The 288,358-nt window shown below is 39.8% G+C and overlaps 13 protein-coding genes and 1 long non-coding RNA gene across 23 annotated transcripts in view; 7 read left to right on the top strand and 7 right to left on the bottom strand.

The window, feature by feature from the left end:
- myg1 (myg1 exonuclease) overlaps nt 1-2,346 on the top strand; it is a 31,962-nt gene extending 29,616 nt beyond the window's left edge. The window contains exon 7 of the mRNA XM_058055721.1: nt 889-2,346. Within this exon, the coding sequence (XP_057911704.1) occupies nt 889-1,078 (190 nt within the window). The 3' untranslated portion in view covers nt 1,079-2,346. The remainder of the gene's footprint in view (nt 1-888) is intronic.
- Nucleotides 2,347-6,225: 3,879 nt separating this feature from the next.
- On the top strand, nt 6,226-15,540 carry LOC131106220 (leucine-rich repeat-containing protein 3-like). The gene is made up of 3 exons (XM_058055090.1): nt 6,226-6,335; nt 9,118-9,208; nt 13,841-15,540. The coding sequence occupies exon 3, from the start codon at nt 13,892-13,894 to the stop codon at nt 14,744-14,746; it is 855 nt and encodes a 284-aa protein (XP_057911073.1). The 5' UTR covers nt 6,226-6,335; nt 9,118-9,208; nt 13,841-13,891; the 3' UTR covers nt 14,747-15,540.
- Nucleotides 15,541-18,940: 3,400 nt separating this feature from the next.
- col2a1b (collagen, type II, alpha 1b) lies at nt 18,941-61,633 on the bottom strand. Of its 2 annotated transcripts, XM_058055223.1 has the most exons (55): nt 61,455-61,633; nt 61,238-61,357; nt 56,635-56,844; nt 53,865-53,881; nt 51,914-51,946; nt 51,554-51,586; nt 51,416-51,469; nt 49,438-49,539; nt 49,093-49,170; nt 46,813-46,857; nt 45,522-45,575; nt 44,752-44,805; nt 44,155-44,208; nt 44,005-44,058; nt 43,868-43,921; nt 43,746-43,790; nt 43,616-43,669; nt 43,487-43,531; nt 42,336-42,389; nt 39,508-39,606; nt 39,384-39,428; nt 39,219-39,317; nt 39,039-39,092; nt 37,476-37,583; nt 37,208-37,261; nt 36,148-36,246; nt 35,495-35,548; nt 35,070-35,168; nt 33,599-33,652; nt 33,435-33,488; nt 33,242-33,295; nt 32,992-33,045; nt 32,647-32,691; nt 32,474-32,572; nt 31,219-31,326; nt 31,084-31,137; nt 30,943-30,996; nt 30,808-30,861; nt 30,682-30,735; nt 28,699-28,806; nt 28,479-28,532; nt 28,321-28,374; nt 27,922-28,083; nt 25,636-25,743; nt 23,806-23,913; nt 23,628-23,681; nt 23,405-23,512; nt 23,274-23,327; nt 21,903-22,010; nt 21,769-21,822; nt 21,585-21,692; nt 21,216-21,504; nt 20,962-21,149; nt 19,898-20,140; nt 18,941-19,828 (listed from the first exon to the last, which is right to left on the bottom strand). In XM_058055223.1, the coding sequence occupies exons 2-55, from the start codon at nt 61,329-61,331 to the stop codon at nt 19,682-19,684; spliced, it is 4,476 nt and encodes a 1,491-aa protein (XP_057911206.1). In that variant the 5' UTR covers nt 61,332-61,357; nt 61,455-61,633; the 3' UTR covers nt 18,941-19,681. The 2 variants fall into 2 exon arrangements, with proteins under 2 accessions (XP_057911206.1, XP_057911207.1); XM_058055224.1 differs by lacking the exon at nt 56,635-56,844 and having other exon boundaries at nt 61,238-61,633.
- A 32,278-nt stretch (nt 61,634-93,911) lies between these two features.
- nckap1l (NCK associated protein 1 like) lies at nt 93,912-126,031 on the top strand. 2 transcript variants are annotated; one of them, XM_058055485.1, is made up of 31 exons: nt 93,912-94,119; nt 96,264-96,374; nt 96,491-96,583; nt 97,853-97,909; nt 97,985-98,127; nt 98,199-98,289; nt 98,369-98,506; nt 99,710-99,758; nt 99,868-100,024; nt 107,044-107,100; nt 107,178-107,274; nt 107,464-107,573; nt 107,651-107,783; nt 107,860-107,941; nt 109,670-109,728; nt 109,805-109,950; nt 110,022-110,154; nt 111,226-111,345; nt 111,433-111,572; nt 111,997-112,128; nt 113,281-113,499; nt 114,328-114,458; nt 116,398-116,495; nt 117,316-117,409; nt 117,741-117,823; nt 118,849-118,929; nt 120,856-120,949; nt 121,031-121,147; nt 123,070-123,179; nt 125,063-125,152; nt 125,313-126,031. In XM_058055485.1, the coding sequence occupies exons 1-31, from the start codon at nt 94,030-94,032 to the stop codon at nt 125,427-125,429; spliced, it is 3,372 nt and encodes a 1,123-aa protein (XP_057911468.1). In that variant the 5' UTR covers nt 93,912-94,029; the 3' UTR covers nt 125,430-126,031. The 2 variants fall into 2 exon arrangements, with proteins under 2 accessions (XP_057911468.1, XP_057911469.1); XM_058055486.1 differs by lacking the exons at nt 93,912-94,119; nt 96,264-96,374 and having other exon boundaries at nt 96,497-96,605.
- Nucleotides 126,032-128,332: 2,301 nt separating this feature from the next.
- On the top strand, nt 128,333-152,751 carry LOC131106384 (dual specificity calcium/calmodulin-dependent 3',5'-cyclic nucleotide phosphodiesterase 1B-like). Of its 4 annotated transcripts, none has more exons than XM_058055376.1 (14): nt 128,333-128,418; nt 138,323-138,436; nt 139,425-139,607; nt 139,955-140,021; nt 140,103-140,219; nt 141,538-141,678; nt 141,768-141,868; nt 143,847-143,972; nt 145,181-145,282; nt 145,357-145,477; nt 146,479-146,560; nt 146,631-146,735; nt 147,989-148,125; nt 152,263-152,751. In XM_058055376.1, the coding sequence occupies exons 1-14, from the start codon at nt 128,339-128,341 to the stop codon at nt 152,275-152,277; spliced, it is 1,491 nt and encodes a 496-aa protein (XP_057911359.1). In that variant the 5' UTR covers nt 128,333-128,338; the 3' UTR covers nt 152,278-152,751. The 4 variants fall into 4 exon arrangements, with proteins under 4 accessions (XP_057911359.1, XP_057911355.1, XP_057911356.1 ...); XM_058055372.1 differs by having other exon boundaries at nt 146,631-146,748; nt 152,263-152,747; XM_058055373.1 differs by lacking the exon at nt 128,333-128,418 and adding an exon at nt 134,314-134,608 and having other exon boundaries at nt 146,631-146,748; nt 152,263-152,744.
- Nucleotides 152,752-154,758: 2,007 nt separating this feature from the next.
- On the bottom strand, nt 154,759-181,868 carry LOC131106529 (protein phosphatase 1 regulatory subunit 1A-like). The gene is made up of 7 exons (XM_058055694.1): nt 181,520-181,868; nt 173,198-173,258; nt 164,190-164,227; nt 164,023-164,086; nt 158,676-158,858; nt 157,972-158,100; nt 154,759-157,077 (listed from the first exon to the last, which is right to left on the bottom strand). The coding sequence occupies exons 1-7, from the start codon at nt 181,598-181,600 to the stop codon at nt 156,998-157,000; spliced, it is 636 nt and encodes a 211-aa protein (XP_057911677.1). The 5' UTR covers nt 181,601-181,868; the 3' UTR covers nt 154,759-156,997.
- A 1,342-nt stretch (nt 181,869-183,210) lies between these two features.
- npffl (neuropeptide FF-amide peptide precursor like) lies at nt 183,211-186,433 on the bottom strand. Its single transcript, XM_058055276.1, has 3 exons — nt 186,281-186,433; nt 185,031-185,146; nt 183,211-183,354 (listed from the first exon to the last, which is right to left on the bottom strand). The coding sequence occupies exons 1-3, from the start codon at nt 186,431-186,433 to the stop codon at nt 183,234-183,236; spliced, it is 390 nt and encodes a 129-aa protein (XP_057911259.1). The 3' UTR covers nt 183,211-183,233.
- A 1,576-nt stretch (nt 186,434-188,009) lies between these two features.
- Nucleotides 188,010-223,022, bottom strand: itga7 (integrin, alpha 7). 3 transcript variants are annotated; one of them, XR_009120067.1, is made up of 26 exons: nt 222,655-223,022; nt 205,362-205,489; nt 205,215-205,294; nt 204,881-205,136; nt 203,297-203,428; nt 199,869-200,076; nt 199,105-199,301; nt 198,926-199,014; nt 198,731-198,858; nt 198,563-198,658; nt 198,430-198,491; nt 198,178-198,347; nt 195,994-196,143; nt 195,815-195,930; nt 195,492-195,678; nt 195,353-195,427; nt 194,541-194,620; nt 194,363-194,440; nt 194,183-194,285; nt 193,897-194,112; nt 193,704-193,820; nt 193,527-193,640; nt 193,359-193,457; nt 192,140-192,265; nt 191,784-191,947; nt 190,418-190,546 (listed from the first exon to the last, which is right to left on the bottom strand). XR_009120067.1 is itself a non-coding variant. In XM_058055249.1 (25 exons), the coding sequence occupies exons 1-25, from the start codon at nt 222,885-222,887 to the stop codon at nt 190,391-190,393; spliced, it is 3,372 nt and encodes a 1,123-aa protein (XP_057911232.1). In that variant the 5' UTR covers nt 222,888-223,022; the 3' UTR covers nt 188,010-190,390. The 3 variants fall into 3 exon arrangements, 2 of the variants coding, with proteins under 2 accessions (XP_057911232.1, XP_057911231.1); XM_058055249.1 differs by lacking the exons at nt 191,784-191,947; nt 203,297-203,428 and adding an exon at nt 202,770-202,877 and having other exon boundaries at nt 188,010-190,546; XM_058055248.1 differs by lacking the exon at nt 191,784-191,947 and having other exon boundaries at nt 188,010-190,546.
- A 5,679-nt stretch (nt 223,023-228,701) lies between these two features.
- LOC131106525 (uncharacterized) lies at nt 228,702-230,987 on the top strand. Its single transcript, XR_009120090.1, has 3 exons — nt 228,702-228,867; nt 230,492-230,645; nt 230,764-230,987. It is a non-coding gene; the product is annotated as an uncharacterized LOC131106525 (long non-coding RNA).
- On the bottom strand, nt 229,013-233,292 carry LOC131106524 (protein shisa-4-like). Its single transcript, XM_058055681.1, has 6 exons — nt 233,192-233,292; nt 232,970-233,126; nt 232,310-232,402; nt 230,721-230,881; nt 230,474-230,632; nt 229,013-229,380 (listed from the first exon to the last, which is right to left on the bottom strand). The coding sequence occupies exons 1-6, from the start codon at nt 233,256-233,258 to the stop codon at nt 229,286-229,288; spliced, it is 732 nt and encodes a 243-aa protein (XP_057911664.1). The 5' UTR covers nt 233,259-233,292; the 3' UTR covers nt 229,013-229,285.
- A 1,999-nt stretch (nt 233,293-235,291) lies between these two features.
- LOC131106523 (protein shisa-4-like) lies at nt 235,292-243,050 on the bottom strand. Its single transcript, XM_058055680.1, has 5 exons — nt 242,884-243,050; nt 241,638-241,791; nt 239,508-239,644; nt 237,545-237,805; nt 235,292-236,538 (listed from the first exon to the last, which is right to left on the bottom strand). Exons 1-5 carry the CDS (start codon nt 242,948-242,950, stop codon nt 236,351-236,353), a joined length of 807 nt encoding a protein of 268 aa, XP_057911663.1. The 5' UTR covers nt 242,951-243,050; the 3' UTR covers nt 235,292-236,350.
- A 2,801-nt stretch (nt 243,051-245,851) lies between these two features.
- Nucleotides 245,852-252,283, top strand: alas1 (aminolevulinate, delta-, synthase 1). 2 transcript variants are annotated; one of them, XM_058054852.1, is made up of 11 exons: nt 245,852-246,021; nt 246,746-246,974; nt 247,048-247,230; nt 247,556-247,681; nt 247,776-247,995; nt 249,719-249,903; nt 249,976-250,155; nt 250,232-250,396; nt 250,630-250,898; nt 250,976-251,138; nt 251,980-252,283. In XM_058054852.1, the coding sequence occupies exons 2-11, from the start codon at nt 246,764-246,766 to the stop codon at nt 252,138-252,140; spliced, it is 1,863 nt and encodes a 620-aa protein (XP_057910835.1). In that variant the 5' UTR covers nt 245,852-246,021; nt 246,746-246,763; the 3' UTR covers nt 252,141-252,283. The 2 variants fall into 2 exon arrangements, with proteins under 2 accessions (XP_057910835.1, XP_057910836.1); XM_058054853.1 differs by having other exon boundaries at nt 245,865-246,021; nt 246,749-246,974.
- Nucleotides 252,284-260,398: 8,115 nt separating this feature from the next.
- On the top strand, nt 260,399-286,679 carry poc1a (POC1 centriolar protein A). 2 transcript variants are annotated; one of them, XM_058055392.1, is made up of 11 exons: nt 260,399-260,603; nt 264,414-264,498; nt 264,569-264,740; nt 264,815-264,994; nt 265,066-265,173; nt 265,247-265,362; nt 266,079-266,212; nt 270,171-270,239; nt 270,343-270,480; nt 278,460-278,681; nt 286,007-286,679. In XM_058055392.1, the coding sequence occupies exons 1-11, from the start codon at nt 260,589-260,591 to the stop codon at nt 286,130-286,132; spliced, it is 1,365 nt and encodes a 454-aa protein (XP_057911375.1). In that variant the 5' UTR covers nt 260,399-260,588; the 3' UTR covers nt 286,133-286,679. The 2 variants fall into 2 exon arrangements, with proteins under 2 accessions (XP_057911375.1, XP_057911374.1); XM_058055391.1 differs by lacking the exon at nt 260,399-260,603 and adding an exon at nt 263,702-263,843.
- On the bottom strand, nt 262,568-263,763 carry LOC131106395 (B9 domain-containing protein 2). Its single transcript, XM_058055393.1, has one exon. It carries the CDS (start codon nt 263,484-263,486, stop codon nt 262,959-262,961), a length of 528 nt encoding a protein of 175 aa, XP_057911376.1. The 5' UTR covers nt 263,487-263,763; the 3' UTR covers nt 262,568-262,958.
- Nucleotides 286,680-288,358: the final 1,679 nt, after the last annotated feature.

Consider the following 288,358-nt stretch of genomic DNA (forward strand, 5'->3'; position numbering starts at 1 on the left):
GCGCCAAAGAAAAGGAAAGCCACCACCATGTAAGTGAAAATGAACATAAAGGATTATGATCTTTATGACTGAAGATATTTAATGCTAGAGGGGTCATGGTTTCTGTGTGCTGTTACAAGGAGATATTGGAAGGAGGTCGAAAGACAACCAATGGGGTAGTTTTATTTTGTGTATTTTATCTATTTTTATTACTGTAATTTGTTTGTCCTTCATGTGTTCTGTGTACAGACTTCTGAGTTTGGGTTTATGTTCTGACTTAAAGTCGACTTTCTGTCTGGGATCAGAACTGCTAACCCGAGGACCACTTGTATTCGTACTTTTCATCGAGCGTCTGTGATTTGTTTCAAGAAAATCGGAGCATGAGGTTGGCTTGACATATTTAATTTTGTAGTCGTTTTATGCAGAGAGCTATATCAGAATGAAAAAAAATGGCGGTAGAGTAGGCACATAGAAAGCAACGTTGGAAGACAATTTAGATAAATGACCCTTCACAATGAGAAGGAGAAACGTGTAGCTGTAGACTACATTTATATGAATTTTTCTTCCTGCGTGCGCTCCCTTCAGAGACACGTCGTGTCGGTAAGGTCAACCCTCCCCGAGCACAATCTTCCCCCTGATTGACGGCAGACTTGGGTGGCCTCATGCGACTGCGCCGGTCTGTGATTTTCCACATTACCGGATGAGAAGAATAAAGCTGATTGCTTCTGTTGACGTATTTGCGGCAGCTGATTGAGGCCATGTGATGTTTACTGCAGATCAGGGCGACATGAAGACATGCAGACGCAACACTTTTTGTACATGGCGGGGTGTGTCAACAGGAGGTGAATAGCTCACCCCATGCGGTGTGCATCTGTATGCAAACTCATCCGCCTCGTCTTCCCGTGCCAGGTTGTCCCTGCTAGAGGAGTGGCGCGGCGTCCGCGACCAGGACCTGTCGACGCTTAGCGGCATCAAGGGCTGCATCTTCGTCCATGCTGCAGGTTTCATTGGTGGGAACACGACGCAGGAAGGAGCCTTAGAGATGGCCAGGAGGACGCTGCAGGCTGCTGGACGGTCACCTGCCAACGGTGACTGTTGACAAATCAGGAAGGTCCTTTTGTTCAGTCCTATAGAAGATATGGAAAATGCCTCAATGCTGGTCTACAAAAAGTGGAAACCCAAGCAAAAATAAATATCATATAGAGTCAAAAGGGCCGATTTTTTTGACACTGAGCTATATGACTTAAAATAACTTCATCTAGTGTTAGATTTCCATATTTTGTAGTGTGTAAATTAGGTACACCTCTGTAGTCCAAAACAAGAGTGGGTTAAAATTCAGCCTTTGCAAAGATAGTATGAAAATTACTAAACGATAATAATGCAGATAGATGTGTTTCTAATATCTTGGTTTTTTTTTTACTTAAAGCCAAAATATTAGAAAGTCATCAATATGTGATGAAGTAAAGTTAAAATGACAGCCATGTTAATAAAGCCGGAAAAGTCATAATTTGGATCAACACAATTGTATACTCTTTCCCACATATTCCTGTAGGAACACAAAATCATTTGCAAGAAAAATAAGGATATTGTACACCACCTCTCTGTATGACCATTTTTCTTGTCAATTGCATAATTACATTTTATTATATATATTATTATTATATATATATATATGTTATATATATGTATTATATATTATTATTATTATTATTATACATTCTTTCATTCATTTTCTACCGCTTTTTCCTCACAAGGGTCGCGGGGGTGCTGGAGCCTATCCCAGGCACCCTGGACTGGTCGGCAGCCAATCACAGGGGACATATAGACAAACAACCATTCACACTCACATTCATACCTATGGACAATTTGGAGTCACCAAATTATTATATATAATATATATATTATAATATGTATTATTTATTATATATCTGTTATTATTTGCAAAGAAAATTATGGTAGGGAAAACCCACAAAAGTGAATTTTTTTTTGCACCAATATGACTTGATTACTACTAACGCTGAAGCATTTTACTTGTCATTTGCATAATTGAATTTTAGTAAGATGCATTATTTGCAAGAAAATTACGAATAAAAACCCAACAAAAAATCTTTGATCCCCGTCTTCATCTGTTCTCATCATGTGACATTTTATAAAATAAATGGACTCTTTACACACGTCATTTGTTTTTGTCGATTAATTTTTTTTGCAATGCGTTATATGTGCTTCCTAAAACAGTGTAACAATGTAAGCACCCTAGCAGAGGTAAATGGACGTTATTATCTTTGTAAAGGCAGACTTTGTATTTATATCTCATCCTTTTTCCAGGTGAGTGGTCAGTCTGTGTTGGCATTCATTTACAATAAAACACACTTGTCATTACAGTTTGGTTCGTGCTTTTTTTTTTAAGGTTTGGCAGCAAAACACCCCCCCCTCTACCCCCCTCAAAAAAGTCAGCCCATTTCAAGCTTTTAAGCCGTCAGCCAAGGTACTCCCTCAAAGCCTGAGAATAAACCAGCACAGAGGGGTTGGCTCTTTTCATTTCTGGCACGCTTGCATTAAGCAGCATACTACAAAGAGACGCAAGGGCTATTTTCTGCCAGGCAGCCATCAAAGCGCCTAACTCGGCCCTGATTAATTCAGGGAAATTACATTTACAAAGCCCACAAAGAGGTGCCTCCTTATGGCGGTCCATGTTCTGGTGACGAGCAGTCCAATGAGCTGGACTGTCAATTTCCTTTTGGTAAAGTTGGATAAGGGGAAGGACTCTTGATTTTTTTTTTTTTTTGTTCCTACCTCATAACCCTACCTGTTCCTCCCATCTTATTGCATTTGCTCCCACGGAAAAGTCATGCATTTAGCATTACTTTCATTGTCGTTCACTGGTGCAGACTGATGATTTTTTCAGCCTTTTTGAATTCTTGATCTTGTCATTTTTGTGCTCACACTAGCAATGAATGACGACAAATGAATGCAGCAATGTCTCGCACGATAGTGTCAATACTCGGCCGCATTGTGCTAGACCTGAGCTGAGGTCTCGATAAGATCCACACACAATGTTGCATTCAGTGGTTTGTATTCTAATTGCCATTATGTTTGAGTGAATGGCTGTGTAGTAACTGACCTCTCTGGAGCGCAAAGATATTCACGTTCTCTTGTTTAATAAAAAGGGATTTTATTATATAGAAAGGGCCAATATGTACTGAAACGCTTGTGGCTGTCTCCAGTCTATCCCATTTCTTTAATTTTGTATTGTCGTTCAGCGAGAGCACACGATTTGGACACACGTTCTTTCCAGTGTGACATTGACATACGGTAAGACTTCTTTTTTTATGTTGTTAGCGTCATTAATTTCTTCCCGAAAGTCAGACTCTAACTGAAACGGATGCTAACCGAGAAAATAATATAAATGCACTTAATCAGTTCCAGAAAGCCATAAACGCTAACTCTAAACATGTTTTATAATTTTACCGCTTTTTCCTCACGAGGGTCACGGGGGTGCTGGAGCCTATCCCAGCTGTCTTGGGGCGAGAGGCAGGTTACACCCTGGACTGGTCGCCAGCCAATCACAGAGCACATATAGACAAACAACCATTCACACTCACATTCATACCTATGGACAATTTGGAGTCGCCAATTAACCTAGCATGTTTTTGGAATGTGGGAGGAAACCGGAGTAGTAGCTATAATATAATATAATATTATGCTATAATATGCTACAATTATAAGTAGCTATTATAGTCGCAATACTCTAAAAATTGGAAGAATCTTGCACGTTGCAGATGAATAACATGTTTGAGGTTAGTTGCAGATAGCAACATTTTGATAATGTTCTGGCAAAACAAGTTTAGTGGCTTTGTTTGGGTTGAAATAAGCTATGAAAATAAATGAGTAGCTCCCGGCCATTTTCATTTTGGAAAAGTAGCTTTCAGAGGAAAAAAAAAACAAAAAAGGTTGGAGAACCCTGAACTAGAAAATAACCTGCCAACACACAAACAAGATTACAATATATATAGTCTGCTTTTGCTGTTTGACTCACAATGGGATATCATAATGGAATGCAATAATGGAATATTCTGCCCCAAAGGATTTAAAAAAAATGTATTATCTCTGTGTGTTATGATTCAAATGTGTTATCATGTTGACTCACCATGAATGCTGTAATAGCTGGGGAACTTTTTTACCTAATCGAGGGGTACTCAGCTGGTCTCGTCCTGAGGTCTACATTTTGCCATGGTCATTAAGTGGTGACCCACTTGGGAGAATAACCTTCAAAACTGATGCATCGCATCAGTTTAAACAAAAATATCCTCAATTACATCTTCTAAATGTATTAATGCCAGCTACAAAAAAGTGTATACTATAAATAAGTATTTGTATATACAGTATCAAGAAAAAAAATCTGAAATATTTTTTTAAAATATTTCAAAATAAACATAATAGACTAATAGAGTATTAACCAATTAAATATTTTAATGTAATTTTTCACTGCCATGCACTTTGGGGTCCCGACCCAGCAGTTGAGTAATAATTGGACATGATTCATTTATGCAAATTTCTGGAAATGTGGAAACAGCCAGAAGCCAATCAGATGGTGAACTATGGAATCGCGACTGTGATTTTAATATGGAAATGGCAGTGGGCCAAGCATCATTGGTTTGCATTTTAAACCCTCCAACCTTGGTGTTCCCAGTGTCTCTGACAGCGTTTAACACTTGGGTTTGTAGTAATTCTACATTTCTTCCACTTGTTAGATTATTCAGATCAAAACAAGTAGATCAATTAATCACCATTACCATTAATTAACATCAACATTAATAATGGCAGCACCATGTCTCTCCACTCTAAATTGGTTCTCCTGATGTCCGGTGTGTGTCATGACGACGTAACGTGGCGGCCATACCACCGCTTTATAACACACGTCATACATAGAGGAGATTTGTGTTGCCAATTTACCAATTTTACATTTTACAGTGCATGAAGAGGTAGATAAAGCCGACCTCTTGGATTACTTCAAATGCAGCTACTGCCATCTTTTAGAGTTAAAAACTAGCATCAGAGCTTGTGTTTTTTTTGGCACTGCGTGAACTAGACACCCTTACGGTTATTTGCTTCTGTAGCCAACGCACACAGAAACTTCTTTCTCTTTGGGCTTTTCCCTTCAGGGGTCGCCACAGCAACCAACCATGTCGTCTACATCTGTCTCTCTCACACCAACTACCCTCATGTCCTCCTTCACTACATCCATAAACCTCATCTATGGTCTTCTTCTACGCCTCCTACCTGGCAACATCCTTCTACCAATATATTCACTATCTCTCCTCTGGACATGTCCCAAACATCTCAGTCTGGCCTCTCTGACTCTGTCTCCAAGGCCTCTAACATGTAATGTCCCTCTGATGTACTCCTTCCTGATCCTATCCATCCTGGTCACTCCCAATGAGAAACTCAGCATCCTCATCTCTGCTACCTCCAGTTCTGGTTCCTGTCTTTTTCCTCAGTGGTACTGTCTCTAGACCAAACAACATGGCTGGTATATAGGAGACTTGCTATAGTTCATTAAAAAGCTGTGTTACAACCGCAAATGTAATAACTGCCCACAAACGTAATAAACCACAAACGTAATACAAATCTGCAGCTTTGAATGTAATAATCCCGCAAATGTAATAAATTTCCCACAAACGTAATAAAATTTGCCTACTGCAAACGTAATACTGAATTTACTGCAAATGTAATATGAGACAAAATAATGATCTTTGTGATGTTTTTTCTTTTAATGAGGGAGAAGGTGTAGATGTCATTTTGAGGATTTTAACAAGATAATTCTTTTTTTTGTGGGAAATGTATTACATTTGCGGGATTATTACATTCAAAGCTGCAGTTATTACGTTTGTGGGTGTAACAAACCTGTATTGCATTTATGGTCCTTAATACAATATATGTTGTGTTCTTAATTAATTAATTCATTCATTCATTTTCTACCGCTTTTCCTCATGAGGGTCACACGGGGTGCTGGAGCCTATCCCAGCTGTCTTCCAGTGAGAGGCGTAGTACACCCTGACTGGTCACCAGCCAATCACAGGGCACATATAGACAAACAACCATTATATTTTTATGTTGTTTGTATTCCATCTACTGATGTACAGATTGCACATGTTTTTGTCGTGTGCATTTGTACCCGACTCTAAAGGTTCCACTGTGCTACGTAGAGGCTGAGTGGAGCACCTGCCCCCATCCTGACCTGTTTTTAGTGGATTGAATCCTGTGAGAACGGCAGGCGGCTGACAAGGAACGCTCCGCTGCTTTTCCTTTATGACTCCTCAGCACTCTATCAGGCTCACTCACGTCCACACTGCAGGGTGTGTGTGTTCTTTTGTAAATGTCCTCCTTCTTCTTCTTCGGTACCCACAATCACATCCTTGCTTGTTGCTGATGGATCTTTTTTTTTTTTTCTGCTATCAGCCAATGTTTGCAGCTTAGCTTCATTCCGCTTTGTGTTTTGCTGAAATAGATAATGCCCTCACTTGGCTGAGTCCACTTAGTCAAGGCCATCCCCAAACAGATGCTCGACTCTTGTTATTGCTGCATATCACATGTGCTTCTTTGACTTCTCTTCGTTCTTGAAAAAAAACAAAGCTGCTCGTCCCCGTGCAGCTGTGTGTGTCCTCTGTCAGAGGAGGAGATACAAAAAAATAAATAAATGAAAAAAGTCGCTGAAAAATAAGTGAGAAACATTTCTCTTGCAGCATTTTAGATCACATTTGTCAGGCCTGGAAATGTCAGTTTTGACTAAGTTGATGGGTGAAGGGCATGCTGCATGGGGAAGGAGAGGAGGAAGCCATGAACACCCTGAGGGCCTTTTGGCAGATTGACACTTTTTTTTGCTTACTTACTTGCAAAAAAAAAAAGAGCAGCAGGACTCTCTCTGCAAGAATATACATTTTTTCATTATGTAGGCAATTGTTATAGAGATTTACGACTTTGGTTTAGATATGTAATCCATCAGCTTTAAAAGTACAGCTCTCACATTTTAGTATGCATTTTATTATAGCTTCTTAGGGAGCAATACTACAGAAATTGATATACTTTAGAGACACGTACAGCTATATACGGACTGCTGCTGAAAAAAAGAAAAAAAGAGTCAAGACAAAATAGAGTGGTTAGCATGTTAAGCATACAGTCAGGAGATCAGGGGTTTGAATCCCTGCTTGGGACTCTTTGTATGCAGTTTGCAAGTTCTCTTTGTGCATACAAGGGTTTTCTCCGGGTACTCCGTTTTCCTCCCAACATTCCAAAAACATGCTAGGTTAATTGGTGACTCCAAATTGTCCATAGGTATGAATGTGAGTGTGAATGGTTGTTTGACTACACAGTATGTGCCCATTGCAAAAAATTGCGTTTAAATTTTAAAAAAATAATCTACTGGTTTATTCATGACATGGCATTGGCATGGCAAGATGTTACTTCTTATCTGGACATCCTTCCATCCTTCCTCTCGGCAGACCTCGAGCTTATGTAAATTTCCCGCTTAAGCAATTTAGCGCAACATGTTATGAAACAACAGCTGTTAAGCATCCTCAGGTTAGGTTAAATTTGTATTCAAAGCAGTTGGAGTCAGGGGGCACTAAACCCCCAAAATAATCAAAACATTATTTCTTTTTATCGCTGTGTAAGACTATAAAGTAGTTCATTGGTACAGTTCAACTTGAATCAAATTTATGAATTGAATTCATGAGGGTCATGATGCATGCATGGTAACATTTAAAGAGTGAACAAACTGACACAAGGAGAAAAGGTCAGACTAAGACTATCCATCCATCCAATTCTATACTGTTTATCCTGATGAGGGTCGTGAGGGTGCTGGAGCCTATCCCAGCTGTCTTCGGGCAAGAGGCAGGGTACACCCTGGACTGGTGGCCAACCAATCACAGGGCACATATAGACAAACAACCATTCACACTCACATTCATACCTATGGACAATTTGGAGTCACCAATTAACCTAGCATGTTTTTGGAATGTGGGAGGAAACCAGAGTACCCGGAGAAAACCCACACATGCATGGGGAGAACATGCAAACTCCACACAGAGATGGCCGAGGGGGGAATCGAACACAGGTCTCCTCGCTACCATACATTCATTTTCTACTGCTTATCCTCACAAGGGTCCTAGCTGTCTTTGGGCTAGAGGGGGGTACACCCTGGACTGGTGGCCAGCCAATTACAGGGCACATATAGACAAACAACCATTCACACTCACATTCATACCACAATTTGGAGTCGCCAATTAACTATGCATATTTAAAGTGTAAATCGCAATATAGCTGAATTATATATGATATATTAATATATGCGACCTGTCCAGGGTGTGCCGGCCTCTCGTTCGATGTCAGCTGGGATAGGTTCCATCTTATCCCACAATCCAAGTGAGGCTAAGCAGTAGAGAAAGTGGATGAGTATTAATGTATAATTAATATGTATATATTTATTATTATTCCCCATTAGCCAGGAAACTGTTGGTTTTTTTTTTTTATTTCAATTTTGTTGGGGGTCTCTTTCTCTCTAGTTGAATAATCCAGCTCTTGTTTTGGATCTTATCATAATGTATCAACATTGAAAAGGTTACTGCTAGTCACTTCATTTTTTTTGTATTTGATTTTACTATAGAATGTGATGTACCTAATATTGTGACCACTAAATCACATATAAGCTCATCTCCCCACCCCTTTTTCACAATTCTTGATGCCTTTTTTTTTTTTTTTTGCACCCGTGCCATTTCATATTATCCCCCACCCCAGCTTCCCGTCCTCTTCAAATGTTCATGCCCCCCTTCACATCTTCTCAGTGGAGAGATCTTGTGGATGACACCAATGAGAAATAGGAAAGGAGTAGAACTAGGAGGTCACGTGTAGATAAACAAGGGTGAGGACAAGTAAAATGCACCTTGGTGGGGAGGGAGTGTGTGAGGGAGTGTGTGAGGGAGTGTGTGAGAGAGAGTGTGTGTGTGAGCGAGAAAGCCACGCCCACTCCTCTTTATTCTAAGCCCTCTTTCTCTCTCCTCCAGTCATTGATGAAGCCTCCAGCTGACACACAGCAGAGCAGAAGAAGAAAACACTAATAAAATGTTTGTATGTACGTGACAGAAAGATGACAGATAATCAGCTTTTGGGAAGAAGGTGCTGAAAAGCTGCAACAGGATTTGAACACCTATTACTTGAGAGGAGCCATTCACATGTAAGTAGTTCTATTTTTCCCTTTTTAAGCAAAAGTGGATTCCTGCCTTTTTAAACCTTAAAACATTATGATTTAAAAAATGAGCTACAATGTTCTTGCCTTTTACCTTCAACTGTTTTGTGTAGATTTGAACCTCTACAGGCAGTGACTATGTTACAGTAATTAATACAGGTACTTTGTTAATTTGTTATAAACCTACAAGATAAATCATTTTTTAAAATTGTAGTTATAATTTTCAATTATTTTATCTATCTATTGTTCATGGATTATTCTTTATTATTTTTTATTTTTTATTATTTAAATTTATGTAGATATTTCTGCATTTTTATTTTTGTATACATATGTTGGTTTTGACTATTTTATTTTCTTATTCCTTTAATATTTTATGTATTTTAAATTTTTAATTTTTAATTTTTGTCTAATTTATATACGATGAATGTACTTTTATATTATTTATTTACTTCTTTATAACTTATTTATATGTTTATATGTTCAACAATTTTTCCCCCCTTTTCTTTCACTGCTGGATAAGCCAGGGGTATGCAAAATGTGGCCCCGGGAACCATTTGAGGCCATTTTTTATTGGCCAAGGGCATATACTACAGCGGAAATTCAACACTGTCCAAATCAGAAACTTGGACAGAAAACACAGAAAACATGGAAATGACCCAAATACCTGTAAAATGCCATCTGCAGACCAAAATGGGAGCCCACATACAGTATGCGTACAGTACAGCATCAGCTCTGGTGGGGTTGGTGCATCCTATCATGATTTCCTGTCAGTCACTGGTGGCAGCTATTTGTAACTCTCCTGCTAAGCAGGGTCCCGACCTCCTAAAATATGTAAATTTTTGCTTGCATGATTGGGAAGTTTTCAAGTATGTAAAAGCCCTCAAAAAGATAATTTGTCTACCAGAAAATGAGGGAGAATGAGCTCCACTCATTTATTCAGCAACAGTTAAATAGAGTGATAACTAATGCTGTGTCATTACCAGAAGTTACTACTTATCTGGACATCTGCGGGAGTGGGACTCTTGGCAGACCCTGAGCTTATGTAGCGGGTGGACTTCACACTTATGGAATTTACCAAAAAATTGTTATGACAGAACAACTGTTAAACAATCTCAAGGTCAAGTTGACCTCTTATACAGTGCATTTGGAGCTCAGTGGAAAAATTCCACACTTTAAGGGGTCGCTAAACCCCCAAAACAAACAAATACGTTCAACAATACTATAAATTCCCCACTTTAAGGGGTCCCTTAACCCCCAAAACAAACAAATACGTTCAACAATACTATAAATTCCCCACTTTAAGGGGTCCCTAAACCCCCAAAACAAACAAATATATTCAACAATACTATAAATTCCCCACTTTAAGGGGTCCCTTAACCCTCAAAACAAACAAATACGTTGAACAATACTATAAATTCCCCACTTTAAGGGGTCCCTTAACCCCCAAAACAAACAAATACGTTCAACAATACTATAAATTCCCCACTTTAAGGGGTCCCTTAACCCCCAAAACAAACAAATACGTTCAACAATACTATAAATTCCCCACTTTAAGGGGTCCCTTAACCCCCAAAACAAACAAATACGTTCAACAATACTATAAATTCCCCACTTTAAGGGGTCCCTAAACCCCCAAAACAAACAAATATATTCAACAATACTATGAATTCCCCACTTTTAGGTGTCCCTAAACCCCAAAACAAACAAATATATTCAACATTACTATAAATTCCTCATTTTAAGGGGTCTCTAAACCCCCAAAACAAACAAATATATTCAACAATACTATAAATACCCCACTTTAAGGGGTCTCTAAACCCCCAAAACAAACAAATATATTCAACAATACTATAAATTCACCACTTTAAGGGGTCCCTAAACCCCCAAAACAAACAAATATATTCAACAATACTATAAATTCCCCACTTTGAGGGGTCCCTAAACCCCCAAAACAAACAAATATATTCAACAATACTATAAATTCCCCACTTTAAGGGGTCCCTAAACCCCCAAAACAAACTAATATGTTCAACAATATTATAAATTCCACACTTTAAGGGGTCGCTAAACCCCCAAAACAAACAAATATGTTCAACAATCCTATAAATTCCCCACTTTAAAGGGTCCCTAAACAAACAAATATGTTCAACAATACTATAAATTCCATACTTTAAGGGGTCGCTAAACCCCCAAAACAAACAAATATATTCAACAATACTATATAAATTACACAATATTGATGACATTAGTTACAGTTCAAATTCATTTTGTTTCTTCACTTGACTCGAGTTCATAAATGGACTTCATGGGGATTATGATGCATGAATGGGAACATTTAAAGTACCAGTAAGAAAGGGTAGGACTAAATAAGCATGTTGAATTGTGCAAGTGAAACCATGTGATGTGATCACCATGTGATGATTGTTAATCACATCCAAAACAAATGAACCCACGCCTATACTACCAGTAGGAAGCATACAAGGTGTAAATGGGAATAATAGTTCTCCAATTTTTTTCCGTCTGCTTTTGCACGGTCATGCAGCCATACTAACTATCCGTGTTGCTGTTGGAGTGGATTTTATGTATAGAAACAAAAAAGCACCTCATTAATAAAGCTGTGGAAAACACACACAAAGAGCACCATCTCATATAATAAATATCGAGCTGACATCATTTTTTTGGCCCCACATACTGCGGATCAAAAGTCTCGCAGGCAGACAGGTGAAGTAATGGGGCTCTAAAATAGATTTGCACACGTATAATCTCGGCTCTCCGGCCACAGCCTGCACAGTTTAATGAGATCCAAGTTGCAAAGACGGTGTCTCTGTTGTCTGTTTGAATGATAAAAATGGACAACACCTCATGGCGTCATAGCAATACTCATATCATCCAAATATGCCACCTCGGGGTCCTGCCTTGCATATATAATATCATAATTTTACTTAGTTCTTATACACAATATTAGGCACAGTTATCTCATAATAAATTATTATGATATAAAATCACATTTTGAACTTTTACCAAAGTGCAAAAGGGAGGATCCTCGGAGCCGCCCACTACTGGCCTATTTCTCCCTGCTTTGTCTTTTATTGACGCTACGAGACGCGAGCTGGATTGATGTTCTCAGCGTTAATAACGTGCGGTGGGCCTTACTTACACATCGATCCCTCCCCCTTTTCGTCACTTACAATGCATGCATAACACACACACACACACACGCACAGCCATGAAATATGATGGAGCCAGGGGCTTATACGGCATCATGGGAAGATAAATAGATGGGTAAGTGAGACGTATTGATGAGGGTCAGACTATACTGTACATATGGTATGGATGGTCATGTCTCATCATTTTAATGCAGAAATCTGCTATTTACACATCAGGAAGTCACTCTAGACCAAAAAGATTGTTTTATTTTTTTGATTGAACAGGTAAATAAACAACTCGTTAATTGTGTGGATTACTGTACTTGATATACTTTGTAATGGTAATGGTAATGGTTTTATTTCATTTGAACATGCATCAGATTACAATTGAATGCATCCCATAATCAGTTCACAGTTCCACATGTCCAAAAGGAGTAGGAAGAAGCAAAGCTTATTAAATCCTACCCCTCCATCTGGTACTTTTACAATCAGTAACTGTTACATTTGTTCACTTCCTGCTTTCCATAATACAGTTCAAGTTTTTTTTTGTTTTTTTTTAATAATGTACCTCGTACCGAAGTACAAGGTGATATGACCATCCAATGACATAATGGGTACCATAGTAACTGTCAATATAGTGATATGTATAGCACATCATGACTGGTTCAAGACTCTTCATCCTTGTATTTAGCAAACATCAACTGCTTGTATTGTTTCTTGAATTGGCTCATCGTTGTGCATTGTTTGAGGTCCTTACTCAATCCATTCCACAGTTTGATTCCACGTACTGAAATGCTATGGCTTTTTAACGTAGTCCTAGCATATAAGTGTTTCAAATTTAGTTCTTCCCTGAGATCATAGATCATATTGGATGACATTTTTAGCTAATTGGTTATTTTTAGCTTTATGCATTATTTTAGCTGTTTGAAGATGAACTATATCAGTTTAAAGTTCAAGTATTTGTGATTTTAGAAATAAGGAGTTAGTATGTTCTCTGTAGGCGGCATTATGAATTATCCTTACTGACCTTTTTTGCAGTACATTTAGCGAGTGAAGATTACTTTTATAGTTATTACTCCATATTTCCACACAATGAGTAAGATATGGTGGAACCAGAGAGCAATAAAGAGTGTGGAGTGATTTCTGATTGAGAACAAATTTTGCTTTGTTCAATATTGAAATATTTCTGGCCACCTTATGTTGTATATTTGTAATATGAGGTTTCCAGCTCATATTTTCATTTATTGTGATCCTCAGAAATGTATTTTCGTTCACCCTTTCAATGTCCACACCGTGTATTTGTATTTGCTGGTACGTGTCCTTTCTGCTGCTACCAAATATTATTAATAATAATCTATTATCATCAAAGCATCTTTTTAGTGTGACCATTTCTCTGACCTTTCTAATGATTTCGTGAGAGAAAGTTCCTTGTTGAGTCACATGACTAACTGAACGGTTTTCCTGCCTCTGTCAGATTCTGCTGGTGACATCATCATGTTGTGCGTCGGGGGGCTATGGTGAGGCCATGTACTCGGGCCCGTGTGAGGACAGATGGACCAGCATCACCACGAGAAGAAGATCTAAAGGTGGCGTCCTTCTGCCATGGCTATGCATCCTGTTGTTTTCCACGTCTCTGTGGGGCCAAGCCTCCCCCCAGTGTCCAGCCAGCTGCCACTGTGCCTGGGACACGTCCACTGTGCTCTGCTCGGACGCCGGCCTGCAGGAGATCCCTCAGGGGATCCCGCCGGACACCGTCTCTCTCCATTTGGAGCGCAACAACATCCGCAGCATTCCCGAGAGTGCCTTCAGTGAGCTGGTCCACCTGCGGGACCTCTACTTGTCCCACAACCACATTGACACGCTGTCCTCTGGCGCCCTGCGGCATCTGGGACCGGAGCTCCGCCTCCTCGACCTGTCGCATAACCAGCTGAGACAAGCCAGCAGGGATGAGTTCGGGTCAACGCAAGCAAAGACCCGCCTCTATCACAACCCTTGGCACTGCGACTGCACCCTGCAGGAGCTCATGGAGACGCTCAACTTGGAACCCGAGACGGTCAATGGTATCGTTTGCGAGAGTTCCGTTCGGGGGCTTGGCGAGTCCAGTAGGTGGGAAGAGCTGGGGGGGCTCGGAGAACACGCCGGACAGCCTCTGGTCAGGCTCTTGGACTCTGGGGTGAATTTCTGCAGCCTGCATAGGAAAACCACCGACGTGGCCATGCTGGTCACCATGTTTGTGTGGTTCTTCATGGTGATTGTGTATGTGGTCTACTACGTCAGGCAGAACCAGGCCGAGGCCCGCAGGCATTTGGAGTACCTGAAGAGCTTACCCAGCCCGCGCAAGACCCCCACGGAGACAGACACCCTCAGCACTGGTTTCTGAACCCCTGGTGTCCGATATCCAGAGATATGAAACTGGTTTACCCACTGGTGCTCCTCCACTGGAAAGCAAAGGTAGAAGACAACCAAATAGGAACTGTAGCGCTCTTGAAGCTCTCCTTATAGGACTCCTTGATCACGTGACTCTTGAGAAAGGAGGTTGGTCATCATGTCCACAGAAGTTCAGTTTATGTGATCAAGACAAGGATATTTGTACCCAGATCATCTTTTTATATTTATTCACTGAGCATGTGACTTAGTATTTTATTTCAATGTTTATTTTACTATTGAGCATATGAGTTTAAACAAGGTTTTTTATGTTTTATATTTATTATTTTTGTATTTGCGTTGATTTTACAGGTGATTGGTTTAATTTAGAAAATACTTGAACAAGTGATTTTTTAAAATTCATTACATTATTTATTAATTCTGTTATTTCTGCTTTTATATTTGTATTAGTTTTTATTATTTGTTTATATTTTAATTGACTGATAGCAGTTCATTTGTGTTTTATTTAATCAAATGTTTTTGTTTTAGTTCTATTTTAATGATTTAATTTCGGAATTGTTATTATCACTCTTTTTAATTATTACTATGTTTTATTGATTGAACAAGAAATGTATTGTTTTAGTAAAATGTTTAATTTAGTGACTAAGCAAGTGTTTTTTTTTATTATAATTTTACCGGTAATTAAAAAAATTATTAGCATTTTTATTATTTAAAAAGAAATTTATTGATTAACATTTTAATTAATTTAGCTTTTATAATGTTTAATTTACTGACTGAGCAAGTGTTTTTTTAAATTATAATTTTACCGGTAATTAAAATTTTTTTTTGCATTTTTATTGTTTAAAAAGAAATTTATTGATTAACATTTGAATTAATTTAGCTTTTATATTTTTATATGGATGTTTCATTTTACTCATATTATTATTTTTTTAACAAATTAAAATTATTTCTATCTTTTTCATTATTTATGTATTTCATTTAATTGTTACTGTTACTGATTATTATGATATTTAATATATGTATTTCATTTTTTATATTTAATTTATTTTGTTTTTATTTATTGTGCTTTTCTACTTTGTTTTTATTCAGCTTCATTTTGAGTCTCATGAAAAGCGCTACACAAATAAAATGTACTATTATCATTATTATTATTATTATTATTATTAAGTTACGGCAATTTACAATGTAGCATTTGATCAGTCTTATCAGAACAAGAAAGCTTCTGTCGGCGGGTGGACAGTCATGACATCCAGCCAGTCCCCTTTTTTCCGTTTTTCTTAAGTGCCTGTCTTTTTTTCCAAACAGTTTCTATCAACAGTCTTCAAGATGGTTTTGTAAAACAATCAGGCTTTCTCATATTTGATTTTTTAATGGATTTCACGCTGATGTGAAAAAAAAACAAGCAGTTGTGATTACAAAAAGATGTTTTTTAAATATGAAATCTGTGATGTAAGAAAAGCATGAAACCATGACAGATGAAATGGTTTTAGCATCATAGTTTCATCGTAGCAATCATTCTCAGGCATCAATGTGAGGTTCAAAACCTTTTCAAAGTGTTATTGTTAAATCTCATAAACACATTTCTTCATGTTCTCTTCTTGTTTTGTGTGTCAAGTTCAACTGTGGGGTGTTTTCTTTTATGTCTACTGGTTTTTCCCCCCCCAGTAATGAGACGTCCGTGTAGTATGTAAAGTGTCTTCTGTGCTGTCCTGTCATGTCTTCCAGCGGGGACGAAGACATGATAGTTGATAGTTAGACAAATGTGGCCCACGTTTTTTGGTCTTTGTGTGTGTTTTAATGTTGTTCTTTTTTTACCGCTGGTCTATGGAATAAAAGCTGGAAGTTATTGTCATGTGACCTTCATAATAAACATGAGTGAAGGCAATCTGGTGTTGGTGTCAACTTTAAACCTCGATGTTTTTAAGTGGGCGCTTTTGGGTGGGTGGGGGGGGACTCCACTGCTCATTGAGAAGAGCAATACAGGATGTGTTGTCATGTCGAACAATAACAAAAACAGAGTAGAGTAAAGTAGATAATTATGACTCAAAGTGACTACATGGACATCATTACACCCGGGATCCAATGAAAATTGTGAAACCCACTAGTAGAGAACCACCGTCATCATTCATTCATTCATTCATTTTCTACCGCTTTTCCTCATGATGGTCGCAGGGGTTGCTGGAGCCTATCCCAGTTGTCTTCAAGCGTGAGGCGGGGTACACCCTGGACTGGTCGCCAGCCAATCACAGGGCACATATAGACAAACAACCATTCACACTCACATTCATACCTATGGACAATTTGGAGTCGGCAATTAACCTAGCATGTTTTTGGAATGTGGGAGGAAACCGGAGTACCCGGAGAAAACCCACGCATGCACGGGGAGAACATGCAAACTCCACACAGAGATGGCCGAGGGTGGACTTGAACCCTGGTCTCCTAGCTGTGAGGTCTGCGCGCTAACCACTAGACCGCCGTGCCACCCACTGTCATCATAATAGACAATAACTTTTTTTTTTTCATTTGGGCAAATATATGAAACATTACAGTGCATTTCTTACATCAATCAAAATATAACTTTCCATTATTTACATTTGTATTCAACTATCTGATCACAAGCCCGAAAGGAGTAGGCTGAAGCAAAAGCTTATAAATGCCTACCCCTTTTTGCAAGATATAATCCCCTGTTTTTTCCCCTGTTATTATTATCATTGTAATATTATTATTGTTATTATCATTATCATTATTGTTATAATCTTTATCATTATTACCATCATTATTGTCATTATTATCACCATTATTATAATCATCATTAATATTACAATTTTCATCATTATAGTTGTAACAATTTTTGGATTTTTTAAAATTATTATTTAATTTTACAGACTTCATTGCTTATTGTAGAGTGCTGAATCATTCCATCTGTTGTTTTCTGAAATCCGCAGTATTTATGCGTTTATTGTCAATTTATTAGCCCACTTTTTCCCTCCTAAGTGTAACATTTACATATCATTTTCTGGATTGCATGTGTCTAATCTTGCATTAAAAAACAAGAACTTGAGACTGTGTCTAAACAGGTGACCAACTCACACATCAGTTTCTTCTTTGTTAAGCCCTACCTTGAAGTTTTTAGACGTGCTTTTAGTTTGTGCGTGTCTAGTCTTGTGCATTAAAAAAAACAAGAACTTTCGACTGTGTCTCTTGAATTAAGTGAGGAATTTACAGTAATCCTTCATTTATCGCAGTTAATTACTTCCAGACCTGACTGTGATAAGTGAATTTCCTCAAATTAATTTATAAATGGAATATTTTTGTGGTATAGAAAATCTGTTTACAACCTTCTATATGTGTTTTTTTATATTATTAGAGCCCTCTAGACATGAAATAACACCCCTATAGGCACATTTACATTCTTATTTCCCAATATAGTAGACACGACAAGAGAAAAAAAGCCATTTAAGGCTTATATAAATGCTTGTGTGTGTTGTTGTAAATGTGTTCCGGTTGCAGGGTATCTGAATGAGATGTTGCAGACAGGAAGTGACATGTGTTTAGAGTTGAGTTTTAGCTTGGTGTGGGTTACGGCTTCTATGAATTCTTATTCGGGCTGATTATACCTGTTGTGGGATAATTCAGACCTGCAATAAAGTTTGGTGCTTGTGTGTCTCCCCCAACATTACATTACTGACACTTAGTGAGCAGTGTAGAATACTACATATCATCACAATGTCTTTGAATGCTTCTTCTGAATGCCTTAAATTTGTATTTAATTCCATGTAGCAATTTTTATGCTTGAAAATGTTTAATTTAGGCAAGTATGTGTACAAACACTTGCACGTTTTGACTAATAAACGGTCGCATTCAACCACAAATTAGCATAATGTCTGTGATATTAGAATGGCAAAGTGGCAGGGATGACTGTACTGTTATAAGTTCATTGACGATCATCATCATTATAATCATCTTAGACAAGAATCTGGAAGATTAAAGACGCAATCAGTGATTCCAAAGCGGAATAAAAGAGAAACATAGAAATGCTGGTGACTTTTATTACGTGTACTTTTACTGTACAGTAACATGTACTACTTCACTTACATACAAAATACAACGTCAGCCTGTTCGCTTGGTTTTGTCTTTTATTTTTTCCAATTTACACTTAATTAAAACGTAACAAAAGAACAAGACATGATCATAATATTCATATAATAACGCTATTATCAATAATAACACTATTATTCATCATCATAAAAATATACACAACCTCACGCACGCACGTGAGCCCTCTGTTGGGGGTTGTGGGGGGGTCATCGTATTGTATTAGTTTAAAAAGACTGAAGGGGGGGGTGTAAACAAAGATTTATTGGTCTTATTTTAGTGTGCGCTGTGAGGTAGCTTTAAAAAATAAAAATAACCTTCTGGATTGGGCCATTTCTTTGTTGACGTACGGGGGGGGGGGCGTGGCTAAGACACAGAAGGTTAGCACCTGGTCATAAAAAACCAAAACTTGCTATATTTGTAGCACCATTGATAGCAGTAACGCAGGAACGTCAAGCTGGTGGGTTGCAAAGAGTGGTGAAGCAGGCATAAGAGGAGGAAGACGAGGTGATTTTTTGTTTTCCAACATGTGTAAGTTGGCTTTTTATTGACAGCCCAACCTAAACAATAAATAAATAAACATGCATGAAGCTTGCTCTCGCTCGTCTTGCCTGCTTTCTACTTCATGCCGGGAATGAAAGGTGAGATGGCGGTGCCGTTCAGTGCAGATATCCTACTGAGTTCACTTGGGAAGAAGGGGGAACGGGGGGGGAAGAAAGCACTTTTTATTGAGAAAATAAGTCCTGTTTTAATAATAATAATAATTATTTTTAAAAAGTGTCTTGATTTGTCTCCTCGTTCATGTGAAGCCTCTTTTAATTTGATTTGTCGTCTTCTACAAGAAGCAGACGGCGCCCACTTCCACTCCGAACTCCTGGTCGGCTCCACCGATGTCCATGGGAGCGATGTCCACAATGGGCAGACGGGAGGTCTTCTGCGATCGGTACTCAAGCACCGTCTTGCCCCATTTGCCCGTGTGTTTCTGTGTAGGCAAACAACGCCAATTCAATTCCATTCTCATACATTTGTGATTTTTGATGAATTATCTTACAGTGCAGCCGTCCTCCATCACGCTGTACGTAAAGCGACTGTTGCCCTCGGCCCGGATCTCCACATCATTGGAGCCCTGAAGAAGCACGGCCTTCTTCAGGTTGCCCGCGGCGGCGTCCATGTAGGCCACGCTGTTCTTACAGTGGTAGGTCAGGTTCTGGGAGGCCTCAGTGGACAGCAGTCTCAGGAAGGTCATCTGGATAGCGGCCGTGTTGGGCGCCAGGTTGTCATCGCCGTAGCTGAACTGTAAAACGGAGGAGGTAAGGATATATTGTTATTCAAGAGGGGAGTGGAGACTGTAAAGTATGAGCCTCAAAGATCCTCTATATGACAGGAGTGTTCTATTGTTTTCAAGGACAACAACTACATCAGTCTATTATTTTTTCCTTTAAAAAAATGACAGAGGAGCAGCACGGCGGTCGAGTGGTTAGCGCGCAGACCTCACAGCAAGGAAACCAGGGTTCAATCCCACCCTCGGCTATCTCTGTGTGGAGTTTGCATGTTCTCCCTGTGCATGCGTGGGTTTTCTCCGGGCACTCCGGTTTCCTCCCACATTCCAAAAACATGCTAGGTTAATTAGCGACTCCAAATTGTCCATAGGTATGAATGTGAGTGTGAATGGTTGTTTGTCTATATGTGCCCTGTGATTGGCTGTTGACCAGTCCAGGGTGTAAAACAATAATGTTTTGATTATTTTGGGGGTTTAGTGCCCCCTGAATCCAACTGCTTTGAATACAAATTTAACTTAACTGGGATAGGCTCCAGCACCCCCCTGCGACCCTTGTGAGGAAAAGCGGTAGAAAATGAATGAATGAAAAAAATGGCAGAATAGCTCTGCTGTTTTTATAACGACTAAAGACTAAACTAAAGATCAAAGATCCTCTATATGACAGGAATGCGCTGCTATTTTTAAGAACATGCTGCAAAATAAAAATGCTAATCAAAGATCTTCCAGTCAAAACAACAAAAGTGTGTTACTGTTTTTAGGAAGTGTTTGTCAAAGATCCTCTATATGTTTGAAGGTACCACTCTGCTGTTTTTAAGGAACTAGCAATGTGGTCTTACGTGGAATCCTCCGTTCATGGTCTCTCCGAACCAAACGTGTTTGCGATCCTTGCTCTTGCTGGACCACCAGTTCTTGCGAGGGATGCTGGCAGGTTTGGGATGGACACAGGACTCGCCGGTCTCCATGTTGCAGAAGACCTTGATGGCGTCCACGGTGCAGCCCTGGTTGGGGTCTATCCAGTACTCTCCTGAAGAAGAACATGGTTTAGCCAAGTGGAACAGCTAGTTGCTACCTGTTAGCGGCCGCCACCCACCGCTCTTCCAGTCGGGATGGCAGAGCTTGAGGTCCCTGCAGGTGCGAGCGGGGTTCTTCTTGGATCCCTCTGGGCTGCGGATGTTCTCGATCTGGTTGTTGAGGGACTTGAGCGTGGCATCGACTTCGGCGTCGTGCTGCCGCAGGTTTCCAGAAGCCTGGTCAGCTCTCATGTACCTGAGAGGATCCGGGGACTTCTCTGTCTGGCCCAAGCCGGCGAAGGCAGACATGTCGATGCCAGGGCCAGGGGGTCCAGGAGGACCTGGGGGTCCAGGGTTTCCAGGAGGACCCTGATGTTGGAAAGAGGGTATTCACCTTCTCACCCATGTTCATACTTAGTGTCTTTCAGGTTCTTTGTCATCCTACTCACAGAGGGACCGGTCTCTCCGCTGCGGCCACGTGGCCCAGGGGGTCCGATGGGTCCGGGAAGACCATTTGAACCGTCCTTTCCAGCAGGTCCAATAGGTCCAGGTGGTCCCTGTGATCACAAATTGAGACTTGTTTAACCACAATGTTTTAATAGAATCCCAAATACTATGAGGGCGTGTCCTCACTCTTTGTCCAGAAGGTCCAGAAGGTCCAGTAGCACCCTGGTCTCCAGATTGACCCTACAACACAACAAAGTACTTTTTTACACACAACTCCAATTTGCAGTAGATGAAAATCTAGATAGAGAATGGGTCCTTACTGGAGGTCCGGGCAGACCCTGCAGACCAGTGAAGCCTCTGTGTCCCTTCTGTCCTCTCTCGCCAGACTCTCCACCCTCACCTTTGTCACCACGAGGTCCTTGGGGTCCCTGGGATCATCAATAAATCAGACATTTAATTTTATACTTCATTTTTCAAATCATATAAAAAATAAATATACAAATTAAAAAATACAGTCATCAAAACAGCCATTAATAAAATAAACCACAAACAGTAACAAAATAGACTTGAAAAAAATATTATTAAAATAATAAATAATAATAAATAAAGTAAAATAAAATAAAAATAAAGTAAAAATAAACTGAAATAAAAAAATGATGTGGTCTTTCATAAATAGTAAATGTAAAAAATTTAATACTACAGAATGAAAATAATAAAAAAGGAAAAGGTAAAAATAAATATACTATTGCAGTAATTAATAACATAAAATACAATTACTGCAGTGAAACATACAACTATTTCTTAAAATACAAATAATGAAAAATAAAATATAAGGTAAAAATAAAATAATCATTAACTCATTCGCTCCCAAAGACGGCTTTGTTTTTATTAATACAGCCATTAATAAAATAAACCACAAACAGTAACAAAATAGACTTCAAAGTAAAATAATAAATAACATAAATAATAATAAATAAAGTAAAATAAAATAAGTAAAAATAAACTGAAATTAAAAAATGAAGTGGTCTTTCATAAATAGTAAATATGAAAAATTAAATGTTATAGAATGAAAATTAAAAAAAATAATAAAAAAATGAAAAGGTAAAAATAAATATACTGTTGCAGTAATTAATAACATAAAATACAATTACTGCAGTGAAACATAACACTATTTATTAAAATACAAATAATGAAAAATTAAATATAAGGTAAAAACAAAATAGGCATTAACAAAAAGGTGATGGTACAATTCCACAGTAGAAGAGAGCACAAACACTTACGTGTTTACGTGAAGAAGGTGATGCATTCAAGGGAAATTTGTTCAGTTGTAAAAATTGTAAATAGTTCATGGAGTTAATCAATAATTTTCATGTAAAACAACCATTTTATGTTGTTTATATTGATGTTTAGACATTTTGGCTAAATATATATGGCTAAATTTTTGTCAAAGTGAAAGTTATGCTTGAAATATATCTTTTCAAAATACTTTTTTCCTCCCTTTTTCTTTGTTGAGAACTGATCTTTTGCTGAAACTTACCTATGTTCTACTGCTGATGACTAAAGAACGGAAAAAGAGTTGAATCTTTCTTTTGGTCAGTTTCTTTGTCATTTTTGTTTGCGTGTAAGGTTATCCGTGGTCAAAAATAACAATAAATAAACAACATCATGAAAATGATTTAACAAATACATACAGGCATTCCTCTGGCTCCAGCAGGTCCAGGAGATCCAGCGGGTCCTTGTGCACCCTGAGAAGGAAAGATATAACATGGTTAGTTGATTGTTAGTGTAGAATTAACATTCTTTATAATTATGTTGGACTTACAGCCTCTCCTCTGTCTCCTTGTTTGCCAGTGGGACCAACTGGGCCGACGGCACCAGGAGCACCTGGAGCACCAGGAGCACCAGCGGGACCGGTGTTACCACGGTCACCCTGAGGATGCACACAAGAGTGCAGAAAAGTTCTAACAAGGTCCCTAATAAAACCGATTTTGAATAAAAGTAGCATTTGGATGATGTTATACGTCCATATAAGTCTAAAGTCTCACCTTGATTCCAGGAGAACCATCTCTACCAGGAGGTCCATCAGATCCAGGGTTTCCCTGCCAATGACACAACATTGAGTCATTTACTAACAAACCACCACATGATGTACAGTACATGGGATAAAAATAAAGCCAAGCATTTTGATGGCCGTAGCCTGCTGTGTCCTGCCCTTTCACTGACCTCTCTGCCCGGCTCTCCCGCAGGTCCGGTGAGTCCAGGTGGTCCGACCGGTCCAGGTGGTCCGCGGTCTCCGCCCCCACCAGGAGCTCCTTGCTTTCCAGGCTCACCCTGTGAGGAGGAGGAGGAGGAGTAGGAGAAGGAGGTGACTCATCTGGAGTAACTCTTCTGCCAAGATGACTTTTAGAGTTCTCTCCAGTTCCAGCTAACATTTGTAGTCGTGACTGATTGTAGAAACACGTGATGAAGGTCTATAAATAGCATCATGGCCTGTAGAAGCAAATGAGCTGATGCTATTTTAATAAGGTTCAACATGCAATTTTTAGAATCAATTACAAATGGTTTAAATATAGACTATGAAGACACTTCATAATGGTCAATATACTGTATTCAAAGTTGAGTTTTTTTTATAGAATGATAACTGAAATCGAGTGCACAAGCATATTTTGTGACAATAATAATTTAAAAAATTAAGGTCAAATTGGAATAATTCTGGGACAATAAGTTATTATAGAATTACAATGACAAATAATAATAATGCTAACAATTATTATATTAATTACTATAATTATTACAATAATTAATATATATATATATATATATATATATATATATATATAATTATAAAAATTAATATGAATTAATAATTAATATTACTTACAATTAATGAATTACTAATGACTAATTAATGTAATACTAATCAATAAAAAAACATTATAATTATATACAAATCTATAAAAAATACTAATTAATGAAGCTATATTTCTATATATTTTGAAAAATAAATTCACACTGTTGTTAAATTATGAGTCCACAAGCATAGTTCATTATATTCATAATTATTTTATGCCCTGCAATTGGCTGGTGACCTGTCCAGGGTGTACCCTGCCTCTCACCCGAATTCAGCTGGGATAGACTCCAGCACCCCCCACGACCCTCAAGAGGAAAAAGCGGTAGAAAATGAATGAATGAACAATTAGTATTATTAATAATAATATAATATATATAATAATTATTGTTATTATTGTTATATTAATTACTATAACTATTACAATAATAAATATTTATATATTATTATTATTATTAATATTAATTACTAATTAATGTAATACTAATTAATAAAAAAATATATAATTATATAAAAAATTATAAAAATACTAATTAATGAATCTATATTTCTATATATTTAGCAAAAATAAATTCACACTGTTGTTAAATTATGGGTCCACAAGCATAGTTCATTATATTCATAATTATTTTATGTCCTGCAATTGGCTGGTGACCTGTCCAGGGTGTACCCTGCCTCTCACCCGAATTCAGCTGGGATAGGCTCCAGCATACCCCTAATATACCCTAATGAGTATAAGCGGTATAGAAAATGGATGGATAATAATATAAATATACACATTTTCCAATAGAAATGTATATTTGTACATGAAAACTATTCATGATTCACAAAATAATGATAATGTATATATTTCATTTTTATTACTATAAGATCAGATGTAAAATGCCATGCCCAATGTATGATGACATACGACACAGTTGCCTGCTGATCACCATGGCAACCTAATAATATGCAACCAGAGGAATAGAGGAATCTGATATTGACATATATGTTATGGAAATATACTATAAATAGGTAGATTGACGCATAAGAAGCTTAGCAGTGGAGGAAATACTACATGAGGTGCATGAAGATGCTCCAAGATGTCACAAGCACCACATGTCGTCATTGGATTTCTCAATATATTTATCAATATACAGTAGCTAGTACTCTTGATAAGATCAGTGATTATACCATAGATTGTACGTTAAAGGAAGTGCACTCACAGAGGGTCCAGGCAGGCCCGGGAAGCCTCTTTCACCACGCTGTCCAGGAAGACCCACAATACCACGCTGGCCAGCTAAACCCTGAGGACCAGAAGGACCAAGAGCACCCTGGGAAGACACACAAAGAGTAAGAAATTGTCATTGAATAGGATTCGGACATCCTGCTATCCAGTCTTAGTGGTGTCCCCCATCACATCCAACCAATTGGTAATATTCTGTTTTTATCTCTAACTATTTTGTTCAACAAGCTTTTGGTTTCATGGTGCCACCACAGGGTGGACCAACAGGGTACTAGTGTTGGCAGAGAGGAATAGTGGGATCATAGTTTCTAGGGATGTTCAAGATTGACTTTTTGCTGATATTGTCCATCTCAAATTTCCAATTCCAACATCAACCGATCCAGATACCAATAAATATACAATACCGATAAATAACAATACACTTCAATGAGCACAGTTGCTTTGTTGGCTACTCTACACATCTCCAAGTAGATAATTCAATTATTTTACATAAGAATACATTTGTGTTTTTTGTGCCTTTGGAAAGATTTCATCTATTTTTACTACTACTTTGTTCTCTATGGCTGGGAATTATTACGACTGTGTGGGATCAATACAGTTTTTATCTTACTTTCATTAGGCGCCTTTCTACAAATAAATTTAAGTCAATGCCTCTTGATTATACATTCACACACGCACTAACATACTTAGGAAAATGTTAGGCACCAAAAATAATGTATTTCTGTTGTTGAACTGTACAGTTACATTGTACAATATGTAGTCACATATTTGTTATTCTGCATTATTCATTGGTAGTGTCTTGTTTGTTATCTACATATTATGTTGCTGTGTGATGTTTTTGCACTTTCTTTAAGACACTGTGTGTGACAATGGTAAGTGGAGTATTAACCTGCACACAATTTCAATGGAGCAGTTAAGTTCATTGTGAGCTCTGTCATTACTCTATTTAAAGGGGACCTATTATGCTTTTTCCACTTTTCTGACCTATAAATGTAGTTAGAATGTTGTATTGTCATGTTAAACGATACCAAAGTTTCAGATAATGAGGTTTGCGCATTTGGAAGTGAGCCCTGAAAGAAGTTTGGGATGGCTGAAAAAGCTCAGTTTCAGAAGGCGTGGTAAAACTTCCACTTTGTGATGTCACAGAGGGGTGGACTTCCTTATATGGGCGTGAAACAAGCAAAACAAGCGCAGGCAGAAGTTATTGTATTTCTTGGCAAGAGAAAAATATTTTCAGCCTAATAAATAATAATAAATAAATGAGCATAACAGGTCCCCTTTAACTTAAGTAAAGAGTCATATTTTTCTCAAAGAGCAAAATTGCAATTTTGTGACTTTAATGACACTTGCGGTTCATGCTTTACATCAGCTTTCATTAAAGAGAAGATCCATACGAAGAAGACATCATACGTAATTATGGGGCATCCTTAATAATAACCATAAAACAAGACAAAAAATGTGTATAATTCGACACTTCCTGTTTAGTTTATAAGGACCTTGTGTGACACTTTGACACTGAAGTGTTATATCATATGTTATTTTTCCACTCTTATTATTTTTCATTTTTTGTATTTTAATTGATTTATTAAGTCATCTTTTTAAATGTTTATTTCTATCTTTTAATATTATTTTTACTTTATATTCTTCATTATTATTTGTATTTCTGTATTTTATTCTATTAATGAAATCATCTTTTCAGTTTTTTTGATGTCCATGATGTTCCTGTCTGTTGACTTCATCATCTGCTGTCATTTGTTCCACCTGCTAGCTTACAACTACAGCCTCATCCATCAAAATGGATTTGTCCATCATCTCTGCTCCACTTTCTGCACAGCACCTCGGTCCACTTTATGAGGCCAGAGCGAGTCCTCCCATGAGACACACACACACACACACACACACAGAGCTCACAAAGAGTTGGCTGTGATGATGGCGATTACACGCATGTAATAGATGTGTTCAATCATTATCTTGATGGAACTTGTCAACTGTTGGTGATCACTGTGTGTGTGTGTGTGTGTGTGTGTGTGTAGAGGACAAGGTAAAAGTCTGGGGTCCTGGTCTCAGTTGGTCAGTGTGTTATCTTCCTCTGTTATTACACTCAATGACAGCTGAGGAAAGAGAAAACGTCTATTCCTGATGGAATTGCCGACTTGAAGAGAAAGAAAAATGTTCACCAAATAGCCTCCCACGTTTAAGAGTACTGTTTCAATCACCGCCAGGTTTGGGAAGGTGATAATAATAATCATAACGATGACACACTCACAGGTGGACCATCCTCTCCAGCATCTCCCTTCTCTCCGGGGGCTCCAGCGGGACCACGAAGGCCAGCATCACCCTGTCTGCCAGGGGGGCCGCCGTCTCCCCTTACACCTTTGGGTCCGTCTTTACCAGAGGGTCCGGCAGGACCAGCGGGTCCAGGGTTACCCTGCGAACCATCAAATTCAATTTGTGCAAGCAGCAGGAACGGTCAAAACAAATGTTCTCGTAATGTAAAAACTCAAATTGGGTTTATTTACCTAAACATTAGCATTAAGTCATTATATAAACATCTTTAATTATGATTTGGAGTGCATGAGAAAGCCATATAGTCGGTGGGGCTGTCCAATCAGTTCATGCTCAAAGACTAGGGCTGTCCTATCTAGTCCATCAAACTAAAGCTTACATTAGGGCCGGGGGGTCCGACACGGCCAGCAGCTCCAGGGAAGCCGGTGGCGCCCTGAAAGAGAACGATATGATGAAGTCAGACATGACAGATAAAATCTATCTCAAGATAAAATCAATAAAAGTGACGTCCTAGGCTCTAGTGATGATGTCACTTACGGGAGGTCCTTGAGCACCACGTGCACCTTTAGGTCCAGAAACACCAGTGGGACCCTGATAGAGAATTATAGAGTTAGGGCTCTGCATGTTTCTTGTTTATATTTTATGGTATGGTAGAAAAAATGTATAGCATCACTTTTACATGAAGTAAAAGTACTGCTTAAAAAATGTGGTAATTGGTAATAATTACAATAATCCCTCAATATTTCAAGGTACTCACAGCAGGTCCAGGAGCACCAGACGGTCCTTGAGGTCCAGGGGCGCCGGCGTCACCCTTCTGCCCAGATTCTCCTTGGTCTCCCTTGAGTCCAGGTTGGCCATCAGCACCCTAGTGCAGAAACAGCATGAGTTTGTGGTAGCTACTGTTAGCCTGTGTTAGTATTTAGCACAAACATTAACCTAAGCTGTATTTGTGGCAGGCCGCCTCCAATAAATTAATTCATAAGAAATACTGTTCTATGTTATAATTGATGATGATAACTCCTCTAAAACAGAGCAAACATAGTAATATGTCATATTTTTTTTAGTAGCTTCAGGGAATCTGACATTTGCTGTCATTAGGAGCAAATGACTGAGTGAATTTAAATAACTTTTTAAGGTGTTTATTCTCAAAGACTAGATAGGACAGCTGTCCTATCATAGCTGTCCCGTCATCAGTAAAGTAAAACTAACCTGTCTCATGACATTAGTTTCATTAGTTCTAATCCCAGATAGATAAGACAGCTGCCAATAGACCAGACCTGTCCTATCTAGTCTTTGAGCATGAACTGTTCAGGTTGTTTTAGAAGACGTTTTGCCTCTCAGCAGAGCAGGCGTAATCGGTTCATGTACAAAGACTGTACAGCACAGCTGCCCATAGACTACAGCTGTACTAGATAGGACAGCTGCCCATAGACTAGAGCTGTTTTATCTAGTCCTTCAGCATAAACTGTTTAGGTCATCTTAGAAAATGTTTCACCTCTCACTTGAGCAGGATTCATCAGTTCATGTTCAAAGACTACATAGGACAGCTGCCCATAGACTAGAGCTGTACTAGATAGGACAGCTGCCCATAGACTAGAGCTGTTTTATCTTGTCTTTGAGTATAAACTGTTTAGGTTGTCTTGGAAGACATTTCGCCACTCACTCGAGCTGGATTCATCAGTTCATGCTCAAAGACTAGATAGGACAGCTGCCCATCGCCTAGAGCTGCCCTATCAAGTCTATCTCTGGTGGTACAAATGTATTAATGGAGGGCCACCACAAATAAAACAAGTGAATGAAGACTAGAAAGGACAGCTGCCCTTAGACTAGAGCTGCACTAAATAGGACAGCTGCCCATAGACTACAGCTGTACTAGATAGGACAGCCGCCCATAGCCTAGAGCTGCCCTATCAAGTATATCCTTGGTGGTACAAATGTATTAATGGAGGGCCACCACAAATAAAACAAGTGAATAAAGACTAAATAGGACAGCTGCCCTTAGACTAGAGCTGCACTAGATAGGACAGCTGCCCAGAAACAAAAGCTGTTTTATCTAGTCCTTGAGCAAAAACTGTTTAGGTTGTCTTAGAAAACGTTTCACCTCTCACTCGAGAAGGATTCATCAGTTCATGCTCAAAGACTAGATAGGATAGCCGCCCATCGCCTAGAGCTGCCCTATCAAGTCTATCTCTGGTGGTCCTTGAGCAAAAACTGTTTAGATTGTCTAAGAAAACCTTTCACCTCTCACTCGAGAAGAATTCATCAGTTCATCCTCAAGGACTAGATAGGACAGCTGCGATATTTGGTCCTTGAACATGACCTGATGAAGCCTTCAAGGATGAGATAAGAGCATCAGAGAGCTGTTAAAAAATGTGTTTTTCTAGCATCCCTATCTATTTTGAGGATGTGTGAGGATAACTGAGAAGGGAACTCATGGCAACGCAGTGCAGCGTTTGTCACCCTGACATATATTCAATAATGTGAACGCCATATACTGTACAAGGGGAAAAAGTGTTTATTAAAAACATTTATATGATGTTTGGCTGGCAGAGTAATGACTTCCTTGTCTCCTCAGGATAATCACATTAAAATGTCAACATAAAGCATTGTCCAACAGAGACAAATAAGAGTGTTGGAGGTAATTGCCTATCTCAGTGAAGCTTTGTGTTATAGGAAAATGTAATTTCATGTTGATTTAGTGTCGTCTAGGCGTGGCTTTAATGATGATTGTGTTACTCACAGGGGGTCCAGCAAAGCCAGCAGGCCCGGGAGGTCCGGTCTCACCACGGTCACCCTATAAAAAAAAGGGCACAATGGTAAATCGATGGTGCATTTACATCATAACGTTTGTCTGGCATCAACTTACAGGAGCACCACGGGTACCAGGAGCTCCAGAAGGACCAGCAGGACCAGATTCACCCTTGAACCAAAACACAATGGTAGCATCAGCAACACACATAGTTTTAGTTATCAACAAAGCAAACTGATAAATCCACCTTACCTTCTCGCCATTGGGACCACCAGGACCAGGAGGACCAATGGGACCAGTAAGACCCTTTAATAGCACAACAGTTTTGTTTAGATATTGGGACAAAAATTATGGAGAAATGTCTACCATGTCAGTTGTGCTTGTTAATCTCACCCTGCCACCATCTTTTCCAGGAGCACCTTCAGGTCCTTTCTCTCCGAGGTCACCCTAGTCATCATTTTACAAGTAATATCAACAATCAGGTGTATTAAAGGTGGGAAATCCTGGTAATCCTGGTAATTGACTTACTCTGTCTCCTTTAGGTCCAGGAATACCAGAGGCTCCTCTCTCTCCAGGCATACCCTGCAGGCCAGGGGGTCCCTGAGCTCCAGCACCACCAGCGGGTCCAATGGCTCCCTACATGGTGATACATTGTGATTTATGATAATAATAATAATAATAATAATAATAATAATAATAATAATAATAATAATAATAATAATAATAATAATAATAATAATAATAATAATAATAATAATAATAATAATAATAATAATAATAATAATAATAATAATAATAATAATAATAAATTGGTATTATTAATAATAACAATATATTACAATCTATATTTATAATAATAATAATAATAATAATAATAATAATAATAATAATAATAATAATAATAATAATAATAATAATAATAATAATAATAATAATAATAATAATAAAGAAAATGTTGCTGTGTTGTGTTTACTTTCTGGTGTCTGACAGATGATGATAAGAAAATATGTTCTCCCTGGTGGCTGAGTGAAAACACGCTTTGGATTGCAGCTGTGCAAAGTAGATGTGTAATGAAATAATCACATTTAATTGGCTTGGTGGTGGGCAAGTGTTGTGAATTCTTATTCTTACTATAGTCTAATAGAGGAGGGGGCTCAAAAAGCGCAATCATCTCAAACAGCAAAACACCAGACAGCTATTGATTTCGGGTTTAATACCGTGAATATTGGTGTGTATGCTGCACCCACTAAATTTAGAGAAAAAAAACATATAAATGTACATATATAAGCTGTCAGAAGGAGCCAGAGGAGCCGGTGCCCATGGGGAGGCTGACGTCATTGCAGTGCCCCAATTTGCTCAGATGCAATGCCTTGTGGGAAAGCTTTAAAAGAGTTGTTGTTTTTAAATGAAAACTATTAGTACATGTTTGTATATTTCTCAGGTGTACTTTTGGAGTGTTGAATTGCTGTGTGATGAGTTTAGTGTTATTTTTAAAATGACACCGTGAGTTATATTGTTATACTGTAATGCATTGATAGCTTTTGATAGCTTGTGATTGGCTCCTGCCTTAGAAAGAACTACTGTTTCCTCACTGATTGAGGAGCGGCACAGTATTTAAACAATTGGTCGTGGTTTTGAAGTCAAGGAGGTGTCACAAAATTAGAATTTAGCAACAAATTAGCTATACCGTATAAGCCACAGGGTGCAAAGTTAAAGAAAAAAATAGTAGCTTGACAATAAATCAAGTACTGTATGTGCCTCTCAGCGATGATATGCTACTCACCTTGGGTCCGTCAGTTCCAGGAGTTCCGGGCAAACCTCTGGGTCCCTGTAGACCCTGAGGACCAGCAGCTCCTCTCTCTCCGGGGAAACCTCGCTCTCCCTGCACGTCAACAGTCAGTCAACACATCATCAATAACTGGAGACATGATTAAACACTGGACAAGATTAGCATACCCTGGGTCCAGTAGCACCGGCAGCTCCACCCTCTCCAGGAACACCCTGAGGAGGAACAACAGGAAGTATTTCATTACAGTCACATGGACTATAATAATGGAGGCAAATGCTGCCAACACTTCATAAGAACACACTCCTATTTTAATGAAGCAGCGTCATAGAGAAATATGATTGAAAAGAAGTCAAACTGTAAGGCTCGGTTGGTATGGAGCGTGAGAAGGAAGGTCACGAGCGGCAAACTCATCACACTGAGTTCTTCTAAAACGCTTTGCGGTCTAAATATATTGTACTCAAGCCTACAAGAGCCTCTTGTTTGACCTGATTGACTGCTGCAAGAGTACGTACCTGATCTCCAGGCTTGCCTCCCTCACCCGGGGGACCAGGGGGGCCGGGCAGACCCTGTATAAAGACATGACAAAATGATTTGACACAGGTTTGTCTATATTGTCCATATATTGTCAACATATTGTCAACATATTGTCAACATATTGTCAATTATGGGAAGAGGGGAAATGTGTATTATTATTATTATTTTTATTATTTATTCATAAAAGTAGTATTCAAGTTTATTTTTAGAAACACCAATGCTCCTTACCTGGAATCCAGAAGGACCAGGCTGACCTTGCTCTCCTCTCTCACCAGCAGGACCCTAAAGACAAAAGTCCACCATAAAATAAATAAATCAATGAACTTCACTCAAGACTTTGGATGCTGATGATTAAAGGGGTTTCAAACAAATGCAGTGAAAGACAAGTCCTGTTTGTGTAAAGTGTGTTAATGATACATACAGCAGGTCCGGGGGGTCCAGCAGCACCAGTTTCTCCATCTTTGCCAGGTAGACCCTAAGGAAAAGAGGCCAAAAGTGTTATCAGCTTACCTGGTATAGCTAAAATTCCATCTATGCCAATAGATAAAAGGTATTGAAAAGGAGTCAATGGTAGTTTGTACGTACTCTCAGACCGGGAGCTCCAGCCAATCCCTTCTCCCCAGACTTGCCAGGCTCACCCTAAAATACAATAAAGACCAGCAGTGAATTGACAGGCAGCAGTAGTGAGGGACAAATATGGCTGTGCCCCCACCAGATCCAATAGATGGTACTTGAATGAAAAACGTTATTCATTTAAATCAATCGCAAAACTAATGTGTGGAAATAAACTCATCTTCTTTAGTAGGAGTCATTTCCTTACTTCCTTAATTGCCATGTAAACATGATGCGCAACACGATACTGAAACATCGATATCAGCCCTTCATGCTCTAAAATCGATTCTAGAATATTGATACTTTTGATACTTCAGTCATTTGAGGAACTGATGACCGATCGTGTGAATTGTGAATAAAGTTTTCATTCTTATAGTAGTTCTAGTTATTGTCAAAGATACCATTTTTACATGTTTTATATGATTTTGTCCTCTTCTTTTCCGTAACTTGGCTGTATTGCCAATAAACATACTTCAGAGTTGAAAATAAATAAATAAAAACCTAACCTTTAATGAATTATTAAATTATGAATGTATTTAAAATCATAATTAATTTTGCAATTTCATTATTTAAATTAATAATAATTATAATTCATTTAAGTATTTTAGCAATTTATCTTTAGCAATTTAATTAAGTATTTAAATGAAAAATTATTATAATTTATTTAAATATTTTTGCAATTTCATTTTGCATTTAAATAAGAAATATTATAATTTATTCAAATATTTTCACATTTATCTTTATCAATTTAATTAGGTGTTTAAATAAATAATTGTTATAATTTATTTATATAAATACATTTATATTATTTATATAAATAAATAAATATTATTTGTTTAAATAAATAATTGTTATAATTTATTTAAATATTTTAGCAATTTATCTTTAGCAATTGAATTAGGGTTTTAAATTAATAATAGGTACTTAAATTAATAATAATTATAATTTACTTAAATAACCTCTCACATTTACCAAACACTTTAGGTGAATTTCACCTTGGTATCGTGAAATTCGACGATCGGTATCAACGATACCGATACGATATCGGCCTGAATTCAGTTACTATTAGATCGAAAAGAATATTAGTGGTATCGCACATCATTAGCAGTAGTAAGTGTGACGAAAGCAAAGTGGCTTGAGGGCACAATTAATAGTGCCCCGTAACTTCTGCCAGCAACAAGTTGTTGTTCTATCTTTCAGCACATAAAAGCTTGTTAAAATTGAATTTCAGTTGTGTCATAATAAATCACATCGACTGAAAAAAAGCATTGAACTAAAAGCCGTAAGCGAGAGTGGCTTAGTGGCGATTTTTAGATTGGGCTTGAGGGCACAAATGATGATGCCCCGTAAAGTACCTTAGCAACATGCAAAAATGTGAAAAAAACATAAAAAAATGTTTTTTTTTTATAGAAACTGTATCCATATTTAGCTTAGCTTATCTTACAGTTGCTCCTTTGGGTCCTGGGAATCCCATAACGCCAGGCTGTCCACGGGCACCCTGAGGGCCGGGGGGTCCTGGGCGGCCATCCTCACCAGGCGCTCCCTACATGGTAAGAACAATGCAGCGTTAGCTGTGAAACTAAGTGGGCTAATCCAGAAAGTGAAGAGCTGAATACAAAAATGTACATGCTATGAACTGAGGTGGTGTTGAGGTGCCACATTGAATGAAGCTGATTAAAGGTAATGCCTAGATTCATTCAATTTGATGAAGCACATAGAAGTCATTAAGTGTTGTTAGCACAATTACTAAAAGCCACTCAGCGGCTGGGATGAAGTGAAATAAATGCCCCGGAGCGTACAAGGGGCGTTGTCGTCTTTTGATTGACAGCGGCCACATTAGAGCACTGCAACTGGATTTCATGCACTCACAGAAGGTCCCACTTTGCCTTGGGGACCAGCATCACCAGGACGTCCAGTAAGGCCCTGTCAGAGCACATAAGCACACAATCAACAAAACAGCTTATTTGCATACAGATGAGATAAACAAAGGTGCAAGGCATTGTGGGAATGGACTCTTATGGAAGGAGTTTCTACCAGAGCAAAAAATGTACCACCATCCACTTTTTGATTACAACTGGTAATATCAATGATATTTCAATGATATCAATGATATCAATCAATGATAATCTCAATCTATTTTTATAGCAGTTTTGACAAACTGTAAAAATTATATTTAAAAGTATAACTATATTTGGCAAATATATAAGGCCCTCTTAATGGTTTAAAAATAATCATGATGTTTCCAGAGCTATGTGGAAGTGTGTGAAAATTTGAAATATAATGATCTCACTATATTGTAGCATTGAGGGGAGTTGCTAATGGAGTACCCAGCATGCCTTGTGGGTACAGTTAAAAGTTAAAGTAAAGTGTTTGTTGTTTATTTTTTGCTTACTACTGTGAGTAAGACTGACGGTGTGTTCAATGACTATCTGCCAGTTTGCACTGTATTGACCATCTAGTTGTTGCTAAATGCTCAACTAATCATCTGGACAGGTATGATCTGATCTGTCCCTGCAACTTACCCGAGCACCCGGGAGACCAGATTCTCCAGGACGACCTGGGTCGCCGTTAGCACCTTTGGATCCACTGGCGCCAGAGGGTCCGCGCTCACCGGGGGCACCCTGCATTTGGAGAAAGCAGAATAAAAAAAAGGCTCTGGGAAGAAGACATCCTCAAAAATGGCCTCTCCTATTGATGGTGTTAAGCAGCAGTGTGAAGCATTGACCCGCTGTGAGATGAGCAGATTAAATTCTGGCAGATTCGTTTTGGGATAAATGGGTTTGTGTGCAAGAAGATAACGTTAAATGGGATTCTGGTGCTGATGTATGAGGGGGCAATCATTTGTGTGGCAATGGTGTCAGAGCTATGCTGCCATTTGGTGGCCAAGACAGGGAATTACAAGAATGATTGGTTGTATGGACCTGAGTATTATAAGGCTGAATTCACACTTGGTTAAAAAAAAAAAAGATACTTGGAGTGCAGAACATATAAACAAAGTAAAGACTTGATTGGACAGATTTTGTGACATACTATGTTACATAACATACAATATACCCAAACAAAAAGCTCTTATTATAGTTATTTTTATACTATGTTATATTTAGATTCCATGAAAACCTTGTAAGATATACTTTTAAAGAGATATACTTTTTGCCGTCATTTTAACACCGTGTCACTTGTTTCCATGTATACGTGTTTCATATGATCGCCATTAAACATGACAAGTGTGAATGCAACCTTCGCAGAGATGTGAACACATTTTTCCATGCACCACTGAACACATCATTAGCATGCCCTATTGTACAATTTGACCAAAATGCTATTAGGAGTTAATGATGTGTAAAATATTCTCCCAGTGTGCTTTGTGTGAAGTCACAGAAGCAATACCGCGGAATATTATGAAGTGTTTTGGAAAAAAAGACATAGAATCACACCAATATGAATTTGAATCCAGAAGGGACTCGAATCCTGCAGACTCAAACATCATTTGTTATGGTTTATATATATCACTGTCGTGTCCTTTACGCTCGCTTCCTCTTTTTTCTTGAGGGAAAAATTCTCATCCTTTTTCTACAGACTCACCTTGGGTCCAGCTAGACCATCTTGACCTGGGAAACCACGGTTACCGGGAGCTCCCTGAAGAGAAACCACCAAGCCACGGTCATATATTCACGATATTCATCATTTAGTCATTCATTCCTTTTCTGTACCACTTGTTGTTTGAATGAGTTCACAACAGGCACAGTGATTCATAGGATGTACTACTGTACTACTATCAGGATTTGATGACTGTATAGATAATATCATGTAGCTTTTATAACAATATTCAGTGAATTCTGAATGGTCTCACCCTCTCGCCAGGGGGTCCAAGTGGTCCAGCAGCACCGGGCTCACCTCTAGGTCCCCTCTTACCCTCTTCTCCCTGGGGGCCGAGGGCACCTTGAAGACCAACTGGCCCCTGCACAGAACATCCATTAGAGATTGTGTCAGAACAGAAAGTAATATATACGTATATACAGTACTGTATGTTGCATATGCTCAAAAATGTTATTACTATTATTTGGTTTGCACTGTTTTTAGCTATTTATTTACTTTTTACTTCTTTCTTCTAATACAATAATTCGAGCTATGGGCCAATAATTACCATATTTTTTCCCCATCATTCACAATCCTTATGTGAGACAGGAACACATACTTCTTTCCTTTTTCTGTGCATTATAGAAAACAAGTTAATATGAGCTATCTAACAATAGATATCACGGGAAATACCTATTTTTACAGCTTGACACAGACTACACCAAACGACACCAGCGGGTTCACTCCCTTATGAAACTGTTACTGGTGGCGGCTAACTAGCTCGTTAATTAGAGTTACCCGCCTAGCTTCTGGTCTTTGGGCTCTAAATGTGAGTCTCACTGATATATATGTCCAGTGATAACAATCATGATGATTTGGACACCATGATTACTTTTAGATATCATTTCTCTATTAACTAAATATAGTTTTACAAACGTGGGGTTATTTAGCCCCATAACTATAGCCTAGCTTCTTGCTTAGCAGCAAAACAAAAGGTGTTCAAAATGCTTCCCATGCTAATTCATGAGTGTGAAGGCAGCAGACACACAAGGTAATGATTGTTATTGGCTATCCAAGTTCCTATTTTAATATTATTAATAATAATAAATAATATAATATATAATATAATAATATTATTATATTATTTGTATGAATATTTAGCAAACAGCACATCAATAATGATTTCAACTGCAAATCATTTTATTTGATAGTATGCAATAAAAAAATTATCAATAAAATCATGATATTTCTATTATTATTATATTGTAATATATAATATAATATAATATAATATAATATAATATAATATAATATAATATAATATAATATAATATAATATAATATAATATAATATAATATAATATAATATAATATAATATAATATAATATAATATAATATAATATAATATAATATAATATAATATAATATTATATTATATTATATTATATTATATTATATTATATTATTATTATTATTATTATATATTAGTGTATTTTTTTTTTTAGATCAGTCATAGTAATCTGCCAGTGGCACAAATATTTTTTAGGTGGTACTTGGTGTAGTTTGACTACCAGTTGATAGTACAGTCGCCCCCTACTGGTTTTCCGATAGAATACAGGTTTAGGGTTAAGAAAGGTTTCCCAGCCCTTTTCAGTTGCCCCAACATGCACATATAGATATGTATTTTAGCTTTAGAACATAAAATGCATGAATTGATCATAATATACATGACAAATTTCAATCGTTGATCTATGAAATACTCATTCAGGACCTGCTTGGGTCAAGACTTGAGGATTCAGGCCTAGATTTTGAGAAAAAGAATGAAAAAGCACTTACAATCTCTCCTTTGGGACCGGCCTCTCCCTTAAATCCTGCGATACCCGGGTCTCCCTGAAGGAGTAAACACAAAAAACAGACATCATCATCGTGTCATCTTCAAGTACGAAAGTGGAAACTATTTGTTTCCCTAGCAGCTCTCTATATCGACCGTGTGGAATCATTTCTGTGATCACATACAGATGTTCCTTTTGGCCCGAGGGGTCCCGTCGCTCCCTGAGGACCTGGAGGCCCACGAGGTCCTGGGAAACCGGGAGCACCGGCGATACCGGGAGCGCCCTACAAAAGCAAGACACTCAGTACTTTCCATTGAACATGGAGTAGAAAACACTGAGGAGTACTCACAGCGGATCCTTTAGCTCCAGGGATGCCATCAGTACCCGGGTTTCCCTTTAAAGAACAACACAGAACTTAGTCATTGCAGCACCATGCTTATAACCACTGTGTTACATTAATACTCATCACTTACAGAAGCACCTGAAGGTCCAGATGAACCGGGAGTACCAGACTCTCCACGGGGTCCCTGAGCACCCTCTGGTCCACGAGCACCAGTAGGACCAGCTTCTCCCTGTCAGAAGACAAGATTTTTTCATGATACTAACAGTCACTGTCAATCAAAATAGGGCTAGAAATAAATGTATTCAATCTCTGTGACCATATAAAGGACATCCTGTGCTGATTCCAGTCGGTATAAAAGCCCCAATTTGGAGTTTGACCAATTTGGTTTGACTTTGCTAGTGGGTAATGTTTTTTCTTTGTTTTTTTTGTCATGCTACCACATTCAATGTTGAGCAAAAGTGTGACGACAACCATAGAACCGTGACTGGAACACACAAACGCGAATACAATGAATCAGTCATATGAATATAAAACACCACTACATGGCAGTATTGGTTGGAGAACATCTTCCTATTGCCTTTACAGTATGTTAACTTACTCTTACTCCAGTTAACAAAGGTTACATGATGGCAACAATCCTTTTGTATTATTTCCTATGGGGAAAACTTCATGAACAACTTGGGAGTCAACCATCATCTCAGAATTGTGTTCCACTTTATTGTCTAAAGGCAAACATGCACATGGCATGATGTAGGGAGGTTATAGGACAACCTTGGCACTTTCTAAACTTGAGGCTGTCTTGCTAGGTGCTAGCATGATGACTGTTAGCATGTTAGCATTTAAGCTAGTTTACTCATGTCTAAAGGCAAATACACACATGGCACTATATAGGGATGTTATAGGACAACCTTGGCAATTTCTAAACTTGAGGCCCTCTTGCTAGGTGCTAGCATGGTAGCCGTTAGCATGTTAGCATTTAAGCTGATTTACTCATGTGTAAAGGCAAATACACACATGGCATGATGCAGAGAGGTTTTAGGACAACCTTGGCAGTTTCTAAACTTGAGGCCCTCTTGCTAGGTGCTAGCATGTAGCCGTTAGCATGTTAGCATTTAAGCTAATTTACTCATGTCTGAAGGCAAATACACACATGGGATGATGGTAGGTTACAGGACAACCTGGCACTTTCTAAACTTGAGGCTGTCTTGGGAGGTGCCAGCATGGTAGCCGTTAGCATGTTAGCATTTTAGCATTTAAGCTAATCTACTCATGTCTAAAGGCAAACACACACATGGCATGATGGTAGGTTACAGGACAACCTGGCACTTTCTAAACTTGAGGCTGTCTTGCTAGGTGCTAGCATGGTAGCCGTTAGCATGTTAGAATTTAACTAATTTACCCATGTCTAAAGGCAACTACACACATGGCATGATGTGGGGACACTGAGGGACTGCCTCAACCTTTTCGGTACTTGAGGCTGTCTTGCTAGGTGCTAGCATGATGACTGTTAGCATGTTAGCATTTGAGCTAATTTACTCATGTCTGAAGGCAAATACACACATGGCATGATGTAGGGATGTTATAGGACAACCTTGGCAATTTGTAAACCTGAGGCCCTCTTGCTAGGTGCTAGCATGGTAGCCGTTAGCATGTTAGCATTTAAGCTAATTTACTCGTGTCTAAAGGCAAACAGACACATGGCATGATGGTGGGACACTAACAGATTCCCTTGACACTTTTGTGACTTGAGGCTTTCTTGCTAGGTGCTAGCATGGTATCCATTAGCACACCGGGCCCAAGGTTCACAGCACAGGTGGCAAGCCCATCAAAATTTCCACGGGAATTTTCTAGTTATTTATTATCCTGGCTTGAATGTATTGAAAAACTAAAAGGAGAAGCAGATTTGAGCAGATTTAGTCAAAACAGTTATTATTTCATTTTTCTATACAGTATATTCTGCAAAAATAGGCTGTTTTCCCACACACATATTTAATGAATATTGGGCCAAGACAAATGAGCTATGAGCCTAAAATGGCCCCAGGGCTGCAACCTTGGACACCCTTGACCTAACTCTGCATGTCCACACATGGCCCATAACCATCACATGCGGACAGAGGGCCCATCTTACTGAAATATGAACATAATTCCATATTTCCACTTTAGCCTGCCATTCAAAGCCAAATATGTGATGCTTTCCAGAGGAACCAAAATAACATTTCTACGGGAAGGAGGGTCAATCCTCCTCACCCTCTTCCTAATTGGACACTTGCCAGATATTTTTCCACGCTTCCTGTTATTGCAGCATGGCAGTGAATGGAATTCCTCTGCTACTGCGGCAGCATTATGGGATATCGCAGCCCACATAGTATGCTTTTATTCTTCATGGCTCTCAATCAAGGGAGAATATTTGACAAGAATGGAAGTTGAAGCAGAAATCCTTTCTGAGTTGCATTATTGGAGTCTAGTCTTGGTTTAAATCAGCTAATCCTCCACAGAAGCACACGGCACACATATCAAACTGCATCTAGAGTCCACTTTCCATTTGTAAATCCCTAAAGAGTAAAAGGAGTAGACAGCAAAGCATCAATGCTGAGAGCGTCTGCACATGTCCTATGAATAAATCAAAGCCAGGCAGGTTCGACGAAGACCCCGTGTCCAAGTTTCCACACTGATGGATGTTTTAAAGTGCTTTTCAGTGCAGTGCAGCTTTCCCTCATTTCACCAGAGCTTGGCCACTTGGCCCACAAATACTCTCCCTCTTCTACTAAGAACAGTTTAGAAAGGATAAAGTGGCTACATACTCGGTCTAAAGCCTCATTTGAACCTACAATGGAACCCTCATCACTCTGATGTCAGCCTGCTCATTGTAGATTGGCGTTCTAGGGATGGCTGTTTCATCTGCACGGGCCCCAAAGTGGCAATAAACAGCAAGCAGAGGAGTTAACTACAGTGACTCACCTTTGCACCAGGAGAGCCAGGGAAGCCTGGAGCGCCAGAAGGACCGACGGGACCCTATAAAGAAAAAAGTCAACAACTTTAGAGACCCTCATATGGTGGTTATAGAACACATAGGATAATCTATAACTATAAAAATTAATTAATTTTTATGTATTTAGTTTTATTTCACAATTTATGTTTTATAAAAGCGGTAGAAAATGAATGAATGAATACATTTCAATAACAATAAATTAAATACGACAGGGCTCGAGTAATAATTCCAGCAATACTTCAAAGCCGCCACTAGGTGACAGTAATGCTCTGTTCTCTCTCTACCCAATCAAAGGAGGAACATTCATTCATTCATTCATTTTCTACCGCTTATCCTCACGAGGGTTGCGGGCGTGCCGGAGCCTATCCCAGCTGCCCTCGGGTGAGAGGCACGGTACACCCTGGACTGGTGGCCAGCCAATCACAGGGCACATATAGACAAACAACCATTCACACTCACATTCATACCTATGGACAATTTGGAGTCGCCAATTAACCTAGCATGTTTTTGGAATGTGGGAGGAAACCGGAGTACCCGGAGAAAACCCACGCATGCACGGGGAGAACATGCAAACTCCACACAGAGATGGCCGAGGGTGGAATTGAACTCGGGTCTCCTAGCTGTGAGGCCTGAATGCGAACCACTTTTTTACACCGTGCAGCCCACTCCTACAATAATATTCATAAATTTATACTGGATTTTATTTTCATTCATTCATTCATTTTCTACCGCTTTTCCTCACGAGGGTCACAGGGGGTGCTGGAGCCTATCCCAGCTGCCCTTGGGCGAGAGGCAGGGTACACCCTGGACTGGTCGCCAGCCAATCACAGGGCACATATAGACAAACAACCATTCACACTCACATTCACATTAAGTTATTTTTACATCTGTATAACAGTTAAGGATATTAAAAAGTTCATAAAAGTTGAAAAAATGATTGGACTTGACATGATTTCCTATGGGAAACATTGTTGAGTCGAATTCTAGACATTTTCTACAGGAAGCTTAACTGGGGAATTTTGGAATAATATTATGTATTATAAGCAGACATACAGTTTTTTTCCCAATATTTCTGCAACAATACAAAAACTGAAAGAACATCTTTAAATAAGAAACTTACCGGGGGACCAGCAGGGCCGGGCAAACCATCATTACCACGGGCACCCTGGAATACAGTCATGGAACGTTAGCGGATGTGAAAAGTACAGCAAAGGCTGAGAACTTAGACACGACACAATGGGACACTCACAGCAACTCCGCTAGGTCCAGGACGACCTCTCTCACCGGGCAAACCACGAGGTCCCTATGTGGACACCAGGAAGATGGAACTGATATATCCATTGTTGGCTTGTTGTGATGTCCACACACATACTACATACCATTGGTCCAGGAGCTCCATTCTCTCCTGGAGCACCAGCTTCTCCCTACACGCAGGAAGTACTGGATGTTAGCATCCATAGTAGCATCTGCACCATCCATAAAGACACAGAGTCGCTAGTACCTTAGATCCAAGAGCTCCAGTCTCTCCCTTAGCACCATCAAGACCTGGATATCCCTGCATAAAAGAAGACATCATACACATAATTAATAAATAATAACAAATAATACTGATTGTTGTAAATCGAGAAGAAGACTCACTCGGTGTCCCTTGATGCCAGGCAGGCCAGGGGTTCCTGGGAATCCACGAGCTCCCTAAATGGCAAGAAGACATGATGATAGTGGACCAAGGTGGTCAGGGTTTAAAAGTCGGCATATACAGGAAGGGGGACTGGTGGAATCAGGACTTACCTGAGGTCCAGTAGGTCCACGTTCGCCAGATTTTCCAGGTTTGCCAGCCTCACCCTAAACAGACACAATGTTAGAAAATGATGTACATTTTTCAGTCTTTTAATATTTAATACAATTTATCATTCATCTTAAATATTTTATATTCATTAATATAAAATTCATATTAATGTGTAAATATTTTAATTATTGCATATTTTAATAAATATTGAATAAATGATCTTTTTTTACCTATATCGTAGAATTTATATACTGCATTTGATCATATCTAAGATTATACTTAATATAGTGCCCCTAGTGGAGGTGCAATGATATTGAATGTCTGCTGCCACCCAGTGGCCACAAGTGGAAATTACATCTTGACATCAAATGCTTTCAAGAAAAAGGGGGTCCAATTTGATGATACAAGAATATAAGAATTGGAAAACATATAATTTCAACTTTACAGATAGTTAAGAAAAAAAATAAGGTAATAATAAAAAAATAAAAAGTTAATACATTAAATGCTATTGAAGGTATTCATGATTAAAATTGTGTATTAATAACACTAATTGATACATTTCAAATATAAAATAATATAATAAAACATTTTACACTCACATCATCTCCAGGTTTTCCAGAAGGTCCTGGGGGTCCACGGGGTCCCATGGGCCCCTATAAGTGGCGACAAAACAAGCCCGGGTAAGACATGTAGACAAAAGTGACATAATGTGCGTAATCAAAGCCTTGTGGCTCCACAGTGTATACATTAAAAGTCAAGACTCTGTGAAAGGGTCAAATTTTCCCTTTTACTTTGTAAGGCCACGTGGTTCACACGAGACTGCCGCCACACCTGTCAAGTTGCTTCCTGGTTGGGAAGCAGTGATTTTAATCACACTTAATGATGCAGCCTTTTATGGGGGAAACGCCACGGGGGCAGATTAGCACAGTGGCGTGGAAGGAAGCCCTCCGGCACGTCCACATGCTGAGGGATTGTGAAAGATCGGCGAGGGTCATGTGATTTCTGGAAGCTTCATCAGCAGAAATGAGGCAGGATACGGCAAAACAGAACATGGATCGTCTTGTTACTAAATGAAATATCAATAAATGTGCAGTTCTGCCGTCTGCTTTGCACCATCATAGTTCACATATAAATAATAAATGGGTAGCGTATAGCCATAGTCAGCCTCTACATGAAAGAGATGAAAATGAAAAGGATGGTGCATGGAACCTCTTTTAAGTGCAAATGGCTGAGGAACAAGGGTAGTCAAGATGAGAGACACCTGCAAGAGTTTAAAAATATATACAGAAAAATATATACACTATATGCACTATATAGGTAGAGGGGGAGTTGTTTGTTATAATAAACACTGGAAATGTTTAAAACTTACAGACTGTCCAGGCTCTCCAGCTTCTCCTGGGTTGCCTTGGAAACCTTGAGGGCCCTAGTGGAGAAAAAAGAAGTGCATAAACAACCAGCTACAAATGGTCTATTATGGTCATAATAAATAATAAAAAATACAACATTTTAAAAAAGCTAAAATCTAAAGCACTATTTGGAAAAATTGCAAGTAAAGGCAGAACTACAAAGATTAAAAAAAAACATTGTTGTGCTTTATAAACTAAACTAAACTAAACTAAACTAAACTAAACTAAACTAAACTAAACTAAACTAAACTAAACTAAACTAAACTAAACTAAACTAAACTAAACTAAACTAAACTAAAATAAAATAAAATAAAATAAAATAAAATAAAATAAAATAAAATAAAATAAAATAAAATAAAATAAAAGCTTAAAACAAATTATACTTTGTTCAATAAAATCCAGTTAAATGAAAAAAGTTGACTAAAATATGGGGCCTAAAATAAAATGAATTGACTAAAATAACATTAAAATAATAAACTACTTCACATCTCTTTCTGCTGTATGAAATAAAAAATAATTAAAGTCAAATAGAAGTATGGTGAATTCTACTGCGTAATATAATAAAAGGCTGAAATAAGAAGTTAAAAATGATACATAAAACATTAAAAATATATAATTCTTCTTCTCAAAATACAAATCATAAATACTAAAATAGAACAAAGTAATTAAACATTTTATTTCCCATTTCAAATTCAGAAGAATTATGCAAAAAACACCTTGGTTTAAGCTTCATAAAACTTTGTTGAAATATTGTTAATATAGAATATTTGGACAAAACTTTGCTTTGTTGTTCTGTGACTCTTCATGGCAACAACAATATTTAGTAAAATGCATGAGATAGCCTTGACGGAGGCTACCGAGTCATTGAACTGTAAGCAATGGAACCACAGGAGGCTTCCCAACATAAAACATCCTTATGTTCTCGAGCACACGGGGACTACGTCAAGTTGAGACCCGTCAGTGTGGGCATGGCCTGCCTAATAACTTGGGGAGAAGCTCCCAGGGGGCCTACAGGTAAAGCGGGCAAGAGGCTAAGATACAAATAAGACATAAATTATCAGGTGTTCCATGAGAGGGGAGGGGGGCGGGGACACCCTGGAGCCTTCACCTGCAAAAGTATTCCACAGCCATCTCTATCAAGCATGTAAACATCTCATTGGTATCATCCTACACATACATTCATGGACTTTAGCAGAGTGGAAAACACAGGAAGTGTGATTTAGAGCTTGTTAAGGGTGAAAAGTGAGTACTTACAGGGGATCCAGTGGGGCCAGGTGGTCCTCTGGGACCCATTGGGCCCTGAGTTTCAGATGGGGAAGAGAGACAATCAGGAAACTTGACACGTAATAGTCACAAAAAACCCTTCATATTGTTGAAGCACACAGTTGGCCATGACATTAGGTACACCACCACTAGATGGAGCCTGCGTACCGCTAGTACTACTTGAACCACAGTTTGAGAATCATTGGTAAACGCATCACAACATTTCGTTTGTCCCTTTCCTGGAGCAAAACATCAACACTGCAAAGTACAACTACTATCTACTGTGTATGTGTACCACTACCTACTGTGTATGTGTACCACTACCTATTGTGTATGTGTACCACTACCTACTGTGTATGTGTACCACTACCTACTGTGTATGCGTACCACTACCTACTGTGCATGCGTACCACTATTTACTGTGGATGTGTACCACTACCTACTGTGCATGTGTACCACTACCTACTGTGCATGTACCACTATCTACTGTGCACGTGTACCAGTACCTACTATGCATGTACCACTACCTACTGTGCATGTACCACTACCTACTGTACATGTACCACTATCTAGTGTGCATGTGTACCACTACCTACTGTGTATGTGTACCACTACCTACTGTGTACATGTACCACGATCTACTGTGCATGTACCACTACCTACTGTGCATGTGTACCACTACCTACTGTGCATGTACCACGATCTACTGTGCATGTACCACTACCTACTGTGCATGTGTACCGCTACGTACTGTGCATGTACCACTACCTACTGTGCATGTGTACCACTACCTACTGTGCATGTGTACCACTACCTACTGTGCATGTACCATTACCTACTGTGCAAGTGTACCACTACCTACTGTGCATGTACCACTACCTACTGTGCAAGTGTACCACTATCTACTGTGCATGTACCACTACCTACTGTGTATGTGTACCACTACCTACTGTGTATGCGTACCACTACCTACTGTGCATGCGTACCACTATTTACTGTGCATGTGTACCACTACCTACTGTGCATGTGTACCACTACCTATTGTGCATGTGTACCACTACCTATTGTGCATGTGTACCACTACCTACTATGCATGAGTACCACTACCTATTGTGCATGTGTACCACTACCTACTGTGCATGTGTACCACTACCTACTGTGCATGTGTACCACTACCTACGGTGCATGTGTACCACTACCTATTGTGCATGTGTACCACTACCTATTGTGCATGTGTACCAGTACCTACTATGCATGTGTACCTACTTCATCACCTGGTGATGGTATGGTAAAAATGCTAAATTCCCAAGTGTCATGTATACTTCTACTCTAGCTCCACAGTTCCAAGGTCACCAGCTGGTGTGAGGTTAAGTGAACTCTCCATGACTCTTTTTGGGGAAGAACGAAAAAAAAAATCAAATGAAGGAAACTGCAGCAGCAGGTGAGATTCCTGCGACTCATTTCTCCTCCACTCAGCTTCAGTGTGCTTTCTGGCTGGAATCACACGCCACAAGTCCTAACCTCACCCCCCCACCCCAAGAATCACATTCTGTCAAGCTGATGATCCAAGCACACGCCACTGTGGAATTAAGCATTAACAAGTTCCTCAAATGTTTTCACTGACGAGTGACAGCTATTCCCTTTCAGTCCGGATAGAAACGCTCCTTTCAGCTTCTTTGGTGCTGTATTTGAAAAATACAAATAAAAACACAAACTGCAGCCAAATAAAATGCACCACAGTGCTTCCTCACATGGAGTGAACGTCACCTTTGAGTGGGGGTGGGGAAGCATTGGCCATAGTGGCTGTAGACCTATCAATGGAGCCCTGTATCTTCTGTATGTACTGTATGTGTGTCTTTCAGAGGGTCTCAGTAGAAACCTTGTTCCACAGTCTGCTATGTAGGATTTGGGGTCTTGATCACCTGCTGGTCCCATCCTGGGTCCATGAGGGGGGGTTGAGTTAATGTCCAAACATGAAGATTGGCTCAAACAGGAGGATGAAAATTCCTTATTCCATACCGGGTTCTCCAAAACTTCCCAGTGTGGAATGAAGTTATGATTTGAATCCTTCTTTCTTGATTAAAACATGGAAAAAGATGATGTATCCATCTTGGAACGACCATGATCAGCATCCTTAGTCACAGTGTACAAAAACGGAGCATCCACAAAAAATCCTCTTGTGGAATAAAAGCTAATAAAGTTTTGTTGTTTTTATAAATAACATTTACAAGTAAGCCAAGGAGATAAAAGGAAAGGCCATCAAACGCTCACCATGGGTCCTTGCATCACGCCCATTTGAGCACCACCAGCTTTCTCGTCGAAACCGCCCGCCATCTGAGCAGCAAAGTTCTAAAAAAGTAATTAGAAAGTAATTAGATTCAATTACTTACAGTAGGTTTGCAATTTCCCCATCAAATGTTTTATTTGCGTTGCACACTTAATAAAAGGTGTGTCACATGACACAAGTAAGTTCACGCAATGAGGCCATACATGAGATTGGGTCTACGCTAACAATATGACATAAGAAAACCAATTACTGACACCAATTAACACAGTGGACCCTCTTCCTGCCTGTCTGTGAAAACACACAACTACTACCTGGGGAGGGACACTTACTCCGCCAAGGCCAGGGGGTCCGTTAGGCCCTGGAGGTCCAGGTGGTCCGGGGTTTCCGGGGGTGCCAGGCTCGCCATCTCTGCCACGGGGACCGGGGGTTCCCTAATAAAAATGACAAAGCAAATGTTAGTTTTCATATACATCATGTCCACTTTGAGACTGTAACAAGTTAATGATTAACGTACAATTACATTTAGTGGCTTATTTTCCTTTATTGGTCATTTGATCCATATTTTTAGTTGCTTCACTTTTGTTAATTGTTGTTTTTGACAACTTGGTGCACAAAAGTGCAAAAAAAAATTCTGTTTTCTACACTGTTATAAAATTATTTCATGATGAGAAAATGTGCCCATTGCTGAAACCTTTTAAATATGTTGCCTTGACTTCGTCTGCACTGCGTAACTGGACATAATACACAAACTGTACTAATACAAGAACGCCTATACAGCTATTTTGACATAGTACATATTAACAGTACTCATGTTATGTACACAACTATCGAGGAACTAGTACAGTGTTCCCTCATTTATTGCGGGAATAGGTTCCCAAAATAGCCTGCAATACGTGAAATCCACAAAGCAGCCAACTTCATTATGATGTATGTTTTAGGGCTGTAAAACCCATTCACCATACATTTTATACAATAACATTCCCTGCCTGTCAATCATATTTATGTGTCTTTATTTACCTCCAGTTCCGACACAGGAAGTGAAGTGACTTATTTTTCACTCCTGTGATCTCGCCTTTTGGTCCGGCTGGTTCAATATTTATGGAATTCTTTGTTTGAAAGCCATATCAATTAAAAGTATTCCAAACGTGCTTATTCTTGTCAAGTGAGCATCCTTGGATAGTACATGCTGTTACCAAAAAACAGGTTCCACTGTCTGTGCAAATTAATTAATTAATTAATTAATTTTCTACCGCTAATCCTCATGAGTGTCACAGGCGTGCTGGAGCCTATCCCAGCTGTCTTCGGGCAAGAAGCAGGGCAAACCCTGGACTGGTCGCCAGCCAATCACAGGGCACATATAGACAAACAACCATTCACACTCACATTCATACCTATGGACAATTTGGAGTTGCTAATTAACCTAGCATGTTTTTTGGGAATGTGGGAGGAAACCGGAGTACCCGGAGAAAACCCACGCATGCACGGGGAGAACATGCAAACTCCACACAGAGATGCCAAAAGGGTGGAATCGAACCCGTGTCTCCTAACCTAACCACTCGCACACCGTGCAGCCTATATGCAAATTGCAAAGTGAAAATGTTGAATGTTCCACTCATACTTATTTGATAATACAGTGGATCTTGGGAAATATTCACAATTTTTTTCAATCTTTTTTTTATTTACGAAAAATTCTGCCCTTTTGAGCTTTTAATCTCCATAACTATGACAACCCATCAAATTTACCCAGCATGTTTTGTGGGTTATGCATACTAGTAGTGTTCTGCATGTGTATTACTGTGTGTGTTCCACATGTGCTACTTTTCACTATAAGTGAGGAAGGTGTTTGGGTTGATGACCGTAACCCAAGCGAGAAGTGGAGATCTATTGAATACTATAAAGACGTGGAGTGGATCGTAACTTCTGGTGTTCTCAAGTCGAACTTTCCAGCTGCATGAGTGACAGGAAATGTTTAAATATTATACTTGAGGTGATAATTGATGGTTTCAGATGATGATGATTCATGAGGTCAGACTGGTGTAACGCATGTGGTGACATATCGCAAGAATGCGCTGAGAGGATCCTTCACCTTTGTAACAAAGCCATTGTGTTTTGATCAAATTCCCACAATGAGGTTTACATTAACCGGACCGCATCTTGTTAAACAAGCCTGGCAGACCACATATGGCCGCTGAGATGAAAGCTGCCATTCTGCACCCTCACCCATACCACTTTAACGCCGATCAATGGCGCGCACTGTAGATATTTATTTTCCAATATTTATTTAAGTCAAAAGTGGAGCAAACTGACCCTCTCTCCCTTTTCTCCTCTTGGTCCTCGGGGTCCCTGCTCTCCTGGTGGGCCCTGAGTGAGCAAGCCAAAGAGGAGTTAGTTAGATGAAGAAATATACTCTCACATCTTTGAATGGAAAGGTATGAATGGAGGTACCATTGGGCCAGACGGTCCTCTTGGTCCTACAACCTGCAGGACAAAAACATCAATTAGCATATATGATGTTTCTTATACAGACACAAACTGTACGTCATTCTTTCCAGATGCATTTGCGCAGGACTCTTTCATCAGAGCGTTAATTGCTACCCTCTTCAAAAGGGAACGCATTTAAAGAGAGATAGGATAAACAATCCCTGGTTTATTTGCTGCTGCAAACATGCAAGCACTCAAGAGGGGCAAAGCATTTCCAGACGGCTTCTGTAGGTTCTTAAGTAGCAGCTAGCAGCCTATAGAGGCTGACACAGTTTATAGTATTTCATATTATGGTATGAGTATAAAGAATGAATGTTTACTTACATCAGTAATATCTCCGGGTTCGCCTTTTTGGCCCTGTGAGGGAAAGCAAAGTAATAACCATCAATAACAAGATAATCCATGTCATTCTTCATACTTTTTGTGTATTTCCTTTAAAACTGTCCTCTGCTCTAATAAATGCCATGCCTCCAGTAATAGCCGCTGTATTGTCTCTGCACCTTAATAATAAATAATATATATATAATAATATATATATAATATATATAATAATAAATAATCAAACGTGAGGCTGTGATTCCAATTTACTTCGTCTTTACCACGAAAATGAAAAGCGATGTAAGTCATTCAATACCAAAGACAAAGTAATCCCAATAAGGTATTCATACAACTTTTACCTTTTTTGTGTGTGCAAAAGATAAAATGATGCAACTCACTTTAGAGCAATTTTAAGCTATGGAAACGGCCACAAGGGAGAAGTGCATTGGACAAAAGCTCGGCAGGAATCATGTGAACAGAATGACAGGAAGAAGGAAGTGGGATAGCATGGTATGTTCATAGTCTCATATTTGTGAATGAATTAATCGTTATTTTGATGTACAACAACCTTATTTATTTGTTTATGTTGGTATAGTTGCTTAGATATTGTTGCCATAACACTAAAAATATTTGTGTCAAAGACAAAGTTATGCTTGAAATATATCTGTTCACCAAAAGGTGGACCTCTCCCGTTTCTAGTTGGGAACTGATATTTTTCTAAAACTTACCTATATTCTACTGCTGAGTACTACAAAATGGAAAAAGGTAGAAACAAACTTTTATTTTCTGATGAAAGATGAGAGTCTAATCTTTCTTTTGGTATGTTCCATATTTATATAAGCATAGAACACAATATTCTGTATGCCTTGAAAGATCAGTCAAAATAATCTCAATCATACTGAAGGGGTTTTCTTTTGAAAAATGACTGGGATTGAATGAGTTAAGTGACTGAAAAAGGTTGTAAAAAATCAATCATATAAAAATATTTATTATAATACCTACTATGCTGTTATGCACAGTACATATAATATATATAATTGAGTAGCATTATTTAGTACTCTCGGTACTAGCAGTAATGTAATATTACTTGTCAACATGTCAAGACAATTGATGACATTTTCACATGAAATTCATAAAAAAAAACTTAAATACAGTTCTTGTATCTTGTATAACATCATTATATGTAGTTATTATCCCATTTGCATCCCGAGGAAAAAATGCATGAATAAAATAATTTTTAAAACCCTTTTGAAATCTAATAATTATTATAATTATTATAATTATTATAATTATTATAATTATTTTTTCATATTTCTTTTAATATATTTGTATTAAGTTTATTAACAATGTAGTTAAAATTCACATTTACTGTACTTCTTGTTTGTGAGTTTTTGCAGTCCTGTTACTTGTTACACATTAGACTCTGAAATATTTGGTACATTTTCCAAGTTACACGGTCTACAGTAATGCGCTTAGTGTCAACATGCTATTAGCATAAAAGCCACATGGTTATATTTAATGTATTTGTTAATTCTCTGCTAAAAACTCCTGTTGCTTTCAGCCCTGTTATTTAAATGAATCATCTTGGCTTCGGAAAGTCATACAAAAATAAAATAAAGTTGCCTGAGAGAAGCTTGTATAATTAATAATACATATACAATAATACATTTTAAGGAGTGTATTGTCAGATTCCGAGTTGAAAAAAAGTTTATTTTGAGAGTTATAACAAGCAAATGGCACCGTTTCAGTGGAAAGGTCCTAGTACTTAGTACCTAGTAGTGGGGCCATTCATCGTGCATATGTACTACAGAATTATGAACTACATAAAGACGCCATGTGGAAAATAACGAGTGACAAGTAGAAGACTAAATCCGTGAAATATGACATATGAGTTTGGCAAACGCGGCTTGAGTTACAGGTGTTCAAGGTCCTTCATGGTCCTTCACACATAACTCACCTTAGCTCCAGGTGTTCCTGTGACGTGGCCCAGCAGCGGAGATAAGACACAGAGTTAGAAAACAAGATAACACAATACATACAGTAACACAAGACATACTAATATTATAAATACAATATTATAAACCTGTATTTAAAATCACGCTACTTTCAAGACGTACTGGCCCATTAGGATGTTGCTGACTCCATCTTTATTGTAGGGGCTTTAAAGCAGAAGCAAAGCAGCTACTTAGCAGCAGGTGGTTAGCAAAACTACATTTTACAAATGATATCTACTGTATATATCAATAACTTGTTAATGTTAAGATAGAACTTCTAGACAAATCGGCACTGTCCAATGAAAAGCATGTACTGTACAAGTGTGCACATTGCATATACAGTCAGTCAAAAATTTTGGGACACATGCCTATGCTTTTGAGTGCATCACTGCAAAAGCATGCATGGAGTATCACTATATGGAGTATCAGATTAATATATGACAAAATTTCTCTTTCATTTCGCTTGGTCACTAAATAAATAAATAAATAATAATCATACAATAAAAATGAACTTGATAATTAGAGTATATTTCCTTTTTTCTAGCCTCCACACAGGTAGGAGAAAAATTCACTCATGGTTTCAGCTTCTTGATGTGTTTGTTCCATAGAAAAATACAACTCTTTGTCTCGGTGGGTGGAGGCGGGGGCCGGTACAATACACACAGTGTATTGTGTGTGTAATTAATAGAAAATAAATTAGTAGATTACAATATATTTTAGTTTTCTTCTAACAATGTTAGGCAAATAACATGTGCACTGAATATCCTAATTTTGTTATGTATATATTTATATGGATTTACAGTACAAAACAGCGCCAATCAAACGTTTCCCTGTGCTTTTGAGTCACAAGGTGACTTCACCACTAATGCATATTATTTTAAAAAGTTTGGCATATAACATATTTTTGGATATGTGCACTGAATTTGACAATGTTTTTATTTCAAAATATATATTTTTTACAATAGATACACAGAGACAAACAGTACCATGCAGTAATTATCATAGGTTTAGACAGACTTTCCTATGAATGAGAAAGTGTCTCCAAACTTGTGTAACAATGATGTGTATTATATAATAAAATTAAGGAAGCATATTGCTGCTCATTTTGTCACTTAAAAATCTACTTTTCCAAATCCTAAAGATATAAATCACATAAATTGCAGATTCAGTACAGTGAAGAATCATTGAATAAGAAGCTACGTCTAAACTTTTAACTGGTACTGTACAGTTTATTAATCCTATGAAGATTTTTTTTTATTAAAGAATAACATGCTTTTCATTGGACAGAGTTCTGAAATATTCAATTCTAGTCAATAAAAAAGGCAAACTACTGCACTTCAGAAGTCAAATAACATGGAAAGATCACGTTCAATGACTTCTAATCAGTTCCCAGCAGTATTTAATCATGGCTGCACCTGACTGAGCTTAAAGAGCCTACTTTGTAAATACAATGCATAACAAAGCGTTTTTAGGCATATTGATGAAAAATATAAAAGCAATCACTGAAACAGGCATGCACTGCAGAAAGTGACACTCTAGATTTCACTCATGCCGCCCCAATGATTTGACTTTTTTCTTCCAACAGCAGCTTTTGAAAAAATATTTATATATAAAAGGTCATTGATTGAGTCTATCACAATTATGGCCGCCACATCACATGTGCACAACTGCACAAGATAGATTATGGAGTAGAAATGTGAAGCCGTGTCTCCTTGACTTAAGTATTTCCTTAATGACTCCCACATGCTTTCACCGGGCTCAGACTACAGGAAAGACTATTCCAAGCAAGGTGGGGCCAAGGTGAGCCTACTGCTGTGGAAAAACTCAAAAAAAAAATGTAGGGAAGCATTGCAGTGGAATCTGCTGAACTGTGTCACTGTTGCTTGATTGGATCATGTGTTTGTTTTGGGGGCAGAAACAAAGAACGATACAGGTGGTCCTCGTGTTACGACGTTCCGTGGTTAAGACGCACTCCCAAAGACGAAAACGACCAAAATATGTAGGTAGGAAACCCTGATTTTATTATTTTTTTAGTTCGTTTTTGCCTCTTTTTAATGGCTGTGCATGAAGAAAAGTGAAAGTGAAGTGAAATTAAGCATCGTTAAATGTTCATAAAGTGGATAAACACATATATATATGTTATTCTTGAACTTGTGAAAGGATCTTCTCCTATAAAATGGACAGTGATAACTAAGGCTGTCTCTCATTGTGTCTTTTTTCTTGTATTTCATTAATTCATCATTTAGTTACAACGGGCGGCACGGCAGACCTCACAGCTAGGAGACCAGGGTTCAATTCCACCCTCAGCCATCTCTGTGTGGAGTTTGCATGTTCTCCCGTGCATGCATGGGTTTTTTCCGGGTACTCCGGTTTCTTCCCACATTCCAAAAACATGCTAGGTTAATTGGCGACTCCAAATTGTCCATAGGTATGAATGATGAATGTGAGTGTGAATGGTTGTTTGTCTATATGTGCCCTGTGATTGGCTGGTGACCAGTCCAGGGTGTACCCCGCCTCTCGCCCAAAGACAGCTGGGATAGGCTCCAGCAACCCCCGCGACCCTCGTGAGGAAAAAGCGGTAGAAAATGAATGAATGAATGAAGTTAGTTACGACTTTGTACGGAATTCGTACGTAGACAAGAGGACCTCCCGTCGTGTCGTTTCCCACCACCAAAACAAACAACATGCAGGGTAATTTATTTATGATGAAGTGTGAGATAAATAAATTACAACCAATGGGTGGAGCCGGGTCAGCGGCGCAGATGGGGCAACACTCTCCGAATGGGATTTCAGGTTTGGGGCAGTCTCTGAGCTCCTCGCAGACAATGTCGTCACATAGAACGGTCCCGGTGTCGCACACGCAGATGCGACACGGCTCGGGCTTCCACACGTCCTTGTCGCTATAGCGCTCGCCATCTTGTGTACAGCTAAATGCATCCTCCTCTGTGCCATGCAGAGGGGACAGAGTGCAACAGTGTGGAAGGGAAACGAGGTTAGCATAATATCATGTAAAATATTTTCATGTGGACACAACCTATTTCAGAAATAACAATAAATATTGGAAAATCATGCCCAGAAAAATGATACATTTCACAAAAATGTGAAAACTCATTCGACCTATATAATAATTTGGAGTGCATGAGAAAGTGGAAATTAAAATATAAACCTTTTAAACCGGGTACGCCCTCAGAAATATTTTGCTACCTCCACTTATCATCAAGTAGTTCATGGGTGTCCAAACTTTTTCCCACTGCAGCCTGTATTCTGAAATATGAAAGGACGCGGTGGCCATTTTGATATTTTTAGTTCCCCCAGGCTCTTGTAAATATGACTTACTAAAATTGTTGTGTCTTCTGCATAAAGCACATCTCATTTACCCCCCCCCCCCCCCCCCCCTGCTGGGAACTGGGGGATCGCGAGAGGCTGCCTACCAACATGTACAAATTTATAGTACTCAACATGCAATTTGACAATTTGACATGCATTTTCCTGGTTTCATTTTTAAGTTTAGTCTGTACAGTACAGATAAATGAATAAATATTATTAGTTACTGTAATATTTCAAATGGGTAGTGGGGGTTTCTTTTCTTTAATTTCTGAGGCTCCAGTAAGACTGAGAATAATAGTGAGGATAAGCGACATAGAAAATGGATGGCTGGATTTACCTTAAGTTAGTCATAATTTATAAATATGTGATAATACAGGTGAAATGCACCGCATACATGTACCACATTTCTTATATATTATTATATATAATGTATATACGTCTTTATGCTTTCCTGATAATATTTTTTCATCAAGCATTGACATTTCACACTTTACTGTATTCTGTGGTCTTTGAACGCACCATAATTGAGTTGCAAAGATGAACTTATGCTGTATTCCCTGGCCACTTTCCGGCTTTAAATGTCATGCCTTCACTCAAAAATATGATGATTTTCAATCATAAACATGTCTAAATGAACACAAATACAAACATAAGGCAAAGACGGTTTACAGTTGTGGCTGTTACCCATGTTAAGTTGAAACCCCCAATGTCATTTCCTGTCTGCCCCTCACTCAGCTCCCCTTGGGAACACATGTACAGTAACACACAGGAGCACAAGTTTCGTTTATGTCTCTTATTTTCTCTTATTATGCCTACTATGTTGGGTAATAAGAGTGTACAGGTGACTATAGGGGTGCTAGAGGGTGTCTAGAGAGCTCTAATACGTTACAAACTGTATTTAGAAGGTTGTAAACACATTTTCTAATCTGTAACTATGGAAGTATTCCATTTATAAATATGGTAGGGTCTTGTACCTGCCATAAATGAGGGATTCGACAACGACTCCGATTCCATGTGTTCATGTATCCTCTTACATTATCATTCATCAGTGGTGAGTAGCTAGACATTTTGTACTTTAAATGTCTTTAATAAGTGTATGAGGCATGTTTATGACTTCAACCTGGATTTTGTCACATGAACAATTTAAAAGAGGAGGGGATTCTCAAGCTGACTCTATTCTAATAATTAAAAAAAATCACAGAATCAAAGCAGAACGTTAACATGAAAAAAGAATAACAACATTACTTTTTATGAGAATAAAAATGATTATGGGAATAAATCATAATTACAAGAGGAAAATCTACACAAACAAAGTGGAAATAGTTGGATAATAAAAAACAACAAAATAAAAGAAAAATAGCTGTAATTTTAAGAGAATAAAGTCAAAATATGAAGTATAAAATCATTTTTTAATATGTGGCTCTCTGTGGAAAACGTTTGGACACCCCTGTTTCAAGACAATCAAGAGTTTTAAAAATATAGTAAAAAAAACATTAATGAAAATACCTACCACTGTTCTATAATGAATCAAATATAAGTCTAATTATAATTTCATAATAATGAAATTATCATAATAATGAAAATGTCCAATATTTTGATATTAATTTCCATTGTCGGTTTTTTATATTATGGCAGTTATTAAAATGATCAAATGAAAGAACCATTCTACAGGATTTTAGAACATTCTAACTTAATCCAGAGCATTCTAATCTACTGTACATTTGCTATAATAAATATAATATAAGAAGGGTTCATGGTTATTACATTATGGCGGTGACTCCTATAGCATTGTAAACCAATTAACAGAACCTGAAGTTTCTAAACCTTCCAGAGCATTCTAATCTATTATACATTGTATATAATAAGTATCATATCACACATAAATGTGTTTTCACATTGTAATTTTATGTCATTTATTCAGCTGTGTTTTGCACCATTCTCCAGTTTCTTAGAAACGTCTAGCAAAATCCAAAGCATTCTAATGTACTATGAATTAGATATAATAAATATAACATTTACAAGAAAATGACAATACTGATTATGTTTACATTAATTTGTCTTTTCATTGTTTTTTTTTCAACTTTATGACATTGTATTTTGAACCAGGCTACATGATCCTAGAAGGTCCTGACATAATCCAGAGCATTCTAATCTACTATAAATCTGATGTAATAAATACAAAAATATTAATAATACTGAATATTTATATGCCATATGTCATAAGACAACTTCTTAGCATCTTAACACACACATTCAACACACAGACTCAACATTTGTCCAGAATATGACTAATTTTGTGCTCCACCAACCAGGATGCTCCACAGCCATTCACACTACATATTTAACAAACTTCAGAATGCAACATCTACAGTAACCACAAGGTGGCAGTGTAACATTATTACACCATTAAACCTAACAGGAAACAACTGCTAGAGACCCAAAATATCGGGCTGGTGTACATTTATTGAAGAGACAGCCTTGGCATTCAGAGCACCACTTTGGGGGGGCGTGGCTTCATTCAATGCAGCTACTGTACATTCAACAATCAGCTTGCTGGAGTTGATTTTTTCCAGACATGCTGACAAGAGATGCTGTCATGGGATGTGGAGCTGATGGCAGGGAAAGAGGGGGAGAGGAGAGGGAGGGCATGGGGTTGATGGGGGGGGGGGGGCACTTTTCAGGTACAGTAGCCATGTTTATCTCTTGGAACGCCGCTCAGGTGAAGGTGACCTGAAGGCCTCCTGGGAGTCATGAATGAGGGCCTTTCTGGAGGCGCACAGAGCCGGCAATTCACTAACTTTTGTCCAAACACAGGGTGCATTTTGGGAGCCCACCTGGGTGCTGCCGGAGATGGAAAAGTGGTCACCTGACCATGAAATCTGACTGTACTAATAAGACTCGTCTCTCACATGTTGGCAGCTTTTGCTCAGTAGACGAGTATTAAAAAAAAAAATGAAAGCCATAAAGTGTTCCCAGGTGCATCTTGAGGACGGGACTGTTTTCCATCTGTCTGCTTAGAATTCAGCATTCTGGGACTTTTGCGAAGGGTCTCAAAGGCTCTTAAGTGAGCAGTAGACAACTTTCATACCACTCTGTCTGGCCTTAGTTAGCACCGAGGAAAGAAGGGGGTGCATTGTACTCCTTTTGGAGAGGGTAACCTGAGACTCGCAAAGGCTTTTGTGGATTTTATTATGCTGAGACTATCCTCCCTATTGATGCACCTTTAATTGGTCTAATCTTATATACAGTATACATGCATATAGCATAATAACAGTATGCACTACAAAGGCTGGCTGTCACAGCTTAATCATTTAAGCAGATGGAAAACTTAAGGAAGGTAATTTCTGGAACTCAAATTTCCTCTGAATGCTAAATAGAAATAAGCTATATATATAAGAAGAAATTTGCTAAATATTGCAATTTCCCATGCAAATATTGCATATCAATGCACTTTCCCACAACGGAGACAAGCTAGGATTCGCCTGGATGCCCTCTGACAGCAAAGGAATGTGAACACTTTTCACCAAAAGCCCCTTGAGCCTGACCACCTTCACTGTTTTTTTTTTTTTTGCCCACTACCCCCCCCCCCCCCACCCCCCCACCTCACTCTCAGTCTATATGAAGTGAATGTGCAGTTAAAAGGAGCGCCTGTCAGTGCTCATAAAGCACCCACAGGTGTTCATCTTCTGACAGGAGGGAGGGGGGGAAGCACCCATGGGTGGGGGAGTTCAAGTCCAACTTAGAAAAACTTCAAGGTGAATTGCCTTCACTTTGGTGACGTTACCTGAACGCACCATCACTTTTTACGCACACGCATGCGTGCATCCAAGTTTAATACCACAAAATAAATAGTGGTCAAATCAGTAACATTCATTTTATTTATGGTAGCTTCCAAAAAAGCTAGCACGCCTGTGTTTTAGTCCGCAAACGGTTGCCAATCAGTGCGTAAAAGCGCAATTCCATGCGCAAAAAGCATACAATTTGTCTGAATAAGAAGTGAAGTACTCACGGTTGTCGTCCTCCTGACATCTGACAACGGCTAATAGGCACGCTTGGGTGGCTGCTAGTAGCAGTAGGGTCCTTGAATCCAGGTAGCTGAACATGTCTAAATATTAGACATGCAGTGGCCCTGGAGGGAAGAAAAAAGGGCTGCGCAGTGAGCTCAGCTCAGTGTTTAGTGTGTGTCCCTGTGTGTGTCCCCCAAATAATATCAATCAAAGCCGGACCATTAGACAGTTTGAACCCTTTCCCAAGCTGTGACGAGGAGGGGAAATCCGACAAGGCGGCAGGACTCGGACCTGCGACACAGAACTCAGCACCAGCCGCTTTGAGGCCAGAAGCGGTAGTTTTATGTTGCCTTCAATGATTCTTCGTATATTCCCCAAATATTGGGCCGGCCCATTACCCCCAGTGAGGCTGAAACCTGAGCCCATTTTCCCTCCCATGTGTCTGCCAGGTCCCCCCTCTTTAGTCCTAGACCACTCCTTTCCCCACGTGCTGCCACTGATCCCCCCCTCCCATCCTTACTTCTCACCTCCCCCTTTATTTCCTGAAGGGAGCATAGAAAGTTCTTCATTGGGCTCACTCTGATGCTTTGTTGTTGAACTGAACACCTCAGTGAGCTCCAACAGGTGTCATATATTTGGGAACACCTTCTCATTCAATATGATTATTCATAAAGTGTCTTCTAATACTTTTTCCTACTATCAATATTTACTTTTTCTCACTTTAGTCTTAATAGGGACAGTATACAGTGTATATCATGTTTTCATATGCATTATAATACTACTTTTGTGTCACTTTTAGCTTCTTCTTTTCTTTGGCATCTCTCTAAAGATCCTAAAAGAGGGGTGTCCAAGTGTGGTCCGGGGGCCATTTGCAGCCCGCGGAAGCAAGAAAACTAACAACAATAAGAAAAATTAAAAACGAGCATTACTTTTATGAGAATAAAGTAGCAGTACTACTAAAAAGTCATACTACTAATATAAAAATTGTTTAATATCACAACCACGTTTATAAGAGTAATTGTTTTAGAACAATAATTTTGGCAATATCAGTAGCAAAACCAAGAATATAAGGTGCAAAGATGGAAAAAGTTCTGATGTTCATTCATTCATTCATTTTCTACCGCTTATCCTCACAAGGCTCGCAGAGGGTGCTGGAGCCTATCCCAGCTGTCTTCACGCGAGAGGACGGGTACACTCTGGACTGGTCGCCAGCCAATCACAGGGCACATATAGACAAACAACCATTCACACTCACATTCATACCTATGGACAATTTGGAGTCACCAATTAACCTAGCATGTTTTTGGAATGTGGGAGGAAACCGGAGTACCCGGAGAAAACCCATGCATGCACGGGGAGAACATGCAAACTCCACACAGAGATGGCCGAGGGTGGAATTGAACTTGGGTCTCCTAGCTGTGAGGCCTGCGCGCAGCCCAAGTTATGATGTTAATAAAGTCAAACATATTATGAGCAAAAACGTCACAGCATTATGAAAAAATGACAAGAGGACAGTTGAAATATTTGTACAAAGCAAATTTAACAATACATACAATATATATTATGCACAGTATTTCGATTTTACCCCATGTGGCCGTCACTATGAGAAGTTTGGAAACCATTTTCCCCCCCGTTTTCGTTCATTCATTCATTCATTCATTCATTCATTCATTTTCTACTGCTTTTCCTCACGAGGGTTGCGGGGGGTGCTGGAGCCTATCCCAGCTGTCTTTGGGCGAGAGGCGGGGTACACCCTGGACTGGTCGCCAGCCAATCACAGGGCACATATAGACAAACAACCATTCACACTCACATTCCCCCCGTTTTGTATAAATCAATTTTAGCATATTATCACATGAATGCAAATGCATGCATCAATAACAAGCTACAGTATCTGAGCAGCCATTTTTAATTACAGTATATCTTCTCAAGGGACAATACCAGAATATTTGAATAGAATGCGTCCATTCTTGTATTAAGTATAGCTGGATGATAATTGTGTCTTCCCTACGGTTAAACATGGTGGTGCTAGGGTCACGGTCTGGGGTTCCATGAGTGCTGCCAGCAGTAGAGAACATGAATGTACAGTATGTGACATTGTGAAGCAGACATGATATGGACCCCAGGCACACCTCCAAGATCTCTAATGTGGAAGATGAAGGAGAAAGTGGACGAACGCAAGGTGTCGAATATTCACCTGCTCCACCAGTGATGTCATCATGGTGGGGGTGAGTGTTAGAGTATTACAGTACAAACCTACACACCACTGGTCTATTTGGATTAAGGTAATGCTAGATAACAATAGTGATCAAAATATACATATTAAAAACACAATTTGGATACAATGTGTATACATGCCATGTTACCTGGGTTTCTTTTAAATGAACGAGTTAAACGTGAACTCAATAAGCATCTTTTATATACATGTGCTGTGTTCATCTGGGTTTTTAAAAGAAGAAATCAGGGCCAGTAAAACCGATGGTGTTTGCCTCGACAGGTTTGTTCTAAAGCATAAATATTTTGGGTGGCTGAGCGAAACCACAACATTGCACTGGCGGTGTTCCTATTATTTAGCTTGGCTTGTGTAGCTAAATAAGGTGAAGCATGACACTGTAACTCTATGATTTGAATTATGCTCTCAAAATAAGAATTAAATATTAACCTGATATGATCCTTAAATTACAGTCAACAAATTGATATACATTTTTAGACAACAGGACCAAAAAGTTAAAGGCTAAATTTAAAACAAGAGAGGTTGGAGGTGGATAGTTTTGGATGCATCATTTCTGCAAGGTCTTCTCACCCCTTGGCAGGTTGTGACCTGTGGGCTTTGAACTTTGACACCCTGGACCGCTTTATTGGACGCAGGAGCAGCTGGTGCAGCGCTGATTCTATTCCCTGCCACTCGGCCCGTCCAAGGAGCCGTGTGCTTGTTTAAGAATTACACAGCAGTTTGTTTGTGAGGGTCATTAATGGAGCTCATACTTGAGTGTGGCGCATAAACAATTATGGCAATATCCTGCTATAAACACCTGCAAGTACCTGGTCTCCATACTTCTTGGACAGTAGGGCACCAGGAGACTTCTCAATGCCAAAAACTATTTGATTGAATGACTTAATCTTAGTTGGTCGTTTACACTTTATTTCCTATTTACATGGAGTGTGGAGTGTGTCAGTTGAAATTATAATGCTTTCCTTTTTGCAACCACATGGTGGTCCTGTAAACCTTGCAGCTTTAGGATCAAAGTGTCAGGATGGCTGACTAGCAATTATGCATCCATAGACTAGAGACCTAATATCAGCTTTTAGTGTCTGGAGGCAGTCTGCTCTACAATCTGCTATAAGTTATGTCTACGCTTCTATAAGCACGCTAAGCTCACTGGTGTTTTTATATGAATACAACAAGGTGGACTACACACCAGGTAAACAGTATGATGCACCACCATAGCTGATGTGCCGGTCGTCCTGCGACAACAACAAAAACCCACATAAACTTCACAAACAGCACTTAAGATCCTCATACTGTTCTCACAGGATACAATTTAAAAGTACATTTAAACACAATCCTCATACACCAGTCATACTTATATGTTTTTTAAATCTATTTTTATGTTATCCGGGTTTGTCTCATTGATGTCACAGATCTTTTATGCAAAGCAGATGGTGTTTCCAGTAATGGGTAATCAAATTTTCATTTTATTCATATTTTTTCTTATGTATAATTTGGAAATGTTATTGTATTTTGGAATTTTTTTGACTTTTTAAAAATTAATTATTTTTATTGTATTTCTGAGTTTTGTATTTATTGAGTTTTATTGTATTTATTACCCGCTACTGGAAATTTAATTACATGAATTATACTTATATTTATTTCAATAAAACCGATACAGGTAATGGAATTAATTGCTATTTCATTTCATTTGTACTCTTCATAGATCTACAGTATTTATAATGAATGTTTTTTTTTTATTTATAGGGGACCTATTATGCAAATTTTTGGCCCTTTGTATTGGGTTGTGGACTCCTATAGAGCAGCGCCACACAATAACCGGCACAAAATCTTCCAGAATCCGCACATATTCCAGCTCTATTTCCTTGGATTTCCATAAAGGTCTTAATAATAAGCCTCTATATAAAACGACAAAATGCTGTTGGACAGTTTTCAAGAGGGCTTTATAGGAGATGAAATAGGTGAACCCCATTACATTGCATTATCAGCTGAGTCATGCTAGCAGTTTTTCCCAATATGTACAATGCACATAAAAAAGAAAGACGTCTCACTTAAGGATTTTGGACAGTGGGAAAATATCCAAAAAGTGCAGATTTCTGTTAAGTAGCTGTCATACAAGTGTAAAAAGCAAGTTAACCAAATAAAGCCAGAACAAAGTACCACTTTTATCTTTATTAGTAAAAAGAGATGGAAATAATGAATGACTTCCCATTAAACAGAAGAGTGCTAAATAAGACCACAAGATGAGACCTTCCAAATATATCCTTGATTCTTAAGATTGGATCACATTGGATCACATCATCACACCCATCTGTTACCTAGCAGTGATGTCATAGCTTGTGTTATTCCACTGCCGATGTGTCACATGGTCTCGACTATAGCGTTAACCCTGCTGTGCCGCGCTCCGTTAGCCACCCATCTCCTCACTTTCAGCTCCCCTTCCTCCCTCGCTTGCATTCCATCCTTCCCACCCACCGTACCTCTCTTTTTCCCCTCCGTCTGCCCCCTCCTATCCTTTCTCTCATCGTAGCCCCCCCTTCTTTACTCTCTTGATTTTCTTTCCAGACTTCATTCCTAAACAGCTTCAGACATCATTTGAGCTTCCTTAGGTCCTCCACGCAAACGACAAGAAGCTGTGTGACCGTGTTATTGCATCAATTAAGAGTGGAGAGGCACACATTTCATATCCAGAGTGCTAATGTTTATTTTCTCATTGAAAACTGTCACCTTTGACCCCAAGTCTCAAGGGACATAAGTGTCACTGCAGCACTAAACAAAAGTCTGAAGGTTACTTTAACTTTCATTGAAAACAAGATTCTTGACGTGAGTTTTCCCAATGACAAGATGCAGCAACGAGACAGAATAAAGACACCATTTTCCTGTTAATTCAATAGTGTTTTTTCACCTTCTTTATAAAAATACTGGCACTTGAAACTTACTGTGGCTCCATTTTGGGTTACTGAGTGAGAAACACTGTTGAATTCAAAAAATAACTCATGGCAAAACAGGAAGGTGGTGTCTCACTGCCACATTGCATCTTTGGCAACAGTCACATTAAGAGCGTTGGGATTTCACACTTAGTTCGGTGGTCTTTGAACACACCGTAGTTTTAATAATAGCCTCTCTTCAATTAGCGCCTGCTTCCAATTAACCCTTTAGGTAAATAAGCATCCCCAGCTGTAATTACAGCCTCCATGTTGAAATAATGGCCGCATGGTGTTTGAGTGGTTAGCGTGTAGGCCACACAGACAGGAGATTTGGGTTTGATTCTCTGCTTGGAGTGCGTGGAGTGGGTTTTCTCCGGGTACTCCGGTTTCCTCCCACATACCAAAAAAACATGCATGTTAGGTTAATTTGTGACTCCAAATTGTGAGCGTGTATGGTTGTTTGTCTATATGAGCAGTTCAGGGTGTACCCCGCCTCTTGCCCAAAGACAGCATACCCCCGTGTCCCAGGTGAGGATAAGCAGCATCGAAAATGTGTGAATGGATGTTAAAATAATGATGTTCAAGTTAGTTAACATCAGTTTCGTATGTTAAGTCACACATCAATGATAGTATCCATGAAAACTACATGATATACTTAATAATTACACCACAAGTATCCCTAAACGGTGAAAACAGAAAGGTTTACTGATGGAGCAGGAAGAAAAAGGTCTGGGAACTCACAGTCTGACTAAATAAAAACCTAAAAACCACCCCAAAAAAAGAGGGTTCATTGATGTTAGAGACTTCCATGGGAGTATTCATAAGTTAATTATATTTGTAAGCAGTGGTGATCCTGTTGCTTGCTGCTGCTGCATGTGTTATTCCCATTTTTATTCCGGATATGAAGACCCAGCCCCTGCTTTGATATGAATAGCATGCATTACTGTCTGAGTGCAGTATGATGTGTTACGCAGATGGAAATGCTTAGCTTTGTTACTGTCATCCTTCTCATCCTAGTCCTAGTGCTGCATGTGTATTTGTTTTTAGCCCGCGTGTAGACACGTGTAGGTGTGTTTGGGAGAGGCCATCTCTGTGTACCTGCTTGAGACGGAAGACACACGAATCTGTCTGGCTTGCAAGCACATTGAGTCAACAAGACAGCCTGCATCATGTTTGCGTAAGTCAGTGGCCGTCTCGCACAAAGCTTTCTCTATGCGAATGAGCAGAAGGTGACGCCACATTTTCAGTCCCACGTCAAGAAAATCATCTTTTTTTTTTTTTTTGGTGTCCCGCCCAGCCATTGGGGCAGATAGTATTGTTGATCTAAATGCCCTTACATGCTAAACAGATTTGCTCTGTGTCAGGAAAGGTGTAAGCTACAACTTCCCTGTACTATGACATTTTATTTGACGTTATTTGATGTTTTTGTTATGCAGATTTGGAGTGGCCGGACCAGAGCAAGAAGAAACACAGACAAGAAGAAAACAAGAAAATCATCTTTCATAAAGAACATTTGATGGAATGTAATTAGTGCCATTAGTTACCATCAGGGGTGTAAGGGTACACCACAATGAGTACGAAACCTGCTCACAGTTTGGTTCATTTTAGGTACAGCAAGGAAAAAAAAACACAAAAGTGCTTAGCTATTGTGTTAATAACGATTATATAATGAAAAAAAAAAATTAATAATTAAAAATAATGATTTTTAATGAACAACAAGCCTTCAATTCACTCATTACACAGAAAGCATGTACAAAAACTACACATGCGAGTTCAGCAGCTGAGCCTAATTGACCCGTGAGTCAGGGAAACTCGAGTCTTTGTCGAGTACCTGTGAGTCAGTTCAACTTAACTCTATCAACAATCCGACTACCCTTTTGTCCGACATTTTTATCCTGTATCCTACTGACCCCGTCCACTTGTACGTGTGGGACACTCCATTTTGGGAGAGTAATAGAAAAGAGGAGAAGAGTGACAATGATGAGGTCCCATGTCAAGATTTTTTTTTTTTTTGGGTGTCCCGTCCAGCCATTGGGGCAGATAGTATTGTTGAGCTAGACGTTATGCAAATTTGGAGCGGCCGCACCAGAGCAAGAAGAAACACAGACAAGAAGAAAACAAGAAAATCATCTTTCATAAAGAACATTTGATGGAATGTCATTTAGTGAATTAGTTACCATCAGGGGTGTAAGGGTACACCACAATGAGTACGAAACCTGCTTTTAAGGTCACAGGTTGGTTAATTTTAGGTACAGTAAGAAAAAAAAACCCATAAAACTGCTTAGCTTTTGTGTTAATAACAGCTTAAATGATTTTTAATGAACAACAATGCAAAAAAAAGTCACTTGCTGAAGTAAATCATGCCTTCAATTCACTCATTACACAGAAAGCATGTACAAAAACTACACATGCGAGTTCAGCAACCGAGACAAACTGACCCGTGAGTCAGTTCAACTTAACTCTATCGACAACCCGACTACCCTTTTGTCCGACATTTTTATCCAGTATCCTACTGACCCCGTCCACTTGTACGTGTGGGACACTCCACTTTGGGAGAGTAATAGAAAAGAGAAGAGTGACAATGATGAGGTGCTGGAAATATCATGAGCGCCCACGAACACTGACACATAATTCAGCTTGAGTCGTCACGCTCAAATATTGTCTTACTGTTGGTTAATGATGTCATGATGGGTGTGAATGGGAGAATGATTCCATGCAGGATTCAATCAGTTCAATAACAGCCCGAGTAGAAAGAAGCTTTGAATTTTTGTATTTCTGGCTAAGGCAGTTTTCATTTCTCCTTGGTTCAGCTGCTGTGTGAACGCGTCTGCTTTGTCTATCAGCGTGATGAGCCGTCCCACCTCTCCAAGCAGGTCCAGCTCTTGGACTTTGCAAAGGTATTTGACTTTCAGTAAGGCTGCCTGGTTTCCTGTTTTCAATACTTTTCATCACCATTGCGCTATGTTTGCTGCCTTTTTCTCATACATGAGTGGATGTGAAATATGATGATTCACTTAATCACTTAATAAGTGAAGGGAAAAGTGTGTGTTATCACTGAACTTCCTGTCTGCAGTTCCAATCAAATAAAAAAACAAAAAAGTAGCAAAAATATGAACAAATAGAAAAAGTTATAGTATACGTATAACCAAATAGAGTAACGCCTCATTTAGCACGGTTAATTGGTTCCAGACCAGATTGTGATAACTGAATTTCCTCCAAGTAGGATAATTCCTTATTTATAAATGGAACATTTCCATACTTAGACATTAGAAAGCAAGTTTACAACCTATTAAATATGGTATTAAAGCCCTCAAGACATGGAATAACAACACTGTAGTCCACTCCCTTTACCTAATATAGTAGACATAACAGGAGAAATAAGACTCATACTCATGTGTGTTGCTTTAAATGTGCTACATTGGAGGAGGAGCTGAGTGGGTTGTATACAGGAAGTGATGTTATTCACAGTTGAGTATCATTTTCCAATAGGTTACGGCAGGAACAGTAGTCTGTGTTTTTATTAGGGGTTATTGTGCCTGTTGTAGACCCGGGTTCAATCCCACCTTCGGCCATCTCTGTGTGGAGTTTGCATGTTCTCCCCGTGCATGCGTGGGTTTTCTCCGGGTACTCCGGTTTCCTCCCACATTCCAAAAACATGCTAGGTTAATTGGCGACTCCAAATTGTCCATAGGTATGAATGTGAGTGTGAATGGTTGTTTGTCTATATGTGCCCTGTGATTGGATGGCGACCAGTCCAGGGTGGACCCCGCCTCTCGCCCGAAGACAGCTGGGATAGGCTCCAGCACCCCCCCACACCCCATGTGAAACACTGAGGACACCCCAATATTAGCGATTATTGTGGATATATATATGATGTTGGACTGTCTATGGAATGATCCACACAGAACTCCATTACCAACCATCAATCCTGGGATGTACCATACAACCACAAAGAAAAAGGAGGGGAAATGTGTCTTCTTTGGTAGGCCATTGTGAAAAAAATATATCACAGTTTTCTATCAGACATGAGGTTCCTTTAGTGTTGATGGAAGGGACTTTAAGAGTATCGCCTCTGTTCTGACTTTTACACTTTTTACACTTATCCAATATAGCGTCATTGGGCTCCATTGTGAGCTCTCATGGTCATCTGAAGTGAAAGATTTCTTCACCTCAGCTGTCCTCCACTTCCATCTGGAACCACTCTCTTCAAGCACACAGCAGCTCCAGAAAAGACAGGGATGAAAACAATATGGATGTCCCAATCAGTCATAGATACTTCATTACACTTCAGATCACGTATTTCGAAAGGCTTATATTCGTATTTTGCTTATTTAGTATTTTGTTTTTTAAAAAATAATAGAGCATATTGAACCACAAAACAATGTATTATTATTTTTTTAAACGTGATAGAGTGAGGGTGTGATGCTGGAATGAGGGACGACTGAACTGACTTTCTGGATGTAATGTGAAGTAAGCGGAACCACATTTGAATCACTTACGTTGGGAATTGTTTACATATTGCTGATGCCAAATTGGTGCTTAAACGGTGCCCGGACCGGCACTGAAAAAAATAATTTTGTCCAAAAACAATGCTTTTTAAATTTGTATTTATCACATGCAAGTGGAAGAGAAGGTCAATTTTAATACTTTAATACTGCAATAAAATAAAAGAAATGCAATAAAATCAGCAAAATCAGTTTATCCGACATTATTGCGCTTACTACTATTTTTATTTTACTGATTACCATATATGATTATTATTTATGATGGTTGTGGAAAAACCTTGGTAATTATATTACCACATGGCATTACATTGCATAGTGGGTGATAAATACTGGCATAGATACTGGGATTTGCCACTTATGGTCCAGTGCAATTAGGATGTGTTTTATGACTGATGCGACTTATACCCTGGAGCGACTCATACGTAGTACAAAAAGTACGGTACTTACTATTTCGGTCCCGTTATTACCGTTTAATGACTGGGTTTGGTAAATCTTCTGGTGCCCTGAGAAGCATGAATGCTCCTGTCGCAGCTGAATCAACACAATCTTGCACTGTCACCACTATTGTCCACTGCTCTTTCTTTCACTCTCTCTCTCTCTCTCTCTCTCTCTATCTCTCTCACACACACACACACACACACACACACACACACACACACACACACACACACACACACACACACACACACACACACACAAGGCCAACATGTGCTTAGTCATGCACACACTCACTCACACATACAAGACACCAGACTTTCCCCAAATAGAGCATTCCTCACACCCAAATGAGATTCTTGGCTTTTTCCTCGGCTTCGTGCCCTTTTTGGACAAGCAAACTATCTGTGTCGACACAGGAGTGATGACATCACCGCGTGATGGATGTTCGGTCCTAGAAAGCGAAAAACCTCATTTGAAATCTGTTTTTGTTACAGTCAGTTTTCTCAAGGGACAACACTGTAGTAAGTAAGCTGTTTTAGTCTTATTGGATATTTTCTGTAATGTTTGTTTGTCAATATCTGCCCTGCGATTGGCTGGCGACCAGTCCAGGGTGTACCCCACCATATTCCAGCATACCCCCAGCGAGCCTAGTGAGGTCAAATGGCATAAATGAAGACAAAAGGAGACGAACGCCAACGTGTCAGAGCCACAAGAGGGCGGTACTGGAGTTATAATGTATATAATAAGGCTTTATATTCATTATGTGTAAAAGGGTAGCTACATCCCAACGTACGTGCTCCTACATGCTGGCTATGTGCAAAAATGTGGAAAATCGCAAGAGACACGCACAGATTTTCAAACCCACAGAAAGCACGCAAAACCTGTAGGATGTTCGATCCTACAGCTTAATGTGAAGGAAAGGTGACTACCAATAACACACTTCACAATAAAAGCACTGGACTTAACACACAAAATCAATACACACTCACCATTGGTACGAGGATGGAGTTTGTTTTCCAGAGAGAAGATGATCACATGATTGGTTGAAGGGGGTGGAACCCAACAAAATACTAACAGCATCGCTCAACACAGATATAATAATATCATGAAATCTCGTCTAAATGGATTCACACACAACATCAGCATTTGGAAACAGTAATGAAAGGAAATATGAAAATCAGTTTTTGGCTGCATCGAGTTATACGTAATTCGAAGAACACAACTGTTCATGGTACTTTCAATGACTGCAGGGAAACATTCATTCATTCATTTTCTACCGCTTTTCCTCACGAGGGTCGCAGGGGGTGCTGGAGCCTATCCCAGCTGTCTTTGGTTGAGAGGCGGGGTACACCCTGGACTGGTCACCAGCCAATCACAGTGCACATATAGACAAACAACCATTCACACTCACATTCATACCTATGGACAATTTGGAGTCGCCAATTAACCTAGCATGTTTTTGGAATGTGGGAGGAAACCGGAGTACCCGGAGAAAACCCACGCATGCACGGTGCAGGGAAACATAATGAAACAAAATAACATACATAGCCAAAACTATTTTCCAATAAAATATCAGCTCTTATTTTCAAATGTATATGCATTTATTTATTATTCATTGTCGTTATTTACAAAACTTTCCTTACAAAAATTTATTTTTTATAATTGCTGATGAAAGTTCTCCACAGACCGGTACCGTCCAGCGGTGCCAGGTCCCCAACCCAGTGTCCCCAACCAGCAGGGGGACCCTGTTTTCAACATATGATGATAATGATAACTAAGTTGAAGTTGTGATGACATGCCAATCAACTGCTGTATTATTGTAATAAATAATGGTGATGATGTCATCATTTTAGGTTGTATATGACGCCACCAATGAGGCCCTCTAGAAGTATGGGTTGAGAAATTGCAGAGAGTATGTAAACATTTAATTTCCAAGATGATAACTAATTATTCTCAGTCATTTCATATTAAGCCAACCAATAAAGTGAAACGTGAAACTATAACTATAACTACATTTTAAAATTACTTGGCCCAAGATTGGTCATTACCCTCCAATCACAGAGGTTCCAGCGAATGGCCCAGTCACCATAATGGGGCTGAATGCTGTCCACATGGCCCTTTATCTGGTGAGGAGATCCCTCTGTGCTGCTGTTCATTCTTTTCAGGCCGCAATCTAAGCCTCTAAGGAATGCTGGACTCATAGACTATGACCATGCAAAGTCAGGCGTTGCGTTTAAGCTTGTAGGTGAAAATGCATGTATGTGTGTCATTTTTTTCTGTGATGTCCATCTCAGTTATCACATAGAAATACAAATCTCGTTAAATAGGCTCTCCGCAGTCAACACCGAACACAGCAGCAAGAGGTATCAAACCTCCTCTCAGCTGGAAAACAACATTGTGGAATCTCAGACTTATGTTTCTGAGTCACAAGTGGTAATCTCTCAAACGGTTCCAATTGAACTCATTAACCTGGAGCTTGATAAAATGGGTCAACAGCCCTTGCAACGTGATCCATAAGCATCATAATATGCTTGAACAGGAGTATTTTCCTGTGACTAAAGTGTCATTGCATAATAACACAACTTAAAAAACACAAGTCCTGTCACAACACACTCACAAAATGGCTGACATGGTTAAAAAAATACAAATTTGGCTTGAAACATCATATTTTCCATTCATTTTTAAGGTTATAATAATTACAGTTGTATCATTTTAAAAAAATAAGTATAGTTGCATGAAATTCTACAAAATTTCCTTGGCATAATGGGGTTTCATAGATCCAGGGGTGCAGCCAGAGACGAGGGCCTTCTTGAGGGATGCACCCTGCAACATCTCCACATAGCCAGCTACTGTTTGACACCCCTGCACAACCTGAAGCTCCATTGTTGCATTAAAGGAAAAAGAACCCCAGATCATGATACTGTCTGGGAAAACAGCTCAGGTGGGATCTCCTTGTCATGCTAGCAACATTGGAAGCTAACAGGACCATCAGGGTTAAAAAACCCTAAAATTTGATTCCGATGTTTTCCAATCTTGAAGCAACATTTGCAATAAAATATTTATGGGCAAAAAAAGTATTATATATGTATACAGTTGTCCCTTGCTACATCGAACTTTGCTCCCATTGCAGCGACAAAAAAAACAATTAAGAAATGGTTGACTATATCTTATTATTAGTAAAAAAAATATTGAAAGACAAGTCATACATATGCAGTATTCTGGTCAGTAAGCATCAGTAATGATACAGTGATGACATATTACATTACATTATCGTCACGCCGCATGGGGTCAGTGATGGCATGTGCAACGTGATAGAATGAAAAAAAAGTTCTCCTCCCATTCCGTGTGGAAGTGGTACTTTTTTGGCTTATTACTTTGTCCTTCTTCTCCACTCCATTTCAAACACTTTCTTAAGTGTGGAACAAATACATTAAAGGCCAACTAGTTAGCTCGGTACTATATGCTACGAGTGTATGCTACGTGTCTTATTTCCCTGCAGTGATCCTGTAACCTGTTATGTAGACAATAGAATGTCCCTGATGGAGATAAATAGGAAATGCATTTAAAACTCCAAATGTTGTCAACCTCAAAAAGTTCATAACTTTATTTTACGCTCAGATAGCAAGTGAATACACTGAATATGATTGTGCGCCTAGCCCCGCCCACCTCTCTTGCTCACCATCATGACAGACTTTCTGATCCATGGCATACTAAACTGTTACATTAATTTGCAGCGGAGTTCATAGACCTTTTCATTTAGCGTCCTCGCTCATGAGGGTTGATGGAGTGACACAAAGGTGTAAAATGCTTCATATTTGCGGACACTCAGACATTGTGTTCCAAGCAGTGAGGGTAGAGCAAAGTGAGATTTGGTTCAAGCTGTTTTTCCAGGAAATCGGTGTAAGTTGATCTAGCGTGTGTGTATGTGTGTGAGTGGTGTCCTAAGGTGGGACTGTGTACTCCCTCCCTCACCAGGCGACACAATGAAGCTCTGTGTGGTGAACCTGAGGAATGCTGAGCAATGTCAAGGCAGGAGGAGATGGCAAGCGGGATGGAGGAGGGGGTACAATTAAGAAGATGATATGATGAGATTATTTTCGCGGTGGCATGAGGAGCGTAGGGGCGGCATGGCCGTCGAGTGGTTAGCGCACAGACCTCACAGCCAGGAGACCAGGGTTCAATTCCACCCTCGGCCATCTCTCTGTGGAGTTTGCATGTTCTCCCCGTGCATGCGTGGGTTTTCCCCGGGTACTCCGGTTTCCTCCCACATTCCAAAAACATGCTAGGTTAATTGGCGACTCCAAATTGTCCATCGGTATGAATGTGAGTGTGAATGGTTGTTTGTCTATATGTGCCCTGTGATTGGCTGGCGACCAGCCTCTTGCTTGAAGACAGTTGGGATAGGCTCCAGCATGCCCGCGACCCTCGTGAAGATAAGCGGTATAGAAAATGTATGGATGGATAAATCATATAGATCACAGAAAACGTGTTCAAGACCTTCTAAGTACAATTTTTAACATTATTAGAGCCCTCTAGACATAAATTAACACCCCTATAGTCAGCTTTATACTCAGTGTTAAAAACTCACACATTATGGGATTCCCTTGCAATATTAGACATGGTTAACTCAATGATTATACATGTACAGTTGACACACATTTTATGAAGCTAACAGTTTAACAGTTTTACCCTGGAACAGGGTCTCGCCTGAAGACAGCTGGGATAGGCTCCAGCACCCCCTTGTGAGGAAAAAAGTGGTAGAAAATGAATGAATGAATGAATGAATGAGGAGCGTAGGTCCTTCAACACTAACCAGGTCACCCCACAAATAAACACTAGATTCAGTAATAGTAATATTCACAATGCAAGCGCATTCACCGATTTTTTTTAACCTGCCTTCTTGTGCTTATAATCACCATAATCAGGCAGTTTATTAGCAACAGGAAGTTACCCCGCATGCCTTGTGGGATACAAATTAGTATCAAATTGAATTTTCATGTACAGTATATTAGTGTGCATGTTTGTGATGAGTCCGTGTGGTGTCCATTCGACAAACAGCAGAGCGGGGTGGGGGGCAAACCTAGCCCTTGTATCTAGGAACGCCCATATAAGGAAGCCCCGCTCACTGTGACTCTCTGAAACGGACAGCTTTTAAGGGCTCACTTCCACATGAATAGTTTCTTGTATTTTTCCTGTATTATAACTTTCATGAAAAAAAATATTTCCTGTTCTGCTAGGTCAGCAAAGCTTCCAGTCTGATTGCGCAGTATCAGTGTAATACATTTTATAGCCTGTAAAGTCAGGCCTGATGCCGTCCATGATGGCAATTTGACCTTTTTCGATATTTGCCATATTTTCCGGATTATGAGGTGCAGTCTCAATTACGGTGTCTATTTCTATACTTAACACATACGTATATAAGACGCACTGTATAGTAATGCGCATGCTGAAACAACAAAAAAAGGCAACGGAGGCAAAACCGTGATCTTAGTTGAACTTTATTTTACTATTTATCAATACACTCATTGTATTTTCAATTAATCTTCTCCTACAAATTAATTATGTCCTAATCTTCTGTATCTGAATTGAACAATGAGCAATTTCACCATCAAACATGTCGGGTTTCCTCTCACGATTGTCAGTGTCAGTCTTGTTGTCAAGTGGCTTTTCAGCAATGATGCCGGCTTACGTGAAAGCTCGGACATTCTCTGATTGGTCTATCGCTGCTAGTGTATGGATAAGTGGAAAATAGTGCAACAGTCAATCACGTGGAGATACAGATTACAAGGCACCAGATTAAGACTTTTAAGTGCGCCTTATAGTGCGGAAAATACAGTATTCCCTGATTTTGGGGAATTATTGGGACAATACAATGCATAAAATACAATACATTGCAAAAACACGGAATGGGATAAGGAATTTGGGGTAGGTATGGAAAAAGTAGTCGTTTTATGAAATGCAGGCAGTAGACATGAAAAGGTGGATGAGAGAGAAAAAGGGCAAGACCCTAAATTCACTTATTATAAAGGCAGGGAGGAGGAAGGCGAGGTGGTGACAGATTTGTTTACCGACTGCCCCACACTGAGCAGGCTCCAGGGGTCTTAAAGGAGAGTGCAACTGACCTGCGTTGGGGGCTTTCAAGGTGTCTGCGGATGGCTTGGAAACACAGCTTAAGTGAATGTAGTACGTTCATTCAGGTTTTAATATCATCTGGGTCTGAGTGTACTGGATGCAGGATCTGGGGGGCTTTTTCCTTAAATGGAACAATGGAGTTTCAGGTTGTACAGAGGCTTTTGAAGCTCTACTTGGAACCTCTTGAAGATAACAACAGTGTGAAATGTAAATTCTTGCAATTCTGGAGTGTGTATTTCAGGGGTCTCAAACACGCGGCCCGCGGGCAAATTGTGGCCCGCAGGACAGTAGTTTGAGGCCCCTGCCTTGATATGAAAGTTTAATGTTAGTGCGGCCCATGCAAGTTTGATATAGATGCTGTATGGTATCGTGTACCCAGAAAAAATTATGTTGGATTAATGTTCATGTTAAAGGTTAAATAACTGTTAATAGTTATCCTCCCTATCCGTGTGGAAGTGGTAAGTTTTTGGCTATTTAAGTTTAAAGGAAATAACTTGAATGCTACCGTTTAGGTCGCTAGCTCTCTAGTTTGCGAGTTAGCATGTGTCTCAAGACCCTGCAGTTGCGCAATATGTTGTAAATAAAAAAAAGTATAAATGTGACTATAGTCGTGTTTTGTCATGTCTACAGGGCTCTAATAATGTTTTGTTAATTTTAATCTGAAAAAAATAATTTGTCTACCCACCAACTATATGTGGTTTCTTAAGTTTTTATTATTTGCCGTTTTATTATTATTATTATATTTATTTATTACTGATTGATTGATTTTCTTTATTCTTGATTTGTTTATTTATTTTTCATCTTATTTAGTGCAGAAAAATAAAAATTAAGATATTTGAGAACAGTGGAATGTTTTATCAGAGCTTTTATTGTAGAAAATCGGAACCAAAGCACTGAAAAAGTGTGTATATTTTTCTGTTTTTAATAAATGCGTTTTTTTTTTTTTTTTTTTGGAAAACCTGATGCGGCCCGGCCTTGCCCAGACCCTATAGCTCCAGTGGCCCCCAGGTAAATTGAGTTTGAGACCCCTGGTGTATTGTATACCAGAAAACTTGAATCTTATGAGGCAGATCATTAATCCAGTCCAGCTGTGGTAAGGACCAGCAGTGAAGACAATTAGGAGGTTTTACAAAGACAGAAAGCGGGTCAGTGGGCCAATTGACAAATTGACTGTGACAAAAGAGCAGTGTGCAGGTTGAGTTTATACACTGCACATATAGCGCTCAAATTATTATAAAGTCAAGCAAACACATCCTGGTGTATTTATCTAGCGGTGAGAGTTATTCATATGCATCCATGAATGTGAATCTTTGAGTGTGAATCTAGAGTTTTGTGTATGTGAGAGATGGAAATAGTGGAAATGATATTTTGGTATCCACTGCAGGGAATGGCTTACCTGCATGAGAGCTCAATTCATACAAGCGAGATGTGTGCTGGTGGTGTCGGTGAATGATGCTTGGGAAGGTACATATGTAAACAAGAGCAGCTATTCACTTACAGTACAGCCAAATGCCCCCTTGTGGTAGAAATGTATACCAGCTTGGTCAGCAAAAGAGCAACAATCCTCTCTAAGCTGATTATGGTGCACCATTAAACAAAATGAATCAGGAATGAAACAATCTTGCCAACCAACTCCGACAGAGTGTAGAACAGCGGTACTGGCATTATCTTCTCTTTATAATGGGCTCATTGTGGAATAATGAACTCAAACAAATCCTTTTCCAAGTGTCCTAGAAGGCAAAGCAGCAGGGTGATTGGTGAATACTAATTTGAGCACAGCAGGAAATGCAGCACTTTTGCCTTATAATTAGGACAATGTTCCTTTTTAGACTGTTGTCTTTTGCAAACATTTTTGCCAACTTGTTTAGGGGTAATTTTTTTTTCACGTACAAATGAAGTAGCGGATGGTGTTTATACATTGGATTCTTGCACATTCAGCATTCACAGCTACAATAGGCAAGCAGTGTGGATTATCTAGACAAACTTCTTCTTGAGCTTGTTAGCCCCGACCAGACTCAAAGCTACTACATGATTTCCATTCCGTTTGTTCATATATCACCTTACATCGTCATTCTTATGTAGGTGTGATGGTGATTAAAATCTGACAGGATTTCTTGTTTGTAAAAATACTATTTTGCGATAATAAATACAGAAATGAATCCTTTGGTTCATCAACTAAATGCTTCACCATGGCATTCCGTATACGATTGCATGAACAAAGTGAGCGCTTTTGTCAATCATACAGTCGCTTTTCCTCTGTGGGGGACAAGAGTGTAGCGGCAATGCAAGGTAGCGTAGTAGAAATTAGGAGGGAAAAAGATGATTGCAAAGCCAACTAACATAAGATGTGTCAAAAATAGACATTTTTATTGGACTTTCGTCATTCACTGACAGGCTAGGAACAGAACTTTCGCAAAAAGTGGTATCTACTGTATATGTGCTAATAGTAATAGTAATGGTAATGGTTTTATTTCATTTGAATGAAATCAGTTCACAGTTCCACATGCCCAAAAGGAGTAGGAAGAAGCAAAGCTTATTAAATCCTACCCTTCCATCTGGTACTTTTACAATCAGTAACTGTTACATTTGTTCACTTCCTGCTTTCCCAATTAGTCATTCATTCATTCATTCATTCATTTTGCGGGGGTGCTGGAGCCTATCCCAGCTGTCTTCGGGCAAGAGGCGGGGTACACCCTGGACTGGTGGCCAGCCAATCACAGGGCACATATAGACAAACAACCATTCACACTCACATTCATACCTATGGACAATTTGGAGTCACCAATTAACCTAGCATGTTTTTGGAATGGGGGGGGGGGGTAACTGGAGAAAACCCACACATGCATGGGGAGAACATGCAAACTCCACACAGAGATGGCCGAGGGTGGAATTGAACCCTCCTAGCTGTGAGGTCTGCGTGCTAACCACTTTTCCGCCGTGCAGCTGCTTTCCTAATTCCTAATTTTTTTATTTTATTTTTTTGTTTGTTTTTTTAAATTTTATTCTTGTCACGTATCGAAGTACGAGGTGATATGACCATACAATGACATAATGGGTACCATAGTAACTGTCAATATAGCGATATGTATAACACATCATGACTGGTTCAAGACTTAGGATTTGAACTCGCATCCTGCTTTCATGACTGAGCCAGTCATCAGGGATGACTGCTGGGAATCTTTAAAGAGGCGGGGTTTAATCTTTAGAAATGTCAAATCATTCATGAAATCGTAGTTTCCATGAAAAATTTATGTTGAAGACAACTTCAAATGAAAAGGTGAAACATATTTCATGTACGTTGCTCCTTATGAAAAAGACTTTATGTGCAATTCCTGCGGCTAAATTCCCACAGAGATCCCTCTATGTCCAACTTGAGGAATCCTTGCTCGTCTAGGTGGAATGACGCCGTGTGCCCAGGAAGCAAAAGGTGTGGATTGTGACTACAAACAGGGAGAGCTTTTTAAAGCAGCGGAGAACAGGCCTGTGTCAACACTGCGGCTAGCTGGCTAGGACAAGGCCCTGATTTATTTGTCGGCCAGAATTAGCTGTATTAGCGGCCTTCAAAGCTGGAGGAAATTCCTACATTTCCTCCAATGAATTACAGTGCAGTGCTGCGTTAAAATGTCGTAGAGCAGTGGTACCGTCTCCTGCACACTTAAAATACGTAAACCTTAATTCCCATTACTTGGAATATTGAACATGATTCATTCATTCATTCATTTTCTGCCGCTTTTCCTCACAAGGGCCGCGGGGGTGCTGGAGCCTATCCCAGCTGTCTTCGGGCGAGAGGCGGGGTACACCCTGGACTGGTCACCAGCCAATCACAGGGCACATATAGACAAACAACCATTCACACTCACATTCATACCTATGGACAATTTGGAGTCACCAATTAATCTAGCATGTTTTTGGAATGTGGGAGGAAACCGGAGTACCCGGAGAAAACCCACGCATGCACGGGGAGAACATGCAAACTCCACACAGAGATGGCCGAGGGTGAAGGGTGGAATTGAACCCTGGTCTCCTAGCTGTGAGGTCTGCGCGCTAACCACTCGACCGCTGTGCTGCCAACATGATCCATTGACTGGTGACCATGGTGACCAGTCCATGGTGTACCCCGACTCTTGCCCAAAGTCAGCTGGGATAGGCTCCATGAAGAACTTCATGCACTGTCTCCTCTGGGATGTGAGGCATTCAGGAAGACTGGTAATTGTGAATGTTAGGCGCTAATTGTTTATAATTTGTATTCACATACCCCCTACGGACAATTGTTGGGGGTACGCGTACCCTACTTTGGGAACCTAGGTAGTAGAGGAATGCCAATGAGGGGGTGTTACACTTTGGAGCTCACGTTTAACCCCCCCCATCGATGTTTTTGTATTTTAGTAGTACCTTGTTGCTGTAATAATAATAATAATACATTTTATTTGTATAGAGCTTGTCAAAATACTCAAAGACTCAAAGACACAAAGACACAAAGACACAGAAAATTGAGTTGAATAAAAACAAGTAAACAGAGTTAAATATACGTTAAAATACAACATTCATTAGTTTATACACAGTGAGTAAAAGCGGGGCAGTCAGCAGTCAGATATAAAAAGTTAGACATTAAAAACAGATTTAAAGAGGTGGGTTTTTAGTGGTTTTTTGAAACTGGGAAGGTCAGGGCAAGCACAGAGTGAATGGGGCAAAGAGTTCCAGAGGGTGGGGGCAGCGATGGAGAAGGCTCTGTCTGTAGGGTTATAATAGGGGCGACAGCCTAGCCCAGCTATACATTGTATTTGGGATGCCTTCTATGTGCATACATGGAGCATACATGTAATACAGCTATCACCATAGTTTTATAAAAGTTGCATAATCATTAATGAAGATTGGGCTGAACACTTTAAATGTGGTCAGAAAAATGATACCACAGGCAACACTGACAAATAATCATCATTTTTTGTGCACAATTACAAACATTAACATTCACAAACAAATACTAGTACATACAATCATGTGGAAAAATGCAAATACTGTTCAAATCAAATAGTCACAAATCTTATAGTACAATATTTCAGGCTATATTTCCTGACAGCTCATATTCATCTGAAGACACTTCCAGCATGTGTCAGACCGAACGTTTAGCTTACTGGACCATTCCCAACTGTTAATCAAGCGTCTTCTGAGAGGAATGTCGGCATCCTCTACCAAAGCATGATAGAAGCACAGACAAAACAAAAAACTCTTAGCTTGAAAGAGGAAACAAATTCCCCTGGATCTGCCAAGTCTTACTCGAAACTTAGCTGATTGTTGACTTTGGACGAGCAGCAGAAGAGTCGTTGGACACCAGACATATCCTATAATTCAGACAGATGGGTTTGTTTACATTTGTATCATTGTGTATTATTATTATTATGACATTATATTATGTCACATTTCTTAATTGGTAACTGGTATCAGAATATAAGCCAGTCCACAAAGTACCTTGTACTTAGGGTTACATACATTACATTTAAACCTGTTTGTGTTTGCTCTTCCATTAGAAGACTGCCTGGTCATGAGGATTTCCCTTTATGGCATATCAGCAAATATCACACTCTTGAGAAAACTCAAGCCAGTATACATTTCCCTTGCTTTCTTTTGAGGAGGAGAATAAAGCACAATAAACAGAAGCCACCCCCCCTACCTCGAAAAGTCCACAACAAAAGCAAATAGCCCCAGCCTGGCTGTAGCTTTATTAGCGGTCAGCTGGTTCCCATTAGAACAGCTTTGTGAATCGCTATCACCTCTCAAGAATCCCAAACAAAGTGACCCTGGGATCTGTTTGTATGCTTCTAACCTCTCACCGAATCGGTCGTGCTTCCCTAAGAAATACCCTTGGATACGACAGACTTCTCATAAACTCGGGGGGGCAGTCGGAGTGACCTTTCCGACCATTAATGTCCATTGATTGATTTGTTTGACATTGTTTGGACGTTTTAGAGCGGCAATCCAATCAGTCTTGTTGCTAATTGCATCTCACTTTACAATAAGGTACACAAAAATACAGTCGTTACTGGGGAACTAATGAAGAACTAATGAAGAACTAATGAAGAACTATTCATTCATTCATTCATTTTCTACCGCTTTTTCATCACAAGGGTCACGGGGGTGCTGGAGCCTATCCCAGCTGTCTTTGGGGCGAGAGGCGGGGTACACCCTGGACTGGTCGCCAGCCAATCACAGGGCATATATAGACAAACAACCATTCACACTCACATTCATACCTATGGACTATTTGGAGTCGCCAATTAACCTAGCATGTTTTTGGAATGTGGGAGGAGAAAACCCACGCATGCACGGGGAGAACATGCAAACTCCACACAGAGATGGCCGAGGGTGGAATTGAACTCGGGTCTCCTAGCTGTGAGGCCTGAACGCTAACCACTCATTCGCCATGCAGCCTTCTTTGCTCACTCCATTATGCAATATTTTTTCCGTTATCGTATTTCTCACCTTTTCTAGAATGAGATTCCTGTACTGTATGATCGGCGAGCAGGTTCTTGATTGTTTAATTTCTCTCAAATTTCAATACAGGGTTTGTGTGTTCTTATTTAGTGAGTGTATCACACCTTGATTGTTTCAATTATTTAAATATGGAAAAATAAAGAGTGCACAGTGAACTGCGATCCAAAATATATGCAATAGAACGGTGTTCATCATCAATGGTTTCAAATAATTCAAAGTGAGTAAAGAATGTGCTGAAACGGACAAATGATAACACGTTCCTTCCCCTCATCAAATAAGCTTTGGAGGACTGAGGAACTTTTGTTGAGCTGGTCCCTTGGGTTCTATTTTTGTTCTAGATGGTCCCATTTGGATCAAAGCTGGGCTGGTTCCGACAGTCCTGAGTAAAGGGATTGGGTGTATAGTGTGATGGTGGTCCTGGGGGACCTGGCAAAAACCAACACAGAGGCTCATCAACAAAGCTACCATTCATATTCCTTCGCCCGGTAATGGAAAACGTTTCCCCTCGGCGTTGAAAACAGAGCGAGGGGCAAATGTGCAAAGACAACACACAGGGAGAGGTTTCCTTGCCTGTGGATTAGGATCTGCGTGCTGTGAGCCACATTTAGATCTGCAAAGACGTGAAAGGAACCAAACATCTGCACTGTGGACTGCAGAGAAGGTTCCTGCACAGGAGGGAGGGATCGTGTGGCCTTGGAGGCCTTGGGGACCAGTTTTGGATCCTGTGCGTGCCCAGACTCCCTTTTATGATGCCACATGGGCAGCTCATTTGCTGAAAGTTTAGGTCTATTCATGTGATTTTCTCTGTCATCATAACAGAAGTGCAAGATTCAGGCTAATAATGGAATCTGATAAGCACTGATTGCAGTTCTGTTTAGTGTCTGCATGCATTTCATCAAACGTTTTTATTCTACCGACAAATTGTGTTTAACTTGGAATCAAGTCATCAGGATGTTACGGGGATTAAAATGGGTAAACTATTTTGGGTGGCCACTGAGTTGCCTCACACTGTGATTTCAAAATGCTTTATTTTGTTTGAGGGTCCCAGTCATTTCAGGGGGGGACCAGTCAGAGTCAGGACATCCTGTTCTGGCAAAGGGGAGGATATTTAGTTCTCTGTCTGGCCTGGACTGCTACCGACAATGCTGGAGGAACTTAAAGGTCTGTAGTGTTGATATTTTTATCGCGCAGTTGTGATTGGACATGAGATTAAAGGAAGGAGGAAGTAATTATGTCCGTATATAAACTCACCGGCCACAGTCTCAGGCAAATAAAGTCACCTTTTAATGAGTTCCAATACAGATAATTACTTGTGTGATGGTACATTTTTTTTCTGTATGCTAAACACGGAACACATTAAGTGAGGCACAGTGACATTAGTGGTTGGAGAAAATCAACAATATTGTATTGGATGATTTAAAAAATGTATATTTTGAATGGAGTTATCTAGATAACACACAGCAAGACAGTAGACACCATAAAGGGGATGTGATCCCTTAAATTAATTATACACCATACAAAGATTGACAGCATGTTAATATACTAAATGGTATAATAAAGCCTATAATAATAAATGTCTACCATGTTTATTTCACTGCGAGTTATACTGAAACCTGAGTTTTACAGAAAATACTAAGCAGACATGGTGAATACAGATGCCTGCCTAATGTGCTTCATTTAGCAATGAGGCTTTCAAAGACCGATGAGAGGATCTGTCGGTTTGACAGACACAATTATCTCGTCGGTCGTCACCTTCCTCCCTAGGCGGCCTCATCAAATGTTCACCTTGGGTGATGACAGCCTAATACACACCTGTACCTGTTCGCAGAAGTGTCTGCTGTGGTTGAGTTGCCATAGAAACACACAGATTGGTACAGTCGACTGTACGTTTGACGTCATTTTACAGTACAGGAGACCTTTTTGTGAGTAGTTTTGTATAATGAGCGCAGAAATGGTGCATGCAGTGAAAAGTAGACCTTGAAGAGAGGGTCTTGTTAGGGCAAGGGGGGGGGGGGTGAAGCAGCTGTAACACTGGGTGCTCTGTAGCTGCTGAGGTGATGCTATCTTTACCTCTTTACTGATACAATGGTCTCATAGACAGCTGATATTGGGCCAGTGAGCCCCGACTGGGGCTAATTCCAGGAAGAGTGCGCCACCCACAGGCAGGAATGATAGGGAACCTCAGGAAGATGGATGTCGTAAACAGTGTCTTGTCGCTGCTGCTTGTAACTGATGGCAGGATATAGACAATTGTGAGAATTGTTAGAATTTAAAGTGCTTCTTCAATATGTTAACAACATCCATAGAGTCAGCCACACTGGAATATGAGTAAAAAAACTATTTAGACTTTAAGACTTAGGGTCTAATTTCGAAGACCAGGCACAGGCATGGCGCACCTGCCTTGCACAAAGAGGGAGGAGAGAAGATGTGAGTTTCATTCATTCATTCATTTTCTACTGCTTATCCTCACAAGGGTCGCACCATTCACACTCACATTCATACCTATAGACAATTTGGAGTCGCCAAAAAAAAAGTATAATTGCAATTTTTAATTCTGCATGGTCAGAGAAACAACAATGTAGTCAAACTGGTCAAATTAAGACAGATATTGTTTTTTTATTGTTTTTAAATTATGTTTTGCGGCTCCAGTCTATTTTCCTTTAGTGAGTATGGGGGTAAAATTGCTCTTTTTATAGTAAAGGTTGCCGATCCCTGAATTATACAAATAAATACAACAAAAAGGGGTTGAATTACATGAAAATATTAATTTATTTACAAATACAGCATATACATGTTATATGTATATGTATCTAATATACACCTTTATATATGTAAATATGTGTAAATATGCAGTATAATAATTATATATATTATATAATTATAATAATATCATTATATTATATATTAATAATAATTATACTAATAATAATACTAATAATAATATATATTCTAATAATATAATATAATAATAAGCATATTATATTATATCTATATGTATAAGATAATGTCAGTATATTAAAGTATGCACTGTTTAAATAATAATAAAAGTGCCTCTTTTGTTGTATAATTGACCCTACAATTTGTTGTATAATAAAACCTCACTGTTGCAGCTCCTGGACGTTCGCCTGCAAGTAGCGCTTTTACCCCATGGCATCCCATAATGCTCCTCTTGTGATGAGATGCTCTGGCAGGCGGGACGCAAGACTACGCAAGGACTCGGTGGAACGTTTTGCTATTTTTTTCTCCTGTCTTCTAAATGTGATGTAAACATAGTGTATATTGCCAATGCATTGTAAGCCAAGTGTTGTGTCAGTCACATGCTACATTCCAAAAGCCGAGACAGAAACCTCACGTCAGTGAAAGAATGCTTTTCCCACTCCCCTCACCTAGTTTCCTTTTCCCACCGTCCTTCTAAACCTTCTTTCCTGAGCACTCCTCCCACTTCCACCTCCGCCAGATGTCAGCTGATTCTGTCTTTGATTGACTGAAAATGCATTTTCTTGCAGAAGAGAAGATCAATAAAAGGGCTCATGATGAATGCTGATAGCAAGACTGTCATCTACTTTAGTGTCTTTTGATGGGTTCTGCTCCATTCCAAATTGAAATTGGATATGAAGTTTGTGGTATACCAGCTGAGCTGCGCTGCTGACCTGTTTATTATTCTGGGCTTCAGCGTCTGTGAGCAATTTGCATTCTTTTCAAGTCAAACTATGATGGTTGTTATGTAATAAAAAATGACCAGGGGCTTTAAAAGGCTACTTTCTAGTGTCTGAGAAAAAGCAGAAATGTGCATTGTAGTGGCACAGCCCATCCTAATGAGCAACTATTTAATGTCTACAAGTGAGCAGCATGGTCTGGGGATGCACAAGTGCTGCCGGGAGCTGCGGTTCATTATGGGGAAACATGAATTCCAACATGAACTATGACATTGTGAAGCAGAGCATGATTATTTCCCTTGGGAAACTGGTCTACATGACAGTTTTTCAGCATGATAAAGACCACAAACGCACCTCGAAGATGACAAATGTCTTGCTAAAGAAGCTGAATGTGATGGTCTTTCAACATGAACCCAATTGAGCATCTGTGGGGCATCCCAGGGAGGAGAGCATCCACCAGTGATGTCATCATAGAGGTCTGGAAGAGGGTTCCTGTAACAACTTGTGCAGCTCCAGTCCCAAGAGGATTACGGCAGGGCTGCATAACATTGGTGTTCACAAAAAAACACTGTGTTCACTTGTGTTGCCATATTTAGAAGATACTCTAACGCATGCGCCCACGTGTACCACTTAAGGCGCCCGCGAGGCATCTTCTAAAAATAGCACTGGTCACCAATTATTATTGTTATTTTGTGCTTTAAATTTTGAATCAGAATTGCTTACATTAATGTATTTTTTTAATCGTCTTATAACACCAAAAATTAAAACACAAATATTTTAAAGAACTCTTAACTCAAGTCAAAGTTCATGTGTGCGCACGCGTCCGCTCACCGCTTTTCCGATATAGTGCAGCGATGATGAGGAGTTAGCTTACTTGTGCAGTTTAGCCCCCAAAAACATGGCAGAAAAGCGAAAAAGGACTTACATTTTCCACAGTGATCGGGAGGAAGAATTTTTCTTTACGTATTTTGAAGAAAAATGTATGTGTCTTATTTGCGGGACGACTGCTGCAATACCAAAGCGGCACAATGTGGAGAGACACTTCAAAACTTGTCACGAAAGCTTCATTAAGGACGGAAAAGGCCCGTTTGTTAAAAAAATCACAGAAAGGTGTTCCCTCTGACTTTCAAATATGTGAGCACATAAATAAATAAAAAATATGTTTTTGTTACCATTATTGTGGAAAATAATTAACATTGATATGTGAGCAGTCACTTCACATAGTGTTACTACTACTATTCCTTTTGTTCTGATTACTAAAAAGTGATCCGTGCAGTTTTGTCATTTTGGAAGTTCACCACAAACAGGTCATGTAGCCCTTCATACTATCCGTGCTCACAAAGTAGCCCTCGGCCTCAAAAAGGTTGGTGACCCCTGCTCTAACGTAGTATATTATGGTTTCATTTCTAGAGTATAGTCCCTCAGGAAGATATGATAAAAGTGTTTCTGAAATGTGAGTGTACACAGTTTTGTGAGGCACTGTGTTTTCCTTAGCGTAGACTTTTCCTATTGATTTCCTGTAGATAAGACAGAAGAAGCTTTTTCTTGATCCTCCCCCCCTTTTCATACTGAAAGTCCATGTGATTGTCAAAAGTAGCTATCAGATGACAGGTTTTGCATTTGGAAAACCTGAGCGAGTTGATGACCTAGCCATCTGCAAGTGCAGCAAACCTGCACATTTCACAGTTTATTTCATCAATATGTTCCAGCCATCAGTTTCATTTGACACCCTCTGTTATTTTTGCTGCATGAACCTCCTCTGTTGACCAGACTTTACAGGTCACTTTCCACCCAGACAGAGTGTGTAACACGCAGTCGGTAGGCTGAAGTCACCGCCAGGTTAGAGGATTACTGTCTTGACTGGATCCTTCAAAAAAAAAAAAAAAAAAAAGCAAAAGAAAGCTCTTCACCTCTTTTCACCTTTGGAGATCTTTTTCGCGTGCTGCCTTGCGAGGTAATGGGATTTACAAGACTGTGAATGCCACATGGGTGTGATTTGTACTGCTGCATGGACTCAGAAAAGGGAATAAGAGTCCATAAATCCATTGATGATTAATGGTTGATTAATAGTGCCTTCAAGCAATATGAGCAGCATTACAACACCAGCATAGAAAGTTCAGAACATTTAGATTCTCAAATCACATTAAAAGTAATCTTTGCATATGAGACTGTATTTTATGCCAAGAAAATTAAACACGTAAAAATACAGGTCGTCTTCTATTTGAGGTTTATACATTTATATATGTAAAGGCAGCATTACACAGACAGTCCCATTATAATGTGTTTATGAGCCAGAGCTAACATGTACCGCCAAATTTATTTGTGGCAGTCCATCCAACGCTGCCACAGTTTAATAAATCCACCAAATAGTTGTCGCTAGTATCTTGAGAGGTCTGATTGCTCGCTAAATATGATGATGAAATGCAGCATTACACACACAGACAGTCCCATTATAATGTGTTTATGTGCGAGAGCTAACATGTACCACCAAATTTATTTGTGGCAGTCCATCCAACGCTGCCACAGATGAATAAATCCACCAAATAGTTGTCGCTAGTATGTTGAGGGGTCTGATTGCTTGCTAAATATGATGATGAAATGCAGCATTACACAGACAGTCCCATTATAATGTGTTTATGTGCAAGAGCTAACATGTACCGCCAAATTTATTTGTGGCATTCCAAATTATTGTGGAGGAAATGTACGGGAAACACTGAAAGTGAAATTTTGGTTTGAAACAAGTACAATAAATGCTTGCAAAAAAAAAGATATGCAGATAATTGATGTACATGGCATATGAAGTGTGTGTTCTTGTGATATGATAAGCATCTGTCTTGTAAATATGTGATTAAGTATGTTTCCTCATACATCAAATACATTCCAGTAAGTAGTAAAAGTGTCATTTAATGTCTGAGTTGTTGCTGCCTGTCAAAGGACTCTTCTTCTTCTTTGCGAATTATTTTCTTTGTCTGTCTTCTTTCTCTTGACCGTGTCTGGACTTGTCATGGAAGAATGCCATCTCTTTCAACCACCACTATTACTTAACCATTTCAATGCATAATTGCATAGTCTTACTGTGCAGAATGTCATTGCCGAGGGACATAATTTTGTAAATACTGGAAAAACAAAAAGCACACGCCCACACTGGTTCCTTCAACAATTCTACATAAGAGCAAGTAATATAATATGTCTTCTTTTCGTTTGTGGCATGTGGTGGTCTGGGGGTAGTGCTGTGGGTACTGTTGCCAGTGGAGTACTGGGGGGACTGTTTCTGGGGTTTCTTTAGGTGGGCCGGACTAGGTGAGTGCAGCCTGGGGGGTGACTTGCAGCTTGTGGTTTGCTCAGTTCTTGGCTGTGGTGGGCGGCCTGTTGGTCATGTGTTCTCAGCCCCCTCAGGCTTGGTCCGGGTGGAGTTGGGGGGACAGGCATGTGGGGTTCTGATCTTTCCTGCTTGGCAGCACCAGCACATATGTATATGTGGGGCGGTCCAAAGTGGGGAATGATGGGGGCCGGAGACTGCTTTACGGTGGCTCCTCTGCCCCTGGCGTGCCTCGAACTCGGTTGCCCACCACACCTCAACTGTCCCCCAATTTTAATTATACATAACATAATTCCTGCAAGAGCCGGTTGGTTCCAGGATTTTCAGTGCAGCTCTTTGACTGTCTTGGGTGGTGGGTCCCCCTGTGCGCTTCAGGTTGGCTCTGGTAGTGGCAGGGGTTTGGTTGTGGGTGGATGGGAGCGCCATGTTGTTGTGTGCCAAAAAGCCCTTGGCCTGGGGATGTTGCATCACAGAAGGTGGGCTGGGTTGTACTGTGGGGTGGGGTGTGGTCTTCTATGAAGGGGTTGTGGGCCTGGGTGATTGGCATCTTGGGGTGGGGTCCATCTAGGTTGCGATGCGTGTGTGCTTATAATTAATTAATTAACATACTTTTTTATTTTTTTTTACTGGGGGTTGTAAAACTTGTGCCCCGTTTCTGACTGGGGTTAACGCTCTATGGCTCGTTACTAGTCTTCCCAGTAGGGGGTGCGCTACGGGGGCCTGTCCCCGGTTTTGCCCGCTCCCACAGGGCCAGTGGCTCTCTGGGGATGGAGTCTGTCTGTATTGGGCGGGCCTTGCTGAGTGATGGGAGGCGGACCTTTCATACAGTACATTCACTTTGACAAATACCATGATACACACATGTGCACACATGTACAGTATGCATGTCTATATACATGCAGACGTATGTATATGTCTCTGTGCTGTCACACACTCTTGACTTCCCCACAACCCTGAAAATAGTTGTCTTTAGCTATGCCTGCCAGACAGTAGCAGCTCATAACCTGAATTTTAGCTCACAGCCGAGAGATGGCTTGTTTCTAAAAAGCACAAAGGTACCACAGTATCACTGTATAAATGGCAATGAAAAATACTTGCCAGGTATTTGAAGCTAAAATTACTATTCAAAATACAGTTTTCTATGTCAATTTCTGCTCAGTATTTGTTCCCGCTTGTTGCCCGCTCCACATTAAGTGCAAGGCCTCTGCATTTTTTTTAAAACTACAGTGTGGGCTGAGATTCAAAAAAGCCGTGCACAATAATCAGGGTTAAAAAAAAAATAATGGTTAAAGGTAATATACATATTACGATAATTCATAATTATCATGATAACTTTGACAGCCATATACAGCACAATATTTATGTTAGTTTAACTTATGTACGGTGGTATATATGACAAATAATAACTTCACTAAGTCATGAAAAGAGTAACAAACCTAATTGTTTTACAATGAAAGGTGTCTAATATGTAAAACAGGTCTGGTTATGTTGCATTATTTCGACTTCCCCGTGTGCTATTTTGCCAGCACTCTTCTGACATCTGGACTCCAGGCGGGGTTGGAAGCATTTCCCAAACCCTTCCTCTGTCATTAGCATTTGGCTGCAACGTCAGGAAAACCTTGACTACTTTATACTAGAAATATAGTGAAATAAGTGACACCATCCCTCACAACAGTGGTTCAACTAATCATATTCATATGCAACACTTTATAGCACATTTCCACACTCAGCTTGAAACAAAAAAAAAACCCACAAGAGGAGTTTAGGGAAAAAAACAGATAGTGACACTTGGCTGTCGAATTAGCTTTGGACTTTTCTTGTTTACGTGATGAAGACAGAAGTCGCAATAACTAAGCCAATGTGTTAAATATAGACCAGGAACTACAGGTTTCTTTAGATCAATCTTTCCCAAATTTTATTATCACATTTAAAAATTGTTGTGGAACACCACCAAATAAAACGTAATAAAAAGTATGTGAACCAAAATAACAATTAGGTGAATGATGTACCTTCTTCTAATGGAAGAGCATTTAATTGCCTGTATCAAAAGTGTAATCGGTCCCAGCAGACAATTTTAGGATGCATTTTTCAATGAAATTAACTGCTGGTCTAATTACGACCACCGGATGGCGCTGTAGTAATTGTGTTAAGCAAGCAAACAGTTTATACCAGCGCAGAGCAAGTAAAGTGAACCCAACCACTTGTGTTTTACCCGCGTAAACGTCATCGATTACGGCCGAGTGGTTATCACAGCTAGGAGACCTGAGTTCAATTCCACCCTCGGCCGTCTCTGTGTGGAGTTTGCATGTTCTCCCAGTGCATGTGTGGGTTTTCTCCGGGTACTGCGGTTTCCTCCCACATTCCAAAAACATGCTAGGTTAATTGGTGACTACAAATTGTCCATAGGTATGAATGGTTGTTTGTCTATATGTGCCCTGTGATTGGCTGGCGACCATTCCAGGGTGTACCCCGCCTCTTGCCCAAAGACAGCTGGGATAGGCTCCAGAATACCCGCGACCCTCGTGAGTATAAGCGGTGTAGAAAATGGATGGATGGCCACATTTGTTGGTCCCTACCTGTTGGTAGGGCTGATTCTTCTCCTTAGCTTCCACAAACAGTGACTCACTGACACAGACTGGAAGAAAAAAATAGAAAAATGTGACAACATTTAAATGAAGAACTATAGATTTGTTCATTCCAAATAATTGTCATTGTCTATAGTACTTTTTTCACATCATAATTGAACCCTCAGACGTCGGTGCTGCAACTTAAGTTGATAAATTCTGCCATCTTGTGGTCAAAAGAGAAAAAATGTTCAAAAAGTTTAAAATGTGGTAGCTTCTCTAAGAAATAATGCAGTGAAACTATCATACACATCAATTCTTCTATTCATGTCTTGTTGTTGACATGTGGATCATTACAACACCCCCCCCCCACACGCACACACAGTAACTCCAAACTCCACCTACCACAACCACAAGCGCCCCATGTGACAGGGGTGAGGCCTCGGGTGCACTTGTTTTCAAGGGTTGAGTTTCCCTCAGTACCAGGAGGACAAGGCTTTCACGGAGAGACAGGTGAAGCGTGGCGTTGACACCATGGACTACCATCAGAAACTGGCGGAAAAACTCACCATCTTAAATGAGAGAGGGAACGGGGTGCGGATACGCATGAACTACATTAAGAAGGTGAGGGATAAGAAATAAGGAACTTAGCTATGACTTATGTCACATGCTGTTCAGTGGTGATCATCTCAGAGATACATACACACAATAAATAAGTTCCACTGTATTATCTTAAATTACACGATAATACATAATGCAGAAAGATAGTGTTTAATGTAAAAAGAATATTGTCTGTATAACGTTTCAATTGTGCACCTAAAATATGATTATCAGTTATTGAGGTTCACCTTATGAAACCCAATCACAATGTTTTATGAAGCATTTCAAGTCAATATAAATACAAATATTACAAGTGACCGTGCTTGTCGTGTAATACACTTCCTGTCTTAAACTTGTACTCAAACTAAGAGGAAGTGCCACCAGGAAGTCGGTCTCTGCTGTCAGTCAACACAAGTTTCAGTACTCTGAAACAGTCACAAATGCCCCAAAAAAAACTAAATAAAAAAAGTCCAACTTTTTGTTGTGAGCAGCACTGCACTCTTGGGCCTGACACGCCACATTATGCATTTCTGGCTGAGACTGTCAGGAAGTGACACAAAGTGCAAATGATGTTGGAGAATTTTCCTATTTTTAGACATAATTAACCTTCACCAGGGAGTGTGCAAACTTTATTTTCAGCCTGAATTCACTTCATTTGGGAGCCAGTCATTTCACACAGTGACTGTGTAGCCATGCAGAAGGACACTCACTATCCAGCTCAAGGTCCCCTTCATGGTTGTTTACTAAAAAAAGAAAAGGTTATGTTCAATATGGTAGAGCCATGATTCTCAGGCTTTTCACTCCAAGTACCGCAAATTGACGGATTTTTGGTCATTTAAAATGATCAGAAAAGACATCTCATTCACCCAAAGTCAGTAATCATTTATAATACAAGAAAAATGTACAGCATACATGTACTACAGTTAAAAAAAAGCCCACATTTTTTACATGTTTATGTCTTCATGCTTTGCTGGTTGGGGCAGGGGGATTGAGCTCTTTGTCAGAAATTGACATTTTTATGGGCTTTTACTCGCATTAATATGTCAGGAAAAGAAAATGTATTGTAAATCGAATTCAATTTCAGGAACTGAAATCAATAGTGTGTTTCTACAGTTATTTTGCAATGTGGTATCAATTGCACAAGGGATTTAAGACCACTGCTACTATGCCACAGTTATTGCAAACCATCCATAACATAAAAAAGATCAAACATAACAATGTACAAACAATGGCATTACAGAATTGGGGAAAAATACAATTATTACTAAAGCAACATACCCAGCTGGCCCCTTAATCGTCAAATACATTGTCTCTATCCAACTTAAAAATCGAGACCTATACACTACAACATCATCTGAAGAAGTTCAGAGTCAATATTTATCAAATAACATAACAAAAACACCCATCCATTCATTTTTTATACCGCTTATCCTCACTAGGGTCGCAAATATGATGGAACCTATAGCACATATAGGCAAATAGTCATTCAAATCCACGCAAGTACAGGGAGAACATGCTAACTCCACACAGAGATGTCCAAGATCTTCCCGTTTGGCCTACATGCTAACCACTCATCAAATGACAAAAACATTTAAAAAAAATTAATAAAATACATGACACTCACTGGGAAGTGGGGAACAAATCCTTACCCACGGTGACATATATAAAATATATATACATACACTCACTTACCTGTATTGTAATGTAATGATGAACAACCCCGTTTCTGTCTCCTGTCTTCACGTTAGAACTAGTTACTGTAAGTCTTCTTACAGCCCCATTGCGAATCATTTAAGTGATGTGGGCCAGTACTCCTGATTCTGAGGGTCCTGGGCAGATTACATTGACATGGCAACACATAGAAATTAAATCTGATTGGACAAGAAAATCTAGCATACACATAAATATACTCAAGAGCGACACCTACCAAATGAAGACTGTTTGGAAGAAATTAATATGATTGTGTAAATGTAGATTGGTGCTTTTGCTATTGTTTAGGCCAGTAGAGAAGACCTAGACCCACTTGTAAAATAAATTTGTCTACTATATGGAACTGTCATTCGAATTGAGGACAAGAAAATGGATGCACGTTTGTGGATGTGTAGCTCATATTGCTAGCTATGGTTAGCATCACAGTCATCCTGAAAATGGCAAATTTTGCTTTGCAGTTGTGTGCAGATGTCAAGATGCGGCCAGCCATCCTTACGGATAAATCAATGGAATCTGCCATCAAATATATCAACAAAAAGTTCCCAAACATTGATTTCCGAGGAAACATAGTAAGTATTCCACTGTTGCCATGATGGGATGTTTTTTGGGAAGCTGGTCCAAATATCCGACGACAACAGCAACATTAGAAAGCACACATTTAAAAAATTGTTGTTCTTCATTGTAGCAAAACTTGACCAGCATCCAGCGGCAAAAATCTGATGTGATGGAAGCCACAACAAGCTACTACGACTCTTTTCTGGATGTCATAGAGTTCAGGGTAATTGGTGGTTTTCTTCATGGTAATGGTTCATGCATAACAAGTTACATTAATGAACATCACATATTTACACTTGCATAATTCAACATGTCCGCAAAGGAGTAGGAATAAACAGAGCTTTATTTATCCTACCCCTTCTCCATGCCTCAGCAGTTACTGATACTATAGTTTGTTCAAATGTTTGCATTTTCGAGATATTTTATTCAGAGGTGAAAGAAAAGGAAAATCAATTAAATTGTCATGAGTGGCCAAGGCAGGGGGGAGCAGAAAGCAGGCGTGGTTCAGGGAACAATCTGGCAACAGGAAGGTGACTATGAGTAGTCAGCAGTGTGCGACAAGAAATGACAAACATGGCGCAGCAAAGCTGCTCCACAGCTCATGACATAAATGAAACAAATTAAGTAATTAAAATTTTTTCTAAGTAAACAAGAAATTAAAAAGATTAAAATAAATGTATAAATAATAAATTTAGGAGTAAATTAACGAACCGTCAGGAACTCTCAAGTGGTGGGTTGGGGACCAAAAACGGGTAGTGGGTATAAATAAATACAGGATATAGTAATAAGTTATTAAATTATGATAAACAAATAAAATCAGGATAAATTATAGGACAAATGATATCAGACATTATGGTTAACAGCATTTGTCTTCCTCCATATTTCTGTGAACCCACATGTCTTCAATTGGCTCATATCATTGCTAGCTCAATCTATTCCACAATTTAACTCCAAAAACTGACATAATTACTTGCAGGTGTTTTAATTTGTGTCGTTTTCCTCTGCTAGTACATCTACTTATATTATGCTACTTTTTTGTTTCATATCCACCAAATTATATACTTTATAATACTTATAATACTTTATAATGAAACAATTCTTTGGTGCAAAGTGTTATTATTAAGAATGGAAACAAAAATTGAATGATTGTCACCTTCCTGGCTACCATCTAATCATTATCTAGTATCACATTTGCATATAGATTGGATTATTATTCTGACATAGAAAACAGTTGATTTTCCTCCAATCTGCTCGCTGGGGTTTGGTCCACTTTGTTATATTTCCACAGACATTTGCATGATGGAGGTTGCGTCCAGGTGGATGCATCATCTGTATTTATGAGCTGATGTCCATTACTCAATCACAATGATGAATTTAAGCAGTCTTCTTTTTGGGGTGAAATAATATGCCGCTGTTGCGTACAATACAGTCACTGACAACTGATGCCCATGTTATCATTGTGTTTTTTTAATTAAATTCCAATCTACTTCAGGACCATGTCTATGAGTTGCTGAACACCATAGATGCCTGCCAGTGCTTCTTTGATATTGTAAGTTTTTGTTATTTGTGCTGGATGGGCCTTTTAATTATAAGAATGACTGAGTGTTGTAATTGTGAATTTTAGGCGGTAAACTTTGACTTTACCAAGAGCTACTTGGACCTGATCATCACTTATGCCTCAGTTATCATCACCCTCGCTCGCATCGATGACAAAAAGGCTCTGGTGGGCATGTTCAACTGTGCTCATGAGATGACGAAGGGCAACAGGTGAGTCTGACTTACAGAGTTGCTTCTTCTTTTTGTGACTAACAATTTACATTCTTTACTTCGTCCTGAAGTGACCCCTCCTACCCACGTCTCAGCCAAATGTTTGTGGAATACGAGCATCCCTGGAAAAAGCTCACTGAGGAGTTTGGACCTCACACTAGGGTGAGGACGGTTTGGAAGAGACTAACGTTCATGGTCTTGCATGGTGAATGTTAACCTCCGTGGGTGTGTGCTCCTCCAGTCAGTGACGGCAGCACTGTTGTCTCTGAGAGTGATCTACCCACGGAGGAACCTACCAGCCGAACAGTGGCGGAGTGCCCAGCTCCTCAGTCTGCTCAGTGCTCCGGCCACCATGTTGGATCCGGCCTGCTGTGACACTGTGAGTCTGGTACCTACTGTATAGACTATACTCTTGAGTAAAACCTGTTGTATGTGCCCAAATGGGTACTTTCATATAAAGTGGATGAGCAGATGTAGGTAGGCAGATGGGTGAGTGGTGGGCGGTTGGGTGGATGGATGGATAGATTGAGGGATGGAGGGATTGGCAGGAAAGCAGATACTAGGTACAGTAGTTAGGTAGACCAGTCGATGGATGAATGGATAGAGGGATGCGAATGGGGTTGGTAGAAGGTAGGTAGGTGGATGATGGATGGATTGGCAGGAAAGCAGATCTGTACATTAGGTGGGTAGATTGGTCAATGGATGGATCGGTGGATGGATAGAGGGATGTTAGAAAGGGGGTTGGGGTCGGTAGGTAGGTATGGTGGATGATGGATGGATGGATAGATAGATTGATGGATGGAGGGATTGGCAGGAAAGTGAGAAGCTCTTACAAGAAAAATCCTCGGTGACCCCTACTATAGCCAGTAGTACATTTAACTGCATGCCTGTGATCAGTATTGGTATCGGGCGATTTGACTCATGGATTATCTGTATTGGCAGCATAAAACCCTGATTGGAACAGTCCTAGGAACTTTTCCTAGGACAGACTGATGGTAGAATAGGTTGGTAGGTTGGTAGGTAGGTGAATGGTTGATGTAAATGTAGATGTAAGTGATCATGATCATGGACATTTGACTTGTGTTACTAATTCTCCATCTTCACCATGATTCACCTCTGCCTTCTCTAAGTTGTGTTCCTATCACTGCAACCCTCTTCCATCCATGACTGTGGGCATCTGTTGAACTTTTTACGCCTCTTCAAATACTGCTTTCCATTACACTATTTTTATTTCTGTTTCTATTTTATGCAATGTTCTGCGTCCCTGCAGCCTTTCTCTTATAAGAAGCACTGTTTGTTTGTCAATGGGGACCCCCAGGCACACTGTTTATACAGTATTTGCTGTAAAATACAATACATTAGAAGACCACAAGACACGCTCCTTGGGCTCCTTCAAATCTAATGATTTGAATGTGACAGTGGAGTCGATGAAAATATGGATTTGCAGGCTATAAACAACACAATTCAATTGTTCAAAAGTGTCTTTGTTTTTGTATGCATGGGAGTCTGTCATAATCCATCATGGTTGACAGTTAATAAGCCTGATGATGCCCCAACCCACACCCCTCTTGTCTCCCCACAGATGGCATGTGAATATCTGCCTTTGGAGGTAATGGAGCGCTGGATCATCAGTAAGTAACAAATTTCATTAGTGTCATTCTTTGGAGGTGTGACGGTCTGGTACCATTTGTCTAAATATCATCCAGTGCTGAATCCAGAGCCACTCTCTTGTCCCTGCAGTCGGCTTCCTCTTGTGCCATAGCAGCCTGAATAGCAACCAAGCTTCCCAGGAGCTGTGGAAAATGGCTCTGCGGAGCGGCCTGTACATCACCCTCACCAGAGATGAGCTGCTCAGCATACACAAAGTCTCTGAAGACCTCTTTGACAGCATCAAAGGGTATGGAAGCTCGCCTGCGGTAATACAGTACACACTACTGCTATGCTCTCTCTTTATACTCTAGTCTAGCATTATACCATCTCTGTTCATCAATAGAGTGTGATAATAGATGCACAAACACGTGTACATTATCATGTTTACACAGAACCCAGGAAACATTATGTAAACCACAGCAAGTCAACCACAGCAATAAATTAAACCAACACCTGTAAGTCAATATGCATAGTCTGTTTTGCACATTATTAGGACAGAAACAAAAAATCTCAGTTTTACCTGTCATACAGTACATATACATGCTGAAGCCGAAGTTTTCCAAAAGCTCAGTTTTTAAGCATAAAACTTGTGTGTGGGCGAATGGCCAAAAGGCATATGACGAACAGCCTCTCGCCCAAAGTCAGCTGGGATAGGCTCCAGTGAGGATAAGCCGCTTAGAATCTCGATGGATGGATGGATCTGTGTGAAGTGGTGGGAAACAGTATTTTGCCACATTATCACTGTATTTTTATCCAAAGCACTGCATTCACTACCACAAGCAATGTTTTCCAACTGACTTCATATCACCATCCAAAACAGAAAGTACCGGCAGTGACTAATTCACAAGCCTGGTACAATTGTCTACGTTACGAAACAAGTTTAAGATTGCAACGTATTGAGAGGGCTGCTGTGCAGGTGTACCTAATGTTGTGGCCAGTCACTGTCTGTGTGCTGCCAACTGAAAATTATGCAGGTAGCAGGCCTGTTGACTTCATGGAATAATACAAAAGTACATTTCAAGGAAAAAAGGGGTCATGTTGCATAAGTGACTGGCACAACACAAGCCTGCTGCACGGCGCTGTCTTGCAAATGCACCGTGTATGTGTACAAATTTACCAAGTAACTTTAGATACAAACCAAAATAGAGGCAAGCTGAGGAAAACCTAATAAAATTGAAGCAGTGGGCAAGGCCACAGAAGTCGTCTTCAACTTGCCAATTGCACCGTGTATCTGAATGAGGTACACCTCAGCTCCATTGTGGCTGCAGCCTGCAGTCGGTCTAGGGCAGGGGTCGGCAACCCAAAATATTGAAAGAGCCATATTGGACCAAAAAAACAAATATGTCTGGAGCCACAAAAAAATAAAACCTTATATAAGCCTTCTAATGAATGCAACACATGCTGTATGTATCTACATTAGCCTGCTATTAAAATGAATAAGTTGGCTACAAATACATAGTGAGCCTTCATGATTACATGTTTATTTTCCCTGCAGCTATCTTGTAGGAAATGACGCACCATGTGACTACTCTGTTGTACGATGCCACCTTAAGTTTAACTTCATTACAATATTAATAAATTATGTTTCATTGCTTTAATGAAATTAAAGAAATGCAATAAAGACATCCGATTTTTGATGTCATTTTCATTTTGAGGATTCGAAAAAACTACAGCAAAATTGAACGTGCATAGCGTGCCCCTCTGGGCGACAGTGTAATAAAACGCAGCCTGCATTTATAGCAATAAAACAGCAGTCTTTTGAAAAGTATATAAAATCAAATGAATACAGTTTAAGTTTGATTTCTGTGCAAATGCCAAGCAAGTCGGTGCAAGGGTAAAACGCAGCAGTTGTCCTCTTCTCTTTTGGCACACACCCAACGTAGCCATCCTCGTGTTAACTTGTTCCGTAGGTAGGTGGATAGATGAATTAAGTATCTACTTAACCAACGGAGCTATCATTGCGTTAACTTGTCAGTGTTATTCAGCTCCGAACCGTAGTAAGGGCGAGCTGACTTCAACAGAGAAGAAAAATGTTACTTGTTTCTTTCAACCAACTTTATTTTAACATTCCAGCCCCGATGCATTTCACACCGGACGAACTTCCTGGTTCAAAGGTCATGCAAGTTCACCCGACTTAGCTGTCCTAGGCAAATGCCTGTAACACTCGGACCCGAGCCCAAAATACAAAAAAAAAAATATCCATTCCAAGTGTCATTCCAAATATATACTGACGAAAATCAGAAATCACTTTATAAAAACAGCCACTTTGTTACTAAATATGTGCCTATGACAGGATTGTGTTCTTACCTGTTTAATGTGACGTCTGTTTTCGGACATGACTGGTCAGCTTCTCTCTTCAACATCGGATATGTGAGATGAATGCAAATGATTCGGTCCAAGAAACGTTTAATCCTCTGTTCACCTCAGTTATTTTTCTCTTTTTCCCTTTGGGATCCATGGCCCATCACACAGCCGCCGGTTTGTTTACAACAGCCACCTGCCTGGCATCCCGCCATGCTGATAGAAACGTGTGTCGCAGGCTATGACGAAAATCTTCTTTGACAGAAATGTTGACATTTAATATTTACTCTTGTAGTGGTAGGTTACCGGGACAGAACTCACCCCGGAACTAGCGATAGGGAAGGTGTTGCCACCCGGAGGCGTAAGCGTAGAGGACAAGTGTTTTCCGGCTCCTGTTGCGTTTGGTTTTGCTAAGGGTTTTGACGTAGCAAAGAGTGCAAGTTGATGTTGACGAGAAAAATAAAGTTTTCTCCCAAATTCAACACTCCGCCTCCGACTCCAGTTCTCTGGCGCTTCACTGGTGACCCCGACAGTAGTCCCGAAGTGTTCGGAGCTACAGCGAACATGGCTACGAACGCCACCCTAAAATTGCCGGAGTTCTGGGAATCAGCAGCGGCGGCGTGGTTCGCACAGGCGGAGGCACAGTTCGCCGTCCGCGGCGTGGATGACGACGACTCTCGCTACTATCATGTTGTTGCGGCGTTGAGCAGCTCGACGGCCGCTAAAGCGGTAAACTTCATCATCTCCCCGCCGGCCCAGCGGAAGTACGACGGTCTGAAGTCGCACTTGCTGAAGGCTTTCGAGCTCTCTAGGCAAGAGCGTGCACGCCGGCTCCTGGACATTCCCGGGTTGGGAGACCGTAAGCCGTCGGAGCACATGGAGATGATGCTGAACCTGTTGGGCGCGGAGGAGCCCAATTTCCTCTTCAGGGAGCTTTTCCTACGGCACATGCCCCCGCAGGTGCAAACCGCCCTCGCCAATACTGCAGCCTCTGACCCGAGGACCCTGGCGGCCGAGGCAGACCTCTTCTTCTTGGCCGCCCAGCGCTCTACGCCTGGCCATCTGGCCCCAGTGCAAGCCCGCGCACCCCTGCGAGCAAGGTCGCCGGCCAGGGGGGGTCTCCGGATGCACACCGAGCGCGAGGATGGATGGTGTTTCTTCCACGCCAGGTTTGGTGCTAAGGCGAGGAGATGCCGCCCCCCGTGCACCTATAAAGTTACGGGAAACGGGGAGGCCTGCGCTCAGTAGCAGCCCTGGGCGCAGGCGCGGCGAACCGGCTGTTGTTCATCAGAGACTCCCTCTCGGGGAGGAAGTTCCTCTGCGACACCGGCGCTCAGCGAAGCGTAGTTCCCGCGACGGCCAAGGACATCGCGGGGGGCGGGCGTGGACCGGCTCTAGCCTCCGCCAACGATACCCCCATCCGGACCTATGGAACCCGTGCAGTGGAACTGCGCCTTGATGGTCAGCGCTTTGTGTGGGACTTTGTTACGGCGGACATCGCTTTTCCCCTACTCGGCGCAGATTTTTTCTGCGCACACGGATTATTGGTGGACGTTAAGAATGGCCGGTTGGTGGATGCTTTAACGTTCTCGTCCCTCGCCTGTGTCCGGGACGGAGGGCGGTACGGGGGCCTGTGCTGCTCACAATCGGAGGGCGACGACTTCCGGCGCCTCCTCAAGGAGTTTCCCAGCCTCACCAGCCCCACCTTCTCCGCCCTCTCTGCCAAGCATGGTGTGGAACACCACATTGACACCACTGGCCCTCCAGTCCACGCCCGAGCCCGCCGCCTCGACCCCGCGAAGTTGGCAGTCGCCAAGTCGGAGTTCGCTAATATGGAGCGCTTGGGCATTGTCCGCCGTTCTGACAGCCCGTGGGCATCCCCTCTCCATATCGTGCCCAAGGCAGACGGCGGGTTCCGTCCATGTGGGGATTACCGCCGCCTCAATGATGCTACCACGCCTGACCGCTACCCTGTTCCCCATGTCCAAGACTTTTCGGCTCACCTTGCAGGCTGCACCATCTTTTCGAAGGTTGATTTGGTGCGGGGCTACCACCAGGTGCCCGTACATCCCGCCGACGTCCCGAAGACGGCTGTCATTACGCCTTTTGGGCTGTTCGAATTTCTCCGGATGCCGTTTGGACTCAAGAACGCGGCCCAGTCCTTCCAGCGCCTCATGGACTCCGTGCTCAGAGACATGCCGTCCGTTTTCGTGTATTTGGACGATGTCCTGGTGGCTAGTCGGTCGAAACAAGAGCACCTGCGTCACCTCCGAGAGCTGTTCTCGAGACTCGACAAGAGCGGACTGATCATTAATCCAGCAAAGTGCGTCTTCGGTGTCCCTTCGGTCGAATTCTTGGGGCACCTCATCAGCGCGGACGGTTCTGCGCCACTGCCGTCGAAAGTGGAGGCGATCACCGCCTTTCCCCTCCCACAAACAGCCCGTGGCCTCAGAGAATTTGTGGGCATGGTAGCTTATTACCACCGCTTCGTCTGCCATGCAGCGCATGTCATGCGGCCGCTATATGATGCGCTACATAATCTGTCGCCCAACCAGGCGGTTGTGTGGACGGAGGAGAGGAGGGACGCCTTCGAAGCTACCAAGTCCGCCCTAAGCCAAGCTGCCTTGTTAGCCCACCCATGCCCCACAGGCCCGGTGGCCCTCACCACGGACGCCTCGGACTATGCAGTGGGTGCGGTTTACGAACAGTGGGTGGATGACGCCTGGCAGCCGCTCGCTTTCTTCAGCCGCAAGCTGGTCCCACGGGAACGGAAGTACAGCGCCTTCGATCGGGAGCTCCTTGCGCTGTGGCTGGCGATTCGACACTTCCGTTTCCTGCTCGAAGGTCGCGAGTTCACGGCCTACGTCGACCACAAGCCACTCGTCTTTGCCATGTCCAAAGTGGCCGAGCCGTGGTCCGCGAGACAGCAGAGACAGCTGTCCTTCATCTCGGAGTATACCACAGACATACGCCACATTTCTGGCAAGGCGAATGTGGTGGCGGACTGTCTGTCCAGAGCATTTGTGAGGGCCGTGCAACTAGACCTGGACTACCCACGAATGGCGGAGGAACAGGCCACCGACGTGGGGGTGCGCGCTCTCCAACAACCGGATGTCGGCCTGCGCCTGGCCAAGGTGCCTGTTGGCGCCTCCGGGGCCAGGTTGTGGTGCGACCTCTCCACCGGTCTGCCCCGCCCGTTGGTCCCAGCGAGTTGGCGACGTGCCGTCTTCGACGCTATACACGGGCTCTCGCACCCTGGCAGAAAGGCTTCTGTGAGGCTGGTGGCACAAAAGTTTGTGTGGCGGGGCCTGAAGAAAGACGTGCTCGCTTGGGCCAGTTCGTGCATTCCATGTCAACGCGCTAAGATTCACCGCCACACAAAGGCACCACTGGAGCATTTCGCCGTCCCGGAGAGAAGGTTCGACCATGTTAATGTCGACCTTGTGGGCCCTCTCCCCCTTTCCCACGGCTTTACACACCTGCTCACCATGGTAGACAGGACTACCCGCTGGCCAGAAGCAACCCCGCTTACTTCCACTACGACCGCAGAAGTGGCCCGCGCTTTCATCAGCACGTGGGTGGCGCGCTTCGGAACTCCATCGGACCTCTCGTCGGACCGGGGTGTGCAGTTCACCTCGGAGCTTTGGAGTGCTGTTGCTGAGAATTTGGGGGTCAAGCTACACCGCACCTCCGCCTACCACCCCCAAGCGAACGGCCTCGTCGAGAGGTTCCACCGCTCAATGAAAACGGCGCTGCGGGCCGAGAGGTTCCACCGCTCAATGAAAACGGCGCTGCGGGCTAGCCTGACAAATGGCGACTGGGTGGACAGGCTACCGTGGGTCATGCTTGGTCTGCGATCCGCCCCCAAGGAAGACCTGCAGGCATCGTCGGCCGAGCTGGTTTACGGGCAGGTCTTGCGCGTCCCCGGGGACTTCCTTCCAGACGCCACCGCGCCGTGGTCCGCCGCCCTTCAGAGGTCGACCCTGCGGGAGGCGGTGGCCACCTTTAAACCCACCCCTGCATCACACCACGGCACGGTGGACCCACATGTTCCCACTGCCCTGGGCACGGCACGTTTTGTGTTTGTCCGCCACGACGCTCACCGTGGGCCTTTACGCCCGCCCTATGACGGACCGTACAGGGTCCTGGAGCACGGAGACAAGCATTTTGTTTTGGACATGGGTGGCCGACGGGAGACTGTCTCGGTGGACCGGCTGAAGGTTGCGCTGGTGGACGACACCCAACCCCTGACACTGGCGGAGCCCCCTCGCCGGGGTAGGCCTCCGCTCCTCGACATGGCACCCCCTGCCAGGCCAGGTGTGCCGACCACCGCGCGGGCAAGCTTGTCCCCTTCACCACACCCTTCTCCCCTGCCGCAAGCAGTGCACACACGGCGGGGCCGTGCAGTTGTCCCCGCGCGCATGGATGATTTTGACTATGGGTGAATTCTGGGGGGGCTGGTGTAGTGGTAGGTTACCGGGACAGAACTCACCCCGGAACTAGCGATAGGGAAGGTGTTGCCACCCGGAGGCGTAAGCGTAGAGGACAAGTGTTTTCCGGCTCCTGTTGCGTTTGGTTTTGCTAAGGGTTTTGACGTAGCAAAGAGTGCAAGTTGATGTTGACGAGAAAAATAAAGTTTTCTCCCAAATTCAACACTCCGCCTCCGACTCCAGTTCTCTGGCGCTTCACTCTACTCATTTTTACATTATTGGAAAATGTTAAGAATGTTTGTGTCATGGTTGTCCTCCTACAGAAACCATATGAAAAAAAAAATTCCCTCCCCCTTTTTATATTGTCAAACAATTTTCTAAAAGCTCCAGGGAGCCACTAGGGCGGCGCTAAAGAGCCGCATGCGACTTTCAAGCCACGGGTTGCCGACCCCCAGTCTAGGGAATAGTGGTCGCTGTGTGTGACTGGCTATACATTCCCTTGCTATCATTAATTTCAAAATAACATATTTTTCAGATACGGCAAGCGTATTGCAGACATCAAGGAGTGCCGTGATCATGTCTTAGCCAACAGGTAGAACCCTGCATTTTTGGGCACACAAATTAAAATATATAAAGTATGACTTTACCTTAACACTATAATATTGACAGTGGGGTACTACACCGAGAGAGGAGACACTTCCTTAGAGGAGCCATGAAGGAATTAGTGATGGTCCTGGAAGATGAACCAGGGCTGCTGGGTCCAAAGGTAAAATATATAGATTATACATTGTATAAAAATGTGATTTAGACTGTGTAGTGGACAAAAGTATTGGTACGCCTTCCCCATCACACATAGATGTATTATGCAGACATACTATAGTATTGTCCCAATACTTTTGTAAATTGTGCCCCAGATTCACAAATCATAACATTTTACTCACCTTCACTTTTTAAGGCTCTCTTTGTCTTCATGGCCCTAACCTTCTCCCGTGACGAAGTCTTGTGGCTGGTACGACACTCTGAGAACATGCCCAAAATAAAAACACCAGAGGACTACGTTGACAAGTACATAATATTGCACAATCAAAACAAATGGTAACACCTTTGTGACAAAAAAAAATCTATCTGGCTGATTTTTCAAGTCAGATGGCGGAGTTGCTCTTCCACATGGAGAGACTGAGAGGACTCATGAGAAAATACAACAACGTTGTCCAACGTTACCACATCCAGTACCTGGCTCAGTTTGATGCCCTGGTTCTCAATGACACCATACAGGTATACACTGGATCAATGTATGTCATAGAACAACATGATTACTCTTTAGAGGTAAACAATTCTTCCCTCCTCACAGAACATGCACGTGTGTCCAGAGGAGGAATCAGTTCTGCTGAGTTCATTTGTTTCAACCCTTTCTGTGCTTTCAGTGAAACAAGGTAATGGCAGCGTTGACCTAAATATAAGACAACCCCGCTTTTTAAGACATAATGTTTTGGATTTTTTTTCAATAATATTGTCTGTATGACTGAAATAACAAAAGCCCTTAGAAATGTCTATTTTTGAAATGCTGCTCCAATATAAAATGTGTAGGTACTCACCTGTAAGGAATGATAATATAAGATGATAACTGAACAGTACAGTAACATGAGTCTACATAATCCACATTCCTTGTCAGTAACAATTTACCATAATATAGTATTAACTTGAGTGCACCTTGAGCAAGTTTTCACACTGGATTTGACTGTCAAAGCCAGTGCCTCCTATATAGGAGTGGGGGCACCATAGTATACTATGGTGCGTTCGAGACTACCGAACAATGTGCAAAATTTCAACGCTTATCACAACTACAGTGTTTGCTAGCAAGGAGGAGGAGTGATGTCAGTAAAATCATGCTGCAGCTGAGTACAACATATGTCAAGTTTTTTGTGGTGGCACCGAAAAGGGGCAGTTTAATATGACAAACTTTATCGTGCATAAGAAGCGGCATCGTATGGGAAGCTCACCAGTGAGTGGCCTAGTTGCCACTACATTATGGATAAAACTACATTTTTTCTCATACCGACTGTTGCAGACTATTGCTCTCTGTTTGAGTAATACCACTTGATTAGGCCTTTTCTAACTAAATAATAAAAGTAGTGATATTGATGTTGATATCGGATAAAATCGGTCGGCCGATCAGAAATGAAAAAGAGACACCTCTAATTGTGGTACATGTATGCTCTACAGGCTAGGCACAGTAGCCGAGCGGTTAGTATGTTGGCCACATATCGGGAAGACCTGGGTTCAATTCTCCGCTTTGTTTTCTTCGATTTCCTCTCACATTCCAAAAACATGCTAGGTTAATTGGTGACTCCAAATTGTCCATAGGTATGAATGTGAGTGTGAATGGTTGTTTGTGTATATGTGCCCTGTGATTGGCCGGTAATTGACGGTGTGAACATGACATCAGCAAAGAATGTAGAGTCTCTGACCATTATCTTCCATGTTACAATGTAAAGAACTGTACCTTCTGTAGCAAAATGACTTTCATGCATGAAAATTCTCATCAACCACTAAAATGCACTGAAACTGCATTTTAAGTTTTTGTTTTCATTTGGAGGTTTGTTCAATGACATTCAAATTGCTCTTTAAAGGTTGATTACTTGAAAATTAAGATGACTGTAAAAATATCATTTCCATAATAATTTGGAACACAGTGTATGTACCCTGCGATTGACTCCATGCCCAGTCCAGGGTGTACCCCTTATCTCACCCAAATCAACTGGGATATCATTTATTATATTTATGCCTTATTTGGCAAAATATTTAAGCATGACATAAAATACAATAAGGTGGATTCTCGTCCATTAAGTATTGAACATTCATGATCATGCAAATTTGCAGATTTTTGGGAGAAAAATAGGACCTTTTTACCCATGGGAAACACATCTCATTCACCCGAAGTCTGTAATAATGCATAAATATGGGTTAATACAGATAAAATGTGCAATATACATGTACAAGTATACATGTAGCTGAATTCTTACCATGACTACAGCTTTTTGCTTCAAAGCAAGCTGTGTGTCAAAAATAAACACACAAGGGTTCCATTGTGAACCAATGCTTGCAAATGTGTTGTGTAGTTCATGAATAATGCTAATGATGGTTTTCAATTGAATTTACAGTGGAGAACAAAGAGGAGTTTGATTTCAGGGCTGTGAGATTGGACTGGCTGAGGCTGCAGGTACAGTATGAGTAAAGTGCCACGATGAGGAATCTGTGTGAGTTTGTTAATTGTGTCTTCATGTTGTGTCTTATAGGCCTACACAAGTGTGAACAAGGCCCCATTGTTTATAAAGGACTACCCAGACTTAGCAAAAGTCATGAACATGATCCAGTTTCACACCAAGATGGTGGACGGCATTGAAGAACTCCTGCAGGAGACGTCAGATGTGTCTGTTCTCTGGCAAGTTCACTCTTTACTAATTCAATTTTTGCTCTTCTGCTTTACTGACAGTTTGCATTTGGGCTAATTAGTTTCTTCCCACGAGTATTTGAGAGGATGTTTCACCAGAGCAGCGAGGAAATGACTATGAAGAGGTACCTGATGGCCTTCCCTTCTGTTTGCTCCCACTTCAATCAGTGTGGACACCCTCTCTGTCCTGAAGAGGTCAGTGTTCACTCAACCAGTAAAATGTCATCCTCTTTGAATCATTGACAATTCAGTTCTCCTAGAAATTATATAATGTTTGTGATTTTGGCAATCAAACAAGATTATTTAAAGTGATCATCATCTCCTGCTGTAGTTTACTACAGAACATCACCCGAAATGAGAACACAAAGAGTTCCACTAGGCTTTCTACTTTGACCTTTTTGATTTCTTTTGGATTTAAGTGAAACCAATAGTATAGACTTGTACCAGAGATCACTAACTGGTGTCCAGTCCAGACACTGTCCAATACAGACTCATTCATTCATTCATTTTCTATTGCTTATCCTCACGAGGGTTGCCAGCTGTCTTCGGGCGAGAGGCGGGGTACACCCTTGACTGGTCGCCAGCCAATCACAGGGCACATATAGACAAACAACCATTCACACTCACATTCATACCTATGGACAATTTGGAGTCTCCAATTAACCTAGCATGTTTTTGGAATGTGGGAGGAAACCGGAGTACCCGGAAAAAACCCACGCATGCACGGGGAGAACATGCAAACTCCACACAGAGATGGCCGAGAGTGGAATTGAACCCGGGTCTCCTAGCTGTGAGGTCTGCGCGCTAACCACACGACCATAATACAGACTAGTAGTCAATAAATTATCTTTTTTTTTTAGTTTTAATGGAGCTCTTTTACTTCTTCTTCTTCTTCTTGATAACCACCATTGCAGTACAGTTTACATTTTGTTTAGCTGCATCATGAGCCCGACTGGGTTGAGACAATTTTGCAGTACGGGCCTCTTGTATTATTCTCCTTTTTGATTCCACCTCCCTTGGTGAGTTTTATGTTTGCCTTAGCTGTACCTTCTAACCACTTTAGTTATTTTGCAATGTGGACCTTTTGACCCATGGCCCATCTTTTCTTAATTAATTTATTTTAACTTGATCAAACCAACCCGCCTCCATGTCCTTGCATCTTGAGGTAAACCAAATACACAAATACAGAAGTGTGTAAAATGTGTGTTTCTTCACTTCATTCTGAATGTATTCAAATACACATTCAGCACTTGTTTGTGTGTCCAGGAGGAGGCGATAGAGAAGAGGAGTCTGCGCCTGTGTGTGACCTTCCTGGAGCACATAGCAAAGCAGACCAGTACTGTTATGTTGGAGATATGTGCTGAGCAGTGCAAACTCAATGAGCAGGTTTGGGCCAATACACAAAGCAATAACACCTATTGGATACAATAAATACTACTGTCTTATTAAAACGATGGACATAATGTTCTGTAGTTGCAGCCCAAACACTGTGCGGAAACCATCAGTGCAGCTCGCCACAGGAAGCAAAAGAAAGCCGTACCAAAGAAAGGAGAAGTCCACAAAGAAAAACCAGGAGCTGAAAGCCTGAGGAAAGACCGCACCATCACCACCAAGTCAGATTTGTTCTTAATTACTTTTGTGATACACTTTGAATTAAGTCGGGTTAATTTTGGAGACATATTTAATCCCTGTTGGACTTCAAAAGGGGGGCTGTAATTAACAAGCAGAACTGTAGAATTAATTTCTTTCTAGAATGGTGTTTCATTTATTACATTAGAGTTACATGAATAATAAACTACTGTTTCATCTTCTCTAAAAACAGTATTTACAAACAGTAGTTATAAAACTTATGTAGGTTTTGTGTTTGTGTTACATAGTTAATAAAGTAGTTGAGTCGATTGCATAGTTGATTTTTAATGAAAACCTAGCTCTAGATTGATATTGTATTGATATCATTCTTGTAAAGCCATAAACCACTTCCACATCTTCCCAATATTAGTCCTAAACTCTTGCATCCTGTCTTTGTGTGGGTTCCAGTGTGGACAAGATGCACCTGATGCTGACTGAGATTTGCTCCTCCTACAGCCTGTGTAGTGACATCATGGTGTACAACCACATCGTCCTTCCCACAGAGTTCCTGCTGTCTTATCTGGAGATACGTCTGTCTGAGTACGCTAAGTGCATGGAAAAGAAAGGGGACATTGAATGTGGTCTCTGTAATGAGCCCCTAAAGGTTTACTTGACGAGTCCCTGGGTTGACTTTGATTATTAAACACTGGAATTATGTAAATAGTTTTTACAGGGGTTTAAGATTTTTTCGAATAAAATAAAACACAGTATAAATTTATGAATATTATTGTAGGAGCGGGCTGCACGGTGATCGAGTGGTTTGCACGCAGGCCTAACAGCTAGGAGACCCGAGTTCAATTCCACCTTCGGACATCTCTGTGTGGAGTTCTCCCTGTGCATGCGTGGGTTTTCTCCGGGTACTCCGGTTTCCTCCCACATTCCAAAAACATGCTAGGTTAATTGGTGACTCCAAATTGTCCATAGGTATGAATGTGAGTGTGAATGGTTGTTTGTCTATATGTGCCTTGTCTCTCGCCTGAAGACAGCTGGGATAGGCTCCCATGAGCCTCGTGAGGATAAGCGGTAGAAAATGAATGAATGAATAATGTAGGAGTAGGACACACGTGTCTCAGGTGAGTTTTCACATGACTTTAAGTTTATTTTTGATGCGTTTACACCTAAGATCACGCTCAATATTGACAACTTTAGATATTGATGGTAAGTTAATTGAGTGTCAAAAGCAAAAGAGTCAAAATGATGTGATAAACGGTGTAAAAGGGAAAGCTGCAGCATCCGTGCACACCAATTGGCAGCTCATTTGGATCAATTGTCTCTGTTTCCTCTCCATCCTCTTTAACTACCATCCTCTCCATCTACCTCCATCACCGTCCTCTTTAACTAGCATCCTCTTCAACTGCCGAGCTGCACCCACTTAGAAAGCAGGGAGGTGATCATTCATGTCGCTCCTTTACTCTGCGTCATTTCAACTGTTATTTAGATTAGTGCTTGGCACCGGGGCAACCTGATGTTTCTGTGTACGTGTTCTGCTTCATCTCCTCTCCTTTTAGCCGATGATTATCTCCCTCCTCCCCGTCACCCTAAAATTAGCAGCCTTGAGTAACACTTTGTAGTGATTTACACCTCGATCTAGGTCAAAGTGTTGCAATGCCACAGTGGCTCATTTGATGCATACAGTATTCCGCTACCATCTGTTTGATGCTAAGTGACTTTGGGTGAAACATGTCTCAACAGGATCATCGTGAGAATGGCCAATTACAACCAGACCACCATGGAGATCGCTCGGCCTGTAGACCTCCTGGCAGGAATAAAGTCTTACACCGCCAGCCTGCACAGCCTACCTAACTACGTCAATGTGGATGTCGCCCGGCTGGTGAGGAGCGTCCTGATGCAGCAAACGCAGCCGCTGGACTCCAGAGGGGCGCAGACGCTCACAAACATTTACACAAGCTGGTATGGCTGCTTTATGTTTCATTGACTGCAGGATCAGCACATACCAGTACCCTAAGGCTGCATTCACACTTTTAATTGAAGGATTTGGTGCGGTTCATGCTGGTATTATTAATTTGCTTTTGTAACATAGTTTGTTTATGGTTACTATCGTTTAGAATTTTTATAAAAGTTATACTATTTATGTATTTATTTTAAAAAATAGGCCTTATTTCAAACCTTATTTCAGAAAACACATCTCATTCACCCTTAGCCAGTAGTCATTTAAAATACATGATAACAATACATAGCAAACATGCATGTTTATTCCTCAAGTTTTGAGATTTCACACATTATTTGGCGGTCCTTGAACCAACCATAGTTGCCGTGAGACTGAAAAGGCAAGATTACGTATAACTTTTCTGATTCTATCTGTTCATGGATCATCTTACATTATTTTTCTAGTGGTACGTACCTATACATGTTATACTTTAAATATGTTTGGTATAGGCTCCAGCATACACCCAAGACCCTAGTGAGGATAAATTAATGAATGTGCTTAATAAGTGTGAAACATATTTAGGGCTTAAACCTGGATTGTGTTGCTAGTGAACAATTCATAGGTATTTTTTATATTCTTCTATATAATATACGTACATTTATAGAAGATGTTCTACTTCTTTTAAAGAGACAGTACTTGCCACATATTCTCTCTTCCATCTTTTTCATTTCTGCATGATGTCATTTCAACACTGGCCCATGTCCTTGGTTCATGTAACGTTCACACAGTGATTATGAATGCTGCCATATACCATTCCTGCACACCTGCTTATGTTTTTTTATTCATTACAGGTACCTGGAGAGTCTCTTACGTCTGGCCAGCAACTCCCTCATTGTACACTGTCCCGCCATGCAGTGCTTTGTCAATCAAACGTTCGACAACGAACCCACTTTCAGAGCGGAGGAGTTCTCAGATGTGTCAGGTTAGCAGCAGAATTTCATCAAAACATTTACACTTCAGCAAGTGTAACACGCATGTGTATGACACCAACAACTGACTACCAACTTTTTAAAGCACATGCAGAGGTACATAAATAAAGTGGATGCTGACCACTTATGGTATTTAAAATGTAGCTACTGCCATTTTCTCAAGTTGAATGAACGACTGAATGAAACTACATCACAGCTGCAGTTGTTCATGCCAAAGTTATTTGCCCGGGTACTAATAGACGCCCACAGCGGTTAGCTTTTGTAGACCATGTAGCTGGCAACTAGTGACTCTGCATTTAACTGAATAGATGCCTTAATTGAAGCCTTTACATTATATGCCAATTTAAGGCAATGGACCGGAAAAGGCTTTTCCATAAAGGAAACCGCTACTACAAACTTTACTACTACCACCATATGTTGTGTGCCGGGATATCATCATCATAACACATAAATTATATTAATGTTTTAACCATTCTGTTTAGAATATCAAGATGTGTATTAAATGAGACTATTGTTATCCTACGTAATAGTGCACAGTCCAAATCAGTTTGCAAATTATCATTGGCCATCTGTGTGTTTATCCATGGTTCCGATGTGGGCTTATTTCTGTAGGGTGGGTTGGTCAGAATACCAGCCCTGGTCTGACGCCAGTTCTAACTAAAATAGCTGGTTTCCTGTGGGTTTTTAGAGCATGGGCTATGCTGACTTTTTTGTTCATCCTGTCACGACAGATATACGTATATTCTACACCAGATTTGAAGTCGCTCGCTCCATCAAACTAGTAGCAAGTCACAAGGGCAAATATAGCAAATGTGAATAGGCAGGAAGGAATAATAATAATAATAAAAATGAACACTGCAATTACAATAGGACCTTTGCACAACCGAGTGATTAGGCCCTAATAAACACAGCCAGTACAACAAGACTTTTGCACAGGCTGGTTCTCTGTGCTTGGGCCCCAGTAACAACATGATTCATACAGTACCTTTCAGATAAAAAAAATACATTTAAAATACTCAGGTTTTAAAACTACGATGAATAATAATGATTGAAATAATATATATGATTTCTATAGACATTTTGTTATATTTAGAGGTCAATATCTAGATATAAAATATCTATTCTAAAAATTCTAGTCAGTAATAAAGAATATTGTTTGGGCATTGTATCATTTAATTTTTAATTATTGAATTAATTAATATTATTTAATATGGTCAATATATGTAATTTAATATTAATTAATTTGGAACAGTGCACAGCCACATTGCAACAGTTTCTGGTTGTAAATAATATACAGTAAATGATACAGCTCTTTATATGCACGTACATGATACATTAAGTACCTTTTCAAACTTGGTCACAGTGTGACAATGTGGCTTTGTTGTCATGGCCACAAAAATGACAGGAAGTGAAAATGAAAATTGGTTTTGATGCAGCAAGAAACACAACATTGATCCGTCATGATATCTATACAGGAATGCAAAGAAATGTATTTTACAATGTTCATGTAACCACAAGCTCTCACCACTCAAATAGTGCAGCATCTCTCCACTTACTTCTTAGCCCACAATTCATTGCTACCACCAAGCCAACACACACACACACCTACTGTCCTGAGATTCTTTCATAACACACACACTCACTGTACCTTGGAGACCTCCCTCGCTATGCGCTTGTGTAAATTTAGGTGCAGGAGAGGTACAGTATGTGCCTACCTCTGGTGACTCATTCTCTAGTCCATTAAACACACAAGTGTATATTGATAGAGATGAGCTGCACCGTTTTACCCATCATTCAAAGTTTGTAACGTTACAATTAATAACAATACCTTTGACCGCTGTGTTTGGACAAATCCAGCGCTCCGCTGCTCCTATCATGTCCCCATGTCAATCGACGACAAATAATAAAAGATAATGTCATTTTTTTGGACAGACTTGCAAGCTCTGGCTGAGTTACTCGGTCCCTACGGACTCAAGTTCCTGAGCGAGAACCTGATGTGGCACGTGACCTCTCAAGTCAGCGAGCTGAAGGTATGGTACTATACTTGTGAGAGTCGTCATGCTGTTAATTGGGTGTCAATGTACACACGAGCGACAACATTAGGTACACCTGGATTGCAATAAATAAATACACATATGTACAGTATAAATATATGTACTGTATAATAATATCAAGAATTTTCCTATAAACATTTACGTATATATAATTTTTCAGGTATAAAACAGTAAAAATTGTATATATTTAATAAAATTTAATTGCACAAAAAAATTATATTAAAAACATTGTAAAAATTAAAAGGAAAAGGATGTACAATTTAAAAAAAAAAGAAATGCTGTGGAAAAATGAGATTTATATACCACTTTTGACATATAAAAAATATATATACCACAATAATAATAAAAATTCTACTCAATAACAAATAATAATAATTTAACTTAACATTAACAAAAGTTTATATCAATAATTCATCATACTGAGAGACATTTTTAATATGGCAGTTACTGGGATGAAACAATATTGTAAAAAAAAACATCTCAGAAGGATGTATTTCAAACTACCATTACAATAATAAATTACAAATATATAGTGCATGCTTTTAATTTTCTTACAATAGTGTTAAAAGGATTGCTAGACAGTGTTAATTAAAACGTAAAATAAAAAGGCAGAACTGTTGTATTTCATAGTGAGTGATTTAAAATTGAGGGAAATCAGCTGTATCTCTTATATAAGGTATATAGCACCTATAATTGAAGTCAGTAATAGGTTCTACATCACCTGTCACAGCTATGACCTCTGTGTCCATCATCATAGTGTTGAAGTTGCTTCTATCACCTGATCTCCTCCTGCCAGAAACTGGTCATGGAGAATATGGATGTCCTGGTGCAGATGAGAAACAACTATGATAAGGTGGATGAAATGTCCAATCTGAGGAGGAGGCTGACAGGTGAGGGCAGGAAGATAAGGAATGTGAAAGGGAGAAGGTTTGTATTGAAACGCCTTCACACACCTCGCTATGGCACCTTAATGTAAGTGAAAATGGGAGAAAAGATGGAGTTGCTCACCTTCTTTGCAGCTATATCTTCTGGGGAGACTTATAGAAGATGTGGTTAGAATACCAAAATAACTGCACTGCATTCATTCTGGCCATAGTCTGTACGCCCTCTGCAAACTGTTCCAGAAGTGCACAATTGTCCAAAATATTCTGCTAAAATGAAGAATCATGCGCTTAACCGTGAAGGAACTGTGGGTGAAACATATTCAATGTGCACCTCTAGGAGGAGAGAACCTGCTGAAGAGGATGACTATCATTGGAGTCATCTTGTCCTTCAGATCGATGACGCAGGACTCCCTGAGAGAGGTCCTGTATAACCAGTCACTATTTCTAACTACCCATGTGTCCTTGGACATGCGAAATGTATATTTACATTGTTCTTAATGCAATCATAGCCTGATTAAAGGCATTAAATATATTTTTTAAGCTAAATTGCAACAGCTTCATTAATAATCAAGGCTTTGTTTATTTGTTTTATAATACCATACACACACTTAAAAGGGGGCCTACTTTGTATTGAGTTTTGGACTCCTAAAGAGCAGCTACACACGATAATCAGCACAGAAGGCTTTCTAGATCTTTCAGAATCAGCATCTATTCCAGCTGTATTTCATTCATTCAATCATTTTCTACCGCTTATCCTCACAAGGGTCACGGGCGTGCTGGAGCCTATCCCAGCTATCTTCGAGCAAGAGGCGGGGTACACCCTGGGCTGGTCGCCAGCCAATCACAGGGCACATATAGACAAACAACCATTCACACTCACATTCATACCTATGGACAATTTGGAGTCGCTAATTAACCTAGCATGTTTTTGGAATGTGGGAGGAAACCGGAGTACCTGGAGAAAACCCATGCATGCACGGGGAGAACATGCAAACACCGCACAGAGATGTACGAGGGTGGAATTGAACACGGGCCTCCTAGTTATGTGGCCTGCATGCTAACCACTCGGTCGCCATGCAGCCCCCAACTGTATTTTGTTGGATTTAAATGGGACCTATCTTTGTATTGAGTTGTGGATTCCTAAAAAGCATGTACACACGACAACCAGCACAGAAAGCTTTCTAGATTTTCCAGAATCAGCACCTATTCCAGCTGGATGTCCAAAATAGTCTGGTTTAATTTATTCCACCCATGAGCTGACTTTTTCAGAAGGCTTTATAGGCAGAATAGTGGGTTATGAGTATATGTGGATTCTTAACTGCCTCTTTTTTAAGCAGTTTTTATATATTTAGAAGGCACAGAAACGAGAAAGACACTGCCTCTATTGTATGAATCCCCATTTACTTTACATTTGCTAACTTTGGAAGTGTAACTGTGTCCAACAGGTGCTCCAAAAGCATTGCCCATACCTGATGGGCCCCATTGAATGCCTGAAGGACTGTGTCTCTGCTGACACAGATATCAAGGTAGGAAACAGCAGCTACCTCATGGAAACAACAATCACACCCATCAGTCTGCATGAACTGTTTATTTATGTATGAGAAGCGGCTTTACCGAAGTATATTTACTCCAGGAAATCAGTACAGCCTGCAAAAGGTTAAGAAAGTAGGCAAAAGAACAACATTTGTTTAAATAACAGCACAATGTAGAAGGAAACAACAAACGGGTGCCCGCTACTACCAACCAAACAAAATTCCTTATCTCCCTGTGGAGCGCTCTTATGTGAACACGACACATGAATCCCCCCCCCCCCTCCTTTACTTGCTTGCTTTGCTTACGTCTGCTTTCTGAGTGAGGCATGACAGCCATGCCACAGCTCAAGCCAGGATAACCCCAAAGACGTCAGCAACTCCCCCGCCCCATCACCCCCTGCCTCTGTGAGATAGACCACATCAGTGGAAGCAAGTAGGGCAACATCAGCAACAGAACACAACACAACCTTTACAATACTTAAACATGACAGCAAAACCTCTAAAATCAAAGGCAGTTCTCAAACCACAATATCATATTATCTTTGCCGTTTGTCAAAAAAACAGTCAGAAAACCTTCATTAACTGAACAAATGAACCACTAATGTAATGTGGAAACAAATAGAAGCCAAATACGCAAAACCAATCACCAAATCAAAGTTCTTTGTTCACAAAATGATGCCACAGGCAATACAAAATGCACCAAAAAAGCCAAGAAAAACTATGAAACAACAGCATGTGACACACACGACAGTTAACATAACAATTTACATCTTTAGTTAGTGTTTCATCTTGTCAATCACAGGTAAGACGCAAACGTAGACAACCAAAAGTGCTTTATGCACAAAAAACTGCTCCATATAGGCTGTGAATCCTATAAAGCACATGGTATAACATACTCATTCATTCATTCATTTTCTACCGCTTATCCTCATGAGGGTTGCGGGGGGTGCTGGAGCCTATCCCAGCTGTCTTCGGGCGAGAGGCGGGGTACACCCTGGACTGGTTGCCAGCCAATCACAGGGCATATACAGACAAACAACCATTCACACTCACATTCATACCTATGGACAATTTGGAGTCGCCAATTAACCTAGCATGTTTTTGGAATGTGGGAGGTATAACATACTGTTATTAAATTCATTCATTCATTAAATTCAAATAAGCTATGCTTCTTCCTAGTTCATGCGAAACTGTGACTTTCGCATGAAAATTGTTTGCATGTACAAATAGAATTTAACCATCCATTACTAAAACTCTGTATCTTTTTTACAATGTTTGGCAGTTTAAAGCAAATTTTAATTATTTTTGTGTTGCACAAAGACATGAAATACATTGACACCTTGGTTAGAGTCATTAGTTCGTGCCAGGAAATATGAATCAAATCGAAACAGATGCTATCCAAATTCATTTTTCCCTTAAGAAATCCAATTAACTTGTTCTGTCCATCTATTTTGTTATGCTGGTTGCCCTTGCTGGGATTATGCTTGAGCCTCTCCTAGCTGACTACATGCCACACTCACATTCATACCTATGGACAATTTGTAGTCGCCAATTAACCTAACATGTATGGTTTTGGAATGTGGGAGGAAACCGACATACCCCGGTGAAACCCCACGCACGCCCTGGGAAAACATGCAAACTCCACACAGAAATGATCAGCGAAGATTCGACCCAGATCTCCCAAATTTCCTGACTGTGTGGCCAAAATGCTAACCACAAGCCCACCGTGCAGTTCATTAATTCGTTCCAGACCGCTAAAAATGTTAACAGAAAACATGTTTTTAATAGTCGTATAATTATAGTTTGACATGCAGAAAACATTTCTAAATGCACATCCGGTATAAATAATGAATGAAAGGGATAAATGAACATTTGAGGTTTAACAGCGCAATAGAATCAACACGGTTCTTGTGTTTCCAGGTGACTCTGAGCGTATTCGAGCTCGCCACTGCAGCAGGTATGACTTGTGACATTGAGCCGGCCCTGGTCTCTGCCATCAGCAGCATGAAGACAGGTGAACAGAAAAAAACAACAACTTTTAGCCACATTTCTCTGCACTGTTTACTCTACTGGATTATATGCTTTAAATCTATAGATAACACTTCCATAGACGAGGAGTACAAGCTGTCGTGTTTGCTCCTCGTCTACATCGCAGTGTCTCTGCCGACTTTGGCCCTGGACTCTAACTCTTCCTACAGCCGCGAGCATGGAGGTAATCTTATCTTCAGTGGCTACAGGAAATGTATTTGTGACAGTCTGCATTTGTCCGTGGTTGGCGGCTAACAATAAATTAATAAATGGGAAACACTGCGCATTAATATGAGGACATCTGAGGATCACATAAGCTTAATTTTAACAAACAAACTGAGATTACAATGTTGCTTCTTGTTGTTTTTTTCTAAAAATCCAACATAAATATCATCACTTTGAGGCATTTTTCTTATAATTGTATGACTTTATTTGCGTAGAAATCTAACTTTAATGTTAATCTTAATCTTAACATTATTCTAAAAAAATAAAATAAAATACAAGTTGAATTTCGTAATGACTACAAGTACTACAGACGATTTTATTAGCATAATCACAATCATGTACTGTAACCTTAATTGTGGTAAAAATACAAGATTGATAATATTGACTATATGCCTTTATTCTTGTAATATTACGATTTTAGTTTTGTAAAAATCCAATGTTAATCTTGTAACAGCAATAGTATGACTAAAAATTGTATTTGCTTATAAATACAAATACAACAGCTTGTCACATTTTTGTTCTTGTATTACTTCATTGCAGTAAAAAAAATATACATTTAATCTAGTAATATTATTAGTATTTTTATGTATAAAAAAAATCAATTCTTATTAATGCTAATAATAATAATAATTATGTAACATTATATTTCTGTCACATTACCATTTTATTCTTTTAAAAATACACCTTTATTGTCATAACATTCCAAGCTCCTTATTATAAAACAACATTGATCTTGTCACACAATAACTTTCATTCTCCAAACTTGACAACATTTTTTGTTGTAAACCCACACGAAGTCGCTAGAATTTTTTCTTTCTTTTCTTTCTTTTTCTTTCTTGTAACACAAATGTTTAAGGGCTATTTAAGTAAGGGCTTAAGGGCTATATAAATAAACTTGACTTGAATGTAAATGCCTTTATTCTGCGAAAAATACAACTTTATTCTTCTGAAAAACATATCTTTGTGACTTTTTCCCTCTTAATATTGTTTTTCCGAAAAAATATATAACTTGAAATATACTAATATTAATATATTAAATCATTTACTTTTGTAAAAAGCATAGCAACTTTGTCTTCTTGTTCTCCTTTCTTTTTTATCATGAAAATAGGACGTTTATCTTGTAACGTTACTTTTTTATATTCTCCTAAAAATCTTTGAAATTTATATATAGCAGGGGTCAGCAACCCATGGCCCTTGGGTGACCCTACCAGGGACATACATATATACATAAAGCCCCGGACAACATAGCGTCTAGGATCACTCAAACCCCTCCACCATGATAAAGTGGCGAGTATATAGTGTGTATATAAATAATTTTCATATTTAATCTCTATGCTGGTATATTTTTCACATTCATTGTGGCCCTAATATCCCATCATGGAGGTCTGTGGTCTTATAGGTGCTTGATTGCACAGGTGTACATAATCATATGTCCAGTAAGTATGTGAAAAGGTATCCCACCCTGAGAACTGGGTTGCTTTAACATCCGTGCGTTTGATACTTTTCAGCCTGAAGCGTGTTGCCTAATGAGAACCACGTTGTGTGCAGAGAGCTGTTTGTTTACAGACAACATAGCCTGACGTGCATCAACACGGCGACTGTTGGCATGTGCTGACCCCAACTATTTGACTCCAAGTCTCCACGGCAACATTAACAGCGGCAAATTGTTTTATCAAAGCGGCAAACAGTGTTATTTACTCTCTATTTTCCATTGGCATGCTCTAAACAAGGAAATCAGCCCAGCATGCTTCCTCTTATGTGTTACAGATCATTAACAAAGTATTTAAATAAAAAAAAAAACATCCTCTCTGTGCTTAAAGTTACAGTATTCACTTTTTTACTCACGGTTGTCATGTTTTCTTGTATGTTTCTTTCTGTCAGGCCACAACAACAACATCCACTGTTTAGCGTTGGCCATCAACCAGCTTGCGGCGGCTATGTTCACGGTACAGAACAAGAACATCCAGCAGCATCTCAAAGAGTTTCTCCTAGTGAGTACACCACCAACATTGACTGTGCTAAATATTTGAACGGATCGCAAATTAGCAGTGTGGAAATAAATAAAACACAGACTAAATGGTACACTGATACCACCTTTGACCCATGCAATTACAGAGAAACTGGCATTCAATGGTCAGATGAGATTAGAAATACGGGACTTTAAACTGGTGATGTACCAATTTAACTTCCATTGGAATTCTGTGCAGAGCATTATTAAAAAAAAAAAAAGTCAACGGGTTCTTACTTTGATGAGATTACCATTAATCCTTGATACTCTGAAGATGATTTCAAATTGTGACAGGGATTAACGTCATAAGGAACATCCCTCCATTTGATCTTAAGCCTAAAATACCTCAGCCATCTTGGGCTTCATCACTCAAAATCAATAAGAATCTTACCTTGGCATTTTTGCCTCTGGTACAGTGGTACCTGCTTATATCGACAAAGTTTCAGATAATAAGGTTTCCCCATTTGGAAATGAGCCCTGAAACGCTCGATTTCAGACAGTTTTTTCTTACATCCCAAATAAGGAAACCTGGCTAACTGTGACGTTACAGTTAGTCTGGTTTCCTTATATGGGCGTGCCCAGTTAAAAGCAGTTTGCTGGATATGGGCGAAGCTAGACTGTTGCCGAAGTCTGATGGGTTTCCAACGTAACTTGGTCATATTGAAGAGTTAGAATCGCAAGCTGTAAGTAACAATTTATCGATGTCCTTACTGTGTTTGTTTTGTGTAAGTAAGCAGCTCTCTGTGTAGCATTATAGAGTGTGCATACAGAGAGCAGGGTGCAAATTACAAACTCACAGATGTCTGGAGTTGCTAATAGTCCTTTTCCACCACAGTCAGTGATCGACCCGAGTTTTTTAAACATGGGTAGTTAATGAAATTAAAGCTGAGGGCTGAGCTTGTGACGCAAAACTCAAGGGGGCTGTGTTTCCGGCAAGCTTGTTGACTAGCTGTTTTGCTCGCTGTGTAGTAGTAGTGAACAATGGTGAGTGATTCACTGTCTCCAGTGACTGTCAGTGCATAATAACGCCTTGACATTCATGGATGACAGCTTTTGTTGACATAAAATGTGAGACCCACATGGGCTATTGCTATGAAAAATGGATTGAGCAGTCTAGTTACATGCTATTTTTTTTTTTTTTTGCCACTGGAAGAAAGATTTGCATGTAGTAAAGTTTTATTCCATGGTGGTCAAAACAACATAATTACTGAAGCAGCTCTGTTAGATCCATCCATCCATTTTCTTTGGATTATCTGGGTCTGAGTCACGGGTGCAGCAGTCTAAGTAAGGAAGTCCAGACTTCCTGGTCTCCAGTTCCACTGGGGGGAAATTGAGGCCTTCCCAGGCCAGCTGTGAGACGTAATCCCTCCAGTGTGTCCAAGCACTGCCCTGGGGTATGCCAGGAGCACCTCACCAGGGAGGCGTCCAGGAAGCATCCGGACAAAATGCCTGCGTCACTTCAACTGGTTACTCTGTTTAGGAGCAGCAGTTCTACTGTTCTAGCTCGTCCTTGATGACCGATCCATACCCTATCTATTAGCGTGAGTCCAGCCACCCTACAGAGGAAGCTCATTTCGGCCATTTGTATCCACTATCTCACTCTTTTGCACGATACAACCCAGAGATCATGACCATAGGTGAGGGTGGGGACATAGATTAACCAGTAAAGGAGCTTTGCTTTTGACTCAGCTCTCGCTTGAAAAATGACGGTCCAGTACAGCAACCAAGAACAATACTCCGAGGTACTCAAACCTAAGGCAAGAAAAATTAATTATTGAATCTTAATCAATGATTTGTGTACATTACACTTTCCAGGAAGTTCTTCCAGTAGTTACGTTAACCCAAGTCTGACTATCTTGCACACAGCTGGCATCATCCTCTCTGCTTCAAATGGGACAAAACGTGGAGAAACCCGACAGCAAAAACAGGGAGTCCATCTACCTGCTTCTACACAAGGTAGACCAAACATGAAATTACATTGAAATATTGTGCATGAAACACTAACCCCCGATTCTACTGATAAATTCAGCAAACATGAACAATGAGACATTAAAGTAAACAAAGTAAAAACAATACATTCACCAATTAAGAACGCCATAACTTGCCATTTGTTTAGATTGTGGAGGAGTCTCCGTTCTTGAGCCAAGATATGTTGGAGAGCTGCTTTCCGTACGTCCTGCTCCGAAATGCCTACAGAGAAGTGTACCAGTTCAGCATGGTCTCACTTGGGTGAAGATGTTCTTTGTTGTCTTTAATGTTGATTTACCATAATACTTGTTTAAATGTGCATTAAGTTTACAATGATGATATCCAGTACTTTTTCCACCAACGCTTTTATGATCACTATACTTATTAAATATGCTTTACTAAGTATGTAAAAGTATGCTATAATCACGGTTCAGTACATGCGTATACCTCAACTCCCACCAGTCAAAGGCTACATTGTACTGTATTTGTTTACAGAGTAGATGGGTGACTCTATCACAAGGCAGTTCCATTTCCTGTCCCGCACCTAATGTGTACTGTGTGGGAACGCTTCAGTTCCGTTCCAAATAGTCTGTACGAAAAAATCAGATTACGAAGCAATGCATGTACCCTTACTCCCGGTTCTTGAACATTTTGTTGTGGTGCTTTTCTGCCAGCTTAACAGATTAGTTTCAAGTCACTTCTCATGAGTTTTTCATTATCTTGACAGATTCTAGCGTGCGTCGGGTCAATTCTGTAATAATCCTTTTCCCCATCAAAAAACCTGCTTGTTTTCTAAGCATTTTCAGACTGGAAAGTCATTGATGCTGGTGTGTATTATTTTTTCCATGAATAAAGATCATAATTATATTTAGTTTGTTTTCCTTTTGGTCCCAATTCAACATGTGTTCCTCATCTACTTACAGGCATCCTCTCCTCTCTCTGCCCTCCAAATCTACCCTCCCTCCTAGAGCGTTTAACCATTTCAGTCATTATTTCTTGGCTTGACTTCAAGTTTACATTCAATCCTCAAAAAAGAAAATAAAAAAGAATGACTTATTTAAATTTAATAGGTATACATTTTGGTTAACTTGTCTATTTATTTGATTAATTGGAGACTTTTAATTGTCCATAGGTATGAATGTGAGTGTGAATGGTTGTTTGTCTATATGTGCCCTGTGATTGGCTGGCAACCAGTCCAGGGTGTACCCTGCCTCTCCCCAACGTTAGCTGGGATAGGCTCCAGCCTACAGGCTTCAGTTCATAATTTTATTATGAACAAAAACTAAAAATATCAAAAGGAACATAATTCATTAATTTTTTAAAATATATATTTTTAATAAATTTAACTTAATAGGCATTTGGTTTGTTTAATTAATTTAATTAATTATTTATTTTTGTGTAAATAATTATATTTGTTTACTTTTGTTTAAATAAATTATTTTAAATAATCATTAATGTCAGAAACAACCATGTTTTACCTTTACTTTGTATATTTTTGTTATCATGTAAAGTAAATCGGCGTCCATTGTTGTCATCCTGTCTCTTGCCTTTCCTTTGCCACATTTCTCCTCTTCCTCGCTTCCACTGCTCATTTTTGAGTCACATTCCCGCAATTGACTGCTGGTTTCACTTGACGTCACATCCAGTTATTGTCAGCCCTGCCTCAAAATGATGGGGGCAAATAAACATATTCCTATCGAGAAGTCAAGTAAAATCAGAGCAAAAACAGGCACCATTCTTGTTTGTGAAAATCATTTACATATGTACAGAAAACTATAATTCATCTAAATGCTCCAACTGTAGTGCCCAATTACACCAGAAATATACCACCAATATTTCAAAGAGTGCTCTGTTACAGGAAAACACAATGCTAATGTAAAAGACAGGAACATCTGCAATACTTACTGGAATTAAACCCATCCTGTTTTTGACATATGCCTGTTTTATGTTATCATTATTAGTTTTTTCCATCATGACTGGTGAGGCTGTGCCTCACAGGCATACCCTTACTGCACATCACTGTTACATCACTGTTGTATTATGAAAGGGTTTTGGCACACCTTATACAAAAGAAACCATGATAACTTTATTATATATACAACGGGACCCACCATCGCCCCTCAATGACATGACAAGCTGCGAAACAAATTGGGGAATTTTTCAACTCCTTCTCAAATATCTTAGATTTAAAGGGACTGTTTTCAAAGGCTTTATGATTAAAAACAATTAATTAAAATGTTTTTATTACTTTTACTTTTATGTTGTATTTTTTTATTGTATTATAAAAAAGAAAATTTAATGTTAAAGGAACGTCATCAAAATACTTGGATTTTTTTGTTGTTAATTTTTTAGTTTTATTATTTGAGACCGCAGAACTTTTGTTTAGCCTATTTTTCATTTCTCAGTCTTCCGTACCAACAGTAAAATACTATTGAATTCAGTAATTTAGTAAAATTCTATCAAAAGTTATTTGTATTTATTTTGATAATTAAATGAAATATTTTTACAGTAATTTTGATGACAGAAATGCACAATAATAAGTAGGTAAAGAAAAGATTTTGGGGATAATAAAATCACTGTACTTTTTTTTAAAATTAATTTTGTAAATTAAAACCATACTATTTTTAGTGTATCATCCTCAATTTTGAATTTTGATTTTGATAAATATACAATAGTGCGTACATTTGAAACCTACCAAATTTGATACTGTGCTGTCAAATATGTTTACCTAACTTTTAAAAATGTTATTAATGCCTACAATACAATTGACAGAGTAGCCTGGTGGGGGTTATAATTGCATCTTGCATGGAAGCGGACTATTATTGCATCTCCTTTGTGGTTCCTGTCCCAAGACACTCTGCCCATGTAATGGTGGAAACTCTGGTCCCGATATAAAGACTCTCTGCTGATTGTGTTGGTGACGCCAAGCCTCTCCTGCTGACTAGTTGTGGACCTTTGAGGAGTACATACACACGCATGCACACACACACACTGCATGCATACACAGAGGAAAAGGCACAGACTATGTTTTAGAGTAAACACAAAGCAACAGCACAGGCTAACAAAGCAGGTCAATGCACCTATACCCACATCCTGGATTTATGGTAACGCTATAAGGCTTGTGTTTATTTGCTTTCTAACACACACACACGCGTGCATTGAGGGACAGAGGTCATGACACACGCTGACAAGCTTCACAGGGAACCGCTGGATAGACACTTGATTGTTGCGACGTGGAGGAGCACACCGCACCGGTAACGTAGAAAACCACCTACATCATTTTTGTAACGCAGCAAGTTGATCAGTGCTGAGTATCATGACCTAGTTCCTGTAGTGCAACAAAGAAGCTGCATTGTTTATTGCATTAATGATGTCTATCCACTCTATTTCTATAATACTGGTAACATATTGTTCATTTGTAGTAAACTTATGCTAACTAAGGTAATAGCTTTCTCATATGAGGTAAAGGCTATATGGTCATGCTAAGGTGCTAACTATATAACCCAATTACAATAAACTCCTGATCAAAATTTTAAGAAAATTTCCACTGAGTAGTGGTAGTTAGCGCGCAGGCCACACGGCCAGGAGACGCAGGTTCGATTACCCCCTCTCTGTGTGGAGTTTGCATGTTCTCCCCGTGCAAGCTTGGGTTTTCTCCGGGTACTCCGGTTTCCTCCCACATTCCAAAAACATGCTAGGTTAATTGGTGACTCCAAATTGTCCATATGTATGAATGTGAGTGTGAATGGTTGTTTGTCTATATGTGCCCTGTGATTGGCTGGCGACCAGTCCAGGGTGTACCTCGCCTCTCGCCCGAATACAGCTGGGATAGGCTCTTATCAGGATATGGTAATGGTAATGGTTTTATTTAATTTGGACATACATCAGATTACAATTGAGTGCATCCCATAATCAGTTCACAGTTCCACATGTCCAAAAGGAGCAGGAAGAAACAAAGCTGATTAAATCCTACCCCTCCATCTGGTACTTCAGTAACTGTTACATTTGTTCACTTCCTGCTTTCCGAATTTTATTTTATTTTATCTTATTTTATTTTATGGTAGAAAATGGATGAATGAATGAATATTACAAGGAAAGTGCCCTAATTTTGCCAGACAAAACAAAGAGGGAAAAAGCGGTAATATTGCAGAACTAAGTGAATCAAGGATAAAGTCGGAATAGTGCAAGAAAATAGTAGTAATATTACCAGATCGAAGTCATATTACACTACAAAAAATCATTATTGTTCAGGGGAAAAAAAGTAGTAATATTACTGGAAAACATCATAACATTACCACAATGATGTTGTAGTTTTACCAGGTAAAAACTCACATTATCCTAGCATAAACTTGTACAAGGAATAAAAATGGTAATGTTACCATATTTTTTTGCCTCTTTGTTCCCTTACAGTCCTGAAAATGAACCAAACCATGACCTTAAAACTAAGGTATGTGCCAAAGTGTGATTACGACGTACTGCGACATCCATAACTACGACCATTTTTTCTTCTCCAGACCCGTGAAGCTCCCTATGGGTTTGCCGTTTTATCAATTGATATTTTCTGTACACGAACCGGACACTTTGAGCATTGCTAAAAACCACTGGGTGAAAGCTATTTTGGATTCCAGAATTGTAAAAACAAAAAAGACCACCCTTCATGCCCCCTCAGCACCCTCGGCCTCTTGGAAGTTCAGTTCCCATGTGGAGGCTTGTAACATTTCGAAGAGATTTATGGCGCTGAAGAATCAAATTTCTCCCTCTGAGATTAGAGGGTGAGCATCCATCATCCTCATCATCCTCACGGGGGAGACTAAAAGATAAGTAGTACGACAAGTACACTAAGAGATAAAACAAAAAATCTATATAAAAAGGAGCAACCTTCTGTGGCATTTTAGGAATTAACCCGCTGTCAGAAAGGTTTGTTTGTCCAGTCATCTCTAAACAGGACTACACAAAAACCAGACAGTTCTTAAATCCAAACTTGGTTCAGGGTTGAAATATTGGACCAAGTAGCAAGCCAATAAAGACTGGAGCTAATTTATTTACGATCTGTAACATAAGAGCATTTTTAGGGGGATTAGGACGGTACCCTGATGGCCAGATGGCTTGTTTCAAACACTGGTTTGTTTGACGACTCCATCAGGGAGAGGGCCAACAGCAGCTGTATGGAAAAGGGCAGGTAATCTTCAGAAAGGATTTGGGGTGGGGTGGGGGGGTGGACAAACACACGTCACATCCATTAGGGACCAATAAGACTTGACAAGAAGCCAGTTGGAGTCAGTCGGGAGGAGAGTAATAAAATCTTATGCAGTTGTTAGGGTTGGGTTAGGGTTAATGTTGGAGTATTAAAGTTGTGCTTACAGATTTTGGGGTTAAGGTTTGGTCAGGGTCTAGGGTTAGGATTGGGGGTTAAATTTAGTGTGGGGTTGTTCGAGAAATGGTAAAGTTAGAGTTTGTGTCAAAGGTTAAGGTTACAATAAACTTAGAATAACGTTTCTAGTAGGTCTAAGGAAATTTGGATTAGAGAGTCAAAGGTTTAGGATTAAAATGGCTAAAGTATTAAAGTTGTGCTTACAGATTTGGGGTTAAGGTTTGGTCAGGGTCGAGGGTTAGGATTGGGGGTTAAATTTAGTGTGGGGGTGGTTCGAGAAATGGTAAGGTTTGTGTCAAAAGTTAAGCTACAATAAAGGTAAAATAACGTTTCTACTAGGTCTAAGGAAATTTGGATTGGAGGGTCAAAGGTTTTGGATTAATTGGCTAAGGTTAGTGATTGGGTTTAGGATTACAGATTCAGATTAGATTTAGGGTTAGGACTATGGTAAGGTGAAGGTATGACATAGTTTAGGAGAATGTTTAGGTTAGAGTTAGAGGTTAGTGTCAATTTAAGTGGATCTGGTGATTAGGGTTACAGTAAACTTAGTGTACGGTTTGGGTTTAGGGTTTTGGCAAGATTAGGGTATGATATGGTTAGGGTGAATGTTTAGGTTAGAGTATAGGTTAGGTAAAAATGGATTGCGGTAAAGTTAGAGGAAAGAGTATAATATGGTTAGTGTTGTTGAATGTTTAGGTTAGTGTAAGAGGATTCAGAGTTAGGTGTTATTGTTAAAGGGGACCCTTTATGCTCATTTTTCAGGAGTTGTGGACTCCTATAGAGCAGCTACACACAATAACCCGCTCAGACAAATTTATAGATCTTCCAGAATTGGCACCTATTCCAGAGGTATTTCCTTGGATTTCCGAAATGAATTTCAAATTCCAACATTTATACCACCCACGGCCCGACTCTGCTGTGATTGGTCACACACCCAAGTACTTCCCAACTACTGCCAAACTCCACTTTGTAATTGTGTGGGTATAGGAGTTGATAATAAATGAATAAAGCCTTTGCTAGCTACTTGACAAGTTGTTCGGATCTACTCTTCGCTCATGAGCTACAAGTTGGAGACCCCTAATTTACCGTGTATGAACTCAAAGAGTGGTCACATAGGTTACTGACTGCAGGCATAGTGTGCCCGACATTAATGCCCCTTTGGCTTTTGCAACAGTTTGGCAGATATTTCTCATTCCACAAAAGCATTCCCGTGTGGAATACCGTTGACAGATGAAAATATTTTTCCCTTGCTGGGAATCACCAACTTCAACCACTTCTGCCTGAGCTTGCCAAGTAGAAAGATTTCCTGAAAGAGCAGTCCTCAAGCGTATCTTGTCTGGAACACATATATGGAAGCTCGACTCACTGTGATGTCACAAACAACCAGTGTTAGAAAAAACTCTCTGAAACCGAGGATTCAGAGTCATCCCAAACTTCTTTCAAAACCTAATTTTCTGAAACTCTGGCATCGTTTTACACAAGAATACAACATTCTAACAATTTATAGGTCAGAAAAGTGAAACATAATATGTCTCATTTGAATTAAGTGGATTAGGTGGTCAGGGTTACATCAAGGTGAGGTAATGGTCTGCTTTGGGGAAGGGAGTTAGAGTGTTGAGATGTAGGGGTTAGGGTTAAAATTTGGTTGATTTGGTGATTATGTTTCAGTTTAAGGATAACGATTACTGTTAGGGGTTATGGTTACAGAGTTAAATTTATGCTCCTGATCACTGGATTAAGATTACATTTTATAGATCACAGTTAGGAATTTGGCAGGATAGATGAAAGATGCAGTTCAGATAAAGCTGCTCTTACGGCAATACACACTCATGCTTCTTGGAGTTTGCCATCTAGTTTGAACTCCTGGGTTGGTTTTAACTTGACCAAGATGCCCTTGTGAGATGACATACCAAGGAGGGAAATAAATATGCAAAGTAGAACATCAAAAGTGGGTAGCCTGAATAAGAATGTACTCAGATGACTCCATTATAGTTTCATCTTTACTTTGACAAAACCTGTCAGAGGACATCTCTTGTAAAACTTTCTTCTGAGTGTCTTTATTCTTCCTTCTTGGACATCACCGGTTGCTTTTTGAGAAAACAAAACCAGCCTTGATGTGACTTCTGTTCATTTTAGCGATATATTGTAGAATGTCAAAGAGCATGGGAGCATGAGAGTCAGACTGACCCAGTGAGCCAAAGTGGTACCAGCACAGAGGGGGAGGTGATGGACTTAAGCAAGGGGGCTTTCCCCCGGTCACATTGCACTTCAGCACTCCACTAACTCCTTAAAAGACAAGACATGGATAGAAAATATAGAACTGTAAAAAAAAACAAACAAAAAAAAACAAGAGACAGAAAGGGAGGACTTTAACAACCTTAGCTGATCTTATCGATTTGCTGAAATGAAACACTTTCTTTCCTCATCGTCTAAAAATGGCTGTCTGCTCTTGACTGAACTTGAATTACTCACTTAGAAATGAATGTCTGCCAGTCATTTGGCAATGTCGCACCTTTATACAAATGTTTCACTCATAAATGATCAAGCATTTCATGAACTCACCGCTCTGCGATGATTTGTGTTTCTCTTTAAGTTCCACCTTACTACCTTTTCTTACTGAAAGTAATTGGTTGTCTTTTCAGCCACACGTCTTTTTTTTAATAATATAATATATTAACATTCAAATAATATATTAAAATATATTAATATAATTATAATTTGTTAATATAATTACATTATTATAAAAAATAATGTAATGAATTCAATAATACGACTATGGGCTGCACGATGGACGAGTGGTTAGTGCACAGACCTTATAGCTAGGAGATCCGAATTCAATCCCACCCTCGGCCATCTCTGTGTGGAGTTTGCATGTTCTCCCCGTGCATGCGTGGGTTTTCTCCGGGTACTCCGGTTTCCTCCCACATTCCAAAAACATGCTAGGTTAATTGGCGACTCCAAATTGTCCATAGGTATGAATGTGAGTGTGAATGGTTGTTTGTCTATATGTGCCCTGTGATTGGCTGGCGACCAGTCCAGGGTGTACCTTCGCCTCTCGCCCGAAGACAGCTGGGATAGGATAGGCTCCAGTTTTTTTTTTAAATTATTCTTTTGGCCAAAAATGCCAAGTTTGCGATTTGCGACAATTTTTTAGTCCAGATGTAATATAATGAGAATTATATATATATATATATATATATATATATATATATATATATATATATATATATACATAATTCTCATTATATTACATATAATACATATATAATACACATATTTTAGCTCATTTCAGCTACAGTGGACTTTTATTTGATGAATGAGTATCTAGCTGGAAAGGTGATATTACATTTCAATAATAATAAAAATCTAAAAAAATAAAGAAAAATACTTGTAAACCAACTTTATTTGAGCTGTACTTTAAAAAGGATTACATAACCCCTCCCCAATGACCCCACCCTCTTAAGATTCTGCCTCTATGGCGCTGTTGTGGGTGCCGTTGGAGGACAAGCTTTGTTTACGAGTGGGGGTGACTCTGGTGGGTTTCAGTGAAAGGCTGTCTCTGTGGCCCTGATTTGTGGCTGCGCTGGAAAAATTCTCATTTGGGATTTAAGTACACACTGCTTGAAAGGCTCGCAGTCAACACTTCATCAGTGAGGTCAACTCACTCACACTTTTGCACACACACACACACACACACACACACACACACACACACACACACACACACACACACACACACACACACACACACACACACACTCTGACAAAGATGCTCAAAGCACATACATTTACACACACACATGCACTCACACAGTGTGACACGATCCAGGCCAATCAGAATGAAGTAGAGTAGGTCCCCCCAAAAGTGGGTGGGATGAGTTGAAACACAAGTTCTCTCTCAGGACACACACGTTTGCCTCTGTGCTTTTTTGTGCTCTAGAATATTCCTTGTTTTTTAGTACAGTTTTTGCCTTTTGGGGGGAAACTCTGGGGTCCATCAGGGCACAGCTTGAATGCAGGATGGCTGAACTGCTGCGAATCCGTAAAAAACGTCTCCAAATGCCCATCAACAGGTAAGAGCTTTGGTGCTGTGCATCTGGAGGACAACAGCGTGTAGACATCACACCAGGACTTTGTCATGAATCTCTTTTGAATTTAGGAGAACTTGTGGTTTGGATTCTACTGAACACACTTTGAGCAAACCTGCAAACCTCAAGCAGGGTTTGATGGCATGTCATGTGTTGACCACTCTGCCTATACTTAGCAGCAACACTTGCCAGTCCAAGTTCTTACAGGAACACTTGACTAGCTTACTCGTGCTTCTTCTGGTGGTGCTGCTTTTGGTTTGATGTGTTTGCATCAGCTGGTCAAAGTCCAAACTTTGATCGTGGTGTACGTGGCCTTACTTTTGCCGTGGCAGACCCAAACAAATAAACACACAGAAGACAAAAGCTGACCACTTTTTGGGTTAAATATGAATATTTATTTGTTGAATGGGTACAGCTTGAAGTCATGCAAGAAAGTCACAAATGGATGGAATAAACTTTGTTAAGCGATGTTACTTTTGATAAAGACTGGGGCCAGAGAGCTTAGAGGGAGGCGCAGCAGCTTGATAAAAATAAAAATGATTTCATTATTTTTTTAGATAGATATTTCATTGAAATTACTTTTTTAAGCCATCTTTACAGTGCAGCACAAATAAAAATATTATATTATTATATTAATTAAATATTACATTAATACAATATTAATAAGAATAAAAATGATGAGTAGACATATAGAAAATAATATTTAAAAAAAACAAAAAATGGCTGTATCATGGATCTGTTCATTCACCCTAATTCTCCCTAGGTCTGTAACAATTACGTATAAATACATAATAATACAAATAAAATGTAAAGCATATATGTACCAATGTTAAAAAAAGACCAAGATTTTTAGTCTTTATCCTTTACTGATAAATATTTTTCATCACTAAGTCTTCACATTGACACATATATTGTATGAGTTATCAATAATATACTATACTATACTACTAATAATAATACCACTAATAATTACCAAGGTAAGAAATATTAATACAATATCTGGAATTAAAATTGATTTTTATTTGATGTCAAGTATTAGCTAGAAATAACAAAATCATCCTTCAAAAACATTAGAATGTGTTAAAGTACACAATGCCAAAAAACACTTTGATAAATATATTTTAATATTTTATATAAAAGATTAATTCAACAACAAAAAGAAATCCTGATGACACCGAATGTCACCTTAATTTGAGTGAAAATGTTCTTATCAGTTTTTAATAATTGCGTCTATATTTTTTATAGATGCTCGGCCTCTGCTGAAGTCAATTGACACTTTGTCACATTGACACTGAATTACAACAATTCTGCAAAGATGAGTTGGCAAAAATTCCTTCACATCGCTGTAAGAGACTCATTGCAAGTTATTACAAATGCTTGATTGCAGTTGTTGATGCTGAGGGCAGCCCCGCCAGTTATTGGGTTTAGGGGACAATTCATTTTTTCCACACAGGGCCATGTAGGTTTAGACTTGTTTTCTTCCTTAATAATAAGTAATAATAAGTTTGATAACAATGAGTTGAATTTTTTTAAAAAGAATTTTTTTGTTGAGGTGTGTTGTCATTGACTAATATTTAAATTTGTCCAATGATCTTATTTAAGTGTGGGAAGGAAAGGGGGCTGAAACATTTTCACACCACTTATGTTCTCAATTTTGTGCTACAATATTTGTGTTTTTCATGATTATCTGGGCTGGACTGACTGAAATCATGTTTTACATGACCAAATATAGTTCCTGGCCTCTTAAATGGAAGTACAGGAAATAGGTCAGATGCTAAGACTTGTATGCATGTAGTAAGACATAGCGACACTCCATTGTGTACTTACAACAGCGTCTTTGCCAGAAGGAAGATTCGTCATTGACGTCTATAAACAAAAGTCCACAAGTGCTCTTGACGAGTCATTTCCTGGAAAAGCGCTGTCAGAAGTCTCTCCTGCCGCCAAAAGAAGAGTTATCTGCACAGTCAAAGTGAGTGGTGACATTCAGACGCTTGCTATTTTTATGGCTTGACAGCTTTCTAAAAGGCAGCAGCAGCCGTGATAAACGCTAAAGAAAAAAAAAAAAGCTGCAAGCGATGGACCGCATCCCTGGCAATGGCGCGGCTTGGCAACACTTCAACACCAGTATCGCAACTGGCAAGTCAACTGCTTTACAAATGGAATGAGAGGATAAATCCACTTGTGTAAACAGAGGATGAGGTTTCTCATGGAGAATCCAACAACCTGCTGAAGCTTTTTGGAGATGTATATCCATGAGATGAATGTTCCTTATGTGGCGTGTGCTTGCAATTAGTTGTGATTGATGATGCCCATATTTGGGCAGTCCGAGCAGCAACATCAATTCTCAGATCAGGAGAGAAGGAGGTCGACTTTGAAAATTGACAGCAAGTGTGCCTTACATAAGAGCCAAACCATGGGAAGTTGTGCTGTCATGGAAAGATTGGCAGCCATGATGCCCCTTTTGCCACAGGCATTTTTTTTTAGGATGAAAATATCTTCCAAATCAACATTGGCGAGGACCTCATTTGCCCTGGAAATCAATTTGCTCACAAGTGATTTCACTTTGCGCATTTTTTCCTTTCCGTGTTTTCCTTGCTATTGAATGACCAGGTACCATTAAGGCTGGATTTACTCTACATCAAGGGTCTCAAACTCTATTTACTTGGGGGCCACTGGAGCTAGGGTCTGGGTGTGACTGGGCCTCGTCAGGTTTTCCAAAAAAAAAAAAAAAAGCATTTATTAAAAATAGAAAAATGAATAAACTTTGCTTTGGTTCCGATTTTCTACAAGAAAAGCTCTGATAAAACATTCCACAGTTCTCAAATATCTTAATTTTTATTTTTCTACACAAAATAAGATGAAAAACAAATAAACAAATCAAGAATAAAGAAAATCAATCAATAAAAAAAATTATAAAACGGCAAATAATACAAACTTAAGAAACCACATATAGTTGGTGGGTAGACAATTTTTTTTTCTGATTAAAATTAACAAAGCATTATTAGAGCCCTGTAGACATGACAAAACACGACTATAATCACATTTATACTCTTTTTATTTACAACATATTGTGCAACTGCAGGGTCTTGAGACACATGCTAACTCGCAAACTAGAGAGCAAGCGACCTAAACGGTAGCCTTCGAGTTATTTCCTTTAAACTTAAATAGCCAAAAACTTACCACTTCCACACGGATAGGGAGGATAACTATTAACAGTTATTTAACCTTTAACATGAACATTAATCAAACGTAATAATTTTTTCTGGGTACATGATACCATACAGCATCCATATCAAACTTGCGCGGGCCGCACTAAACATTAAACTTTCATATCAAGGCGGGGGCCTCAAACTAGTGTCCTGCAGGCCACATTTGGCCCGCGGGCCGCGTGTTTGAGACCCCTGCTCTACATGGTTTAAGTGACACAATGACACATTGTTGGCTCCCATGTGGCCCGACTCAGATCTGAATAGGCTATCTGCCATGACTTCAGTGTAAACTGGCAAATCAATGACATATAAAGTACACACACTTGTAGTCAATCATCATCCTCATGGTAAATCATATCCCATACAGCATCATTATATATGATCTCAATGTGCTACATTAGATGTGCACAGACCATTAAATATAAGGAGAATTATTCCACCCATTTTGTTTGTGTTTGATCACAAATTAATAATTTTCAATGTTTTTCAGGCTGAGGAACATCTTGAAGCAGCTGGAAGAGAAAGACGTCGACTTTGAGGAAATCAGAAGGAATCTGGATGTTACAGCGTCGTTACTGGAGGCTGTTTATCTCGATGGAACAAGGTACGATGGCATAACTATTATTTATTGGAAGTATTTCTATTGTTTTCATTAACATCTATATTGATATTATTATTATTATTGACATTATTATTCTGTTTTGTATTATTCCCCGCCTCTCCCCCCATGACAGCTGGGATAGGCTCCAGCATATGTGACCCGAGTGAGGATAAGCGTCATAGAAAATGGTTGAATGGATGGATGGACATTATTATTATTATTATTATATTAATTCGAATTAACAATATGTAATAGAAATACATAATGCATATTGTATATCATATTAATTATCTGTATCCGTAGCTGTACTTGGAGTGGGCGGTTCATAAACCGTAAGTGTGTGTAGTTGAACCGGCAATGGCCTTCAGTACACCCCCACGGCCCTAGTGTGGAAAAGTGGCATAGAAAGTGGATGGATGGATGGAATGCATAATATATATATTTTTTTTATAGTTTATGAATATTGATATGAATGTATGATTATTCATTTAATTGATGGGGACCTATTATGCTCATTTTTCGGCCCTTTGTATTGAGTTGTGGAGCAGCTACACACGATAACCAGCATACAACGCTTTCTAGTTCTTCCAGAATCTGCACCTATTCAGCTGTATTTCCTTGGATTTCATGCTTCCCGCAAAAAACAGTCTGTTTTAATTTATCCCCACTCCCATGTGCTGAAAAGGATTTCTGGTTTGTGCTGCTATCTGGAGCCCAACTTTACAGGAGTTGATAAACTGTGTAGGAGTTGATAGTAAATGTAAATGTATCTAAAATGTCCGCATTTAACATATTGCCTCATGTGTTGGTACCCGAATCCGATCCAGTAGTAGAGACTGGACAGTCCGAAGTTTCTTTTTGTATTTTATATTGGTGTTTTTTTATCTTCTGTACAGCGACCTTGGGTGTCCTGAAAGGCGGTTTGAAATAAAATGTATTATTATTATTATTATTATTAAAAATCTTTTGTATGTGTGTGTCTGTGTGCTAGGCAGTGCTTAGAGTCTGAAGACGACCTCCAGCAGCTTCAGTCTGACGGTGTGCCTGCAGAGGTCACCGATTGGCTGGCATCGACGTTTACTCAGAGGGTACGACGTCCCGGACGGCGTACGGATGAGAAGCCCAAGTTCCGCAGCATTGTGCACGCTGTGCAGGCTGGGATATTTGTGGAGAGGTATGACACAATTTCTTTCGTTTGTAAGTCGTGATTTATTATTTTTATTCCAGCTAATCACGGCGTCGGTGTACGGTTGTAAAACAGAATAGACTAAGCAGTAGTTAGCAATGCTATGAAGATTGTAAATGTGTAGCATTCCACGTTGAGATGAGACACAACTGCAGAGGACATAGTCAGCAGTGGACAGTTAAACATCGGCCCCCTTTTCTCATGAAAACATCCTTCCCAATGTGTATGGGGACTTCGAGGATTTATATAAACACCTCCTGAGATGAGCACGCTGCACAGTCTCAGCATGTGAACTGTAGGTGAACTTAACATAAACACTACATTACATCATCCAGAATGTTCAAGAGGGCCTACACGGCCGCAATGCCCAACCAACCTGCAGCCGTCGTAAACTGTCTAAGGGTAAGCCAACAATGGATCTCACTTTGTGTTTGAGCAAGAATTGTGCATAATGACGTCGTCTTTCCTTCTCCATCTCCAAAGGATGTTGACCGATGGAGTTTTGATGTGTTTGCCCTGAATGCAGCCAGCTCTGATCATGCCCTGCAAACGCTCTTCTTTGAGCTCATCACCAGATATGAGCTCAACAGCCGCTTCAAGGTCTGAAACCTTCACGTCGTGCAATCCTTCGGAAGAGTTTTTGAAACTTTGTCTAGGCCAAGACTGTGAGGATTCGGGTCAGGAACCAATTAAAACTAAGAATTTGAAGCAGTCCAGGCCAAGTTAAAACAATGACTTTGAGGAGTTTGAGACCAAGTTAAGACCACAACTTTCATCCTGGAATTTGTGAAGTTCAAAATACAATTTGAAGGCGTGAGAAGACAGTAGCTACGTATGTATACATGGACCCAAATATTCCAATTCCATTCGGGTTATTTGCTCAAACGGAAAGAATGTAACCTTTGCATACACCTCATTCCGAAAGAAAAATGCCATTCCAAATGAATATATAATCGGATTCACAGGATCCCCAATCCGATTGAGGTATCTTGTACCCACTCAAACGGAAAGTTGTCAGACTGCGTTCTTCTTTGTCGTGTTTTTCTTCTTCTGTTGTTTATTGGCGGTTGGCAAGCAGCTTTCGTGTGCATTACCGCCATCTGTGGAACAGAATCTAAACCCTTCTATACGCCATTCACAAGTCCAGTTTTATTAAAAAAGAAAATACATATCTATATAAAACATGTGCCGAGCTTAATTATAAAATATTAGCAAGATTGAACTTTATCTTTTCCTGTTCCCGGGTGCGTTCTTTCAGCGAATGCTGAGATATGACGTAACACGCAGCTCAAGACGTTTAAACGATTAAAAAAAATGGAGGCGAGCAATCGGCACTGGACTGCTGTGGAAAGTTTGTTTTTGATTCAAACTAAATTTCAAGACTGGATGAACGAAAAACTGGCAATACGGAGTTATTCCAACAAGTGAAAGAAAAAGTCGAGGAAGTCGGTATCACGTGTTGTTGATGTTTACGTTTTACTGCGCATGCCCCATTGACTATTCTGGTTGATTGTAGCGGCGCATGTGGACAAGAGATTGGAATATTCCTTTCCATGTATACCATTGCTTTCGGAAAGGTCATTAGGAAAGATTCCATTCAGAATGAGAAAAACTCATGTAAACATGGCTGATGAGGAGTTGAATAGCAAGATTTGATGAAATGTGTTTATTCTCTTTGAGGAATTCAAGTCAACTTTAAAACTTGTATTGGAGGAAAAAATGTGAGTAGTTTCGACTAAGACTTAGAGGAGTGGAAACCAAGTCAAGTCCAAGACTTTGAAGGAGTTCAGGGCAGTTTAAGATACAAATATTTGACAGACTTTAGACTTTGATGAACGAAGAACAAGACTTTGACACGAAGTTAAGACTTGAGATTTGAAGTAGTCCACAAAGAGCTGACATGATTGATTTGGTATAGATCCCCATCTCCAGTCTGACACAGTTCCTGTCGGCCGTGGAGAGAGGATACTGCAAACACAACAACCCTTACCACAACCATGTACACGCCGCCGATGTCACCCAGACGCTGCACTGCCTACTGCTGCGCTCTGGACTTGTGGTACAGTAGACCCAATCGTAACAATTTCATGGTAAATGATCCAAAATAATCCTAGACTGATATGTGTTGTGTTTGCTGTGTCTACCAAGCATTGGCTGACAGAGTTGGAGGTCATGGCTGCACTTTTTGCTGCAACGATCCACGACTACGAGCACACAGGGACCACAAACAACTTTCACATCCACACAAAGTAAGATGCTTTTTCCGCTCAATGAAGCAGCTATTTATATATAATGTACATGAATAGGTCCTTTAGTGCTGTAGCTGTAGTTTTTAGATGCCATTAATCCATCCACACACTGTAGGAGGCTCTTGGCTCACAGTAGCATTGTGTGCTTTACTTTGGAACACAGTACAAGGATCACTGTCCAAAATGAAAACACTGTGTTTGTCTAACTTGACTGCATTTGACTTGAAGTTGACATCAAGCCAAGACCGAGACATTTAGTCGTTAGGGAGTCAGAACAAGGTCAAGACCAGGTGAAGACTAAGACTTTGAAGGATTTTAAATAAATAAATAAAGCAATGTAGTGTTTTTCTCGTCATGCAAACTGTAGAATCCTCACAACAGGCACAACTGGTGTGTGTGTGCACCACGGTGGAAGCCTACCTTGGCTTGTAGCGGGAACACAGCATAGACATACTAATTTGTTAACACGCCTCCCTGTGAAATTTGTCAACCAGGGATGTCCACAGTGTGACCCGTGGACCCATTTTTATGGGTCTGTGAACGGCACATTCAAGAAAGAAAAATAAAACAAAGTTGTAGAAGAGTTGGTACTAAAAACTAAGAAGTTTTAGAGATCACACACATATGCTGTACACATATAGCTGAATAATAAACAATAACTATAGCAACTTTTCATTAATCCATGTTAATTTCAAACTATCATATAGTATACCGATTTTAAGCAACAGCCATTTCTGGTTAAACCACACCCACTTTACCGGTTATGTCCGAAAATTTCCTGGCAAACCATGCCTACTTCCGTTTTATATCCCGCCCATTCTGGTGGCCAGCCAATCACAGGGCACAAATAGACAAACAACCATTCACACTCACATTCATACCTATGGACAATTTGGAGTCGCCAATCAACCTAGCATGTTTTTGGAATGTGGGAGGAAACCGGAGTACCCGGAGAAAACCCACGCATACACGGGGAGAACATGCAAACTCCACACAGAGATGGCGGAGGGGGGAATTGAACCCTGGTCTCCTAGCTGTGAGGTCTGCGCGCTAACCCATTCTGAAACAGATAAACATAATTTAGATGCGTGATATACAGATTATTATACAGAGATACAGGTTATTGGTGTACTCGTTCATCCTGAGGTGAGACCAATCAAAAGTGGAGGAGTTGAGAACAATTGAAGACTTTTAAGAAATTGAGACCAACTCAGGACTGACAATTTGGGGAATTGAGACCAGGTTAAGCCCAAGACTATAAGAAGCTGAGATTACGTTTAGACCAGGGGTCAACCTTTACTATCAAAAGAGCCATTTTACCCCCTCCCTCACTAAAGAAAAATAGACTGGAGCTGCAAAACATAATTTAAGAACATCTTAAAAATCTATCTCAATAAAAATATCTTATAAAATTTAGAAAGTTTTAATCTTTTTTTTTATTTTAACAAGTTTTAACAGCAGAATACAATAAATAGAAGTGCAGTGTGCATGTGTGATGGATGCCAACTCATAGGGTAATGAACTAATGTGCAGCGAATTGCGAGTCTCCAAAGATTTTGACAGACTGCCAGATTTGGAGGGAATTTTGGGGTATCAAAGTAGTTCAGAGGAGAAAAAGCAGAGTTCTTGTTCAGAGATCAAGTATAGAGTGTCACAGAAAGTCAGAATTTTTTCAAAACTCGCTCCAAAGATACGTATTTTCCAGATTCGGGTGTTAAATACTTAACACTTGAGCATTGCATTGCGAAGGGAGCCACAACAAAGAGGCTGAAGAGCCACATGCGGCTCTAGAGCCGTGGGTTGCTGACCCCTGGTTTAGACAAATACTTGGATTACACACATTTGGAATATCTATAGCCTATTGTGTTACAGATATTATGCCTTGTTTGTCTACAATGCTTGGTAAATATTCCACCAGTTTAGAGTCCGACTCTGCAACTTCTACCTGCAACTTTCATCTTCTTCTTCACTCCGTCAGGTCCGAGTTTGCTCTGATCTACAATGACAGGGCGGTCCAGGAAAGTCATCACCTGAGCGCAGCGTTCCGACTCCTGCAGGATGAGCAAATGAACATCTTCATTCATTTGACTCGAGAGGAATGGATGTAAGATGTTACATTTTAACATACACACTGTAGGAGACAGTTTTTTTGTTGCACGGGTGTTTTAAAAATAAAATAAAATAAAATAAAATAAAATAAAATAAAATAAAATAAAATAAAATAAAATAAAATAAAATAAAATAAAATAAAATAAAATAAAATAAAATAAAATAAAATAAAATAAAATAAAATAAAATAAAATAAAATAAAATCACAAGGATCACACACGCTGTAAAAAAGTTGCATAATAAACAATACATATAGCGACTTCTGATCAATCCATGTCAATTTCAGACTTACAACAATGTACTGCTTTAAGCCCCGACCATTTCCCATTTGTACCCTGCCCACTCCAAATACGGATACAGGTACAGATAATTTAGATGGTTGAACAGATACAGATACAGATAGCGGTGTACTCGCTCATCCCGAGTTTACATTTCTGTTGAATATGTATGATGTTTTTCTTCAATCTGCACAATCTGCTTTTATTCTTGTAATAGTACGGATTATTTCCTAATATAGAACACAAATATAACTTTTTTTCTTGTAATATATTATTATGATGTAATATGTAGTATAATGAAATATAACTTTATTTTTGTTTTGTTTGTTTCTTTTCACTTTTCCTGATTACAGAGTTGCCACAGCGGATCTTTTTGATCCGCATACTGATTTTTGGCAGTCTGATATTACATTATTATAATATGATCATACTACAATTAAAGTTATATATTACTATGTTAGTATAATATCATACAACAAGAATAAAGGGCTATTTTTTAAGAAAGAAATTGTAATATTATGAGAATGAAAGTATGCTCTTTTAAACAAAAACATAATTTATAGTGGTATGAAATATGTAATTGTCCCCCCGTTAAAACATAACTGTGGTGTATCACACCTGAGTTCAAGCAGAAAAGGTTATAAAGCCATTTATAAAGCTTTAGGACTCCAACAATCCACAGTGAGAGCTATTATCCACAAATGGCGAACACATGGAACAGTGGTGAACCTTCCCAGGAACCAAAATTTACCCCACACAGAGCACAGCGACAACTCATCCAGGAGGTCACAAAAGACCCCACAACAACATCAAAGAACTGCAGGCCTCACTTGCCTCACTCAGCATTAGCTTTGTAAAGTTCATTTGTTTTGCTCTACTCTGTTACTATAAATAGTAATCATTGTGCATGTGTGATTGTGTATAGGGAGTTACGCTCACTTGTCATCGAGATGGTGTTGTCCACAGACATGTCATCTCACCTCCTCCAAGTCAAAGCGATGAAATCCTGCCTACAACAACAGGAACGGTAATTCATCTTCAAGCTTCTACTTCTCTATTTCATACGCATAAAATGTTTTGATTTTGATTTTATTCCAACAGAATTGAGAAGTCCAAAGCACTGTCTCTGTTACTTCACACAGCTGACATCAGCCATCCATCTAAACCTTGGACGCTGCACTCCCGATGGACCAAAGCCCTGATGGAGGAGTTTTTTAGACAGGTAGGAACCAGGAGCCAGAAAGCTTTAAGTGCGTTGTGAATGGGTCACATCCATCAAAAGGGAAGCTGTCCAGATGGATGGAGCGTATCAAACACACCCCAAAGTCTGATGTTCCATTTATCATTTACACTGCAAGCTCTCTTGAGTAGAGGAAGAATTGGAGAGGCGACAGCCAGTCACAGTTGTCACTGGGCAGGAGGGGGGGGCAGGACACAGGGGGGCAACATTAAACTGTTAGTTTGATGCCTCTGGAGGGAGATGTCTTTTCTTTAAAAATCTCTTTTTAAATTTTGTACTATTATTATTATGTATTTTATTTGATAAAATACAAAAAAGGGCTGCACGGTGGAGGAGTGGTTAGCGCACAGACCTCACAGCTAGGAGACACGGGTCCAATTCCACCCTCGGCCATCTCTGTGTGGAGTTTGCATGTTCTCCCCGTGCATGCGTGGGTTTTCTCCGGGTACTCCGGTTTCCTCCCACATTCCAAAAACATGCTAGGTTAATTGGCGACTCCAAATTGTCCATAGGTATGAATGTGAGTGTGAATGGTTGTTTGTCTATATGTGTCCTGTGATTGGCTGGCGACCAGTCCGAGGTGTACCCCGCTTCTCGCCCGAAGACAGCTGGGATAAGCTCCAGCACCCCCCACGACCCTTGTGAGGAAAAGCGGTAGAAAATGAATGAATGAATGAATGAAAATACAAGAAAAAATATTCTTGGAATATTTCAACTTTTTTCAAATAATATTGGAACTAGTTATTAATAATTCCTCTATTCCTCTTAAAATGCCATTCTTTTCCTGTGAGTGAGTACTTTAAGTAGGAGGTCTTGTGTTCTTTGGCAGCTTAGCTTTTTGTCTTCACAAACAAAACAAGCCTCTTAGGAGTTTTTATGTTCCAGTTAAAACCCACTTATTCCTTTCTACCTGTGAGGTAATTACTTTGAAGCACCCTGAATGGGATGGCTTTTAAGATATCTCTTCTTTCTCCCACGGGGAGGGTGATAGAGAGGCAGAACTGGGCCTACCCTTCTCTCCTCTCTGTGATCGAAAAAGCACCCTGGTGGCCGAATCTCAGATCGGTACGTTGTACAATTTATTTTTTTAATTCATTGCATTTGTTGCACATTAAGATCAGTTTTCTTCCTGCAGGTTTCATAGACTTCATCGTATACCCGACCTTCTCTTTATTGACCGACATGGCTGAGAAGATAGTGGTTCCTTTGGTGGAGGAGAACCCTGGTCCACTGGACCCCTGTAATAGACACAGGTCGAACACACACACACACACACACACACACACAACAAAAAAACTGCAAACTGATAGCAGATAATTCTCCAATAATTTATTAGTTCCTAAATAAACAATTAAATAAAAATTATATATATATATATAAATAATATATATTGTGCATCCAGGAAGTATTTGTCACTTTTCCTACTTTTCCTGCCTTATTCCAAGATGCAATATTTCCTTTGTTCCCTCAAAAAAATTAATCTGTATGCAACACCCCATCATGACAACATGAAAGTTAATTTTTCTTCATGTTTTGGAATGTATTTTAAAGTATATTTGAATAAGGGAATAGAATGGAAATAGTTTATATAGTTTATATAAATTATATTTTTTAGTAAAGTTTGAATTATTATTTTATTTTTTTTAAGTGTCTTAATATTTTGACGGTATTCTTGTAAATTACAGCTGTTTTTTTTTCATTTTTGCTGTTTTTTTAAATTTTCCAACTTATTCTTGTAAAGCTTAGTGTAATATTGTAATTTTATTCCCATAATATTTAGACTTCATTCCCATACATTTTTCTTCAATAGAATTTTCCTAAAATTTGGTCTGTGGTTTCTGTTTTGTTATGTACTTCTTTTGCAACATTAGCTCACTTAAATTGTTGTTACATTTTTTTCAGGGTGTTACTTATGGTTAATGAAGGTTTCTAATGCATCGATCAGCAGATCAGTAACATGGATGCCATCTTGGAATATTACCATAACTTCTTTCTTGTATTCAATAGTGGACTTCGCCCTTTTCGGGATGTTGCTGTTATTCGCTACCTCCTTTGAACTCATAGCTGCTTATGTCGAGTTTGTAAATAAAAAAAAAAAAAAGCTTGGATGGGAGTCATCAAGGGTCAGCTGTTTGGCCTCTTGATTCCAGATGCCTTACATGTGCCTTACTGGCTGCCGTAGTAACGTGTTAATTAAGTATGGCGAGATTTCATCTGGCCGCATGATCCATGATGACAGTATATGGTTCCAACAGATGAGGAGTCAGAAGCTGTCTACATTAGCATGAATTCAGATGAAAAAGATCCACCTTCCAAGAAGTCATCATCTTCATATTGAACCACTCATATCTCTTTTCTTTGAAACAATGAAGAGACTGAGATGTTAAGTCACACTTTGCCATATTGAAGTTGACGAGAAGGACTTTCTCTGATGGTTGCCTGGTTACAACGTCCAGAAATAACATGGTGATGCTGTACTACGTGTGCCCATAGTAATCTGTGGAAGGAGAGCTCCAGGGGGCTGCAGTGGAGTCTGGCCCACATCACAGCCGAGCTGGTCAGCTTCCGTTCCACGTGGACGCGACACACCGATGACAACAAGCTCAAATGGAAAGACAATGGGTCTAACGGTCAGTCCCATCTTATTGTTTGTTATTTCTATGACCTTTACAGAGGCTGTCACCGAATCGAAATGCAAAATAGAAAAATGCAGTGAAGCCACCAATGTTCCCTTCTCAAATAATGTGAAGCTAATTACTTTATTCCACCATACAACCTGTTTTAGGTCCTGTTTTAAGTCACAAGTTTATTTCTTTATTCTTGTATTACCACAACTTTACAAAATGGCAGAAAAGTAACTTTATTCTTTTAACATTATAGCATAGCATAGCATAGCATAGTATAGCACAGCATAACATAACATAACATAACATAACATAGCATAGCATAGCATAGCATAGCATAGCATAGCATAGCATAGCATAGCATAGCATAGCATAGCATAGCATAGCATAGCATAGCCTGTTTTAGGTCCTGTTTTAAGTCACAAGTTTACTTGATTCTTGTATTACCACAACTTTACAAAACGGCAGAAAAGTAACTTTACTCTTTTAACATTATAGCATAGCATAGCATAGCATAGCATAGCATAGCATAGCATAGCATAGCATAGCATAGCACAGCATAACATAACATAACATAACATAACATAACATAACATAACATAACATAACATAACATAACATAACATAGCATAGCATAGCATAGCATAGCATAGCATAACATAACATAACATAACATAACATAACATAGCATAGCATAGCATAGCATAGCATAACATAACATCCCCAAACGCCCTCCAAAAATACTTTATTCTTATAATTTGCCAAATGTTTGCTTTTTAATATTAAAACGTATTTCTCCCGAAAATGTGACTATATTCTCATAACACAATTTACTATTGTTGTTTTTTTCTTTTAATATTTAAATAATTAAAATAAAATAATTAAGACTTTTTGTTTGTCAAAACAATGACTTATATTGTGAATTTCGGCTTCAAAAAACATATTAGTATAATATAAATATAACTATTCTTGATTACTATTACTCATTATTATTACTATAAATAATATCAAAAATATCTTTTGTACTATGGATTTTTTATTTTTGCAACCAATATTTGTTACCCCCAAGAAATACTAAATTGTTGTTGTGTTGCCACTTTTTTCTTTTTAACATCTTCCTTGTATCATGCCTGGCTTTACACTCAACACACCTCACTAACACACTAAACTGGCTTCGCAGTATACCCCCAAGCTTGGTTTGAAGGCTGGAGGAGGGATGCAGAACACTCACAAAACTTTATTTGATCAACATCAATTGTCCACTTGACACATGAAAGTCAAAAGGCGAGAAGTAACAAAAATAACTAAAGCTGCTACACCTGGACTGAGCGAAGCCACCAGACCAAAAAGGGGACCCAAAAGGAGAGTTATGGTGTCATATACAAGCCAAACATTCCGGATGACAAGAGAGGACAGAACCCTGCTGAGGGACAGGAACACAACCTTCAGGTCTGGTGACGCAGACCTGCAGAGTCCTGCCGGGGCAAACCTGACAGGTTAATCCATAACCACAGTCCTTCACCTTCACATGCCCCTTACCCACCTTGAACGTAGGTACAGGTACTATGCCAGGCTTCTGTTCATTGCATCCCGAACAGGCTGGTAACAAAACTTAACAACCTTTCACTGCCATATTAAGCCTGCCTTTGGATCAAGGACTTCTTCAGTCATCGCACACAGAGAGTGAAAGTGGGGCCACACCTCTTTTCAGCACTCAGCCACAAACCGTCTCCCCTCAGGGAGGTGTGCTAAGTCCTTTGCTGTTCAAGAATGCAGATGATACAGCAGTGGTTGATCTCATTATATTATCACATACTACAGTATTAATTGGCCCTGTACCCTAGAAACCGCCCATGAATGATACAGGAAAAGGCCGAAATGATACTGTGTCAAAGCCCAGGGCAGTGATACTGATAAAATATAGAGTTTAATCATGTCCAGTATCAGCCCCCGTAGCTGTCCACTCAGAGCGTGCTGCTCTGGTATCGTGCCCGTGAAACAACCAATCAGAGAACAGCGCACGAGCGTTTGTTTTGCTGCCGTCTGTGCTCTGTCAACATGTCAGCGGTTGACACTCCCGGCGAAAGACAAATAGGGAAAATAGCAAACAGAATATTAGAAATGGAACGTTTTATCACCATTAATGAGGAGGACACGCTTGAAATGATTGAAAAAACTAAAAATGCAAATACAAAAGTCGGAAAACCAAGGGCGACTGCAACTGCAAGAACGAAAGAGAAAGAAAGAAAGACTGGTAGAAAGTATTCCCCCGCCTGAGTTAGACAAATACGTGTCTATGTTTATTTTATCAATCAGAAAAGAAAATGGGGATGAATACGAGCCTGATTCCGTCAAATCAAAATTCAACTTTCTGGCACGTTACATGATGTAAAAACGAAAGTACGTGATAATAAAAGCTCATGATTAAATAGTATGTGATAATAAGATCATCACATGGTTTGTCTGGTATCAGGCCCGGTATCATGCCCCCAAGTGATACTGGCACGCGCAGACAAACCATGTGATAACCTATAAGGATGACATGAGATTGCACACAGGAATGAGGTGGAACCACTTTCGTCATGGTGCTGCAACAATAACCTGGTCCTCAAAACAAAATAAATAACTTCATGTGAGAGCTGTTGCACATACTTTTCGATGTACTCCATACAATAACAATAAAGTTTCTGATTCTGATTATAGCAAAAAAGTAGCAATGCACAAGAGTAGGATGAAAACAAGCACAGAAAGGAATGTTGCGTGTGCTGACTCTAAGAGCTGTGGTAACTAGGAAGTGGCCCCAGGTGTGTCTCGTGGCTTCGGTCCTGACTGGGAACAGGTGAAGGTTCCAATACAACAAGGAAACAGTAGAGGGCAGCGACAACAGAATAAAAAGTAGAATTAATGTGACACAAGTGCCTTATAAATTATATAATTGCAATAAATACACTTCTGACTGAAAGAAGGGCTCACTTCGTTCATGCCGTTGTTTTATGGCACAAATGTGCCAAGGTGCCAAAGCATAGAGTGAACGCTCTTCTTCCTATTTTGGAGGTGAGAGATAAAGAAAACAGACATGCATGAATTCATAGTTCATTAATTAATCTTTTTTCTATGCCGCTTAATCCTTATGAGGGTCACAGGGGTATGCTGGAGCCTATCCCAGCTGACTTTGAGTGAGACGCAGGCTACACACTAGCCTGGTCACCAGCAAATCGCAGGGCATATATACAGTATCAAGTTCATTTTAATATTAATTATTATTAATTTATTAAGTTATTAATTAATTAATTTATAATCTGTCCAGGCTGAGTTTCCACAAACTTTTTTTTTTAATCTGAATAAGAAATATTGTGGGCTACACGGCGGATGAGTTGTTAGCGCGCAGAGCTACAACAGCGAGGAGACCGGGGTTCAATTCCACTCTCTGTGTGGAGTTTGCATGCTCTCCCCGTGCATGCATGGGTTTTCTCCGGGTACTCATAACACAATTTACTATTGTTGTTTTTTTCTTGTAATATTAAAATAATTCAGATAATTAGAACTTTTTGTTTGTCAAAACAATGACTTATATTGTGAATTTCGTCCTCGAAAAACATATTAGTGTAATATAAATATAACTATTCTTGATTACTATTACTCATTATTATTACTATGTATATTAAAAATAGGGCGGCACGGTGGACGAGTGGTTAGCGCGCAGACCTCACAGCCAGGAGACCAGGGTTCAATTCCACACTCGGCCATCTCTGTGTGGAGTTTGCATGTTCTCCCCGTGCATGCGTGGGTTTTCTCCGGGTACTCCGGTTTCCTCCCACATTCCAAAAACATGCTAGGTTAATTGGTGACTCCAAATTGTCCATAGGTATGAATGTGAGTGTGAATGGTTGTTTGTCTATATGTGCCCTGTGATTGGCTGGCGACCAGTCCAGGGACTCCAGCCCCAGTCCCCAGAGGATAAGCGGTAGAAAATGAATGAATATTGAATTTTAATCTGTCAAGGTCTTATGACACTCCTTGTGGTTATCATAACATTTTCCGTATTGGCAAAAATGGATATGCTACCCACCCTAAAAGTGTAATTACCCTGTGAATGAGCAGTGAAAATTATATTTTTTCAATATTTTTTTTAATATCCTGCAGGATTCTCTGAAGTGACAAAAGAGCAGAGAAAGGCGCAAGAGGAGCCCATGATCAAATCCAAGCAGGACACCAGGAAAGACACCCAACACTAGAGAGCACTTCTTTTTCTAATGTTCTTAATGACGTATCTATTAACATAAGAGTCACTGTCTGTAACAAAGTCACATTGCTGTTATACTGTCCTTATGTCTCATTTTAGTGTCGTAGGATAAACTAATTACAATGTGTACATGCTGGCCATGTTATGCAGACTAGACCGTGTTATTAAATTAATTTACCAGACAAACTCTTGTGAGAAGTTCATTTTGTGGTTGAAAACATATCATATGCCCCTCAGGAACGTTTTCCACGAGATAGGATCAGAACTGTCCCAGATGGTCTTGAGCATGCTTCATGCCCAGGCTTCTGTCACGTCTTGGCATAGCGGCGTTGAGATGCGACCCCAGGATACGAGAGATGAGACCCGATGTGTAGCAACAAGAAACCAACAATTGAGCAAACAAATGCTCCAACATAGTAGGATGCCACGGGCTGAACTAAATAATCAACACAAAATCAGAAAAAAAAGAATGACATTGTGGGGAGTTGAGTGTCTAGTCTGGCTGCACCAACCATTGCCTTCTGAGTCTTGATTGTTTGTTTGCAAGTTTTTCACAAACAAAACAAAAAGTTGGACTTCTGGACTGTAGAAGTTAAGTGGCTAAACAATGGAATATTGTAAATTAATCTTCAGTTTGAAAGAGGAGGACTGCTACAGAACTACTGCAGCAATATAGGTTTTAACAAGGATACAAAAACACTACAAAAACAGCTCCAATACGAAAAGGCGTGAAATACATAACTAATAATTTATTTTCTCCAACCTGTAAGTTGATCAGTAAAATTCAAAGGACGATTAAAACATTTTGATAGTGATTAAACAAGAAATGTGAGAAAATGTTATTTTCCGTCTGAGAAAAGTGTATGGTGAGTGGTTATACAGCCTTAAAACATATATGATAATTGTTTAAAAATAAAGTTGGCTACTTGGTGGATTTCACTTGTTGCGGGCTATTTTGGGAACCTATCCTCCGAAATAAATGAGGGAACACTGTCATTCAGTCCCATTGGAGGGTTTTTCAGCATGAACGACCTTCTCAGGGTCATGCCACAGCATCTCAATAGGATTCAGGTCAGGACTTTGACTAGGTCACTCCAAAGTCTTCATTTGGTTTTTTTTCAGCCATTCCATGGTGGACCTGCTGGTGTGTTTTGGATTATTGTCCTGCTGCAGAACCCAAGTTGGTTTCATCTTGAGGTCACCTCAACATTCTCCTTCAGTATGTTTTGGTAGACAGCAGAATTCATGGTTCCATTTATCACAGCAAGTCTTGCAGATCCTGAAGCAGCAAAACAGCCCAAGACCACCACACTGCCACCATCATGTTTTACTGTTGGTATGATATTCTTTTTCTCAAATGTGGAGTTACTTTTACGCCAGACGTAATGGGGGACACAACTTCCAAAAAGTTAAATTCTTGTCCCGTCAGATCAGTATTTTCCCAAAGGTCTTCATGATCATCAATATGTTTTCTGGCAAAAAAAAAAAAACCTACAACCGGAAAAGTAAACATACACATACAGTACACAAATAGCTGAATAAATAAATATAAATAAATAAATATAAATAAAAAAATAAATATAAATATAAATATAAATATAAATATAAATATAAATATAAATATAAATATAAATATAAATATAAATATAAATATAAATATAAATATAAATATAAATATAAATGGCAAATTCTGATTAATCTATGTCACTTTCAGACTTAAAATAATGTACCAATTTAAGCCCACCCAATTCTGGTTAAACCCTATCCACTTTTGGTTTATGCCCCGCCCATTTTTAACTGAACTGAGGCAAGTGAGGCCTGCACTTCTTTCGATGTTGGTGTGGGGTCTTTTGTGACTTCTTGGCTGAGTGGTCGCTGTGCTCTTGGGGTATTTTTTTTTGTTTTGGCTAGCCACTCCTGAGAAGGTTCACCACTGTTCCATGTTTTAGCCATATGTGGATAATTGCCCTCACTGTGGTTTGCAAGAGTCCCAACACTTTAGAAACCAGTCTTTTCCAAACTGATAAGTTATATTTTAACAGTGGCGACAATTATTTTTTCCACACAGGGCCATGTAGATTATATTTAGATTATATATAGATTTTATATATTTTGAAGCTGTATAGATTATAACAAAAAATATAGTGTGAAAAAGCCCTAAAAGTTAACCGGAAGTATTCACATAACATACTTAACACTTGCTGCAGTGCTGCCAAACATAAATGCCCGTTTATATGAAAAATGAATGCGTTCCGTGCTTCCGGCTCATAGTCGATTGAATTATTTATACAGAGTAGTTATTTTTAGGGGGAGTCGCCTTCGGTGAACCAAGTCACTGCTGGTGTAAAACTCATTGCATTGTACACAAGAAAAAAAAAGCACAGCTAATGACCAATTTAAACATTTTATTGTATCAAACACATTTTGGAGTCATCAATTCAAGTAAACTTTGAACTACTATCCCCTGGATTTAGTTAAAACTATTACTATTTTTATTATTTAAACAGAACAAACAATACAGAATCCATAAATACAGAGCAGGAAAAACAGCAAATGGCAGACATTTGTTTGACTGTATTTCATTATCATTGTCTGGTGTGGTTTGTTGTTTTTGTTTGAATAAATTAGTATTTTTTGGCATCTGTGAAATACATTTCACTCCTGAAACTCCAATGTGTAGAATGTACAGTGTAAAGGAGTTATGGAAGGATTGTCACATCACTACATAATAATGCCACTTTAAGAGTTTATAATGTTGTGACTACAGTACAGTAGATCCTCGCTTTTTACACGGGACCACCACCAAATGGAAAAAAAAATGAAAATTGTCAAGTTGTCAAGAAACAGGCCTCCAGAAGTCTCCCTTTCCCAACACTTAATAAATGCATTTAAAGTATAAAATGTAATGGATGTAAGATAATCCATAAACAGATGAGTCACAACTATGGTGTGTTCAATGACCGTTGAACAAAATATGAAATCGCAACACTTGAAGAAAAAACAATCTGGAATTGGGTTTAATAACGGCATAGCTTATCAATAAAGCATAAAAAATTTAAAAATTTTGGGCAGTTTTGACAGTGGTACGTGTACTATGCTGTACGTTAATCGCATTTATAAATGATTACCAATTTAGGGTGAACGAGATGTGTTTTCTGTGGAAAAAAACAATCTATGTTCGGAAGAAATGTTTACCAAGAATCCACAAATTTGCGGGGCTGTGAATGCTGAATGACAAATACTCACAAAGTATGAGCTTTGATAGTATTGAAAATGTGTTAGTGGCTGTACTATTTTAAAAAGTTGAATATTACCATGCAAGAAGGTGTTTTTTAATATGACCTGTGAAGATTTTTGGAAGAAAGCACTCATACCTGAATTAAGGTTGCGCATGTAGCATAAACATATCCATCAAGTAAGGACTTGACTTCCATGGCCTACTCAATAATCTGCTATATTTACCATCTTAAATTTCACAAAAAGTATCTCAAATATTCTTTCAAAAAGTGCCATCATCACACACAGAGGAATAGATCAGAGCAGAGAGACATCACTTCCAGCTAATTTTCTGTTCCATATTTGTCATATCCGTATGATTTTTGCTGACCAAGTTAACCAAACAACCAGTACTAGCAAAGCAAATGAACCGGAGTTTCTTTTGAATTACGCTTTTTCCACTTTTCTGACCTATAAATGTAGTTAGAATGTTGTATTCTCGTGTTAAACGATGCCCAAGTTTCAGATAATGAGGTTTATGCATTTGAAAGTAAGCCCTGAAAGAAGTTTGGAATGGCTCAAAACACTCGGTTTCAAAAGGCGTGGTAAAACTGACCCTTTGTGATGTCACAGAAGGGCGGACTTCCTTATATGGTTCAGGAAGCCCTTTGGGCGTGTGACCAATCACTACGGGGAGCAAAATCTAAACAGTTTTCTGTGCGGGTTATTGTGTGTAGCTGCTCTATAGGAGCCCACAACTCAATACAAAGGGTTGAACAATGAACCAAAGTGGGACACTTAAAAAGTATAGTTAGGAAGCTTTTTGTAAAATTTAAGCTAGTAAAAACTGCTAAATATTAAACTAAAATACATATTTAATGAGTTATGTCATGTGATATGTCACAAAAACTGCGCAATGCAAAGTATCTTTTTAATATTTGATCCAGATTCCCTAACATGAAGTGTGAATGCATCTAATATTGATGGGGATTCAAATGGGAGTTTCTTGGTAATTTACGGGGTACAAAAACAATGTTATTGCTTTGATGGAAAGCCATGGCACATGGGATGACAATGTATGATTAAATACACGAGATAAAACCAATGTTGACATTGTGGTAAAAGATGGTTGTGTGAGTTTTATCTTGTTGACTTGCTAGCACACCAGCTAGCTCACCACCAGTTTTTCAGCAGAGTTTTCTGTATAATATAAAATAAACTCAACAATGATGCTAAATGTTTTAAAAGCACAAAAAAGGGGTATAAATGTGTAAATTTTGTGGCTGGTAACTAAAGCCCTAAGGACTGTCCTGATGTGGCTAAGAAGTGAATCTGCACACACAATCCTCTGTCATTGTGTCGCGCTGGCTGAGTCGAAGGAGCAGCATTGTGATGCAAAAAAAAAAAAGAACTTTCCGTTCATTTTTCTGTCTCCGGGTTGAGTTTCTTTGTCTTCTCGTCGGCGGGCTGACTGGCGGTGCATGTTGCCGCTTTTGTGTCTGCAAAATACACAATACCAATCTCCTTTAATTCAAATAGGACTGCCAGGCACAATTAGCCAATGTGTGCTACATGCAATTTATTATGAAATTCTTGTTGCCATGTAAAGAGAAACAACTTAAAAATGCATGAAAATATTTTTTTCAAGTTGTTCAAAGCACGGCAGAGTGGTTATTCCCATTCACCATGAGTGTGGCGCCCCAGTGAATTTTAATGAACTTTCCATTGGCGTTGTTGCCATGGTGCTGCTTTTAAGTTTATCCAACTATCTATGGCGGTCTTTAGAATTACGTAATGGTAACGGCCTTTACATATAGAATACACTAAAAGTGATAATTATTGCAATTTGTTGTAGATTTTATTTCATATTGGTAAATGTATTACTTACTTATTGTATATATATGAATGAAGTATGGACATTTCTGTTCTGTTTCATTTAATTTCATTCTACACAATTTTTCATTTATTTATTCCTCTACTTCTTATTCTGCTTCATTTTTAGTCCGTTAAATACTCCCATGTTTTTATTCATTTTTTTTAAATTTACTGTAATTTAATGTTTTCTGCCATGATTGTCATTGAAAATGAATGGGCAATTTATTTGGTGCCCCCTACTGGTGAGACATCATATCGAACTGAACACTATTCCACTCTTCTGCATGGAGTCATGGCTCAAGTGGTCATGTGGTCATCCACTTTTATTGAATTTCAACACATTTAAAATTTGGGTAAATGAGGGATTTCACACAGCACCATCCATTTTAGAGTAGTTTTGGGAAAAAAAAGGTAAATACGGCCCAATTTCTTAACCTTGACAACTTTTGCATGATAAATGTCCCTTACAATTCAGAGTTACATTAAATACACCTTGCATATCCTTGCCTCTTATTTACCTGCTTGTGCGTTGCTTAGCTGCACTGAAGGATCCGATGGAACGACCCTAGAGCAATTCTCATCCTCCTTAGAAAGAGGGAGTTCTAATCCGCCGCCGGCCGCCTCTGTGTGACTGTCCCTTGAGAATTCTGAGCAGAAGACAAAATAATGCAAGTGAAGCTATTGAGCGGTGGAACAGCGCTCATCAGATGCACATTAGCGGGTACAATCAATGGCGCCTGACATTTATAGTTCCATGTTTTTTTACTCATGCTGAGTCTTCCAGTGGAGGCTGCATCATGGAGATACTGCAGTATTGTCGGCCGTAGCTTACCCCTGTGATGCATGAAGCCGGTGCTATTACTGCTACGCGTGCAGCCTCTATGACCATCAAGTGACCTGCTATTAAAGTGAATTACTTGGCCTGAGATGGAGCTTTTTTGTCTGCTCTTTGACTCTGCATTAAGTGGCACAGCAAGGACACAGTGGCTCTAAAGATGCTAGTAGATATGGGTACACAAATCAAAAGTCAAAAGTGCTTATTTTTAAGTCTAGTAATACAAAAAAAGGTCCTTTTATAGGAGGCGGGGCCTGGATTGCACCATATCAGGGAAAAGGTGTGTTAGAAATGCATATTTAATGGTCATTGATTCTACAGTCTATTTCATGCAACCATTTTTAGCTATTCGTTTTTATGCCATCAGCATACTGGCTCCAAACTTACCTTCCATTTGGCAACGCAGCTTCTCAAAGGCCTCGGCTGTGGCCTCGTCATCGCAAGGGAGGTCCTCCCCGACGGGGATGGAATCTGGGCTGGGCCGATCCGACAGACAACTCTCAGAGGAGCACTCATCCCCTCCTCCATGCTGCTGCCTGTACAGGTGATGTTCTACCAGGAACTGCAGCTCTGGGACCGTGGCGGTAAACAGAAGAAGATGGATCGAAAGGGAAAACACGGTGAGAGAATATTTGAGAGGATGAAGGTTTGCTGGGGAGAAATATTCTGGTATGTTTGTAGGGTATAAAAAGATTTTGGAAACATTTTGGATTGAAACTGTTAACACCGTGTTCACACTGTATTGAATGAATATACAGTAAGACCACAAATGGTGGTCTCTACTGAACAATGGCTACACACTGCTTTCATATTATACACTACAGTGTTTGCCACCTTCCTGATTTAAATTTTTGTCAAAGTTTGTCACACTTCAGATCATAAACACATTAAAATAGTCAATGACAATACAAGTGAAACATTATTAAATGTAACTTTTTCTCATTAACAAAGAAAAAAATCAAAACCTACATAACCCTGTGTGAAAACGTGATTGCACCTGCTGTTAAAACATAATTGAGATTAATCGATCTCACTGTAAAATGTTCTCAAGCCATTTCTAAAGCTTTGGGACACCAGCAAACCACAGTGAGAGTCATTATTCACAAATAATGAAAACATGGAACAGTGGTGAATCTTTCAGGAGTATTGCCTGCCAAGCAATATTACACCAAAAGAGTAGCAACGACTCATCCAAGAGGTCACAAAAGACCAGTGAAGATCAGTGTTCATGACTTCACCATAAGAAAGACACTGGACACTGAAAATACATCTGGAATAGGTGCAGATTCTGGAAGATCTAGAAAGCTTTCTGTGCAGGTTATCATGTGTAGCTACTCTGTAGGAGTGCAATACAAGCTGAGTGAGGCCAATCACAGCGGAGTAGCCGTGCCCGGAGGTCAGCTGTGGGTGGAATAAATTAAAACTGACCATTTTGGAAAAGCCAGGAAAATTCAGTTAGATTAGGTGCAGATTCTGGAAGATCTAGACAGCTTTTTGTGCAGACTATCATGTGTAGCTACTCTGTAGGAGTGCAATACAAGCTGAGTGAGACCAATCACAGCGGAGTAGGCATGCCCGGAGGTCGGCCGTGGGAGGAATAAATTAAAATTGACCATTTTGGAAAGCCAGGAAAATCAGTTAGATTAGGTGCAGATTCTGGAAGATCTAGAAAGCTATCATGTGTAGCTGCTCTATAGGAGTCCACAACTCAATACAAAGGGCTGAAAATGAGGATAATAGGTGATAATCTCAATTTTTTTTCCCAGAAAACATCTTGATGATTCCGAAGACCTTTGGTGAAAGTACTCTGTGTTCTGACAAGACAAAAGTTGAACTTTTTGGAAGATGTGTGTCCCATTGCATCTGGCGAAAATGTCAGGACCGGTTGTCACTCATGCCAGAATTTGTGGAACCCAGATTTGAGACACCGCTCCGCTTCCTGGGTACCATCATCCTTCAGGACCTCAAGTGAGAGCCGAACATCAGTTCCCTTATCAAGAAAGCACAGTAGAGGATGGTACTTTCTACGGCAGCTGAAGAAATTCAGCCTGCCAAAGACAATGATGGTGCACTTCTACACATCCATCATTGAGTCCATCCTCACCTCCTCCATCAACATCTGGTACGCTGCTGCCACTGCTAAGGACAAGAGCAGTCTGCAGCGTGTCATTCGGTCTGCAGAGAAGATGATTGGCTGCAATCTCCCGTCTCTCCAGGATCTGTACGCCTCCAGGACCCTGAGGCGTGCAGAAAGGATTGTGACCGATCCCTTTCACCCAGGACACAGAATCCTTGTGACGCTCCCCTTTGGCAGGAGGCTGCAGTCCATCAGGACCAAAACCTCACGTTTTTTTCCGTCTGCTGTCAGCCTTATCAACAAGGTTCGGAACCCCCCCTGACACTCCCCACACCCCACCGCTCCCTCATCCTGCCACATTGACATACACTCAATGCGTTACATTAATGCTCAGTTTGGACTCTTTTGGAATAATAATCAGACTGTGTTTCCGCTATAACAAACAAGAACAGACTGCGTATATATATATTTGTACTGTATATTTTGTTTTTCATTTTAATAGATGTGTCTGCATCTTCTTCACCAAGACAAATTCCTAGTATGTGTTTGATCATACCTGGCAATAAACAATTTCTGATTCTGAGGAGCGGTGCAGAAAGATACTTTTAATACAAAGGTGGAAGTGACAGAAGGTCACCGGGAAAGTAGGAAAAACAAAGACAAAGTATTAAACCAAGAAAAATGACCAAAATGTTCAACAACTTACACGGAATAAGTTGGCAACAAAGAAAAAAAAGACAACCGAGAATAGCTGAGGCAAAAAGTGTCAGGAGTTGCATGACACTGGTGAGGTGAGGCAAGAATCTGGCAACAAGTAAGACTTCCAGCCAAGCTTAAGAAGGCCTAATTAATGATTAGCTGCAGGGGTGCGGATCAGGCGAGCAGATGGGAGGACTTCTCTACAGGACTGCAGAGGGCAGCAGACCACAGACCGCCTCCATCCCTCCCATTAGCGCAAGGGGCAAAAATGGAGGAGAGAAGGTGTGAGAGGGTTTAACACACCTGAGTGTAATCTTAACCAATCAAATGAACACTTCTCTTTGCCTTTAAATGCATAGGGCCAACTGGACTGCGCATCAGAAGCCACAATGCACGTCACCATGTAGAACACATCTGTTCTTGACAGTCACATTAAACACAGCAGCAGGCTAATCTAGGCATTGTCAGGCATGGTATATCCACAAAATTAGAGCCCTGAGTGTTCTCAAACAGGAGGCTTTAACACCGGAAGAGCACGATTTCTACCCATGACTCTACCTCGCCATAGACTGGGCTGCACCGTATTTGCTACTATTTCGTGAGAAAGTTAACTTTTGGTCCCTCACTCAACGTGGGAACTCGGTACGCCTCTGCACCTTACCAAAAAAATCTGATTACAATGACATGTACCATTACACACCTAATACATACACCTACAATCTAATATGATCCAATGCAAGAACTCTATTAAGTATGTTGTGTAATAAGTAGGATTTACTACATCCAAACATTGTGATGTAGGTGATGAAGGCAACCAATGAGAACGAAGAGACAGAAAGTTGGAGGTGGAAAGAAGATTTCCCGCTTTTCAAAAAACAATACTATAAGTCTTAAAATAAATGATAACAATTAAGTAACTAACACTATTAACCCCCAGCACTGATTAGACAAGTGTGAAGGCTGAAACTGTCTTATTAGTCTTCAAAGCAGGCTGATTATCGCCTTCTTTTTCTGCGAGGCCGCTAATCTTCTGTCTTTTTTTTTTTAAATCCAATTATCAGTCATGGTAATGTTCATGGTTTTATTAGTTTGAGACATGTTTAAGTAATATTCAGGAACATCACATTAGTGATTGTACATAAACGTATATATGTTTGAAAAGGAATAAGAAGAAGCAAAGTGTATTTATTCTATTATTATTGAATCTATGTAACATGTTCCTTCACTTGCTTCTTATGGATGTTGTTTCTTGCTGATTGTTTAAGCCAGTTGCCATTGGGTAAGCCATTTCTACTGTTTATTATTATTATTTCTACTGTACTACTCGCACCTTTCTGCTGTGTTGCTTGGTTGCTACTTCGTATTTTTATTTATAACATTTTTTGCAATGTTTGTTTTTGGTTTTTATAATCCCACTTTGTAATTTTTTTGTTGTTCTTGGACATTATTTACATTAATTATGTTATTTAGCCAAAGTTTTTACACCAGTATTTATGTATTTACTCTCATTGTCTTTACTTCACTCCATTTATTTACTATGTATTATTAGCAAATTATTCATATTTTACTACTCTGATCAAATTTGAGTTTGTTATCCTGATTCACTGGGCAGTTATTTATATTTTGGTGGGGTCAATTCAGTGTGCTAGCACATAATGCACTCGGCAGAAACTGCCACTTCACGTATTAGCGACCAAGTAACCCTAGCTTATTTGATGGTATCAATTCCCATTTTTATTTTGGTGGGGTCCCTTCAGTGTGCTTGCACATAATGCACACGGCAGAAACTGCCACTTTTCGTATTAGCTACCAAGTAACCCTAGCTTATTTGATGGTATCAATTCCTATTTTTATTTTGGTGGGGTCCCTTCAGTGTGCTCGCACATAATGCACACGGCAGAAACTGCCACTTCGCCTATTAGCTACCAAGTAACCCTAGCTTATTTGATGGTATCAATTCCTATTTTTATTTTGGTGGGGTCCCTTCAGTGTGCTTGCACATAATGCACACGGCAGAAACTGCCACTTTCCGTATTAGCTACCAAGTAACCCTAGCTTATTTGATGGTATCAATTCCTATAAACATTTAACATATAAAGTTGTGAGGCAGCATGGTTCAGGTGGTGGAATGGTCGTCACCCACTCTGAAGGTTGCTAGTTCGATCCTTTGTCCTCCCGACACCATGTCGGAGCATCATTGGGCATGTTACTGAACTCACAGTTGCTCTTGATGTCGTGTCACAGAAGGTAAAAGTGGCAACAGTACCATAACGACAAACGAGTGAAACATTGTTTCTATAAAATGATGTCATAATGCTGCATAGCTTTATCTTTGACCCGTTTCTCTTCTTTGCTATTTTTTCAAAATTGTGCTTTAGTCTTTATTCCGTGATGTTTTGTTGTAATGAAAGAATGAATAATGATGAATGAATTCAGCAGTGGACACTGAACAATCAAAAATATGGAAAAAATCGAATTACATTCATCTGTAAAGGTTAAAGTGCATTTTAGGATAATGCTGAAATTGCCCCGCGTTTGAATCTCCACCAGTAAGCATCATTGGTATTCGTCAGGAAGGACATCCGCAATATAAAGTGCTCAAGCCAAAATCAGTATGCAGATCAAGAGATCCGCTGTGGCGACTCCGTAATCAGGAAAAAAAAATCTGAAAGAAACAAACAAAAGCTGAAATTTCCCACGGAAGACAAACATCCTTAAAGTTTTTACTCAACCAAAACCATCAAACTTAAGCTTAATCACGTATCCTGCTTGCCCTAATTGTACCATTCTCTCTCAGATACATCATAGGTTCATGATTCATGTCAGTAATAACAACATGGAGATGAAGAAGCACTGTGAAGTAGCAAGTGATACAGCATTGTCATGGTTACCATTTGGAGTGATTCAACACTCACTCATACGAAAAAACGTCACACGTCTTTTGCCGACGTCACTAACCTTTCATTGTGGGTGTTCCCTTTTGTCCTTTCCGCCGCTGACGAGGAGAGTTCAACAAAGCTGCCTGCCATAAATCAACAAATAAACAAGTTCATTAAAGACATATAATATGCATTAAAGGCATAACATATATGCCGTAAAGGATCGAAGTAAATGAATTAGAGTACCTTGTACAACTGGTTAGGCAGACGATCTTCATCGATTTCTGTGAAAGGGTAACATGATCAATTCATGAGACAAATCTAACAGATAAAAATATCATAACTAGTACAATGGCTTCATTTATAAGAAGAATAAGGGGGTCAGGCTGGAATTCACCAAAAAGTACAGAGTACAACGTGAACCCAATGTAACCAGCAGGACATCATCTGCAATAAGCAGAGACTGGTCACCAGCCAATCACAGGGCACATATAGACAAACAACCATTCACACTCACATTCATACCTATGGACAATTTGGAGTCACCAATTAACCTAGCATGTTTTTGGAATGTGGGAGGAAACCGGAGTACCCGGAGAAAACCCACGCATGCACGGAGAGAACATGCAAACTCCACACAGAGATGGCTGAGGGTGGGATTCGACACTGGTCTCCTCGCTGTGAGGTCTGCGCGCTAACCACTCAACCACCGTGCAGCCCAAATCAGAGGATTTTTTTTCTTGGGTCTTCCCCAAGGCCTCCTATCGGTTGGAATGCTCTGAACACCTCGCCGGGGAGAATAACTAGCTTTGTATACAGGAAGTTTTTGTAAACAACAGTCGTATTTGCCTGCACAGATGCAATGTCGTAGATTTTTGTGTCATACAAAATGCTGTGGTGTTCCACTTCCAAGATGAGCCTCCTGTCGTTTATTGTTGAATATGCAATGTGATGGACTGTCCTGAACCCACTCTACCAGTAATGATGTTATGTTTACCTTATTTCGGCTGCTTCAACCCAAGATCTTATCCTTTCAATTACTACCCAAAGCTCATGAGCATAATTTTAGTGCAGGAACATAGATGGACTTCTTTACCATAATGGACCAATGCACAGTCTGATCCATGCTCCTCTCACTCATGAACAAGACCTCAAGGTACTTAAACTCCTCCACCTCTCCGCAGGATCCCATCCCGACCCGGAGATGGCACTCCACTAATTTCCTGTATAGAACCATGGACTCAAGCTTGGATTTTCATCCCGACTGCTTCATACTCGGTTGCAAACCGATCCAGCAAAGCAAAAAAAGCATAGATCCAGTCCTGCAGCCACCTGGTTGACTTACTACCAGTAATGTGGACTATGGTCTAGCACCAAACCGGCCCAAATTAGGTGCTTTTGCATTTCTTTGAATTTGGTTTTGGATCATTTTGTGTTGGGATGTTGGCGCCAACACCCAAAGGGCGGGACAGAATTTCCATGAAATAATGTTAAGTCAATACCTATAACAGTGTCCATCAAAACTATCTTTGTGAAGGATGAATTTTTGGATCTCGTTGGACTGGCTCGATGTACTGAAAAAGTATATTTTTATTTGACTCAATCACTGTTTTTACAACGGCCTGCATGTGCGATTAAAAGCATAACAGGCTTCCCTAAGTGCGTAACATTGATCGTAGAGGCAAGCAGCACATGTCAGATCATATGACCACCAGAAGACAAAGACTAGCTTGATGATGTGCAGTCCATTGGGACCACATGACTAACACAGGGATGGGAGGCACAAATAGAAAACAACATATCTGTTGACTTGGGCTCACTGAAACTGTAAACTCAGGTCAATATGAGTTAAACGTACATGCAACACGGAACTTTTTCTAGGACACCACGCCGTTGCTCGGCAACCTATACATCCCCCGGGCACCGTGACAGCGAGCGTGCACCACGGCGCATATATTATTCCAACTTAAAAGACGTGTGCCTTGCATGCTGAGATGTGTGTTTCTTAATTCATCGCTCTTTTTAAGCAGCGACTGTGTTTGAAATGTCCTACAAAAACACTTATGTTATGTTTGAAGGATTTAGTATCCATGTTAAACCCTATTTTTAGCACATTAACTTTGGCAAGGATTAGAGACTAATTATGGTTGCAAATCAATGTAAGTACATGGAACTCGCCCTCGTTCGAGTCACAAAGTAAAGATTTGTATTCAGAGAGGCCTCTGGTTCTTATCAGGCTCATCTTAATGGCTTCTTTGCAGCCGTCGAGGCTACACTAAAGTAAAAACACTGTATGCTAACATGTCAAGAAATTACAACTAAACCCAAAAAATAATACATGCTGTAAAGTAATGGTTTTATTTAGTTTGAACATGCATCAGATTACAATTGAATGCATCACATAATCAGTTCACAGTTCCACACGTCCAAAAGGAGTAGGAAGAAGCTAAGCTTATTAAATCCTACCCCTCCATCTGGTACTTTTACAATCAGTAACTGTTATATTTGTTCACTTCCTGCTTTCCTAATATAGTTTAGGTATTTTTTTTTTTTGTCACGTAACGAAGTACGAGGTGATATGACCATACAATGACATAATGGGTACCATAGTAACTGTCAATATTGTGATATATATAGCATATGATGACTGGTTCAAGACTCTTCATCCTTGTATTTAGCAAACATCAACTGCTTGTATTGTTTTTTAAAGTAAATGTTGTGATTCATGCATACTAATAAATCAGTGCATTTGTTTTTTTTTATTGTTGTTGCAATTTTAAAAATAACAAAATATTTTTCTGCAGGTATGTATGTTTTTTTCATTCATTTTCTATATCGCTTGTCCTCACGAGGGTCGCGGGTATATGTTTTTGTTTATTTTTACTTTATTATATTTTTTCTTTAATGATAAAATATGCCCAAATTTTAAGGGCAAAATTTTTGTTAAGGTGTGTAACATACTGTATCAATGAAAAAAAAGATACTGTACAACTTTTAGAATTTCTTTTACACGCATTTGTCAAACTAAAATAATGCATGGATAACAATGACAAATGCCTAGAAATCTATGAAACAAAATCAAATTAACTGTAAATGAAAAAAAAAACATAATAGGAAATGTGATCCTAAAAAGCACCATGTGTCCTCCTGTGACATCAACAGGGAGAGGGATCAGCTGTAGCAGTAACAAGAGAAGACGCTCATTAATATTTGGGCTAAGAAACATTAAATATGGCTTCTGCATTGATTTCTAGTCTAATTGCTTTCCTCTGTCTCTCTGAGCCCATCTGTGCTCCCAGAATTGGCTATAAAGCCAATAAAAGTCTTTGTAGTTGGCGGGAGCCTCCCAGCTGACTGAGTCTGGAGGACACAAAGCCAGATGAGAACATAGACTAGTTAGTATCTCCTCTTCAATGTTCTACTTAGCAGTCTAGTGGTGCTACAGCTTCAGTTGCTTTAGAGCGTCTCTACTGAAGTTGGAGGAACAAAAATAGGCAAAGCAAATCATGAGGGAGGAGAACTCTTATTCATGTGTTGCTATGGTAGATACCTGCTCGCTTTTCCAAAATATGATTTCTTGGCCAATACTTCTGCGTTCACAAATGTGGATCTTTTTATTATTTTTGTATAGTTTTATATTTATTTATATATTTTTGGTTTTTATATATTTTTTCAAGAAATTTGAAATGTGGTTCTACGTGTATACAGGAAAAATGATCTGACACATTTGTACGTTAAATAAAAGGCAAATAAAGTAAAGAAACAAAAAAGTGTTTTTAATGTCGAAAAGTACATATAATGCCTTTTTTCATATAATGCCATTTTTTCGTTTTTTTTTCAGTTGCTGCCATGAATTGGACTGGTGAGCATCGCACTTTCATTGTGGAAACGTTTATCAAAACAAACAAATCCGTAACTGCAACACAACAAGCGTTCCGTTTGCACTTCAATCTTGGTAGACATGATCCCGTACCAGCTTGAAACACCATCTTGTTATGGGTTTTTATGATTTTAAAACATAATGAAACAGAATGGCATTATCTTTACTTTTCGAAAATAAAAACACTTTTTTGTTTCTTTACTTTATTTGCCTTTTATTTAACCTACAAATGTGTCAGATCATTTTGCCTGATCCTGTAGAATCATGGAATAGTTGTTTTTGGTGGTGTTTATGTTTGATTGTGTTTAAAATAACTTATACAATTCTGAATTAATTTGGATGAAATTTTCATGAAATGTCGGAAATGAAATATGGAAGAAGTGAACAAATTCAGTTTGCATATTAGCATATTATGCACCAAAGTGCTCACCATACGTTTGTGTTTATGGGATATAACATAGAGTGCCCTCTTGACACACGTCCTGCTTTAAATGTCACTTGTCTATACATACATCTGCAACCTCTGGTGGGTGGTTTGCGTTTGTTTGTGTGTGTGTGTGGGTGTGGGTGGGTGGGGGTTGGGTGTTAAGCCTATTAAATAATAATAATGTAGGACTCACACCAGAGCTTTTCTCTCTCCCTCATCATGGTATCAGTTCCTCCTCGACCACCCCCCCGCTAGCATCATTCCTTTTGTGTCTGTGTGTTATGTGACGCCTCTCTGAGTCAGGATCAATGCATTTGTTCCGGCCTGTGACGACTTTGTGTTCCGTGTCTTCTGTCAATCTGAAACATTTCAAACACTGGCACCACTGGCTCTGGTCATGTTTTAATGTTTTATTTTGAAATCATGATAATAAAAAAAAAGAAACAAGGATTTCCTTTTTGTTTTTGTGATGGAGGTCAATTTCAGCACTTGTGAGATATATGCCATATGGTGGTGCTGTTATTCAACACCATCATTCGGACTGACTTGAAATTTCTCACACAGCTCAATATGCTGTACAAAACAACCCATTGTAACTTCAGGATGTTTTGCCAATGGTACATGCTTAGGAGACTGACAAGCTTATGCATGTAAAATTGGAGAAAAATTGGTTGAAAAACACAGTCGGCACACAGCAAAACATGAATTGGCTCTGTAAGGCATAGGGGCACTTCTAGTGGAATGTCAAATGAAGGCTGCATAGCAATAGCTATATTACGTAATCCAAGAACATATACTGTATAACTCTGACACATAATTGTCTGATTTTCTGATTCATGTGTCTTTTCCAATTATATTCCTCAAATGAAAACCACTGATCTGCTCTCCTTATAGTACCAGCGGTTCTCAATTATTTTCTTTCATGCCCCCTCCCAAAGAACAGAAATGCTTTCACACCCCTCCCAGTTTGAAATACGAGAGAAACTGAGAATATCCATTCATTTATCTGTACTGTACAGACTGAACTTGAAACTAAAACCAGAAAAATGCACCAAAATACAAAGCATACAAAGTGTATTCAAGAGTCAAATTGCATGTTGAGTACTACAAATTTGTGAACATTGAACATTGAAAGCCTCTCGCGCCACCCCTGACAGTTCTCTACGACCCCCCAGGAGGGCCCACTCCACTATTTGAGAAGTACTGCCTAATACCAAGATTTAGGACAATTACAGTGGATCCTAGTATATTTGCAATTCAGCATTTGTCATATAAACCAGTATATTTTTATTAAAACTTTCCATAATTGGTCCATTTATTGGTAGAGAATCCATCACATTCACCCTACGTTGGTAAACCTTCACTTGCACGTACGTACATTGGTCAAAGGAAAATTCATTCATTTAAGTTGCTAAACATGCAAAAAAAATGTACACACAATGTCACAGTACCCCACAGACTATGGGATATAGATATAGATACATGCAAAACATACTATTTTGTACTGATTTCTAATCTGCAAAGGATGCTGGGAAGTCCAAAAGCACACAACCCCAAAAGGAAGTTCCTCGGCATACGTTACGTATGATTTGTACAACCGTTTTTTATTTGGTACTTATATATGAACCACAAGGCATGCTGGGCAACTTTCTGTTGGGGAAGTGTTTTACATGTATATGTGTGTGGTTCATTTCTATATGCCCACAGCTCAGTTACATTGTGTTCCACTTGTGTAATTTACTTGTTTTATTTTTGGTGGCCTCCTGTTGGTTTGTGTGGAGTGACTAAGGGTATAAATGTCAAGCTACTTCACCGCAAATAGACAACAACTATTATAAACACACCGCTTTTGTTTTTGAATGACTCCCTCATCCTTACCGTAAGCATCCTCACACTAAAAAGAGATCACGCCGTATGTTTTTATAGAAAAAAAACAAAACTCCCCCGCTTCAATCTCCAGGTGGTCTTTACTCTGTAGGGGGACCATATTGCATGCACACAACCTTGTACAGCAGCATCAGCAGGTCACGGATGACTCATACAACAAGAGAATTCTCCAGAGGAAGGCTGTGGTGTGTTTGATCGTGGAAATCCCGGGAGAGGATGTCTCAGGATGGTTTTGTTGCTGCGATGCAGCAAGAATAAAATGGATGCATGTGAAATAGAGAAAATAGTTGTTGAAATCTTTGGCAGTGTGTGCGTGCGTGATGCTGAGCATGATTTATTGGGTGTGTGTGATGCTGCAACCCAGGCTGCCGTTCTTATTGTGAAGCTTAAGATGCTTCTGAGTTCATACTGTATCTACTATATCTACCAATGGATAAATGCAGTGGTTATGCAGTTGCCATACATGTATTTCCTAATGCTGTGGCAAGAAATAAGGCTCTCAAACCGCATCATTTCCAACATTTAGAAACAACGTAAAAATTTAACCAGACTTAACTAAGACACACCAACCTCACAATGTGGCACTTTCACATTATTCATTCATTCATTTTCTACCGCCTTTCCTCACGAGGGTCGCGGGGGTGCTGGAGCCTATCCCAGCTGTCTTTGGGCAAGAGGCAGGGTACACCCTGGACTGGTCGCCAGCCAATCACAGGGCACATATATACAAACAACCATTCACACTCACATTCATACCTATGGACAATTTGGAGTCGCTAATTAACCTAGCATGTTTTTGGAATGTGGGAGGAAACCGGAGTACCCGGAGAAAACCCACGCATGCACGGGGAGAACATGGTAACTCCACACAGAGACGTGCCGAGGGTGGAATTGAACGCTGGTCTCCTAGCGGTGAGGTCTGCGCGCTAACCACTCGACCACCCCACATTATGTCATAAAAATTAAAAGCAGTCATGTCACAAAGAAAATTTGACCAAAAACAATAACAAAATGAAAGTACTCATAGATACATACATAAACAATTATGAAATAGGAGTGAAATGAAAGTGGTGACCAGATTCAAACACATGCAGTCATGACCTCCCAGTAAAGCAAAGAAAGTGACATATAATAGCAACAATAACAACATTTACTGGTAATGTGTTGTGATACGGCCATTGTAGTTCTTTGCTAACTAAGACAGTCAGCCCACAATCGACCATTCTTATTCATCACAAAAGTGCCAGCATTTTGATAAAGAAGGTGTGAAACGCTATTGAATTCAAGAAAAAAAATTGTAATAAAGTAATGAAGGTCATCTCTCTTGTCCTCCTCCCTCACTGTATAAGCATTAGAAATTGTTTACTGCATGTACAGCTATAATTGTAAATTTATTTTAAAATGTGTCCCAATATTTTTGTTTTATTATGTCTTATGGGGAAAATTGATTTGGTTTGAGTCGGATCTTCTGGAACGGATTACAGTAATCCCTCACCATTTTGTACTCAATTTCTTGGCTTCACTATATACACTGTTGCCAAAGTTTCAGTCGTAAAAATTGCTATGAGGTGTCCTAGACGTTTTGTTTGTTTCTTTCTGCTTTTTCACTAGTTCAAATCATCAGTTAATTTGCATATGCTTTGCATATGATTTTACAGAGGCTTGAGTGGAATGAGTAGTAAAAGTAACAGAAACTGCACAATAATAAATGCTTTCACTTTTAAGTCCCGAAATACCAGAAAACACCACAACAACGGCAGAAAAAGTAACTAGATGTATTATACTGTATTATACTAGTCGCGTTTGAGAAAATATGTCACCAAGTTGGTAACATTGATTATATGACTTTTTTTTCCAAAATACATACATTAGTAAATCATGCTGTTTTGTTATTGGATTCCGCCTATTATTAGTAAAAATATACATATATTTATATAAACATATATGCACAATTAAGCGTATTTAGGTATTTTCTTGCCTAAATATAAGGCAATGAAGAGTAGTATTCTCTCCTGGTTAGGTGTCACCAATGTAACTGTACTGTTTGGGGAGACACACAAGCACCAGGCTTGATCGCCAGTACAACAAGCATTAGTGCGGGTGTAAATGATCTCATTGAACAGACACAATAACCTTAACACCGGCTACTGTTGCGGCCGTAACTCAAGCCAAGCTAAAACGTAACTGAACCCCCTGTCACTTCCTGTCTAATCCCCACTCAGTTTTCCTTAGCACCAGAACACATTTACAGCAACACACACAAGCATGGGTATTTTTTATACCTTAAATGGCTCATTAACTTGCATTATGTCTAAAGTATTCAATAATATGTGTGTGAAGGTGACAGCATGGGGACATCATGACTCAGGTGGTAGAGTGGTTGTCTCCCAAAAGGTTGTGGGTTCAATCCTCCATACTCCCATGTCAAAGATACTGCCCTTGATGCTCATCAGTCGGTAAATGTGCTCAGAGTGTCAAAGCGCTTTGAGTGTCTTTAAGTTGGAAAAGTGCTATCCTAAAGAAAGACCATTTACTGTACCATATAGGGGTGTTATTTCATGTAAAGGGCTCTAATAATGTTAGTAGTCGGGTAGCCGAATATCCAGTCTTACACAAGTAATTCAAGAGGAATGGTAACACCGCCTTCATTGCCATTGTGGGAAGTTCTGGAGAGTTCCATGAAAGATATCCAAAATGCCCCCCCCCCCCCCCCCCACCACACAAGCGATTTGACACATTAGGATGCATGGGAATAAAAAAAATAATAATAACAATGTGGAGAATAAATAGATAACATGAAATATGAACAACAATGTACAGCATAAACAGTAATTTGTACAAATAATTTAAATAATTAAATTTATTCAAAATTATTTAAATTATTTAAATTATTTTATTTATTCAAAATTATTGTAATTATTTTAAAATTGTATTTATTAAAATTAGTTTAATTATAATAAATTAATAAAATTGTTTTAATTATTTAATTTAAATAATTTAAATTATTTTAGTTACTTATTTATGTCATTTATCAAGTCATAATAGTGTGATTAGACTTACCTGGCGATGACTGATCACTGGATGCCACAAGAGTTGCAGGTGTTGGTCGACGCCTTCTAATCTAAAAGAGAAGAACAGTTTCACTTTGCTGTGTTTACTGAAGTAGTCAGGCTGGAACAAAATGGCGCTGAAAGTGACAAACATGTCTCATGAAGATGACTAATTCAGAATAATTCATGTCTACATTTATGCCTGTGATCCATTAAGAGCTGTCTTAAAATTATTTGTGGTCTTGATATCAGATTGTGGATTTCCCTTTGGATCAGAGAGCCACCATGGACCGTGTGACCCACATTCGCCAGTAGTCCCCTTTTTACTTTGAAGATGTACTATTAGCATGACATCAGCGCTGGCTGCTAATGAGCCGTGACATTAGCCAGGCTGCTTACCGCCGCCATCGTGCTTCTTGACAACGTGACTTGACTTGACTCCTAGTAGCGACCATATGTAGACAGTCATTATGTAACCCTGCAGGGTCTGCCAATGTTACGGTTGTTCAAGAATGTGAGAAAATGAGCGACAAAGCAATACAGCCATTTGATTTTATAGGCCAATCAGCATAGCAGGTGATGATAATAATGGAAAAGTTATCATTAAATATAATGAGACATAAGTATTCTATACTGATGTACGGCTATTATAATTACTGTGATTTCCGGACTGCTACATAAGTTGTATACACCAAATTTAAAGACAAAAAGAAGATTTTTAGGCTGCACCTGTTACTTTGTAACATGGGATATTTAGTCCACAGAAAGATGTTACACTGAATTTTTTTTAAACTTTTGATTAAATACAATGCAGACCCGAGTTCAATTCCACCCTCGGCCATCTCTGTGTGGAGTTTGCATGTTCTCCCTGTGTATGCATGGGTTTTCTCCGAGTACTCCGGTTTCCTCCCACATTCCAAAAACATGCTAGGTTAATTAGCGACTCCAAATTGTCCATAGGTATGAATGTGAGTGTGAATGGTTGTTTGTCTATATGTGCCCTGTGATTGGCTGGCCACCAGTCCAGTGTGTACTCCAGGGGCAGCGTATGGGGAGAAGTTCGAACAATTCCAAGATGGCCCCCAAAATAGCCAAATATTAAGAAATAAAAAAGGGGACCAAACATGATTCCTGTGGTACCCCTGCTATTGGCTATACTGTACGATATGGGAAAAAAAGGAACCATAGAATTAATTTACACAAAAAAAACTCCATAGGTATGAATGAGTGTGAATGGTTGTTTGTCTATATGTGCGATTTGCAGCTGGGATAGACTCCAGCATACCCCCAACGCTAGTGAGGATAAGCGGTAGAAAATGGATGGCTGGATGGATTCGCTCCTGAACACTTCAGTTAGGAAGCCAATAAGCTAAATTCAAAGACGCATAATCCAGATTTAAGCCTCACACACTTATCAAATGCATTTATTGATATAAATTGCATAGGTTCTCACCACAAATATGTGATAATGTAAGATAATACATGAACATATGGAATGAATTGGCTTAATGTAACTGAAACCTAATTGATTTGACCTAGGTGAATGAGACGTGTTCTCTGCAGAAAAAAAACATCGTATTTTGGAGAAAAAACAATTGTCTTTTATCTCAATCCACTCTCATTTTTTGTACAGCTTGACACAGCAATGGAAAATACTTAATACTTCATTCAAAGTTGTTTGTCAGGCTCACATGATGCATTTGCATACAGCCGCTCCGTACTCCCCAAAAAGCCCTGATAGTAAATTTGCATGCTTCATATGGAATTGACAGTAATAGTAATAGGTAGACTACAGTAAGTGCAAAATGAATGTGCATAAATGAGCAATGTTGAGTAGATAGTAAGAGAAGCACCCTGCAAATGGGAGTTGAAGAGGCTTCATTAGGATTCAAGCTGTATGCGTGGCGTACAGGAAGGATACGTGTGTGTGTGCTGTGTGCGCCTCTCTGTTCGTCTTCTGTGACAAGCACTCACCACCACAGAGATGTGCTGCTGCTGCTGCCAAGCTTACATCCTGATTGCATATTGACCTTTTCAGGACTTTGCCCTTCGCATGCTGTTTTCGTCCATCCTCTATTTTGTGAATAAGGTCTTACAATTTCTATTCTAATTTTGACAGACAAAAACACAGTTATTTTTGCCTCAATGCAAAAAGAAACAATACAAGAAGAACCTAGATGAAGCAACATCAGCAGAAATTGCATGTGAATTATGAAACATCCTAGAAATGTTTAGATATCAATTCAAAAGCTGAGGATTGAACCAGCAACCGCCAGTTTAAAAGACTTAAAACCACTTTTTTAATCCCTTGTTACCCAGGGGTTGCAAGACCCTTACTCCCTCGTGTAAGAAGCAGAAACACCTCCCCGCCTGACTACTCCGTCTAAAGGATTACGGTCTCTCCAGGAAAGGGAAGGGAGATCTCTAAGTCAGGGGCGAGAGGAACTCACCCAGGTTTTAACATCCATGATGGTGCTGTAACCACTGGTTGGTCGTCTGCTGTTTCACATAGTTGCACTTGGAAAGGACTTGGGGTTCTTTACTTATCTGTTAGCAACCAGAGGGACCTGTCCTGTTTTAAAAGGGTTACCGAAAAAACTTCAAAGGAATTTGTCCATAACACACTCTACGACTTTCATTTTCAATGTAAAAAATGTCATAGAAATGTTGACTTGTGGAAAATGTCAGATATGTCTGATAGATGTCATGAATGAGCTGACTAAAAACGTCGGAATTCGAAATTCTGGAATGTAAAAATTCAAATAAGTAAGTTCAATGATTACAGTGGTGTTGAGGATCAAACCAGCAACCATCAGTTTAGGAAATCACCACCATGGAGTCATTTCCATTTCCACAGTAATAGAAAAAGTAAAATGAATTCCAATATAGAGGGGGCGTCAAATAAATTGCCCATTCATTCCCAATGGGGAAATTGACAGGGGTTGTTTGGACAGCACCATTTTAACTGGATTCAAATAAAAACACCCCAAAATGTTTTTTTGGACATTGGTTCAAGTGGTTAGTGCGCAGACCTCACAGCTAGGAGACCCGAGTTCAATCCCACCCTCGGCTATCTCTGTGTGGAGTTTGCATGTTCTCCCTGTGCATGCTTGGGTTTTCTCCGGGTACTCCGGTTTCCTCCCACATTCCAAAAACATGCTAGGTTAATTGGTGACTCCAAATTGTCCATAGGTATGAATGTGAGTGTGAATGGTTGTTTGTCTATATGTGCCCTGTGATTGGCTGGCCACCAGTCCAGGGTGTACCAGGGTGTGTAGAAAATGAATGAATGTTTGAACAACAATGGTGTGTTTAAAAAGCCAAATAGCAGTAGCCAGTGAAAACTGAGGTCATGTACAGTAGAGAGCAGTGTTTCTATACATCACCACTGGCGAATGGTGAAAAGTTGTGAGTAATAGATACACCCATAAAAATCATATTTATGACACTCTCTACCGCCCTAGTGCTTCTGCATTCAAACAAACTTTTGCTATGGTGCATTCAAGGAACTGAATAACAAAGTGCAAAATCTCAGCATAGTCAGGGAAGCATAAAGCCTACTTCGAAGTACATTAATTAGCACGTAAATGTAGATTTAGAGTCTGTTTTTACATCTTTGCGTGGTGTGTTTTGTTGCCAAAATGAAGCCCTCTACTGCAAGAAGCGGATTACAAAGCCAGCATTGGCTTCACAGTAGTGGGTGGCGAGAATCAACTAGCTGTTCATGTTGGACAATATGAGATTAATGGTGCAAGCCAAGGAATGATTACATTGGCTGCTGCAATTTATCGTTGAAGAGGCGATGCCATGGGCTGATGATGTGATGATGTGAAAGGTTTAGCACGTTTCATATCTGAAAGGTCGTTGAGTGACCCTGACTTTCGGAGTAACATATGATTGCACATCTTGCGCGAGTTCAATTTCACTGCTTGACTACTTCAACTCAACGGTGCCTGCATTGTTTGACAGAGGTGGGCAATGATTCTTCTTATAGTAGCTATTTATTGTACGATAAGGTTGAATAACATGTCACATTAATATATAGAAAACTGACAGCTATTCATTTTTAAAAGGAAAAACTGACAACAGCAGTGAGAAAGTCAATAGAAACCTCCAACTTCACTCGCAAATTCACTTTGAATGCCCCGATATTGCAATATCGATATCCTTGTAACAGCACACCGAATCCATGACCCCTATTCATTAGCATTCAACCATCTTAATCCTTAATGATGGTCACAACAGTCGAGCAGTTCGGCCAAAATTTGTAGGTGTGTCTTATATGACGTTCATTTTCACTTCCATGGTGATGGCTTTCCTTTTTTTTAGCACACTGCAACTAGTCGTCGAGCGACCTCAGCATTTAACACCACACTATAGTCAAAAGCTTCTTATATTTATTCATAGATTCACAATAGCAGCCATATTCGGGATATAAGCTTCCTAAAGGAATACATCTGCATTATTTGATCCTGCCCAAGGGCAAAGATGATCTGACATGTCAGACAATGTGCAGGAGGGCACTCTCTCTCAGCTGTGAATGTGGAACTGTGAATTGATTTATGTGATGGATTCCATTCTAAACTGATGCATGTTCAAATTAAATTAACATTACCAACTGACTGAGTGGAAAGGAAGGGTCTTTGACTGGCATTTTTGCTGTAGATCCCTAAAAACAGCATCTCACTCATGTTACATAGAGGATCTTTCATTAACGTTTTTGCTGTAGGGCCTTAAAAATGGTAACGCAAGCCTGTCACATATCGGATCTTGAAATAGCCTTTTTACATTAGGTCATTGAAAACAGCAACAAGGGCCTTTGATTGGTTCTTAATGTAGGGCATGGCTTTCCATTATGCTGTCAATTTTGTGGGTTCAAAAAGTTATACAGGGTCTTTAACCAGCTTTTTTGTATTTCCTTAAAAACATTGGACTACTTCTCTTGTATAGATGATCTTTGACTGGATTTTTGCTGTAGGTCCTTAAAACATTGGACTACTTCTCTTGTATAGAGGATCTTTGACTGGATTTTTGCTGTAGATCCTTAAAAACATTGGACTACTTCTCTTGTGTAGAGGATCTTTGACTGGATTTTTGCTGTATTTCCTTAAAAACATTGGACTACTTCTCTTGTATAGAGGATCTTTGACTGGATTTTTGCTGTATTTCCTTGAAAATATTGGACTAGTTCTCTTGTATAGCGGATCTTTGACTGGATTTTTGCTGTAGGTCCTTAAAAACATTGGATTACTTCTCTTGTATAGAGGATCTTTGACTGGATTTTGTAGGTCCTTAAAAAAATTGGTTTTAAAAACAGAATCATTTTCCTGTCATTCATAGGGGATCTTTGAATAGTAATTTTGCAATAGATCTCTCAAAACAACAGAACGATGTGTTTGTTTGAAAATGTACTGTATGACTATGACTTCAGGGACTATATTATGACTATATTAGCTACTTGGTGATTCAAAGTAAAATAAGTGAAGGGAGAAGTCCTCATGGGAGGAGGGATTTGCTTCTGAAATATGGAACTCAAGGTGAAAAAGGCACAGCAAGATTATAGTACAAACGTAACAAGTCCTTTTCTTTTCAAGTTCCCATCATGTGCTGGCCTCTATCAGCAAGTACGCTCAGTCTGTGCCCAGTCATTGACAGATGCGATACGTGCAGAACAGTGTGTGTGTGTGTGTGTGTGCACACAGTGTGCGGATAAGAGCATGTGTTGTTGCTGTGAGGGTCACACCTCAGGGAGGTTGCTTTGACTGACAAGCACTACTCCATGGAGGCTGATTTTTCACGCTGAGAGAGGTGCCAGCTTGCAGGGACTACTCAACCATGGCAGAGAGTCCGCTGGCATGGCGGACACACACACCCACACACGTACACTATTTCTGCTTGTGTAGGTGGGTTTTCCCTCCTTGCATTTTGTCTTGTGTGTGTTTTAGCTGTCTATCTGTTATTACTGACGATGCAAGCTCAGCGGCAACTCGCATACAGTAAACTGTGCGCCTTATAGTAAATAAGAAGAGGATAGTAAATGCTAAAGTCAGCATTAAGCAGCCTTATCTTCCTTTGCATGCTCTTCAAAGTATTGCTTGTGCTCCACAATATATACAATTATAGTCCAAACTGCAACTGAAACTGCAATTTAATCATCTCAAACCGATTTTGACATACTAATGGCTAATTATTGTAAAGTATAGATAAGTACATATCTGCACCATCTAACAATATTCCTCTCTGAGTCATCCCGGAGCGAGAAATAAAACAGAGTGGTCAGACGTCAGAGACATGGACTCATAAATCTTTGCTATTTATACTCGAGCTTCATCCAATATGAATGGTCTGTCTTGTTCATGTTATATTTATAAAATGAGAAAATGGGACATATCTTTGCACTATATATACTTTATGTCCAACTATAGTAGCATTTGGTAACTTTTGGATGGATGCTGAGGAGGCAAAGTGTATCTTTTTGCGTGTGAGTGGAAGTGAAGGACACTTTCACACGTGTTATGTTTAGTTCTGTTAAAATGAACTCTGGTGCGTTTGCTCTGCTTGTAGGGTTGGTTTGGTCAAATGTCAACGCGATCATTCGAACAAGCGGACTGAACCACTTGAGCGATAGGTCTCTGTCTGCTTGCAAGTGAACTCTTATGGATCAGTAGACATCTCTGAGTCGTTTTCTATTTTTTACTGACTCAGGACTTACAGGTACTCCTGCCAGATAACTCTTTCGCTCACTCACCTCTGGTATTGCTAAAATGCAGAATGAAACCAGGTGACATGTTGCTAATTGTGCAACAGTCCCCTTCCTACCTCAGCTGCATCATGGGTACACGCATTACCCACGCATTACTGACTCACTTGTCTCAATGAAGACTCAAGTTTCACTGACTCACAGGTACTCAATGAAAAGACAAGACAGACTCACGGGTCCTCGATGTCACGGCTGCTTTGACCAAGGCTTGTGTTTTAATGACTCACAAGTACTCAACAATGACTCGAGTTTCACTGACTCACAGGTACTCAAGAAGAACGTAACCTTCAAATGTGTGAGTTCCACAGACCCATGGGTATTCAATAAAGACCCGAGTTTCACTAACACATGGATGCTCAACTAAGACCAAGTTACTCTGACTCACGGGTACTTGCCAAAAACTCAAGTTTCACAGATTCATGGGTGCTCAACAAAGATTTTCCCTGAGACACGAGTACCTGACAAATGCTCGAGTTTTACTGATTCACAGGTACTTGACAGAACCTCAAGTTTTACTGACTCACTTCTCAACGAAGACTCGAGTTTCACTGACTCACAGGTACTTGACAGAACCTCAAGTTTTACTGACTTACTTCTCGACTAAGACCTGAATTCCTCTGACTTACAGGTGGTTGACCTTCACTGTCTCACAGGTGCTCAACAAAGACTTGGTTTTACTGACACACAAGTACTCAATGAAAACTCAAGTTTCACTGACTCACAGGTACTAAACAAAAACTTCAGCTTCACTGATTCAGTTGTACTAAACAAAGACTCGAGTTTCACTGACTCACACATACTCAATTTTCTGATCAATTTTATTTATATGGGCGACGGATGCAAGGAGGAACGCCCTCTGGGGGATAAACCTTAAACAGAATCCAGGCTCTGTTGGTTGTTCGTCTGTCAGTTACAAAAGCAAAAAAATAGAATAGAGGGATACATTGAGTGGGAAAAGTGAGAAAACAGCAAAGCCTTTATCTTAGTCCTAAGGACAGGGAAGTGTATCAGGAGAAAGGGGTCGATCTAACTATATTCTTCAGCAAAAAGGTGAGTTTTATGTTTATGTTTCAATATAGAGAGGTTGCCTGACCCTGGATTGAGTCAGGGAGATGGTTCCATAACAGAGGAGCCTCATAACTAAAAACTCTACTAGTCTGTGCAGCACTTTGGAAACTCTGTTTATAAAATGTGCTTTATAAATAAAGTGGATTGGATTGGATATAAGAATCATTTTTCCTTATCCTTTATCCTTAATCCTTACTAGCTTATCCTTTCGTCTCATGACAAAAATACCAGTGTGAACGCAAAGCACACCAAAGTGAACATGAAGCATCCTTTTCTAAATAGTGTTTGGTGAAGCGTGAATCCACCCATCCATTCATTATGCTCACACTGCTGGAAGCCATCAGGATGTGCTGGAGTTGTAAAGTGGGGGTACAGTACAAAGGCAGCAGTCCATCATTTTAACACAACTGAAGCTGCTGGAGTAGATACTAATGATACAGTATGTGTCACTTTTTGGACCGGTTTAAAAAAAATAATAAAAAAAAAAAGTCTCCCACAGGTTACCTGTTCAGCTGCTTCAGGGTCCAAGTGGGTGTCCAGAAGGGGGACGGTGAACTGTATCTTCCTGGGGCTCCCAGTTTCCATAGTGGCAGTGTATGTGTATGACAGCAGTCCAAGAAGAGGAATGAAAGGATGATCTGAGGAAGAGGACCCCAGAGGAAGAGAAGGCTGGGAAAGAAAGTGAGTCCTCAGAAAAAAAAAGAGCTGAAAGAAATATTTAAAAAACTTATCGTCTGTCTTCTTGATTTATATGCAAACAGACTTTTTTTCCTCCTCCGCTGCTTTTTGGCCGTCCCAGTATGACCTATTTCCAAGCACCTGCTAGTTCCTATATGCTGCCTTCCTTCCCTCTCCTGCCTCCTCTCTGCCTCGCAATGCTAAGACAAGGACATTCACAATCTCTCCTTTGCTCTCATTGGTTGAGCCGACATGAAGCACCGCCCCCTTTAAACACCTCCTTCTGTGCGTATTGGTGCTGGATGCTCTGCGGCAGAGAGAGTATCATGATACTCTCTTCCTCTGTCTCCCTCTAATGTGTATTATCCTTAACGCTGCGTTCACACTTGGGGTTTGGACCTCTGGTCCCGGACCAAAAATGTTTAAAAAAAATAAGAAATTTGGATCACTTTAGTGCGGTTTGTCACAGGATTGACCAAAGACTGACCAATGCTTTGGTTACTTATAATCCAAACCTAATGTGATTTTTTTTTGTCAGATTTAAACACAATCTGGACCAACCCAGACCAATTCTAGTTGGTAGGCTGTTGCTAAGTCCCGTCTTGCTATTGCAAAGACATTTTTGCTTGACGTTGGCTCAATGTTACTCAAACAATATTGCTCAGATTTCGCTTGTGAACAGATTTTATGGTGATTTTGGTTGTTTTTTAGAGTGTTTATTTCCCCAAGTTCAAGTCAATCTGAATTTAACATTCACAATCTTTATGTGAAACATGAACACATATTCACTATGTTCATTTTCTGTGCATTATAATGAGAGAAAACAAGTTAATATGAGCTAGCTAACAATGCACATCATTGGGACAATTTTTTATTGCTTGATATACAAGCTGTGATCATGCATTAACACATGTAACTGATGTGTTCATTCATTCATTTTCTACCGCTTTTTTCCTCACGGGGGTGCTGGAGCCTATCCCAGCTGTCTTCGGGCGAGAGGCGGGGTACACCCTGGACTGGTCGCCAGCCAATCACAGGGCACATATAGACAAACAACCATTCACACTCACATTCATACCTATGGACAATTTGGAGTCGCCAATTAACCTAGCATGTTTTTGGAATGTGGGAGGAAACCGGAGTACCCAGAGAAAACCCACGCATGCACGGGGAGAACATGCAAACTCCACACAGAGATGGCCGAGGGTGGAATTGAAACCTGGTCTCCTAGTTGTGAGGTTTGCGCGCTAATCAATAGTCCACCGTGCCGCCTAACTGATGTGTTAATTTAGTTAATTTAATTTAATCAATAATTGCTTTCATGTATGTATTTGTCGCTATATGCATCTTTATTATATAGTCAGTTATTTTATTTGGACTTCTTTTTTGGACAACAAAAGCAATTTGAAAGCTCTTTTATTAGTCGTTTATTTGACTGGAAAAACAAAAAAAATCTGCTTTCAGGACAAGTTAACATTTTTAAAAAGAGCAGAAGCCTCCATGTGGTCTGCTGATGTGGTCGTTTCGGGGTTTATATACGCTATTTCTTGCCAAACCTCTGGGGCACAGCCATACTCCAGATCTGGCCAGGAGCCGCTTCCCAGTCAGGGGAATTCATCTGATCCTCCAAAAAGAGCGGCCCTCTGGAGGGGAGACCAAACCTGGCGGGGGGAGGAGACACACAAGCAGTACAGCAGGGGGAAGCTGATGATAAGCATGAAGTGAAAAGCTGCTTTCAAATCTCTTTATGCATAAAAAATGTAATTGATGAGGGTAAACAAACATATTGGCTGCAGGCTGAAAATGAAACATACTAGAGAGTCGTGAAGATTAGTATGCATGTTAGTTTACAGGAATCACATGAAACCTTGACTATAGGAGGCACATATTGTATAGCATGGCATATCAAGAACACTTTATATTTTGGTGTTTTTCCCCACAAGAATCACCTTGTTAGGAGCAAGTGGAAGCACCTGTGGTGTCCACGCCCAGCTGAAGGTCTGAGTAATCAGCAGGGCTAGGCAGGTATATATGGATCATTTGCTGCTCAGTTCTTTTTGTTTTGTTTTGGGTTTTTTGTTGTTTTTTCTTTGTGAGTGTGAGAGTCAACACCCTCAGTTGACTCCCTTGGTATTTAGTGAGAATAAACTGTGCTGTGTGGGATTTTGTGTTTTAGCCTTCCCCTGGTCCACTGATTTCCACTCTTTTTCTTTAACTGGGTTTTTTGTTCTATCATTTTGATAGACTTATTGGGTGGCAGGAATTAATATTCCCCTGTCACCTTTTAGAACCAAAGACCCGGTTTTGATTTGGTTCCCACTTAACAACCTTTATTTCACCAGTTTGTGTTCAACTTGGGAGGGGAAACATAACAGGAAGTGATCACAACTATTTTCTATGTGTTTGTATCATTGTTCTTGTAATTTGGTGTGCAGCAGTCTAAAAGTGGCATTAGCTTCAAATTGAGTCAAAATTGGGGCCTTATAATTATGCAAAAGTTAACATGAAATATTTAGTTTCCTTGACTTGTTTTTAGTAAGATTTATTTCATGGTGTTTTCACCATTCATACCATATTAAACCACCATTTTACTTATTTATTTATGGCTTTATTAGAGGTGGTTTTATGCTTATTACAATTTGGTGCAAAGCTGTATAGAAGTGAGGATAATTTACAATTAAGTAACAGTTTATGATTGATAAAGATTATTGAATGTTTTTATTTTATGGTAATGGTTTTATTTCATTTGAACATGCATCAGATTACAATTGAATGCATCCCATAATCAGTTCACAGTTCCACATGTCCAAAAAGTAGGAAGAAGCAAAGCTTATTAAATCCTACCCCTCCATCTGGTACTTTTACCATCAGTAACTGTTACATTTGTTCACTTCCTGCTTTCCTAGTATAGTTTTTTTTGTTTGTTTGTTTTGTGTCACGTACCGTAGTACGAGGTGATATGACCATATTTTATTTTTTATTTTATGTCTATTAAAATTTGTCTTGAAGCTATTTTTTTATTATTTAAAAAATAAAATATACATATAACTAATATATTAAAATTAATTGAATGTATTGAGCAATCAAATGATTATTAGAAATATAGATCACAATCATTGTAGTTACATTCAAGTGCCATCTATGGTACCTTTTTGGGTGTAAATATTGTTTCCTTATTTCATATCCCCCCAATATCCTTGTATACATGTAACTATGGACAGACAGATATTCGGCTCTTGAATGATTCGCTGATTGGACATTCCGTTGATGTCATGTAATCACATGATGAATCATCATGAATCAATGATCAGTTCCTGTTGTTTTTGATTGTACTGACCTCTGGGGCTGATGGAGGACAGAGTTCCTGGTTTGTCTCTGAGACCCCAGCAGCAGAGCTTTGAGCAGCGCCGTCAGCAGACGATCGTTCATACTGTTGTCTGCTTTGATGCGCTCCTGGATAAAAACACAACAAATGATCATCATCATATTGGAAAAATTTGGCTGTGTACAATACATAATATACAGTATTTACAATATATACTGCTTATTATTATTATTATTATTATTATTATTATTATTATTATTATTATTATTAAAGTATTGCATTTTAACTTGAATTAAAATTACCAGAGAAGTATGTATTACTCTCTAACGAATAAATAAATATATATTCAAACATGAGTAAGCATTTTCCATAGTTTTTGTTTCAATACAATGAATATTTTATTTAAAGTAGGCCTACAGAGTATATTTCTAGGACCTTCAACAAATGTTCATATTCCGAACCCTATAATATGCTCACATTGCTATGAAACACATTTTTAGTTGTACATCTTGTCAAAGCATCTTCCTGCTGGAAACTATTGAGTGAATGAACCTGAACCTGACAGCACCCTCTGCTGGATTCATAGCTACTGCATGCTTTTTTGCCCCCATCCAACCACTTTTTATTTAAGTTACTAAAGTTACTTAAGTTACTAAAATTGATTATTTACAATTTAAAACACAGAAAGGAATCTACTTTGAATTTTTCAGGAAAATGACATGACATTTTTAGAAGCATAACAGTGAAATATATAAAGAAAAAGAAGTTATTTTCGGTGGTCTAGGGGTTAGCGCACAGACCTCACAGCTAGGAGACCAGGGTTCAATTCCACCCTCGGGCATCTCTGTGTGGAGTTTGCATGTTCTCCCCGTGCATGCGTGGGTTTTCTCCGGGTACTCCGGTTTCCTCCCACATTCCAAAAACATGCTAGGTTAATTGGCCACTCCAAATTGTCCATAGGTATGAATGTATGTAAGTGTGAATGGTTGTTTGTCTATATGTGCCCTGTGATTGGCTGGCGACCAGTCCAGGGTGTACCCCGCCTTACGCCCGAAGACAGCTGGGATAGGCTCCAGCACCCCCCGCGACCCTCGTGAGGAATAAGCGGTAGAAAATGAATGAATGAATGAAGTTATTTTCTGCAGTCATACAATTATGGGAGACAAAATCAAAGATTTTTTTTTTTTAATTAGAGTTGAAGGTAAAGTAAGGTAAGGGTTTGTAAGCAAGCGCCCAAGAACGAACGTCTTTGAATGCCTCACCAGCTCCGGCAGTTGGTTGTCCATGCTTTCCTCTGAGCTGCTTGGCGCCTCCTCGTTGTGGTCCAGACCATCTTGGATGTGGAGACCGTGGCTGACGCCGCCCGCTAGCACCATGAACACCACCAAAAGGGTCACCACTGCTGCTGTGTCCATGTCTCTCAGCCTTGGGAAGTCAGAATATAAGGAAGGACAACAAGTTGTAAGGGACCGACTTGTGTTGTGCAAGAGGTTGCCAACTTGAATGGAAGCAGCAAGCCGGAGGCGTCTTATATACGCTGTTTGTAAAACCTCGGGAGATCTGCAGAAAGATGCTTGAGAGGGGACGGGGGACAGGATGGAGGTAGAAGCAAGGCCATTTAGGGCGAGGTTGAGGGTATTAGTGAGGACGCAGCGTCATTATGAGGCCCAGTGGGCTGAACACAACATAACAGTCCCACTTATTGAACAGATAAATCCCCACAAATGGATCGTGAGCCACGAGCCCCTGATGATGTCCGAGAGCAGACATGCTCAGAAACATTCATCAGACACTTAATCAGCCGTGATAAACAAGGCTATTATATCACGATCTTCAACTAGAGAGTCTCAAATATTAAACGTCACCAAAGGTAGCTTTTTCTTCGGATGTGTGGTCAAGACTTTCATCAAGGAAATGTGTTAGTCCTGAAGCAGCAAAACATTCTCAGACCATCACACTACCACCACCATATTTTACTATTCTTATGATGTTCTTTTTCTGAGGTCACAAACAGATGGCCAGACATTTTCCTTCAGGATTTTTTTTTTGCTACACAACGGAATTCATGGTTCCATTTATCACAGCAAAACATTCTCAGACCATCACACTACCACCACCATATTTTACTATTCTTATGATGTTCTTTTTCTGAGGTCACAAACAGATGGCCAGACATTTTCCTTCAGGATTTTTTTGTTACAGAACGGAATTCATGGTTCTATTCATCACAGCAAGTCTTCCAAGTCCTGAAACAGCAAAACATTCTCAGACCATCACACTACCACCACCATATTTTACTGTTCTTATGATGTTCTTTTTCTGAAATGCAGCATCACTTTCTTGCCAGATGTATTGGGACACATACTTCCAAAAAGTTTATATTTGATTTTTTTTCATTTATTATTTTTTAATATCCCCCTAAATATGAGGTTCCTGTTGATGTTTTAATTTTAGCTTATTTTCATTATTTACTATATATTAGAGTTGCTATTTAAAATGATATATCTGTATTTTTTATTTATGTTTGTGTTATTTGATATTTTAAATATTTCATATCTTGTGCATTTACAAAATGTATTCTTAGATCTCTGCTTTCTTTGTATATGTTGTACCGTACATGATATTTAATAACTAGCATTGTATTGTGTTTCAGTGTGCTAATAATTCCCTACAGTGTACAAATAATTCCCTACAGTGTACATGTGTGACGTCAACATATGGCCCTCATCAATCGGCTTAAAAAGAACACACTCACATATAGATAAACACACTACATTGTGTTTAATTGCTATGGCAACCAGTGCGTCATCTGAGCCATTATGAGGTGGGTAAAAAAAAAAAACTTAATGACTTTCTTGAGATGATAAAACCTTTGGAGGATATAGTGGGAGTCGAATTTCCCCTGACATGATATCAAACAGTAGGATTCATTTGGATTTTAATGAAAGTACAAACAATTCCAGTCATGACCAAGATGGACAGTGCTGAGTCAGTAGCAGTTCCCTGAGATCTGCATATTCTATTTTATTTGTATGTATCTACGTATGTATTTAACAGTATAGGAGATAAGTCCACAAAATGCCCCGTTATAGTCATCTATTTATGAGTTAGGACTCCCGCTAGTGGTGAAGGAGAGAACTGTAGGTTGTAAAATTTGCAGACACTTTGTTAATGTCTTAGTTTGTTTACTTTAATTTGTATTTACAATGTTACAACAATGCAAACACACACAAAAATAAATAAATTGCTGACTCGCAACAGTGGAACAAGGAGGACATTAGTGGGGGAGATGGGCGGGGGCTGAGGGGGTAATCATGCAGCTAACAGGGATTGAAGAAGATTGTCCAGCAATGCCTAAAAACACAAGCGGGGGACTCGTCATGCTTTTTGCCGCCATGTCATCCATCCATCCAACACGTGATGTCACAACCTCACAGCATGTGTGCTTGGATGCTTAAGGCACTTTGCATGCAATTCAATGTCTGTTGAACAAACACAATTAGTGACAAGCAGGTTGATACGATCACTCACAAAAGTTTCTTTTTTGGCTGTACAACTCAGTTAAAAACATCCAATCATCATATATACTCGTATATGCACTGAGCAAGTCATGACGGCCCTAAACCTCTCAATCGGCGGACTAAATATTGATGAACTCTTGAAAGTTACATTCATAAAAAATGAAAATGTGCCTCTTTTCAAAGGCAGTATTGTCTTGGATTGAAAGTAAAAACAAAATATCTCACATTCATACATTTGAATCACTATGTGTGAGATAAATAACCCCAAAGTTGCAAGATTACTTGTTGAAAAGTGTTGAAAAAGGGTCCAAACAAACATGCACTTATTTGACAGCTGTCACTCAACATTACAGATGTAGTTTTTTTTTTTTTTTTGCTTTGATGTTGCATAATAATCCCTGAACATTAAAAGGATTTCCTTATGAATCAAGGACTTTAGGTTAGCCCCTTTCACACCAGACACTTGACTTGACTGACTGAAAAGCAATAGCTCCCTTTCACACAGTATGTAATAGCAGGCATTTTTCCTGCCTTTTTTCTGTGTCCTTGTTCTATATGAACAGCACTGACACGCAAGTCAACCTGGCAATTTTACACCTTTTTGAGATCATATCAGAGCCATAAAAGAAGTGGGACAACATATGTGTGTAAGGGAGTTCAACAATGCCGGGACAGCAGTGTGATGTTTAGCACCTATAAATGACTTTAGTCCCTTTCACACAGTCTGTAAAAGCTGGCAACCATAAAGTTGAATCTTCCAGCCTGTTGTGTTGAAAGCAGCTTTGCTGTTCATAGGAATAGCACCTTTCACACAGCCTGCAAAAGCAGGCATTTCATGACTTTCTTCTGTGTCACTGTTCTGTATAAACAGCACTGACGAAACAGGGTGCAGGTCAACCTGGCAACAACTTTTTGAGTTCATATCATAAAAGAAGTGTGACAACACCTGTGTGTAAGGGAATTCCACAATGCCGGGACAGGGGTGTGAGGTTTAGCAGCCGTAGATGACTTTGCCAATTTCACACAGCATGCAAAAGCTGGCATTTTCATCTTTATTCTATGTTGTCATTTTGTATAAACGGCACCAAACATCCAAGTCAACCTGGTCATTTTCCACCAAGCCTATCTCTGTGAAAGAATATGTCAGTTTAACATCCAACACTTTATTGTCCCTTCCTGTTGTTCTGTAAGCAATTGGTTGACTTAAGTCACACCAAACACTGATTACCTGAATGCAGGACAGCTGTGTGAAAGCGCACCCAGCTGAGCTAGGTTCTGTGTACAAGTATGTAGGAGTATCTCTGTGTGAAAGCAACTCTTGTTGTAGTTCCGTTGATACAGTCAATATGTTCTTAAAGAGCGGTGGCACTATTGGTACAATAGTGGTTCATATAGCTGGCGTAGGATGAACCCCCACTATTCCGGCTTCCTGAATGGGATAAGCCATGTAGAAAATGGACGGGAAGCTTCTAAATCACAGGAAACCGCTGCTATTGTCAATTTTGAACGCCATTTCCCATAAGTTTCAAACAAGTTCGGTTGGCAAATAAAATCTTGACGCCACATATTCCCATGACTAAGCTAAGCGGCGTCAGTCGTATAAAAAAAATAGCCCGTACGGGTAGTCAGTCCTACAGCAATTGAGGCAAAAAAAAACATAGTCCTTGCCACAGGAAGTGGCCTCTTCACCATCGTCACTATTGATTCTTCTAGTACTTGTCCGTGTGTCCATACACACTGATGGCACGCTGTGACATCCTCTTTGTCACTAGGGGGTGCCAATCTGCACATTTATTTTAGTCCATTAGTTGCAATCAAAATGACACATTTAGTAAAGGTGGTGAGCAGGGCTTATGAGGTCCCGTCGCTCCAGTGTGTGGCCCATTCCTTTTTTGTATGAAGGCCAGACTTCTCCGTCTGGAACTGGGGGCGGTCCTGGCGGGGGATCTTCACGGCATGGTACTGAGGCAGCTTGTCTTTGAGGTGGGCCCGTTGGAAGAAACCACACTGGAGAAGAGAAGAGAAAAATGTTAATTTGTTGAAATTCAGACAAATTATAAAATTCAACATGTAACAGCGCACAGAATCCATGACCCCTCTATCATTCATTAATATTCAACGATCTTTATCTTCATGGCCGTGACATTTGAGCTGCCAAGCTTTTTATGATGTTCTTTTCCACTTCCATGGTGATGGCGTTCCTTTTCTTTGCCACACTGCTGTTTGGGAGACAGTATGAAGGGCAAAAGTTAACATCTTAGGGTTTGTGTTTCTTTGGTCTTTCTGCAGCACAAAAAGAACCAATAGAGCATGAGAATGCAAAATAATTGCTATTAATCTGGGTTAATTCAGCCTAAAAGTTTTTTTTTAACAATCAATCATGGTTATAATTTTTTTTTATGTTTAACACTGGCCCAACATCATGTCAAACATCAGTGGGCTCCTGTGCAACAACTATGGCACACAAAAGGAACCAAAAAACAGGAAGAATATCCCCCTATTGATTGTGGTTAACTTCTTTTTACACTTGTGCTATTTCACTTACCACAAGCTAGTGTGCTGGTAAATAAATTCATTCATTCATTTTCTACCACTTATCCTCATGAGGGTCGCGAGGGTGCTGGAGCCTATCCCAGCTGTCTTCGGGCGAGAGGCGGGGTACACCCTGGACTGGTCACCAGCCAATCACAGGGCACATATAGACAAACAACCATTCACACTCACATTCATACCTATGGACAATTTGGAGTTGCCAATTAACCTAGCATGTTTTTGGAATGTGAACCCGGAGAAAACCCACGCATGTAAACCACACAGAGATGGCCGAGGGTGGAATTGAACCCTCGTCTCCTAGCTGTGAGGTCTGCGTGCTAACCACTCGCCCACCGTGTAGCCATTAAATGTTTTGTTTATGCTATTTTAACGATGATGAACAAGTGTTGTTATTCCACACCGTGGCTTTAAAAACACACAACTTAACACCAAAGCACCTCAAGCTTGTGGCACCCAAACAAACAAGTAAAGCAGTTAGTTTTGAAGCGTGAAAAGCCAAGCAAGAACAAATACAGACGGTCCACATCAACACAGCACGGTCGGCACTGCATCGCAAAGCCTGCAGCTGAAGGCGTCTACGTGGTGTTCACCAGATCAAGTACACCCATTAGAGCGTTTTTCCATATTCAGTGTGAACACCAGGCAGCCAGTAACCAACCAAACAGCAAACCTACGTGCCGGCCATCTTTACCGCTTGGAGGGAAGAGGAGGAGGGGGAGAGCGGGCCCAACTGAAATAACGTCATTACAGTTCCGAGGCCTGCTTCTCCACCTCCGAGGGCTGGACCCCCAAATGGGCGCGATAGTACTCCGTGTCATAGTGTTGGCGCCTCTCACTGCGCTTGAAGAAGCCACACTGGGCGGAGCACACCAGGAGGTGAGAGATGGTATGAGATGAAAGAATGGAAGGATAAAATAGATGTATGTTATGAATAGAAATAGATCGAGACGGGAACCATGATGATGGTAGGAAAGCATAGAGGTAGAAAGTGCAATCATGGAGATACATTCATAGTTTTTAGATAGTAATAGAGGTATCTACTCTTACCTTCCACAATATGCAGACCAGCAGGGTCAGGAGGAGGATGCCTGCTAGGACGGCGATGAGGATGATCCACCAGGGGATGGAGTACTGGTCCACTAGACCAGGCTCTGGATAGATCATCACCGGAACCTGCACAACATATTGTTTTTATTCCATACTGTTTACACTATAGTATACTTAACTGGCTCTCCTTTTGGTGGTGCCAACCTCTATCTATAGCAGCTCCCACTCATCACCCGCTGCACAATCACCATGCAAACACAAAAATAACAGCATGTACCAGGCATGTAAACACACATAAAGTACCTCCTACTACTAATACAGGGAATTATAAACAACAACTATGTAATGATGTAACTTTAGCAAAAGTTTACAAAGGCATGCTGGGAAGCCGGAAGCACTCCCAGCGACTTGGGGCACTAAATACATTTTTTTTATAGTACTTCTGCACTAATATGCACCTAGGCAACTGTAAAACTACTGTAAATACTGTAAAAGATACACCTACACATGCTTATAGTGTGAATACTTTGAATAAAATACATAAATTCAGTATAAGAGCTGTATGAATTAGTCCAATACTTCTCTACAAGAGAGGAGAAATATGATCTCAGGGAAGAACTAAATTTGAAACACTTATATGCTAGGACTACGTTAAAAAGCCATAGCATTTCAGTATGTGGAATCAAACTATGGAATGGATTGAGTAAGACCCTCAAACAATGCACAACGATGAGCCAATTCAAGAAACAATACAAGCAGTTGATGTTTGCTAAATACAAGGATGAAGTCTTGAACCAGTCATGATGTGCTATACATATCACTATATTGACACTTACTATGGTACCCATTATGTCATTGGATGGTCATATCACCTCGTACTTCGGTACGAGGTACATTATTAAAAAAAAAACCAAAAACCTTAAATTGTATTATGGAAAGCAGGAAGTGAACAAATGTAACAGTTACTGATTGTAAAAGTACCAGATGGAGGGGTAGGATTTAATAAGCTTTGCTTCTTCCTACTCCTTTTGGACATGTGGAACTGTGAACTGATTATGGGATGCATTCAATTGTAATCTGATGCATGTTCAAATGAAATAAAACCACTACCATTATCAACTTTGTCCATGCAGTGTATATAATATATTTATCTGCAGTAGCTGATATAAAAACTCCTGCCAACTTCCCCAATTAGCTGTCTTTCTCCTCTCTCTGTTACCTGAGCAGCAGCATCCTTGAGGACCAAATGTTTGATGGTGGACTTCACGGTGATTTCTGCGCTGACCAGTAGCTCCAGAGCACTGACTGTTGGGAACTCCTAAGATATGAAAACATACATGTTCTTTGGACTGTTGCAAATTACATTAAAAGTTCAATAAAGCCTGACCTCGATGAAGGTGCTGTTCCACAGCCTGCCGTGGATGCTGAGCACCGCCTGACCGGAGAAGCTGTGGAGGGGACACTGGAAGAGAACGCAGCGTGCCGACCCCAGGTGACAATCCTGCGAGAAAAAACGAGTACTCAGCAAAGCAAGTGACGATATTGGAATATACTCCCTCCTTACCAGTTTAAGTGACTTGCGCCTCTCTGAAGCGGCCACAGCAGGAGAGGTGCGCCTCACGTTGCCTTTAGTCATCTCTTCACCTTCGTGGTCCGGGTGGGAGCGGCGTGTTCGTCCAGTCTGGTAAGGACACCGAAAACCACCATGAGTGGTTATTGTTTATAATCATGGTACATTGAGATGCTGTCACTCTCACCGTGTGATTGACAGCCTGCAGAGGTTCCACAGGCGAGGGTTCGTGCAGACCCAGCGGGTTGACGGCGCCCGCGGGAGTACAGTGAGAAGCCGGATGACCCTCGAAGTTCAAGCTGGCCGGGTACAGCAGCCACTTCCCGTTGGCCAACTCATGAGGCCACAGGATGTTGAGGAAGGCGGAGCCTAGTGTTTGCAAAGCTTGCCCTTGATTGGCCACCTGGGAGGAAGAAGACAGCAGTGAATTGTTTGAATATTAAGAACACTTCCTTTCTTGGTATGTCTCTCACCACAAATTCAAAGTCAACAGGGCTGCCAACGTCCTCCAGGCTGCTCATGGCGCTCTCGCCCTTAACGGTCCCGCTGAAGAACAGCTGGTGAGGACGCGCCAGCCTGCAAGAAAACACAATCCCATTGGCTAGGACAGCTGCATGCACACACAAACACGTTATACAAAGGGTGTTACTCACCCACTGACAGACAGGGGGAGCTCTATCACTACTTTAGCCATTGCAGTGATTGGCACCAAGCCAGGCTGCTCACTGATTCTGTGGAGCAAACACAGGAAGGACAAACAATATAAATAAGTAATATACATCCATACAATCGATACATATATGAATTTGATGACAGCTAAGAGTAACTCACGTCGTCAGCTGGAGATCGGCAGTCAACTCGGTGGTTTCAATGGTGATGTTGGCCGTGCTCAGGTTGATGGAGAATTTTAACTGAAATGAAATACATTATCGAAAACAAAAATAGTCAAAAAAATGTATACATACCATATAAAAACAACTTTTAATGTTCGTGGCAAAGCAAAACATGTTATATCTATGCTTATTGTTATTGTTTATTTTTATTACCATCATTCATTCATTAATTTTCTACCACTTATCCTCATTAGGGTCGCGGGCATGCTGGAGTACACCCTGCACTGGTCGCCAGCCAATCACAGGGCACATATAGACAAACAACCATTCACACTCACATTCATACCTATGGACAATTTGGAGTCACCAATTAACCTAGCATGTTTTTGGAATGTGGGAAGAAACTGGAGTACCCGGAGAAAACCCACCCATGCACGGGGAGAACATGCAAACTCCACACAGAGATGGCCGAGGGTGGAATTGAACCCTGGTCTCCTAGCTGTGAGGTCTGTGGGCTAACCACTCGACCACCGTGCAGCCCCTATTACTACCATTGGTACTGAATTATATGTATATGTCTACATTGAAATAATATTTGTATATATTTATTTACAACTTTCCAGCTAACAGGAAAATAATACTGTCACCAAAGCTATCATGTAAATATTTAAAGCATGTCCAGCATTTGACTCTGCAAAAGCATATAAGATTTTTATGCATTTCCCATAATTTCCAGCACAGTGTAAGAGCCCGCCAACAATAAAAATGATATTAAAAAGTGTCATTGTAGCAGGTTTTGAGTGAGCTCACCTTAGTGTTTCGTTTGACGGGGTTCCCCAGGTCGCATTCAACTTCAGAGCCATTCTGGTTGGCTTGACACCTCATCTACAAGTGAATCAGACAATCAGTAGAACCTTCAAAACATCAACATCAGGTGTCATCATCTCACCTGGGAGGGCACCCTGGAGCCGGAGTAGGACAGAGTTTTTGGAAGTGAGATGAGCAGCTGAGCGGCATGGGCGTCGTCCCCGTCCTCCTCGGGGTTTAGAGGGTCAGAGGGCATGTTGGTGACGGTGATCTCCAGCACCACAAGGCGTTGGTCGGACAAGGAGAACACCTGGATGTCATCCTCGTCCCTATGATGAGAAGCAAAGAGCGGTTATCTTGAGCTTTGTTGTTCTCGTTTGGCCACGCTTAACCTCACACCAAGATGGCTACCTGTTGCTAGGTAACAGTTAACATCATCCAAACTGACCCTGTATACACACTCACTTTGGCAGGGGGGTGAAAACGTCAGAGGTCAGGGGTCGTGTTCCAAAGCGGTAGCTCAGCTTTAGGTTGCTCTGACAGATTTTGTCAGCGCCGCATCCTTCACGTAGGAAGTTCACCTTCAAGGGGGAAAAAATGTGTTTTATTTTCAAATGATGGTCAGATATTATCTTATTGCACACCTCTGAGTGCAGCGTGTTGGAGGGGGACACATTGAGCACAGGAGGCAGTCTTTCCAGCCTCTTGGATGCAGAGTGCCTGCGAGGAGGTACGGGTTTGATGGTGTGGGTTATGGCCAAGGAGATGGGGCGGAGCTTGTCTCGGATGTTCTCCTACAGTGGAAAGAGCAATGGAGAAATATAGTTATATAACATCCATCTATTTTCTATACCGCTTATCCTCATGAGGGTCGCGGGGGTGCTGGAGCCTATCCCAGCTGTCTTCGGGCGAGAGGCGGGGTACAACCTGGACTGGTCGCCAGCCAATCACAGGGCACATATAGACAAACAACCATTCACACTCACATTCATACCTGTGGACAATTTGGAGTCACCAATTAACCTAGTTTTTGGAATGTGGGAGGAAACCGGAGTAGTGGAATTGAACTCGGGCCTCTTAGCTGTGAAGTCTGCGCTCTAACTACTCGATCGCCGTGCAGCCTGTTATACAACATATTAAAGTTATATATTAAATGTTAAAGATACATTTATTTATATATATATATTTTTTTTTTATTTTAATTTCATTACAAGCAGATCCAAAATGAAATATGTAAAATATTTAATTATGTTTTATTTAAACATATTTAATCAAGAAGAAAATTATTACATTTTAAATTGATTTAAAAAAATTAATATATACGTAAATATTTCAATATCAGCACCATTAATTTTATTTCATTTTATTTTACTACATGTCATTAGATTTTTGTTTATTAATTTATGTAAATATAAAAAAATAATATTTTTATTTTAGATAATTTAACTTACTTTAATTTAATCTCATTCGTTTTTAGACACAGTGAAGTCCCCAAAAGATACGATGGATAAATAAAGTACCGTATTTTCCGCACTATAAGGCGCACCTAAAATCTGATTTTTTTTTAAAAAAGCTGACTATGCGCCGTATAATCCGGTGCGCCTTATATATGGATCAATATTGAGCCGCGACAGGTCTCGCAACTTACGGTAAGCAGCCACCGACTCCATTTTTCCCGTAGAAGAAGAAGTGCGCTGTGCATACTGGGAAATATTAAACAACGATTCACTTTCATTTGTGCGTTTGTATAAAGACCCTGAAATGGCTCCTATTAAGAGACACGCTTACAACGCAGAGTTTAAACTCAAGGCGATCAGTCACGCAGTAGAACATGGAAATAGAGCAGCAGCAAGAGAGTTTAACATTAATGAATCGATGGTGCGGAAGTGGAGGAAGCATGAGGATGAGCTGCGCCAAGTAAAGAAGACTAAACAAAGTCATTTTGCACATTACGAGTGTCACTATACTGCGATTGCACTAACGTTTAATTTACCATAACAGTATCAGACGGTTTTTTGCGCGTTGACTAAATGGAGGAAAAGTAAAATGTTATGCCTTGCTGTTGTTCAAAGATGTTAAAGATGTGTCACGAAAATGCTTTACCTCAGAGAAAATAATAAAACAGCTGTTTATTCATTTTGGGAGTGAATGGAGTTGTGGAAAGCTTGTTTGTTATCTATTAATAAAGTTTGACTGACCTATCTGACTGTTTTGTTGACATTCCCTTTAGCGCGGCACCATCTAATGGTTGCATAACGTAACTACAGCCTCTACTGTAGCGCCTTATAATGCGATGCGCCTTATGTATGGAAAAAGTTTTAAAATATATCATTCATTGAAGGTGCGCCTTATAACACGGTGCGCCGTATAGTGCGGAAAATACGGTATCTTGTAAAAAAAAAAATGGCATAAAAAAATTACTCAACGCAGAAATGCACTTCATAACAGCCAAAGAAAAGAGTTTGTGTTCCTACAATTTTTCCCATTACCTTCTTATGTTTTCTTATGAAACTTTATTTGCTCATTTTCTTAATTTTATTCTGCATAGATTGTTATTGGTTTGTCATGAATAGAAAAGTAGTGATGTCATGGCATTACAAACGTACCAGGACAAATGTAATTTCCTATACTACTGATGGACACTAGTGGCTTATTGCTAAGGTATCAGGGGATTGTTGTAATATCTTAACCAGACAACAACATCATTTCTCAACATTGCATCTAAGAGCACATTCCTACCAGCCCCAAATCTATAGAAACCTCCCTATGCAAACCGTTGATTGGCTACTATACACGTATTACTGTGGAGTAGTGTAGATGTTACTGACATGGAGCTGGAAAACAGCAGTAGTGCACGCCGGGTGCTTCTGGCGATGCAATTCCACTTCCTCGGTCTGAGTGTACTCGGGTTCCAGGGAACTGCGACCCAGGAAGTTGACACGGTGCGGCAGGCCCAACTTCCTGCGCTCGGTGTCGGCTTCGAATCGCACCACCAGGGCTTGAGGGTGGATCATAATAAAGAAATGTCACTTATTAGTTATTATTGTTATTTATACATATTGATATATGGTGAGACTCACTTATGTGAGGTGAGTAGTGGACTGGGTGGGCAGTGAAGATGAAGCAGGCCTTCACTTCGATGCTAAGAGAAACAAAACGGATGAGAAACACATGAGGTTTTAACGTTGCAGTGTTATTTAGAAGATTCCTTACCAGACTCCATCCCTGCCCTTGCAATTGTACTGGGCCAGATCAATGTACTGCGGGTCAATAGATATCTCCCGGATCACGTGAATGACTGGACGAGACCTTTTTAGGGACACAATGGAATATTCAGTGTGGTTCAGGTGTAATAAAAGATCAGGAAAGTATTTTTCCTACCTGAAGAGCACCACTGAATTATTGAGGGAGCCCACCGCAATGTCTGGATAGTGGTTCTCATCAATGTCCAGACCACCTGAGATAGAGTAGCCAAATCGCCTCACGTCAAAGTCTCGGCCATCCAGGACCTGATGGTGGAAAGAACCTTGATCACTCTTTCTTTTATTTTTTTTGTTCTTTCGCCGGACTGCCTACCTGAGCAGGTTTTGTTTCAATCCCCGCATCTGAACCCCTGTAGATGAAAACCTTGCCATCTCCATCAAATGGCGCTCCAACGGCGATATCTAGATACAAGTGGAAACAAATTATTCCGAAGTACGACTCTACTTCTGGAAGACTACAGTTGAGTCCTGCACTCGAGACGAGACTCTCACCTCCGTATCCATCCTGGTCCAGATCGCCAATGTTGCTAACCGTCATGCCAAACATGGAATCATACGTCCCGTTGAGACGGATGGGCCGAGCTTGATCGTCCCAGTGACCAAAGGGGTTGAGGTACACGTAGACGGCGCCGCCGATCTCTGCTTTGCGGTCGAAGAAATTGGGAGCACCCACAATCAGGTCTGTCCAGCTAAGGACACCAAAGAGATGCCAGACTTAAATACTCTTTCAAGATAATGTGGATTAGGATAGCACAGTTTCCACCAAGCAGCACTAGTACATACAAGTCATACCACTGACTGCTGATTGGTCAATGGAGACCTGTTCAGTTTCTAACATCTTACATTAGCCTCTTTCACAGAGTTCAGAATTGTACCAGAAGATCTGGAAATATGTCACCTTTGTGTTTTACGAGATATTGCAGTGATGATTCACACAGAACCCAGTGGACCTCAGTTTGTAAGATGCACCACCATTGGTTGTGGCATATGGAATCCTACAAATAATAAGGTGTTGCAGAATACGATTCCACCCAGGTGCCTTCCCACCTCTTTTATGCCTTTGAATGTGGAAAATTTTCAGTCACATTGTCTAGTTGCAGTGTGGGCAGTGTGAAAGAGGCTTCTTATAGGAAGGCAGAAGATTGACAAACCTCTGATGTAAACCCAAGCCTGATGAGAGCTTACCTGTGTCAAACTGACTTGTGCAACTTAGTGGAAAAAATATTTAAAAATGCAAGAGAAACCCCTTTTTTTACCCATCATTGTTGAGATCGGTGGTCGCTACTGAGTATCCGAAGGAAGAAGCCAGCTCCTCCCCCCAGAAAATGTGCTCCGGTACCAAGCGGTAGACATTGTCTTTACGTAGCAGCACCACCGCCCCTGTATGATTGGCCCGGGGTGCGCCAGCCACAAAGGTCAGCTCCCCCAGGTTCATTATTCCCACGGCCGAGTCCACAGAGAAGCCTGGTGGAGCACGGAGGGATGCAAGCGGGCAGTTAGGGTCTGGATCTATGCACATCGTCTTCCTAATGAAATGTGTGCCTAAAGTGCCTATTGATTTTATGTCCAGCTCATGATGGCTTATGTGCTTGCTGTGTGTCTGCTGCTAGCATCTACTGAGTTTCATCTAATGTCTCAGGAGATCTACATTTTGGTTGAGGCATGTAAACATAGCAACTGGACATTAATAAGATTTATAGCCTCGAGCTAGCATCTCCTCTTTTGTCTGCTATGTGTGTGTGCACAGGAATGTGCTTACATATAAATCAGAATGAATTGCTGTGTGACAAAAACAAAAAAACAACACATTATATGCAACAATCTGGTCCAAACAGAAGCAAGCGCATGCATTTGCTCGTCTAAAACATGCTCAGGGTGTGACAAAGGGTTTGTTAGTCCACATTCAACTGGGAGACGAGGTCGAGACAGCAGCTTCAGGGTGGCGGGTGTGGAATGCAGCGCATCTACCGTAAACACCCCCCTCCAAAAAAAAACCAGCGGAAGCGAGGTGCTACTTTTGCCACACATGGCATCTTTTAACATGTACGTCATCGCAGTAAACATAAAGAGGGGAATCCATTCTTTTCACTGTGGTAGGTCTTAACGCTACATTTTCTATGGAGTTGTGGCCATACTTTTATATTCACAAAAATTTGGAATAAAAGAAACGGTTAAATATTCACTTTCTATATTTTTTATATAATATCATTTAATGTTCTTGTAATCCATTTCTATTTATTTGTCATCTTTTACTTGATATTTATAGTATATACTAGAATTAAAAAAATACAAATAATTAGAAAGAAATTATTAATATTATTATTAATAATAAGAATAATAATAATTATTATTACAATAATAATAAATATATATTATTTTAAATCAATCATATATTTAGTTTCTATTCCTAATATAATTTTACCTAATTTTGCTTTGTTTTTTTTGGTTTTTCTAGTATTCTATACATGAATTTATTATATTGTATTGTATTTTATTATATTATATTTTTATTATATTATTATTACTACCCCAAATATTTAGTTAATAATAGTTTTTAATTAACTTAATTTTATATTTGATTTCATATTAATAGCATCAAAATAACAATACATAAGCAGATGTGATTTTTTTTAAATAACAAAATATATTTTTTTGCTCATCTATAAAATCTTACAGTTATGTGTTTATTTTATGCTAGGAAATTGACTGACACTTTTGTTTTTTCAAAACTGTTTTAAAACTGTTTAAAACTGTCAAATTGTTTAATTGGAAGAACAGAAATGGTCAAAATAACACTTTAAATAGCCAAAACGATGTGCTGCATGATTTATTTTCTATAATGTATGTCATATGTGATTCAATTATTGGTTAGGAAACAATAATCATAATAAACTACAGCTGCGTCTGTTGTATTTCTTAGTCTCACAAGAATTTAGTAGGAAATTGTGCGATGGAATCCTTGCAGGAATGGACCAAAAATGTTATAATTATGCATAAAATGCATTTTGCTATGATTTCAAAATCAAAGGTCATATATCATAAAATAGTAAAAAATCAAAATCCTAGTAAATTCCTGTGAGAGAAAGCTCTTTTAGTAAACATGCAGGTGCGTCATAACATTTCGCCAGGATCAATGAGAGCATGTGTGCTAATGAAGGCTAAAATGTCACATGGGAATTAGTGTTGTCAAGGAGACAAGCCAGCGGGTGAAGCAGGCCTGGAGGTATGTGAACTAGGAGATTTACAGGATAGATCCACACAGTCAGTGAGACGTAATGGAACCGCAATCCAACGTTAAAACCATGAAAAGGTCCTGTTAAGTCGACGATGGGTCATTAAGCTTGAAGACAAATACCTGCAGATTAATGACACTCAAAAAGAGTCCTGATCTACAAATTCAACCACCAACCGTTGTTAGTGAACACGTTCAGAAAGCTAGGCTAACAAGAAAAAACCACAACCAGGAAACCCTGCAAAAACTTTTCTTTTGGGACACTACATGCAGACTTTAGAGGGCAAATAGACACAACAAACAAACTCACTGTTGCGACAAGAGACAACCAGCCATCAAAACATGACATCAAGAGAAATAAAATGTGCTTAAATTAATTTAAATAAAATGTGCTTCAAATAAAATGTGCTTTATATAAAATGTGCTTTAAATTAAATTAAATTAAATTAAATTAAATTAAATTAAATTAAATTAAATTAAATTAAATTAAATTAAATTAAATTAAATTAAATTAAATATTGTCAATATTGTCAATATTGTCAATATTGTCAATATTGTCAATATAAAATTAAATTAAATAAATAAAATTCAATTCAATTCAATATTGTTAGTATTGTCGAAATTAAATTAAATTAAATTAAATTAAATTAAATTAAATTAAATTAAATTAAATTAAATTAAATTAAATTAAATTAAATTAAATTAAATTAAATTAAATTAAATTAAATTAAATTAAATTAAATTAAATTAAATTAAATTAAATTAAATTAATTGTCATGTTTTGAGTTGGTTGTTTCTTAACAGTAATAGTCCAACAGGTGCAATTTAGACAGTGACAGAGAAGGGAGTTTAGGCTAATTCTAAGTTAAAAAAAAAAAATGAAGGCCAGTAGGCTCCAAAGAACAACACATCACGCCTTACAAACCTAAGTAGCTATTATGGGCTACATCCTCAAAGGCTGTAGGCTTCCTGGAGGGCTCCATAGTTTTGTACAGCAGAGCATCTTCAACGGGGCTAGCCATGAACAAGAGCCCTATGGCCCGAGACAGGAAAAGAAGGCAGGATACCGGGGCGGAGTGCAGGTGGCGTGACAGGGTTGTGAAATGTGAAGTGGGTAAGGGGTAAGGTAGGGTTGGTGGGGTGAGAGTGACAACAGAGCAGAAAAAAGGGGGGGAGAGGAGGTTGCAGGTGAGACAAGCTGTGATTGATTGGTGCTTTGTTTTGGTGGGTGGGTGCAGCAGTTTGCAAAGACTGCAAACACCGCAGACCCTTTGGTGGGCTCAGAATGTACCTCACAATGTAACCGCCATCCACACTTAAGATACATGTGTTTCCATGACAACCAAACATGATTTGCAAGTCTTGGCATTGTGGGGGCCATAATGCACTGGGGTACAGTCTGAGTCCCGGCCCTGGCTTCCTCTCCTGAGCACCAGGGAGGGCAACTCCTACCCAGATAACTGTGGTAGGGCACAGGGATGAGCTGGGCATTTAGCTGTTTCTGATCTGCCACCTCGTAGGGTCCGTCGTCATAGAAACCGAGGTCGAGCAGAGTCTGGTTTAGCAGCTGCACGCGCATTTCTCCTGGAATGGAAATATTTGAGGCAAAGACACACATTTGTGCAATCCCATAACACACTGGTGGACGTCACCGTAGTCACAGAGAATGACTACTGGTATCGATGGTAGACTGATCTGCAACCACAATATTGATCATGCATGCTTTCTTGGATTAAATGAGTCCAATTAGGACCTGGTCTCATAAATCAATTTCTCTTTTTTTTTATTAATGGATTGCTTTTTCATTCTAGCTCACGTTAGCTTGAACGTTCATTTGAAAAGGTACAAAAAAAGTTTGATTGATTGAAAGTAATATTTTTTTTAATAATAAAACTGTAACAACACTGATTTTACAGAAGACACCTCTGTTCACATTTTGGCATCTGGTTCATATCAAAGATACCTGGTCCAGTTTAGAGTTCACGCAAACTTCCTTTAAAAAAAAATGTTCTGATATTAATATGTGTCCCTACAGCATGTTTATCAGAACCAAATATGAAAAAATCTATCATTGCCTTATGTGGTTGCTCCACTTTTGTCAGAAGAGGTGCTCAAACCGATTTTTCATAACGTCATAAAGAAAAAACCTCCTTCCTGAGGAAAAAGGCTTCACTACGCATCCTAAAGGCTACCTATTATGCTCATTTATTGTCTCTTTGCATCGAGTTGTGGGCTGCTATAAAATAGCTATACCCACAATAACTATCACAGAAAGCTTTCTGGGTGCTTATTGTCTTCCTTATTGTCCTCCATTTTTAGGACACTAAACAACGGTTTCTAATGTATGTTACTGCCATCCATAGGACAGGAATGGAATTGACTGTAGATCCTCGCTTTTCACAGGATTTACGTCCCGATGGCTACCAGCAAAAAAACACAAGTAACACTCTAAACACCCCTGCTAGCTTGACATTGACATTGTCCTACAATTTTGGATTAACATTTGCAATAAAAGTGACAATTGTAATAATAATTATTATTATTTATATTATTATTACATATAAAATATAATATAATATCATAATTATAAATAATAATTATTATAATAATATACGAAATATAATAACAACAATAATAATACTAATAATAATAGTTATTATTATTATTATTATTATTATTATTATTATCATTATTGCACTATCCTGGTTTAAAGTGTGTCTCACACACCTAGTAAACGCATTTATAAATCAGGTATAAACATGATTTAACCGGTCACAGCACATAGCTATGGTGCGTTCGAGGACCAACGAACAGCGTGCAAAATCTCTATACTTGACCAAAAACATTATTGGTTGAAGCATAAAGACAAAAAATGTAAAAAAAAACAGTGGTACTTGAATGCTGTATATTTGACCTGTATTATCATATATTTATGCATTACTTCTGATTTATGGTGGACTCTACTTTCGTTACTACTCCTATTGCCAATCTAGTTCCAATCTTTAATTGGTTCAAATCCCTTACAGGCCTTCCTACCTTTCCAGTTGTAGGTCCCGGGTGCCCCAAACAGAATGAAGTTGTTGTCTGGGGTAAAACTGACGGCAAGACCCTGCTGACAGAATCCAAACTGCTCGTGACCCTGCGGCCGACCCTCACAGAATTTCCACTCCCCTCCGTCCAAGTCATCTCGCTCCGTCAGGTCTTCGCTCAGGACATAACAGCGTCCAATGGGGTCACGTGTCTCCGAGGGCTGGTGCACACGCTGCCTGAGCTCGTAGAGGTGAGCGCAAGTCTGGCAAATGACATTTGGGAGTCATCTTTTATGCAAATTCCTGTCCATGCAGGAGATACTGAGGCAGTGGTGACTTACCACAACCTTGCCCCCAATGCCCTGACTCTTGACGGTGACTCCCAGCCATTGGTTGTCTTTGCTCTCTCTGCTTAGACTCACTGGAAGATGAAACAACTTCATGAAACAAAGTTGCTTCAATTGACTTTGATTAAGATTTCAACTGACCTTCACCATCAATGTCCACCCTCTCACAGTCATACTCCTCTGGTGTGATTGGACATTTGAACAGGGCTCCCGGTCGACTTCCCCTCAAGGGACCCTGACCTGCTGCCTGCGGCGCCCCCACCAGGATCCTACGGGAACCCACATTTAAAGGTTTTAAAAAAGAACATTATGGTTAGACATACTTGTCATCCACATCCACAGTTTGGCATTTATTTTTCTACAACACTTTAGTTTGGGTTTCTATTTAAGGCTCAGCTTCAGGCAAGCCTTTTAGTGGGCGTCCATGCAGTTGTGGGTTTTTCCACTTGCCAACAGTCATTTCATGTTTCAAGTCTTCAGGTAAACATTGGTTAACCTACCTGTCAGTCATTAGGACAGCACAACTGATTGGTTATTGTGATTTTACCCCATTCTCATCAGTGCCTAGTCCAGCTAGCCCCACGTTCGATTAAAATTAACAATTAAAATTCAAGTTTGAGTTGACCAGGGTTCAATTCCACCCTCGGCCATCTCTGTGTGGAGTTTGCATGTTCTCCCCGTGCATGCGTGGGTTTTCTCCGGGTACTCCGGTTTCCTCCCACATTCCAAAAACATGCTAGGTTAATTGGCGACTCCAAATTGTCCATAGGTATGAATGTGAGTGTGAATGGTTGTTTGTCTATATGTGCCCTGTGATTGGCTGGCCACCAGTCCAGGGTGTACCCCGCCTCTCGCCCGAAGACTGCTGGGATAGGCTGAGGATAAGCAATGGAAAATGAATGAATGAATGAATTCAAGAAGCATGGAGTCAAAATCCCGGCACTGCCAACCTGACGTCCACTCTTAGGGCGTCAGGAAGAGTGGTTTACCAGCATACTCCAGCACAGCCACATGGCTGAAATCCATTGCACTCATCCTAATATTGGTCAGTCTACCAAGTATGTTACACAGTGGTGATTAAACCCAGTCTTTGATTGCATTCATCAGTCGTTACAGATAACGCCACTGATTAGTCATGTCATATAGTCTTCATGATAGCATTGGGATGTCTACCACTGGTTAGTCCATTATTATACACAGTAGAAAGAATTACCCTCAGAATAAGTGAGTATTTTTATTATTTCAGTTTCTACAAAATGTAAATAATTTCTATTATTTGTATATCACACGCTTTGGTTTTTAAATCACATCTTTGTATAGCGAGATGATTATTTCTGAGCACTGTAGTGGGAAGACCCAAATAAGGTCACCCTATTTAAAATGACTTGTAATGGAGATTCATAACATAAGCTACTACATGATCCCCACCCTGTCTGCTTGGATATGTTGGTGCACTTTCTACATGCACATAAACAGGACTTGTTGCCAGTCTTCACAGACAGAAACACAACATGACATCACATCATCCGACCTCTGCGTCTGTTGCATTTTGTTTGCCGGAACACGCCGTGGCTCTCAACACTTTCGCTATATCAAGACAAGTGGGAAAAAAAGGAGCTTTTATTCTCAGTGAGGTGGTACGCTGATATTTCGGGGCGCCAGAGGTAGTCACTGCCCTCTACCTTATTAGGAGTGGCGGATTCTTAGGCCAGGAGGCTATTTTAAAAACTGAATGTTGAGCCGCATTCCACCTAATGCCGTCAGCCATGGCTGATGCACAGAAGCGAGACATGAGGACACACAGGAGGAGGAGAAATAGGAAGTGGGGGAAAGTAACTTGGGGAAGGTAAAAGGGGAATGGTAAAAATAGATAACTCTTACTCTTCTACTGCACGACTGAATACAAAAGGTGGAATAAAATCCAAACCTCCATGGCCCTGTGTGAAAAAGTGATTGCCCCCTAAACTTAATAACTGGTTGGACCACCAGGACCATGGGTCAGGACTTTGACAAAAATTTTAAAATTACATTTTTTTTTAAATTATAAAAAAAAATGTTTTTTCAACCTTAAACTGTATTATGGAATACAGGAAGTGAACAAATGTAACAGTTACTGATTGTAAAAGTACCAGATGGAGGGGTAGGATTTAATAAGCTTTGCTTCTTCCTACTCCTTTTGGACATGTGGAACTGTGAACTGATTATGTGATGCATTCAATTGTAATCTGATGCATGTTCAAATGAAATGAAACCCTTACCATTACCATTAATTTGTTTTTTTCATCAGTCATTCAGAGGTGGACTTACTGCTGTGTTTTGGATCATTGTTCTGCTGCAGAACCCGAGTTGGTTTCAGCTTGAGGTCACCAACAGATGGCCGGACATTCTCCCTCAGGATTTCATGGTGCACAACAGAATTCATGGTTCCATTTATCACAGCAAGGCAAGATCCCCAGACCATCACACTACCGCCACCATATTTTGTGTTGATAGGATGTTTTTTTTTCATTACTTTTACACCAGTATGGGACACAAACCTTCCAGATAGTTGAACTTTTGACCACAAAATATTTTCCCAAAGGTCTTGGGGATCAAGATGTTTTCTGGCAAAATTATTGAAGTGGAGTTTTTTTTTGTCTTGGAACTCTGCCATTTGTTTTTTTCCTAGTTCCTTTCTTATGGTGGAATCATGAACACTGACCTTAAAGGCAACCTTGTGTGCACTTCAGCGACATGCAAAAAATAAGAATTGAAAAAGGGGGCAAACACCTCTGTATTTCCCTCCTTGCACACCTCTCACGCTTCATTGTTCAGCGCTGAGTCAGAATGCCTTGTTGTCGTTTCCATCTGCCGGCTCATCTTTCAGTGAACCCACATGACATGTACTAAAAGCTGTGTGGGCTTTGTTGGGGTGGTTTAAGGGGTGTAACATGAATAGAATCTCACACACACACACACACAGCCATACTGTACGACACCCTGATACAGGAGCAGATTATATGAGATAGTTGAGTGCGAGAATGTGCTTTGTTTGGACAAAAAACCCCACATGAAATCTACAAGACTGCCTTAGATTAGATATCACACCTGCAGTAACTACCCCATCTAACTCTATATGTGTTGGACACAATACTTACTATCATTGTCTGCTCAGTTGGAGACCAACCAGCTAGATTGCAGTCATTGTTAAGTCCTTAGTCGTCTGGCAGACCTTGTTTTTACATACAACGCATACTACTGTACTTTTATTTTCTGTTTAAAATTTCCATTTCTCTTTTTTAATAGCAAAAGATACAAAGGTCGACATGATTCATTCTCACACCACAGTGTGGAAATTAAGTACAGTGGAAACTTGGTTAGCATCTGCTCCGGTTAGCATGTTGTTCTATTAACTTTTATTAAAAATGAATGCCACAATTTGCTGAGGTTTGCGTACATTCATGCTATTAACATGTTGTTGTCATGTTATTAATACACTGCGTGAGTCCAACTGCAATATTAAGGATTTTTATCACAAATTTACTTGTTAGCATAGCTTGCTAACAAAATGGCAACCAGAACCTGAAGTCAGCTTAAGCACTCATTTATGACGGCATCAGCGGTTGACTCTCAAAAGTTTACCAATTTTACCCAACTCACGAGACTAGATAATGTACGCAACTGGGTCCAGGGTGCATTTATGCCAGTGAAAAACATTTTGGAAATAGCTCTGTATTCAATACAAAGTACAAGAAAAAACATTTGGTGATGCACTGTAGAATATTGATGATGTAGATTAGTAGTAGCAGATTTAATGTTTCTACCGCTTATCCTCACGAGGGTCACGAGGGGTGCTGGAGCCTATCCCAGCTGTCTTCGGGCAAGAGGCGGGGTACACCCTGGACTGGTCGCCAGCCAATCACAGGGCACATATAGACAAACAACCATTCACACTCACATTCATACCTATGGACAATTTGGAGTCACCAATTAACCTAGCATGTTTTTGGAATGTGGGAGGAAACCGGAGTACCCGGAGAAAACCCACGCATGCACGGGGAGAACATGCAAACTCCACACAGAGATGCCCGAGGGTGGAATTGAACCCTGGTGTCCTAGCTGTGAGGTCTGTGCGCTAACCACTCCACCGCCATGCAAAATTAGTTCATGTTAAATCCATAAAGACTAACCAGCCAATCATTGGTCCCTGACAAACTGTCAATTGCTTATCAATAATGTAACTTGCACCAATAGGCTGGCTTAGATGACCAATATGAAGGCTGAGAGAAATCTTATTTCTGGTAATATCATTCCTTAATGGAATACGTGTGTTTGATTGGCAACTGTAAATCATTCTCGTTAAATTGTGGTTAAACACAGCAAAGACAACATCGCCCTTCTCTTGTTCTGCAGTTCAGTGACCCCAACCCTAGTCCCCCTCCCTCCCGCTCTCCCATGTGATCCAGTCTGCCCCTCCCCCATCCATTCACACAGTCCCATCCTCCTTGAGTCCTCCCCCAAGCCTGTCCAGAGGTCACATCCTCTTGTACAACACCCACACAATGAGTTCAAGAAATGCATCATCCTGCATCTCTTAAAGGACACAAATTTCACTAAACCAGTCACACGTCTACCCTAGTAGATTATTATGGTGCTGTGATTTTGTTTGATAGCATGCCTTTTGTCCTACATCCATTGTAATGTACACCTAGAAACACAATATGAATACCTTTGCCCCCACCCCTTGCACCTTTGCCCCCAAAGTCTGACCATACTCTATTACCATGGCTATAAAACTCTTAATGCTACGGAAGGACAGAGGTTTATTATATATCAGTGGTTCTGATGGATGGATGGGCCACTACCTAAAAACCATACATCTGCCATACAGGCTGTTTTTCCTTAGTGTATTTCTTATGGTGGACTCGTGAACTCTGACCTTAACAGAGGCAAGTGAGGCCTGTGTTTCTTTGGATGTTGTGGGGTATTTTGTGACCTCTTGGGGTCACCACTGTTTCAGGTTTTTGTCTTTTGTGGTTAATGGCTCTCACTGTGGTTTGCCTGAGTCCCAAAACTTTTGAAATGGCTTCCTATTCTTATTCACAATTTTTGTATTTTTTATAATAAAAGGTTTAATTTTTTAAAAATGCATTTTGTGTTCAGTTGTGTTGTCATTATTTTGTGATTTTTTTCATTATTGTGATTATTTATTATTTAAATTTTTTTGCTGATCTGAAACAGGGAGGGGGCAAACACTTCTTCACACCACCACATACGAGTTCCTTAAAACAATGGATGGAGGGACATCTAATTACAGCATATACCTTGTGTGTTACTTTTGACAGACGGATAAATGGACAGACTTCCTGTTATATATGAGTGGTTTTAGGTGATTGGACAAACGGACAACTAGTTATCTATAGAAGGCAGTTGCTATGGACGGATGGACATTTGTGTAAACCAGTGGGTGGCATCTGAAGAATGGGCAGACAAACGTCTAATGCTTCTTATAGACAGATGAAGACAGCAATATACTTCTGGGACATCTTTTATAGTTGCTTAAGGACAGATGGGTACAATGTCTTGTCAACTGGGTGACACTTGACTATTACTTTTTTGAGAACATAAATGGCTTCGGAAATGATCCAGACAGTCCACTAATGAGGCCTGTGGGGGGCATTAGTCAAAGACAGGCACCTCAAAAAAAACATTTTTAAGCCTAACCCTTCCTTGGAATGTTCCAGGAGTGGACTATTCAAGTTTATCAACCATTTCCACTCATGAACTGCCATGTGTTGATGTATTTTCACACACCATTGAAACATATGTTGCAGCATGGGGGGTCTACCATTGTTGTTGTGAGACAAGACTGTGTCCTGACCTTGACATAGAAAACATGTACAGGCATGCAGACGTTCAGTATGAGTTTAAAATACACCTGAATATTTACCCACGGATAGTACTACTACGACTACTACGACTACTGTGCAAGCTGTCTGTCTTTAAAAGTGACTTACAGAAAACTGGGAAATCCACTGTGCTGATGAGAAGACGACAGCTGAGAAGTGCTGTGAATCATTATGTGTGCCACCAAAGACCCAAGGCTTGGCTAATGCACTATAAAGCGCTAAAAGAGAGAGACAGAAGCAGCTGGCACACCAAGGAAAAACCCTTTTGGGACACAGGGGTTCAATGCCTGGTGATTCAACATGATGATTTGTTCTCGGACGTGCTTAAAAAGACATTTCACAAACTGCTTTTAATGATCCATTGCGGACTGTAATGTTGACTAATAATTCATAACACACCATAGCACCACTATGCAATATAGGGGGCACTGCAAAGATTTTGGGGGAAAAAAATCCCCAAAACTGCTCACAGGAAGTTGATATAACCAAACTGCGTCTCAAACACTGTGGCAAGCTTGAGTTTAAGGGGAAGTGGTCAGAGGCTCAATTTGTTTTACGGAATTGGGTTTTTATTTGCTAGCAGCTTAGAAAATATCCACACAGCAAAAAATAACAGGGGGTCATCAACTCTAATCACTAGCACACACGTTGTTCCATTGTTATCATTGCTGAATCTTAACTCGGGCATTCAATTACCTACGACCACAAGTTGCTTATTCGGATATAGTCAAAATGGTAGTACTTGGAAAGCAAAATGTTTTTAAAGGGGACCTATTATGCTAATTTTCCGTTGTGGACTCCTATAGAGCAGCAACACACAATAACCAGAACACAAAGCTTCATAGTTCTTCCAGAATCTGCACCTATTCAGCTGTATTTCTTTGTATTTTGTTACCACAAAAATGATTGGTTTTAATTTATTCCCACTTCGCCATGGTTGGTCACACTCACCGCTAGCTGCAAACGGTATAGGAGTTGATAATAAACAGAGCAGTATCTTTTTTAAATGTTGGCCTTTAACATACAATCATATGTGTTGGATTCCGAATCTATACTTGCTTATCCCTACAAGTAACCCTATCCAATGGTCATGTGCATCTTTTACAACCTCTCACCTCACCAGCTGGTCCTCATATTGATCAACCTGTGAACCAGCATTTCCAGGGGCATCGATGGAGTAATGACTAGCTGACATCTGTTCTTTTTGACCACCTTGTAACCAGTCTTCTACCCATAAAGTACATTGGGAGTCAGGTCATGGATATCAGATGATGATAAAATGTTTGCTATTTTAAAGAGTGATCACATGTTTAGGTTATGTTAAAGCACAAATCTTACAATAATGTAAATAATACCAAAAATTATGATAGCTACAAAATAAATAAAACAGAAAACTTAAAACAATGTCCTTTTTTTCCATTACATGTATATGGAACAAGCTAAAATATTACTTGTTCTTTACCTATTTACACATTGCAGAACTAGAACGTTCAACGTTACACTATTCTGCACTCCTTGTGTATGCTAGCAGCCCCGCCTCCACCCACCAAGACAAAGACTGTATAACTGACAAAAAGGCTCACTCACTTCTTGCGATTGTTCTAGGGTGCTAAAACCAATGCACAGAGTGAGCTCCATTCATGCTTGTCCATCGGCCTGGCATTGTTTGGTGTGACCTGTGTTAAGCTGTCAAACTGAAGCCATTGACGCACAATGTGCACCCCTTCTTGGTGTTGGCAACCGTACATGACCCAGCACAATGTAGGGGTTGCCACCGCATGCCAATTGATATCTGTGATCGGCTTTGAAAAGCAGAAATCGGCAACTACCAATTGGTGACCAATCAATCAGAACACCCCTAAAAAAAGACAAATACATGATTATCATTACCATAATAAAACTGGATAATATAAAAAATAATTTATATGTGATATTATATTAACATTTACTTCTTCTTCTTCTTTTTCTTTGGGCTTTTCCCTTCAGGGGTCCCCACACAATTCAAACGCTTCCATCCAACCCTGTCTTCTGCATCAACTACCCTCATTTCCTCCTTCACTACATCCATAAACCTCCTCTTTGGTCTTCCTCTACGCCTCCTACCTGGCAGCATCCTTCTACCAATATATTCACTATCTCTCCTCTGGACATGTCCCAACCATCTCAGTCTGGCCTCTCTGACTTTATCTCCAAGGCCTCGAACATGTAATGTCCCTCTCATGTACTCATTCCTGATCCTATCCATCCTGGTCACTCCCAAGGAGAACCTCAGCATCCTCATCTATGCTACCTCCAGATCTGCCTCCTGTCTTTTCCTGTCATTTTAGCTGAAACTCTTCTATCACACATCAAGCCTGACACTTTTCTCCACCCGTTTCATCCTGCCTGCATACGCTTCTTCACTTCATTGTTCTGGACTGTTGACCCGAGGTACTTAAAATTCTTCACCCTTTTCTCATTAGCATAAATAAAATGACTACTAATACATCATATAAATATAATTTATCTACATGATGTATCTTGCAATGAAAAACACAAAAAGCTTCAGTATTAATACTGGTTTGATTGCATACCATTGTTACTACGTACCACAAAAAAGCAGTATCTGCTTTAATTTCCTGTTTGACACAACAGCATTATCATATAGAGATACTATTATCTGATTGAACACACACACTGGTGCACCTATCACACAGGGCTGCCATGATTTATTCATTCCCACATAAGACCCCTCACCCATATTTTCTGTCAACCATCCGTCAATAATGAACACTAAAAATAAAAAAGCCATGCGGACGATAATGCCTGCTTCTCCATGCCCTAAAAGGAGGGAAAGAATACCATGTTTTTCCTGCTCTCAGTCTGATTGAAGTTTGTCTTCCTGACAGTGCAGATTGTCCTGCTCTCACAGGGTAATATTCCTGAAAGCCTTGGACCGGCCTGCCTGGCACCAACGCTTCCCGCCGAGCTTTTGTGCGGGTCAACACGGGCCAGAGGAGGAATGGCGGAGTGTTAAATGGACAGCCAGTAAAGCGGGAGGGAGGAAGGAGTATTTATCCTGGAAAGTGTGTGTGTGTGTGTGTGTGTCAATCCCTCACACACTTTATTATAACTATAAGGCTCTCACATGAGTGGTTTCACGACAACAGTTACTGCAGGACCCACTAAAAAGGGGGAGAATGAGCATGAATTGAAGAAAAAGGGGAGAGAAAAAAGGGGGAGGCTGTTCTTGGACCAACGAGAGGGATGGAGGGATGGTCTTTTATTCCGCTTTTGTCATGCAAATCACGCTCTGGGATTATTTCGGTCCACTTTCTGTGTGAAGGAATTGTACAAATGGGACATATTTATATGACTCAGGAAAGAGTGTCCATTTGAACCACTTCTAAGAATGTAAAAAAGTCATTAAAGATGACAGTTTTATTGTTTTAAGTGTTAGAATGTCAATTAAAAGTGTTAAAATATGACTTAAAAGTACCGGCTTGACTGTATATTATTCAAAAAATGCTAAATAGCTACCATCCCAAAGTATAAAGGTAGAGCTGTAGTACAAATAGAGGTTGTCCTTTTTCCAATATGGCGGTGATTTATAAGCGTGCTATAACTGTCACGGTGCAACAATACACGCTCTAAGCAAGATGTTGGGAGGCTTAAATGACTTCCTTGCATACAAGAGCTGACCTCATCGGGTCAGACAATGAAGATAAAGCATAATAGACGTCTTTCAAAGCTCCCAAAAACACAACACAGATGATTTGTGCCCTCACACCCCCACATCATGCACCCCCATCATAACACATGCTGATGCAGTGCAGCACACCAAATGATTTGTGGTGCAAAGATGCTGTCATGACTTGCAACTGCAATGACAAAATGTTACATTTTGAATCAACCCAGGACTTTTTTGCATCACTAAAACAACAGAGTGCCCATGTCATATAATATGATATTTGACTAGTTTCTACAGTATGTACCTAAAAACAGCAGCTCTCTCTTGTCATGGAAAGGATCTTTGAAGAGCATTTTTGACAAAGCACTCCCGTCATATTAAAGGTCTTTGACTAGTCCTTAAAAACAACAGTGTGATCCTGTCATATAGAGGATCTTTGACTTGTGTATTTGTAGTAGGTCCACAAAAACAAAGAAATTCTGTCATAAAGAAGATCTTTGGCTACTCCTTAAAACACAGCAGCATGATCCAATTCATTCATTCATTCATTTTCTATTGCTTATCCTCAGCCTATCCCAGCAGTCTTTGGGTGAGAGGCGGGGTACGCCCTGGAATGGTCACCAGCCAATCACAGGGCACAAAGAGACAAACAACCATTCACACTCACATTCATACCTATGGACAATTTGGAGTCGCCAATTAACCTAGCATGTTTTTGGAATGTGGGAGGAAACCGGAGTACCCGGAGAAAACCCACGCATGCACGGGGAGAAGATGCAAACTCCACACTGAGATGGCCGAGGGTGGAATTGAACCCTGGTATCCTAGCTATGAGGTCTGCGCGCTAACCACTCGTCCGTCCATGTACAGTGAAGAAAATAAGTATTTGAACACCCTGCTATTTTGCTATTTCTCCCACTTAGAAATCATGGAGGGGTCTGAAATTTTCATCGTAGGTGCATGTCCACTGTGAGAGAGATAAACTAAAAAGAAAAATCCAGAAATCACAATGCATGATTTTTTAACAATTTATTTGTGTGATACAGCTGCAAATAAGTATTTGAACACCTGAGAAAATGAATGTTAATATTTGGTACAGTAGCCTTTGTTTGCTATTACAGAGGTCAAACGTTTCCTGTAGTTTTTCACCAGGTTTGCACACACTGCAGGAGGGATCTTGGCCCACTCCTCCACACAGATCTTCTCTAGATCAGTCAGGTTTCTGGGCTGTCGCTGAGAAACACGGAGTTTGAGCTCCCTCCAAAGATTTTCGATTGGGTTCAGGTCTGGAGACTGGCTGGGCCATGCTAGAACCTTGATATGCTTCTTACGGAGCCACTCCTTGGTTTTCCTGGCTGTGTGCTTCGGGTCGTTGTCGTGTTGGAAGACCCAGCCACGACCCATCTTCAATGCTCTGACAGAGGGAAGGAGGTTGTTCCCCAAAATCTCACAATACACGGCCCCAGTCATCCTCTCTTTAATGCAGTGCACTCGTCCTGTCCCATGTGCAGAAAAACACCCCCAAAGCATGATGCTACCACCCCCATGCTTCACAGTAGGGATGGTGTTCTTCGGATTGTACTCTTCATTCTTCTTCCTCCAAACACGCTTATTGGAATTATGACCAAAAAGTTCTATTTTGGTCTCATCTGACCATAAAACTTTCTCCCATGACTCCTCTGTATCATCCAAATGGTCATATGCAAACTTAAGACGGGCCTTGACATGTGCTGGTTTAAGCAGGGGAACCTTTCGTGCCATGCATGATTTCACATCATGACGTCTTAGTGTATTACCTACAGTAACCTTGGAAACGGTGGTCCCAGCTCTTTTCAGGTCATTGACCAAGTCCTGTCGTGTAGTTCTGGGCTGATTCCTCACCTTTCTTAGAATCATTGAGACCCCACGAGGTGATATCTTGCATGGGGCTCCACTCCGATTGAGATTGACCGTCATGTTTAGCTTCTTCCATTTTCTAATGATAGCTCCAACAGTGGACCTTTTTTCACCAAGCTGCTTGGTAATTGCTCCGTAGCCCTTTCCAGCCTTGTGGAGGTGTACAATTTTGTCTCTGGTGTCTTTGGACAGCTCTTTGGTCTTCGCCATGTTACAAGTTAAAGTCTTACTGATTGTATGGGGTGGACAGGTGTCTTTATGCAGCTAACGACCTCAAACAGGTGCATCTGATTCAGGATGATACATGGAGTGCAGGTGGACTTCTAATGGGCAGACTAACAGGTCTTTCAGGGTCAGAATTCTAGATGATACACAGGTGTTCAAATACTTATTTGCAGCTGTATCACACAAATAAATTGTTAAAAAAATCATGCATTGTGATTTCTGGATTTTTCTTTTTAGTTTATCTCTCTCACAGTGGACATGCACCTACGATGAAAATTTCAGACCCCTCCATGATTTCTAAGTGGGAGAAATAGCAAAATAGCAGGGTGTTCAAATACTTATTTTCTTCACTGTAGATGATCTTTGACAATTTGGCATTTTTGTACTAGGTCCCTGAAAACAGAGCTGGATATAGAGGATCTTTGACTTTCTACAGTAGGTCCTTAAAGACAGCAGAGCATCCGATCGTATAAAAGATCTTTGACTTGTCTTTAAAAACAACAGTGTGAACCTGTTTTATAGAGGATCTTTGACTTTTTGACTTTTTTTACAGTTGGTCCTTAAAACAGCAGAGTTCTCCTGCCATATAAAAGATCTTCGACAAATCTTTAAAACCAACAAAGTGTTCCCGTTATATTGAAGATCTTTGACTAGTGCTGAAAACAGCAGTGTGATTCTGTCATATATAGGATCTTTGACTTGTGTATTTGCAGTAGGTCCACAAAAACAGCAAAGAATTCCTGCCGTATAGAAGATCTTTGGCTCGTCCTTAAAAAGAGAAGAGTGCTACTGCCATATAGAAGATCTTTGACAAGTCTTTAAAAACAACACAGTGCTTAAAAACAGCAGTGTGATCCTATCAAATATAGGATCTTTGGCCTGTGTTTTGGCAGTAGGTCCATATATATATATATATATATATTTATTTTAATTTATGTTATTTTTGTGGTGGACTCTTGATGATCTAGTGCTGATTTTGTGAGTGAGATGATGATAATAAAAATGATACAAGTATTTGCTGCTGTCAGGCCTGCGGGGGCTTGAACAAGGGGAGTTTCCTGTCTTCGCCATGTGCCCAAGTATTAGTGGAAGCTCTTGTCATGGCAGTATAAATAGCGTATTGACACATAACTCAGACTGAAACGCCCCAGTCCTCTGTCAGTGGCTTTTTTGGAGCTCGGACCTCCATCATGGCCAAACAATAATACCAAACAGTTCCACTCCAGACCTGAAGATGGCAGTGATGCACATTACGAAGAGTGCTAACCCCGTGATGAAAAAACACATAAGCCTCATTTAATGTGTTCACTGTTTCGCCCTTACCTGATGTCATGATGCTAGCTGGTTACATGTTAGTCTTGCTGACGCTAACGTATTTAAACAATATTAAAGGTGACAGGTGAACATCAATACAAAAGTCGTTTCGAGTAGACTTCCATGTTGTTCTAATTTCAAATCAGATCAATATAAAGAGAAATGACACTGCAATTAGATTCCTTGAAATAAGTTCATTAATACTATTGCTTTTCTATGGTTATTATCATACTTCCTGTGCCATCCATGGTATCATTTTGTTGTGTAGGCACACAAAAAACAAGGAAAATTTGACTTTCAAGACATATTTTAAATATTAATTCTACTCTGAATATTGCTACTTATGGTGCGTTTCTGTGCTCATGACTGAGCAGTGGCACGCAAAGAATGTCGAGAAGACATCAGCTGTCACACAGATTGACTTTTGTCTCTTTGAGTTTTTGGCTGAGAAATAGAGGAAGGCAGTCACATTGAGGAGATTGTCTCTGACTTCACACAAAGACGCACAAGAACGTCAGTGTGGGCTTCAAGACGCCTTCTATTGATGGCTTCTCTGATGTGGGATTGTGCCTCCAGGAAATGAAGAAAGTCATCCACTCACAGTGAAAAGACATTTCATTAGGTACACCTGCATGACAATCTAATGCAGGGGTCGGCAACCTTTACTATGAAAAGAGCCATTTCACCCACTTGCCCACTAAAGAAAAATAGCCTGGAGCCGCAAAACGTTGTATGTTTAAAACAACATTGGAGGGAAAAAAAAAAGACGAGTTGGAGTACTCTTGCTAGTACTGGAGATAAACTTTTGTTTTTAAATGAGCTCTAATTTATTTTTTAGAATCGTCAAATAACTCATTAATAATAATTAATAACTCAAATAACTCAAAGTATTACTCATTTCCCTTCATGTTAACCTGTCAGAGAGAACTGGATAGCATCCTGTCTGCTCATTCAGTCACCAGTCAGAACTCAGTCAGGATGCATTCATGGTCTCACACAAAGTTGGATTTTTGTAAACTCATAACAAAGACGTGCATTTTCACCACACGGGTGCTAAAAAATATTCAAGCATTGCAAAGGGAGCCGCAACAAAGAGGCTGGAGAGCCACATGCGGCTCTGGAGCCGCGGGTTGCTGACCCCTGATCTAATGCGATCCAATACAAACTTCTGACACATAACCAAAGATAGAAATGCTCACTTTTTTTATTTTCATTCACCTATCCATTATAGTAGTAGTTGTGGTAATATTGTTATTATTTTAGCTTGGTCAAATATTCAATAAGGTATTAATAAAAAATAGTAATAATAATTATTAGTATTATTAGTATTAACATTTAAAAAATGTTGTATATTTAAAAAATCAAATTTCACTAATACAATGGATAAATTCTACCTCATAGTAATAAAAAAAACAACTAAAAACATTTAATGAATGAATACAAGTTGCAAAAGTTTACAAACCATTGTAATACATCAACTAATACTAATAGTAATATTAGCATTATTATGTATAACTGTCTATCTAAAAATATTTCATATTCTTCACATGATTGATGAATTATATAGGAAATATTTATATGGAATCATTAAGTGTAAATAATACAATAAGTGACATAATAAATAATAAATAATAAATAATAATAATAATGATGATAATAATCATAATAATAATATAAAAAACATATATATAATATAATAATTTAGCTAAAAGTGACACAAACAATATACTGTGTAGTACTGTAGCTGTTATATACTGATCACATGACTGCCACCTACAGAACTGGAGGATAGGAAGTCGCATAGTAGTCAGATGTATTTCACTGTGTACCTATTGAAGTGTCTAGTGGCACAGCGACCAGAGATCATGTTCAAAGTAGTAATATGATGATAAGAACATCACCATCATCATCATCACGTTGAGTCACAGCGAGATGACCCGAGGCAGGAGTCCCAACACAAAGCTGCCTCACATTGAAAGCGGCAGTGAGTCACTGGCATCTAATTACAACACTTTCGGGTAAATTGTCTCATGTCTGTGCCAGATGATGACGACCACATTCGCTTTTGTAAATGTGATCCACAATCATGCAGCTTAATGGAAATGTATTATTCATACAGAGGAGACACTTTCACTGCTTGCTTTGGGAATAATAAATTAGCCTGCTGTCATGATCGAGCTATTTTCTGTATGTTTACTTTGAAAGACACTTCATTAGGTACACCTGCAGCAAGACTTCACAGCAGCGGTCTCAAACACGCGGCCCGTGTGCCAAATGTGGCCCGCAGGACACTAGTTTGAGACCCCCGCCTTGATAAGAAAGTTTAATGTTAGGGCGGCCCGCGCAAGTTTGATATGGATGCTGTATGGTATCATGTACCCAGAAAAAATTATTACGTTTGATTAATGTTCATGTTAAAGGTTAAATAACTGTTAATAGTTATCCTCCCTATCCGTGTGGAAGTGCTAAGTTTTTGGCTATTTAAGTTTAAAGGAAATAACTCGAAGGCTACCGTTTAGGTCGCTAGCTCTCTAGCTCTCTAGTTTGCGAGTTAGCATGTGTCTCAAGACCCTGCAGTTGCGCAATATGTTGTAAATAAAAAGAGTATAAATATGACTATAGTCATGTTTTGTCATGTCTACAGGGCTCTAATAATGCTTTGTTAATTTTAATCTGAAAAAAATATTTGTCTACCCACCAACTATATGTGGTTTCTTAATTTTTTATTATTTGCTGTTTTATTATTATTATTATATTTATTTATTACTGATTGATTTTCTTTATTCTTGATTTGTTTATTTATTTTTCATCTTATTTTGTGTAGAAAAATGAAAAGTAAGATATTTGAGAACACTGGACTGTTTTATCAGAGCTTTTCTTGTAGAAAATTGGAAGCAAAGCGAAGGTTTTTACATTTTTTTGTTTTTAATAAATGCTTTTTTTTTTTTTTTTTTGGAAAACCTGATGCGGCCCAGTCTCACCCAGACCCTAGCTCCAGTGGCCCAGAGGTAAATTGAGTTTGAAACCCCTGCTTCACAGTAATGTGTCCCTAGACCGTACTTATGAGCACAAAACATCCATCATCACCTTGCCACACTCACTAATAACTAGCACTAAATATGAAAGTGTTTGCCATATATAAGTTTAGCCATGCTGTCGCCTGCCCAAACCAGTGCTGTGACATCAGCTTTCACGGTCCTTCCTTTTAGTAGTTTCTAAAAACAACTTAGTTTAAAAACTCTAAAGTGTCGTATTGCAGCACAGTGGGAGGCCACGAGGAGAGTCAATAAATAAATACATAGCATGTAACATCACTCCATTGCTGGTATGGATGACTCAGTGCTATTTTTAAAAAATACGGGAAGACAGCTTACTCTCACGGGACACAACATTAGGTACACCTGAACAATGGACCATTAAGGTTTAGTGTTGCATGTACCGGAGATGTCATATTGAGGATCTTTGACTTGGTGGTCGGTCCTTAAAAATAGCAACCTGTCATACGGAGGATCGTTCACTCGTGATTTTTCAAGTAAATCATTAAAAGATGTTTTTTTTAGGCGGTCTTAAAAAACAGCAGCTTGATTGGAAGTTCTCTGATCTATGTTTTTGTAGGAAATTAGAAAAAAATTGGCAGCCAGTCATGCGGTTCTTTGACCAATATTTTTCTAGTACATCCTTAAAAATAGCATCCGTCATATAGACCATTTTTGATTCAGTTTTTTTTACAGCAACAGATTCCTAAAAATAGCAAGTGACTTTGTCATATAGAGGATCTTGGACTTGTGTTTTTAGGTCCTTAGAAATATCTACCTGTTTTAGAGGATTTTTGACTTGCATTTTTGGAGTAGACATACTCAAAAACAGCAGATCACTCTTGTCATTTCTTTCACTAGCGTTTTTGCTGTAGGTAAACACAGCATCTTGCATAGAGGATCTTTAACCAGTATTTTTGCAGTCAAAACTTAAAGATAATAATCTGTTGTACAGAGGATCTTTGACTCATGTGTTTTTTTGTTTTTGTTTTTTAAGGCAGATTCCTAAAAACAGCCGGTGACTTTGTAATATAGAGGATCTTGGACTAGCATTTTTGCAGTACATCATCAAAACTCATTTCATATCAAGAATCTTGGACTTGTGTTTTCTGTAGTAGGTCCTCAAAAATAGCAGAGAACAACACACTCTTCCATGACTTAGCAACAAACATTATCATGAAACATCTGCTGAGTCAGCACATATGCTCCCATCCACACTTCAGTGTATTGGCTGAGAGCAGGTTGAGCGCATTAAGATGCTCAAGTTCCTGCAGCCACTTGACTTCCGAGTGTCCTAACAGTGATTTAGCACAACCATGCAGCACACACACACACACACACACACACACACACATCTCAGTGATTCAACAAGAATGGAGACAAGTGGAAAACTAACTCCAACTCACCAGCTTTGAGGTTCTGGTGTAAGCTGCTGATGAAGTGCAAGAGAGAATCCAAAAAAGGTCCCACGGTCGCCCAGTTTGTGCAAGGTGTGAGTAGTATCCAAGTTGAAAGTCCACACGTGGGTCAGCAGAGTCCACAGTAGCCAGAGGACGCTGGTCTTTGGAGCCTTAAGAGGACATCCAGAGGGGGAGAGGGAGTTCCAACCAGCATGTCCCAATCCTAGTACGGCTTCCATGGCCTAAGAGATGAAGATCTTCCAGTGAGGCCAAAAGAAGAGGAAATCCTGCTCCTCCTGTGGCGGGAAATCCTCTTTTTGTTGCTGTTTTTTTGGGAGGTGCAGTCCAGTGTGAGGACGCAGCAGCAGGCTGGGAAAATGTGCTCCCGGTGGATAGTAGTGCAAGTGTGCAAGCAATAGGCGCCTCCCCCCCCTTCTCCATGGAGGACAAGTGCCTTGAATAGACCGCTCACTCCTCCCCCCTCTCCATCCTCACACACACACACACACACGCTGGCTCTCAGCTGACAGCAACACTCAAGAGACCGCTGCCAAAATACCAGGCAAGGTTGTCAAGGTACTTGGAGGCCATTGGATAATGGATATACCGAGTGGGTGGAAAAAGATACAAATATAAATAAAAATAAAAATACACCGCACAGTTTGCCCTGATAGGTTCACACGGTCTAAGACAAGGTTAAACTCATTCAGTGGTACTTTTTCAAATACTTACAAATGAACAAACAATTATTAGTCTTACTGGATATTGTTGCTTTTTTCCCCCATTTTTATATCTTCCATATTTTTGTTATTGTCTAGGCTTTCAAAATAATTATTAACTGTGATTGTTTATTTATCATTTATTTACTAATTTGATGTAGGTTTCAATTTTTTTTTTACCCAGTTCCATTTATTTTAGTAACGTTTTGGTTTTTTAAAGTTATTTATTTACACTTTTGCAATTCATTTATTTATTTATTATTGTCATTTATTGTATTTTTATTTATTTATTTGAGTTACATGGATGTATTTATTTGAGTAATTAATTTAATGTAATCATTTACAATTAATTAATTAATTTATGATTGTTGTACTGATAGATTGCATGATTTTTTGAATTATTTTTTGTATTTTCATCTTTTATTTATTATTTAATTTAATCTATTTACGTTATTTACTCATGATTGCTTTAGTCCTTTTTGTATGTTTTCTTCATTTTAATTAATTAATTACATTTCTGTATTTCTTACATAATTTCTTTAATTTAAGTATTTGCTATTTTATTCATTTCTAATTGTTTTATAAATTTTGTTGTATTTAAATTCCTTTTAGTTAAATGTTAGTACTTTCTCTACATTATTTCTTACCTTTTAATGAATTAATCATTCAATTTTTTTCATTTTTATTTCATTCATTCCAATTTAGATATGTACTCGATGAAAAAAATACTGGTGAGCCAGACTTTTTATTTTGTAATTATTATTTTTTTATTATAATTTAATTATTATTATTTTTAAATTATGTTTTGTTTATAATTATTAATATTGTATTTTAAGTGGGTTTTTTGTTCATTCAATTACAAATGTAATTCATGTTCCTAAAAATGTCCATCATATGAAAATGTCAAATCTTGAGGGGGAAAAAGGTAATTATCACTGGAGGAAAAATCTTAATCAGAATGAGTTAATGTCCAAAATTGCACATGAATAGTGTCAGACCAGCCGCTCGTAATTACGAGGACCCATAATATCACATATTTCTGGGAAAAGTTCCCTCAAAATCTTGCACTATTTTTTATGTATTCCCGCGAATACAGCGTACATCATATCTAATATCTAATATGTAAAATGCTGCATTATAGTACAGTACACATTATCATGACTGTGAAGTAAATACGTATATGATACATGAGAGCATTTAGTGGGCCTCATAAGAATGGACTGTGTGGGAAGTCCCAAAAGGACCAAGATGTTTAAAAGAAAAACTTTCCCACACAAACTTAGTTACAATGTCATTTTCACAGAGACTTCATATCATCAGAGTACACTGTCGTTTATACTATCGTTTATATTACGGATCCTGCAAGAAGCAAGCTGGTGTTCAAATGTTGCACATGATGCTTTATAGCATGCAACAGTTGAAGGTGACAGCTGCCCCATAACAAGTCATCAGGTGGCGCAAACCCGGCAGCTGCAGCTCGGAAGCCCTTGAAAAAGTCAACATTCCCTCCTCTCGCGGGAACTCTAAAAGTCACATTTTTCTGTTCACTTTTTGGCCTCTCAGGACTATCTAATGCAGTCCAGATTATCTCCCTAGAGGTTACGTCTTCATCTGTCATGTGGAAAACTTACCCTATTACGCAATAGAGTGAAAATTAGCCAAAAATGTGCACCCCCAAAACCTGTGCTATTGTTTTTCTAACAAATACAGGGTGGCGCTGTTTTCAACTTGATAAACTGACTTGATATTTCTCACACAGCTCAATAACCAACTGTAACTTCATGGTTTTCAGGTAAATCACCACTAAATTTGGTACAAACCTGTAGGGGACACAAGCATGTGTGTGGAAAATTTCTGCTAAATTGGTTGAAAAACGGGCTGCACGGTGAGTCAGTGTTTAACACGCAGGCCTCACAGCTAGAAGACCTAGGTTCGATTCCCGCTACCGCTTATCGTCATAAGGGTGGCGGGGGTGATGGAGCCTATGCCAGCTGACTTCGGGCAAGAGTCGGGGTACACCCCGAACTGGTCGCCACCCAATCACAGGGCACATATAAACAAAGGCGACCTATTATGCTAATTATTCACCCCTTTGTATTTAGTTGTGGACTCCTATAGAGGAGCTACAAACAATAACCAGCACAGAAAGCTTTCTAGTTTTTTCCAGAATCTTCACCTGTATTTCTTTGGATTTCATACTTCACATGAAAACAACCATCCATCCATTTTCTATGCCGCTTATCCTCACGAGGGTCGCAAGGGTGCTGGAGCCTATCCCAGCTGTCTTCAGACGAGAGGCGGGGTACAATCTGGACTGGTCGCCAGCCAATCACAGGGCACATATAGACAAACAACCATTCACACTCACATTCATACCTATGGACAATTTGGAGTCGCTAATTAACCTAGCATATTTTTGGAATGTGGGAGGAAACCGGAGTACCCGGAGAAAACCCACGCATGCACGGGGAGAACATGCAAACTCCACACAAAGATAGCCGAGGGTGGAATTGAACTCCGGTGTGTGCGCTAACCCCTCGATCACCGTGCAGCCTGTAAAAATGATCATTGTACATGCTACTGATGACATCATAATGAATTATCACCAATATTAACTAATTAAATGGGATCTGATCCAGATTGTGCATTTACCCGCAAATTTCCATGACATCATGTCCGCCACATATTACATCACATTTAAATTTTGTACAATTCAACATGTAAATGCATCATAGCTGCAGCATCACGGTGGAAGCGACGTGAGGAAGTCATTAGCAGTCAGAGCAGCACCTCAAGGAGAGATCTTATTTTAGACGTGAGGCAGCACATACGGGCAGGGTCATTTTTCCTGTTTTAGCCCTGTGTACCTTCTTCCACAGTCAGCACTATTACTGTATTGATTCATGGACACTAAAAGACGAGTGGGAGGAGGGTGTGGTGGGGTGGGGGGGATGCTGTAAAAGGGAGTGGTGCTGCTTATTATGGGATTAAATCCAAGCACGTCCGTGGTGGCTATTTTACTACACTGGTTGCCTCAATACAGTGCAGATGTTTTCTCACGCGTTTTGGGACATTGAAGGGAAAATAAAGAGTTAGTGTGTGTTAGTGTGTGTTGTACAAGCCGGATATGAAGTGCTGCAATGCAACACTGCAGATATTCTCAGGGCATTGAATCAATCGTCACTGGACTGTTCGGGTTGTCTTAGAACACATGCGAGCATCTCATCTGAGCAGGCTTCATCAGTTCATCAGACGACTTGAACAGTCCATGACTTTGCAGGGTTACTCGAACAATATGACTTTTTTCAGTCACCTTTTGCCAAATTGTTGCACTGTCCACCAACCTTGTATCTTTCTTATTTTTTGTGTGGCGATGGTTTGTACACTTCTTTGTTGTCTTTTTGTGTGTGTTTTGTGTAACGTAACATAAGGTTCCAAGTTTTTTCTCATAATTTTACAACCTTATTCTTGAAATCTCAGATTATTTTAATATATTGTTGTAACAGGGGGCGACACGGTGTTCTAGTGGTTAGCGCGCAGACCTCACAGCTAGGGGACCAGAGTTCAATTCCACCCTTGGCCATCTCTGTGTGGAGTTTGCAAGTTCTCCCCGTGCATGCGTGGGTTTTTTCCGGGTACTCCGGTTTCCTCCCACATTCCAAAAACATGCTAGGTTAATTGGCGACTCCAAATTGTCCATAGGTATGAATGTGAGTGTGAATGGTTGTTTGTCTATACATGCCCTGTGATTGGCTGGCGAACAGTCTAGGGTGTACCCCACCTCTCGCCCGAAGACAGCTGGGATAGGCTCCAGCACCCCCGCCACCCTTGAGGAATGAATGAATGTTGTAACAGGCATTGACTATGAAAAAGGGGGGTACTGTTGTGAAAATTACTGATGTAATTTGTTTGTGCTCAGCTGCTCTGATTTGACGCCAAATACTAAATAAATATTTGGTTCCTTCCTAAGGAGCTATGCTCTACTTTACCTCGGACACGTATGACACGTAATATTGCGACATCAAAATTACATGAATAAAGCTGTTTTAAACAGGAAGTTAATTTTTTAAACTTTTTTTTTTCTCCAAAAATTCCTCGCCTTTCTGGTTAGATTTTCGACCCCCATGCAGCCTTAATAGGATTACTTTTGTTTAAAAAATATTTAATTTTCTTTGCAGGGTTACTAGTATATTCTCAAATATGCCATTTTTGTGAATATTACAACCTTTTTAAAAAAAACAGTTTTTGCATAAGATGGGAACTTTAGTGGCAACTCTTTCCATATAATGTTGGTTGAATTAGGAATTGGGCATCTTTAAGTTCAATACAATGTAGTGGTATATGGATGGAAGGATGCAAGAAAAGAAACATGTGCCTCTGCATCAGAGTTATTTTTTCAGTGCTGTGACGTAAAGACAAATTTACAAACACAAGAATATCTGATAAGTGCGATAAGTAAATGATAAGTGTAATGTTTTGAGAAAAAAAGACAGCAGATAAGTCCCTTGATGCCATAACTAACTGAAACGTCTTGAACAGTGTTGAAGCTGTATTGTTAGCAAAGTGGCAGCAGTGACCTCTAGTGATGGTTTCTATGAATCGCAGGAGACGATTGAGCACAAAACTTCAGCTGTTTTTTTAAATAAATGCATTACTAAGGGAATAAAGTCAAAGTTAAGTTGTATTTTTTTAACTACAAATTGTAATTTTGCAAGGGGGGAAAAATCTAAATAATAAAAGTTGCAGTATCACAAGAACATTTCAAATTTGTGAGACAAAAGTCATAATATAATGAGGAAAAAAGGGTCGCTGGGGTGCTGGAGCCTATCCCAGCTGGTTTCGGCCGCAAGGCGGGGTACACCCTGGACTGGTTGCCAGCCAATCACAGGGCACATATAGACAAACAACCATTCACACTCACATTCATACCTATGGACAATTTGGAGTCGCCAATTAACCTAGCATGTTTTTGGAATGTGGGAGGAAATCGGAGTAAACCCACGCATGCACGGGAAGAACATGCAAACTCCACACTGAGATACCCGAGCGGGTAATCGAACACGGGTCTTCTAGCTGTGTGGCCTACATGGTTTAGCTGGGTCTTGAGTTCTGTCCGTACCTCCAGAAGAATTGCATGGACTCTGCCATTAATCCATTTCATTCAATGCCCGTCGACCCTCCCTTCACCCACCCGTTAGACTTTGGACTTGAACGTTTGGGTTCTGTTTCTTGATTGGTTCTCATCTTCATGTTTTATACCCTTATTTTCTTACACTTCCTGTTTTGTTTCACAGTTCTCAGTTGCCTTCATTTCGACGTATACATGCACCTGGTGCTAATTTGAGTTTCCCTTATTGAGTTCAGCTGGTAGCTTCTTTGTTTGCTGGTTCATTGTGAATGTTTTGGCTGCTTTGGATGCATGTCTTCTCAGAGGTTTGATGCTGCACGCTACATTATCTATTTTTGACTTTTGCCACTTTGGAATGAAGCTCCTGCTATTGTGAGTACCTGCAACTTCTTGTGACTGTCTTTGCATTCTGGGTTCACAACCATACGCAGCTTTGACAATTAAGATTTGAACAGATTTTTGTTTTTTACTCTAACAATAGTTTAGGGTGCATGAGAAAGAAAAGCAAATGGTCATTTATTAACAAGTATATTCCCACAACAGCAACAGAACCAAAGTTGTCATAGCGGTAAGGAGCAAACTGGTCATCTAGCATTTATACCGTTGATGAGTTCATTGTAAACAAGTGTACCACACCAAGAGCACTTAGGGAATACGTCACACATGAGTTCAAGCATCAATGTAAGAACATACATGATGGATTAAGATCAGCTCATCTATCGTGTATATTTCCAAAATGACATTTCAAATGCCTCCACATTCAAAATGTGATAAATGCAGGTAATCCAACTCATGTGTGCATGAACCCATAAGACGGGTTATAAGGAGGCTGCGGATGCTGACCAGGATGAGGAGGCACAGCAGGCTGTGGATATGCTGGAAGAGCTGAAAAAAAGTATAAAAAGTTTCTATAAATGGTGTCAGAAAATATGTAAGGGCCATTCCACAGAATATGTGACATTTGAAATAAAATTTAAAAAAAAATAAAATAATTGCTCAAGTTGTCACAAGATCTCAAGAGACGAAAAAACAAGATTTCTTTTTCAGAAAAAAATGTCCCTTGGACAATAATACATTAATTACACAATAAATTACAAAACAAGCAGTAGGAGATTTCACATTGGTACACTGAGGAAAAGACAGGAAGCAGAACTGGAGGTAGCAGAGATTAGGATGCTGAGGTCCTCATTGGGAGTGACCAGGATGGATAGGATCAGGAAGGAGTACATGAGACGGACATTACATGTTAGAGGCCTTGGAGATAAAGTCAGAGAGGCCAGGAAGACCAAAGAGGAGGTTTATGGATGTCGTGAAGGAGGACATGAGGGTAGTTGGTGTGAGAGAAGACAGATGCAGAAGACAGGGTTGGATGGAGGACATTGATTTGCTGTGGCGACCCCTGAAGGGAAAAGCCCACAAAGAAGACGACGACATTGGTTTCAACACCTTGGCACGTATATTCTATAGAACAATAGCATGAACGGAGTGAACTTTTTTAAGTCATTGGCTTTTTTTCAGCCAAGAAGCCAACATCGGACATCCCTATTATTCTTTGTTTACATGACGTTACACAGGCTAGGAGAACATTGCAGGGACGTAGCGGCTAACAAGTATAGGAAGCTAATTAGTTAGATGCTCCAATTTACATACTTACTTTAACTTTTACTTTTAAACAAAGGGGAGAAGAACAAAGAAACCAAATACTTACAACTTCCATACAGTAATAATTCCATAATGTATTTTTTCCTAACATAATCTGATGCAAAGTGACCAGAATACTACATACAGTATAACTTGTCTTTTAATATTTTTTAATACTAGGCCATAGTAAAGCACACAAAACTGTGATTATTAATTAGGAATTTTTGGGAAAACGTTAAGAACTGCTAAGAACTCACTTGTTTTATTTTGAAAATTCAAACATGCAAATTGCACCGATTCAGTGGAATGGCCCATAAGAGTGGCAAAAACAACTGACCAGCTTCCATGTATGCAGGAGGAGGTGGTGCTGTGGGAATGGTGGGGCCTCCATAGCCGGGCTGCACAGGCACAGGCTGGTAGCTGGGATGGGATAGTGGGTGCTGAGCCGGACGGGGAGGCTGCTGAGGTACAGCGATAAAGGTGGATGTCGGCACATCTAGAAGATAAATGTGAGATTCCAAGTGAACGACCAACAATATTTTGTAGAAAGGTGAAATAGTGTAAGGTAAAAGGCGGTGTCTCACTTTGACGTCGCGGGTTTTGCCTTTTCCTGCACTTTTTGTACAGAAAGCAGCATGGAGCCAGGAAGCAGACACATAAACCCACACAGAAGATGAAAGGAATAACCGAGCCAAGGATACTGCCCACAAGTATAGCAGTTTTGGCGTGTTTCTCAAAGCCGGACCTGCCAGGATACACAGACCACAGCATCATTGCTAAAATGTACTTACTCATTTTGTAAAGCAACACATGTAGATGCTGAAGTTACATACTGTATGTTTCAAGAAATAAAATGTATTTATTCTCATAAAATTGGTCTTGAAGGTCTTTCATAAGTGACCTGATATGAAAGGCGACCTATTATGCTCATTTTTCACCCCTTTGTATTTGCTTGTGGACTCCTATAGAGGAGCTACACACAATAACCAGCACAGAAAGCTTTCTCGTTTCTTCCTGTATTTCTTTGGATTTCATGCTTCCCATGAAAATCACGAGGGTCACGGCATGCTGGAGCCTATCCCAGCTGTCTTCAAGCGATAGGCGGGGTACACCCTGGACTGGTCACAAGCCAATCACAGGGCACATATAGACAAAGAACCATTCACACTCACATTCATACTTATGGACAATTTGAAGTCACCAATTAACCTAGCATGTTTTTGGAATGTGGGAGGAAACCGGAGTACCCGGAGAAAACCCAGGCATGCACAGGGAGAACATGCAAACTCCACACAGAGATGGCCGAGGGTGGAATTGAACCCTGGTCTCCTAGCTGTGAGGTCTGCGTGCTAAACACTCGACCGACGTGCAGCCCAGTCTGATCTGTATTCATTGTAAATATTCCACAGGGTGACGCCATATCATGCTGCCTTGACAGTGACATGGTGTACAGTGTGTGAACTTTGAACCATGAATCGAACATATAAACATTAAAAAACAAATTTCCATGCAAAACAGCTATTAGTCCAAACATTTCCACACAAGAACATTGTTAAATAAGACAGAATACAGCCTTACAGTCTTCCACGAGAGAAAAGTGCATCCAAATGCTTTCGCTATTGTGGTTGTTTTGGGTTTCACACAATGTGAAGTGATTGTATTTGCATATCTAATAAAAAAACAGCAGTTCACATTAACAAGCCGTTCAAAAGAACCGATTTGTTTGTGAACGTCACTACAATAACATGCAGTATAGCTGAGTGGAGCTGTCTTGTGCTATTTCTAGAGGAGTTTTCACTTGTTTTTATTTGGGGGAGCAAGCCATTTATTAAGGGAGCGTTGTCCACCCTTGCCCCAGTTAGGGAGCTGGCCCTGTATTCTAGTAAAATTACAACTTTTTTATGACTATTTTTGTAAAATCTGTTCTGATTTTTCGCACTTTTTATGTTGTTGTTTTATTTTTAGTTTTGATGGCCCTGAAGCTACACTTTGGTCTCACGATATCCAGCCGGAACTTCTCCACCTCGTCCGCCAGCTCAGGCTCCAGAGGTAACATCCCACGTACCAAGAGCTGACTTCTGCAGCCGAGGATGGGACCCTGTTTTCTGCTACCACATGACCCCCTTTGGGCCCTTCCATGAGTGGTGAGCAGATGGGAGAGGGGACCTCTTACCTCATCTGGTTGAGTCCCATAGATACACCTCGAGCTCGCCATCGCACCGTACCTTTGAGCCTGGTTGCAGAGGGGGACCCCAGTGGCCCATGTCTGGGTGAGGGAAAAGTAAGTCCATTTATCTTAGGTAATGGTAATGGTAATGGTTTTATTTCACTTGAACATGCATCAGATTAAAATTGAATGCATCACATAATATAATTAAAAAAAAAATTTTTTTTAATTTTAAATTTTTTGTCAGGTACCAAAGTACGAGGTGATATGACCATCCAATGACATAATGGGTACCATAGTAAGTGTCAATATAGTGATATATATAGCATATGATGACTGGTTCAAGACTCTTCATCCTTGTATTATCTTGCTTATCATTGGAGTCTATTTGAGTAACACTTGATCTGGTCCCTCACCTGGGAGCTGCTCTCTTTAACCCAGTCAATAATCAACAAAAAACATCAAACTATGCCGAGCAAAGATCAAGACGGTTTACTAAACTAATCTTAAAGAGAGGTTAACATGTAAAAACAATTTAAAAAAGAAGTTGTAGTCATGTGATATGGCCATATTCTTAAGTGTAAAAAAATGTTAAGCACTGGAAAAAGTAAAAACAAAACAATCTAGGTTAAGCATGACAGTAACATGAGTGGGTACATGTGCTACCTGTCGTCACAACCCTCCTGCTGCTCTCTAGTTAGCTGCCGTGTGTCGTCATTGCAGCAGTATTTACTGTGACAACTTCCGCAGCAGTGCATGCTGTCACATGCAACGCCATCGCGATGGACGCCGCTGTCATCCCAGTAGCTTGTACAGTCCTCAGCTGGAAGACAAGTCAAGACATGATCAAGAACACCAAAGACGTCGCTGGACGAAAAGCCAACTCACCCCATGTAGTCGGGATCAGGGCCACACAAGATACGAGTAGTACAATGGACAAGACGACTGACACCATCACTGTGAAAACACACTAATACTGACTCTACAACTGTTGCTATGTGTGTGTGTGTGTGTGTGTGTGTGTGTCCCACCCATTGGGCAAGTCACCAAACAACATTCCTGACTTCATTGGGAGAAAAGGTTGGGTGTAATTAACGATACTTAAGCAGCTCAGTCATACTACATTTTGACATAAAGTACTTAGTTTTCTGTGTTTATACTATAGTGTTTACACTACAATACATAACATTATTTTTCACTTTTCCTCAGTACCGAAAGAGTTCCATTCCCATGATTGTGATGTCAGTCGAGTCGTACTCTTCCTAAGTGATACTTATTATTACATTACAATATAAACTTACTTTCAAAATAAGAGAAAAAATATTAAACACAACACAAATAAGGGAACAATATGTTTTTATCAAGGCACAAATCCTTCTAGTACAACACATCCCAGGCCCCACTTCCCACCACCTCAACATAATTCAACCTTTTACAGCTACTGAAATTAAAGCTGTCATTTAAGAAAAGAAAGGAACAGCAGTTAGTTTATAGCCATGTTTATCTTATTTGATCATATACATTCCATTCTCTACAGAGAACATACCAACTCCTTATTTCTAAAATCACAAATACTTAAACTTGCAGATATAGTTCATCTTCAAACAGCTAAAATAATGCATAAGGCTAAAAATAACCAGTTACATAAAAACGTCATCCAATTCTTCTCTACAAGAAAGGAGAAGAACTCAATTTGAAACACTTATATGCTAGGACTACGTTAAAAAGCCATAGCATTTCAGTATGTGGAATCAAACTATGGAATGGATTGAGTAAGGACCTCAAACAATGCACAACGATGAGCCAATTCAAGAAACAATACAAGCAGTTGATGTTTGCTAAATACAAGGATGAAGAGTCTTGAACCAGTCATGATGTGCTATACATATCACTATATTGACACTTACTATGGTACCCATTATGGCATTGTATGGTCATATCACCTTGTACTTCGGTACAAGGTACATTATTAAAAAAACATTTTTTTAAAAACTGTATTATGGAAAGCAGGAAGTGAACAAATGTAACAGTTACTGATTGTAAAAGTACCAGATGGAGGGGTAGGATTTAATAAGCTTTGCTTCTTCCTACTCCTTTTGGACATGTGGAACTGTGAACTGATTATGGGATGCATTCAATTGTAATCTGATGCATGTTCAAATGAAATAAAACCATTACCATTACCATAATGTGGTGTACTTTTTTCTAAATTGTGAACCTGATGGCTTTAACTTTGTCTTTTCCATGTTTTGTTGACACAAAGTGACTGCACTATTATTATCATTTCCTAAAAAAATTAAATTAAAAGTGTTTCCTTTTTTTTCACTTTATGATTAACCTGAAGGCTGAGCAGGCACACAGTGCATTCTTGTGCTGCATGTAGTGTGTATTCTGTCCACTATGGGAACATGACAGAAAATAATTGAGAATCACTGAGTGACAGTAATAGACACAAATTTTAAATGACTCTTCATAACTCAGACAACATAAATGTGAAAAGCAGAAGACACATGAATACATATGAGATGGTTTTGTAATTTATTGAACTGACTTGTGGTCACATTTGACAGGAAGTAACTCTGCAATCTGTATGCATGACACACAAATCACACTATGATGCAACTGGAATGACAAAATCTGTAACAAAAACAACCAGGAAGTTGCACCAATTCTACTTAAAGGCTCTTGCTGGGTAGGCTTAAAAAAAAAAGGTCACTTGAGCGAAACCTATTTTCAAGTAATTGCGCTCGACAGAGCACATGCGCACGCAGAGAGAGAGAGGCAGAGAGAGAAAGAGGCATATTCTGTGCACAGCGGAGGAAAGATGCACTTCCTGACTGGTAGAATGTATGGCTTGTTAAAAAGAAGTCAAACATAACCAAATAATCACCACCTGCTTAACAATGTCAGTTATAAACGTCGATACACTTTCCAAATTGTTGAAACCTTTGCGGGTAAGAAGAAGGCACAGCAGTTGCGAGTATGAGGAAGTAAAACAAACCAAAAAAAAAAAAAAACAAACGCCACCTTTGGTTATTCTTGCTGAGAGCTACCAATGAAATTCAGGTTAATTTGCATCCAGTTGGAACAATTCAAACATACTAAACACAAAAACTAAAGCAAGACCAAAGTGAGGAGTTGGCCAGCTCAAACAACACAATCAACATCCCTTTTTTTTTTAAACCATCCTGCGAGGTTTTCACGATGTTACATAAAACTATAAATATCTCCCACCAACACTTTTAGCCTTTACCTGTGGGGGTGCCGCAGGACTTCACTTAGAGGTGCAGCAGCTTGAGAAAAATGAAGAAATACTGCATTATTTTTTATGCCAACTTCAGCTATGTGTTCCTTGTTAAAAAAAAAAAGAAAAAAAGAACATAACCTACAGAAATTAGTTTGGCCTTAAAAGTTTTTACGCTTTTCCAAATGTTGATTTTAGTACAGTTATGTTTGTGTTGTAATGTTATATAAAGAGTCAATTAACGTTTTACATTTATTTTTTCCACTGCCCCAAGCTTTGAAGGCCTTATGAAGACAATGTCAAAAGCAAATGTATGCTAATAATAAAATAAATGCAAAACAATCATTTTACATTCTGCCAGGATGGATATTAAATAGTACTGCCAGACGCTTACCAATGCCACAGACAAACAAGCCATAACAGAAGGCCTGGTGATACTACAGCAGCAGCATTGTAAATACACATACATTACACAGCCATCGTCCTGCCTTTGTTACATCTTTGACAGCTAAAAAATGAGCTATTGTTTTGTATTTGACCACTGGAAGAAACTGAAAAATGCAACTGGGATTTTCTGTAGAGTTGCCAGTGTACTTCCTGAGAACTCTGAGAGCAAGCGCACAACTCTCACTCCGACATCTGCGCTCAAGGCATGCAAAGGATGATGCATGATCCTGTTGCGCGTGCATGTGTGTTTGTATGTAGCATGGTAAAATATCTAAAAGTGTAACATAATTTCCCCCGTAGGGATGAAGTTCGTTGCAGCACTACCAATGCGGGCGCAGCCGTGATGAGAAAGGCCATTATCCAGTCTTGGGTGGCGGTGAGACAAAATCGGGGTTGTACGCGGGCTGAGCCAGGTAGTCCATCTGGGCAGGTGGAGCGTTGGATTGCAGCTGTACGGGAGGCGGTTGCAGTGGGTAGGAGGGTTGGCCGGGGGTGAACGCGGCTTGGCTGTAAGGCATCGGGTTGGGGGGGTACACGGGGCCCGCTGGACACGGCAAGGAGACAAGAAAAGAAAACACATTAGAATTGAGTGATGATAATGTCAGCCACGTTGTGACATGAACCACAATTACACAAGTACTGATTATGCTTTGTATATTGTAGCATGGATAAAGCTACAGACTTGGGCACTAAATGTTGCTATTAGATTTGTAGTAAGGAATAACCTTATTTTTGTGTTATCATTTAAAGGCTTGCATTGTTTTTAAAACCACACAGACAAAACTTTTTAATGCTCTTGTGGGAAAACAACTTTCACTTTCTGTTTACATGTGCCCTTCTAAATAGTGGTGGTAGTTGTAAGTAACAAGTATATTGTTGCCACCATAACCTAGTGTTTATTGTGTATGTGAATCACTATGTAGGCGAGTACATCCCCTCACATTTTAGCATTATAGCTTCTAAAGGGACCATTTACTATACACAGAAAGTGAAAATACACCGCCATTATTGTCTGAACAGCTTCAGCTAAAATGAATGCCTTGTCATTATAACTGACTTTACAAAGTTCTGGTCAGTGTTTGGTGTTGAAGAAAGTAGTTCTGGTGCTAGTTTCTGGGGGCACAAAAATATGCGTTCAAAAGAGTAATACACAATCACAAGAAAAGTCAGTTCATTGTTAGGGTTGGACATCGAGCATCGATGGGAACCGGTTCTGACATTCCGATTCCGGTGCCTATATTTGGTGAAATGGCCAGCAGCATAACGTCAAACAAGAACACATGTCAGGGAAGCATCCAACATATGTTGATGATTCAAATATCCAGCTAACATAGTAATGTGTACTTTGGTTGTGTAGTGAAAGAATGACCTTCAGAGTGATATTGCATAATAACAATCTTTCCAAAAACACAGCACTTTCTCAACAACATCATCCTTGCTCATCCACATTGTTTATAAGCAAAATACTGTTATGAATCACAAGCTGACTAATTCACCAACCAGTCCGGACATGTGGACACAATCAAAGCTTTAAAATAAAGTCCACTCACTGGCTTCCTGATATGTTGGCGGTGGTCCCGGTGTGAAAGGCTGTGGTCCCGGGTGTGGCATTGTCGGCATGGGTTGTGCCCCGTACCCCTGCGGTGGCATGGGCTGGTTACCGTATCCTGGCTGGACCGGTACAGGATGGTAGGCTGGATAGGGTGTCGCCTGGTAAGGGTGGGATTGCCCCGGCGATGCTGTCGGTTGTCGAGGGTAATGCTGAGGGGTGCTGGTCACCACTGTGGTGTGGGTGGTGGTTGCAATCACAGCTGCATTTAAAAACAAGGAGGAATGTTACTAAAATGATAAACTTTAGAACAGTAAAACATGGAAAAACACACTTTTACATTACTATTACACATTTCTATCCCAATTTTCCATATAAGAAAATAGTAAAAGTGAATTCTACAATTATGCAACTCACTACCAAAACAAGTAGATTGCAGGACTGTTAAATATTAAGTCTGGATAGGGGGCAAACACTTTTTCACACCGTTATATATATATTATGAATATGCATATGTATTATACATGTAGAATATAATAATCCTAATGGGGAAAAAAATATATATATACACATATTATAAATTGAATGTTGTGAGGCGTACATAATCCTTTATGATGTTTTGATGCAGTCGTTGTTTAATATAATTTTAGGAATACACTGCAGACCAATTAAAAAATGGTGGATATGGCTTCTGGCTGGACTTTCGCCACTCCTGCTGTAAGACGTTCAGATATATTATTATGAATAGAATGAATATATAGTACACATTGAAGTTCCTCTTGGTAGGCTTAAAAAAAACTGAAGATGGAAAAACGGTCATGTCAGTTGCTCCCCCACCATCATTTCTGGGAGTCATCCTGACCACTTCCTGTAAAAAAATAAAAAACTGACACAGGATGATTTTGAGAGTTCCCCTTGTGGTTGCTGTGGCGACGGTGACTCAGACACGAGGTGGAGCTGACACTCCAAACCACTCCAAACCTTGAAGTGAGTGTTGGCAGGAAATGAAAAAGTGTGCAACATGACTTAAAGACCCATAAATAAGATGACTTTCTCCGCTTGTATATCTGATAACCAGCACGACTGTTTGTGTGAGTAATTCTACTATGCACACATGTACAGTACATGCATGTATTTTTCTGTATTTTCTGTATTATATTGTGGGAGTAATTAAAATTAGGATTGATTTTTGTTTGCTCTTTGTCTACAATAAGTACAAGTAAATAAATACATAACTAATATTTCTCCACCAATCAGGAAAATGTGTCTAAAAATGATACATTTCAGTTTTAGTGAGTTTTTGTATATAAGAGGTATGGTCAATTAAGAAAAATTGGTATTTTTCATAGGACATTTTTCATCACTGGGAACATATGTTTTGAATTTAATTTTTTACAAATATCAAATTAGAAAAAACTAAATTGTCCCTGCGAGCTCTTACCTAAACCATTCCCACTCTTAAATAGACACAAAAATGTTAATTGTGGTGTTAATATATAGAGAAAGGAGCTAATTGATTCTAATGAAAACTGAGAATTATAAACCAAATTGTGGTCATGAGTCATGGGGTAGGTGAGCCATCAGAGCTCACATGACTCCCCTAATGTTTTTTCTTCTAGACAAGTAGCAGAAAAACACAGAGTGTGACTGTGAGTCATTGTAAGGACCCCAAAATAGCATTGTTTCACTTTGAATGGTCGGGCAACAACTCTCTGCTACTGCTGACGGATTAACTGGCAAGCAGCTTGAGCTTGTGGCATCTTTGGAATTCAGCAATGGGGCATCATGGAACTATTAAGAGCGTATGCCTTCCAAGAAATGTTTGTTGCAATCAGTATGAGAGCATTTCTGAAAGCAAAGTGTACGTAATAGAATTCCCATTTTGCCAATGTTAAACATACAAACCAGCACACACACACACACACTCATACACACACGTACACGGACAACATGGATGGACTTACGTCTGGGCTTGCGGCACATCTTGTACAGGCAGCAGCAAGGGCAGAGGCAACAGCTAATGAGCACCACCAAAGTAAAGACACCAACGCCGATCACGCTACCCAGCAGCGGTGGAGAGCCCATCAATTTAGTCTCCTCACTTGACAAGAGACAAAGGAGAAAACAATCACATTGGTTTGTCGGCTGCAGACAAGAATATACCAAGAAATTAATATTTCAAAAATGTGTGATGGAGCCTCGGAAATTTTACTCTCCTCTGAGGCCCACTCAAGTAACCCACCCATCTCTCAAGCGTTTATTGTACTTTACACCTACCAGCATGCCATCTAACAACTTATTAGTGGTCCTCCCTGTCACACAATAACTTTGGATAATAATATTAACCACTGTGCTTAACTCTTCTTCTCAGTGTCAGAGAAGCAACTGACAATTTGGAGTCATTGTGTAGTTCTGATAGCATTCATTTAATGCATCAGTAGCTAAACTTTGACAAAACGCTATCAATAGCTGACAACAACAGTTAAAGCAAGTGTGTGTGTGTGTGTGTTACATCAGGCATGGCTTGAAATATTGGAGCAGGAAGAGTTCAGGATTATAGGGTTATAATAATGTAATTGTGACTGGGCTCCACATTACACGCAGGTCTTATGCCCAGGCATCAGATAACAAAGAAAAAGAACAAGACAATGATGTGTCAACAGAACAATGGGTGGCCAACTTTCTGCAACAAAGTGGGTGGATGTGGATCACATACATATATACATGCATTCCAATATTTGGCAAGAATAACACTATCATAAAGTTCACCAAAAAAAAGAAAAGTGGCATTGCTGAGGCACAAACGTCTTCCGCAATGAGCATTTGACAAAAACGCAACCAAGAACGCATGTGTCTTAAGGAAGCGGGGGGGGTAAATCAAGGCACTTGGATCTCCAACTACAAAATGTACATCAACTTATATTCACTGAATACTTAAGAACATCACCACCACAACAAGGAATTGAAAGACACAAGTCACAAAGACTTGATGCAGCTTGAAGTCAACAACTATCAACTCTACAAAAACACAGATTTTGCTGAAATGAACAATATTAAAACATATTTCATTTATTGTCACCAACAAGTTATTGCTCAATGTAATTAGTTAAATTATACTTGCAATTTATTATAATAGATTATGTGTCTTCAATGTTTTGATTCCCATTTTTTTACGATGGCTTGTTTGTTTTTAACCCTATTTTTCACATTATATCTTCCTCTTCCTTAACCCTGCACTGGCTATATAGTATTATTTACATCTATTTTTTCCAAAACCTTCCTTTCTTCCTACACAAAGTGAACACAATTTAAATGGAAGCCAACAAAATAGAGGACGTTTCAACATTTAACGTTTTGGTGTGAATGAGTTGTTCACCTAATAGTTAATGTACATGGAGAGGGAGTAAGATTAAATAAGCTCTGCTTCTCCCTCCTCCTTTGTAACTTAGTGCTTAGTGTAACTTGTTAAGCATATCTGACTTTTATCTGAAATGAACCCACACCATACCATGCTATAGCATCAAAAGGTGGGTGGATTTTATCATTTCAGTTTTGTATAGCGTATTATAGAGCGGTTCACTTATTTTTGCACTTGCATGACACTTTAAAAAGTGTGTTGCGTGGCATCTACATCATCCCATCTATCATCTTTTAGAAATGCTACACTACAACAGTGCTATTATTCAACTATTCACATGTTTTTACCCTTACTATATATAACAGTTGAGAATGTTCTATTTAAAATTATGTTAATAAAGGTTTCGTTGAAACATCCTTTTAATTTTCATTATTCATATGGGAAAAATATTAGGGTGTTCCACTGTGAATTACATCACAATAACACAAACGCTGATGAGAACAGAACACTTAACTTTACAAAACAAACTGATTTGCTAATCTGCTTGCGCTACAGTGAACAACTGAGGGACTTCCAGTAGGTTGCACACACCAGTATGCATGCTGGTGGTTGTGCACAGGAAAACCACAATTCCTGTTACATAAAGGAGAGGTGTTCCGAGAGGTGCAAGGACAAATGTAAAAGAAAAATGTTAAAGAGGTTTTATGTGGTTACATTAAAAGGAAAAACTAATTACCAATCTTCTTGACTATCCTCAGAAAAACGAAGGAAACTGTTGGTGCAGCACCGTCTGGAAGTGCACGTGCCACAGCAGAATCCGATGAAACATTGCTCGTACGGGTGATACGTGCCTGACAAATCCGTGTAGGACAGACAGGCTTTATCATCCGCTGCAAGAAACCAAAAAGACAAGCAACATGAACATCACTTATTAAAAACAACATATTTTGCCATTATTTAGTCTCATTATACGGTGTTTATGGGGGGGCTTCACGGTGGAGAAGTGGTTAGCATGTAGGCCACACAGTCAGGAGATTAGATGATCTGGGCATCTCTGTGTGGAGTTTGCATGTTCTCCCGGTGCATTCGTGGGGTACTCCAGTTTCCTCCACATTCCAAGAACTCCAAATTGTCCATAGGTATGAATGTGAGTGTGAATGGTTGTTTGTCTATATGTGCCCTGCAATTGGCTGGCGACCAGTCCAGAATGTAACCCACCTCTCGCCCAAAGACAGCTGGGATAGGTTCCAGCACCCCCGCTGATAAGCGGCATGGAAAGTACCGGATGGATGGAGGGTTACACAGTGGCTCACTGCTGCCCCTCACAGGTCAACCCAGGTTTTATGTCAGGTCGCCGTTGAACACATCGGTATGTGCACGCCATAAGAATTTTAATTAACTCTATTATTTGTTATTATCCAATATCGGGTTTCGGTCACATCTAGACAACACGATAAGATTCTAAAAAGTATTTAGGTGTGAAGCAGGATCAAGAAAGAAAGACTACTTAGATATGGCAACAATGGTAGCATTAGCAACATAGGATCTGACCACCCAATTTACACAATACTATACGCGATACAATAATACAGTTTAACCATATCTTTTGTTGTAGCTGTCATTTTAAACGCCGTTTCTAAAATAAATAATACTACGCAAACTGAAAGCATTGTATCCAATGACGGTGTACATGTGTACCTAATGTAATGTCCGGAAAGTAACGCCCATAGACACTGCTTGGATAGATCTAAGTCAAATCAGTTGTTGTTAATCCAAACAATGTATATAAATGTCCAGAATGTAGGACATAATTTCGTTTAGGTTAACTAACGTAATTGACAAAGATAGGACTTGCAGATAGGACTGTTTTGAGGCGTCTTCGCGGTCCACACACATATACCGCTGTGTGGAAAAACAACAGCTAACGACGGCATAAAAGCACGACGGTTTCCATTATTTGTTCATTTAGTTTATAAACTTACCCGATACACAGGCGGCCAAAATGGCACAAAAGACCAAGAGGACAACACCGGACAGGCCTGACGCCATGGCGGCTCCTTCTTCTAGATGTAAGGCAGGAGGATTCTCACTCACACACTAAAGCAGCTTCCACAAGATCGTCTATGGTCCAACAAGTGTCTCACTCCGCTGCAGTTCCGCCCACAATCCTGGTGACGTCAGTCTATCGTCGCACTGTGCAAATGATGACACGTTGAGCCATTTTTACATTACAAAATCATACCTTATTAGTAATCTGTCAAAATGTGAATATTTTATTTTGATTTTCTGGGGATATTTTGTTATTGCCATTGAGTGTATTTTTTCAAAATTACTAAATAGGATTCACCTAAAAGAATCATCGATGTTCCTTACATTAACCTGTAATTGTACTATAGGACGATAAAAAACATGGAATATTTAAATTCAACAGAGTATTGAATAAAAAGCTACAAACCTTGAGCCACATATGTAATTAAATGCACGTCTCAAATTGTAAAACACATTTGCTTGATAGTAACAAACTAGCTTTTCAGCACACATTGCTACAAAATCTTCAACAAACTGTAATGTCCATGCTTGTCTTTAAGGAAGTTCTAGTCATGCAATTCTAACTGTATATGTCGATATTTTTATGACTCGTTTACACAGTTAGGCAGCAAACTGCGCTTTTATTTTGAAGGACAGTTGTATGTCGTATGTGTGTTGAGAACATCTGCACGAGGAATCGGGTACTAGAATAAGAACCTGTACGTCGTTCTCGGGCATTGTAAAATACTCCTTACTTTACTCCTTACCCGAGCACGCTAAACTAAGCTAACCCCGCTCGCTTCGCTAGTGTTTATCGCCATTTCAACGTGTTTCGTTCGGGATGGGACGTTGTGGTTAGAGCGGTCCGCCGAGTAAATACTTCCCCACACGAACTTTCCTTCTCCTCACGATGCCAGCATTTATTTCCGCTTTATCAAAGTCAACTCGACTTGCTTATGATTTATACTAGTACAAGTCATTTTCTTATCACTGAAAAATATAAAAAAAAATATAGGGCTAGGTTGCTGGTACACAATTCACACCGGAACTGTTGATAGGGGAGTAGTTACCACCCGGAGGGGTGAGGTTGAGGAAATAGGGTTTGTTGTTGTTGATGCCGAGAGTTGGCTGTTATGTCTCACGGAGCGAGGAGTGTGAGTTAATGTCCAGCAAAAGAATAAAGTTCGACACCCCGCTTCGGACTCAAGTTCTTCGGTGCTTCAAAATATTCCCGGACAATACTCACAACCCCAAATTTCACTTTTAAAACATAATTTCCGATCACACATTTATCTTGATAAACACAGTCCTTATTATTCAATTTGGCCAACCGGTCACAATGAAAACATTTGTAATCGTTAGTTGTCCACCACATGGCTCTACGTTTTCCAATTCAAAGCATGCAGCAACGTTTCCAACCATTTACTGTTTTCTGCAAGGGTATCCTGCTACTGCAGTGAGGTGCCTGTGAGTGTGTTTAATCTTATATTTATCTTATTTTTCAAATACAAAAAACAATGGACTATGTAAACATACTGGCCTTTGGGGTAAAAGTCCCAAAATATCATTATTAAACATTGATATGCATATACGTGTCAGGCAGAAGTAGTTTTAAAAGCTTTTTTGTTTCAAATAGGACAAAAATAGCAATGTGTGATATTGGGGGTGCTGGAGATAATTCTTGTGGAAGATCTGAATTTTCTTTATTTTTCCAGCATGTAAATAGTGACAAGTATACCTCATTGTATTGACAGTATGCAACCAGCAGTCTGAAAAATATATCATACCAAGAAACACCAGCAGAGAGCAGCAAAACATTACAGAATGAGAGCAAATGAACATGGCAGAAACTTCCAGAAGTGTAAATAAAGCAAGGCCAAGGTGTGCCCATACACTGTATATGCTCCAGCTTTGCCTTGACCCTACTGAGGACAAGTGCTATAGAAAATGGATGGATGGGTGTGCTCACCGATTAAACTAGTTCAATGTTCATCTTATTGTGAATCATTTATCATGTAGCGAGATCAAGGCAAATTTCTACTCCACCCATTTTTCTAACCCATGTTTCATTAATAGTTATTAGTAATAGCAAAATAGTTTAATGAAGTCCAAAGTGTGGCCCAGGGGAATTTGTGGCCTACTACTGTTTTTTATTTAGTAATTTAACAAGAAAGCTTAAAAAGAAATACAACAACATAGAAAAACTCTCCGTAATTTTACAAGAAAAATCAAAATATTAAGAAAAATAAGTTGTAGAAAGGGTTGTAATTTTAAGAGAATAACATGGTAATATTAAGAGGGAAAGTAACATGATTATATTAGAGTAAAGGCGGAATATTAAAGAAAAAAGATGTTCATTGATAAAAGTTGTAATATTACGCAAATCAAACAAACCAAAAAGGTTCCATTTTTGAAAAAAATGGCTCAGGAAAAAGATACAATTATTGGAATAAAGTCAAAATATTTTGGGTGTCAAGTCATAAAGAAGAAAATTGCAATGTTTGGATGAATTAAAAGCAACAGCATTCACAGAAAAGCATAATGTGCTAGTAAAAATAAGTAATGCTTATGTAATGTGCCTTAACATATGTTGTTCAGCACGGCTGAAATAAACTAATTAGTTTCTATTCCCTTTATCAGTGTTGTTGTCAGACTATTACATTGCTTACACTGTTTTTATATAATTATTGCTATTGATTTTTTTCTTCATGTATTTACTGTTATAGGATACGGCAGCATAGAGGGTGGATATGCTATTATTATGTTATAAATTTCTATTTATTTTACTATTTAATCAATCAAATTTGAATTAAAAGTACTGTGTATACAAAGAAGACACTTCCGAGAAATTCACCAGGATGACTCACAGCTGACAAAATATCGCGAGACTTCACGTTGGGCTCTCAGACAGCCTGTATTTAAGCAGCGTTACATCCGTGTCCTTCTCGTTCGTCCTCAGTGTAGGATAACGAAGCGTCATATTTGTTTTTCCTGCCACAAATCCCGTGTGTCGCTGTACGTATTCATCTCTTCGTGTCGACGTAAAGGAAGGGGATTGTCATTTTAATCATTTTGAGTTTTTTCTTTAATCGGTAAGTTGTTTTATTCTGTAGTATTTTCCACTCCTTACCGCCGCCATCATTCCCAGGATGGCTAATGTTAGCTAACGTAGCGTACTGTAGTCAGGTCAAATAGAAAGGACCACACGTTCCCATTTAATCATTTTTTCTCACCCATATCTCAATCATAGAGAGTATAATTTTTGTATTTAGAGCAAACTCAACAAGGTGATATTGTTATTTGTAGTAAATGTTTGGTACTTGAAGAATAACCAGGTAATACCAGCGATGGTTTGTTGCCAAAATGTCTAGTTAGTTAATATAATTACTAACGTCAGGGATAAACATTTTCTAATGTTTACAGTGAGATACGGGTTGTACACTGATCACTTTTTAACACCCTCTTATCAATTTCCCCCGACCTTCAACAAGAAGGAAGAAGTGTGATCTTGGCAATATTATCAGCCAGTTATCATCATAAGTCAGTTGAATTTAGATTATTGTAATTGTACATTAATGTATTGGTTTATTATGAGATAGGAGGTTGTCGGTGTCATCAAGTTACACCAGTTATAGAAGCAGCGTGGTAGCGTTTGCCTGTGTTATGAAGTGCCACACCCTTAATTCACTGTAGATGACATAATTGGCTGTGATGCAAAACTCAGTGTTTATGTGTAAAACTTAAAGGGTGAAGCTGTTTTTTTTTTACTCTTATAAAATGTTGCATTTTATAATGTTTCCTTCGTTACTCTTTCAGAAGTTGTGTGTGACAATCATGATGGACGTCATAGTGCGCCGGTGTCCATTCCTGGCTCGCATGCCCCAGGCCTTCATGCAGCAGCCCAGAAATTCTCTGGTCGTCTATGCCCAGCGATGCCCCCTTATGATGGAGTTGGCTTCCAAGCCCATGGCCCCACACCTGGCACGGGCCCTCTGTTCGTCCTCGTCCTCTCATCAGAGGACTGAGAAAACCACCACTGCAGAAGGTGTGTTGAATACCTCACAATTAAACTACAAGATGATGCCTCGTGCTATGTCTAAAGGCATCATTTCTTCTAGGCCCCAAACCAGAGATGGAGACCAAGCTGCCTGCTGGTCATACCATGCTGTCCTCTGGTCAGGCTGCGGCCTCCAAATGCCCCTTCCTGGCTGCTGAGATGGGCCAGAAGAACAGCGGTGTGGTCCGCCAGGTTGGCATGGAGTTCCAAGAAGATGTTCAGGAAGTACGCACTGTTCAGAAAGGTAAGACCTGCTTAGATACCAAAGTTCTGTGATGGACTTAAATGAATCAATCGAACAGAACTCTCACGGTGCACGCATAAGTACCACATGGAGCGTGTGGGTATTGATGTAAACTCTTACACACTAATAAACAATGCAAAACAAGAATATTTTATGGTAACGTACAACCCGCAAGGCATGCTTGATAGCCTATGCGCATATTTTCTCAACAGGAAGTGACCCAGAATGCCTTGCAGCTTCTAAATTAGCATATATATATATATATATAACTAACAAACAAGTTGAGATTGATTCAACAGTGGGGGTTTTTTTCTCCTCATTTTAGAGGTGTCCCCTGACCAGCTGAAGAAGCCGTCCTTGGCCAGCACCAGCGAGGGCCTCATGAGGAGCCTCCTAAAGCAGCGACCTAAGATGGTGTCCCACTTGCTGCAGGACAACTTGCCAAGCAGCTGTAAGTTTGTGGTTGAGTAGTTTCGTGATGAAATAACTTACAACACACAGGTTGCATTGCTTTAAAACGGTCTTCCTCTTCCTCACCTCAACAGCCTCTCGCTTCCAGTACGATGGCTTTTTTGAGAAGAAGATCGAGGAGAAGAGGAGCGACCATACATACCGCGTGTTCAAAACGGTCAACCGTCTGGCGAGTGAGTTCCCCATGGCTGATGACTTCACCGCCTCCTTGGAGGAAAAGAGGGAGGTGTCTGTGTGGTGCAGCAACGACTACCTGGGCATGAGTCGACACCCTCGGGTGGTGCAATCCATCATGTGAGTTTGATCGAAAATACCACTCTGACCAGGGCCCTGTAGTAGTCAGTAGTAGTCGGTGTACAGCATTTGCGTTGAGCTTCCTGAGCAAGGCATTCATCATCTTGTAGGTGTGCGGTTTGCTCTCCTTGGTATGTTGGAATCCATGTTCCTCCTCAATGAACCACAGCTTACCATTGCCGTCAGCACTCATGCCGCAACAGAGCATATGGCAAGACAAAATAATGTAGGTTGTATTAAATGTAGTTAGTGGATAAGCATGTGTGTCTGCTTGTTTGAATCTCCAAGGACACAGAGAACTGAAAGAGGATGCGTGTTATAACTGAACGCCACTTGACACCCATGGGAAGTGAATCTGTTGTTGGCATGGCCACTATGTGTTAGTTTACACCCAGGCCCCACTTTATTACTCCATTCAGCAATAATTACTCCATATTCCAATGACTGCTCAGTTGGATTTAGCTTAAAGTATTTACGTGTCTTAAATATGCATGATTGTTTTGTTTGATATTAATGTGATATGCATACTGTATGACGTACTTTATCTGATGCTAGGTGGTTGTGCAGCATTGTTTAGCTGGCAAGGAAGAGACGGCCCTAGTTAAATGATTGTAACGAGAAAACTGAAGAGACTGTTATGAAACTACTGTTTCAAGATACACCTGGTTAGTTGTAGAAGTAATTTGTAACACTGTTCCTCTTTTATTCAAAGGATATCAACCTAACCTGACAAGCTCCTGTAAATAGGCATAAAAATAAAACTCCAGAAATTCATTCATTTTCTACCGCTTTTTCCTCACGAGTGTCGCGGGGGTGCTGGAGCCTATCCCAGCTGTCTTCGGGCGAGAGGCGGGGTCCACCCTAGACTGGTCGCCAGCCAATCACAGGGCACATATAGACAAACAACCATTCACACTCACATTCATACCTATGGACAATTTGGAGTTGCCAATTAACCTAGCCTTTTGTTTAGCTTAGGTTTAATTAACAAAGGTTTAATTAACTTTTGGAATGTGGGAGGAAACCGGAGTACCCACGCATGCACGGGGAGAACATGCAAACTCCACACAGAGATGGCCAAGGGTGGAATCGAACCGTGGTCCTCCTAGCCGTGCCGCCAACTCCAGAAATTCTCCTAGAGTTTAGTTGATAAAGCGTCCTCTATGATACTCTAAGCCTTTTTAAGTGAGGGTGGCTTATGTCCAAAAGAATTTGACAGTTGATCACCATTGAGCAATTGTTGGATGGAAAAGAGATTGCTCAAAAATTCCATGGCAAATTGCTGATCTGAGATCCAGTAAAATGGAGGATTAATTTTCAGGGCTAAAGGGACGGGAAAAGCAGTGGGCTATTGCTAAAACTTCCCTCATGAGTCGAGTTAACCACAAATGGGCAGACAGGATGACAGAGAAAGAGTTCCAGGAGGACTTTGCTAAACGCTATAGGGAATATTGGAAATTAATGACAGCAGGTGAAAATTGCAGGACCGAGTTCCTCAAAGTTGAAATGACTGATGGAAAAGAACCTTAGTGCTTAAAGAGAATGGAAACAGATTGTCACCAAAGTACAGCTATTCGAAATACATTTGGGTGGATAGTCTAATCTGCAATTAAAAGGGCTGAAAAGATCTGTGACATAATTAAACAGTTAAATATTTACACAGCTTTCTTTTCCCACTGTGCAACTCAGAATTGAGTTTGTTTTCCTTCTGTTTTTCCTTCAGGGATACATTACGAAAGCATGGCTCAGGGGCGGGTGGCACTCGGAACATCTCCGGGACCAGCAAGTTCCACGTAGAGCTGGAACAAGAGCTAGCAGACCTCCACAAAAAGGACGCTGCACTGCTCTTCACTTCCTGCTTTGTAGCCAATGATTCCACCCTCTTCACTCTGGCCAAGATGCTACCAGGTAATTTTCTGTACTGTCAATCTTGCATTTTGTAAATCTTCCAAATGTAATAATTCATCTGCCTTGTGATAGGTTGTGAAATCTACTCCGATGCGGGCAACCATGCGTCGATGATCCAAGGAATCAGGAACAGCGGAGCAAAGAAGTTCATTTTCCGCCACAATGATGTGGCTCACCTCCGGGAAATGCTGCAGAAGGGAGATCCCACCAAACCCAAGATCGTCGCCTTTGAGACTGTTCATTCCATGGATGGTCCGTCTCCTGTGACTGCTCATTCATATTTATAGTGTTGTAACATTTGACTGAAAGCTCTTTTCCCTTATGACAGGTGCTGTTTGCCCGCTGGAGGAGATGTGTGATGTGGCCCACGAATTTGGCGCCATCACATTCGTAGACGAGGTCCATGCTGTGGGTCTGTATGGCGCCAGGGGAGGTGGCATTGGAGACCGTGACGGAGTCATGCATAAGATGGATATCATCTCAGGGACGCTAGGTGAGCAGGACATCTCTCACTTATCGTAATGTGTTTTTTCTCCTTATATCTTAAATGGAACAAGTGTTTAATCGTGTCACTCAATCTGCTGGAGGGCTTAAATGAGCTGCTAGCTGCTCTGTTGTTGCTAAGAGACCGGAGGCTTGAATTGCACTCTGTCCCTGTCACACAGGATTAATTTTTTAGTATGTCAATCTGAGCTAAAAACGTGACATGTCACTTCCCTCATCTAGGCAAGGCATTCGGATGTGTGGGTGGTTACATCGCCAGTACGGCCGCCCTGGTGGATACGGTCCGTTCCTACGCCGCCGGCTTCATCTTCACCACCTCGCTGCCGCCCATGCTGTTAGCCGGCGCCAGGCAGTCCATCCAGGTCCTCAAGGGCGAGGAGGGTCGCACCCTGAGGCGCAAGCACCAGCGCAACGTCAAGCTGCTCAGGCAGATGCTGATGGACTCCGGGCTGCCTGTGGTACACTGTCCCAGCCACATCATCCCCGTGCGGGTACGTCACCGTCAATGTCTTGCAGTTTATTGAAATGGAGCCTGGGTCCTAACTTCCTGTTGTCTTTGTTGTGTTAGGTGTCCAACGCTGAAAAGAACACCGAGGTGTGCGACATCATGATGAGTCGCCATAATATCTATGTGCAGGCCATCAACTATCCCACTGTGGCAAAAGGGGAGGAGCTTCTGCGTATTGCCCCAACACCTCACCACACCCCTGAGATGATGAAATATTTTGTTGGTAAGTCCTAATGCAATTTAATACATTTATGGTATTATTCTGTATCGATTTATTGTCAATGTGTTGTGAGAAAATGCCATACCTGACTGAAATAAATCAACCGAAGGCCGTGCCCTACCTACACTCGCTTGTCCGAAAGAATACCACTTATTGTTAGCTCAAACATGAAATAAGTTGGCATACAATGTTAGCGCTACAGTTGGAAATAGAGAATTTCCAACACATTACACAAAGAAAGTGGTGGTGGTGAAATGGTTTTATTTCTTTTCTTTTTTTTATTTCATTTGAACATGCATCAGATTACATTTGAGTACATCCCATAATCAGTTCACAGTTCCACATGTCCAAAAGGAGTAGGAAGAAGCAAAGCTTATTAAATCCTAGCCCTCCATCTGATACTTTTACAATCAGTAACTGTTACATTTGTTCACTTCCTGCTTTCCTGATTTTGTTAAAGTTTTTTAATTTTTTTTTTTTTAATTTTTTTTGTCACGTACCGAAGTACAATGTGATATGACCATACAATGACATAATGTGTACCATAGTAAGTGTCAATATAGTGATATATAAAGCACATCATGACTGGTTCAAGACTCTTCATCCTTGTATTTAGCAAACATCAACTGCTTGTATTGTTTCTTGAATTGGCTCATCGTTGTGCATTGTTTGAGGTCCTTACTCAATAATAATCAAAAATACTCAAAAATAATATGCTGATGTGTAACACTAACATCGTTTTCAAAAACACACATCATAGCGCTTCCTCAATAACATGCAGGAAGGATGTGTTCATATAAAAATATCAAATATATCCTAACCGCTCCTCCTTTCCTGTGCACAGAGAGGCTGGTGCACACCTGGAAGGAGGTGGGCCTGGAGCTGAAGCCCCACTCGTCGGCCGAGTGCAACTTCTGCCAGCAGCCTCTGCACTTTGAGCTGATGAGCGAAAGAGAAAAGTCGTACTTCAGCGGCCTCAGCCATCCTATCTCAGCCCGTGCATAATCAACACTGGGCTGTCCACTGGCTGCTCCAGATGACACAAACACGCTCATTCCTATAAATGTCATAATGTCTCAATCATTATTTAAAATACTATATAATCAGAGATTCTATATGCTTCAAATTAAATATGAGCTGAAAAACTATGTGTGGATTCTATAACTGATTACAATGAACCTCATTCAACCTCATTTCAAAGATGAACTTTACCTAGCAGTCCTCCAAGGCAACATGCTTAACGCTCCATTATAAAAGCTTTTCACTTATTTGAATAGAAAGCAGCACACAGGCATAAGTGTAATATTGCCATCACATTATCTGGGCATAAAACCTCTCTATTGTGCATTGTATAGGCGCCACCCAAAAGCTGAGACTAATAACCAGGCTCAGGTTGCTGGAATACTAGTCACGTGTCATACAGAACAACAAAGCAGGTTCCTTTCACAAACGGTTGCTTAATGACTAGCCTTTATTAATTTATAAAAATGTCAGCAGCATTTTTTCATCATCATTTTTTTAAATCTGATATCTTTGTTGGACTTGACTTTCGACTTTCTTTTCATGGAAACAGTCATGTACTTTATTGATCCTGAAGGAAATGCAAACATTTAGTATCACTTACCAGAACAAGGAAAAAAATACATTAACAGTAGCTAGATATTAAGAGTATACTAAAAATGTATAAAATTACTATGTATATTACATTGTTAGGTACTATTAATTTTATTTTTTGTTTTATATGTATGTTATATATTTTACAATGAATTTAACAAAATACATTACACAAATAATACATTATGTTCAAGGACAAACACACTACTACGCCTGTTTCAGTTTTTCATTTTGTGTCAGCCCATGAAGGAGTGAACAGACCTACTAACCCACTGTCCTGTGTGCAGGTGACATAAATTGCTATGCAATCTGACCCCAACCCACATCCACAAAACGAAAAGCCGCCAGGGTCTCAAAAACAGCAGCAGTAGGGAGCTTACACCTTCCCCCCCTTATCCTCAGAAGCCTCACTTTTTTTTTGAGGCTTGTGTTTTTCAACATGATAAGGAGACCAAACATACTGCCTTGCTAAGGAACCCAATTCCATGCGCAAGAAGATTAAGGCCAATGGTGCTCACACTCAATATTCACACACAATTTGGACACCTGTGTTGCCATATTTAGACAATAACGGCTGTGTTGACTCATTTCAGTGGATAATAAACCCATACAGCTTATACACGATGTACATGGACCATTTTAACGTATGTACTATATTCAATTGTCTTTGTCTTTATCTTCATTAAGAATCAGCATCTGCAAATATTGACGTGGCATGCAAAGTTTCTTTTTTTAAGGTCAGAGTCGACAAGAATCGTTGCTAGTTGAAGACAAAACCATTGTCATATTGTTGACACTTTCACTTTCATCATCTTTCTATTTTTGTCCACAGCGGTTACTTCCTCATTACTCTGAAGTACTAGTAGAGTAATAGTAGTAGGAGAGTTATGACATAAAAACAAGAGAATTTGGACACATCTCGTATACAAGGATTGGGGGATACTGCAAATGATGGTATTGATCTGAAAGTAAACACAGGGCAAGTATCTGTACTGATCTTAGAATAAAAAAATAAAAATAACAAACAACAATTTTTGTGAACAAAATATATACTGATGACTATTATATAAATACAACATATCAGACAGTGTAACATAATCAACAAAATAGTACAATTATTCTCTTTTATTACATACATTAAGTGTAAAATAAGTAAACAAAAGCAAACACTGCAATTATCTGTCATTCAAATGCTTTCCCCTAAAGCGCCTCTGTATCCAAAAACCTATAAAAAAATATAACAATACATAAATGTTACAATTTTCTCTTTGGGCTTTTCCCTTCAGGGGTCACCACAGCAAATCAATCTCCTCCATCCAACCCTGTCTTCTCTCACACCAACTACCCTCATGTCCTCCTTCACTACATCCATAAACCTTCTCTTTGGTCTTCCTCTACGCCTCCTACCTGGCAGCATCCTTCTACCAATATATTCACTATCTCTCCTCTGGACATGTCCCAAACATCTCAGTCTGGCCTCTCTGACTTTATCTCCAAGGCATCTAACATGTAATGTCCCTCTCATGTACTCCTTCCTGATCCTATCCATCCTGGTCACTCCCAATGAGAACCTCAGCATCCTCGTCTCTGCTACCTCCAGTTCTGCTCCCTGTCTTTTCCTCAGTGGCACTGTCTCCAGACCAAACAACATGGCTGGTCTCACCACATACAGTGGTGTGAAAAGGTGTTTGCCCCATTCCCCGCTTTCATATTTTTTGGCATGTTTCAGATTATCAAACACTATTTAAAAGTCGACTCAAAACTCATCTCTTTAGTAAAGCATATCGTTCGAACTGATCCGACACACTGATATATTTATCAGAAACTCTCCTCTATGTTTCTTGGACTAAGGCAAAGACTTCTGGCTTGATCTACCATCTATCCCTCTACTTAACCCAACCACTTGAGACAGATAGCCGCCTCTCAGAGCCTGGGTTCTGTCCAATGTTTCTTCCCCAGAATGAGTTTTTCCTTGCCTCCATCACCAAGTGTTTGTGGTTCTCTGTTTTTCATTTATGGATGTACCAAACATACATATTCATGTAATGGAAGCAGTGCAGCAAGTCATACAATTTCACAGAACAAATACTAGAAATGTAGGTCAGTGCTTCTGATGGTGTTTAGGCCAGGAGAAAGCTTTGCTTTGCACACCACTGGTATCAACACAGAACCACTTCTTGGATCTACAAGCTTGTCATGTATCATGTGATGGTCTGGTATGGAGCTGATTTAAAAAAATAATAATAATTCCAGTGAAAATTGTGCCTGCTGTTCTTGCAGCTGCATTGTGAAAACAATACACCCCTTATTGGGACGCTGATATCAGCTTTCAAGGTGAATTTTCTTTGGAATGACACCTGGTTATGTTATCACACTGAAGGAGAGGAGGGGTGACCTCATTGGAACAGTAGAGCAGCAACAGAAGACGTCTTATGTGCACATAAAGGATTAAAAAGTCGGTTTGGTTGTGTCCTTCTATCCAAGGCGCTAGACTTTAAAGTCGTTATCTGGCCTTGTGTACTCCCTTCCTGCCTGCAGGTCCTTGGGGCCTTCAGGAATGTGATCATTTGACTCTTACTTTGATGAAGCAAGCACGAGTTGCACGCCAAGGCCTTTCTCAGCTCTAATAAGTAAAACCAATCAAACACATCATCATTACCTTTGAGGGCTGAATTGATTCACTGCGTGCGTGTAAATACAGGATTGTGCAACCGCTCGTGTTGTGTTAGGAAACTTAAAAGACACGCCTGTTCTTGCTGAATGTGTGCCGCGACAAGAAAGTCCCCGTAAGAACGCCTTAGTTACCACTTCCTGCTCCTGTTTGTATGGGAATTCCATTGACTAACAGGTCCTGCAAACATCTTTTTCATACCATTCTATTTATGGGTTTAAATTGCTGGAAAATATGCAGGTGGACTTGACGTACTGTTTAAGAATGTGTTGTTGTTGTTTTTTTACTTGGAAAAAATGGAAGTAGTCACAACACATAGAAAGATATACTGTACATATGTACACTATTCTTATATATAGTGTTTGACTTACTGCTGGCAATGCGAACCAAGCTCCTGCTCCGGTTATACAAGGACCAAACGGCACCCCATAAAGCAGGGGTCTCAAACATGCGGCCCGTGGGCCAAATGTGGCCTGCAGGACACTAGTTTGAGGCCCCAGCCTTGATATGAAAGTTTAATGTTAGTGCGGCCTGCACAAGTTTGATATGGATATGGTATCATGTACCCAGAAAAAATAATTACGTTTGATTAATGTTCATGTTAAAGGTTAAATAACTGTTAATAGTTATCCTCCCTATCCGTGTGGAAGTGGTAAGTTTTTGGCTATTTAAGTTTAAAGGAAATAACTTGAAGACTACCGTTTAGGTCGCTAGCTCTCTAGTTTGCGAGTTAGCATGTCTCAAGACCCTGCAGTTGCGCAATATGTTGTAAATAAAAAAAGTATAAATGTGACTATATCGTGTTTTGTCATGTCTACAGGGCTCTAATAATGCTTTGTTCATTTTAATCTGAAAAAAATAATTTGTCTACCCACCAACTATATGTGGTTTCTTAAGTTTTTATTATTTGCCGATTTATTATTATTATATTTATTTATTTCTGATTGGTTGATTTTCTTTATTCTTGATTTGTTTATTTATTTTTCATCTTATTTCGTGCATAGATATTTGAGAACAGTGGAATGTTTTATCAGAGCTTTTATTGTAGAACATCGGAACCAAAGCACTGAAAAAGTTTGTATATTTTTCTGTTTTTAATAAATGCGTTTGGTTTTTTTTTTGGAAAACCTGATGCGGCTCAGCCTTGCCCAGACCCTAGCTCCAGTGGCCCCCAGGTAGACTGAGTTTGTCACACTTCAGACCAAACTAATTTAAATATTAGTGAATGACAACACAACTGAACACTAAATGCAATTTTAAAAAGAAACTTTTTATTATTGAGGGAGGGATTGTGGCGAAGGGTTACTGTATACGATGGTGTATACGATGTGGTGTCGGGTGCAGTTTGACATTCTCGTATGTATCTCATCAAACATTGACGCTCCTGCAAAGGGGCCACATACATTGACCACCCTTCACCTTCACAAGTGAGGGACAGCAGCGTCCTTACTGGTCCCTCACAGACATACCTGTATACTGGCAAATTCCAGACTCACCAACTGGAAATTCCACTCCATCCTTGGCCTCCTTCTTTAGCGACACCCCTCCCTCCCAATTTCACACATGGTTGCATGTAAAGGAGTTGACTGCAGGACAAATGAAATTACTAATAAACATGTCTGTACAGTGTTGCTGAAAAGTGACCTTTGTTGTTTATTTTGCCTTGATGCACACAACCTTCACTCTAGTAAGCCAGCGTGTCAGACTTTGTACACGCCTGCTTGAATTCTTATCAGGAAGAAGGATATACACGCACAAAGACGGAAACATAAAGAAGGAACCATTCTTCCAGTAAACGTCACACGACTGCACTCCAAAAGTCATCAAACTGGATGGAGCAAATACTTTTCTCTGCAAGCTTCTGCCTCAGGCTTGTCATTGATGTTGACTCTAATATGAAAAACACACGCAATGGAGTCTCAAAATCTCAAATGTCCCAAATGAGAGTTCAACAGTCTCAAAAATCAAACAAAACTCCATCATCATGATGTCCTCCAACCTCATTAGACTTCAGTTCAATGAGCATCTAGAGCAGGGGTCTCAAACTCAATTTACTTGGGGGCCACTGGAGCTAGGGTCTGGGTGAGACTGGGCCGCATCAGGTTTTCCAAAAAAAACCAAAACACATTTATTAAAAACAGAAAAATATACAAACTTTTTCAGTGCTTTGGTTCCGATTTTCTACAAGAAAAGCTCTGATAAAACATTCCACTGTTCTCAAATATCTTAATTTTTATTTTTCTGCACAAAATAAGATGAAAAATAAATAAACAAATCAAGAATAAAGAAAATCAATCAATCAGTAATAAATAAATATAATAATAATAATAAAACAGCAAATAATAAAAACTTAAGAAACCACATATAGTTGGTGGGTAGACAAATTATTTTTTTCAGATTAAAATGAACAAAGCATTATTAGAGCCCTGTAGACATGACAAAACACAACTATAGTCACATTTATACTCTTTTTATTTACAACATATTGCGCAACTGCAGGGTCTTGAGACACATGCTAACTCGCAAACTAGAGAGCTAGCGACCTAAACGGTAGCCTCCAAGTTATTTCCTTTAAACTTAAAAAGCCAAAAACTTACCACTTCCACACGGATAGGGAGGATGACTATTAACAGTTATTTAACCTTTAAAATGAACATTAATGAAACGTAATAATTTTTCTGGGTACATGATACCATACAGCATCCATATCAAACTTGCGCGGGCCGCACTAACATTAAACTTTCATATCAAGGTGGGGGCCTCAAACTAGTGTCCTGCGGGCCACATTTGGTCCACGGGCCGCGTGTTTGAGACCCCTGATCTCGAGGATTACATTTTTCATTGGTCTGTACCATTTGTTTTTTTCATGATGGCAGGTGTGATGATAACCATAGAACCCGCCATGGAACCTATTGTGACTTGTCAGTAATTTATTAAATATAAATGCAGTTGATAGGCACAAGGGCTAATGACTAACATGAAAATAAGTTTTATTGTTATTTACGCTTCATTGTTTCAAAGCGTTATTGTTTTATTGTTTTACTATCACTAAAAACATACATTGTACATTCGATAAAGGTTTTATTGATAGCGACAACCCTGTTTAACCCTGCATGGAAGAGATGAAGTGATTTTAGATTATTTTTTTATCTATGTTTTATAAGTTTTAGTGCAATAGTATGCAATAGTAAATGCAATAGTAAAAATAATGTGAATTTTAAAAACACTGATGGTGAAGTAAATGTTTTCAAATAGCTCAAAAGAAATAGTGTCCAGTAATTAATCACCAAACCTATAATGTGCTCCCTTTCCAACAAAGCTTGCACTTGCTGCCAAAGATAATATGAGGATTTACAGTGTAGATAAATATTGAAATGCAACACAGTCTACAGCAATACCAGTTTCCAGGAGAGGAACAGGAAATGAAGCGAGATGCTGGAACAATCATTGAGCACCAATAAAAGCTGCAGTGGAGCTTTAAAAGTGAACAATTGATTCTTCCCCTTTGTGAAAAGCGTCCTTGCTCGTGCGTGGACTTGTTCATGTGGCCTGCAGCCAAATAGTTCCTGTCATGTTTTTCTCCTTAATCAGGAGCTTTGACCCTCATTTATGGTCTTTCTGTTTGTGTTGCTCTCTTCAGCCACTAAATTGTGCTATGGGTTCATGCAGGGTTAATGGCGGGGGAGAAATAATAAGCATGAAAGTAGGTTTGTCACGTGAGTGTGGTGTCAGAAGCAGCAGTTTCTCAGAGAAGTGTTTTCGTCCCTCCTTCAGTCTGTCAGGAGGACGTGTCTTTGTCGTAAATGACTTTCAAGGCCTGCTTGTCAAGATAGAATGATATTTTTAGCACCTGAACACACCATTATATGTAATTTAAGAATTATCCCATGGTCTCACCGGTGACTTTATTTTGAGACTTTGTGATGTTGTGAGGAAGGAAAAGGAATATTTGACCTAATACAGAATCTGTTCTTATCTTTTTGGAGTCATGCTTATGTAATAAAAGCAAACATAGACAAATAAAAAAAAATCTATAATGGACCTGCAACTATGCACAATATCAGCTTAACCATTTCATTTACTTTTATTAAAAAAACCCATCATCATTCGCCAAATTAATCATTTAAATCCCAGACAACATTCTCCTTATGATAATATTTTACTATTAAAATCTCAATAATGTTTTGTTATATTTTTAATTTTTTCATATTTTATTAAAAATCTGTTTGGGTTATTTTGTGATGGTGTTTTTTGGCGACTATTGTTTTAAGTATTAATATTTTGCTTGAAATAATCAAAGACTCTTATTTTATATGATTATTCTTGTGTTCAAAATTAAAAAAAGAAAAAAATGCCAATAGTTGTGAGAATGTTAATAAAAAGGCAGTGAATAACTAAATATAAATAAATTGATTAAATAAATAAATGAATGATAATGAATAAATTAATTAAATAAATTTTAATATATGCATACAATGAAAATAATGAAAATTACTTAAATTACTTACTTAAATCAAATTACTTAAATTATATTACATTTAAGTAATATAAATTATATTAAATTATCTATTATTATTTGGTTGACTTCATGGTCAAACCCAAATCCAAATATTGTAGTGCAGCAGTAAGGATGGAGAAGAACTAATGAAAAAAATAACATTTTGAAATAGTCAACCCTGAAAGGCAATCAACCTTGAAATGTCACAGTGGTACCTCGATGAAGCCAAGTCTTAAAGATGCAATCCTATTAAAAAGCGCACTGCTGACACCTAGTGGTGATAGGTTAGCATTGCATTTCAAAACAACTAATTAAAAAGCAAGCAAATCAGCTATATGATCAATTAAGTAAATGCTAAAAAGCAAACCACTGTATTTGATTGTATTTCGTATATTTATGATAATTTTGGTCATTTGTGAAAATTATGCAACGTCCCCTTTAAGAAATCGGACCGGTAACTGGGCGCCCAATAGCGGCGCGTAAACTGAAACGTTGTTGTTGTTACTATGCTAGCCTACCCAGCAGCTAACGGCTAGCTTGAATCGAGCGGTGGCTTTAAGCCGGCCGGCGTCTCCATTATCTCAATTTAGAACAGTGTCACTCTTAAAAAGCACGTTCAGGTGCTCTATTCCTTCAAGTTGTCCTCGGTGGGCCTCCAGCGGCAGGAAAGATGACTTCTGTTCTGGTAAGAAACGTTTAAAGCTGTTAGCTAGCGAGCTACTAGCCTGGTGGAAGTTACTTCTCTAGCTACAGACGCGCGCAAATCACGTTTAAATTGCTGGTAGCGAAACTCTTTATTTTCTGAGTAATAGTTATAAGACGCTATCGTTTTGTGGATGTATGGCACAACCCAGGAGTATTGGTGCACCTAAATAAGGTGCCTGCAGCTGGTTGTGTGTGACGTCGCTTCGATATATTTTTTAAATTATTAGGTATAGAAAAGGATGCAGGCAGTTTTATGTATATTACATAAATATATAAAAGCATCTGACTTTGGGTAAAAGAAAAACAAAAAGTAATAATAACAAAGTGCTGCAGAGACTAGCACCTGTCATATTGAGGATGTTGATTGTAGTAGATAACATTGTAGATTGTGGATTGAAGTGCTTTAAAAGCAAAGCCGTTTTCATTGTATACAAGATCTTTGACTTGTATTTAAGATGTACCTAAAAATGACTGAATGCTGTGTATGTAGATGAGGGGTCGGGAACCTTTTTGGCTAAGAGAGCCATGAAATCATGAAATCCACATATTTTAAAAAAAATGTAATTCTGTCTGAGCCGTATATATATATTTAACATTGAATACAACTAAATGTGTGCATTTTAAGTAAGACCAACAATTTTAGAGTATAATAAGTCTATTAATTAATTCTTTTTAATAATGTTGTTATACTGAAGCTAACAAATAATCAATAAAATACTTCTACCATTAATGCAGCTTCTTGTGCTGCCTGGTATGGTTTTCCACCATGTTCCATATCTTTCCTTTTGCTATCTTATTTGTCAAAAGGATTTCCTCTACAGACTTAGCTTACTCTGTATTTGATTGAAAGAGGGAAGCCTATTTCTTGACATCTCAATGTCAACCACAGTATCCAGTAAAAATCTAGTTTTAGTGATAGCTGACATTGCCTCTGGCCACCTGCATTGCAGTAGAAAATAGATGGATGAATTAAAATGCATAACAAAGTTACCCCACACAGAAAGTGTTCTAGATCTTTTAGAATCTGCACCTATTACAGCTGTATTTCCTTGGATTTCCAAAACTCATTCATTCATTCATTTTCTACCGCTTTTTCCTCACGAGGGTCGCGGGGGTGCTGGAGCCTATCCCAGCTGTCTTCGGGCAAGAGGCGGGGTACACCCTGGATTGATCGCCAGCCAATCACAGGGCACATATAGACAAACAACCATTCACACTCACAATTTGGAGTCGCCAATTAACCTAGCATGTTTTTGGAATGTGGGAGGAAACCGGAGTACCCGGAGAAAACCCACGCATGCACGAGGAGAACATGCAAACTCCACACAGAGATGGCCAAGGGTGCAATCGAACCCTGTTCCTCCTAGCTGCGGTCTGCGTGCTAACCACTCGACCGCCGTGCCACCCGATTTCCAAAACTTTCTTTCCAAAATGTATCCACCCATGGCCCACCTCCACTGCGCTGTGATTGGTCACACTCAATCGTTCACCCAAGCGCTTCTGAGGACTTCCGGACTACTGCCGAACCCGTTTTTAATTTTGTTGGTATAGAAGTTGATTAATGAATAAACCCTTTGGAGAGCTACTTGAAAAGTGGTTAGGGGCTATGGGTAGCTCATGAGCGACAGGCTGGAGACCCCTAACTTAACGTGTATTAACTCAAGAGTGGTAGCTCGCAGAGTTAGCTTCGTTTAGCACGCTAGTGTGGTTGCGTGTGACTTGGGCTCGATGAGTATATCTTGACCGCTATAATGTACGGGGCGTTTCACAATGCGGGATGACAGCGGGTTCTGAGTGAAGACAGGAAGCATGTTTATAATCGTCGTACATTCTCAACACGCAGAGGACATACTACCGGCCTTCAAAATAAGAGCCATTTGCCGCCTTGGCTGTAAACAAGAGTGTCATAAAAATACCAAAATGCATTTGGAATTTGACGGGTGACTACGTCCTCAATTACAAGCACAGGTATTACAGTTTGTAGGAAGATTTAGTAGTATGTGTGCAGAGACAGTTTCCAATAAATACATGTGCTTTCCAATTTGAGTGTATTTCATTATATTGGTTAAGGTATGTAGCTTTTTATACAAGGCTCTGTTGAATTAAAATTGGATATCTTCATATTGTGATGCATCCCAAACATATTGCAGTATATGCTAAGGTCCATATTGTCCAACCCTATTTAAAAGCAAAGCGATTTGCACTTACACTTCTATTTGATATAGAGGGACAAATGCAGTTTTATTTGTACTACATTGAATAAACTCGCAAGTAAAGAGTACATAAAAATGTAGATTTGGTCAAAAGCGTCCACGTAGAACATAACACGTAAACGTCAATTCTCGACGCCATATTTGTCAAAGTGTCTCATGATGATGCCGAGCTCCAACTCCACGGTCCCCATTGCCTCAGTGTACAGCCTGTAACGATCCGCTCCGCTGTAAATAAGATCTGGGCTCTTGAGCTGCGGTCCACCACCGACAAACATTTGCGATAACTGCTCCTGCCAAGAGCCGAGTGGCCTCCAAGTTCCGCAACTTATCCGATGGTGTCCGGGGCTGGAGGGGACGTAGCAGTAACCGTAACCGTACAGCTGGCACCGGCCAAATGAGTCCTGGTGCCACACCTGGAGGTGAAGCTTGGGCCAGCCTTGGAGTCCTTTGGTGGCGTAATGCAAGTCAATGGGGTGGCACCAGTATGCCATGTCTCCCGTTTGGGGGTTATCCACCTGGGTCTGTCCGTGCTTCAAACCGGAGAGAAGTCGCCATGCTCCTCCGGTGTGGACACCCCATTTGCAAAACAGGCTGCTGTCAGGGAATCCTGTAGCTCCAACTAGCTGGCCTATAATGTGCAGCTCTGCCATGACACTTTGTCGTCGTCTGTGTGTCGCCTTAGCATAAGAGCTATGTTATGCTAGCGTCAAAGCGGATGTCTCCTTGGCAACACTGCTTGTGAACCGGAAATGTGGTGCCCAGCGCTTTGCCTGTAAGGGAATATTAAAAAAAGGTCCTTATTATATCGAAAAGTCGAGTCGTCAGTTTTCTTATTTAAAGAATACTCAATATTGTTAATAGAGCCATTTGATTGGAGAATGTTGCGATGGCTGTACAAAGCAGGGACTGTGGCCAAAAGAGAACAATCGGAACAGAACAATTTGATTGTGGCTACTTCTTCGACGCCGAGAAACACATTCAAGCCAAGAAACAGCGCCTCCATGCGGGTACAGGATATGATAAAACATGCACAAGCGAATCGAGCAACAGTAGAAGCCAGATTTTTTAAATAATCTGTCCCCACAAAGCTAACAACAATTGAGTGAGTGGGAACATTATTGTGCCATGTGATTGATTGGCAACCAGTCTAGAGTGTCCATCGCCTCTCCCCAAAAGTCAGCTGGGATAGGCTCCAGCTCAACTGGGACCCTAATAAGGCCTAGTGGAAGGGATGGTGCAATGCAGATCAGCATCAGTTTTATCACATAAAATTTAAATACAGCTCTTGCATTTAGACACGAGCATAGACAGTTGTGAGTTCCAGGCTGCAATCAATATATGTCGATGCTTAAAATAGAGTTGTTTAAAATTAGCTGTAGTCAATATGTACGTAGGTTCCATTGGGTGTCCAATTTTTTTTCCACAGATCATTTGTCTGATGATAAAACTTTGAGGATATCTGTACTGTGTGAATGCTAGCACGTCTTCCGAAGTATTTTGAGCACAAGGCACAGGGGGCACCACAAATGTCAAACAAATTTTATTTGTATATCTTCCTTGTGTGTCTGTTCACACAGCCCGATCCAACACTTGAGCGAAACTTCAAGGGCCACAAGGACACTGTGACTGGCGTGGACTTCAGCAGCAACATGAAGCAGATTGGTAAGCACTCTCATTTTTATGAATTTGTGTTTTGATGATTTCTTTCTTCACCTATGCTATCTCCTTTTAGCCACAAGCTCCACAGACTGCTGTGTGATGATCTGGAACATGAAACTTCAGAGGCGTGCGTATCGTTTTAATGGCCATAAAGATGCTGTCATGTCGGTCCAGTTTTCTCCCTCAGGTCATCTAGTAGCCTCCTGCTCCAGAGACAAGACTGTACGCCTTTGGGTGCCAAACATGTATGTACTTTAATTATTATTTCTGTATTTAAGATACAGTGCTACACATGACACTCTTGTGTATGTATGTACAGGAAGGCTGAGTCAAGCGTATTCAAGGCTCACACTGCAACCGTGCGAAGCGTCAACTTTTCCAGCGACGGCCAGTCTCTGGTGACGGCATCAGACGACAAGTCCGTCAAAGTGTGGGCGGTCCACAGGCAAAAGTTCCTGTTCTCACTCAATCAGCACATCAACTGGGTCCGCTGCGCCAGGCATGAGACATACACATCAATTATTCTGAAAGATAAACAAATACTTAAATGGCATTGACTCTCCATTACAGGTTTTCTCCAGACAATCGCCTGATCATCTCGTCGAGTGATGATAAAACAATTAGGGTGTGGGACAAGAACAGCAGGGAATGCATTCATTCTTTTTATGAACATGCAGGGTGAGCACCTTTTACCAGACATTCACCGGAAAAGCACAGCTTCATTAATGAGATTTTTTTTTTCATGCACCAGGTATGCAAGCCATGTGGATTTCCACCCCAGTGGAACATGCGTGGCTGCAGCAAGCACTGACAACTCTGTGAAGTTGTGGGACATTAGATCCTTGAAGATGCTCCAACATTACCAAGGTAATAACACCCATGGACAATTCTAATCAAGATTACATTTTGTACACGGTGTTTGAATGCACACCATTTTCAAATAAAGAAGGCAAGAATAGAGTGTGTAAAATGGATTATGCACTGATGACTGGTTTTATTTTCAGTGATGTACAACTATTGCATCATGCTGATAGGTGTTTCATTGTTTTCACTCTTGTAATGGATTGTCATTACAGTACCTTGTGGAGGTGTTTTGTTTCACAGTGTCTGGACATGAATTCTACTTTACAGCCAGCAGAGCGCTCTCTTGTTTCACTGAAAGCCTGCTATGCTCCCAAGAATCCAGTCATTTAATGCCTAATAAGTCAAATGTGATTACTAAAGCTTGCCACAAGCTACAGTGGAGTAAATGACATCATCAGCATCTTGTGTGAATGTAAACCTGGTGTTGAGCCATCAGAATGTACAGATGACTTTAATCCTGGTATGCTGCAAAAATGAATACTCATTGCATTTATTTCTACATTATACCATGTTTCTGTCAATTTTCTCCTGAATTCTTAATTTGAGTATTTTTAATATCTTATTTGAAATGATTGTCTAACTCAAGGTTGTCCAAACATTTTTTAACCATTATCATATAGAACGTTTTACAAGACTCTGTGCTACCTTTTGTGTCCCAATACTAAACAGTTGATCATAATGATTGATGATACAATGACATACTAATGTGTGTTCTCCAGTCCACAGTGGTGTGGTGAACAGCTTGTCTTTCCATCCATCTGGGAATTTCCTTCTTACTGCGTCCAATGATTCTACAACAAAGATCCTGGACCTTGTTGAGGGAAAACTTTTGTTCACACTACACGGACATCAGGTATAAACATACATACATACATATGTACTATAGGCAAGTCTGAAATTATTCAAAGCTTGGCCAAATATTGATGATCAGCACAGTATGTTTTAGCTGGAAATGACACAAGGAAATAGCAAAAGATTACTTGGGTTGTATGCTAGATGTTTCCAGGAACCTTTTACAATGGTGCAGAAGGGGAAAGAACTATGAATTTTGTGAATCCACTGGATTCCTACATAATTACATTACAATTACAATACATTTCCCACAAAAAGCACATCTCATTCATCCTAGGTCGGTAATAATTTGTAAATGCTGATGTGATAAATGTGCAGCATAATAATACAGCATACGTGTATGATGTAACTACTTCATGTCAGTGCAGGATGGCATTACCCTGTGTACAGTGGTACGTCGTTTAACGTGCACACCGGTTATGTCCAGAATGCACACAAATATTTTACAATATGGTGTGCCTCTTGTGTTATTAATACACTGCGTTAGTTTAACTATGTAATGTATTTTTATTACAAAATGTCCCTATTAGCAACTTATTAACATGGAAATCAGAACCAGATGGCATTATCCCCCTACTCTGTTGCCTGTCTATGAAGTGATAAGCGGTTGACTGTAGTTCTTTGCTAACTAAAGTTAGTGTATGAGGCATGTATAGCACAATCTAGGCTTAAGCCTAGATACTTGCTTTAAAACACGACCCCCCCACTGCAGCATTCAGAACAATCAAGATTGCCGTGTGTGGGACGTCCTGTATTTGTGAGAATGATATAAGTTTTGCACCCTGCCAAAAATGTCTCATCAGGGTGGCGCTTCAGCATTTAGGGGCGAGCACTTTGCAGAGTGTGGTGAGTTTTTTCCAAGGGGAACTTTCGTTGTGTGCGGGGCTGCGGCGATCTACGGATGTCTCCGTGGTGGGTGCACGGGTGGGTGTACTTCCTAGTTCAGCTGTCCAATGAACATACACAGTTTGCATGGACCGTGACAAGTGAGCATTTGTGCCATGCTTGAAATGCGCGATGTGCACACTGATTTCAGCAAGTGCCGGCATTTTGTCTACTCTCCTTGATGCCGAGGGCACAAAAGACATGGGAATTCATTCATTTTCTACCGCTTATCCTCACGAGGGTTGCGGGGGTGCTGGAGCCTATCCCAGCTGTCTTCGGGCGAGAGGCAGGGCACACCCTGCCAGCGAATCACAGGGCACACACAGACAAACAACCACTAACACTCACATTCATACCTATGGACAATCTAGAGTCGCCATCAACCCAGCATGTTTTTGGAATGTGGGAGGAAACAGGAGTCCCCCGAGAAAACCCACGCATGCACGGGGAGAATATGCGAACTGGATTGAACTCGGGTCCCCTCGCTGTGAGGTCTGCGTGCTAAGCACTCGACCGCCATGCAGCTTACAAGACATTGTAATGTATTGTAAAATACAAAACATGAGTTGTATTTTGTTAATGTTCTGGTAAAACAAAAATATTGGCTTCATTTGGCATGAAAATAAATGTTACAAAATGAGTAGCTCTTGCCCATTTTGATTTTGTAAATGTAGCACTCACAAGAAAAAAACCTTGGTGAATCCTAATATGGCCAGTAGTACATTTAAACTTCATGTATATGATGGGTGTTTATCGGTGTCGGCAGCATAAAACCCTGATCAGAACATCCCAAATTTTCCCCCAACATTAATTCTTAAATCCACTGTTTGTGTCATTTCCAGCTGTAGTATATCTATTTGCCATGTAAAATGATTCCAAAGTTGGCCAGTGTATGAATGATTTTTGGCTTGGGTGTAAAAGATGACACATACTGTAACAGTAGTTTTCCAACAGGTTTATGTACATTTTTATTAGAGCTATTGTCCTCGACTCGTTGTGTGCCAGCATTTTGATGACCTTGGAGTTTTGCATTTTTGGATTTCTGAAGACAGTATAATGTGTGTGTTCATTTACTTCTTTTTGTGCGTCTGTGTATACAGTTTATTTTAGTACTTGCCAGGCAAGCAGCCCACTCATAATGACTCATCTCAGAACCATGTTTCTTCCTCTGTTCATGCGGATCCTCTTCACCTCCTCCTCTTCTTCTTCCTTCTCTTTGTTTGTGCTCCTTCTGCTGCCTGTTGTCTTCAACGTCTGATGTTCTCACATGGATTAGGCCTGGCTGGACTGGTTTGGGGCTCACCAACCAGTGGAATCCCATCTTAACACATTTTGGTGTGCTCCCTCACTTGTCATCTGTCCTATCTTTGTTTTGTTCTTTCGCTTCACACCTCTGAAGTTTTAATCTCATGCACATTTGTCTCGTTGTTCTTTTTGGCCCGGCATTGACTCCAGTCTGTTGGACCTGGGAGCTCCAAGTAAATGCCAAAAAAAGCCCTCCAAAACGCAGTTGTATTAAATAAACTTTTTCCTTCTTTTGCATAAAAATATAAATGTCAAAGTGATACATGCACCTGTCATGCTCTTTCCAGAGTCTGGCTACTGTCACCTTTATTTATCCCTTCCAAGCTACAATCTATTTATGAGCTGCCTTTTTTTTTGGCAAACTTTGTCATTAGTACAATTTATAGCTGAGCATTGTGCCGAGGACATGGATGGAAGTATACTCTACGGGGATCCTGCCTACTAAAATTGTAGCTTGGCCATGGTCTCCTATATTAAATAGTGGGAGTCGATGCACAGCATTGTCTAGTTTACACTTGCGTGTCACCGCAGTGGTACGCAATTTTACATGCCAATGAGTAAATTGGTTGTAAACAGGTGTGAAGAATGTGTAAACTGCGGGACTGCAGGCCAAGGAAACTTAACGTGTTCAAAATTTGTGACACACATAATTTCCATGAGCTGGTCCAAGCATGTCTCAATGAAATGAATGGGTTAACGTTTCTGTTACCTATTGGAGCGAAGTCAGGGGGAATTCTCAAGTAGTTTTTGTAGCCTGTTGCGGGAACAAGTAATGCTTCATGAATGCCGGAAGTGGTGGTATATCCATAAGTGAACAATGCGTGTCCTGTGTACTATGTCATACCGTAGCGTAAACAGTATGTGTAAATAAGTTGTGCAGGAGGGTGGCATTTCGTGTCATTTTCTGTCACGAATTGCGTGCCCAGTCCGTAAACTAGCCATTAGTCTTTTCAGGCGTGCCATCTAAATGACTCTGTCTTTGGTAGTCAGTGGTAAGAAGTCAAGCTTTCAGTTGTTTAATACCTGTTCATTGTAAACAACAGTAAGGCAAGTTTCACATGATTGAGCTTCACACCACCTGCTGAGTAGTGCAACTGACATGTTAAAGTGCATGCAGAGGGGAAAACTGCTAGATGTTGACCACTCATGACACTTCAAATGCAGCTACTGCCTTCTTGTGGAGTTAAGAGAAAAAACACCAGGAGTTTGCCTACAACCACAGCTTTTTATGCTAGTGTTAGTACCCAGTCACAGATGACTCGGTGGTGAACTGTGTTGTATTGGACCTTTTCTGTATATATATTTTTATGCCAGTGTCAGGTGGATGATTGATGAAAAAGCTAAAGAAGGCACAAATCATAGCACATTTACCCTAAATAAGCTATGCTAATATATTGTACTGTATGTGTGTCTAGCCATGGCAAGTGCCAGCCTGGCAGCAGGCATTAGTCAGAGGAGAAACAGAACATACTGTCTGTCAGGTTGTCGCGTTGCCATAGTGACAGTGTCTGTTTCTCTCAGGTGTTTCTGGGAAAGCATTCCTCACACAAATCTGCTTCTCTGGGTCCCCTATTTTATTTTATTTTTTTATTTTGTCCCCCACTCACCTTTTTCTGTCAGCATTGTTGGCACTGACCATCGTTTCACCCCCTTCCCACCTGCATCTATGCTTTTTTTATTGAGCCCCCATGCTGGGGAAGTAGTTTGCAGCAAAAGTGACTTGAGGAAAGACAAAGATACAATCTGATTACCTCTGTGTTTCTCTGCAGGGTGCTGTAAATTGCGTGGCCTTTTCCAGAAACGGAGAGTACTTTGCCACTGGAGGTTCTGATGAACAGGTCTGATCTAGCCAATTTGCATTTTCTATAGCAACCATAGCCCTAAAGCCATTGATGTATGTCAGTTACTGCAAAAGAAATAACCGTTTGTATCGAACTCTAGGTGATGGTGTGGAAGAGCAACTTTGATGAGGGCAGCGACACTGTCAGGGCACAGCGCTCCACTTCTTACCAGGTGCCACCCGCCAGGTCAGGAACTCCACGGATGTTAAAATCGCAGCCATCTGGACACCAAGGCCAGGTTGGTTCAAATAATATGAGGCGCACACACACATAAACTGATGCAATTTAATACACAACCATTCAGGTTTTGTCCAAAACTGGCAACACAAGTGAGCAGCAAGATGGTGTCCAGCATGGTGGTGGTAGAGTACAAGTGCTGCTGGCACTGGGGAACTGCGGTTTATTGAGCGAAAAATGAATTATACGGAGTAGAAAACAAACGTTCAAGTGCAAAAACAATTCTAAAACTACAAAAAATCCTTCAAGTACAGCAAAACAATTGTACTACAACAAAAAACTGACGTAAGAGATTTGAAATTCCGGGTTAATAACTTCCTCGTTTATTAGACAGCAAGCTACCTCTTTGCAGTAAGAGTGGTAACAAATGCCTGTACTGAAAGTGACATTATAATAATGTGACTTCTGTGAAGTGTAGTGCCACCAAACTTAGTCACACAATACATCCTCCTGGTTATACTACAGCAATTAGTTTGGAAGGAAAAGGCTGATGCAAATAAATGCTGTATACTTGTATAAAAATAAACATGCACAACACACAGATGCCCTCATGTTTAGTGTTTTCATGCCTGCTTTTCCCTCCGAGCATATTACAGCCTTTGAAGTGTCTGTATTTCACATCCATACCTCTCATGTGAGGCGACAAATATTTATCTGCACCTTCACTTTGATGTGAAAATATTTCTTGACCTCATGAATTGATTTGAATATTAAACTATGCTTACATTATGACTAAAGAAAAGAGGCTGTGTAAGTATCGGAATATGATGGAAGGTGGTTTGCAAACATCCCACTAATGTTGCTGAAAATACATGAATGGTCAGAAAATAATCACACAATAACAAGAAAAAAAACGGAACCTTGCAAAGTATTATCCAGTCTTTTAATTTGACCACCCCCAAACATCAATAACTTAATCAATATCATCAATAACCTTTTCATACCACTTTATGTCAGTGGGATTGAGAAGAAAAACTAATCAGGCTTCTCTACATATCATGTAATAAATCCTCTGTCAGCTATCTTTTGGTCAAGCACAGATATGGTAGCTGTAAGTTTGATTAAGTTTCCCTTCAGTGAGTCGGCTAACCTAGCATGATGTGTTGGGACTGCAAAGCTAGTACCATACAGTGGCTACTTGCGTAGCTATGGTAGTGTTGCTAAAGTTAATGACAAATCTCATCATATGGGCTGCTCAGGTCTGCTTTTAACTTTCCAGAATGGGTAAACAAGGTCACAGGACTTTCAGACTATTAGTTCTGTTTAAATATTGAAGTGCCTCGTCAGATATCGCTTTCACACATAAAAGGGCGAGGGTGTTGAAAGCTAGCGGTGGGGAAACCTCAGGGTTGGGCTTAGATTTCAAGCTTTTGGCTGCCACGGTCTTACTTACATCAACAAGGGCAAAGCCAAGGTCCTCTCATGCACAACAACACTCAGCATCCATGTCTCTCCTGGGCTTTATTGATTGCCGCCTCGCCAGCAGACAAGAGCCACACACGGGGATGAGTGGTTGTACTTTCTCATGCCCCATGTGTTCACTGCTTCCACAGGTCTTTTTTTCACGTGCGCTTTTGGATTTAACGTACTTAAAAGGCACGTTTCATGATGATCCTATTTCCTATTTTTTTTAAGTTGAATTGAATGCCTGGCATTGTCAGCAGAACTTTGCCAACAAATCAACAAATTCAGAAACAAACAACTTCTGTGTTGATGAGGCCTCCTGAGGAAAGTAATGACTTAAACGCCGCCTGATTGCATGAGAGGTTATTTAGCGTCAAGCATGTCTTCAGATTAGCTTTAATTAAAGCCATAACAAAGTTAATTGAAGCAATACATAAAGCTTGGCTTTGAATTTTACAACCATTCTCCCACATGCACTGGAACTCGATTAGTTTTCTTAATTTAGACAAAGGGTGTCCAAAGTGAGTCCCTGGGGCCATTTGTGTCCTGTAGATTGTATCCTGCAACTCTTGCTTTGCGCCTGAGTTGCGTTCCGCACCTACAGCGAATGGACAAAGTCCAAATGTGTAATTTTAACATACTGATCACTCCTACTCCTCCAAAGCCTTCTGCTAGCTTTACGTTGATGTTTTGCCATTGTTGGGCAGCGACGGAAGACAACAACTTAAATGCACAATCCAGACCGAAAAGAAAACCTACTAACATTAATGCAGAAAAATTCTGGTAGGTTTTTGTATGACAACATTCTAATTAAACTGCAAATCACTTAAATCTCTTTGCTTTTGTGACATAAAGTCAAAACAAGATTTTAAATAAATGACATATTGCAAATGTGTTTTCTTATGTAAAAGAAAAATTAAGGTCTGTTTGACTTTTTGCAATGTTCATGCTACTTGATTTGAAATATTGAGTAACTCTTTTGTATATCTATACTTTAGCATACCAGATTGATATAGGCTGTTTATGTTTTATGTAACTAGTAACATTGACATTTGATTGCAACTAAATCGAGTCAAAGCAGCTGGAATAGGCTCCAGCATACCAAGTGAGAACATGCAGTATATAAAATAGATGGGGTATTCCTTTATTCATTAGGTACACAACGGTCAGAACGTAACTGCACAGAACACTAACCATAGTCGCTCATTCAATCCGAGCCATTTTTCCAAAGACAGCCCCTTCAGGACCGGCAATTTTGTAAAAATTTTTCACTGATCGTTCAAGACACACAGTATATTATGTTCTCAGGCTATATAAACATTAACCCTACCAAAAGAAATACTAGACTCATGTCTTTCATCAGAAAAAAAGTTTGTTTCTACCCTTTTCTGTTCCTTAGTAATCAGCAGTAAAACATAATTAAGTTTCAGGAAAATATCAGTTCCTGATATAATAAATTTCAAGCATAAGTTTAACTTTGATATATTTTTCTTGCTTTTGTGACAACCCAAATATCTAAATGATACCAACATAAACAACACAAAAGGAGTTGTTTTACATCAAAATTATTCATCTATAACTATAACACCATGTGTGTGCACGCTTGTGCATGCGTTAAAATTTCCCTACAATCCATAACCTTCTGCATGCTACACTCCTACACAGTCTCTCACGTCCTTCTTCCTGTCATGTGTGATTTTTCCATTCACAAGATCCCTGCCGAGCTCTTAGCAAATGCACTTTTGGAAAAAAAAAAGACGTACAAATACGTTGTTTGGATCGAGCGTTCGGGTTTTTGACTACGTCTTTAGTATAGAATGAGTTAACCATTTTTATAGAGCAGTGCAGTTTAGCATAATGGTAAACAGCATGTGCAGATTCAAACTTGATATGTGAGGTACTGATTTTTAGAAGAAAAACAGATTAGTAATTGCTACTATCTAGTTCTTTATTTTAAATGATGACATTGCATATTAATACAGGAATCATAACTAACAAAAGTGAGTAAAATGATGTTACAAACTAGAAACTATATAGCTTTATAAAAATAAAATGTAGTACACCTAAAAGTATTTTTTTGTGCAGGTTTAAAACCCAAGTATGCCTCATACAATTATCACAATTATCAAACACATTGGAAGTATAAAATGGATAGGTACTCACCACTAATTAATTATGAGCCAGTCACAGCTCAAAACTATGGTGCATTCAAGGACTGCCAAACCGTGTGTAATCTCAACGCTTGAGGAAAAAACATGTTCAGTGAAGATATATACATTGTGAGCGTTTTTACTAGTGGCACATGTATGCTGAACATTATACCCGTATTATGGATTTAAACTGTATTACTGACACAAAACCACTCAACAATGGCAGCACACGGCTTTCAACTTATCCAGTTTATGTATTTAACCAGAAATGACTAAAGAGGGTTACAATCTCTGTCTTCTCCTTGGGAGTAACACGAGCCATGATACCTGCACTCATTGTAACTTTCTTTCATCCTTTGGGTTTCATGAATTGTCGCCTGCACGTTGCAGAAGTGGCATGAATGCCAGTCGTTGCCCAAGAAAGTGGCAGCTTTCTCAACTTTTCATGTATTATTTATCAATTTGTAATTCATTATTTATAGCGCCTCTTTCATCTGTCGCGAGTCTCCCACACGTGTGTGTCGCCTGAGAGGGCTAGAAAGGAAAGAAAAACGTCACTGTTCTTGTTTAAATGTAGCTACTTTTTATGCCTTTGTAGTATTACAATCAGGTGCTTTGTAGATTTTGGATGAGGGAAATAACCGAGGGCATAATTAAGACTGTCAAACTATGAGGTGGTTTATATTATTCTTTTGCGTATGCTGGTCTAGGTTGGGGTGTTTTTCAGCTCAAATTTGCTGCCTTTGGCCACGTCCACTCTTATATGAGTGACCCCCCCCCCAAGGCTCTTCAGAAAATTGGGAAAATAACATTAGGCTCACTGCTAGGGGATACAAAACCTCACAAAATCAGGCTCAGGATTGTGGAACAGACGCTAGCTTTGAAATATTTGGCAGCACTTGTGTCCTCCTGTCTGGTGCTTTTTTAAAAAGGGACCAAGATTTTCTTCGATATATCCCTCCCTCCCTGCTAGGTTACCGCACCATATCGCCTCCGGCTACTAATAATTTAATCAGGAGTGACTAATGAGAGCGACACACAGACGGAAAGGCCACTCACTCCTGCTGCCCCCTACTCAGAATCAAATCCACAGGGAATTCCAAAGAACCTCATTTGATATGCTGATTCATTTATGTGCTTTGCTTGCTTCTGAAGCGAGGCTCCATGATGCTTTGCCATTGATGGTCTGGCACGCCACCAGGAGCAGGGATGCCTATTTTTTCAATGCAATAAGTCAGCCCTAAAACCAGGTCTCCCCTAGATGATGACTGTGCGTGTGTGGTTGTGTGTGTAAGGCATCCATAGTGACAGGCAGATCAGCTCTCTCTTATCACATCCCCCTATCATATCCCTAATCCCCCCCGCCTCCACCCGCTGTTAGTCTCGAGCTTCACATCTGGATCTTTCTCCCGCTCACGTGTACATGCAGACGAGCTGCACGCTTGTAACAGACTTCACTTCACAGCTCCACACACACACACACACATACACATTGCTCGGCTAGAAGACGTCCATTGGAGAGCTGAGACTTGAACAGCTTTTATAAACTTGTGTTGCCTTCTGCCATTATGTTTCTTTCTATTTTTTAAATGATTAAAAAAACCTACAGGTACATGGCCCTGTGTGGAAGAAGGTATTTATTGCCACATATACATAAATGTCATTTAAATTAACATAAATGAACAAACCCTGGTAAATCTGCTATAAAGCAGTACATTTAATGTATGCAATATATCCAGATAGTAGAACATATAATAAAATGGTGGTTGGAATATGTGGGGTGTACTCAATTTTGTGAAATACCTTCTGGTTATATTGTTATATTGAATAGCACAGCCTCTGCCATTTGTGCTTCTTTAGTTTTGAACCTTAAAGGCTTGTATAAAACAGCAGGGGATGTTGGCAGTGGGGAATTGATTGCATTTGCCAGCAGGTGGTGGAGGGCGAACCTGAGTGGGAGAGTAGGGCAGGAGGTGTGGCGAGGGGGGTGAGGACTAGATCATAACTGAGTCAAAGGGGGCCGATAATGGGCCTGTGGCGCAAAAGGGAAAGGTCGAAGTTGTGTGAGACTTTAGAAAGACAAAAATGGCAGTCTAGAAAACAAACCGTTGACGATGTGTCTGGTTTTATTTGTTGGTCTGGTTGGGGGTACCAGAGAAGGATTCTCTTTAAGATGTGGTGCTTACATCTCCTTAAATCTATGAGAAAAGGGTTTACATAAAGTTTGGCTGTCTATTGTAAGTGCACACATTCTACACTGGTTTTTCTTCGAAGTGTTGGGTCGTGTTTAACCTAACTTTATAACAGTAGTGCTGGCTTGTCCAATGCATGCCAGCAAGCCGGGCTGCATGACTTCAGAGGTTTGGCACCTCCATAAAAATGCCCCTGAGAACGCTGTTATGAGTAACACCTGGGTATGAAAGAGCCGCTCGTATCGTTGGAATAATTTTTAAACTTTCAGTGTTTGCCTTTTTCTACAAAGTTGTAAAAGAAAAAAAAAAGAAACAACTGATCGCTTGTGTCTTGACTTGTGTCCTTCTCCGCTAATAAAGCTGTTGTAGTCTTTGTATGCTTGTGTAGTGCCGCTTGCAGGGTCCATTGATGACTGGCTGCTTTAAAATTGAAGTTGCGTTCAGGCCTCAGGAAATTTTCCACTGTTGGCTTTTCCACTCCAGGTGATTCATTAGTAGGGGTGGTTACCATGTGTGCGCATACAGTTTGTGTTTACATTTCAGCACGTCAAGATTTTGCCTGACTCTGTGTGTGTGAGTGTGCTTGCGCGTGTGTGTGAGGCTACAGTAGTACAGGACGTGTTGAGATTTCAGGACTGTTTGTGTAAAACTGTCAGGAGATAAATCAGCTACATTGTGCTTCATTGTTTAAACTTTGGATTTTGCAAGATTGCTTCTTAACATTCCCTAGGTAGTCTTATTTTGTTGATGTTCTCTATTCTTTAGTTTACAATGGAAAAGCAAGTAACTTTTGCACTATGCAGCAAAGAGGGAAACATTGTTCTATCTCAGAAGAGATTGATGAAAACAGAACACAGATGTGAAGTCTCGAACAAATGGAAAGCAAATGGAAAGGTCATAAATCAGACGGTCACATGGTCGTACTGATTTTTAATGCACATAATAATGTGAATCATATGCCAAAGCCTCTCCGTACTCACTGGATAACGATTGCTTGAGCACTCACGAGGCATAATGGACCACATCATAATGACAATAATACATTTTATTGAAAAGCACTTTTTAAGAAACTCAAAGGCACTTCAAAATAAGGCAACAAAGTACAAAAAATATACATAAAAGCAATAAAGACGAAAAATCAACCGGTGAGCTAAAAACAGACAACTACACATATAATAAAATGGAAGTATTAAACATAGTCAGCACGGTGAGAGGCTTCCCGAGGGAGGGGGCAGTGAACATACTGGCTCTGTTGGTCCGCTGCATGGCCATTGAGGGTGGTGACAGGACTTTGGCATCAGAGGAGCAAAAGGGGGTCGGGTTGGGGAGTTGCAGTGGCGAAGGCAACCCATACTGCAGAGATTTTTTTTTTAAACGGAAACTTGTCAAATATCTTTATCTAATCAATAAAATTGTATTTAAATTTTAAATGTAAAAATACTTTGCATCTGTGACTTGGTTGCCTGGAGGGCACTAACTAACCTTTGAATGTGTTGCAAGCATTGGATCCTGCCTCTTCCTGCTCCGAGCGTATAAGCTTTACCTGGGTGTCTTCACTGTGGGAGGAATTTCCACACGCAACACAATGTGCGCTTTGACTTTATTCCACGCTCTTCTCCTGTAGATATCTAGGTTTGTGTTGGACAGACGGCACATTAAGTCCACATTCCACGTCCTTCTCCTCCCGTTCAAGCTTCACCAAGTTGCTCATAAACAAGGCATGCACCTTGTGGAGGTATAGCAAGCAAATAGCACAGATGCAAAATTTGCTCACCGACAATTCATTACACTTTTTTTTTTGGACAAAGACCCTGCGACCCTCCTGAAAATGGCTCTGTGATCCACCAGTTGAGAAGACGTGCAATGTTTTCACTATCATGTAAACACCACAGAGAGGGAAATGGAGGAGATCCCTTCAGTGGTGTTATTCTAACATTTAAATTTCACACTGAGACTGTTTTTGGTGGCCTGTGGTGACCCCAAACACTTTGATTTTTATTCACATACTCCCATCAGAATTGGCATACCTGTGGGGGTACGCGTACCCCGCTTTGGGAACATAGGATGTAAAGGTTTGTTCCTTTCAGCTTGTTCCGAATTTTGAAAAATAAACCGGTCACCACCAGCCCAAGAATGGAGCCCATCTTTGGTGCAACACCTCATGACATTCATATTTGCAGTTCAGATCATGATCATTCACTGACTGTTTTTCGGCCCCCTGTGTTGTTTTTCAGGCACCTGAACCAGCCAGAACAGTTCGCCACAATCACAATGGAGTCCTGCCTCCCGACGCCCACAGGAACTCAAGCACCAGTTCCACTTACACCCTTGCAAACATCCAGAGCCCGGCTCAGCCTCCGCTCCAAGTACCTCGTCGCGCCTCCTCCTCTGAAGCAAGCATGGATCTCACCAACACACTAGAGCACATTATGGGTCAACTTGATATACTCACTCAGGTAAGGCGGACGTCGTGCTCTGTAGTGGCACGCAGTAAGTACTTCACTTTGGCCACATCGCCCACTCGCACACTTTGAGAACAAAAGCATCCTTTATACTTTTCAACTTGTAGGCCAGAGATTGTTTCAGCTGCACAGACGCAAAAAAAAAATGATTACATAAACACTTCCATGGTGGATGGCAACTAAACCGACTGGTTGATCACATCCAGCAAACATTACCTCCCAAGCACTTACAATTGGTGGTCCTCAGGTTATGAAGGAGTTCCGTTCTGTGACTGTAATGTCAGTCCAGATTTAGTGTGTCACTATTTATACATAAATAAACTCCCAAGGCACTCGCACTGTACACAGAACACATGAAGGACACATAAAATACAGGCATAACATTAGTAAAACTCTGAATGAAATTAAACGGTAATTGACAACTCCTAACTTTTGCTCTGCTACTGCCAGATCTCCTCGTAATTGAGCACAGAATCCATGACCCCTCAAGTATTAATTGGCATTCAATAATCTTGATCTTTGAAGTGCTCATGACACAAAATCACATGTGGTATATTGTAGAGAATATGTCACTTCCTCTGCTTTTCTCTGAGTTCATGCCTGCATTATGTTTGAATCTGGTTTCCAGCATGTGGTCTGGCATACCCCTTTTCCACTGTAGTGAACTTTAGTGTTGGTGCTGGATTAAGTTTGAGGCCGAAGTGGAACCACATTACCTGTGAACTGACTGGACACCGGTTTCATTTTCCTTTGTCCTGAGGAGCCGTGTCATTACGCCACAGTGGTTACGCCTCCATTCAGGAAATAACAGGACATTTGATATTCTCACCTATTTTTTTAAGCAAAACACACAACTCGCTATTCTCCTGGACATTACACTATTATCAGGTTAAAATATAAATATAATGGTGCAAAATGCAAAAACATTTGAACATAAAGATTGAATGTTGTAGGCTTCTTGTTGGTGGGGAGCTCATAGCAAGGGGAGGACAATCCATCACATCACCGTTGTTTTCTGACAGAAAGATAGAAGCATATTAAACCAGAACACAGTTCACACTCCTTGATGTGAGGACTAAGTGGGGACTCACCCAGCTACGTTTGCTGACAACATTAGAGTGGAGATAAGTGGTTTCTGAATCGGAAATCTCCACAGGTGGAATCTGCAATTTCCAACATGTGAATTACTCTGGTATCTGAACCTGATACCAATACTGATTGGCCCTATCCCTAGATTAAAGGGATGGTTCTGATTTTTTGACATGAAGTTGTATGACCTCGCTGAAGTCCGTCAACAGCAACTCACTACCTACTTGGTGTCCTGAGCCGAGTTCTGGTCGGATTTTTGTGCTGAGGAAACTAGGGCCACCTAGTTGCTGGGCACAAGGCACACACTGTATGGTTATGCTACATGGTGCTGCGCATATTCGTCCAGCGACACACAATGTAACTACAGTGAGTTTTGTGTTTAGGGACCCAAATTATGTTTGGTATTTATTGATACAAGCCTGTTGGTAACTACGAATCGTAACATGGAACGATGTAAGCCAAGTACCACCTACCGGTATTTGGACTGAATGCATTATAGGCCCTCTGTGTTGTTTTATCTGCAATAGATTCATTAGTGATGTGAAGGTGTTTTTACAGCAATATTTTATATCAAGATCATATTTGGATAGCTTTGTTCTTCCTGTGTATTGTTCCAGTTATGTTTTCTAAGAGTGCAAGCCGTAAATAATTTCTTAAGACTTCCCTGTAACCCTTTTAAAGAGACATAACTTAATGAAATATGGTGAGGAAATCATAATACAAAGGATTAGTGTAGTATGTAGTATACCATATATGGAGTACCTCTGGGAAAAGAAAAGCCCACAAATAACCAATTCCAAACTGGTGTTAAACGAGGACATGCCACAGAGGAATCTTTGGGAGTAAAACATATGGACAGACATGTGTGGTAAACCTGCTTGGGATTCAGTAAAAATGCAGCCATCAGCTCAAAAGAGGCAAGCTTCGACACGCTTTGTCACCCATTCACATTTTACCACTCATACTTGATCCCTGGAATTTGACAATGATTGGTCACTGAATAGATACAGTAGCCTTTACAATAGAACAACCTGCTAACAACCAGCTATCAAACAAGAGGAAGCATAAATAAATGTCAATGCTTATTTCCTGGCTTCAGCTTTCACCTCTCTGCAACTCTTACAGTCGAGGAATCTGAGGGAGGCGGATGAATTATTCATACGACACAAGCTTCCAAAGCCACAATTTGCTGTATCAGCTTTTTTCCACCTGTCTGCTCTCGAAAGTTGCAGGAAACACGTTCCAGTTACAGGAGAATAATTTCTTGTGATTATTGTAAAAGTAACCAAGAGCTTAGTGCTGTTACTAGGGGTGTCATGAAACACGAGACAATATAAGCTACCGGGACGGGGCATGATATCTGTTCTTGACCAGGGGGTCGGCAACTTTACTATGAAAAGAGCCATTTTACCCCCTTGCTCACTAAAGGAAAATATTCTGGAGCCGCAAAACATCATCTTAAAACAGCATCTTATAAACGTTTAAAAGTTAGAATTATTCTGTGTTTTACCAGTTATAACAACAAAATACAACACTGGACTGTTTTATAAACACGGGCCAGTATGCAGCTGGAGTAGCCGACAAACTTGCTGAAGCCCGACTTTTTTCCAACGTTTCTTGGTCGTGTCGAAGAGTCAGAAGAGCAAGCAGTATGTAACAATGTATCTGTGTCTAAACTGTGCTTATTATGTCTGTTTAGCATTATAGACTGTGCATACAGGGAGTGGGGTTGCAAGTAGCCGTTTCCCACCACAGTCAGTGGGTCTTCCCAAGTTTTTTTTAAACACTGGTATCCCCTCAAAAAAATGTGTAACGACCACATTACACATTGCCGATTCTGTACAAAACGCAACTATTCTAAAGCCACTTACCATTGACAGACGTCTTGAAGTAACCTCTTATATTGAGAGACTTTGGACTGTCCAGTCTATACTTCTGGATCGGATTTGGGATCATTATCAACTCCTATACACCGGAAGTCCTCCTAAGCACTTGGGACTGTAACCAACCACAGCAGAGTGGCCGTGACTAGAAGCGGGCTGTGGGTGGAAAAAATTAAAACAGACTATTTTTGCAGGAAATCCAAAGAAACGGCTGGAATAGGTACAGATTCTGGAAGATCTGGAAAGCTTTCTGAGCTGGTTATTGTGTTTAGCTACTCAATAGGAGTCCACAACTCTACAAACGGCCGGAAAATTAGCATAACAGGTCCCCTTTAAACCTCACTACCTGGCAACTCAAGAAATGAGCAGCACAGTGATTTGTTTCTTTTTGTTTGGTTGAGACTCAGCATGTTTACCTTCAAGAGCATACTGAATATCTTGACCACTCATTAGTGGGTCAAGGAAATACCAGCTGTTTGGCCCTCGTCTGGGCGACAGCGATAAAAAGAAAATTTTTAAACTTTCTGGGATGCCAGGGTGTACACGATGACATGCATGAGCACAAAATTTAACACGCATGAATTTTGCGTGTCGTTTTGCAGTACAGAATATGGCGATAATCACTCTGTCACACAGTTTCCATTGAAAATTGAAATTGATGTACTACAGATGATGTCACATCCCATGTGTGGATCCCATTAGTGGACTCTGTGGTCGTTCACGCCGGGCTCCATTGCAGTGATGACTACTAGTTTTCAGAAAGTGTTGAGTGCTTGTTTTAAAAATGTCTTTCAGTGTTTGATGTTGTTTGTCACCATATATTAAGCATGTAAGCCAGAGAAAACAAAGAATCCGATCGTGCAGTAGTAAAAACTATTTTCTTCTAAGATGTTTCTTTTTGGGTGTATTTGTTGATGGTTGGTTTTACGCGGGGCGAAAAGACATGATTTTCAACCACAGCAGGCAGAGAATTACTGGCTCCCCCCTCCTTTCCTCGCGCTCATCCAATGACTAATCAGAACTCATCCAGGATGCATTCATGGTCTAACAGAAAGTATAATATCTTTAACTTGTTTCAAAAGTGTGCATTTTCCACATTCGAGTGGAAACATATTTGAATATTGCGAAGGGGGCCACAACAAAGAGGCTGAAGATGTCTTATTAAAAGACATCACCAGCATGCGGATATTTGTATCGTCTTTATTCACCCTGTATAAAAACGTAATTGTTTTCAGAAAGTAAAGGTTTGGCCTTAGCCGATTTTGCAACACTGGAAGCCATTTTCAAGAAAATAGTGTTGCAGGGCTCCATGAATGCCATTGACATGTTGATGAAAGACAAAAGGCTAAAATATTTTGCAGTTTCTACCTGAACACGTTCCCCTGTGGACAGTCCGTAAAAAATGTCTAATTTCCAGCAATTAGGGTCAAGATTAGATTTTGGACATGCACAGTAGATGATTGTGGAACCATTGAAATTTATCTAAATTCCACTCATTAGAGACCTCCTGTCTGAATGGCCCTTCGACTTTCTAAATATAACTTTTTCCCCATCTGACATCGGGTTTTATTCTTCTTTGCATCACCAGCACTACTTTGACTTCATGGTCTGCATTTAGGCCATTCCAAAAGGATGATGCGTTATGTGTAACACAGACCCCAGTAATGCTGAAGGCGGTGTGCATTGAAAAGTGAATAGACAAAACTGCAGGCTGTATTTTTAGGGGCAAACAGATTTGGTTCCTATTCCAGGTGAACACTATAGGCCAGTATCGTGTGGCTGCTGCCCGAGGACACGTTCACAAAAACACACAGGCAAACGACATTAGCAGGACTGAGTACTGCGGGGCCATATCAGGTTGGTAAGATAAACAGGGTATTATTGATCTTGAGAACAGAGGCGGGGACAAAGAGGATATACGAACCTTTCCTGGGCTTGGATGGATGAAATAGCAGGAGATGTCTTGTTTGATGAACCTCCAAAAAAGGCCTCATGCAACACATCTGATATGTTAGACCCACAGACTACAGGCAGATTTCAATGATTTGCCCATGTATTAAGTGTTGTCTGTGGACATTTCTCATGAATCTCAGGTTAACTCAAACTGACACTTTATGGAGTGGTTTGTCAAGACTAACTAGGCAGCGCTGTATATAAGCAGGTTTTTCTCGTAGTGTGTCGTTGGAAATGTACTCGTTTGATACTACTTTCCACACGGATTGGTTCTTTTGACCTTGTAACTGTTAGTTTTCAAGTAGAATTGGACCCTTGAAGCAGAGACTAACAAGCAGAGTATAACAAATACATAATCTCCTTTAATCCACAAACAAGGTAAATTAAAAAAAAATGGTGAAAGAGGTATAGGTTCATTCATCATTCACGCCAAGGAGAATACTACCAACACCTTCCTGATTAGTTCATGAAGCTTATCAATCAACCTGATTGCAGATAGGAAGCAGGTGTTGCGATACGTTGCAATTCGGGATATCCCAAATGTAATAGCAAAATCAAACGTATACAAAATCTAAAGGAACGAAACAGTGACACAAGATCTCTTTATCATTTCATCTCATTGCAGCATACTGGAGATACACCCCACCATCAGCACACACACACACACAAGTCTGACAAAGCTGTCTTGAATATCAAACCAAAAATCACTGAGCAAAAAATCTAATTATGATTACTGATATGTATTCAGTCCGGGACAGTTCCATAATGCATAATTTCTTTAAAATCCATTTCGCAAACGTTCTCTATGCCTAGACTTGGCTAATCAAAGACCTTGAATTTGGTTCCGTTGCTGGGGCATAAGGCATTGTTCTGCATTGACTTATCAAAATGTTTTAGTCTTTATTACATTTCAGCGGTTGCATACAATGCAGACCTGCCACCATTTTTTCACATTTTGACCCCAAAAGCGCAATGAAAATGACTGTTGTGACACATCAACTAGTTTTGAATTACCATTGTCCGCTCGTTATGAAGGAAGCTAACAAGTGTCGACCAGAGTGTTGGTTAGTCCGACTTGATGTCAAGTCATGCCCTGAACCCTGACAAAGCGCTATAAAGCAGGGGTGTCTGAAGTGTGTCCCGGTGACTATTTGCTGCTTGTGGCCCGGTTTGTTTGTGATTGGCTGATGGCACATTGTAGGGGGAAAAACATGATAAATGGGAAAAATAGAGCAAAGGGCAAAACGTAATCAGAATTTTTTTTTTTTAGGGCCAAACATGAGGAGCACACGTTAATTGCGCATGAAAAGATTGCCGCCGTGAAAGAGAACTTCCGTTAAAGCGTCATTAACGCGTTAACTTTGACAGATATATATATATATGTATATGTGTGTGTGTGTGTGTGTATATGTTACTCAAAATGTCTTCAGGTTTGGCAGGTCTGTTTGTGAAATGTGCACTGAGTTGGTCTCTATTCACACAATGAGTTTTGCAGAACCATTGTTGTAATAACCATTCCCTAGATGTGAATTTGGGATCATGATCACACTGTCTGGCTTTCACAGTTAGCTGTCATTTTTCCACAATGTCTTGTGGTTTTACTCAAGGTATAAAAAAAAAACAACCAGCAGCTGACGCAAACACCAAAGAAAATCAAATGTAGGAAGACCAAAAATATTTTTTTTGTTGTTGTTGCAGTCGCTGTGAAATCAAACAGTGTCCACAGATCACTGCTAAATGAGAGTTGAGCAGCGCTAGCCAAGGTGCTAAAAGCCCGAGCTGTCAACTTGTTGTCCAGCACGGCTCTGAGGGCATCCGGGAGTGAGGTTTACCAACATACTGTTACACTTACGTAGTCACTGTACAGCTTGTATAGCAGTAGAAATTTACTGGCTACTGGAAATGAATCAACCCACAGCCATTGTTGTCAAAACAGCTGGCAGCACACGTGTAATTGTGTTGACGATAGTCTGGCGTATGGTATGGTGTGGGGCTGCACGAGTGCTGTCATGAAAAAGTTGTATCAGGACAAGCCCAGTACTCACATGTGTTGCCAGACAGTTACACAATAATGGCTATGTGTCATTTTCAGGGCATAGTCCATATGTACTGCTACACAATCTGTACACTGACTACTTTAAATCATTACTATAATAGTAGTGTGAAGCTCAGACAGTGTATAGAATCCACAGTGCCATCTTGAGTGTCGTGTGCCAGGTTGATACTCCGAAGGAGCTATTTCCTCAAGAGCATTGTTTTGTCTCTCTCACACATACACTGCATCATTCAGACACACAATGGCAGCCATTTTGTGGTCATAACTGTCAGACTGATGCTGCACATTTTGCTTCTCCTCATCTTCCTTTCCCATCTTTTCTTCTTTCCCCCATGTAGACGGTGTCCATCTTGGAGCAGCGAGTGACGCTGACTGAAGACAAGGTGAAGGAGTGTTTAGAGAACCAGGTTGCTCACATGAAAGCATTTACAGGCGAGGAGGACTGGACGACGGACACGCACTGAGCCCATAAAGACTTTTGTCTTCACAGAGATGACTGTTGGTGAAGTGGTTGCAAACAGCGGTGACTGAGAATGCGTTTCTTTTCCTGCTGATGTGTGTCTACAGTAGACAACATTTCGTACATTTCTATGCAGCGCACGTCTGTTTTTAGCTGTGTCTCTTTGCTGGCTTGCAGGCAAGAAAGGCAACAGTAAAGCTCCCAGTAAGAAAATCCGATTATCCAAACATATTAAAAGCCTCAAGCTATTGCCTCATTCATTACACATGGTGTCTTGTCTTTTAAATGTACGCCCAAATTTAAACTTTCCACGTTTACATATAAATGGAAATGCACCACAGGAGTACAGTGTTTTCAGAACGGACTAATTAATGCATTTAAAAAGTGCAAATACATTTTCAGCTAGCAGAAAGAGGGGTTTTGAATTGATTTAAATCACCACTTATTCATTTTTTAAGTGGTTATTTTTGTATGCGGTTTTCTTACTGTAACTCCTGCTGGAAATTAAACTTATTAAATTATATTATCTTCGGTAACCTTTGCAAGTCTGTGTTGTCATTGTTATTGCCTGAGCGATGAGGTCACCACTTGTTTCCTTACCATTGGTCCTCAGAGTTGGAGTGGTTCTTCGATACATCGTGACTTTGACTGTGTTTGTTGTCCTCTTAGCAGAGATGTGAACCGTGTGAGTCGTGAGTTTTGTCATCCCCGAGCTTGCAGTGAGTCACTATCACCTCCTCCTTTGCCAGATCTTTGGAACCACCATGCATAGTAAGGACTCTTCAGCTCATTACCGTACAGTGTGGCACGCGAAATCCTAATCCATATATGGAGTGTATTTTTTTGTGCGTCTAAGCCAGGGATGTCCACAGTGCAGCCTGCAGCTGATTGTGTTATTTATCACGTATTAATCATTCAAAATTAACAATTTAAAAAAACAAAATATTTTTAGAATTTTTATGGTTCTATTACAAAATCATCCATCCTCTATACTGCTTATTCTCATTAGGGTTGCAAGACTTGGTTGAGCTGGAGCCTATCCCAGCTGACTTTGAGCAAGAGGCGGGGTACATCCCGGACTGGTGGCCAGCCAATCACAGGGCATATATAGACAAACAACCATTCACACTCACATTCATACCTATGGACAATTTGGAGTCGCCAATTAACCTAGCATGTTTTTGGAATGTGGGAGGAAACCGGAGTACCCGGAGAAAACCCATGCATGCACGGGGAGAACATGCAAACTCGTCACAGAGATGCCCATGCAGAGATTCGGACCCCCTGACTGTTTGGCCAACATGCTAACCACTCGATCACCGTGCAGCCTACAAAATGATAATTTCTAAATATTTCTGTTCTTGTTTTTTAAATGCAATTAAAGTTACATAACAAAAACATGAAGTTTTTAATATGTTTGTAGGTATTGATGAAAAACTAAATATATCTAAAAAAATATATATATAGTATATCAATACTACATATATAGAGATTAAGATACGCCTTTATTCGTCCCTCAGTGGGGAAATTTGCATTGCACAGCAATGAGTACAGAATCAGTTAAGCAGTACAAAAATACACAATACAGAAAAATAAACAACCCAAGTATTAACAAAATCAACAGTTTTTCCAGAGTTATATACAATACAGTATGTAGATAATATAAATCGAGATGAGATATATGACCAGTCTATACACTGAGATCTTGCTAGTGAGTTAATATGAGACATTATGGAAATACTTCACATAGAACTTAGTATATTGCATATAGAGCCCTTAATATTGCACATGAAGGTTGATCAGATATTGCACAGTAACTATACTGAATGCCAAAAAAAAATATATTATATATATATATATATATATATATATATATATATATATATATATATATATATATATATATATATATATATATATATACATATATATATATATATACATATATATATATATACATATATACATATATATATATATATATATATATATATACATATATATATATATATATATATACATATATATATACATATATATATATATATATATATATATATATAAAACGCTGGATTGCTGTTCAGTCTTTTTGATATTACAATAACCTCAAATCCTTCAATATTTTAGTAAATGAGAAAGGTATGGGTATCCCTGGTCTAAGCTTGCCTGTGTTATCATTTTTCTGACGTACAACACAACCCCAACGTTTGACTCCAAAGATTGACTTGAA

The sequence above is a fragment of the Doryrhamphus excisus genome, chromosome 18 (assembly GCF_030265055.1).
Source record: "Doryrhamphus excisus isolate RoL2022-K1 chromosome 18, RoL_Dexc_1.0, whole genome shotgun sequence".
NCBI classification, from domain to species: domain Eukaryota; kingdom Metazoa; phylum Chordata; class Actinopteri; order Syngnathiformes; family Syngnathidae; genus Doryrhamphus; species Doryrhamphus excisus.

Coding starts and splice junctions, on each gene's coding strand:
- poc1a (XM_058055391.1), top strand. CDS start 263,715: ATGTTGCGATGGCTGTACAAAGCAGGGACTGTGGCCAAAAGAGAACAA. Junction 264,741..264,814: donor CGCCTTTGGGTGCCAAACAT/GTATGTACTTTA, acceptor ATGTATGTACAG/GAAGGCTGAGTCAAGCGTAT. Junction 266,213..270,170: donor TCACACTACACGGACATCAG/GTATAAACATAC, acceptor GTTTCTCTGCAG/GGTGCTGTAAATTGCGTGGC.
- LOC131106384 (XM_058055372.1), top strand. CDS start 128,339: ATGACACACGCTGACAAGCTTCACAGGGAACCGCTGGATAGACACTTG. Junction 143,973..145,180: donor TTGACTCGAGAGGAATGGAT/GTAAGATGTTAC, acceptor GATTGTGTATAG/GGAGTTACGCTCACTTGTCA. Junction 146,749..147,988: donor GACCCCTGTAATAGACACAG/GTCGAACACACA, acceptor GTGTGCCCATAG/TAATCTGTGGAAGGAGAGCT.
- LOC131106395 (XM_058055393.1), bottom strand. CDS start 263,486: ATGGCAGAGCTGCACATTATAGGCCAGCTAGTTGGAGCTACAGGATTC.
- LOC131106524 (XM_058055681.1), bottom strand. CDS start 233,258: ATGGTGTCAGTCGTCTTGTCCATTGTACTACTCGTATCTTGTGTGGCC. Junction 232,403..232,969: donor CAGGAGGGTTGTGACGACAG/GTAGCACATGTA, acceptor TCCCTCACCCAG/ACATGGGCCACTGGGGTCCC. Junction 229,381..230,473: donor TCCTGCATACATGGAAGCTG/GTCAGTTGTTTT, acceptor ACTTTTTTTCAG/CTCTTCCAGCATATCCACAG.
- LOC131106523 (XM_058055680.1), bottom strand. CDS start 242,950: ATGGCGTCAGGCCTGTCCGGTGTTGTCCTCTTGGTCTTTTGTGCCATT. Junction 239,645..241,637: donor GAGGATAGTCAAGAAGATTG/GTAATTAGTTTT, acceptor TCTCTTGTCAAG/TGAGGAGACTAAATTGATGG. Junction 237,806..239,507: donor GATGTGCCGCAAGCCCAGAC/GTAAGTCCATCC, acceptor TTTTAAATGCAG/CTGTGATTGCAACCACCACC.
- alas1 (XM_058054852.1), top strand. CDS start 246,764: ATGATGGACGTCATAGTGCGCCGGTGTCCATTCCTGGCTCGCATGCCC. Junction 247,231..247,555: donor AGTACGCACTGTTCAGAAAG/GTAAGACCTGCT, acceptor TCCTCATTTTAG/AGGTGTCCCCTGACCAGCTG. Junction 249,904..249,975: donor TCTGGCCAAGATGCTACCAG/GTAATTTTCTGT, acceptor GCCTTGTGATAG/GTTGTGAAATCTACTCCGAT.
- LOC131106220 (XM_058055090.1), top strand. CDS start 13,892: ATGTACTCGGGCCCGTGTGAGGACAGATGGACCAGCATCACCACGAGA.
- LOC131106529 (XM_058055694.1), bottom strand. CDS start 181,600: ATGGAAACTGGGAGCCCCAGGAAGATACAGTTCACCGTCCCCCTTCTG. Junction 158,859..164,022: donor GGGAACACCCACAATGAAAG/GTTAGTGACGTC, acceptor CCACGGTCCCAG/AGCTGCAGTTCCTGGTAGAA. Junction 158,101..158,675: donor GCTGCGTTGCCAAATGGAAG/GTAAGTTTGGAG, acceptor TCTTCTGCTCAG/AATTCTCAAGGGACAGTCAC.
- itga7 (XM_058055248.1), bottom strand. CDS start 222,887: ATGGAAGCCGTACTAGGATTGGGACATGCTGGTTGGAACTCCCTCTCC. Junction 203,429..204,880: donor CGGGACCTACAACTGGAAAG/GTAGGAAGGCCT, acceptor TTTCCATTCCAG/GAGAAATGCGCGTGCAGCTG. Junction 198,859..198,925: donor TTGAAACAAAACCTGCTCAG/GTAGGCAGTCCG, acceptor TTCCACCATCAG/GTCCTGGATGGCCGAGACTT.
- col2a1b (XM_058055223.1), bottom strand. CDS start 61,331: ATGTTCAGCTACCTGGATTCAAGGACCCTACTGCTACTAGCAGCCACC. Junction 31,138..31,218: donor CTGGACCTAAAGGAGACAGA/GTAAGTCAATTA, acceptor AATGATGACTAG/GGTGACCTCGGAGAGAAAGG. Junction 25,744..27,921: donor CTGGAGAGGATGGTCCACCT/GTGAGTGTGTCA, acceptor GTGTCTTCCCAG/GGTGCTCTTGGTCCTTCTGG.
- npffl (XM_058055276.1), bottom strand. CDS start 186,433: ATGGACACAGCAGCAGTGGTGACCCTTTTGGTGGTGTTCATGGTGCTA. Junction 185,147..186,280: donor ACAACCAACTGCCGGAGCTG/GTGAGGCATTCA, acceptor GTTTTTATCCAG/GAGCGCATCAAAGCAGACAA. Junction 183,355..185,030: donor GTCCTCCATCAGCCCCAGAG/GTCAGTACAATC, acceptor TCCCCCCGCCAG/GTTTGGTCTCCCCTCCAGAG.
- nckap1l (XM_058055485.1), top strand. CDS start 94,030: ATGGACTACCATCAGAAACTGGCGGAAAAACTCACCATCTTAAATGAG. Junction 96,375..96,490: donor TTGATTTCCGAGGAAACATA/GTAAGTATTCCA, acceptor TCTTCATTGTAG/CAAAACTTGACCAGCATCCA. Junction 107,101..107,177: donor GATCATGTCTTAGCCAACAG/GTAGAACCCTGC, acceptor TAATATTGACAG/TGGGGTACTACACCGAGAGA.